This window comes from Macrotis lagotis, chromosome 1 (assembly GCF_037893015.1).
Source record: "Macrotis lagotis isolate mMagLag1 chromosome 1, bilby.v1.9.chrom.fasta, whole genome shotgun sequence".
NCBI lineage: Eukaryota > Metazoa > Chordata > Mammalia > Peramelemorphia > Peramelidae > Macrotis > Macrotis lagotis.
The window spans coordinates 740,682,904-740,911,041 of record NC_133658.1 but is presented as its reverse complement, the minus strand read 5'-3'; the positions used below and the strand labels follow the sequence as shown (position 1 = coordinate 740,911,041).

Below are 228,138 nucleotides of genomic sequence, written 5' to 3'. Positions count from 1 at the left end.
TAGTAGAGTAGATGAGAGAGAAGGTTGTGGTCAAAAGAGAATTCCAGAGTTCCAGAAGTCTTGAAGAAAAGCTGTATTCACTAACTGAAACCGTTACATTCCAACCTTTAGTAGTTTAGAAAGAAGGAAAGAATGTGGTTTTTGATCTTACTTCTCTGAAGGACAAAGACTACTCAGCAAGCAGTCTCCATCCTTGTTAGGAAGAACAACTTCCAAACTACTCCTTGATGAATTAATGCCATGGGAGCTCCCTGCTCTAAGTTAACTTTTAATAATAAATAGTAAAGTGATATTATTAGCTATATGTTTCTATTAAATGTGAGTTTTCAGTGAGATTCTTAGCATTTCACAAAAAAAGATTTCTAATCTATCATTTATCCCAAATTGTTTGTAGTTTAGTTTAAGAGATTGCACTTTGATCAGATCCCTAAAAAGCAAACCCATTAGGGGACCATAAATTTTGTTTTCCAGTGCTTTCAAGTAATGAAGTTTCTTTCAGTAGCTGACCCAGAAAGATGACTCTTTCTTAAGAGTCTTTCTTTTATTTTATTATTTTATATGAACAATTAAACCCATTAGTTCAACATTTTGTTGTCAATGGCCCAACCTAGGCATTCAACAAGAGCTCATTGAATGAATTCAAGTGTAATGATGAATGAATTCATCAGTTCAGCACTTGCCTAGAGAAAAGTTTATAAGGGTTTGGGGTGCCCTCTTCCCCGGAGTGGTTCTTCAGCTCTGGGATTTCTTGAAGGGCTTAGCTCTGGAGAGCCAGACCTTTAAAGAAAGGATTCATGTTTTTTGTCATCATTATTTTTGGTAGCGTCCCCACTGCCTAGGTTCTCCCCAAAAGGAATTAGTAAGATCTCTTCTAGGAAGCCAATGTACAAAACAAATCTAGTGGAAGATGATTATTTCTTTCACTAGAGAAGTAATGTTAAAAATAAATAAGAATTGAGGAGCACACCTTGACAAAGAATGAAAACATGAAACAGCAACCAGTAATTCCTATTAATACTCTCTCTAGACACTGATACTTAAAGCATCAAAAAAGAAGCATTTTGGGGCGGCTGGGTGGCACAGTGGATGGGGTGCCGGCCCTGGAGTTGGGAGTGCCTGAGTTCAGATCTGGCCTCTCAGACATTTAATAATTATCTAGCTGCGTGGCCTTGGGCAAGCCACTTGGCCCCATTTGCCTTGCAAAGTAACTTAAAAAAAAAAGAAAGCATTTTGTGGGACTGTTGAACAGACATTTCTACCTTCACCATGAGACAGCTTGGTGGTGCAGTGGATTAGAGCACTGGCCCTAGAGCCAGAAGGACAGGAGTTCAAATCTGACCTCAGACAACTGATACTCACTAGTTGTGTGACCCTGCCAGCCTCGCATCCAGGGCCACCTCCAGTCATCCTGATTTATATCTGGCCACTGAACCCAGGTGACTCTGGAGAAGGTGAGGCTGATGACTTAGCACAATATCTTTTCACTCAAATCCAATTTGCAGGCTTGTCATGGCATCACCTCCCTGGTGTCAGGTCTTCTTTGAGAATGAAGTACGAGGGGGCGGCTAGGTGGCACAATGGATAGAGCACCGGCCCTAGAGTCAGGAGCACCTGAGTTCAAATAAGATCACAGACACTTAATAATTACCTAGCTGTGTGGCCTTGGGCAAGCCACTTAACCCCATTGTCTTGCAAAAACATAAAACAAAAAAAGAGAATGAAGGACAAAAAAAACCCCACTTTCATCTAGGCTATACACTTTTTAAATAACTCCATCAAAGCCTGTGTGTTCTGGTATGGCTTGGGCTCATTTTTCTGGGGTTGGTCATGGTCATAGTTTTTTTTTTTATGATCACTGTTTAACCCCCTTTCATTCAGGAAAAGAAATGTAAATAGAAGAGGCAGTCGGGCTAAAGTCAAGGTTCATGTTTAGGCAGGACATGGGTTGGCTGTCATGTGCAAGCATCTACCCCATATGGAGAGAGGACAGGAAGGGAGATGATGCTTTCTTACACTTTCTGGAAATGAAATTTCTTTCAGTAGCCTCCCCTTCATAGGAATCTTTATTTTATTTTATTGTTTTGTATTAAAAATTGTTATTCATTAACATTTCCTCCCCATAACCCAAAGTGCTGAATCTTTAGTTGGCATTCACCAAATATTTGTTGAATAAAAAGTGTATTACCAGTACAGTACTGGTCCAGAGGTCTTTGGGATAGGTGTCCTTTTCCACTAAGGAGTGATACAAACAGCCCTGGACTCAATTGAAAATTCAAATGGATTAGTTCAGAGTCCCTACAAATTGAATGGACCAAAAAAATAAAGTAACTGAAGGTAGAATGTCACCCTTTAAGGTCTACTGAGAGGGCCATTTTTCATGGCTCACTGACTAAATCTCCTTGATAGATTGTAGGAAGGAGTACAGAGGTTCCCTAACATGTCCTTAAACTCCTGTCCATTATGGAAAGTGCCAAAAACACAGGCTCCAATATAATCAACTCCCTTAAAAATGAAAAGCAAGGTGTAGTCATCAATAAGCATTTATTCAATGCATACTCTGTGACACTCTGCTAAGCACTAAGGATACAAAAAAAGCAAAAAAACAATCTCCTAGGCTCTCTGCTGAGCTCTAGTCACAGTCTCCAAATGGTTATTTAACATTTTGAACTGGGTGTGCCATTACATACTTAATGTTTTCAAGACCAAACAAGAGATAGGAGCATAGAAGGTAAGATGAAAAATTGTCTTTACATAAAATGTAAAAGATTTTGCACAAACAAAATCAGTGGTGCTACAATTAGGAGAGAAACAAATGGTGAAAAAAAAAATCTTTGCAGCAAGTTTCCCTGATAAAGATGACATTTTCAAGATGTATAAAGAACTGATTCAAATTAATTAAAAATAAGAGCCCTTCCTCAATGGCTAAATGGTCAAAGCATATGGTCAGATAGTTTCTAGGGGAAGAAATCCAAACTATCATTAGCAATGTGAAAAAATTATCTTTACAATTTAGAGGACTTAGGTTGGAATCCTGTCTCTGAAATTCAGACCTTAATTTCGTTGTGTAAAGTAAAAGGATTGAGTTAAATGACTTCTAAAAGTCTCTTTCATTTCAAAATTCATTGATCCTATCATTTTAAGAAGCTCTGTGAGAGGCAATGTATAAATGCAAAAACTGATTGTGAGCAAAAACTAAACAGTAGTCTTGGAAATCTGCCTTGGAATTTGGGAAAGTGACAATCCCAGCTAAGCCAGCAAACTCCTCAAAGCTGCTCCGAGTTCAGACCCCAAAGTGCAAGAAATGAAGTGTCTGAGCTGTCTCCAAGATGCACAGAGGGACAGAAAAATGCAGGTAATCAGCTCTCACTCAGGGGTCCCATTAGAGATATTTACGTTCAAGTCAATATGATACATATTGAGGCAGGAAGGAAAACCCGAATCATCTTTTGGTTCAAACTTTCCCTCTCTGATGTCACTTTCTGCCAGGTGCTTCTGGCTCTCAGAGGAGTCATCAGCTCAGGCATATCCTGATAATATCCTGATAATGATCAATTTAATATCATAAGCCTAGGTGGCGCAGTGGATAGAGTACCGGCCCTGGAGTCCGGAGGACCTGAGTTCAAATCCGCCTCAAACACTTAATAATTGCCTAGCTGTGTGGCCTTGGGCAAGTCACAACTCCATTGCCTTGCAAAACTCTTTAAAAAAAATAAAAAAAAAAGAAAGAAAAACCACAATCACGCACCGGCACCGTAGAGTGGTGAAAAAAAATAAAAGAAATAATTTGCCCTCCAGGAACCAAGCAGTGCTGGTGGAGGTGGGCAGGGATGGAGAAGGGCGGGACTCGGACCCTTTCTTGGGACCCCTCACTTTGGTGAGGACTCCTAGGACGCCTCCTCCCCCAAGCACAAACACAACCACCACCCCCCCAGGACTCGGGCTGGGAGGCTGCTCTGGCTTCGGTCCCCACGTCCCGCCCCACCAGGGGGAGGGGGTATCGCGCGGGGTGAGTTCTCAGACTCCAACAAGCAAGTTAATGGTTGAAAAAATTGTGTATGTGTGTGTGTGGTGTGTGTGTGTGTCCGAAGTGTTCCTGGCACGGGCGGGTCAGGAGCCAGCGGCAGGGAACTGGGGCACTCCTCCAATTTTTCCTCCAGATCCCCCCGAGTCGCTCCGGGCCGGCCGTCTCCCGCATCGCGCCGTGGGCATCGCGCCTCCCGCATCGCGCGCCCCGCATCCCGAGCCATGGCCCGAGGGAAGGTGAGCGGACTCGTGGAGCGGAGGGAGGGATGTCGTGGGGAGGGGGTCTTCGGCTCGTCGTCCTCCTCCGGCCCCGGCCGAGCTCTGGGCGGGGGAGCCTTGCCCCTGAGCCCCACAAAGTGGAGAGAGCAACGGGAGGGGGGCGGGAAACCGAGGCAAGCACACTTTCTCCGCTGTCTCGAATCCAAAAAAGAGATTCCGGGGGGGGCTGCTCCCCCCAACGCTCCCCCCTCCTTCAGTCACCCCTTCCTGCCCCCTGCCCCGACGACCCCCAGCGAACGGGACGGGACGGGGCCGGGGGCGCGCGGGGCGGGGCGGGTCGCCCCATGAGGACGGACCCGTGCAGCCGCCCCTCTGCCCCCCGGCCGCCCGGCCCGCAGCTGGGCCAGGTGCCCCCGGCGCTCCTGCTGCTGTCGCTGCTGCTGAGCCCCGGCGCGGGCGCGCTCCGAGGGAGCCGGCGGCCGGCGCGGCCCCGGGCCTGCAGCGAGCGGCCCGAGGAGCTGCTGGAGCAGATGTACGGGCGCCTGGCGGCCGGCGTGCTCGGAGCCTTCCACCACACCCTGCAGCTGGAGCCGCGCGACCAGGGCCGCAACGCCAGCTGCCCGGCCGGGGCCGGGCCGGGCCCGGACGGGAAGCAGCGGCTGCCCATCAACCTGCACAGCGTCTCCCCCTGGGCCTACAGGTGAGCCTGCCGCGCCGGCCCGGGCGGGGGGAGCTCGGGGGACGCTTTACACAAAGGTAATAGGATTGTTGTCGTTATCATTGTTGTTGCTGTTGTTGTTTCACTTTGGGTTAATTCTCAGGTAGGATGCAAATGCATTAACTCAGAGCAGCAAGGCACCCATTCTCCAGGGGCGGCTAGGTGGCGCAGTGGATGGAGTCAGGAGGACCAACCTTCAAATCCGGCCTCAGACACTTCATCATGACCCAGCGGCGTGGCCTTGGGCAAGTCGCTTCACCCCACTGCCTTGCAAAAAAACAAAAATAAAAAAAATTTATGGAGTTTGAGGCTAAGATAAGTGATCTAACTCTAGAGGGGTTGATAGGGACTGATCAATGTAGGCAAGATGAAATGCTTTGAACTTGGTAGCCAGGGTGGAATATTTATGTGTTTTGTAAACCGCACTAACCACAATTTTTGGTCTTATTTAGAAATGGTTATTATAATCACTATGTAAAATTCAACATTGTAAACATTTTGTCTAAGTGAGGTAAATTATACCCCACGTCAAGGGTTTTTTAACCTGAATTTGTTTTTTAATTTTTTAAAACTTTTACATTCTTTTAGTTTTTTTTGCAAGGCAAATGGGGTGAAGCGGCTTGCCCAAGGCCACACAGCTAGGTAATTATTAAGTGTCTGAGGCTGGATTTGAACTCAGGTACTCCTGACTCCAGAGCTGGTACTCTATCCTCTGCACCACCTAGCTACCCCTTGTTTTTTTTTAAACATATATGTATAATATATATTTTTTGCAAGGCAAAAGAGTTAAGTGACTTGCTCAAGGCTGAATCTGGATTTGGACTCAGGTCCTCCTGACTTCAAGGCTGGTGCTCTATGTACTAGCTACCCCTTAACATATGTTTTTGATAACTTTATTTCAATGTAAATGGTTTCTTTTGTAATCCCATGTATTTTACTTTCTGAATTTAAAACCATTTTTCTGAGAGGGGGTTCAAAGGTTTCACCAGCCTGCCAAAGAAGACTAGAGGAGGTTAAGATGACTGCCTATGAATGAGATATATTTTATTGCAAGAAATGTCATTTATGGACAGAACTAGATTCTAAATCTGATGCTGCTGCTGCTGCTCATCCCTATCATGGCATTGATCTCTCTGCATATTGGTTGAGTTACTTTTTTCAGTTGTGACTGACTCTCCAAAACCCCATTTGGTGTTTTCTTGACAAGTATCCTGGAGTGTTTTTTTTTTTAATTTCCTTCTCCAGATCATTTAACAGTTGAGGAAACTAAAGCAAGGAGTGTTAAGTGACTTGCCCAGGGTCACACAGCTAGTAAATGTCTAAGGTCAGATTTGAACTCTGGAAGAAAAGTCCTCTTGATTTCGGGCCCAGCATTCCATCACTGTACAACCTAGTAGTTCTCCATAATTTGATATACATTTGTTAAATGGCTACTGTGTATGCTGCTGGGCATCCTGAACTGAAAAAAATAAAAACAAAACAAACAAACAGCACAATCATTTCCCTTTTTGGGGCTCACCATATAATAGAGTGTATAAGAAAAACACATTTCAGTACAATAGTGATACTTGGTAGATTCTGATGATAAGGAGAGATAAAGTCTTCCAAGGTATTTGAGGACTGTTAGCTGGAAGAATCAAGGAAGTCTAGAAATTGAAATCTGAAGAAAGAATTTCAATAAGCAGAAGTGTAAAGTATGTTAGGCTTGAGGGCAGAGAGGCCAGCAAGAGATCAGAGGACACATTTGTTTAGGATATTGAGTGAGAAATGAGGAATACTGTGAAATAAATCTAGAAAAGTAAGTCAGGGCAGGATTGCCAATTAGGATGGTGGTAGATTATCCTAGTGGCAACAGAAAGTCACTGCAAATTTTTTGTGATACAGTTAGATCTATGTATTGATGTTTGTCCTTCCAACCCAAAGAAGACCATGACATCAGGGAAGTGATTTGGATTTGAGTGAGGGGGTGCTATGCTAAGTCACCAGCCTCACTTCCTTCGCCAGATTCATCTGCATCCAATGACCAGATATGAATTAGGACAGCTGGAGATTTTAGAAGTATGGTATGTCAACTTTGAGCTATGTAAAAAGAAATATGTCTCTGTGAGAAAATGTGGAGGTGTAGACACCCTGGACTTCCCTGGTTAGGCAATTTTTAAAAATCTGTGCTCAATTTTAGGAATACCATTTTAAGAAGAAGAGGTGGAAGGAACAAAAAATATTTTGTCAAGGGGAGACTTGTGGAAGGGGAAGGGTCAGCAAAGTTGGGAGTAAGGGACTATCTAGACAGCAGTTCTTAACTAGAGGTCAATGATCTTATTTTTGAAAATATTTTGATAGCTGTAATTCACTTCCTTTGTAATCCTATGTATTTTATTTTCTACGTTTAAAAAACCCACCATTCTGAGGAGTTCTTAGGATTCACTGCCAAAGGAAAAAATGTTGAGAATCCATGATCCAGACCTGAAGGGCTCCCTCTTATGGTTTAGCTACTCATGATGAGCTGGGACACCAGGGACCTCTACTCTTTAAATGCAGAATCCCCTTCCTGGTTCACCATATTATGATTGTGGTAGAGAGTAGGTAGGAAGAAGTGAATGCTAGGAAAATAAATCATTAAGCACTTATTTTCTCATCTGTAAAGTGAACCCCTTACAAGAAAGGGGCAAGTTTTTCAGGACTGTGAGAATCAGCAGCAAAAGCAATGTAGACATTCCTGCATAGTTTTAACAGAGCCCCCAGTGATTTCACAGCTGTGTTGTCTTAACTCAGACCCCATCCAACTGATGGCACAAAATGTATACCCTTCCCATAAAGATATTATGGGTTAGAGATTCCTTGAACTTTTAAAAATATTTAATCAAATGAGAAATATGGAACAAAATGGATGATTAGCTGATTTTGAGACCTGGGACTACTTCATCCTGTCCATTAGAAATGTCCTAGGATTTTCAACACAGTTTTTCAGGGTGGTGATGGGGGGGGGTGGTTATCCATTTATGAACCTTCTGAATAACTTACTATGCAGGAGGAGGGAGTGTAGAAGTGGTGGTTTTATGAGAGAAACTGGAATTAGGCCTCCCCTAGCTCAGATCTGATCCAAATGAGGCAAAAAGAACTTTTTTTTAAAGCAAAGAAGGAGAAAGCTGAAGAGAGAAAGAAATGATTCCTAGAAATGTGTTTCAGGGTTCTGAATAATATGGATTCAAAGAAAGGCATTTGTTTAAACTAAGATGTCTATTCATAAAGTGAGGAAAAACTCTTGTTAGTACACCACCAAAATAAAAAAAAAAGTATTACTAGCAAAAACACCAGCAGAGATAGAATGGTATTTTCTCCACTGGTACAACAAATTACTTGGAATTTTGTGAAAGCAAGTTTAGATTGTTGTCAGTGTTGCCATTATGCCTGTGGAAAAAGTATTTTTCCTTCCAGAGTTCAAAGAAGGCTATTCTGGGTATTTTTTCCCTGTCCAGGATATTTGGATGAAAATCAAATTGACTCTGCCTCAAGGGTAGTATGGCACAAACAGGATTTTCTTAAGAGAAAAATACCAAATATTAGATGATGTAGATAGGTTGTTTTGTGAAATTTCCTGGCAGATAAAAATACCATCACATTTACTTTGTGGCATGATGTCTGTTTCTGTTCAGTTTTAAAAATAAAAATACCTAAAGTCAACTCGATTGCTTAGTAAGGGATTAAAGGAAATTGATATATTTAGAAAAGACTCCTATTCATTGCAAATACTGCAACTTATTGCTGTTTGAATAGGGCCAGTCACGCAATTATGTTGCAATACTAAGAGAAAACACACTCTAGCAATCTAAATAATGCTCAGTAGTTGCTTTTAATAACTTTTGGTACAAATATAAAGAGAGTTTTCCCTCTAGAATATGAATCATGTTCAATCACTTATTTCTAGGTTTTATTTGATAGTCTTCTAGGACAGTTTTCCTACTTTTAACTCAAACTGGAAGCAGTTTGACAGAAAGAAGTTTCTACAAGGGTGTAAATAGAGGAAAATCAGAGAAATAAGCAGGGCTGGTAAGGAAAGAGGTTGGGTGGAGAGGAGGAAGTAAGGTTGAATAACTCCTATGAAATATGCTGCTCAGAGTTTTATTCTATCAGGATATTGGGTGGTTTTTCCAAGAAGCCTCAGATTTCCCTCCAGACTTCCTCAAAACATATTTTTTCATAGAATGGTATTATTTAAAGGAGACTTTAGAGATCATCTTGTCCAATCCCCTCAGTTTACAAGTGAAAAGAAGGATAAGATAGTTGAAATGTGACCTTTCCAAGGTCACGTAGTCAGCCTGTCAATCACAGAGGTGAACATTCTAGTTCTCTGCTTCTCTCCAAAGTCATGAAGCCAATCATTCAATAATCTTCCATTCCTACTGTTCTTAGTCATGAGTGTTTTTGCACCAAGAGGAGTGGGGAAGATGGAAGATAGAGAGGAAGGAAAGGAAGGAAGGAAGGAAGGAAGGAAGGAAGGAAGGAAGGAAGGAAAGAATAAGGGAGGGAGGAAAGAAATAAGTATCTATTAAGTGCTTTACAAATATCCTCACAATAGCCCTGGGTAATAGGGCTTTTACAGAAAACTGAGGCAGGCAAAGGTTTAGTGACTTGCCCAGGATCATAGAGCTAGGGAGCATCTGAGACTGAATTTGAACTCAGGTCTTCCTGACTGCAGGCTCAACACAACAGTACTGTAATGTAAAAATCTTCTTCCATCCCCTTTCTTTGTTTTTTAAACTATCCAGATAGGTGATTTTTATCAGAGTGGGGAGCTTCTGGGATAGAAATTCCCTCTACTGGTGGAAACTCATCAATGGTTATAGTCTTTAAAAAAAAGTTGCCACAGGTGATGAAAAGTTCATCAGCTTGACCACAGTCACCTAGCTCATCTATGTCAGTGACAAGATTTGGAACACAAGTTTTCCTGTCCCCGAAATTTGTCTTCTATATACACTATGCTACCCTGACTCTTACTACAGATATTATTATCCCCTTTTATAGATGAGGAACTTGCCTCCTGGAAAGGTTAAATGATTTTTCTATGGGTATTCAATCATGGATGACTGTTTTTGACCCCATTTGTGGCTTTCTTAAACAGATCTAGGTGGTACAGTAGAGAATACGATAGTCAGGAAGAATCATTCTGAGTTCAAATCTAACATGAAATCTACCTGAAGACCTTCATTGATGAGAAACTCACTACAGCATGGTGGGTTTTCTATTTGTATTTGTGGGGGAGGGGGTCAAATTCTACCTCAAACACTTACTAGCTCTGTGGTCACTCATCTTTTATTGTCTTTCAGTCATGTCAGACTCTTCTTGACCCCTTTTGAGGTTTTCTTGGCAAAGATACTGCAGTACTATTGAGCTAGTCACTTAACTCTGTTTGCCTTGGTTCCTCATCAGTAAAATCAGAGGGGAAAGGGCAAACCACTTTGGTATCGCATCTCCCTCAAATACAAATAGAAAACTCTTTTCATTCCACCATGCTGTAGTGAGTTTCTCATCACTGAAGGTCTTCAGGTAGATTTTATGTTAGGAATGTTTTTTTAAGAGATTCTGGTTTAGGTTCATCTAAAGACACTATGGTACATAAAATAAATATATGTTCCAGGTAGTTTAGTTTCTGAGAGACTAAAGTAATTTTCTCTGGAACACCTGCTGGAAACTTCTAATGGGGTATGAATATCAGTTTGGCCTGTGTTACCAATGAGTCCATAGGTCTGTCTATGTGTCTCCCAATGATAAAAAAAATAAAAGCAGTAAATGATTCCTGGATTTGAATTTGAGCAACAAATTGTTCCACCTGTGTTATGGGGAATGAATGCTAGAGAGGTAATACTGCTACTAAAACCCATTGTAAGCCCCCTCACCTTAGCAGTCTTCATATGTTTCCATGGCTGACCACCAAGTGCCAGTTTAGTACTATGGGTAGGTAAATCATTTTTTCTCAGAAATCTTGCAATCCTGAGGTCAAACAGGGCTAGTGTGAAGTAGCGTAAAGGACAGAAAGTTAAATTTTGGAGTCATGGAACTTGAGATCCTGCCACTACATTGACTACTTATGTGACCTTGAGTATGTAAATCAATTTCTCTGGTTCTCTGAGGTCTCATTTATAAAATGAGGGGGCTGGGTTAGATGATCTCTGGGGTCCTTTCTAGCTCTAAATTTATGATTTTTATGAGTGATTTGTTATCTAAGCTGCTCCAATCCATTAAGTAACTGGTCTTATAACATCAAAGTGTTGCTTTTTATTACCACTATTGTGCCAAGCAAAAATAGAAGCATTGCAATATAACATTGTTATGGGACTAAGGCCTTTTGTCCTTAAATCAAAGTCATTGGTGGAGGCTGTGTGTTTCTTTTCTGTAAATTCTCAGTTTTACTTAATCATTCATGGAGGCGTCAGAGATTGAAGGTGATAAAACTTTATCCCATCAACACTTTTTCAATATTTTCACAACATAATGAAATAGTTCCAGGAACATACCCATTAGGAAGTAAGGTTGGAGGTGAGGGCTGGAATTTTTTTTACCATTTTAGACTAGAGGTTAGTTGAACCACTTATCCTGAGGGATGGAATTTAGAAGGACATATCCAATGAATGAATAGTCATCCCTTCCACATCAAGGGAGTTAGGGGCCAGATGCCCCCTTGATATGAAAAACTGGCATAACATTTTTTGACTCTCTCTTCATATCAGAGAAGTCTAAATTTTTCCTTTTTTTAATGTACCTTATAAAATATGGGATAGATTTTTAATCATAGGCTTTTTGTTATCTACAGGTCTTCATGTGTTATCTGTGGCTTCTGCAAAACTGCCCTCACAAATTCTCATTAAAATTTGTATGCCCAACAATGATATATATATATAAACTGCAATGCGGGAAGTTGTGATGTGGATGATAAGTGTAGGTTTAAGACGTTAGCATGGGTCTTACTTCTCTTCAAAGGGACATTTTCCTGCTACAGTGAATGTAAGACAACTAATTCTTCAAGCTAAGAAAAAATTCAAAGATACTCAATTTTATTGATTTAAAAAAACCAACCAGCCCTTCTCGAATTATGTTCCAAGTATTTTTTTCTGTGAGGTCTCTTCCAACTCTAAGTCCTATAAGTGGGCCCATAATCCTGAACTTAACCTTCATGTCATCTTTGACATGAAACAAATGGCTTACTTTGGTGTGCCTTTATTGTTTACTGTAGCCAAAGAAGAACTAACTGCCAAGACATCAATGACTGGAAGCATTTTTGGCTCCCCAGTCTTCTATCTTTGCCTTGTTGTTAAAGGAATAAAGGCTGAGTCTGCTGTGGAGTACAAAGAGCAATGAAATCGGATTCAGGACTCCTGGATTCTAGTTTCAGTTCTATCATTAACTAGTTGTGTTTTTTTTTTTTTTATTTTAGGTAAACCATTGAACCACTTCAAATCCCATTTTCTTAATCTGTAAAAGAAGAGGCTTGTATTACACAATCTCTAATATCCCCTCCAACTCTGAAACTTGTTTATTTTGGACCTCAGGGATCCAAGTTCTTATTACATTACTACATATACCACTTGGAGTCAGAGAAACTTGGATTAAATCCTAAACTCATTTGTGTGACCCATTATCATTTGTGTGACCTTGGACAATCACTATTTTTCTCTGAGTTTTGATTTACTTATTAATGAAATGCATGTGGCAGTCACTGAGGTCACTTCTAGGTCTAAATCTATGATTTGATGACATGACTATGAAATGAAAAATCTTGTGTTAGGTATGCACAGTCCTTTCTTTCAAGGAGCTTATCTTTTTCTGAGAGTCCCAATTGATTTTTTCAGGATTGACCTCAGAGCCTCCCTTATTAAGAGTTAGTCTCTAGGTCAGCCTAGGGACTGGTCCAACCTTTTTTCTCATTGAGGGGAGAGAATAAGATGAAGTTCAATGGAACTAAAGTCACATACAGGAGTTTTATATGAATAGGTACCAAGAATAATTATTGGTCTCACCTAAGTGTAAGTCACTTGGAGAAGAAACTTCATCTGAACCGTAGCATTTTCCAAAGACCCTAAGAGTTCTTACAGTCCTACCTAGAGAATCACTGACCTCCTGGCTTTTGCTTCATTCAGTATCAGACCTTGCTACAAAATCAGAAGGTTTTTCCACATCTTTTAGAAAGAAATTCATGAGAAAAGCTGATTTCTGAAGTTTTTACCCCAAGCCAGAAAGACATTGTTGTTCAGTGTTCCTTGGCGCTGTCCACCAAAGATCTTTGGCTCTCTAAGTACTTGATGAATAGACTCAGGGTGGGGCTGTCAGTCATAATTTTCAATAGAGGGAAGCTAGCTATGACTTCCCAGTTTCCCCACTCACTTCCTTGGCAGGAAGGCTATGACATTTCTGGCCAAAGGACGTATAATGAGAGTTATAATATGCTGGCATGTGAAAGTGGGTGTTGGTATAGGGAAATGATCCTTGCTTCAGATGCAAGAGTTCTCAAATTAAAATCCTGGTCAGACTTTCATATTCCTTTAAGAGTAATGGAGTCAGAGGACTCAAATCCTGCTTTTGCTATTTACTCTCAGAGAATCACTGTACCCTCTGGAGGACTACTTTTTTCCTATCTATAAAATGAACTACTAGAGGACCCCTAACGTTCATTTCCAGCTCAGTGTCTATGATTTTATGATCTGGTGGGTGGTTAGTTGGGTAAGTTGGGTACTTGGGAGCTTTTTGGGTCAAACTGTAATTCATATTGGGAAAGCAAAATGCCACTTGGGAGAAAGTTGGACCTTGATTTTGAATATTTTTTTCCCAAATCACACATTCTACTTTTTCCTCTGGTGGATTCGAGTTAATTGTATCTCCTATGAATGACTCAGTGTTTGTGTTCCCAAATTCAGTGTTTATCCTGAAGACACAAGTTGAAGGCATATTGGGGGTGAGATGGGGGCAAAGACTAGTGGGAAAGCAGACATGTAACTAGTAATTTGGGTACCCAGAACAGTTTGGTTGCAAAAAAAAAAAAGACACAAAACATGCTTTAAAATAAACTTTGCAGTTGATGATGTAAAAATAGCACAAGTGTTTAAGACCAATTCAGTCCAGTAGAAAGAGTAATTAGGTATTATAGCAAATCACAGATAACATGTTAATAGCAATGGGTACCATCTGGTAGCTTCTTATTTTAAATAATTATTCTTGCTAACTATATGCTTAGTTTAGTGGTTTTTGTCTTGCTCAAGGATGTGTTACCTTGTAGCACATTTTAAAATTGTATATTTCTAAATACCTTCTAAATGTTGGTGCCTTCACAGACAAAAAACCCATCACCCCACCCTAATTCCAGCTCTAAGGAGAAGTAACCTAGCTGATAATAGGGTTAACTATATGGGTAGCTGGTTGGTATAGTGGATAAGAGTATTGAATCTAAAGTCAGAAAAACTCACCTTCTTGATTTCAAATCTGGCCCCAGACATTTACTAGCTGTGTGTAACCCTGCTTGCCTCAATTCCTCATCTGTAAAATGGAGAAAGAAATGTCAAACCACACCAGTATTTCTGCCAAAAAAAACTAATGAAAAGTAGGACAAGAATGAAACAACAATGATTAATTATTATTGATGTGTTTTTTTTCCCTAGAGCTAAAGATCCAGGAAAGAACAGTTGCCTTTAGAGGTTGTACTTGTCTTTTCAAAGCCAAGTATGTGTTTGTTTAATTAAGTCCTTCTGCTTGTCCAGAAGTGTTAGCATATGAAAATGTTTACTAGCATGGATCCCTGAAATGAAGCTTTAAAATTCAAATATACTTTCAAAAATACAAATATTATATGCTAATCTCTTTAAGTAATGAAGTTCTTTGTTTTAAAAGTCAGAATTTAGGGGCAGCTAGGTGGCATAGTGGATAAAGCACCAGCCCTGGAGTCAGGAGTACCTGGGTTCAAATCCGGTCTCAGACACTTAATAATTACCTAGCTGTGTGGCCTTGGGCAAGCCACTTAACCCCATTTTCCTAGCAAAAGAAAAAAAAACCTAAAAAAAGTCAGAATTTAGCTTCATACAGACAGAAAGACAATTCAAAAATATGTTGATCATTTTTCCTTTCTATAGACAGTCACCATTTGTTCTACTACTATGAGATAGCTAATTAGCATTTCCATAGTATCTACTATGTCCAAGCACTGTGATAGAAACCTTCTAAATATATCATTTGATCCTAACATCAACCTTGTGATGTAGTTGCTGTTATTATCTCCGTCTTACCATTGAAGAAACTGAGGCAGATAGTGGTTTAAGTGACTTGTCCAGTCACATAACTAGGAAATGTCTGAGGCTAAATTTGAACTCGGATCTTCCTGACTTCAGGCCCAGTTGCCCTTTATACTATAACGCATAAAAAGATAACACTGCTTTCAATAAATTATTTGACTCAATTATTGGGAAATAACTGAAATAGTGGTAAATGAATATAATGAAATATTGAAAAAAGGAATGATGAATATGAATAATTCAAAGAAATATGAGATGACCTAATTAAAAGTGAAGAAAGATTCAAATTGAAATTTATATCATGACTACATCTCTATACATTGACATGATATAATAATACAATTAGGGACCAGATCTGTGATTTAACTGATGTGAGAAATGCCCTAATGAGGAAACTCCCTCCCAAGGCAGATGAACACCTTCAATACAAATTATTGGGAGTTTTAGGGACTTGTCCAGGACCAGACCTCTAATATGTGTCAAACCAGTACTCAAATTTTCCTAGTTTTGAAGCTAGTTCTCTGTGCACTTTACCAGGCTGCCTAATGGCTGGCATCTAAAAACATTTTTGTCAGTAAATACCTGTGTTACTTGTCAATAAGTCAAAAAGTGCTTGTTAAGAAGCTACTTAATATAACAGGTACTGTGTTAGGTGCCAGAAATGCAATGAAAGAAACAATCCCTTAAGCATATTTTTAAGGTTTAATTTTTTTTCAGTTAAAAATCTATTTCTTTCCTCTCACCCTGATCCAGTGAAAAGAAAGAAAATAAAAAACCCTTGAAAACGAATATGTGTAGTCAAGCAAAACAAATCCCCATGCAAGTCAAATCCAAAAAATGTTTCATTTTATACCATGAATCTAACACTTTTTCATTCAGGAGGTAGGTAGCATTAGTCTTCTAGTAATTTCATTGGTTATTTCATTGATCAGAGTTCCTAATACTTTCAAAGTTGTCTTTGCAATGTTGTTGCTGTTATGTAAATTTCTCTCCTGGTTCTGCTCATTGTACCTTATTTTATAAGTCTTTCCAAGTCTCTCTGAAAATGTCATTTTCATTATTTCTTAAGGAATTAAAGTTTTTTTAATCATTTGCCTCTAGCATAAATTATTCCACCATTCCAAAATTGATGGACACCCCCTGAATTGACAAATTCTTTGGCATCATAAAAAGAGATGCTAAAATATTTTTATTCACATGAGTCATCTTCCTCTTTCTTTGATCTCTTTGGGGCATAGTCCTAGCAATGGCATTTTTTGATTGTTATTTTATTTTTTTTCAATTACTTGCAAAGATGGTTTTCAACATTCATCTTTTTGGTAAGATTTTGAGTTCCACATTTTTCTACTTCCTTCTCTTCCCTTTCCCCTCCCCATGATAGCAAATAATCTGATATAGGTTATAGGTGAATAATTGTTTAGCATATTTCCATTTTAGTCATATGATAGGTAAAAGAAGAATCAAAAATGGGGGGGGGGGAACCATGAGAAGGAAAAAGCTTTAAAAAGCTTTGAAACCATGAGAAAGAAGAAGCTTTAAAAAGTGAAAATAGTATGTTTTGGTCTGCATTCAGACATCATAGTTTTTTCTCTCGATGTGGAAATTATTTTCCATTACAATTCTTTTAGAATGGTCCTTGTTCACTAAACTGCTGAAAGGACAGGCCATCTTTGTTGATCCCTAGCAATGGTACTGCTGGATCAATGAGTGTAACTCACTTTAGTTGCTTTTGGGGCACAATTACAAATTGCTTTAGCAATTTATTTTCTAAAGGGGAAGGTGATAAGGTACATATGCCCCTCATTTGGGAAAGGTAGTTGTGGACAATGTGGACGATTGTAGACAATGATTGGCAAGCTTTCTAAATTTTTCTTCAATATTACCCTTCTCTTTTGCCTCTGAAACAGAGAAAGGTTCTACTCTACTAACTGAACATTTCTGAGGTCCATCTCTCTTTCCTTTCTGTGAGGGCATAGTATCTAATCACAAAGTCAATTTTTGTATCTGTGGCACAAGACACTGAGTTGACAATAAATTATATTCTTTAATCTTGTTTGTTCTTTCCCAGGTTATTGAGTTGTCAATTCTCCTTCTTATAAAACAAAAGAAATAACTGCTTATTGACACTTGACACATAATAAAAGTTAACATCTTGGATAGAATTTAGAATGCTGTTCAGTCAGAGAAAAAAGTGGAAGATATGTCCTCTGACTTTAGGTGAGAGGTATGTGGGAAGGGGCAGATTACCAAGTTCTCCATTGAAGAGAACAAAGGTTTTTGGTCACTCTGTGATTATTTTCATTAGTCATTTTTTTTTAGATTTTTCAAGGAAATGGGGTTAAGTGGCTTACCCAAGGCCATACAGCTAGGTAATTATTAAGTGTCTGAGGTCGGATTTGAACCCAGGTACTCCTGACTCCAAGGCCAATGCTCTACTCACTGCACCACCTAGCCGCCCCTTCATTAGTCATTTCAAAGTTGGTTTATGCCAGAGAGTATTAATCAAAAGAGATTAATAAGCTGAATGAATCAAGAATTCCTTGGGACAGGTGCAAACCAGCCCAGGATAAAGGAGAAAATAGAACACCTATGAGAATTAAGTTGTTTCTTTTTGGACTCCTTGTTAAGACTCTCCTCTTCCATTCTAGCATACTGGATCTCCTTAGTCCTCTCGCTCATCATGATTTTACTTACATCTTTATACTAGAACCTTCTTATAGGCATAGTCCTATATTATTTCCCATTGAATTATTGTTATTCTTATAAGAGTGTGCGTGTGTGTATATATTCAAATATATTACATGAAGAGTACATAAAATAAATATAAATAATTAAATACAAACTAGTTGGAAAGGGAGGATACTAACAATTGGGAGGCTCAGCAAAGGCTTAATGTGAGAGGTGATCCATACTTAAGGTTTATAATGAAGAAAGAGAGGGATTCTTTGTAACAGATGCTAAGTGGACATTTAGTGGACACTGTCATGGAGCGGAGCAAATACTAGGCATGGAAGATGGCCAGGGTAAAGGAATGGGGTTGAGAGATGGAGCATTGTATGTGAGGAACAGAAAGAAGATGATTTGGCTGGATAGAAGCTTTTAAGAAGAGAAATCATGTACAATGATGCTGGAAAGAATTAGGTTCAGGTTGTAAAGCATTTTAAAAGCTAAAGCAAGTTTCTTTTTCATCCTAGAGGTAATAGGAAACTAGTGGCATTGACTGAATAAGAGAATGACATGATCAGATTTACACTTAAGGAAAAATCTGGCAACCATGGCACCATCTGTTTGGAATATTAGCTTGTTTTGTAAAATCTTATAGACGAGGATGATTGTTGATTAGGAACTGTACCACCTCATCAAGAAGAGAAGAGTAGAAGATGAAATCAGTTTGAATAAAGCTTAGTGAGAGACTCAATAAAGCAAAAATCATCCTTAGCTTATTTAAGGATGAAATAGAAGAACATAAAACCAAATAAAGATGAAAAACATATGCTGTGATTTTTATAATAAACTCATTTCACCATCAAGGACAGTGTCAAGCCACCACATTTGGATTTGTAACTAACATCCTAGTGCCAGTTGTGCTTGTAAATGGAATAGCAACAGCTGTAAAGTGAAGAAAAATGGGAAAAGTGCCTGGATTAGACCAAGTATACATAGGGGAGAGCTGTCCTGGTGGTGACAATACTGTAAGGACATTGAGGATAGAGTCACAAGGTACCTGAAGGAGGGGAAAATACCAAAGGCATGGGATAAAAATCTCTGAATTATTATCAAAAAAAGGGCAAACATAAGAATACCAACAACTATGGACATACACACTAATTTTCCTAGTTATACAAAACTTTTATGAGAATTATCTCCACCAAGGGCAGCCTTGATGATTAATCAACAAGTATTTATTAAGTGCTTATTATGTGCTAGACCCTGTGTGAGAGGAGGGGATATAAACAATGAAACAATTCCTAATTATTGCATTCAAATAAGAAAGACAAAAAGTGTGTGTGTGTGTGTGTGTGTGTGTGTGTGTGTGCTTGAATAGTCTATGTTCATAGACAAGTAAATATATAATTATGTATTCATATACAAGTATATTCATAAACAAGTAAATATATAATTATATATTTATTGTATATATATGCTACACATATATATTCTTCTATATATACTTTATATATATATATATATATATATATATATATATAGAGAGAGAGAGAGAGAGAGAGAGAGAGAGAGAGATGGACCTCATAAATATAAATTAAATAAATACAAAAATAAACAAAGTAGTTAAATACCAGGTAGTTTGAGAGGGAGGGTACTTAGTGTTGGAGGGTCCAAAAGAAACTTCCTGCTTTGGTATTTGAGCTACACTTTAAAAGAAGAGAGGGACTCTATGAAATAGAGGCAGAGAGTAAGTGCACAAGTTTTGCCATTGTAAAAGCATGTATATAGGAGACAATATGTGTGAGGAGTGGAGAGAAGACCAATTTGACCAGATCACACCATGCAAGGTGAGAAATAACATCCGGGGAAATGAAAAGATAGGTTGGGGTTGAGTTATAAGAAGTTTTACAAGACAAGAGAGGTGTTTTAGACCCTAGGGAGAGTAAAACACTAGAGGAACTAGAGGGTCACTTGATCAGATCTGCACTTTTGGTAGCATTGTATAGGATAACCTGGAGTTCCAAGAAGCTTGAGGCAGGGAGATCAACAAGGAGGCTGTTAACAATTATGTAGGCAAAAGGTGATGAGGACCTAACCAAGGTGGGAGGTAGCTATATGAATGAAGAAATGTGGCCAGAAGACTTTCTGTAGAGGCAAATATGGCAAGCATTGGGTATGTAAAGTAAGAGAGCATAGGATAATGGAAAGGTTATGCAACTAAGAGGATGGAGCCTAGGAGGATGATGACGCTTTGAAAGAAGTCTTTGAGAGGAAAGATAATGAATTCAGTTTGGGACAGTTGAGTTTAAGGTCTCTCTAAGATCCAATAGGCAGTAGAGTATGTCTTTTATCATTACACAATTGACTAAAAGATTTAGAGTCTACAAAATCCCTCTGTGATTATTTTTTTGTGGATTTTAAGAAGGCGTGTCCTTTTACACTATCTTAAAACAGCTCTTCCAAACCGGGTATTTCTTTATTCATGTATCAGCATATTTTTAAGATTCCCTGAAAGGTATAACTAGAGGCATCATTGTTCTTTGAGCCTCATCATAAGTATCAGGCAAACTATGAAACATGCTTGCTTGTCAAAAGTGTTCACTGACTTAATAGAGGAAATTCAGTGTGGATTTTGGCTGAAGAGGGATTCTGTATAGGTAGTGAGGTCTTCAGATGTGCGGATTTTTAGGTTGCATCAAACCCTGGAACATTGCTTTGGAATGTTGAAACTCCTGAAAGAAATCTGTAACCATTCAAAAAAGAATTGTATATCATTTAAATAAAAAAAATCAGGTAAATGAAGAATATCTATTATCCACACTATTGTCAAATAGTTAGATATGCAATCTATAGAGCTTGTTCAGTAGGGTATATTCTGGAGAGGCAGTAAAAATGGAAATGTTGGACTCAGAATGAAATAGAAAGAAGACTAGGAGTTAAGTTATATAAAAGAAATAAAAAGATTATTTGAAGACTATGAATGAGGTTTTTAAAAATAATATATATTTTGACACCTGAATTTCAGTATCACTGATTTCTTTTGAAATCTTATGTATTTTATTTTATGCATTTAAAAACATTGAGTGCACACCAGCCTGTCAAAGTGATCCATGATAGGAAAAAAAAGTTGAGTTCTTGCTCTTAATAATGCTTCTATTTTGATATCAGATTATGAATCAATTACATTGTGAAGATTCTTGTTGTCTCTGGGAATGCACTAGGGAATTTTATCCATCTCTTTTTAAAAGTTGTTCCTTATGAAGTTCAAAATTCCTGAACTGTATTTTTTTCTTCCCAGACTTGGCTGTCACTCATTCTATTCAGAGCTCAGTTTCCATCCCCTCTAATCGTCCCCAGAGGATGTACCCTTTGTTCTAGGATTAAGCGGTGCCAGCTGTCACTCACACATGCCAAGCTTCATTCATGGCTAGTGAGAAGGTTGTCTGAAGCTTTCAGAGGAAAAACTTGATTTATTTCAAGTATGTTCTCATGCCAAGTACCTACTAAATTATGCTGCAAGACAGGGACATTATTTTCCTGGAATTTTCCTTACACCTGCAAAAAAATCTGATCTGATTTCTCCTTGTTCAGAACCATATTTTTTGTTTGTTGAGGTAAAGGTGAGTCCTGTCTGAGCCTTGATGACAGCTAAGTCCTTTTCTGTCTTTTGAAAGAAAATCAGAAAAGAGATCATATAAGCTTTGAAAATGACACATTTCTCTAAACATTAAGATAGGAGTGTAAGGGTGATCACTGAGATTTTATTCTGATGCTGTTAAAAATAAAAACTCAATGGGCAATAGTTTCATGGTTGCTTCTGAGACATCAAAACCTCTTCAGAGTAACTGCTGTGGATAACAGTGAGCTTTCTCGTCATTTGTTTTCTCTGAGTAGGCAAGAATTCTTCCTCTCATTTCTTGCAGTTAGAGCTAAGGAGAGTCTTCTGGCCCTAGTGAAAATGTTTTCTGTCTCCCAGCAAAAGAGGGGAAAGGAAATGAGAAGAAAGAAGTGACAGGGAAGAAGAGATAAAATGGGAGAACATGGGAGGGGAACAGAGAAGACATGACAAACAAGACAGTTTAAAATTTTTACATGAGATTTTTACTGATAACCCCTCCCCATATGCCTTGCCTAGTATACACATGAAACATGGCAGAGAAAAAGAAAATATTTTTCTTTTTAAAAAGTTTTTTTTAATGTTTTCAATTACCAAGCATTTAAAAAATTAATCTGTTCCTTTCACTACCTCCTTTACCTTCTCACACAATGAACAAATAAGAAAAAAAAATCTAAAAAATAAAGCCCCCAATGCATAGCTTCATAGTTTGGCAGGACAGAGTCTTTCAAAATTGATTTTCTTTATAATAATATTATTGTGTAAATAGTTTATATTTCCATACACTTCACTCTGTATCTGTTCCTTCCCATTTTCTCTGAATTGTTCATTTCATTATTTCTAATGGTACATTTCATTAACATTCATTTGTTACAAACCATTGTTTATTTAATCAATCCCCAATATAAGGGCGTGTTCTTAGTTTTCAGTTTTTTGGCTACCATGAAAGGAATGTGTGTGTGTGTGTGTGTGTGTATAATATACCATATATGTATGCACATATGTGGGTGTATAGATAGATAGATAAATGTAAATACATATTTTTGTACCTGTAGAACCTTTTACTCTTCTTGATTTCTTTAGAATATAAGCCTAGTAGTGATAGAGTTATGTCAAAACTTAGTTTGGTAAATGTTTGGTAGCTTTCTGAACATAGTTGCAAATTTCATTCCAGAATAGTGGGAACAATTCACAATTCCACCAACAGTGTATCGGTGTACCCATTTTCTTACAACCTTATCAACATTTGTCACTTTCCACTTTTATTATCTTTGACAATCTGATATATTTCAAAAGAAATGTGAGACTCAGATTTAGAGAATCCACCTTAGATTTTCACATGTTCTATTTGTTCTTGACCTGTGGTAAAATAGTTTGAACTTTTATTGATCTGATCAGTCACAAGTCAAACACACTGTAACTTGACTCTAACATAGTGAAGTCATTTTGGTCCTCTTCAAGAATGAAAGATAATCAAACAATCAAACACTCAACCAAGGTATGAGGTAAGGTCTCAAAGTTACTTTCAATACCAAATGGTAAAACATTTAATATTAATATATAAATATTAAAATGCAAAGAACATGTGGAGTCAAATAGCTCACAATGGTATTCAATAATCCAGTATTTATAAAGTGGAAAACATAAATTATCTAGAAAAAAAGACTCCTTATTTGCTAAAAATTGCTGGAAAAAACCCAGGAAATCAATTTGCCAGAAATTAGACTTTGTCCAGTATTTTATACCATATTTTATAATACATTCTAAATGGAAATAGAATCTTAATATTAAAGATCCTCCAAAAAATTAGGATAGCAGATCATATATCTCTAATAATGATGGGTAGGACATGTCTTCTTAACCAAATAAGAAATTGAGGTAATTATAAAAGATAAAATAAATAACTTTGATTACATGAAACTAAAAAGCTTCTATACAAAATTAATAAATAATACCTATGAAGAGAACTGACTTATTGGAAAAATAAAAAATCTTTGCATCAAATTTCTCTGTCAAAAGTTTAATAACCAATGTGTATAAACAATGAATAAGTACATACAATAGCTATTCCTCAACAGACAAGTGGTCAAATTTATGAGCACTTATCCAAAGGTATGAACAATTCTCAAAAGAAAAATTGCCAAGTATTCATAACCAGGTGAAATAATGCCCCAAATCACTCATAATAAAAGAAATACAAACCAAAACAACCCTGACATTTTACCTTATACTCTCCAAACTGTCAGAGATAACAAAAATTGGAGGAGTTATGTAATGATAGGCACACTAATTAACTGTTGGTGTAACTGTGAAATAGCACAACTGTTTTGAAAAGGCATTTGGACTTATGCAAATAAAGGGACCAAAATGTCTATAAGCTGTGATCCACAGATCTTATTACAGGGTTAATACTCCAAGAAAGTCATTAATAAGGAAAGTCCTCATAGGCACCAAAATATTTATAGTGGCACTTTTTATGGCAGCAAAGTATTGGAAACAAAGTCCCCATTAACTGGGGAATGAATAAATAAATTGTGATACATAATTGCAATGAAACAATTCCGTACTATAAGAAATTATGAACTTAGTAGGGCCAAGAAAACAATATGTACAATGCCTAAAAAAATAAATAGAAACAATCACACACCAAAAAAATAAAAATGAATGTAACAAAATTATGAAGATCAAGCAGGATTCCATTGAAGAGATATCAGATAACAGCTCCATCTCACTCCTTTATAGAGGTGGGAGGTCCCCAGTGGTTATACATTGCACATGCTTTCAGACGTGTATCAATCAGTTGTCCTGATTTTTTTCTTCTTTAAAGTATATTTTTTTGTTATATGGAATGGTTCTCAAGGAGAGTAAATGATTAGCTACTAGGGATAAGCATATTGATATTTAAAAAATAGAAACCATCAATAAAAACTTCTTTTAAAAAAAATCACAAAAGTAGCTTAATGTTCTAATCCTAGATTTTTTTAAATAGTTTTTTGCAAGGCAAATGGGGTTAAGTGGCTTGCCCAAGGCCACACAGCTAGGTAATTAGTAAGTGTCTGAGACCAGATTTGAACCCAGGTACTCCTGACTCCAGGGCTGGTGCTTTATTCTCTGTGCCACCTAGCTGCCCCTAATCCTAGATTTCTTAACCTTTTTTTTTTTTGTGTCTTGAATTTGGAAGTGAAGCCTAAGAGAATGGAATGGATTGCATTTAAGAAACTGCAAGATTTATTTAATAACCAAAACCTGTCTTTTTTAATATCAACTTTCTACTAAGTATTTTTGAATCATAGAAAGACTTGGAATACAACAGTCTCTACAAAATTTTAAATGAAAATCATTCAGAAGGCAATGGAGAAGTATATGGTGTGAATGAGTAGGCTGAAGCAAAACCAAGGAGGAACTTTAGTGAAGAGGAGTACTAGATGGAATCAATGAATCATGATGATAGGTAGAAAAGATGATTAGAGTAATTCATGTGATGTCATTGATTAGAGTAAATCATGATAGGTGGATAGCCAATGTTCCACTGGTACTCACACAAAGAGGGAGATGGAAGAGGAAGGGGAAGGGAATAAACATTTATACAACATGTATTTCATATTGGACATTGTTGGAAGTATTTTCACAAATATTTATTAATTATTTTCCCTATTTTTAACAAAATATTTTACAAAACATATTTACAAAAATTATCCCCCCAATTTTTTGAACTTTACAAGAAAGGTGCTACTATTCTTTTCAAAGGTGAGGATGTCCCCTTCCCTTGGCATGGTAAGTGAACCTCTGTAGTGAGCATATGGAAGGATGCAAACAAAGGATGCACAGCATGTTTCAGGCAATCTTAATTAGAGAGAACTTTCAAATCAATTCAACCACCTTTCCATTTGATAATTTGAGGATCATAGATTTAAAGTTGGAAGAGACTTCAGAGAGCATCTAGAAATTCAAAGTTTAAACAATGGCAAACCAAATGGAAATAAAGAGTTGGGGGAATTTGATACCTCCATGACATCTGAAAGGAATGAGGAAAATTGGAAAGAACTCAGCACAGGAAGGGGTGTCAAGGAGGCACCCTACCATGTGGAAAAGTCTACATCTTGAGTTCAGAAGCATCTTTGGTTGTCTTCTGGTTTGTAGTGGTAGGACTGGAGCATGAAGTCTGAGGAACAGGGTATGATTCCCCATTTTGTCCTATGAAATAAATCATTCAGCCAGATTATTAGATTTCCTCTTTTGTCAGTGTTTTTCAAATACTGATATTTGATTCTTTGTGCTGACCAGAAAAAGGGAGAACAAGGGGATACTGGAAATTCAGCATTAAGTTTAAAATACAATATTCTTTTTTTTAAGTAGTCAGGTCTATACAGAGTTCCCTAGATGCAGCTTTCGTTTCTTCAAAGAGGAGGGGCTTCCAACATTGGCAGTCTGACAAAAGGGCTGTCAACTTGTGGTGGTCTCAGTGAAGATGTCCCAGCTGTTTCTCACTACGTGAGTCACGTTCATATCATGAACATTGACTAGGAGTCTCATCGCAAACTCTTCTCTGCCATCATCAACATCCTTTTGGATAACCCAGATTCAGCATTCTGTTTCTGGCTAACCTGGATTCTACTTTGCATTCTGGCTAATTCCAATTCAGAATGAACATTAGCCAATTGCCCCTGGTCTCAGCAATCTGTTTCTGCCAAATAATTCCCTCTCCTGAGCTTATACCCATAGACTTAAAGTATGCATGCTATTTCTCTGTTTTTATATTGGCAAATTCTTATTTTTTTTGTGCATTTCTGCTAAAATTTAAAAAGCTGCAGTGGTACAGGAGGTGGACTCTGCACTGTCTATTGCAAACACTAGAAGCCCTGTGGAGGGTGTGTGAATGTTCCTATTGTGCCTTGTATGTAGATTGATTAGCAAACCATAACAGTTTTTAAAAACTAGCATACAGAAAAATAGTTCTGGATGCCCAAGGGTTCAGGTCACCAATATATACAATTCCCACCTTCTTGAGACCTTTAAAATTTAGTGAAAGGCAGGTGACATGATATTTAGCATGATTTGAAGGCTTAGGCTGGAGCATATGTTCACTACAAATGTGTTCTAAAATAATGGTCAGACCTTTTAAAGTTCCTGATCTATTAAGCAAATGGTCCCAGTGCTTGTCCTTTTCACTTGACAAATAAACAGCATGACAGCTTCACCTGCAGCTTTTTCTTCTGGCCATAAAAACAATGCTAAAGAGATTTTGAATGCTAATTGGTAATATTCTCCAGAGGATCAAAAGGCATTCACTCAATCTGTTTTTCTTTTCCTCTGCAGGATCTCCTATGATCCAACAAGATATCCCAAATACATGCCCGAAGCATATTGTCTGTGCAAGGGCTGTCTGACGGGACTTTATGGAGAGGAGAACTTTCATTTCCGCAGTACGCCTGTGTATATGCCCACCGTCATTCTGCGGCGCACCTCAGCCTGTGCTGGGGGCCGCTATGTCTACACAGAAGATTATGTGACCATTCCCGTGGGGTGCACTTGTGTTCCAGAACCAGAGAAGGAGGCAGAGAGCCTCAATTCCAGTATTGACAAGCAGGGAATAAAGCTACTGATGAACCCCAATGACAAACCCACAACGAACTGAATTGGAGAACTCATCAGCTTCTCCCTTGACTTTTTTTTATCCCTGGAAATGAAAAGCTAAGGAATATTTTGTCCCTTCTAAAAGGCTTCTGTTACATGGTAAAACTGGAAGGATTTCACCAGGCCTTGAGGAGATGAAGTTGAGCCATGAAACAGAAAACTGAATTGGGAGGGGTCTTTTAATATAGACTAGTTTACTGTTAATGTCAGTGTTGTGACTATTCTGTTTTCTGGACAGAGGTTAGTACTGTTTTTGTAACTTGGTTTGAAATATGTTAAATATTGGAATAAACCCATGAGTCATATTTATCTACTATTTTCAACTACATTGTCTGGTATAGTCTATATAATGGATGTGCCCCTAGGATTTAGTTTCTTACCATATTTGGAGTCAAGAGAGCATTACTCTTCAGCTGAAATTCTCTGGACTAAAATTTCCCAGAAGACAGTCCATCTGACTATACAATAAGGTGACAACACCAACAGAAGGGCTCTCTTTATTGAAGTACTCTTTTCAAAGTGGAATGCTAGGTGGTGCAGTGGATAGAGCACTGGCCCTGGAGTCAGGAGTACCTGAGTTCAAATACGGCCTCAGACACTTAATAATTACCTAGCTGTGTGGCCTTGGGCAAGCCACTTAACCCCATTTGCCTTGCAAAAACCTAAAAAAAAAGTGGAATGTTTAAAAAATATAAACTGCCAGAAATTTGAGGTAATGATTGAAATGGGAAAATCTTCAAAGGAAAGTGAAGAAATCCCTGGTGATTCCTCTGAGCAGTGAGTAGAAACACAGATTTGGAGATGGTCTAGCATAAAGGCTGCCAGAGCTAGGAAGAAGTAGGGTTGGAAAAGATTCCAGGCAGAAAAGAGATATCACTGGAACCAGGCTGATACCTTTCAGGGTCACCCCAGCTGTGTCCCCAAGAAGTTAGCTTAACTTCTTCCTGGCTGTTGGGACCTGTTGACAGTTCCTCACCCTTGAGGGTCAGTTCCCCCAGTAGGTACTTCATAAACTTTTTCCAGGTTTCTATCCCATCTTCTCATCTTGAAAGATGTGTGAGATTGCATTTTGTGTATGGGTATAGAGGATATTTTTTTACTTTATTCCCTTCCTTGTTATTTACACTGTTTCATGTCCTCATTAAATGTTTTTGCCATTGGATGTATGTGTGCTTTGTATATCTGGAGATGGAAATGTTTTGGTTATTTGCTCAAACTCTGAGTTGCAAAATATTAACAGTTGCATCTTTTATGCAAAATTGATTACCTAAAACAGCCAAGCCAAACCCAAAAGGAGGGTGGTAAGAAGTATTACAACTGCAATTTGATTTGGTGTTGGAAAATTTGGTGACACTGTTAATCTCAGAATTGTACTTTACAGTGAGTTCTGAAGAGTGTAATAGTAGAGTTAATGATGAAGGTGGTAGTTTCCAAAATGAGTCTTCTTAAGGGCTACAGACAGATGCGTCTTGGGGACAATAGAGGATGTTAACTCCAATGGCTGGTCAAATTATTTGAATGCCAAACAAGCAAGCATAAGCTTGCCAAAAAAAGACTATGGCGAACTCACACAGGCAAGTGCTCATGGTTGGGGGAAAGGGGTCAGAAAAAGTGATACCAGGAAACTCTCAAGGTCTCTCTTGCAGCATGGAGACACTGGCACAGAACTTCCCAACATGGCATGTCCTTGTCAGAGAGGGTGTAGTGCTCTATGAACAAAGTAGAATGAAATACTTATAGGAAGCCTGAGATGTGCCAACTTAGCGAACTCACCCCAGTTGTAAATTTACATGGACCACTTGTGTCTGACCTGTGCTGGAGTATTTTGAGCTCGTATTGGTTTGATCAGTCATAGTTAGACACATTGTAATTTGTCTCTAACATGGGGATGTCATTTTAGTCTTCTTTGATAAGAAAGGACAAGAACCAAGCAACCCACTTCTTAAGGACTTATTACTCAAGTCAGTGCTCATCAGCTGAACAATATGGTCATATACCATTCTATATTGTGATTCAATACAACTATCAAAGCAGATACTGTTTAGCTTGCCATTTAATGTGTTCTACAATCATGTAGAATGAGGGACAGTTTCCTTACCTCTTCATTGTTTTAGTTATAGCAACAAAAATTAGCCTTATTCAATTGGTATGCCTGACATAGATATGGTTTTTGCACATACCACTATTTTTTTTTAGGGTTTTGCAAGGCAAATGGGGTTAAGTGGCTTGCCCAAGGCCACACAGCTAGGTAATTAGTAAGTGTCTGAGACTGGATTTGAACCCAGGTACTCCTGACTCCAAGGCCGGTACTTTATCCACTGCGCCACCTAGCCGCCCATACCACTATTTTTTAATTATTCATGCTAAGGAGAAACAACTTTCACAGAATCTCAGGAATTGAAATTGAAGTCACAGATATATGCCCAACTCTAAGAATCAAACTCAGGAACTGGAAATTAAAATAATGGAAATTTATAGATTCATTCAACACTCACTAAATATCTACATAGCAATACAGTTATCTCTCCCATATCTCCAAGGCTTGAAGCTCAATGCCCCTGAGAACTAGAAAATCCAAATAAAATTTTTTGACCTTCCCTTCTTATTAGAGAAGACCTCTAGGAGGCAGCTAGGTGGTGCAGTGGATAGAGCACCAGCCACAGAGTCAGGACCTGAGTTCAGATCCAGCTTCAGACACTTAAAAATTGCCTAGTTATGTGACCTTGGGCAAGTCACTTAACCCCACTGCAAATTTTTTTTAAAAGATGTCTAGTATGGCAAAACAAGATAAAATATGTTGATATTATATGCACTAATTTCTAAACTTCTTCTGTATCATCTGTTGGTATTTGTGTGTAGTCTGCAGCTTTTACAACCCCCCCCACACACACACAAATTCTCATTGAATTTCTTATGTTGACTGTGATATATAGGGAAGGTCATGATGTAGAAGGGATACTCTGTTAGGCACACGATACAAGGATGAAGAAAATATAATCTCTGGGTTTTTTTTAAAGGATTCTCTTCAAGGGTAGAAATCATATAGACTCCTTTTAGTTAATGCTATGGTTTCAACTTTCCCAGCCCAACCTTCTATCAGAATCCTTGGCAAGTCACAAAGTAGTTTGGCATCTTGAGTTTGTCTGCCTCAATTCATTTTCTAGTGAAGATGTTCACAAACAGTTAAATGATGGAAAATTAGAAATTAGATGAAAAGTCAGAATAATGTAAGTTAGTTGTATACATGAACATATGAAATAAAATTGGATTTATGTGTTTATATGATTTGGGGGACCCCCAGGCATCCGGAAAGCAAGTCTTTGTATGTATAAAAGTCTAGCCACTAGGTAGAGCTTGTGAACACATTCAAGCAGCGCTGCCATGTTGCTATGGTAGCACTGTTATGATAACTACCATTCATGCAAAGTTGACCAGATGTTAAACTGACACTAACATCTTTATTTACATCCTCTCCCCCAGGCAATAGCTATTTGAAAAGATGCAACAACTTTTACTAATATAATGAGCATTTTCTGAGTTCACAATTATTTAGGGGTATCTTTATATTGGTCTTGGATACTTCTGGTTGGCTTTCAGAATATAATACTTTCTCTCTCCCTGCCTTTGTTCAGCATACTTTTGCTGAACTGTTTCTGAACAAGGAAATTCTCCCCTCTCCTTATTTCTATATGCACTTAAATGATCAAAAATCTACTTTTTGATTGGAAAATTATCTTTATCAGAGGTTAAGATTAAAAACAAGCTTTTAGGAAAAGAATAAGGTTTCCAAAACCCATCTTTTTTTTTTCCCAAACAGCTTGGGAGGAACTTTGGAAACAGTAAGGAGGTGATGAATAAATTGGGGGAGAGAGTGAGAAAGACCACAATCTTATCCTTCAGGCTAACAGTGAGTCAACAATGCAGGTTCAATTAAGTCCCTAAGGCATACATAAGATACCTGTTTTTCTTTCTTAGACCCAATTTCCATGCTGCCTCATCTTCAACATTTCTAATGACTCTGAAGAAGCAGTCAATATAGCTTCTCCCAACTCACATTTGTGAAGGTTTTCTCACATACTCCTTTCCAGGAATCTGTTTCATCTCAGTCACTGGCAAGAGTCTAGGAACTTGGGGAATGTTGAGTATATTGCCCAGCTGTAGACAGTTACCCTTCTCCAAAGGGCTGATGTACAATGCCTTGTTTTGTCAATATGGTTCCGGAAGGAGTATTATAATATAAGGCATTGGCTATAAAGTATCAGTAGAAAAGAATTAGAAATTTCTCTATCTGGGAGCAGCTAGGTGGCACAGTACACTGGCCCAGGAGTCAGGAGTACTTGAGTTCAAATCTAGCCTCAGACACTTACTAATTACCTAGCTGTGTGGCCTTGGGCAAGCCACTTAACCCCATTGCCTTGCAAAAAAACCTAAAAATAAATAAATACCTTTAAAAAATTAAAAAGAAAATTTCTCTATCTGGGTTATAAGCAACCATAAGAAGGTTAGACAACTGGAATATGATGGGCTTTTTTTCCAATTCACTTTAAAAATAAACCCAAGGGGGCAGCTAGGTGGTACAGTGGATAGAGCACTGGCCCTGGAATCCAGGAGTACCTGAGTTCAAATCCAGCATCAAACACTTAATAATTACCTTGGGCAAGTCACTTAACCCCATTGCCTTGAAAAAACTAAAAAAATAAATAAACCCAGCTTTATCTTAATTTTGAGGGACAGAGACATTAGTAGAAAGGGGGGGGGGAGAGAAACTAAATAAGGATTTCCAATAATGATGAAATGGGCAATAAAGCCTCAGGCTACATTTTTAGATTGAGAATCATCTGGTGTTCATCAGAATTATAAAGGTTAGAAATCTTATTCAATCAATGGTTTTTAATAAATATTTCATTTGTTTCCAATTATATACAATAGTAATTTCTGCCTATCATTTTTGTAATGTTTTGAATTTTACAATTTCCCCCCACTCTCCCTTCCTTCCCACCTCCCCACCACAGAAGACAATCTGAAAATTTTTATATTGTTTCCATGCTATACACTGATCAAAATTGAATGTGTTAAGAGAAAAATCATATCCTTGAGGAAAAAATAAAATATTAGAGATAACAAAATTATGTAGTACATAAGACAACTTTTTTTAAATTTGAAAGTAAAAGTCTTTGGTCTTTGTTTAAATTCCACAGTTCTTTTTCTGGATACAGATGGTATTCTCTGTCACAGATACCCTAAAATTGTCCCTGACTATTGTACTGATGGAATGAGCAAGTCCATTAAGATTGATCATTACTCCCATGTTGCTGTTATGGTGTACAATGTTTTTCTGGTTCTGCACATCTCACTCAGCATCAGTTCATGCAAATCTTTCCAGGCTTCTTTGAATTCCCATCCCTCCTGGTTTCTAATAGAACAATAGTGTTCCATAGCATGCATATATCACAATTTGTTCAGTCATTCCCCAATTGATGGACATTCACTTGATTTCCAATTCTTTGCCACCACAAACAGGGCTGCTATGAATATTTTTGTGCAAGTGTTAATGTTTTAATACTGATAAACATGTGTTGGCTTTGGCAACGTTCATTTATTTCTGGATTTATCTTACCTAATTTTTTCATTGGAGAGAAAAAGAATCTTGTAGTAAAATCCTTGACTTCCCCTTTGTTGTGAAATGATTTGGCCCCAAACCTAAGGATATATGTAATGTTAAGGCTTAACTAACTTAGAGATTCACTGTCTTCTCCATTCCAGCTTTTTTAATATCGTGGTGCTGTTAGAATTAAGTTTTCTCCTTCTCTGTTCCTCATTCTTTATTAGACAATTCAATTAGGCAATTTTAGTGGTCCATATCACCTCATTGCTTTGCCTCCCTGGTGATAGGGAAGTCCCCTATTGGTGCCACATCAGCTACTTGTCTGAAAGCTATAGTTTAGTCAGAGTCCTAAGTGGCACAGGACCTTAGATTGAACTGTATTTGTAGAGCAAGGAACAATGGAGGCCAACAGTTTATACTGTTCTCCATAACTATCATTCCTGGGTGAAAATATCATACCCTTTGGAAACAACTATGTGGTCATCTGAATAAGAAAAGAAAGGATCTTTAATCTATCCTTGGAAAGCTCAGAAGCAAATTTATATTTTATATTTATATTTACATGTAAATATACATATATATATAAATATTTAAATTTTCTTCCATTACAACAAAGTTAGTTTGGATTCTGAACTTTTGTGATATTTCCACAATTATAACATAGAAGATTCCTTTGATATTTCCTTCTGTAAGTTCCTACGTTCCCATGGGAATTTAAAGTCACAGAATGTTAGTTAAGAAAAAAATGGTCTTATAAGTTATATGATTCACCCATATTATTTTTACAGATGAGAAGATTGAAGCCCATAGAGACTGAATGTCTTGTCCACAGAATAAGAGTTAAGTCAGGTCAATTTTCAGTAGAACAAGATAGTTAAATTCACTTGTCTGCAGTTAAACTCTATTCTTTCAAATGTCTCTTCAGACATTCTCAAAGATAAGAGTTAATAGACTCATAGCCAATGGTACTTAACTGTCAGTCCCTTACAACAAATCTCTTTAGGAAAGTTAGTTTTTTCTCAGAGACTCTAATAGACTCCTTCAGTGATGACATTTAAACTATCAGTGTCAAGATTTTCTGTTTTCTTGAGAACACATTAGCAACAAGCAAAGCCTTACTGCTAGAGAGGCTATTTAAGCTGGAATTACATTTGCATCAAGAGAAAGATGATATCTGTGGTATAAAGAATTGTTTCTTTTAAAAATCAGAGAATTTTCTTTAGGGAATAGCATTTAATGATAATGTATTATAATGCAGGAGCAAAATTCTGTTCTCTTAAATATCCTATTAAACTGTTCAAAGTAACTTATTTTGGTATTTGAAATATTTAGATAATAACTAATATTTATGCGCTGAAGGTTTTCAAAATTCTTTTCTTATTCAGATGACCACATAGTTGTTTCCAAAGGGTATGATATTTTCACCCAGGAATGATAGTTATGGAGAACAGTATAAACTGTTGGCCTCCATTGTTCCTTGCTCCAGGGATGGTACTCTATCCATTGTGCCACCTAGCTGCCCCTTGTACTTTACTTTTGATGGAATTAAATGCTGTCTTCTTAGAAATAGATGAACTATCCTGCTGGCAAATCCTGTGAAGTTCTTGATTATCATTTAGCAGCATTTGTATTTACCCATCATTTTCATCAAACCAGTCTTGATGTTTGCAAGTGTTATGGCTCAGATAAGAAAATGCAGTGCTGTACACCAGATCTCTGAAGCTGCCCACTGTTTTTCTGCTCCCTGTTGCCAACTCTGTGTTGGTTCAGTTTTCCCTCTAAGTTAACAGCAAACTGTTCCTGCTCAGTGAGACATTCTAATCTCATGACATTTAAGTCTTCTAGAAGTTGTTTTGATTTAGAGTCAACGCTTTGGTTGAATATATTTAGCTCAGAGATGAGTCTGTGATCAGTCCAGCACTCTGCACCACACACTGCCTTTGTCACTCTCACATCCTGTCTGTTTCTTCTCCTTACATCACATAGTCTAATAGATGCCAATGTTTGCTTTGAGGGTGCATCCAAGAAGTTTTATTGCATTTAGTAAACAGAAGACCTAAGGGTATTTTTCTTTTAGTCATTGCTGGGTAGATTCCTGCTAGTTTTTCTCAATAGGCTGATCCTTCAGCTGGAAAAGGGTAACCTCCCTGAGAGCCAGTATGGTTTCAGAAAGGGTTAAGGAACCATCAATATAGTGTTTGCTGCCATACAACTCCGGAAAAATGCAAAGCAGAGGTGCAAAACAGAGATCTATATACAAAATTTGTAGATCTGACCAAGGCCTTTGATACTGTGAGACATGAGGATTTACGGAAAACTATGTCAAAATTTGGTTCATCAGTATTGTATTTCAATTTCATGACAGCATGCTTGCCTGGATTCTGTATGTGGATCAATGGAATAAAACAAGGATGTGTCCTTGCTCCCATACTTTTTAGCATGGTATTTTCAGCCATGTTATCAAATGTCTTCACTGAGAATGAACATGGCCTCATGGTCTGCACTGATGGCAACTTCTTCAGCTTGAAAAGGCTACAAGCCAAGACCAAAGAGGAGGAAGGGTTGGTGTATGATCTTTTGTTTCAGATAATTGTACACTCAATGCTGCCTCTGAAGCTGAGGTGCAACAAAGTATGGATCCATTCTTTGTTGCTTGTGCTAATTTTGGTCTAACAACACTAAGAAAACACAGGTGCTCCATCAGCCAGCACCACACCATCCATATGTGGAACACTGATTGCAACAAATGGAGTTCTGAATACTTTGGATAAGCTTGGCAGTGTTCTTTCCAGGGAGCTATACATTGACAATGAGGTTGACATTTGCATTGCCAGAACTAGCTCAGTATTTGGGAAGTTCCAAAAGAAAGTGTGGGAGAGAAAGTATTAGACTGATAATTAAACTGAAGGTCTACAGAGCCATTGTGCGGACCTCATTGCTATACACCTGTGAATCCAGGACAGTCTACCAGTGCCATGTCAGGAAAAGATACCAGACACTGAAGTCCTTTCTCAAGCTAAACTGCCTAGCACTCCCACATTACTACAGGGAGTACAACTACAATAGGCTGATCATGTTGTTAAAATGTCAAAAATATGTTTGACAAAGACTATTCTATGGGGAAATCACACAGGGCAAGCACTCACAAAGGGGTCAGAAGAAGCAATACTGGTATACCTGAAGGTCTCTCTTAAGACCTTTGGAATTGATTGTGCAACATGGGAGACACTGGTACAGGACCACCCAGCATGGTGTGCCCTCATCAGTAGGTGCTGCTATGAGAAGGGCAGAATTGAAGTAACTCAAAAGAAATGTGACATACATAAGTTTAGAGTACCTAAGCCAAATGTTCACATGTACTGTTTGTGCTGACCTGTGGTAGGGCATTCCAAGCTTATCAGCCAGTCAGACACACTGTAATTTGTCTCAAACATGATGTTATTTGGGTCTTTTTTTGATAACAAAGGACAAGAACAAACCAAGAGTGGAGAGTTCTAGAGTTTGATTCGAAGACCTGGTTCTGAATCCTCAACTTTCCACTTGATTTCACTTTCCTCTCTGTAAAATATTTTTGGTTGACAAAAATATTAACAGCTACCACTTATACAGTGCTATAAGGTTTGCAAAACACTGTGTTGTTATTTGATTAGATGAATTTTTAAGGTCCTTTCAAGGCTTTAAATAGATGATCCTCTCTGATTTGTTCTTTTATCATTATTTCTCTCTTATTATATTCTATTCACATGTTACCTGGTGAGAGAAATGATTATTTCTCTCTTGTATTAATAACATTATTAAATTAGGAACAATGTTTTTGCCCTTTTCTACTCCATCCAGAAATCAACCAGTGTGGGAAATCTTAAGCAAAGGCTTACTCTGGCTAAAATGTAATAAAAAAACAGTAAAAGAAATTCTAAGTTTATCCAAATGAACACGATTCTTGCTTATTCTGTTTATTCAGATAGGTCTGGAAAAATATGGATTCTTCCTTTTGTCAGACAGATGATATGGAAGTTGATAAATCCTTTTGACTAAGACTTAGGTGATCCAAGTCACATCCTCAAGATCCTCATTGCAATATAACCTACTTCTCATTATATCTATTTTGTTATCGTTAGCCAATTAAGAGTTAATTGCCACTCCCAGGAACACCTGTTCCCCCAAAAGAATATAAACTGTGAGTACACCACTATGAGAGATTTTGGGGCATTCAAGAGTTCCACTCACCTCTTTTTATTAATAAACATGCCAGGCTTACTAATAAAATTATCAAATTACCTAGAAATTCTTACATTTATTTAACCTTTTTGCAACTCTCTTTGCATCTCTCCTGCCTCTAATCAATCCATCCATCATATACTTGACAAATTGATATTCCTAAAACACATATATGACCATATTATTTTTCTACTCAAAAATCATCAATGGCATCCCCCCTACTGCTTCTAGAACAATATGTAATATAAATAACTATTGGTGAGGAATTATGGGATCATACATTTAAAGCCTAGAAGGTACCTTATTATTTAATCCAGTTCCTTCATTTTATACATAATGCGACTGAGGCATTGGAAGTTTAAGTGGCCTTAAAGGCTACAAGCCAAGACCAAAGTGTAGGAAGTGTTGGTGCATGATCATCTGTTTGCAGATGATTGTACACTTAATGCAGCCTCTGAAGTTGAGATTGTTGCTTGTGCAAATTTTGCTCTAACAATTAACACTAAGAAAACACAGGTCCTCCATCAGTGAGCACTTAGCCCTTAGAATCTGGGACAAGCACTCTTTTCACTGCACTATGCTATTAATAGGAAAAGTTTGCTTTTAAGAAAAGATTATTAGTCAGTGGTAGTCATATCCTTCAACTTTGCACAGTATATGTCTGCCATATACTCTTGTAGCCCAAGTCGACTGGATAGCTTAGCTAGGAATAATGGAATAGGACCCTGGTTCTATTTTGTTGACTTTTGGACTGGGGCCATGATTAAGAAGGATGGCTAGGGGTATTCATATTCTACTGGAGGGTAATTCTTGGACCCACACAAGGAGGACCAGAGTGAAAGCATTTGTCAAGAATGCTTTCATTAACTAAGAATGAAAGTTAGAGATCGAAGATGATCAGATACAGTTGAGTTCTGACCATATACAATGCCAATTAGATAGGGTGGTGTTATTCCCATGACCTACCAGGCAACTTCAGGGAAACCTAAGTCTAGTTCCAGGGACAGAATGCAGTACACCATTAAACCAGAGAGATATTTGAATATATTATATTTTCACCAGAAAATCATCCTGGCATTTTGCCTAGCATGGCTGAAGCACTGTGGAGCCTCGTTGATACGGGAGGGATTCACATCTATAAGGTCAAAGATTCCTACAGCATCGAGGCTATCTCCTGAAGTCCTGTTTCTTATGAAATTAGGCCATGCAGTGATAATGGTTCCGGAAAAGGCAGTGCACAATACTCCCCTTACTAAAATCAACATAATGTGCATGTCATACCATCGTGCATATGATGTCATGATCTTCTTCATTTACAAAGTACCACAATCATCATTAAAAGCTAGACAAGCCTGTCTTCAGCCATACATAATGGATGAAAAGACCCTGCTCCAAGGTCTGAGAAGTTACAAGATTCTAGTTCTAGTGCACTATTAGTGCTTTTTTGACTTGCTGTTGAGCTGGAACTGAATATGCATAATAAAAATTTCCACTTCCTTCCCCTTGCCCCCCATCCCCTGCTTGGCTGCATTAGAATGAGGAGGAAAGGACTGGGTGGGGAGAGAAAGAGCAAAGTTATTTGTCTCCTCCTGGTTGACTAAAGCCATGAGCACATGACTCTGCTGTTTCTTCTGGATTTGGGGGGGGGTGTCTATTCTTTCCTGTCAGAGGTGAAAAAGTATCAGAGGTAGAGGGGACTAAGCTGTCACCTGTAAATTTAGAAAGTTTGGAAAAGTGAGTCACATGAGGTTCAGTGAGAGGCATCTATGACACAGATTTTGGCAACATCCCAGTAAATAGCACAACCCTAATGGCTAGTTTTTTCCAGTAAGGGGGCAACTCTAAACAGTCTCTATGTCACATTCAGAAGTACACTTGGTGATGGTGATGGGGATGGGGGTGAATGCATTATACCAACCATTTTAAATTTGAGCCCTTTTTTCTCAAGGACAGCAGTAGTATAAATTCCTGAATTTGGGGAAAACTATATTTCTATTCTATTCTCTAATATTTTCTCAGTTAAAAAATTCCTTCATTAAAAACTAATTGATTAAATGATATTGAAGTGCTAATCACTTGGTGACATGCTTGGGAGAACATATTGGAAATGGGGGCTTGAGGTAATAGCACTGAAAAGAAAGTCTTAGTTTCTAAGGGACTACCCCTCCCCTAGAACCTTGCAGGGAAGATTTAGTTTTTATAAGCTCTGGGAGCCTTTATTCCAATTCCTACTTTAAATTCTATCTGTTACATAATAAAGTGGCATAACAATAAACTTTCTTCTAGGAATGAATAAATGGGAAGCCTTGCTCTCTATTATATCATCTTTAAAAATTAAAAGGTAAATCTTTAGTCTACATACAAGATTTTCAAACAATTTTTTTTAACAAACTCCAATTTGCTTATAAGCATGTGGTTATTACAAATAATTCCTATCGTTATATCACACAGTACTGACAACTCATAAAAATTTTCATTTCTATTCTTTCTTCAAGGGAATAAAATGGCGTTGCAATTTAAAGGAATTAGATTCTTGCCAATTGAGACTGACCCTGTCCCCTTCTGTTCCACAAAGCCAAATAGAAAGAAGTAGTGTCCCCTTAGTCTAATTCCATCCTCTACAACTTGAATTGTACTAGAATGGAGCTGATGGGTCACTCCTTAGAAATGAAAAGCCCTAAAAAATCAATAAAATTGATAAACCTCTGATCAATTTGATTAAAAAAAGAAGAAAACTAAATTGCTAGCATCATAAATGAAAAAGGTGAATTCACCACCAATGAGGAGGAAATTAAAGTAATAATTCAGAATTATTTTGCCCAACTCTATGCCAATAAATTTGACAATCTAAGTGAAATGGATGAATATTTACAAAAATACAAGTTGCCCAGGTTAAATGAAGAGGAAATTTAATACCTAAACAACCCTATTTCAGAAAAAGAAATTCAACAAGTCATTATTGAACTCCCTAAGAAAAAAATCTCCAGGGCCAGATGGATTCACAAGTGAATTCAATCAAACATTTAAGGAGCAATTGGTTTCAATTCTATATAAACTCTTTGAAGACAGAACTTGCCTAACTCTTTCTATCACACCAATATGGTGCTGATACCTAAACCAGGAAGACTTAAAACAGAGAAAGAAAATTATGGACCCATCTCTCTGATAGATGCAAAAATCTTAAATAAAATCTTAGCAAAACGATTACAACAAGTTATCACTAGAATGATACACCTATGACCAAGTAGGATTTATCCCAGGAATGCAGGGTTGGTTCAATATTAGGAAAACTGTTAGTATAATTAATTATATATAATATATAATTAATATATATTGATATATAGATATAATATATTTATATAATTAATTATATCAATAAGAAACCTATCAGAAATCATATGATTATATCAAAAGATCCTGAAAAAGCTTTTGACAAAATACAGAACTCATTCCTACTAAAAACACTTGAGAGTGCAGGAATAAATGGATTGTTCCTTAGAATAATAAGCAGTATCTATCTGAAATCATCAACAAGCATTATATGCAACAGGAATAGGCTAGAGGCATTCCTAATAAGATCAAGGGTGAAACAAGGATGCCCATTATCACCACTACTATTCATTATTGTATTAAGAATGTTAGCTTTAGCAATAAGAGAAGAAAAAGAAATCGAAGGAATTAGAATAGGGAAGGAAGAGACAAAATTCTCACTCTTTGCAGATGACATGATGGTATACCTAGAGAATTCCAAAAAATCATCTAAAAAACTACTAGAAATAATTAGCACTTTAGAAAAGTCGAAGGATATAAAATAAACCCTCATAAATCATCAACATTTCTATATGACTAGCAAGATACAGCAAAAGAGCTAGAAAGAGAAATTCCATTTAAAATAACTTCAGAAATATAAAATACTTGGAAGTCTACCTGCCAAGGCAGACTCAGAAACTATGAAAAAAACTATAAAATCTCACACAAAATCAGATTTAAATAACTAGGAAAATATCAACTGCTCACAGATAGGTCAAGCTAAATATAATAAAAATGACAATTCTACCAAAAATGAAAAGTCCTGAGTTCTCATTGTATAGGGACAAAGAACTTTTTATGAATTTAAGCTAGTGAAGAATTTTAAGAAAATAAACATTAAATGCATTTTAATATGATTTATAAATTTAAAAGATGGCAAGATTTTTTTATAATCAAATCTAGCCAAGAAAATATAATGGTGGAGATACCCTATGAATGGGTTCAAAGAAATAGAATTTTATTTAGGACAGTCCCTTGTATTATGATGCTATGAACCATTAACTTCAGAATTCAGTCCAGAATCATAATTAACATAACATCGAAACTCATTTGCCAGATTTCGAGTGTGTTTTGGAATAAATTTGCACATCTTCAACCCAAGAAGTTCGGTTGCCTCTTTCTCCATGATGGCACCTGACAAAATGAGAATAATATCAATCAGAATCAAATAACCCTCTTTCTTCAGAACACATAGACTATGTGCCCAACACTGGCTTATGCAGGGGTTACCAAAAAAATACGAGATATGCTCAAGAGAAAGAATGGCTTGGAGTTGGATTGCCAAGGCTCTAAGTTGAATGACTGTATGAGTTACTAGTCTTCAGGGCTAACGTGTGGTTTTGTTTCTCAGAAAATGTACATATATACCACAGAGAGTAGAATTTTCTAATATTAAATCTTTATAGTCTTACAATAGTATTAACAATTTTTGTGGTCTCTCTCAGTGTTAAACACTAGGTGGCATCCTACTCACCCCTAATTTTGACTCAGTCTAGAACTTTTCCCTTTTCAATAGCAAAAAAATTCTAATTTTTTTGCATTTAGTTTTGGCAATTAGAGTGGTTAAAAATGTTTTAGAATGGATAGTGTAAAGATAATATTTTCTTAGCAACCAAGTAGATATTCTTTTTTATAAGTTAGTAGAGAAAGGAAAAAATAAATGAATATTAACAGAATTTTGAAAAATAATTTCGATCTTCATGTAAAAAAAATTCTCATTCAGCTTTCCTTAGCCTTTTTATAATTCATTGATTCACCTTTTAGAAGACACCACCTCTGACATACAAATGGCATTTGTTAAGTATTGAGACAGATCCATGTCTTTAATTGAAAATATTTTCCTTTTGGGCTCTACTTTGCATAGTAGGGTGCTGTCTTCCAAGCCATGGATACACCTCTTCTATACATGTAGAACATTTTACATTGCAGAGTGGTTATTTTTATTTATGTCTTTATCTGCTTATAAATATGAGGACTGCTTTACTCTTCCTTGAGTCTTTCTCTAATCCTAGCACAATGTCTTGCACCTAGGAAACACTTATTGATTGAATAACTCTTTCAAAAGTAATTAGTTGATATTGGAAAAACTCATAAGGAGTTATTACAAACACAAAAAGAACCATGGCTCGGTTTTTTTTAACTGAGAAAAGAAAAATCCTGAAAGTTAGAGAGCAATAAGCTTAACTTTGTTTAAATATCTTCAGGAATATTCATCAATCCATTTGCAGGCACTAAGAAGAACAAAAGGTATGGATAGCAAATATCATGTTCTTATTAGGTCAATTTGGTTTCAAACTAAGGATGACAAAGGGAAAAAAAGATGGATTTAAGAAAGGCATTTGATTGTACATATAATCTACATCAAATTGCTTATTATCTCAGGGAAGGGGAAGGAAAGGATAGAATTTGGAACTCAAAACAAAAAATGAATATTAAAAATTGTTTTTATATGTAATTGGAAAAGGGAGAATAAAATGCTATTTAAAAAGAAAGACATTTGATTTTATATTGTCTGACTAAAAAAAAAATACCCAGAGGGAGGGCAATGAAAAGCCTCAGTGGCATTAGATATTACATAATTGGAGACTAAAATGTTTGGCTAAGAATATAATTCCAGAAAGACAAAATGGGAACCAGTGAATATAGAAAAACAGGAAGTGATGATAGCCTATGTATGCTAGCATATAGGCGGGACTCAATGAAAAACACATTATATTGAGAAAATTAATAGCCACTTATTTTGTCCAAAGTTCCAATTTTCTGACAAATATTGGAACAAAACATTAGGAAAACGTGTATAAATTTCTATAGCACTTCAAAGCTTGATAAAACCCTTTTAAATTGATCCCATAATTCTTTTATCCTAATAAAAAATAAGTTATCATCAGTTTCAATAAGACAGGAGAAAACACAAACTGTTTTTAAAAAACTGAAAAGCCTAGAGATATACAATACCTGTGCAAAGCAGAATCTTTCCCTGTGTTAGATACTTGATGGTTTCTGATGTTTTTCTGAGACATTCTTCAGAAAGGTAAGGTGGATCAGCAATAACAATGTCAAAACTATGTGGAGTAAGCTTTTCAGGCAAATTTAAAGGATTGTTGTAATCATAGTTGATGAACTCCTCTCCATATACAGCAAATCTTTTGTCATATTCCAAGATACACACTGAAAAGTCTTCACCATTCAGTTCTCTCAATTTCTGGTAAACACTGGGGGTACTGATACATGCTATCCTGGAAGTAGAGAATGAACAAACTCATGAAGGGTTTCCTAAAGTTAACCTAGGGTATTCAAACATCTACTAAGAACCAAGGCATGGATTTCATGAAGCCTTTTTTTCAGAGGAGGTCTTTACTCTAGCCTCTTATTTGAGTTTATGCTTCCATTCAATTATATAATTGACAAACATCAGTGAAACCACTAGCAGTCATAGATTTATAAATGCAATCTGTAGCCCTTTGTACTAACTCATACTGAAAGAATATGATGTTAAAAAATCTGCAGTACAAAATTTTAAGGTATGAAAGTACATATCAACTGGTTAATAATAACCAACAACTTAAAACATAAGGAACATATTATGAAAAATGCCTGCTGGTAATGGCACAAAGGCTAAAATACTCTTATTGTTTTCATATTTAGTCCTTTATTATTTATTTCATATATATATATAAATATATACACCCAAATTGAACTATCCTGACTTCATTTTTAAAATCCTCATGATTTTGGGAAAAAAACACTCCAAGTTCCAAAAAAGAAAACTCTAACAACTTACTGGTTTATGAATAAACCTTTGGTTTCCTCTGGTAATAAAGTTTAAAAAATTTGCTATCCACTTAACAGCCATCCCTAATTGTTCCCTTGCTTGCCAACATATTGGATTCTAACAGTCTATTTTGTAAGCTGATTATTTAGAATTTGAAATGCATCTTCCATAAAACTGGTAGAGATGTGTTAAATTCTCAGGCCCATCAAAAAAATCTCTTCAACTTAATATATCCAAAGTAAAGCAACTACCTACTTACCATGTCACTTTTGGGAAAGGGAAAAAAATTGAGCAGTAACAAAAAACACATAAAGATAAACTGGGGGGAAGCTAGGTGGCACAGTGGATAGAGCACCAGCTCTGGAGTCAGGGGGACCTGAGTTCAAACCCAGCCTCAAACAATTAATAATTACCCAGCTGTGTGACCTTGGGCAAGTCATTTAGCCCACTGCCTTGCAACCCCCCCACAAAAAGATAAATTGGGCATAGAACAGCAGTGATTTTCTAATACACACACACACACACACACACACACACCCAAACACACACATGCCAACACCCACAAACATATAAACACCCCCTCATTGACTCCATAAAACAATTTTGTGAAATAAGTTATTATTATATTACAAATCAGCAAACTGAGGCTTACACAGATTAAGAGATAACTAGGAATGACAATGAAGAGGAGAAAGCGTGAAGATTAGAGACTACCCTTCTTGATACATCATCAGATCATAGATTTAGAGTTGGAAAGGACTCTAGAAGTCAATTAAGTCCAACTCCCTCATTATAGAGGAAAGGAAACCAAGGCACATCGAGACTGAGTGAGTTGTCCAGGCTTTCACAGCTTCTATGTATCTGAGACAGGAGTTGATCCCATGTCTTTCCCCTACTTCAAAAGAACATTTGCTTGAATGTTAATCCATGAGAACCTCCCTGGTTCTCTCTTGTGTGCACTCAATTTTTTTTCAACTTGGAGATCTTTCTGCTTTCCTGTTCCCTGTGTTTTTCATTTAGTATCACCTCCTTTCTCTGTCCTTAGCCCAAACTTCAAAAAGGATATTAAATTCCAAACTTCTCTACTCTGTAATTTCTCACATTAGTACATAATCTTGTTTAGGTTTTTTCAAGGGTTTTAATGCTAGTAATTTCAGTAAAATTATCCTTAAAAAAACAAAACAAAAAAGAAAATTACAAAAGTTTTAAGTCTTAAAAGTTATAGGAGTGAAGAACTTAGCATTGCTTTTCACCCAAAAGGAGTTAAATGTTGGTCTTGCTAAGCTCCTTTAATATCCACTGACCTCACTCTTTTATTTCTTCTCTCTGGAGTCAGTCTGACCTCAATTCTGTCCTGATTGGCTGTTGTCCCAAACTCGTAGGCTTCTAGCCTGAAGTACATTCAGGACAAGGCTGCTAGAACTATCAGTCCCTCTTAAAATCTGCTCCCTGATCTTATAAGAGTCTGCCTATGGTTTCTGACCTTCCTGATTTTACAGTGACTTCCTTTTTTCTGGCCTGGAAGGCTCAAAGGCTCTATCTCTAACAAGCACTGCATTCACCCTTTGTTAAACAGTGAAACTGAAGTTAATCTCTAAGGTCCCTATGACTCAGTACCCCCAAAGAGTTCTCCCAAAGGCTCTGGTCTTTCTAGCATGGATTCCCCAGTAGCTTCCTTCATCCTCAGTAACTTTGATTTCCATCATATTGTCATATTGTCTAATGCAAATTCACTTGTCAGTTATTCTGGCTCCTTTCCTACTCTGTCTTTTAGCTATTCTTCACCACTTGCTCCAGGTCATTATCTGGGCCTAGTTTCCTCATGTGGCCTAAATGTCAGAACCTATCATTTAAGAAGAGCCTGCTTCCTCTGAAGCTGTTCACTGTACACATCAGATTGACCCTCCTGGTTCTAAGCCTACTCTGTCCACCTTTCCTGGACATCCCATTAAGTTCTTTGGCTTATTTGTAAAGCTGAGATAATAGAGGGGTACTGAACTCAAAAATTTTTCATATTTTTTCCAGATGGGATTAGTATCTTCACTTATTTTCTCTGGTTCTCTTTCATTGATTGAATTTTAAGTGCCAGGGGGAAGAAGGGAGTTTAGGATAACTGTAGCAAGTTTACAATACTGTAAATGCAAATTGTTATCAACAATTAGGGGGAATTCTGCAACAATTCCCCATGTTTCTTTTCTCCTAATAGAAATACCGATAACTGATGTTGGCCTTGGGTATGCTGTTGTGAACAAGGTAGAGAAGGGAAGCGATGTGTGGAACATAGAGAAAAAATGACCCCAGAGTCCCAAGATGTACACTTTCCCCCCCTCTTTTTTTCTGTTCTTTTTTCTTCTTTCTCATTGCTTCCTCCTACTACTGTTTATCTTCCTGTTAAATCAAATCTGGGACCATATAAGGTTAGATAAATAAGCAAAGACAGGAAATCCCTACAAATACTGGGAAAATAACAATAATAACAACAATACCTATTATCTAACACTTTTAGGTTTGTAAAGTACTTTGCAAACATTGTATCATTTTGTCTTTAGACTATTTCTGAGAGGTAGGTGCTATTAAATCCATTTTACAGGTGAGGAAAGTAAAACAAATAGAGGCTAAAGGACCTATCTAGGAATATACAGGATTTGAACATAGGTCTTCCTGACTCTATGTTCAGTTCTCCATCCACTGCACCACCTAAAATCCCCTGGATGGGTATTTGTATATGAGATATATACAAAATGTCCCAAAAGTGTCAGTGCACTTTATGGTTTAATAGTTTATTCGACTATAAGAGCTATTAGTTATAATATCTACTTAATAGTAACTAATAGTCAAATAAGCTATTAAAATTTAAGCCTTTGGGATATCTTGTATAAGTCAAGCCTATGAAAATTGGGGGCTGCTCCAGTTTTCTTTTTGCACCAAAGAAAACAGGGTTAGAATGGCATGTTCATAATGTGTGACCTTGGAAACTCAATGTGAGTGGTGGCTAGGTGGTGCAGTGGATAGAGCACTGGCCCTGGAGTCAGGCGTTACCTGGGTTGAAATCCGGCCTCAGACACTTAATAATTACCTAGCTGTGTGGCCTTGGGCAAGCCACTTAACCCCATTTGCCTTGCAAAAAAAAAAAAAAAACCTAAAAAAATTAAATAAAAAAACCAATGTGAGCAAATTGCATATGATTAACATCCTTTGCTCCTAAATCCCATATGGCTTTCCCTTGTTACAATATGGATAAGTACTCAGAAAAAGGCCAGGGCTTCAAGTCCACCTCTTGGAAGTTGGGAGGAAAAAGTCGATTTTTTTGAATTCTGGTCTTTGCTCTTTTAAATTGAGTAGTCTCAAAGGAATTAAATTTAGTGGACTCTGCCTAAGAGTTAGCACAAACCCTGATATGACATATCTAAATCTAAATCACTCCTTTCTGCATTGCAGATATAGGGGATAAAAAATATAAAAACGTTAACAAAGATAAAAATGTTTCATTAAACTCTACCATAATAGATTCTGGATTACTGTGATATTAATAAGAGGTACAAAAAATGGACATACTGGGAAAAATAGCTATTTATTTTTTTGATTTATAATATCTGATGCAGATATTACTGCTTTACTAATAATAAAGCTTTAATCACAACAATAAGGTTTTCATCAAAGTTTATGGCTAGTTATAAAAAGGCTATTCTTTTAATTTGGACTATATATAACACAAAAAGGCACTACATTTTTTATTTTAGGTTTTTGCAAGGCAAATGGGGTTAAGTGGCTTGCCCAAGGCCACACAGCTAGGTAACTATTAAGTGTCTGAGACTGGATTTGAATCCAGGTACTCCTGACTCCAGGGCCAGTGCTTTATCTACTGCACCACCTAGCCGCCCCCAAGGTACTACATTTTTAAGACTCCTTGTAAAGTCTGGATAGATAAGAAAAAAAGAATCTAAAGACAAAGTATTTTTAACTAAGAAAAATGACTAATGACAATAGATTTGAGAGATGCTGAAAAAAACTGTTTAAAAGTTACCTTCCACCTTTACCAGCAGCCATAATAGCTTCAGTAGCTAATCGTAATGCTGTTTCTTCACTGTACCAAAACTGGCTCAATTGCTGTGGAAGGGAAATGGGTAGAAATCACTTTTATTGCTTACACATTAAACTTTTTGGTATCTAAAAAGCAACTTTCCCTTCCAAATGTATAAAAATCACAGCAAGGGGCATATTTTTGGAAAGTAATAATCCAACTTTGTTATTGTTCAGTCATGTCTGACTCTTCATGATCCCATTAGAGACTGGAATGGGTTGCCATTTCCTCCTTCTGCTCACCTTACAGATGAGAAACTGTGGCAAAAAAGATTAAGTGACTTGATCAGTATTTGATGCCGGATTTGAACTCAAGAAGATGAGACTTCAAGCTTGGCACTATGCAGATCAATATTAAACACTGATTTCACAAACCTATATTTTCCTGGCATTAAAGAGTCTTTTAAACTGGCCCTCTATATGTATTTTTCTCTTAAAGATTTCACTAACATATACAGGCTCTTTAGGTTCTCAAATAACTCAGGGAAGCCACAAGGTGGTGGTATTAAAACAACATAGATGTAGTTTATTGATATATCAAATATTTTTAGCTCTAGCTTGTGAAACATTGACAGTCCTACCAAAAAACCCTCCAAATTTTCCTCTTTAGATAAACAGCTTCTTTACTGGTAGCTGAAAAACTACACATCTGTACTTAAATACATTAAAGTGCTTAGGTTTATGTACTATAGACAGTAAATTAATGAGCATCTAAGGTACAGCTAAATAAGTCTGAACATACCCTTTCCTTTTCTAAACTAGGATAAGGAGAATTGTAAGCAAGTCTGCAGGGTTTGTATGCATTCAGAACTAGTGAGACTTGCTTGGAATGATGTCTAGTAATTAATATTTGTGACTGAGACCTTTCAATAGATGACAGCAAATTGGAGGACAAGTGGAGTGTTTTGCCAGCTCTGGGATGAATTAGTAGTAATTATTCGGGGAAGAGTTACTCAAATCTATTATTAAAATGTAGAAAGGACAGATACTAGGGGTAAGATAAGATTTCAGGCACTTTATCTACACAGGCAGTTTGCTGGCATAGTACTATGCATATAAAAAACTGTCAAATAAATATCAGTTGAATTGAATCTGCTGGCAGATATTCATAGGTTCATAGAGTATTAGTGCAGAATAAACTGAAGAAATCATTTAGTCCATAGTCTACCTATAATTTAAGATGAGGAAATGAGACAGATATCTTCAGATTCAGGGTTCAGACTGAGACATATCTAGGATCTACATTTTGGATACAATCAATTTAGAAATTTGTTTTGCTTGTCTATATATTTATTACAAGAATTTGTTTTTTCTTTTTTTCAATGAGAAGGTAGGGGTAAGAAGGAGATAAAAGAATTTTGCAGGAAAAAATTAATTTAAAAATAAAAATGACTTTTATGAAGTTAAGATTCAATATAGAGAGCTTTACCTTTCTGTGGGAAGATAAAATAACCCCACTCCTAAGTGAACCTCTGGAATTTAAAAGCAGCTAAACTATGAAAAACTGGGGAAGTCTCAAGAAGGATGTAGCGTCTTATATGCCAGAGATAGACAACATTGTGATGAAATAAGCAAGGATGAAATCTCTCTGATAAAGTACCCAGAGAGAGCTACAGTTGTCCCAAGGCTCTAAATCAGCACATTACCAGGCCACAAGCAGTTCCACCAGAATTATACATAGGTTCACAGATCAAAAGCAGAGGGGAGGGGTGGCTAGGTGGCACAGTGAATAGACCACCGGCCCTGCAGTCAGGAGTACCTGAGTTCAAATCTGGCTTCAGACACTTAATAATTACCTAGCTGTGTGGCCTTGGGCAAGTCACTTAACCCCACTGCCTTGCAAAAACCTAAAAAAAAAAAAAGCAGAGGGTACCACAGAGGTCCTCTGCTCCAACCTCATCTAAGAGAGGATGAACCAGAGGGGTGGAGAGGCACAAAATAAGTGCTAAGTAAATGCTTGTTGATGTGACTTAAATGATTTTTTTGAGGTCATCTAGGTGATAAAAGGTAGGGCTATGACTAAGGACCACTTCTGAAAGGACACCTCTAGAGTGACCAGGTCAACTAAGAAATTCTACTACCTAGGGGTTCATGGCAACAGAAGCCCTTCATATGAAAAGATCCTTCACTTAAAGCTGTAGGGGGATATTCAGGAATATATATCAGATGTTGAGTATCTTAGGTTGGGCTGATTTGGTAAAGTACTAATTAATTCTTGACTTGCTTTAATGATAATTTCATTCTTCATAAGGTCAAGGCAGTCAACAAGGGGGAATTCTATTCCAACTATAAATCTCACCAACAAATGAGATAGAAATGGAAGGAAACTCTGGCTGGGAAGTGACCACTCCTTCCTAGAGTTTGTGATAAGAGTAGGAAAGGAAAGCTGGCCAAAGTGACATATACCTTAGATTTGAGGAGAAGAGATTTCAAAGAGTTTGAGAAAAGGACAGTTATCATCCCATGGAATAAAACTCTACAAAGGAAATCAGCTAAAGCAGGATGGAAAATGTTCAGAATTAAAGTTAGACACATATGAGAATATATTTTTGATTAAGGAAGAAAAACAGGAGTTATTATGAGAAATCATATAAGAAGGGAACTCACCAACCAACTCAGATTCCTCCTCACCCCCCCTTTCCTTAAAAATTCTATTTATTTATTTGTTTGTTTATTTATTTATTTAAGGCAATAGGGTTAAGTGACTTGCCCAAGGTCACACAGCTAGGAAATTATTAAGTGTCTGAGGCTGCATTTGAACTCAGGTCCTCCTGGCTCCAGGGCCAGTACTCTATACACTATGTCACCTAGCTGCCCTCCTCACCACCCCCTTTTAAAAAAAAGTAAATGCTTACTGATTTTTTCCTATATTTCCTCCTGTAATTTTTTAGGCCTAGAATTGGGTTTGTATTAAATGGGAACTCTCATTACAGAAAGTCTAGTCAAACAGAACTTAGTCTTAAAGAGTTCCCTATTTTACTGAGATTGATTTCTCAAAGATCATAAAAATGTACACTTATTGTAAGTCAGGATTATTTCATTCTTTGCATTTGTAATCCTAGCACCCACTGCCTGACACAAAAAAACTCCAAAGGGCCCTCCTGTAGCTCTTTTCTTCCTCATTCTAGAGAGCCATCTCATGAGGTTTTTTTTTTTAAAGGAAAAATTTAGGAAAATATCAATATATTGAAACACTATGACAATATATTCAATATGAATCTCTCTCTTCCACCTCTGAAAAGGAATGGAGGAAGGTGTTTTCTTATATCTCTTTCTTGTTCTTCATAATTTTGTAACATTTGGTTTAAGTTTTTTAGTAGAGGTAATTCTGTTTACATCATCGTGGTTATGGTATATTGGTTTCTTGGCTGTTTCCTTTACTATTCCATCAGTTCATATAAATCTTTCCATTTGTCATTTCTTACAACCTATTATAATTTATGAACTAAACCAGTTCTTTGTTGTCAAAAATAAGTGCTTTTATAAATATTTTGTATATATGAAACCTTTTCTTTTTCTTTTTTTAATTCATGACTTCCTTGGGCTTATGATATAGAACCTCTGGGCCAAAGGATATGGACAGTTTAGCCACTTTCTTGGCATAGTTTCACTTTTTTTTTTCAAAATGGTTTATCATTTTGTAGCTCACCAACAACTCACAAATGTGACTATTTTCCAACAAATCCTCCAATATTGACAGTACTTTTGTTAACATTAGGATAAAACTAAAAAAACTCACCTGTGACTTCACTGATATAGGGAACTACTAGGTGAGATAGCTTAATCTACCAATGTAGGTCAACATCTCTGAACTTAACAGTCTTAGAGTCACCTACAGAAGAGATGTCAAGCCATCCAGAAAGGGATCCAGACTAAAATGCAATTGGTAAATGTTTAACAACTAAATAGAAATATGATAAAACATAGATATAATAATTTGTGGTTTTGAAATTCAGTGACTTGCCCAGGGTCATACAACCAATAGGGTCAGAGATGGGTCTTGAAAGAAGGTGTTCTGGTTTCAAGGTTAGCTCTCTATGTATCACACTATGTTGCCTCTCTATCTTTATAAGAATTATACACATGTACACACACACACACACACACACACACACACACACACACACACAGTTTACCTGCAGTTATGCAGTAATTAATACCTTCTAGCAATTACTACTGGGCTGAATAAAGAAGGTGCAGAGATCTAGAAAGAAATACATTATCTCAAAAAGCCAGAGTTGAGAAACTGAAAGAAGTTCTGTGGCTAATGAGTTTCCTTGAGCAGAAAACCTGATGAAAATGTGACAGGCTATGCAACAGGACTAACATAGAAATTGGCCAGTGAAACACGGAGAAAAGCAAGAAGAGCTGAGAGGAAAAGATGGAAAATACAAAGAATGTAAAGAGAGAGGGAGGAAAGCAAAGGGATAGAAAACTGAATCAAATTTAATTCTGAAAACAAAAAAAGTGAAAGTAATAGAAATAAACAGATGAGCTTTGAAAGTAATATGCTGAATTTATTATATACTTATTTATATATATTATGTAATATGTAATATACAATAAGCAGTTTAAGATATTAGATTTATTATATACTTTTAGATATTAGATTTATTATATACTTCAAAGGAAAAGCAAATTTTAGATACTAGAGATTCAGTTTCATGTACAATTCTCTTCTTTTTACATTTTACTTTGTATATGAATATGATCAAAAAACTAAAACATTTAATTCTTAATTTGTTTTCAAAATCAGTTAACCATAACTCTTCAATAAACATGATAACTGAGTAGTAGTAGATCAGAAACAGAAATGTTTAAGACATAAGAGAAATTATAGTTGGGAGAAAAGCAGACTGTAAGCACAAATTGTAATAAAAATTAAAAGATGGTACACTGTATTAGCACCATAGTTCTTCAGGGTACTACTGTTCACAATTATCAGAAGCAGATCAGTCCTAGAGATGGCCAGAGACAAATGTTTTGTGAGGGTTAAGTCACACATAAAGTATCCAAAAAGGCCTCCTGAATCTAAACCTAGCAACTCCACTAAGTTATGAAAGGGGGGCTAAGAGAGGAATGAACTGCTAACCAAAAATTTAAAAAAAAAAAATCAGAAAAAAAGGGAAAAACTATTTGCTCTAGGCAGTGCCATAAATAAAACATATTTGTGTGGCTCCAGCACAACCTTTAATGTAGATTTTATGAAACACCTACTATATCAGGACTCCTTGCTGTTACAAACCATAAAGTCTAGTGATGAATATAGCACATACACTCAAAAATACAATGTGCTATAAGTGCTGGAGAGAGATGAAAATAAAAGCTTGTGCAAGTTCTGAAGAGAAAACATTATCATTAAATAGGGATATATAGTTTTGAGTGTCAAAGAAGTAATAGTTAAATTTGAGACACTGAAGGGAATTTAGAATGGGGAACTTTCTCTAGGTCAAAAGGCAATGCTTCTGTTAAAAAAGAGGTGGCCTAGGAAGCAGGAAGAGTTGGGTCCTGGTTTCAAGTCTCATCTCTAACACATACTGATTGTGTGACTCTGGGTAAGTCACTTAACCTAGATAAACTTTCCAAGACTAGAACTTGCCTAGAATGTGCTGATCACCCTATCTGGAGGGAGCTGTGTCTCCCCCCCAAGAGCTCCTGGTACCAATGAAATCAATATTCTCCTCCCCAAAAAGAAAAGAAAAAAAAAACTCAGATTAACCAGAAATTGTAAAAGGAAAAACCTCCAAATCTGGAGACTGTTAGAGACAAAAAGTAGGTTAAAAAAAAAATCACTCAACGTGCCTATAAAATATTATCTATATATAACGCATGTAGCCTTACTAACGCTAGGAAATTAACAGAAGAAAGACAGAAGCTTGAATTGTTTCTCAACAATTTACTTCACATTAAATAAAATGCAGGCTTCAATTCTTTGTTGAAAAGCTTATTTTTCACAACTACCCCACCTCCTCAAAAGCTTTAGTAGATAGAAGTGAAAAGGGACAGGAAATCATTAAAGTAGGATATGTTCATAATCTCTAACTTTAATGCAACTGATTTCTTGAATTCATGTTGGCTATCATAGTAGGAGTTATTAAAATGGTTTCTTTCTTTCATAATAATGACACACTGTGAGATAAATTATACAAATATCACCTTCATTTTACAGATAAGGAAAATTGTCACAGGACTCACAGACATTAAGTAGCAGAGGTGGGATTTAAATTCATATTTGCTCTTCAGCAAAAGTCAATTAATAAATCAATCGACAGATATTATTAAAACCCTGCTATGTGCCAGTCACTGTACTAACTGCTGGGGGTACAAAAAAGGATAAGATAATCCTTGTCCTCAAGAAGCTCACAATCAAATAGAAGAAATAAACAAGATTCAAATAAACATATACTAAGCAACCTATATACAGGTTAATTAAATTAATTAAAAGAGAAAACACTGGAATTATTAAGGATTGAGGAAGGTTTCCTGCAGAAAGTGAAATTCTAGTTGGGACTTGAAGAAAGCTAGGAAATTCAGTTGTTAGTGTAGAGAAGGAAGAATGTTCCAAGCAGGGTGGACAGTCAGAGAACTGCCCAGAATCAAGAAACGGAGTATCTATTTGTAGAACAGCTAGGAGGCCAGTGTCACTGGACTGAAGAAGACATTTAGGGTTATGAGTAAGAAAGAGATGAGAAGGATGGAAAGGCAGGAGGGAGGGAGGTTATAGAGGGCTCTGAATGCCAAACAGAGCATTTTGTATTTGATCCTGGAGTAACAGGGAGTTACTGAAGTTTACTGTGGCTTCAAAACACATGCTAATTTTTTAGTGTTAAGACTTCTTTTTCCAACTAAGTGGTAAATACTTTAGAAGGTATGGTCTAAGGATAGCTGATGATTCATTGCTTATGCCCATTCAGTGCCTTGCAACAAATCGGGCACATCAAATGTTGGTCCTCAATAAAGAATTATTAGCTTACTGACTTTTTTTTCCCCCTTTAAAACAAGATGCATGAGTCTAAAATGGATTTACTTACCCAATTTTCTTCTATTACCCCAATGTTATATTTATTATCTTCAGCAGAGTTAATCTTTCGTTGCTGCTGTTCATCATAAAATTCCTGCAGAGCTGCTAGGGCATGGGGAGAAAGCTGAGGGATGTCATCATCATCAGAATCACCCATTTCTTAAACTGATAAGAAAGCATACAAGACGGAGAAAAAGTACATTATCACCTATAAAATGTACAGATAAAATGTGGGGTTATAAAGTTTAGTCTAGGAGAATCATTAAAAATTGTAAGAGTGGGGCGGCTAGGTGGTGAAGTGGATAGAGCACTGGCCCTGGAGTCAGGAGTACCTGAGTTCAAATCCGGCCTCAGACACTTAATAACTACCTAGCTGTGCAACCTTGGCAAGCTACTTAACCCCACTGTCTTTCAAAAAACTTAAAAAAAAAAGGAAATAGAAAAAAAATTACACTAGTTAGATATGTCTCTGTGCATGACCTTCAAAAACACTGCATAAAGTATCTTAAGAGTTCATCAAGTCTAATCCTGTCATTTTATAAATTAGGAATTGAAGCCTAGAGAAGTTAATCATTTTGCCCAAACAGGACAAGGATTTGAACCCAAACCAATACATTTTTCACCTGTACCATTTTAATGCTTCCTATGGAAGAAATAGGTGAGGAGATGAGAAGAGACTTCACAAGTATACTCCTCTTATACTAACTTTAAACAGCAATTCTCCTTCTTCTTCTTCTTCTTCTTCTTCTTCTTGTTACAAAGCAATGGGGTTAAGTGACTTGTCCTACGTCACACTGCTAAGTAATTATTAAGTGTCTGAGGCCACATTTGAACTCAGGTCCTCCTGATGCCAGGGCTGCTCTATTCACTGTGCCACCTAGCTGCCCCTATTTTTAAATATATGTTATTGCTATTATTCATGGAATCCTGGAATAATGTAATAGCCTTATTAGTCTTCATTCCTTTCATCTTTTCCTTCTCCAATCTGTTCTTCACAGCTGGCAAATCTTTATTCCTAAAGCAATAACCTGACCATGCTAAATGAGGATGGACTGTTATAAATCCATCATGATTAATTAAAATAACTTAGAGCAATTCCCTGATGGAAGGTCAATAATTTCATTGTATGTATTATATTTCTTCCTGTTTCTTCTAGGACTTAGATCCAGAAAGAATTTCTACCCTCTCTTATAGATTTTCAGTTCATTTTCTCCATCATCCTTTTCCTCCAAACATGGCCAACTTTATCCCCCAAAAGTCTTTTCTTTACATTTTTTCTTCATCCAGCTATCATCTCATATCTCTCCTCTTCTTTACTGTTAAAGTTCAGGAAAAGTCTATACAATGGGATCCATTTTCTCACTATCTGGCTTAAGATATTGACTGAATTGAAAATTCTCTCTCTAAGGTCACCAATAAATTCCAAGTGAATAATTACAGTAAAGAGTCTCCCTTTTGGTGTTAATATGTGTATGCTAGGGTAGACAGACAAAGATAGGGGAAGTAGATAGCAAGTGACTTGAAGAATGACTGAAATAATTTAGGATTCTCTTTCAAATTTGGGGACTGGTACTTTAAGACTTCTCTTTCAGAGGAAGAAATTCCAGATCTTTCTCTCTCCTTACAATGTCTAACATCAAAGCAGAAGGCATTCTAGGTCAAGCTGAGTATTACACAATACAAAAAGCACCATGGAACACTAATTTTTTCATTTTTTTACTATAGCTATCCATTTTTCCTTACTCCCTTACTTCTCTCTTCTTTCCCTCCCCCCCATCAATGGTGTTTGGAGAGGTTGGGCAAGTTTAGGAGGATCCCAAAGACACAGAAAAATCTAATTTAGGGCAATATGTTTGGATAAAAAGAAATTAAAAAGATGTCTCTGTTCAATAGGAAAATGTTATTTGGTTAATATATTAGTAACAACTTCTCAAGAAAATAAAAAGGAGTAGACAGGTATCTATCTTAACAGCACTGAGCATAACATTCTTTTTTTCTAATATTAGTGACTCAATTATTCACTAATATCAGTCACATTTGACATTAGAAAAGACTGTTCCACATGTGGTCCATCAATTATTTATTAAATGCTTACTTTTGTGTTCTAAAAATGAAAGTACCTGTCCTCAAGGGGTTTATGTTCTGATTATGTTCTTAAGTAGATAATATGTTGCATACAAATATACAAAGTACCATATTTCCCCATGTATAAGACACACTCCTTTTTGAAAAATCTGGGGTATAAAACTGGGAGCATCTTATACAGTGGTTGTAGATTTTTTTTTTACTTGCATTTCGCCCACTTTTTCGCAATTGTTGTCTTTGCACTCATTGTTTCACATTTGTTACAAGATATATTAGGTTTTGTTTTGCCATGTTCTGGAAAAATGACTCAAAAAACACTTTCCTACAGTGCTGAATTCAAGTTCCAAGTGATCCAGTTTGCAAGTAAATGGAAATCATGCTGCAGTTTATTCCTCCTCCAATTGAGAAAACAATCCAAGACTGGTTATGGGAATGAGAAACCCTGCTGAAAATGCCCTGGCAAAAGAAGCCCATGAGAAGCATGGCAGCCAAGTGGCCTGAGTTAGAGGGAACTGAAGAGATGGATTGAAGAGCAAAAGGCAAGTAGAATTCCTGTGTCCACAAAGATGGTTCAGAGAGAGCCAAGAGGAATTGCTGATGAAAAAGAAGTAACTGATTTCAAAGGAAGACAATTGGTGCTTCAGGTTCATGAAATGGAATGGACTAAGCATTGTCCACACACCAGACTTAACAGGAGAGCTTGTGGTCAACCACAGACCAGAGCACAGGCAGGAGATCAGTCAGAGCCTCTCCTAACACAGTGATTCATCATCAAATACAGATGAGGATGAGCTAAATGGATGGGAGTTTTGACAGTGATGAGGAGTTGTATGAATTTTATGATGAATAAAATGAGTTCAATAACTTTATGTAATACATTTTTTCAAATTTTGGGCCCCAAAATTAAGGTGTCTTATACACAGGAATATCTTATACATGGGGCTATAGTAAATCTAAGGTATTTGGTGGACGAAAATGCACTGATAGTTGGGAAAGGTCCAGAAAAGGCTTCATATAAAAGGAAGCAATTGAGCTGAGCTTTTGAAAGATTGAAGCTCTGGATTCTAAAAGGCAAATGTGAAGAGGAAGCATATTTCAAGTAAGGGTGATTGCAAAGACTAAGGCATTAGAATGCTGTATGTGAGAGACATCAAAGTCAGTTTGGCTGAATTATTAAGCATTGAGCATAGTTAAGGAGAACAAGGTGAACTACATGAATGATGAATTCATCATGTACCAGGTACCTTGGAGAAAAATAGACCAGACGATTCTTTGTAGGATAATGACAAAGAGATGTCACTAGAAGATGTCCTAGTGGCCAGAGAATGGACCTGGAGTCAGAGATCTGCTTCTTGGGGAAAAAAAGAGGCCGGTAGGGTGACTAGAAAATGAAATGAATTAGTGACTGAGGAGCTGGCCTTCGGAGACAAAAAAGTCAGGAGGATGGACAGAAAATAGATTGATAGACTGTCCAACCAAGTGTTTCTTAATGAACTAGAGTGCAATTGTCTATATAATTTCTGTCCAAAGGAGGAAAAAGAAAAAAATCAAAACAGTGATTTAATCCTACTTCATTCTTACCTGTCAGGGCTATCAAATGAAATTGAACAGATATTTTGATTCAGCATAGCATGGCATTGGAAATGAAGTTAAAAAGTTAATTCAATTTTTAATCCTATCAATTCTGTACATCCACTCAGGTAAATATTGTGTTGCCTGGTTGCTACTGATGAACAAACCTAATTCTTTCTCAGTACGTCTCAGTATTTCAGAGAAAGAGCTCAATTGATTTGCTCAATCCTAATTCTCTAAAGACCAAGGATTTTATGGTATTCATTTTATTTAACCTAATTTGACTCAAAGCAATAAAGTACTCAGAGATTACAGTCTCCCAGAAACCCAATTTATCTCCTTAAGGATGTTTATGGCCTCCTTTTGTATATATTCAGGATCCCAATCTGACTCTATGAAGGAGCCATACCATTTTGATTGTATTATTTATTTTTAGGGTTTTTTTGCAATTATATGCAAAGGTAATTTTCAACAATGATCCATTTGCAAGTTTTTCTACTCTCCTTTCCCTCCCCCTTCCCCATGGCAGCTAACATTGATTATATTCTGTGAGTGATTATTTCTTCTTTTTTTCTTTTCAGAATCAAAATTGTTTTTAAAGAATCATAATCTCCTCCCAAATCTCTTTAATGGGCATGAGTAATGGGTTTTAAACACTTCACATTTTCCACTAAATTAAAAGTATATGATGTGATTCAGAATTTAAAAAAGGAAACAATATCTTAGATGACCTAGTGGTCCTTACAAGTTCTAGAAATCATCTTAGCTGTCTTGCTTGTAAGTAGGTAAGAATACAGATATCAACCGAGATCACCAAGTCTAAATTCAAGAAATTCCTAATCTTCCTTCATCATTTCCACCTATAGTAACTGTTTTGATCCTCATCAGTTCCTACCAGGCTACTCTCCTGAACATTTTCATTAATTCCAAAAACTCATTTTCCTGCAAGATGGCATCGTGAAACTCATACCTCCTCACTATCCTTTGTGAGATAGAACCTTCCCTCTAAGTGAAGGGTAAGCATCGACACCTCTCAAATCCTCCATTTAAGGAAGGGGCCCAGGGCAGCCACGGCATCATTCCCTGCCATGCCCCTTCACAAGGTATTCTTCCCTTCCCCCTTCATGTGTTGTCTTCATGAATTAAATTGTGAGCCAAGTGGCAAAGTGAATAGAGTGCCTGACCTAGTGTCAGAAAGTCTCATCATTCTGAGTTCAAATTTGGTCTCATAGAGTTACTTAGCTGAGCAAATTACGTAACCTTGCTTGCCTCAGTTTCCTGATCTGTAAAATGAACTGGAGAAGGAAATGGCAAACCACTCCAGGATCTTTGATAAAAAACAATGAAAGAACAGGGATTGTGTTTTGTTTTGTATCCCTAGAATTTAGCACAGTGCCGGGTACAAAGTAGGGCATTTTTTAGATGACTGGTTTCCTACGTGGTTTCTATTATGTGTATCACAGTTGTCAATTTGCCTTTTCTCCAACCCTCTCCCAAATCCAAGAGGGCAAGGAATCTATCCTCTCTCTCTCTCTGTCCCCTAGAGCCAAGCAAAGGTCCATACAGAGTAAGGTCACAGAATCTAGGGTAGGAAGAGATCTTTTAAAATATCTAATTCAACCTCATTTAACAGAAAAGAAATGGGATTTAATGTCACTGTGAAGGGGGGGGTTTGTGAAATCATCCTTGAAAAAAAGTTGTTATTCTGACCTTAAACAGCAAAAGAGCATGCTCATACACAGACAACACAAAAAAGAGGGTTCTATGTTAATTTCCATTTCATACTATTTTTAAATAATCTATGACAAATCTATGACAAATTCTACAAATTATTTCAAACACATTCCACTCGACTGAAAAATAGTTTCAATGGCTGGTTTGGGGTTTTTTGGGTTTCCCTCACCCTAACTCACTCCAAAAAACCCGCAATAAGCACAGCCAAGTAAGCAGAACAGCACTTGTGTCCACAAAGGCACGTCCCTGAACCTGGATGGCCAATTCCCTTCAAAAACCCTAAACACGCGACTGCTTTTGGCTGGTGTCTGGCCGTTTTTTTAATGAAAAGTCTCACTATTCGGGGACTACACGGCCTTGGGGTCCCGGATCTGAGCTCAACTTGGCCCGTTTCTGTGAAGTTGGACAACCCCGGAGACGCCGCCGCCGAGGGGCCCGCTAAGTGCGCAGGTGCGCGGCCCGCACCCGAGACGCAGAGCGCGGCGGCTGCGGGCGGCGCGGGTCGGCCGGGGCGCGCGTGCGCACCGCAGTGCCCGCCGCCCGGGGGGCCGCGGGGACAAGGCGCCCGCGCTGCGGCCCGTATCAGGCGCTCTGCCTCGGCCACTGCAAGGCGCCCGGGCCCAGCCTGGCCGCCGCATGCCGGCCTCCGGCCGTGGGGGAGGGGCTGGGTAGGAGCGCGCAGGCGCGGCGCCGCGTGGGGGGAGGGGCTGGGTAGGAGCGCGCAGGCGCGGCGCCGGGGCCCGGGCCCCGGGGGGGCGGGGCGCTTTGGCGCGGTCCGGAAGGCAGAAGGGGGAAAAAAACGCCCTTAGAGGCTTCTCCCGCCTTAGCGCGCCCGAGGACGGCCACGGGCGGGCGCGGAGCGGGGGGCGAGCTTGGCCCTCCCCGCCCCCCGGCCTCCCCTCCCCCGCTCCCGCCCGCCGGTCCGCGAACCCTGCCCCGCACTCACCGGCCACGCGAGCCGCGCGGGCGCCGCAACCGAAAACCCGGGCGGCGCGGCCCGGGCCTGGGGCGCGGCCGGCCTTGACGCGTGCGCAGTTGGGCACAGCCGTTCCCGCCCCAGTGCTCCTCTCCCTGGAGCCCGATGCTGGTTTTTTTTTGGGGGGGGGGTTTCTTTTTTATTTTTTGCAATGCAAATGGGGTTAAGTGGCTTGCTCCAGGCCGCCCGGCTTAGGTCCTTATGAGGCGTCTGAGGCCGCAGCTGAACTCTGGTCCTCCTCAGTGCTCTATCCACTGAGCTACTGAGCCGCCCCGACTTTTTTTTTTAAGGAAGATTTTGCTTATTTTGAGTTTTGCAGTCTTCCCCTATTCTCGCCGCCCCCCCCCCCCCGGCACTCCGCCAGTCGTCACTTGGTTTCCACATCGAGACAAGGACAAGGCGAGAAGATGCCGGCCCCAGGCCGCCCCCCAGCCCTCCTCTCCGGCCTGGGGCGCCCTGCATGCTTTCTGGCGTTTCCCCTGGACTGGCAGCTGGGCACACCGCCCAGGGGACTTGCGGGCACGCACAGCGGCCAGATCTGAACCCGGGCCCCAGAGGCCCACAGCTTTCACTTCACAGGGACGCCCCCGGCGTGCTAATAAATCTTTGTTTGTTTTGTTTTGTTTGGCAAGGCAGTGGGCGTAAAGTGGCTTGCCACTTACTTGAACTCGGGGACTCCTGACTCCAGGGCCGGTGCTCGATCCTCGGCACCACCCAGCTGCCCCTCGTAATAAATCTTCAATAAAGAATCCTCTTGACCCTTCACTTCCCCCGAGTCCTGGGCCGTATCAGAATCTTCCAAAAGCCCAGGTTCCCTATTTGTATCTTCTGTGTCTGGTACACAGTCTGGCACATGGCTTTTACATAATACTTGGTGGGTTAGTTAAAATAAGATGGAGAGGAAGTCAGGAGGACCTGAGTTCAAATGCGGCCTCAGACACGTCATAATGACCTAGCTGTGTGGCCTTGGGCAAGCCACTTAACTCCATTGCCTTGCCAAAAAAAACCTAAAGAAAAATCTAAAAAAAAAAAAAAAAAGGTCGACCTTGTCCTAAGCACTGAAAATCCTTCCTAGTCTTCTAGGCTTGTTTCTGCACAAATCTTAAATTCTAGCCAAAACAAACTATTCGCTGTTCCTCACCCTCCCAGCCACTTTGCACTGACTAAAGTCCAGCCCGCATTCCAGAAACGCCCTGCCTCCTCACTGCAAGGCTCCGCTCGCTCACCTGAATCTCCTGGGCTGGTCGTGTTTCTCCTAGTCCCTTAGTAAATAATCCCCCAGAATTGTAAGAGTGTAAAAAACACTACTGCAATTTATCCTCTATATACACTGTTGGTTTGTCACCTTCCCCATCAGACAGGGAAATGTTTGACGTTTGCCTGTGGACCCTGCCATTGCCAGGAATTGGAAATAAATATAAAATTTAAAATGTTGTAAAAGAGTTGAACAAGTAAACTTAATGTAAAGAAAAAAAGGGGGGAACAAATCTAATAGAAAAGAATGTGTCCAGTAGGTTTTGTTTTTTTAAAAAAAACTAATGTTTTGGGAGCAGACAGTGGACAAAGCACTGGCCCTACAGTCAGGAGGTCTTGAGTTCAAATTCAACCTCAGACACTTAATAATTGCCTAGCTGTGTGACCTTGGTCAAGTCACTGAACCCCATTGCCTTAAAGAAAAAGTAATGTTTTACTGCATGAACCACTACTATGACTTATTTTGGAATAGAAAACCTTATTAGGCAAAAGTATTCAAATTTTCAGCCTGAAATAGCATTTAAAAAAACCCTGCAATTAAGAGTTACTTTAAAAACACCTCTACATTAGCTTAGGGTTATAACTATACAGTTATGAAAAGATTAAGGTTGCCCTCTCTATACATCTCATGAAAAACAGTAATGATTTTAAAAAATTAAGGGACTTGAGAATTATGTAATGCTATTTGAATGTGTCCATCTAAAACAATAAAAAAATATTAAAATTCATCAAAAGCTGTCACCCCTATTAAAATAAAGAGCAACTTATCTACTTTATAGGATTAAACCTTTAACTTTCAAATACACATTAGTCTAGGGATTAATCAGTTAGTGTACTAAGTACCATGAAATTCCTGAGTTGAAAGGGATACTATAAGTAATCTAGTTCAACTTCCTAATGTAAGAATTCTCCTCCATACTCATCAAGTAGCTAGATCTAGACCCTGCTTAGAATACTTCTGATGTTTGTTCTTCATTCCTGGACAACTATGACATCTTGAAGACATGCCATGCAAATGAATTAGCTTTGACTGAGGGAGGTGCTATGCAAAGTCACCACTTTCATTTTCTCCTCTGGAACCTCTGGGTCCAGTGGCTAAAATATGAATCAATTTGACTGGAAATGGCCCTAGATATGAGGTAATCAAGATCAAGTGACTTGCCCAAGGTCACACAGCTAAGTATCTGAGGTTGGATTTGAACTCAGATCTTTGTGACTTCTGGGTGGGCCAAGTACCATCGAGCTGTCCCTTCTAGGGACATCAGGAACCTCATATTTGATTTTTCACTTTATACTAAACAGAAGATTCCACCCATAGAACCCAGTCATTCTGTCCTTTGGAATCACACAAAATTGTCTCATTCCTTTTTCACTTGACAACCCTTCAAATATTTAAAAGCAACTATCATTCTCCAGAAATTTCTTTTGATAAACATTTTCCAGTTCTTTCCATCACAACATAATTAGGGTATCCTCCCTATTCTGTTCTTTTTTTGGGATCCAATCCAGCTTCTCAACACCCTTATTAAAATGATGTGCCACAAATTAAACTACTGAAAGGATGGTTAGGTTAATCACTGCAGAATAAAGTGGGGCTATTACCCACTGGCTTCAGACACAGTGCCTTCAGCTGGGGAAGAAAATAGCAAACCACTTTAGTATCTGCCAGACAAATAGGATAAGGAAGAGTGAGACATGACTGCAATGCCTCAATAATATTAAAATTAGGTTAGTTGGCATATCTTTTTTTTTTCTTTTGTGAACCTATCTGGCTTCTGATAACCATTCCCATTAGTGTTCCCAAATTATCTTGAATTAAAGTATAGAGACCTATTATCATCCATCCTGTATAAGGGAATATCTAGTTATATATTCTTCTCAGGTCACATCACATCTATAAAGTTCATTCAACTTGCGCATAACATTTTAGTAGAAGTCTAATGATAGATGTTTGTCCACTGTTCTCAAAGACCACCACGACATCAGAGGAGGTGATGCCCTGACAACCATATGAATTGGATTTTAGTGAGGAGGGTGCTAAGTGCTCCTTCAGAGTCAGCTGAGTCCAGTGACCAGATAAGAATCAGGACAACTGGAAATGGCCCTGGATGTGAGGCAATCAAGGTTAAGTGACATGCTCAAGGTCACACAGCTAGTGTGTCTGAGGCTGGATTTGAACTACAGTTCTCCTGACTCCAAGGCCAGTTAAGCTGGAACATATTTAGAATACATGCCCATATGAACATTACTTATTAACATGGGTAACTTCAAGCATTTAAGGACGATCATTAGAAAGGCATGTTTACTTGTCCCCAGAAAATAGAATGGGTGGAAGTTGTGTAGAGGTGAATTTAATTATGAGTGGGTGTCAGGCAGTTAGGTGGTGCAGTGGATAGAGCACCAGTCCTGAATTCAAAAGGACTGGATTTCAAAGCTGACTTCAGACACAAATTTATTTGTGTAATCTTGGGCAAGTCACTTAACCCCATTACCTAACCCATAATGAAGTCTTCTAGAATGGGTTATTTTAGGAGGAAGAGAGTTCTCCCTCATTGGTTTTCAAGAGGCTAAATGAACTTCTTGAGGATATTTTAGGAGTGATTCTTGGTCAGGTATAGATTAGACTAGTCTGCAAACTGGGGTCTCTGTTAATTTTTGTTTTGTTAAAAAACCACTACCACCACCCACCTATACATAGTGTATATCTTAAGACTGGCATAATCGATTTTTGACTAAGTCAGAGGCTTCTTAGTGATAATTATTTCTTTGTAAATGGCCACAAACCATTCTTTTGATAATTATAGAATTTTATAATAGAAATTCAGCTTGCTGGTTTGTAGTTTGTGGATTCTACCTGCTTTCCTAGCTACAATGTATCTAATCATAGACTTCTCCCCTTTTTTTTCTTTGCACTCTTCCCAAGTTGGTACAGATGGGTTTTCTTTTTTGGAAATTAGAGAATTCACTTTTAAAGTGGGATTTTTTTTTTTTGCAATAAACCTTGCTAATTGAGTATTTAAAAATTAAGATATTAAAGATAAAGAGATTAACTGGATAGAGCCAATTCTTGATTCTTGGATATTTTCATTGATGGTAATTGGCTAAATGCAACCATTAGATTAAGACTATCTTAAAAATACCATAAAATGATATCCTTAAATTTCAGGTAAATCTGTTTACATTGCACCAACACCAAAGTATTAGCTTCACTAGCTTCTTTATCTGCAATCTCTGATCCTTTAATACATATGTGCATATATAAATATTGTGGTACATATCTTACCCTGTTACATCCTCCATTTTTCTTCATCCCTTTTCCCTTACATATATAAAAAGATCAGTTCCCTGGTTCTAATTGCTTTTGCCTCAGTGGTTTTTCATTTAGTCATTCATGACACATCACGACCTTGAAAGCACTAAAGTCAGATTATTATTAAATCACTCTAATGATTCTCTTTGAACTCTCATCAACATTTGACATGCCTTTTCTGAAACCCTTCTCTTTTTGGCTTTGGTGCTAAACATTCCCTTGGTTAGCCTATCTCTATTTTCATCTCCCCCCCACCCCAGATACTTTCATTAGACACTTGTCTTGCCACTTTTTCCTATGGTAAAGTCATTTGCACTTTGGCTTCAACCTTGGTGCAGACAACTCCTCTATCTCTTAAGGCTAAACTTGAGACATTTCCATTGTCTCCTGGATATTTCCACTGTTTGCACTTAAAATTAAATAAGCCCTGGAACTGGAGTTAGAAGACCTGGAATCAAATCTCATAGGATACATAATAATTGTGTGACTTTTGGCAAGGTTCTACAACTCCCTGGGCAGCAAATTCCTTGTGTGTAAAATTAAAGGGCTGGAGAAAATGGCTTTGGGATTTCTCTAAACTCCAGATTTTTTTTTTTGTTTTTTGCAAGGCAGTGGGGTTATGTGACTTGCCCAGTGTCACACAACTAGGTAATTAGTGTCTGAGACCACATTTGAACTCAGGTCTTCCTGACTCCAAGTCTAAACTCCAGATCAATGGAGTCTCCAATTTCTGACATCTTTCTCTCAAAACTCATTCCTTTCTGGGTCATTTCTTCTACCCTACTTTTCCTATTCATTCCCAGTTATGACCTTTTAACATGGCTATTGCATTGGCCTTCCAGCTCATGCTTCCCACTTCCATGGTTCTAGTTAAGCAAGGCAGACAAGCAGCTGCACTAGGGGTTTATCCTAGGCACACCTACTTCAGAGCAGAGTCAGCTTGCTAAGTGCTGGGGATATAGATATAAACAGAAAGGACATCTTATAGAGCCTTCTTAAATGGCTCCTGTTAGCTAAAAAATGTAAAAAAACGCAACTTATTTACCAAGTATCCCCCCTCCTGACTCGTCAACTATTATTTAGAGTTGTAAGGAAGCATAGCAATTGCTAACAGTCAATCTGTGACTTGCCAGTGGTCATACAGGACTAAAATAGTTAGTGGAATTTGAACTTAGGTCTTTTGACTCTAAATCCAACATTCTTTTTTCTATATGTTGCTGCTTCCCCAAAAACTTCTGAATACATACTATTCATCCAATTCTTACACATCTAAGTTTCAACTCAAATGCCATTTTTCCCCAGTGTTTTCCTTGAACCACCTCTACCCATTTTTCCTTCAAATAAACTAATATAAGCACTCAATACCCCTTTTAATATACTTTTCACATTATACCCTCCCAGTATTTTTAGTCTAGTACTAAATGCCAAGTGAGAACAAGTATGTCTTTATGTAACATCCATACTACCTAGCACACAGTAGTAGGTGCTCAATTCTTACATTTTCTTTTTCAATATGAACTATCCCAAACTCTGATCCATAGAGACAATTTTAGAGCTAGAAGGGACCTAATCCAAACCTTACTGTTGCAGATGAGCAAGCTGAGGCATAGCCCACATAGAGCACACAGTGAATTAAAATTCAGGTTCACTGACTAAACTTTTACCATTATACACTAAGTTATTCTTTAGTCTTAGAAATACCCTTTACAGGGCAATGCATTCTATTTTTTTTTAACTTGGGCAGCAAAGGATGTGCTTACTGATTCCTATGAATTATGTGTTAAACATATTATAGAATTCTCCTTTTATCTACTAAATATCTATATATAGTCTAGTCTATATTCATAGGATTATTCAAAGCAGTTCTCAAAGTTACTAGTAACCCAAAGGTGAAGATAAATTTGTCACAAATTTGACAAAAGTACTAAGTTTAATTGACCAAAATAAATGATGTTTCTAAGACTAGGGGCTGGTTATACTCTGGCATTTGACTATTTTAAAGGTAACCTTATAACCATGGAGGTATGGGGAGAGGGGGGAAGAGTGTGGGGAAAAAAAAATAAGGCTGTCCCAAAAGGGCATGGCAAGTGTGTATTTTCTCTTATTGATGTAAATCAGTTCATTCATATCCCATTTGAAATTATTTGTGAAGGTGAAATGCCTTTTCCACTTTTACTTCTCCTATGACAGTTAAATAGCCAAGATGATTTAACAAGTTTCATAAAGGTCTGAAAAATACCCAACACAAACAAATCACACATGGTCAAAACAAAAATGTAATAAAAAATATTTAGTGAAAAAGACACATTTTTAAGCCCCATTTATGGATTAAAAAAATACAAACAGAATTTCATTAATTTGATATTCAGCTTGTAACCGGCTCAATTACATAGCCTTGATTTGCTTCCTCAAGTCTTATTGCAGCATCTTTTGAAAAACTGAATGCAACTTTTATACCTTCATCAGATATGTTCAATAGAGGTAAATATTTAAACATTATAAATCTGTTCCTGGGTCTCTTTAAAAAAACTGAAAAAGTCTTTGTATATGTTTAAAATTTTAATATTTATAAATTTTTTAAAATTTACACGTGCTGTATGGTAGCAGTGCTAACATTTTGTGACCATAAAACCACAAATTCACTGCATGGAGCTTTTCTTTGTACAGAGAACCAAATCACAATACCCAAATTTGTAATTTGTCATAATTTTATGTAGTACAGTAAACCAGGAGGTCTGTACTCAGAACACACTTGGGTCAAACTCTTGATAGGTATCTAGTGCAGATGTGGTATTTAATTTTAGGCTAAGAAAATTAGCTATTAGTACACAATTAGCAGCTCCTAACAGCTAAGGGTTCGAGGAATGAAGACTGATAGGGAAAGGAACTGAAGCCTCATTTTACAGACAGGAATGAGGAATGGTATTGGGGAGAGACAAAGGGATGGGTAAGTGCCTCTGATGATTGGATGATTAACAAGCCACAAAAGACCTTGTGGTTAAGCAGCTGTTAACTGTTCAAGAACAAAATGAGTTGTGGCAGCAATCCTGGGAGATTAACATGAATACCACACTCTCCTAACTTCTATAAAAGAACCATCACCAGAGTCACTTTGCCATAGCCTTTAGAAAAGAATCCAGGAATAAAGACCCAAAGGTCAAAAACATTTCTTATTACCTCTCATCTCTCCTCTCCAAACGAGGTTTGATTTACATTATTAGAATAGAGTGAATAAAAAGTTTACACCAGTGCCTGGGCTACATATATTCTATCATTACAGATGCCCCATCGGTTACCATTGCAATCAATCTGGCACCTTTCACATTTCTTAAATAGTCAAAATGTGTTTAACTTTAGCTTAAACCATGGTAAACATAACAATTTTTAAAGAGTAGGTCCAATGTAAAATTCTAAACACGATACATTTAATTATTTTTGTTAAGAAAATGGTTAACCTTAGTGCTTTTAGAAAAGGAAGAGTCAAATCATAGAATATCCATACATCTCCAATTTAAAAAATAATTTCAAACATTATATTCTTATATAGCAAAATGGTTTTCACAATTTTATAACTTCCTAAGGCAAAAAATAAAGCAAACCAAAAGAACAAACAAAAAAAAACAACACCTCAGGACCAAATTTATTATTCTCTGATTTAGAAGGATAAGAGATTAAGTACTTAAGGTTACTTCTGAATAAAAATGAAAAAAAAAAAAAACCACAACAAAACAAAAAAACCATAAACCTCTTTCTCCCATATTCTCTAAAGTAACTGTAATAGAAACAGTTAAGATCTGATGACATAACTACTTTTAGTGATGAGAGCCGTAAAAATGGTCATCAATAATTTTGTAACTGAAGAAAATGTTTTTTTTTTTTAAAAAAAAGTTCAACTGATAGGTTCTTTGCTCCACAATGACACTCACTCAATCTTAAAATCCTTGAATATTACAGTGGTTTCCTTTTGGTGCTTGGGTTCATACAAGTAGCAATAGAGATAAGACAATGTGGATGGGGAAAAAATGAAAACCTGACATTCAGTTCAGTTAATGAATTAAATCAACTAAATACAGTGGATAGGAATATTAAAAATTTTTGGACAGGAGAGTAAATCACTCAGATTCTTAACCATAAAAAATGGGAAAATGTAGTAAATTTTTTTTAGAGTAATAAATCTCATCTGAATAGAGAAATTTTATAGAATTAGATACATGGTATACAATTAAACAAGACTGAATTTCCAGAAACAAGGTTTAAGAAAAATTGCAAATCTTTTTCTTAAAAAAAAATCACAATTCACAGGAGGAGAAAACTTGATGGAGTGATGTTAACATGCCATGTATCCAAAAACTATTTAGGGATAGCAGAAAGAGCCAAATAATTGCAATGAAAAGGACACTGTTGAGCAAATACAGTTGAAGAGGCAGCCATCCAACCAGCAGAAGGAGCATAACAAAAACTAAACTTTTTGCTGGAACTATGATGACACTATTTCTTATACTATTACATAAATACAATAACACAAGACAACCTGATTTTGCCTTGGGAAACATAAACAGGCAAAGTGAAAGAAATGAATAACTGAATGAACAAGACAAAGCTGAAAGGAAAAGAATTGAAAGACTTTAAAGAGCAGAAATTTACACACACACATGCAGTGTCAGAGTGTAGAGATAAAATACTTAACAGTGTCCCCTTAAATATATATATGGGTAAAAAGAGTTGTTAAAAAAAAATCCTTGAAAATTTTAACAGGTAGTCAGTTATAACAAGAAAGTCAACTTATTGGAATAGGACAAAATTCTTGATACCCACCAGGCAAGAATTCAACACACACACACACACACACACACACACACACACACACACAATCACAAAACAAACATAGCTCTGAACAAAATTTAGCTGTTTTAGTGTGTTAATTGACTATCCCCGCCCCCCCCCCCCCGTCTGACAATATTATTTTAATTCTCTGAAGTTTGATTTGGTCCAATATAAAGCAAATAATGTTTTATTCAAAATCTGCCTATAAAATTGAGCTAGTATTGATAGCCTTGGCCTATCTTGCAAAGATATTACAATCTTAGTAGGCAGTTTATTGAATGTGAATAACATTTATTCATTAAAATGTTTCTCACAGCCAAATTAACATTAATTCTTTTCCCAACCTGATTTTCAATCCTGACCCTGCCAGCCAAACTATTAAAGCAACAGCCTATGTTGCAATACTTTTTGCAAAGGGATGTATATGTACACACATCTCTATAACTACTGAGCCCAAGAAGGGGGAAAACTGAGGCCATTAGTTAAAACCAATGCAAAATAAGGTGGATATTGATGTACATAGCAACAATCTAACATCCTGAAGGATGAAAATGGGATTTTAAGAAATCTAAAAATAGCTTCACATTTTAATGTCTTACTGAAAATATTTTAAGATATGGAAAGATACAATATCAATTGAATTTTTTTCTAAAAAAGATTTATGTTAACAGTCTTTAAGATAGGTTTACTCCAGCCCAGCTTTTAATTAATAATGGATTAAATTAAGAGAAAGTTATCTCAAAATAGTGATGGCACTTTGCCCTTGAATTCATACATGTTGTCACTTGCATGGGTTGGATAGAATTTAGATGCTAGAGATTAATTGACTGTAACTGCTTTGAGATGAACTGATGGCACAGAGTTACAAATGTGATGTTATACAACTCAGTAAAAAGTGGATATGCCATACACAAAATATGCCACAGCATACAAATATCAAGAACATAGTGGAAGGACACATCCACCCCTCCCTACCCAAATCTGCTCCAAGCACAGGACTGTACAGTATTTTCACATTTGCTATACTCTGACGGAAGATCAGACTCTGTTCAGTATGCTTGTGGCTTGTTTAAACATGGTCATTTTCATCATTTAAGCTGGCACACAGAATGAAAGAGAGCATGGCAGCAATGGAAAGCAAGTCCCTGATTGCAAAACTTAAGTGGGAAATAGTAGAGCATCTAACAGTATAGTTTTTACCTTTGAAATCAAATGTATGTGGCTCCTGATGAAATGAGGATGACATCCCAGTCTAGCATAATTATTGCCCCTAATGCCCCAACTTAAAATATAGTTTGTAAAAATCAATAATTTACACCCTTTTGAATTGTTATTGCTTAAGCAAACTATTCAGTGTAGATTGTTACAGCTGTGTGCAATGTAGTTGGATTAAAACAAAACGTTAAATAGACTACACATGAACCTTTCAATGATTCATGTTTACAGAAATACATACTATCAAAAGGGGAAATAGGGAGACAGCAGCTAACAACCTAAACCAATTGTTGAAGCATCAAAACTTGCATTTTTATCAAAATGCCAGCTCTTTTTGTATTCCTTTTTTAAAATTAAGGCAATGAAATGGCTACAGTTCCTAAAGTTCTTTTTAGGGAACAAAACATAATTATTTCCTCCTGAATCTCAGGCACCAGAAAAAATAAAAATCTGTATTACACAAACCTGTAACACTAGGTTGATGTAGAAAAACAAAACAAATAAAACACAGAAGTTAAAAAATAAGCCCAACATTTGGTGATGTTTGTTTTTTGTTTTTTTCCCACTGGATAGTAAACTCAGTCTTCAGAGAGGAAAAAAATAAAGCTTATAACAGCAAAACCAGGTAGAGTTTTGAATGTCTACAGAATACTCCATCTAAAATGTTTTCAGTAACAAAAATTCTAACCTTTATCTGGCCATCTATGTTTAGACAAACGGGGGAAAAGGCACTGAATATATATTTCATGGTGCCATATCTGTTTGCACATATATGGAATTTCATTTCGAAAATTTCAAAGCGCCATTCATTCTCTACAAGACACACGACAGAGTGTAGCTAACATATAGTAGCAAAAGCTGATTCAAAGTTGACCTCTCCTGTGTCACTGAATTATATAATCAATTTTCAGGCTCTTCAAAATCCAAAATGGTCAAAGAACCCAGGAACAGGAACAAGACTTAGTCAACTTTCAGCATTTCAGTGCATTTTGCAGAAAGGGTCTAAATTAAGCATATAGTTTTGTTCTTTATTTTACACAAAGGAGACCACCAACATTTGCCATAAATTCTTCTAAACTCTTCAGGAAGGCCATCTTTTGTTTACGATCCAGCGTGGGAGGAGTGCTGCTTGCAGTAAGCTTGTTGAAGGCATCTGCTAATCTCTGGTAAATGACTGGGTCTTGCTGACTTGACAGTAAGGTTTCAACCAGTTCTGAGTATTCAGCCTATTGAAGAAACAATGAATTTAAAATAAAAATATAGTAATTTAAAGAGCAAAACATAGTTTTATTAGACTTGAAATACTATATTCTCCAGGTGATCATTGCTAAGAACTTCTACTTATCAATTGTACATTCTTTACTGAAATTATAGTGGTTTGGTAAGTTTATTAGTATGAAAACAAAGTTACAGCTATGTCTCAGTTTCCTTTCCATAAAATGGAGAAAATTCTTCTTGTCCAATCTAATTCATAATGAATGTGGAAAACGTTCTATAAATTTTAAATTGCTATACTTTCAATTCCATTTTAAAGATGATGAAACTGAGGCTGGAAAGGGTTGACTTGCCCAGGGTTACATAGCTAATAAGTATATAAGAAAGAATTCAAATTCAATTTTTCCTAATTCCAAGATCAGATACCTCTCCATTACGAAGCAGAAGGGAAGAATATGAAATAACTGAAGATATAATGTAAGATCAGAGTATGGAAAGTCCTAATTACCAGGCTACTAAGGAGTTTTGAGCTTTTTATGGAAAAGCAATAGAGTCATGGATGGGTTTTAAGCAGGCAAGGGCTATGACCAGTTCTATGTCTCTGCAAAACAAAGCTTCCAGAAATTTGAAAGACTAGCTGGAAAGGGAAGAATGGGAGCAGGAAGACCTAAGAGGTTCCTACAGTGTCCAGGCATGTAGTAATGCTATTGTGGTGAAGGGAGGTGGAAATTGGAATAGTGAAAAGGGAACAGGTATAATAAATTAACTGATAGGTTATGAGAGAAATGCAGAAGAGTCAAAGGTAATTTCAAATGACATTCACATACAGAGAAAAAAGTAGAGTCTGAATACAGACCAAAATATATTATTTTCACTTTTCCCCCACTTTGTTCTGTTTCTTCTTTCCAACATACTAATATGGGAATGTTAAACATGATTCTATTTATATAACCTACATAAGATTATTTTCTATAATGGGGAAGGAAAAGTAAAGTGAAGGGAGAAAAATGTGGAAATCAAAAGCTTACAAAAAGATGAATATTAAAAACTATCTTTCCACCTAATTGGAAAAAATTAAACAAAAAAATACAATTCCAGTGTCTTGGATATGAGACACAAATGACCTCAATATGAGATATGATTTTTCCATTTTTTAGCAATATGATCATAGGCAATTCATTTTAACTTCTCTGAGTCTGAGCTTCGTTCCCATTAAAAGAAGGACTGGAATCCTACTTTATGGAGCTAATATAAGGAAATCCCTTTAAAAATACTATCTTCAAACATAGAATATTTTAATTGAAAATTATGGAAAATAATAGTTCAGTAAAAACAAAAAATTAGGAATGGGGGAAAAGTATTGTCAGAATCCAGTATAAGAAAACAAATTTTTTTATAATTAACATATTGAATAGCAAACTATCTTATTGTCAGGGCTACTTTCTAGATCTATAATTGTTAGAACTCTCTGGATAAATTTTTTTAGGTTTTTTTTTTTTTGCAAGGGAAACGGATTTAAGTGGCTTGCTCAAGGCCACACAGCTAGGTAATTATTAAGTGTCTGAGATCGGATTTGAACCCAGGTACTCCTGACTCCAGGGCCGGTGCTTTATCTACTATGCCACCTAGCTGCCCCTCTCTGGATAAATATTAATAGTGATATGTATGTAAAATGTTTTAAGGCTTGAAAAATATCCCATATATTTTCTCTGTCTGCATTCTTCTTGACTTCTCTGCAGCACTTAATATTGTTGACTTTTTTCTCCTAGACAGGTATTATTTCCTGGGGTTTTTCCTCCTACCTTCCTGACCATTTCTTTTCTGTTGAGGTATCTCAAGACTCTCTTCTGGACCTTACTTCTCTTTTCTCTCCATACCTCAACAGATGATCTCCAACATCAATCCATCCAATCCCACACTCTTTCCTGAGTCTAGACCTAAATCACCTATTATAGGGCATTTCTAACAGGATGCTTTATGGATATCTGAACTTACCTATTTCTGATTTGTTAAAGGTACCACATCATTACAGTCTCCCAGGTTTGTAAATTCAGCATTATTCTTGACTTTTCATTCCTCCTCATTTTAAATATCTAATTAGTTGATAATTCTTGTCAATTCTATCTTCACAATATTCCTGACATCCATCCCCTTTCTTACTACTCACATCTCACTCACATATTCACATTACCTGAGTTCCTCATTGTCTTTTGCCTAGAATATTGCAACAGCCTCCTAATTGTCCTTCTCAACTCATAACTTTACCCACTCCAGTCTTTCTTCCATAGAGCTACAAAAATGATGCTCCTTAAGTGCATGTAGGGCTATGTAAACTCCTCTACTCAAATCAATGGTTCACTATTGACTCTAGGATTAAATATAAATGCTTGTTTGATATTTAAAGCCATTTATAACTTCCAACCTCATTATATATTAATCCCCTTCTTTTATATGATGGTGGGAACTTTAACATTTTGATATTGGTATTTCAATATAAATGGCTTTTTTAAAATAATTCTATGCTTTTCTGTATTTTGGCTTTACTAGACAATCAAAATACTATGCTCTTTGGTCCAGCCAAACTATCCTAACTGCTGTTCCCTGAACACATGACATTTAATCTCCTTCCCAATTCCTTTCAACTGGTCCTGATGCCTGGAATGAATTCTCACCTCATCCTTACCTCATAGCATTTCTCATTTTCTTTAAGACTCAGCTGAGATTATGCTTAATGCTTTCTAAAGATGACTGCTTATTAACTGCAAATGTTAGTTTTTTATAAAGAGAGGCAATAGGAGATAATACAAAGAATAGTGGGTTAAGAGTCACGAAATCAGGTTCTTGTCCTGGGTCTGTCACTAGCTCTGATCTGAGGCAAGATTCTTTATCTTGTGGAGAGGTCTTAGTTTTTTTTTATTCTATAAAATGAGAGGATTAGATTAACTCCTTTCAAGATATATAATTATAAGATTTTATCTTTGTGGAAAGCAAAATTAAGGTTGATGGGGGCGGCTAGGTGGCGCAGTGGATAGAGCACCGGCCCTGGAGTCAGGAGTACCTGGGTTCAAATCTGGCCTCAGACACTTAATAATTATCTAGCTGTGTGGCCCTGGGCAAGCCACTTAACCCCATTTGTCTTGCAAAAACTAAAACTAAATAAATGAATAAATAAAACAAAAAAATAAATAAAAATAAAATTAAATTAAGGTTGATGAGGGAAGTAAGCATTGTAGCCTTATTAATATCAGATCCAAAGCACTAAGTAACAGAGGAGTTTTTGAAGAGATTACATATAACATCTGAACCAATGGCAAGGAACTTTATATAAAGCACAACTGAAGTCTCAAAAAGTAGATTTGCTTTTATTTTTTGTTCAGAACTTAATACAATGCTTATCAGATATTAGGCAATTAATAAAAGTTTGTTGATTTATCAGATCAATCCCAGCTGACACAAACACAACAGCCAGAATATCTGTAAGATGATTTAACATGGAAATACTTCAAAATAATGAAATATGTAATACCTGATGCAAACACACTAATGTATAAAATGCTTCGCCTGCTGCTGTTGTCATCTCTGTGTTGTGCTTTTGCAATACCAGCATATCAAAAACCAGCTGAAATTATAAAACAAATAAAAGCTCTTAGAGCATACACTGTGTCATGTCATCTATTCTGAAAAAACAAGGTAAAAAGGTGGGACTCACAAACCTATTCAATCATCCTTTCCATTTCTATTGATTATTAAAACGAGAAAAAAAATCATCACAAATTTATCATAATTACAACAATTATGGAAGTAGAGTTTAATATCTCTGAATTAATCATACATTGTCAGTATTTAAAATTGCAAGGTATATTGCTGTTAATACAATTATAACAATTCCATATAGTTTTTAATCACAATTTTCCAGTTTCAAATTTAAGTAATTGCAAGAATTCAATGTAAGTTCTTTTTCTGGGCTAGACCTGTGATTTCACTGTTTTAGAGAATTTTTTTTGGGGGGGGGGATGAGGGGAGGTGGAAACTTTTTCTACCAATGAAGACTGGCACTTGCTCTACAAAAGTAGATCTATAAAGATTCTGCTGGGCATACTGAGAGGTTGATTAAGTGACTTGCCCAGGATCACACAATCAATATATATATATATATATATCAGAAGTGGGACTTGAACTAAGGTTTTCCTGACTTCAAGTTTACCATTCTATCCACTAGACTTCACTGCCCCCTCATGTGTACCTTAAACAGAATAATCAAAGAAATCAAATTAGCAGCAACTTTTTATCCTTCCCAATTTAATATAACAAACACTTATTTGTTAAACTGACAAAAGGATTTTTACATAATGCCATTCTTAAAGAACAGAGAAATAAGAACTACCTGTAACTATCACATAATTTTGTAACATTCTATCTAGATTACTTACCTTAAGAAAGTGCCTTGTTGCTAGAAAGAGTGGTGAATCTGTTTCTTGTGCTTTTGCACACTGTTCAGCTAATGGAGTCAAGGCCTCCAGGCAAAGCTGGCAAACCTCTGAACTCATTCTGAGCACAAGGGTTAAAGAAAAAGGTAGATTTATATGGCTTTGTCACAATGTGCTCAATTTAGCATTAAATGAATTTAACAGTAACAGAAAAATTGTAACATACTGAGTATGGCCACAGCTTTTCCAACAGTGAATATATCCTAACCTCTGCAATCTTCAAAGATAGGCAATTTAATCAGTTTGGCAGAGTCTAATAATAAACATAGATAAGAGATAAATAATTTATGGCAGAATCTATAGTTGAAACCTTTCCAGTCCAGAACAACTTGGAGAGTTTGAACTCCTGGAGAGTAAGACTCTGAAGAAAAGGGAAACTAAAGTCATGTAGAGAAGGCTTACTTAAGTTTTAGCAACTGCGGGAGTTAATAGCTCAATTCCAATACATACAACAGACAAAAGGATAAAGTACTCTAGTATCAGAGAGTGTTCATTAGCAGAGAAAGAAGAAATACCCAGGATTCACACCAGTCACACAGAATGAGTGTCTATTATAAACTGAGACTTAATTCAGAAAAGACTTTGGGACATAAACCCAATTGCCTTAGAAATCATTTTGTAAAAGGGGGTTAGAATGTGGTAAACTACTAACAAAAAAGGTACAACAAAATGAAGATAGTTTTAGAAAGTATACTAGTTCTTAAGAAAGCAAAGGTGAAAAAACAAAAATAAAAATCCCAAATATGTTATCCTCTGTTTAAAATGCCAAATCATCCAAATATCACCCATTCACTTAAAGGATACGATGTCATTCCTAATTCTAAAGAGTACATTAGACTCTTAAATAGATCCTCAGGAAGCTGTGGAATTTTCTCAGGAAAGATCTCACAGATAAATGTAATTAACTTGTAGTACTGATTACACAGAGTTGGAAACTGTCAAAGAAACATTATTACAATCATTATGCCTTATTCATTCCCACCGAGATGATGAAAAAAAGGCAACAAACTACAAGATTCTAAATTCGGGGACTTTAAAAAAAATAATACCTAAATTATTAAAAGCAAAGATACTTATTCATGTCAATGAGATCTAATATAAACTATTAGCAAAAAAACCCAAATAATATTTAAGGGAAGGCAAAATAAAGAAAAATTTCATAATATTGACCACTCTTCAACAAAACTGGGTTGACCTTTGTACAAAGGATAGCAGAAAAAGAATTTATATAGATACGATCAAATCTTATTCAAAATTGGCTTTGAAATTTTTTATACAATATATCCCTCCTCAAAAAGAACTTGATAAGGGAAAAATGATTGTTTGTTCTTCCTCTTAATTTTGAAAGATGTAACAGAAGGAATAACAATGAGAAAAGAGGGGCTTAATAATTATAGAGAGTCTCTACAAGAATAAATCCTCACTTAGCATAACCAAATTTAAACATAATGGCGGAAGCTTAAGTGAAGGTTTTTTTTTAAGGTTTTTGCAAGGCAAATGGGGTTAAGTGGCTTGCCCAAGGTCACACAACAAGGTAATTATTAAGTGTCTGAGGCCAGATTTGAACCCAGGTACTCCTGACTCCAGGGCTGGTGCTTTATCCACTACACCACCTAGCCGCCTCTTAAGTCAAGTTTTGAGTGGGTGGGTTTGATAAACTGAGGGTGAGGTGGAAGGTTATGAAAGATGAAGGCAATGGTAATGGTAATAGATTTTTTTTTAAATGAAAAATTTTAATTTTCATATATCATCATTATCATCACCTTGAACATGCAAGATTGCTGGTATAATTCATTATGTAACATCTCCAAAATTTAAAAAGTTATTTTTGATTACTATATGCCTTTATTCAATTACCTTTAAAAGATCTTGGGACATCAAAGGCAAAATTAGGTTTACTCCATATAAAACAACATCTGCTGCTGAAACTGATCTGTTTGCTGCTTGTCCTGGCTCATGTCCTCTAAATACTTCATCTATTGAAATGAAAAAACAGACTTTAGAGCTAAATCATTAAAATCAAAAGTTCACAAAATTATGTTAAAATACCAAGTATATGCTTTGACTGAGAGATACTGTTTCTAGCTCTATATTCCAAAGAGATAAAAGAAAAAGTACTAATAAGTACAAAAATATTTACAAACAGTACTTTTTGTGGTAGCATAGAAAAACAGGGGAATGAGCATCAATTAGGGAATGAGTTTAACAAATTATGGAAAATGAAATCAATGGAATACTATTATGCCATCAGAAATGATGAAGGGAATAATTTCAGAAAAATTTGACAAGACTTACATTAATTGATGCAGAGTGAAGTAAATAGAAACAAGAGAATAATTTATATAATAACAAGGACAACAAACACAGAAAAACTTAGGAACTGTGAACAACACAATGACTAATCACAATCACAAAGGAGTCCAGAGTGTGCCTCCAGATAGAGAAGGGATTGATGGTCTTAAGATAAAGCATATTTTCTTTCCATTCTTTCTTTTTTTATTTTGGACCCAACACTAATGTGGGAATTTGTTTTGCATGACTATACATATTGGTAATGGGTTTTGTTTTTCTTGTTCTCTCAATGGATTAGAAGAGAAGGGAAGGGAGAAAAATCTGAAAATGCAAACTGAATACAACTCTCAAAATTAGGTTAAAATAAACTTCAAAATAAAATATGGCTAAATCAGTGGATTTAAAGTAAATCAGATAATTTCTGTTACTGTTCTGGTGGGGTGAGCACTTCATACTTATGTTTCATGAAAATTTTGCCAAAACAAAATTATGAGGAAATAAAGATAGCTATAGATGGGGAGGGGGGGATGGTATAGATGCAGGTCAAATGAATCTTTTTTAAGGTTTTTGCAAGGCAAATGGGATTAAGTGGCTTGTCCAAGGCCATACAGCTAGGTAATTATTAAGTGTCTGAGGCCAGATTTGAACTCAGGTACTCCAGACGCCAGGGCCAGTGCTCTATTCAACTGAGCCACCTAGCTGCCCCTATGAATTTTTAATAGGATTTTTCCTAATAAGCATAAATTCTTTTATCAGACTGATTAGATGAAACCTTTGTATCATCTTCCCATCATTAGAACATGAGCTTCTTGAGAATAGTGTCTAACTCCCCTTTTCTGTTTGTATTCTCAGCACTTTTCACACAGTAAAGCAATTAATAAAAGCTTTAATATTCATTCATTAGACAGAAACTTTAAGTTGGCATAATGAAATGAAAAGTACAGCATGGAGTACCTTGAGGGATTTTTTTACTCTTACAGTATTAAAGGAAGTGAATTGGTAAAAGAATGAAAAATTATTTTTAAACACTGATTTGGATTCCCCAAGTAAAAGCAGTCCAGTGAATTATGCCAGGGGATTTCCAATGAATGAGATTACCTGCAGTTAATCCAAGTAGTTTTCAAAATCATCAACACATCTAACATTTTCATTTTTATGAAAGTGTTCACAAAATGATCAGAGCTATTTAAATAAATATACCTTTGTAGACTGAATATCATTAAGTCATATATTATTTTTCAAATGTGCACAGATACAATTATAGATATAATATATTTAAGAGCATTCCTGTATTCTTAGTAAGTTCTTAATAATGTTATAATCGCTAATAGTAATATAATGCTTTAAGGTTTGCAAAGTGCTTTCCTATCCTCACAATAATCCTAGGATATAGGTACTATTTATTATCTCCATTTTACAGTTGAGGGAATCAAGGCAGACAAGCCCAAAGTCACAGAGCCACTTAAATGTGTGAGACAGGATTTGAACTCAGACCTTCCTGATTCCAGGTCCAGTTCTCTATTCATTATGCCAACTATTTTCTTAGTCAATAGATGCCAAGGATAAAACTAGCATGGGTTTTCCATGTTAATTTTTTAATGTTATATCTTTTTTTTTTTTTAACATTTAAAAGGGTAATCTTATACACAAATGAACTGGAAACCACTGAGTTATGGTTTCAAATATGTAGATGATGGAGAACATGGCAAGGCTTAGTGGTTAGTTGTTATTCTTCCTCCATACAACTTTCCTTAAGTACTCCAATTCACAGTATGAATTACCATTGTTGAGCTATTGCTGCCCTTAGAGTGAGTTACAGTAGATCATAGACATTAAGCTCTAAGTCAGGCAGTCCTAGCTTTTGGAGTATCACAAAGTCTTTTGACTATCTCTAATGCATTTAAACCTTTGCAAGCATATTTTAAAATATATGAAATTAAACATATAGGAGCATAAAGAAACCCATAGGAGTAGCTAAATGGATAATAGGTCAGGTTTGAAGATTCATCTTCCTGAGTTCAAATCTGGCCTCAGACACTTACTGGCTGTGTACCCTTGGAATATTTAAAATTGCTTGTCTCAGCTCCTAATGAGCTGGAGAAGGAAATGGCAAACTGCTCCAGAATATTTGCCAAGAAAATCCCAAAAAGGATAAAAAATAGTCAAGACACAATAGAAATAAATGAACATCAACAAAAGAAAACCAAAGTTTAGAGAAGATAAAAGTGTAATTTTACCCCCACCTAAATTCACAGAACTACAGAATTCTTATCTTTGGATTCCTAGATTAAAAATCCCTGATTCAAGTATTTCATGTTTTTTAATCTCTCCTCAGAACATTAATGGTATTTTTGGTACAGTGTAGTCATTTATGACTATAACCTTTCACTTTTTGTCTCCCCACTCAGTGACTTTCCTGGTAAGAAAGAAAAATAAAATACGTATTTTATCATAATTAAACTTAAGGATAGCAACTGTGAAAACAATTTGAAACATGCCCATTTATCCACTTAATCAACTAAAAAATGATATTCTTTCTCTGGTATCTCAACCTCATTTAAAGTATTTTCCGGACATTACTTGAACCCTTCATTTGCCATGGGAAGAAAATGATGTTCCATTTTAGCTTTAATATAATCAATTTTAAATGCAAATTTTTTGAATAAAGCAGAGCTGATAAAGAGTTGTCAGTATTTGTCACATAGCACTTAATTCTTTTTCTTTCCTTCATTCCTTTACAATAGGAAACAAGTGAAAAAAAAAACTAAAGAAACTACTGGCTCTCTGTACCCACTGGGACAGTTTCCAAGGAGAAAAAAAAAAGAGTCAACATTCTATTTTGGCTCTGCCTTGTTTTATCATCGTTCCACATTTCCTAGGATGTAGCAGGAAGTATGATCGGCAATAAAGTACAGTACTATAACCAGTGATCAGGACATCTTCCAATCTCCAAAGAAAAACTGGAAAAGGGAATTTAAGCTTCATGTTTCCTAGACCTTTTCTTCATTTCATTAATAAATTATTTATGTAGTTGTTACCAGGAACACAGACAGCACTTTTGCCAAGTATTTAATGGGATTCACATGAAGGTCAAGAAGCAGTACCTATTCTCCAGTTTATAAATTATTTGGGAATCTATATTAGAGGCACAATATACTCCTAACATTTAAATAATAAATCAAAATACCCAGTGATCAAATGCTAAAAGAAGTAGTAAAGACGAGGATTTCTGGGAAAGGGAAGATCATGGGGCAAGTTGATGCACCCTCAGTGCCCATGAAGGTGCCTGGCAAATAGTAGGAGCTGCATAAATGTGTATTGGTTGTCCTATTTCCTGTCTTTTATTCTATTATTTGAATAAATGGAATGACTTTTCTATGTGATAAATCTTTAAATATTTGGACACAGTAATTTTATTTCTTTAATTTTTAAATAATTCTTTAATTATTATTACTAGCTACACTAACCTTTAATTGTTTAATTCTTAAAAATACTATTTGCTCAAATAACCATATACTGAAAAGTGAAGGTGTTCTCTATTTTGATACTGCTCAAGTGTCTCAATACAGCAAAATACTTTAAGTAACCCTGTCAAAGTAGCATGCTTCTGTGTTACTGCCACATTGTTTCCATTCCTTCCAGAGTTCTTCCCTTAAAGAAAAGGAATGCTTTAACTTCAATTGAATCAAACAAAATTATTGAATACACTTAACATGCTAAGTATTATGTTCCTTTAATACCTCACAAGGGAAGGATCCTGCAAAAAAAAAGCAATCATTTAGTTAAAAACCATATGAAAATATACTTTTGGGAAGCACCAGATTTGGTTGGGTTTTGAACTTTTCTCTCATAATTATTTTTCATAAATAAAATCATTACATTTTCAAAAGTGCCAGTATTGTTTTTTAGTTTTTTGGGTTTTTTTAGGTTTTTGCAAGGCAAATGGGGTTAAGAGGCTTGCCCACGGCCACACAGCTAGGTAATTATTAAGTGTTTGAGACCAGATTTGAACCCAGGTACTCCTGACTCCAAGGCCAGTGCTTTATCCACTACGCCACCTAGCACCCCCGAGCATTGCTTTTTAAAAGTCCTTATCTCAATAGACGTTCATTATCATTCCCTTAAAACATTTATTTTTTAGCCATCTACACTTAGTTACCTTCTTCCCTAGAAGGGGAAAAAAAACACATGAAACTGGCTGTACTTCCTAAAAACTCCAGCTGTCTAAAAATGGGCTGCAGTAGGTAGTAGGTTCCATCTCACTAGAGAGCTTTCAAAGGCTGGATGGCTATTTTGTAAGAGATGTTACAGAACTAATTCTTGGTCTGGTATGCATTGGATTAGATCACCTCAAGTTGCTTCCAATTCAGATTCTGTGATTTAAGCCGAGAGGAAGAATTCATTGGGGATATATAGAAATTCCATCTTCCATCTCTGAGCCTTTTTCAAGGCTGTTCTCCAGTCCTGGAAGGCACATCGTCCTTATCTCTCTCTTCAAGTTTCAGCTCAGGTGACACCTCATACACAAAAGTCTGTCCTGAATTCCCACCTCCCAAATACTATATGTTAGTGAGTTCTTGCTCTCTTTCCCAAGTTACTTTGTATTAACTATATTCATATTACAACCCTATCAACAGAATGCAAAGTTCTTAAAAGGAGGGACTATTTTATTGAACTCTGCCATTGCCCACTCCTGCTTTCCCTAGCAGAATGTATGCACTAGAAAAGACCCTTAAATAAATGGTTGTTGGATTGAAATGAGTGTAAAGAGCAACTTGTCAGTGAGGAGATGTTCTCTAAACATGTAAATGTAACTGATGAAATGTCAGAAGTGAATCTATGGATCTGAGAATCACTACCACATGGGTCTTGAAATGCTTTGAGGAGCCTACAAATGTTAGCTCAATAGGTCTTCTAGGGTGATCCAAAGCCCTTTAGACAGAGTAGTCAGGGAAACCATGTAGCAAAAATGTAATCATGTGGATGTTAGAATTAGAAGTACATAAATGATCATTTAGTTGAATCTCATTTTACAGTTGAGAAAACTGAGGCATCATTTTCAGAGTGAAGGAACTTCACATAAAGTCTGAAACTTAATTAGTTTCAGAGTCAGAACTTAAATCTGGATTTACTCTCAATCTTGGGGTTTTTTTCCATGATTCTACCTCTGAAAATTAAGTTTCTTTTACATATAAAAAAAAGATACAAACCCCCCAACAACTGTCATATCAAAAATTACGCTGATACAGAAATGATCTCACAGAAGTCCTATTTATATCACACTGAACAACAGGAATGAACTGAAAAAATGCTATCATAGTGGTAGAACCAGTTCACAAAAGACTAGGGAGGTGAATATGAAGACTTAGTTAACACCTAACAAAGACAAAAAAGTATTAGCAAAAGAGAAAGAAGAAGAGTATGCCAAAGTGATAGGATGGCCAATTATTCAAAAGATGAAACCTGAAACTCTAAACTTAAGAATTCTCTTCTCAACCACTTTACATATATCCTCTCTTCATCCCTGGAGGTTTTTAAACTATTATGTGAGAATAAGAGTCAGATAATAGATTCACTTCCTTGTTTTTTTAGTTAATTATCTGGAAAAATTGTTCAAGAACATGAAGGTATTTAATTGCCGATCTACTCATACCTGTATCACTGAAATCTATGAATTCTTTTGACAGAAGGTTAGTAAGAAGTTCCATAATGAGAAGAAGATCTTGATATTGTTCCTCTTCTGCTGTAACATCTATTCGCTGCCGACCTAGATTATTCTTGGAATATACTTGCAACAGAGTGAGGCAGGCCTCATACAAGTTCATAGCTTTGGACTGCAAGAAAGAAAAACTTGAGAGGTAAATTATAATATATAGCAGAGTACTCTTGGGAAAAAAATTGTATCCTTTTTTATTCAATCTAGGTAAATTTGCAATTAGATCAACAGCTGTCAGACTGGCTTCTGATCATTCTGAAATAATAATGAATAAAAAGTACATAATAAGATTGCAATAATGTTTTAAATACTAATAAAAATGACAAAACTTGAGGTTCATGGGCTTGGGCTTTATAGTTCCAACTTAACACTAAGTAACTGTGAAATCAGGACAAGACACTAAAGCTTACTAGGACTACACTCCTTATTTACAAAATGAGGAAAGGTTGGTCATGATGAGACTCTAAAATGCAATGATTAAATACCCCAACATCCCCATCTCACTTTTATACAAATATTTAAAAGTGCTTTACCTTGCACGTTATACCAATCAGTGATTTTACAACATGAGTCATTTGGATATTAAATGATTTTTACAAAGGCTCCCCTGGAAAGTGCACAGATATGCAATTATTACATTTATTCCCTGTTAGGTACTGCATATAAGATCTACTTATGAAAAAAAAAAGGAAAGGGAATAATGTCATAAAATCTAACCATCCTGCCTATTTATTAATAAAATTATACCTAAAAGTACAAGCTTACTGTTGGGCAGGTTCCTCAAACTTAACAAAGAGAAAATTACAACTCAGGAACCCATAAAGATTGGTTTGTGACAAGATTATATATTAATATGTGAACAGAAACAAACAAAAATCCCTGAATTATAGCTACCAAACTGTCTTTCTAAAGTAATGCCTTCATAGTTTAATTTTTCTCAGTGATCAGGTAAGATTTTAGTGAATGTATGCACTCTATGTTATGATTTACAAGTGAGAGATATGAAAAGCATTTAGTCTCCATGTTCTAACATTGTGCTGTACTATACCAGGCTCCTATTACATGAATAAATATTCCATCAATTTATTCTTTCATGGATACAGGATGTTGAAGACACTAAGTCTGTAGCCTATTTCATCACAAATAAATTAAAAGATAATTAACACACATTTTGGAAGTGGGAATTTTATTTATTAATCATGCTTACTTCCTTGATAAATATATTTAACTAGTCTATGTTTCTGCAAATGTTTGCAGAAATGAAAAAACACTTCCAACTGCTATTCATTAGAGAAGATAGCATAACCATGGTGTTCTTTACATTTTATTACAACTACTATTACTTTGTATCCAAAAGGGATAAAATTAGATAGTGTTTACCTCTCCCAGATAGCAAATCTGTTTATGTGCAACTTCAACAAAAACTTCTATTATGAGATTAACAGTCTCTGGGGTGTTTTTGTAAACTTCCATCAGTCCAATGCAATTGGTAAGGAAGTCCATTAGGAAATTAAAGAGGATTGCTACATTGTCAATCTGAGTAGCTTCAGCAATGCCACAGAGTGCCTCTAACGTGGCAGTTATTTCCTGTTTGATCTCTTCTTCTTGACATATTTGCTGAAAATTTTCTTGATTTATCACATTCAAGAATCTTTGCTGAAGTGGCTGTAGAACCTATGAGAACAAAGCACAATGTCAATGTTTCAGAAGATGAATATTTATCAATCTGGAAAACCAAGTAGGCAAAAGTATTCTCATAGTTCATGAGCATTAAATGCATTTTACACATACATACAGAGGGATTAAATGTTTTCAACCAAATTATCAACTATTCAAAAAATGAGGTGACCAACCCAACAGAAAGCTGAAGACAAAAGTGAAATCTCATTCTCTGCCCAGTCACTCCTCTGCTGTTACCCTTGACATTATACAGCTAAAGCACTCTCAATACAGAGTCCACACTGTCCCAGATCCAAAAGAAATCCTCCTCCTCCCTTATTTTAGCAGATGCTATAAAAGCTCTGCTGATACTTCCCTTGCAAAGGAATACTTTCCCCATGTATACAGAATACACTACTAACTTTTACAACAGGGTAAAACAGTAGGTACTAAGTAAATTACTACTGAAACAATTTTAACTGGAATTAAATAGTACAACAATAAGCTTGATATTCTGCTTTGAGCTCAGGATAATGATAGCTAATAAATAACACTGGTGTAGAATGTTTAAGAACCCCTCACTATATGATCAAACTGCCTGGAATCAAGGAAATGTATTACAATTTCTGTCATATAGATTGTAATAAAGGTCTTGTTCCAGAGTACTAGCATTCCTTATCATGCAAACGGAGTATTGCTACAGTATTACACACACCTGCCAGTTATTTCCCATTTTCAATTTAAGTTTCTTTAGGGCCATTGGTCATGTCACTGTTTCAATTAATTGTTCTGCATAGTATCTTTTCTGTCTATATGTTTTGTCTTCCTACAAACTCTCCTTTATAAATGTGCTTGCATCTCTACAACAATCTGCTCTTGGGAAAATAAGGCTCAGTCCTGAACTGATGATATAACCTAACACTGGTCATAAACACATCCAAATGTTAGCATTTAGTAATCTTCAATATATCACAACAGGAACATTATATGGCAGTAAGAAAACAAATAACTCAGAGGGAAAACACTAATAGTCTGATGTCATAAAGATTAAGCAACTAAAATTAGTTTTAATTTTAATTAAGCTGCTCGGGTATCAGATAGACTCAGTTATTATTTTGTTTCACTAGAAGCTAAAAATGAATAGATAAAAATATTACCTCTGTCCAGTACTGTTGCTTTGTATCAGTGTCCATATGAGCAAAACCTCCTAAAACTAGAGCCTTCATGAGTGTTCTCTGCACAGAACTTGACAAGAGATGAAGAGGTGGGCTTCTTCTTGCAAACTGTTTAGCTAAATTCCACCAGTTTTCACACTTAATGACTAAGTTTGCCCTATATGGGGGGGGGGGGGGGAGAGGCAAACCCAACAATAAAGTCAGTCGCTTACAATGAACTTAAGATCAAAGGTTATCAGTAGAAAAATCTGAAGTTGCACACTTCGAAAGGATGACTATGCAAAGCAAAGTTCTTTAGAAATAATTTATAAAGATCTTTACAAATAAGAGCCCGGTGTCAAAAACTTGAAATTTCAGGATACAAATTCAATCTATACAATTACAAGACACAATCAATTTACAAAAATTCTATTAAAAACGAACGACACAACCAAAGGATCATAGATTTAGAATCATAAAAGAGCAAGGGATCCTGCAGACCAAGCCAAATTTTACAGATAAGGAAACTGAGATCCAGAAAAGTAAAATATCTTTATTTTGGTAGAACTTTAATAGAATTTAGTAGAATTGGGATTTCAACTCAGGTCTTTTGACATCTTTTCCACTGCATCATGTTATCTCCTCTAAAGTATTAAAAAATAAGTAGTCAGCATTTGTTAGGTTTCTTTTTTAGGGGTAGGGGAAGGAGTTGGGGACAGGGATGTGTATGTATATGTGTCTCCTACATCTCTTTTTTTTGCATGTTCAGCTAGAAAAATCTAATTTCTTCCTCTGGAAAAGGATATAAGAGATCTAATACTATAGTTGCATCAAGAAACTACTTCAACTAAACAACGGTTACCCTTCTCATTATTACCTCTAAAGGACCACAGAATACATTTGTTTAGTAATGGTTAACTAAGATTATTTTCTGATGAACTTCCTCAAGCAAGAAAAGCCATTACATTTATATACAATATGTATCTACAGATAAATAATATATATTGAAATGCCTTTTTTCATGTAACTTAAATTTTAATATATAAATGACTATCTAGTAACAATAATAAAAAATAGCAACAGTAACTAACAGTCTACGGCACTCACTATGTGCCAGGCACTGTGCTAAGAGCTTTACAACTTTAAAACCTTTTGATCTTCATAACCACCATGAGAGGTATATACAAACCCCATTTTACAGATGGGGAAACTGAGGCAAACAGAGGTTAAGTGTCTGAGGTCAAATCAATGTCCTGATGCCTCACCTGGCACTCTATCCCCTGAGTCACCAAACTCTGTACAGAATATAAGGTTAGAGCAAGAGAGAATTGAATATATAAGAAATTCTTCTCAAGTTTATTTAGTGCTTTCCCTATAACTTCGTTATATAAATGTTTCAAATTTTATTACTCTCATTTTATAAGTGAGGAAACTGAGGTCCAGAAAAGTTAAGACATTTTATCTTTGGTATACAGGTAGTATACAAACCTGATATACAAACCAAAGTCTCCTAAATCCAAAACTAGCTTGTTTTAACCACAGCATGAGTAATATTCAGGTTCCTGTCTTAGTATGTTGGAAAACATAATAACCAAAGCAAATAATAGACAAGAATCAGAAAATCTGTCAGCATACTGATTTCAGGGAAATTAAAAAAAAATTGATTCAACATTAAAATGGTAAGGGTCCTGTTTTGAATAAATGATGAATCATTCTGAACTGTGACAGCAGTATAACTATGAAAAAGACTTTCTATTCATTTTCAACTAAATTAAGATTAATATGCCTACTAATGAATTGGAATAATTAATTTTTAACAGTAATAGAGAAATTTCCATTGGAAAATGCCTCACCACTAGCAAGGATGAGTGATTTCTTTTTTTTTAAGGTTTTCGCAAGGCAGTGGGGTTAAGTGACTTGCCCAAGGTCACACAGCTAGGGAATTAAGAGTCTGAGGCTGGATTTGAACTCAGGTCCTCCTGACTCCAGGGCCGGTACTCTATCCACTGCACCACCTAGCCGCCCCTAGAATGAGCGATTTCTAAGTATACTAAATACAATGTTAAACAAATAAATCTAAAACAGTAGAATTAGTTCTGTTATGTAGCTGTATAATCTCATTTCCATCCTTTTAGACCTAAGTCAATTTAAAATCAAGTTGCTTTTGATAGTTTTTTGAAAGAAGAACAGAGAAAAGGTGAATAGATTCAAGAAACTATTTTCCTAACAGTTATTAGAATTAAAGTGTTTGAGAGTTTTACAGCTGGAAGGAAGAAGAGACTTCTCCTAGTCTACATCTTCACTACAACTGAAGATCCTGAGTTTCAGGGGAATTTATGGAAATTCTTTATGGAATACAGCAAGTTAATAATAGGAAAGACTAGAATCTAGGTTTCCTTTAAAGTGTTTTATTGAATACAAGAAGTTGCAATGTTCATATTTTTTTTTTAATGATCACTTTTTTAATAAAGAGAATGGCTCTGAGTGCCTGTGTTGGCTACACGTAATTCTTTAAAAGGTTTATCTATTTAAATTTGCCTGGAAATCTTTTATTTACTTATTTGCTTTTAGAGAGACAGCCTACACAAATCTTTCCTTGAAATCTCTTCAAAACTCCAAGGAGACAAAAGTCCAAAGAGTTAAACCCTTAAAAACTTTTGTAGTATAAAATATATAGTAGTAGATGCTGGAGTTAGAAGAACTAGGATCAAATCCAATCTACATTACTAAGAGTTATTTGTACTTGAGCAAAATTATTCAGCTTTTATTGGCTCAGTTTATCTCTAAAATGGGATTGCTAATTACTTGTACTATCTTCCTCATGGTTACTGTGATATAACATGTTAAATGATTAAACAAGTATCTACTATATGTTTTATTATTGTTAAGACAATCACATTTTGTTTAGATCAATTAAAATATTATATAGTAGAAGTATAGCTAAATATACATTTGTACCTCCTTTAAAAGATTTTATTAACTGTGGGTGAGTAATATAATGAGAAGATTATTTATCATTTTATTAGTCAGAACACCTGGATTATGGACCTAGATCTGCCACCAAATAGTTGTGTGATCATGGGGCAAATTAGATAAAATCTCTGGTTGTCAGTTTCTTCAGCAGCAGAATGAAAGTTTTTATGAGATCTTGATCTTATCAAGCTCTAAAATTCTATAAAAGAGCAAAATAATTTTTACTGTTTTAAATGATAAGTGTTTTAGTCAGTCCTCATTTTTACAACCTACTATTAGTTATAATTACATATTTATTTCTGAATCCTTTAATAGAAACTATCACTCAATTTTGACAATTATGTGATTTCTAGGAGTACATATTGAAAAAATGAGGATTATATCTATTTCAGATACAGAAATAATACTAGGAGGGAGAAATTCATCTGAATCAGTTCAATGTTTACCTTTCTCTTCTTTCCACCAATGTAACCAGCAATTGTACAGTATCATTTGCAAGATCCTGTTCACTACTCCATACTGCAAGGTTACTGATGACTTTTTCTAAGAGGTAGCCAACAATCCACTGAGAACCCTCTGTATCTGCTCCAAATGCTGTACTGAATGGCAGACTTATCTTAGGAAAGCCAAAAAAAAAATCCAAACAAACAAAACATAAGCTAAATCAGAAACTAAAAAAAAAAAATTAGCAGATTAAAAAAAGTCAAATTGAAAATCATCGCATTTTGTGTTACCTCAATTTTAGGTGCTCAAATGCCTAATAAAACCCAGAAGAATGCTTCATATACCACCCACTCACATTTCCCCATGAAAACCCACTAACAATTGCTTCTAGACAAGCCTATAACATAAGCATGTACCTATATTGAAGGAACAAACAATAAAATATTCTTACCTCACTTATTGACTGAAATAAATTTAATCAAATTGTATAGGTAAAATAAGGGAAAAGGTTTCCTAATCTATAAGATACTTGAAAGAAATTAGCTTTTTCATCATTGAAATTTTAATGTTTCAATTCTTAGATTTTGAAATGATTCCATGAGAAATTCTTTTTAACAATTATCACCACCAACAACCATCTAGACAAGATTAAATAATTTTGTATTCTGACCTGATCATACAATTTTTCATCCACCAAAAGATACGTTTTTGCCCATCGTTTTAGGAACCAAACAATATCTTTTCCCATTTGTGGACTAAGTAAGTGTGTTAGATTTGCTCTTATTGCTCGAGATTCAACTTCAGAAACCCTCAGTATGGCAGACAATAACCTGTGGGTAAAAAGCAGAGATTATTTCTTCTGTTATGTCTTTTTACTTCACATTGTTTTTAAAGAATACATTTTATTTCCTTTCCTAATACTCTGAATTTTGGACAAGCTGAATCTATAGTCCTTTGTCAAACGTGTATTACTATATATATTTTTCCCTTCACAGAAGTAAAGAGAAAACAAAAACATCAAGATAATAAGTAACTTTATGTGGAATCAAAAGAATTGGGTGTATAAATTTTAATATCTGCAATATTCAAATTTAATGAGCTCTAGAAAGGTTAAAAATGAATCCTTATAAAGTACTTGGAAAAAAAAGTTGTGTTGAATTCATACTCAGTATGGTTATCACCCCAGAAAAATTAGGTAGAACACCGAATTACATTACATTCTCTGAAACCATATAGGAGCTATGACCAAAATTGTAATCTTTTTTTGCCTACAATTTCTGTCATTTCTAAATCAAAAGTTCTATTTACAGATAAACTGGAATGTTAGTGGCATAAATGACTGGATTTTTGCTGAGGAAATTATACCAAAGCCATATTTGTAATTGCTGCAAAATTATCCTAATCTAGGCAATATTCTTCTTTCTGCATGTAAGCTACTCATACTACTCAAATTTCACCAGTTCTGTTGTAAGGTAGAAGTATAAACTTGCTACACCGGAATTAATTTTAATATATAAAGTTTTTTTTTTTAGGTTTTTGCAAGGCAAATGGGGTTAAGTGGCTTGCCCAAGGCCACTCAGCTAGGTAATTATTAAGTGTCTGAGACCAGATTTGAACCCAGGTACTCCTGACTACAGGGTCAGTGCTTTATCCACTGCTCCACCTAGCTGCCCCTCACTGGAATTAATTTTAGCAGGAAATTAGGTAAAAATTCTTTGCTTGATAAGAAATCAAGGCAACATTTAATATCCAACATAGTGTTGTGACATGTCTTGAAAGACAACACTATGATGAACTTTATGATATTACAGATGTTTATGAATGTGAAGCTACCTTCCACACATATAATTCCTGTTCTCTTTTGATTTTGATTTCAGTTATCTTACGTAACCAACAGGATTATCTTTCTTTCACATTCAGTGTTTTATACTTCTATTCTTCAGACAAAAACTATCATTTTTCAATTTAAATTAAATTTTTAAAAAATTTTTATTTTTTTTAAGGCAATGGGATTAAGGGACTTGCCCAAGGTCACACAGCTATGCAATAATTAAGTGTCTGATACCGAATTTGAACTCAGGTCCTCCTGACTCCAGGGCTGCTGCTCTATCTCCTGTGCCACCTAGTCACCCTAGAATTAAATTTTAAATCAATGAAAACTTCATTTTTATAAACTTTTTTATTTTGAAAAAAAAATTAAAAACACAGGTTAAGGTTGTTTTCAACATTCATTTGTTAAGATTTTGAGTTCCATATTTTTCTGTGCCCCTTCCTTCCATCTCCCCTTAGTACTATTATAATACTGAATAATCGGATATAGGCTATCCATGTACTATCAAGTTTTGTCCATACATAATTTACCTGATATGTACCATTCCATTTAGACTACAGGTTTTATTTTTCAGTTTGTGTTTAGACAATGGTTATTATCAGACAAAAATATACACATTTATTCATAAGAAGAATGATTAAAAGAAAAAATCTTGTAGATTTCATATGCAAAATAATAAAAACACATTCCGCCATATTCCTTATGTTACATCCAGACAAGCTTAAGGAACATAAAATAATATGATTACTATTAATAAAATAAAAACAGATAAAGTAATTAACACCCCCTGTTCATCTTTGAAATGGAAACTTGAACCAACATTTTTCTTTCAAAGGCAATGGATTTCCTTATTAGACCTTACTGGTAATCAAAGTAAGAAAAAGCAAAATGCTTTTATAATACTTTCAGGTTTTTAATTTCAATTCAGGTCTTATAATTTCAATTTCATTTTAAGAGAAACCACAGAATGAAATCCTGTTTTTTTTGGGGGGGGGGGTTGCAAGGCAATGGGGGTTAAGTGGCTTGCCCAAGGCCACACAGCTAGATAATTATTAAGTGTCTGAGGCTGGATTTGAACCCAGGTACTCCTGACTCCAGGGCCAGTGCTCTATCCACTGTACCACCTAGCTGCCCCTAGGCAGTCTTTTAAATGAAATAAAAGATGCTATAATATTCTCTGGAAAATAATATATGCTTTCAATTAATAAAGGGTTAAAAAAGTCTTTTTTAATTTTAAAAATTGCGACTAAATTAAATAACTGAAACAATTAACTTATTTTGTAAATTAATTTCCTTAAGGTCCATTTAAAAAAGCTAAAAAAAAATCAAGTTTTTGTATATTATACAGTTTTTTCCTTCTGGTTATACTCGAAAAATGAGAAAGTTTTTAATTAGGGATTATTTCAGATGGGTATACGTATACAACTCTTGAAAAGTACAGATAGTATTTCTCTAGGATATAAAAGAAAAATGTTTAGACTTTATGAAGACAGTATTTTTTATTTTTGGCAAGGCAATGGGGTTAAGTGGCTTGCCCAAAACCACACAACTAGGTAATTATTAAGTGTCTGAGGCTGGATTTGAACTAAGGTACCCCTAACTCTAGGGTTGGTGCTCTCTCCACTGCACCACCTAGCCGCCCCCTGAAGACAGTATTAAGAGCAAAAACATTTCTTTGAAAAGATGAATGATAATGAAAGAGATGACTTAGCCTGGATTTTTCAATACCAAATCATATCAGACTAACATTTGATCCTATTTTCACAGGCTTAATCAATGGGCAAATCAGGGTATTTTTAAATATATTAAATATCAGGTATGTATTATAAATGAATTTTCCAAGCTATCTGAAAAAAAATAGTCCACCATGCCCACCTTGTTGGTAAGGTTAAAGAGGAGGGATGATATAAAGTAAAATTATAGATTTTAAATGGTCTGAACAACAACACCTAAAAGGTGATTATTAATGAAATCAATTTAAACTGAGAAGGAAGCATTTTTAACAACACTAGTCTCCCTCGTAAACATTCATTTAAAATATATTTGGGGGGGGGTGTGTGAATGGTGGCCGCGGCCTGCCGGCAGAGGCCTCTGCGTCCGTCCCACCCCGTCTTCATTCTGCACGGCCACCAGCCTGGGCTGGAAGGAGGACTCAACACTGGGGACTCCATGCAGAGCTGGGTGTCACGATTCTGCCCACCCAGAAAATCTTGCAATGATTGGATTAGACCCCCAGATAGATATTCAAACCTTCAACCAATCAAATTTTACATCCCTGAAAATGAATCTCCTTTGGAATAGCAGCTTAGGAAATTAAGACAAGAAACACAAGAATGGAACCAACAATATTGGGCAAACCAGAATCAGATGTTTAGTAAGGAAAAAGAAGAATTTATTCATTCAAGATTAAAAGCTAGGTCTGGGACTGAAAGATGAAACAGGTAAAAAAATAACGTTAAATGCAGAGGAAATGGCTGATTTTTACAAGGAATTCTTAAGTAAAAATTTTCAGAAGCATTTATACTATAACAGAGACTGGTACAAACGTAATTTTACTATCACCTTGTTCATGGGAAGAGTGGCCTTAGAGAAGATTTGGAGGAAACTTGGATTCAAACAGTTGAAGAACAACTAGAAATATACCTCCATCTGCCTTCACCAACTCCTGTATTGACCATCAGGTTCAGACACTGGTCTGACTGACATCCTATTTACCTCAAACATCAACATATCATATGAAAGAGACTGACAAACTCAATTTATAAGAATGATAAAAAAGTTTTTTTAAAGCAACAAAAAAACTTTCAGAAATTTTTCTGTTTGTAGGTCACTTTTGTCTTCCCTCCCACAATCACCTGAGCAGTTAATGTAATTTTCATGAACTGGAACACATTTTGGAAGAGTATTTCAGGACAAAGGTGTGGCCGAGAGAACACACAGGTCTTAGCTTGCTTTTGCTCCACATGGCTTTTTCTGAGGGAATTAAGTATTATGGTCACATTAATTCCTGAATTGGTAGTTTTGGTGTGCATGTTCCAAGATAAGATTCCGACTCTATAATTCTTTGTGCCATACTTGCCTAAGATATACTTCTCAAATGATGGGGTTCCCTTTTGTTGCGTAATCACTTATAATCTGAGGTAATTAAGCCATCCTAACATTAACTGTCCCCAATGTAGATATAGCCACATGCTGATCAGACATCATATTGGTTGTCAGAGTTTTAGAGAAATATTTTGTACTTATTTTGAAATGGTTATCCTTTGAAACAAAGGTTCGAAGTGTAAGTATACTGTAAGTAAAAAGTTGTGGTTTTAACAATGTACAAAAATGTATGCTTCCAAATGAAATTATTACTGTTTAAATATTTCTGGAATTCTTCTCTAAAGGTTAAAAATATATATATATTTTAGTGACTTGGATAAAGTACAAATGAAATGTTTTATCAAATTTGTTGATGATCAAACTGGATTAGTAACATGTTGAATGACAAATGGGGGAAACTTCTAAACTTTCGACAGGCTAGAAAAATAAGGTGAAATTTAACAGTAATAAGTCTAAACTAATAATTAGACCTAGGTTGAAAGTATAAGAATAGTATGGGAAGCCACAGCTAAAGAAGAATTCCATGCAGCTGCCAGTGTCCATAGTATCCCCTATTTCATAAATTCTGATGTTTTCCTGTTGGTCTCTAAGGTCTCCTGCTTAGTTTTTAAAGCCCTTTACAACTTGATTAAAACCTTTCTTTCCAGCTTCATTGCACATTACTCGCCTTCCTATACTCCATAGGGACTTAGAAAACAAGCAAAATTACCATCGCTTTGCATTAGTTTCTGATAACACACTTAAAGATGGCAGTTCTAGCTTCTTAACACTACCATGTCAAGATCCTTGTTAAAAATGATGAATATGGATCTATATTTAGCATAATTACACATGAAGAGTCTATATTTGATTGCTTTCTTTCAGGGGAAGGATGGATGGAAGAGAGGGAAGGGAGAAAAATTTAAAATTGAAAACTTTGCTAAAAAAAAAAAGATGAATGAAAACTATGCTTGCATTTTGTTGGAAAAAGCAACAAAAAATGTTCAAAATATAAGCCAAGAGGCACTTCCAAGGCAGTTATAACTTGGCTGAGTTCTCTCCAAAACTTCTCCAAACATATTTAAATGAAGTCATAAAAGAATTTCAGGAGCAGCAGAACCCACAACAGCCTGGGAGAAATAATTTTCTAGACAATTTAGAAAGGTTTGTTGCACCTGGTTAAGGGTATAGCATAGTGCAATGCAGACCATGTCAGCATGCCAGGAGTAGTAGGCCTTGGGAGGCCCTGAAGCAGAAGGAACAAGGATTACTTCCAGAGCTTCAGCCCACAGACAGTAAAGGAATGAACAACAGGTCAGAAGGGAAAGGAGTCTCTCTCTGCTAGCACAAAGGCAGGATTCTACTGCTTTGCCCACACTCAGATCTGGGTCACAGTCCCAGATGGCAGTTCCAGTGCAAGGAACAGTAGCCCACACCAGTGTTTCTGCTCATAGTGGAGCAGGAACCCATGGTTACTGTTAAAGGGTGGAAAAAAGAGGGCTTGTGGTTGCTCACAGAAAAGTGCACAGTATAGGAGATTAGTAAACACACCACCTGCCTAGATCATATCACCCTGGAAAAACTGAAAATTTACAGTTCCAAAGAATTACCACTTAAAACAAACGCACAAAACCCCTGAAGCATGGGCTGTGTACTCTCCTCCCTGGAAGCAGACTCCTACTTTAACAATGAGTTAAAAAGTCAAGAAATAGTCTGGGAAAATGAGCAAATGCTTGAAAAAAATTCTGATCATAGAAAGTTACTATGGTGACAAGAAGGATCAATACACACTCAGAAGAAGATAACAAAGTCAAGGTTCTAAAAACAAAAGCCTTCAAGAAAATTATGAATTGGTCTCAGGTCATAGAGGAGTTCAAATAAAAGACACTGAAATCAAGTAAGAAAAGTAGAAGAAAAATTGTAAAGATAAATGAGTAATGCATGAAATCAAGATTCAATGAGTATAAGGAGAAAAAAAAATTAAAGAAAAATAATGTCTTAAAGAGCAGACCAGCCCAAACAGAGGCACAAAAATTCAGTGAAGGAAAAAACTTGTTCAAAAGTTATAATTGGGGATGGCTAGGTGGCGTAGTGGATAAAGCACTGGCCCTGGAGTCAGGAGTACCTGGGTGCAAATCCAGTCTCAAGACACTTAATAATTACCTAGCTGTGTGGCCTTGGGCAAGCCACTTAACCCTGTTTGCCTTGCAAAAACCCTAAAAAAAAGTGATAATTGACCAAATGGAAAAGAAGTGCAAAAACTCAATGAAGGGGGCAGGCTAGGTGGATAGAACACTGGCCCTGGAGTCAGGAGTACCTGAATTCAAATCCGGCTTCAGACACTTAATAATTTCTTAAAAATTAGAATTGTAGAAATGGAAGCTAATGACTTTATATGAAATCATAAAATAAAACGAAATTAAAAGAATAGGGAAAAAATAGAAAAGACTTGTAAAATACCTCACTGGAAAAACAACTAACCTGGAATGCAAGAGATCCAAGAGAAATAAGTTTTAGATAGTCAGACTTTCAGCCAAAATGGTGGAGAGAAACCAGGCACTGTACTAAGGTCTCCTAGCTTTCCCTCAGAATTAACATGACTCAAGTCTCTGAACAGAATTTCCATCGACAAAACCCAGAAAAAAAAGCTGAGAGGAGAACATCTGTCAACAAAGTCTGTCTCAGGGGAGCAGGGATGAGCTAAGGATAGAGGTAGCACCACGGCAGTGGAAGTTTTGGCTTTGTGAGTGGCAGGTGGGAGAGGTCCAGCTCCAGCATGGTGGCTGGACATCAATCCACTCAGCTCTGCTGGTGTGAGCCCTATTTTCAGTGAATTTCCAGTTGAGTTCCTCCCCCTCCCCCAAATCTCCCCAAGCTCAGGCATGGGCAACAGATCTGTCAGTAGAATAAGGAGATTAACTATATAGCCCAAGGGCACAACCTACCTTGTACAAGTAATATCCAGACCTTCCTACTCCTGCCCCCCCCACCTCCCAGGCCTAGGGAGTGGGCCACAAATCAGTCACAATCACTCCAGGTAAAGCTTCTAGCACTCCCTACTGGCCAGTTCACTTGGAGCTACTAAGCCCAGTGAGGAAAGCCTCTAGGGATTTCAACACCAAAAGTCTGTGAACCAGCCCCTTCCCCTAAAACAAGATCCTAGGAAAATGAAAGAAAGCCAGTGGAAAGCAGGGCCCATTGAAAGCTACCTCAAAGATAAAGATGCTAATTCAGAGAGATCTAGAACTTCTGAGGAAAATATGATTTGGCCTCCAGCCCAGAAAGTCTACTTAGAAGAGATCAGGAAGGAGTTTAAAAATCAATTGGAGGGGCGGCCTGGCTGGCGTAGTGGATAAAGCACCGGCCTTGGAGTCAGGAGTACCTGGGTTCAAATCCGGTCTCAGACACTTAATAATTACCTAGCTCTGTGGCCTTGGGCAAGCCACTTAACCCCATTTGCCTTGCAAAACCCTAAAAAACAAAACAAAACAAAACAAAAATCAATTGGAGGGGGCAGCCAGATGGCATGGTAGATAGAGCACTGGCCCTGGAGTCAGGAGGACCTGAGTTCAAATCCGACCTCAGGCACTTGATAATTACCTAGCTTTGTGGCCTTGGGCAAGCCACTTAACCCCATTGCCTTAAATAAAAAAACATAAAAAATATTAAAAATAAAAAAGACAGCAAAAATCAACTGGAAAAATTGGGAAAAGAAATGTAAGAAAATTAAAATTTTGGAAGAGAAAATTAATATTAAGAAACAAGAAAACAAGTCCTTAGAAAATACAATTGGACAAGCAAAAAAGAAAACAATTCTCTCAAAACCACAATTGGACAAATGGGAAACTCCTTCAGCAACAGAAATGACCAGCTGAAAAAGGAGTTGCAAAAGGTAAATGAAGAAAATTCTTCTCTTAAAAAAAAAAAAAAGGAACCCGTGGAAACTTGTGACTTTGTGAGAAAACAAGAATCTGTTAAACAAAACGAAAAAAATCGAAAAATACAAGAAAATGAAAAATACCTTATCACCAAACCCACTGCCCTGGAGAACAGATCCTGAAGAGACAACTTAAGAATCTTTGAGTTTCCTGAAAACACTAAGAATAAAAAAATGCCTGGACTTAATATTTCAGAATTTAGTGAAGGAAAAGTGCCCTTGATGTCATGGAATTAGAGGGGAAAATAGTTATTGAAAGAGTACATCAATTCCCCACTTGAACAGGATCCCAAAATAAAAACACAAAGGAATATTGTAGTCAAATTCCAGAACTATCAGATAAAAGAGAAAATAGTGCAAGTAGTCAAAAAGAAATAATTTGGATACCAAGGAGCCACAGTAAAGATTACACAGGACCAGGCTGCATCAACATTAAGGGATCAAAGGGCCTGGAAAATGATATTCCTTAATAGCAAGGGAGCTTGGAATTCAGCCAAAAATTCACTATCCTGCAAAATTGAGCCTTCTCTTCCAGAGGAAAAGATGGTCATTTAATAAAATAGGTCATTTAATAAAATCCAACTTTTCCTGATTAAAAGACCAAAGTTAAATACGAAATTTGGATTTCAAACAGGAGACTCAAGAGACATATGAAAAGGGAAAAAAAGGGAAAAGAAAAAAACCTGTTATACAATAAGATGAAACAGGCTATACCTCCACCTGGGAGAGACTCTTATAACTCTTGAGAATTATATACTTGACCAGAAGTAATGGACACTCATAACTTATCCATGACTCTGATAAATTTAAAAACACTATCTCCTTAAAAAGGGGTGAATGGTAAAGAGACGGGATGATTGAATGGGGTAAATCACATTAAATGAAGGGGTACAATGGACCTATTGCAATAGAGAAGCATCATGAGATCTGGCTCAAAGAGGGATTAACACAGGAATACTCAGTTAACTTAGTAATTACCTAGCTGTGTGGCCTTGGGCAAGCCACTTTAACCCCATTTGCCTTGCCAAAAACAAAAACAAACAAAAAAAACCCCCCAAAAAACCAAAACCTAAAAAGCTCTTGCACAAACAAAACCACTATAACCAAGATCAAAAGAAATGTAGTAAACTGGAAAACAATTTTTCCAACTGGTATTTCTGACAAAGGACTCAATTCTAAACTATATAGAGAAGTGAGTCAAATTTATAAAAAACAAGCCATTCCCCAATTGACAAATGGTCAAAGGATATGCAGAAGCAATTTACATGAGGAAATCAAAACTATCCACAGCCATATGAAAAACTGTTCTAAATCATTATTGATTAGATTAGTGCAAATTAAAGCATCTCACACCTCTCAGACTGGCCAATATGACCAGAAAGGACAATGATCAAAGTTGGAAGGGATGTGGGAAATCTAGGACATTAATTCATTGTTGGCGGAGCTGTGAACTGATCCAACCTTTCTGGAATTATGCCCAAAGGGCAACAGAAATGTGCATACTCTTTGATCTATCAATATCACTACTGGGTCTACATCCTGAAGAGACTATGAAAAAGGGTAAAAATATCACTTGTCCCTGTTTGTGGTAGCAAAGAATTGGAAATTAAGTGAATGTCCTTCAATTGGGGAATGGCTTAACAAACTGTGGTATATGTACATCATGGAACACTATTGTTCTATTAGAAACTAGAAGGGATGGGAACTCAGGGAAGCATGAAAGGATGTGCATGAATTGATGCTGAGCGAGATGAGCAGAACCAGAAAAACATTGTACCCCTAATACCGACATGGGGATGAAGATCAACCTTGATGGAGTTGCTCATTCCATTAGTGCAACAATTGGGGACAATTTTGGGCTAGCTGCAATGGAGAATACCATCTGTATCCAGAGAAAGAATTGTGGAGTTTGAACAAACACCAGAGACTATTACCTTCAATTTAGGGGGAAAAAAACCACATTATCTTATTATGTAATTTTGCTATCTCTTATACTTTATTTTTTTTCCTTAAGGATATGATTTCTCTCATCACATTCAACTTAGATCAATATATATCAAGGAACAATGTAAAGACTAACAGACTGCCTTCTGTGTGTGTGGGGGGGGTTAGGGGGAGGGAAGCAAGAATAGAGGAAAAATTGTAAAATTCAAAATAAACAAAATGTGCATATCTTTGATCCAAACAATACCACTACTGGGTCTATCTCCTGAAGAGCTCATTAAAAAGGGTAAAAAAAAAATCACCTGAACAAAAATATTCATAGCAGCTCTGTGGTAGCAAAGAACTGGAAATCAAGTGAATGTCCATCAATTGGGGAAATGGATGAACAAATTGTGGTATATGTATATTATGGAACACTATTGTTCTATTAGAAACCAGGAGGGTTGGGATTTCAGAGAAGCCTGGAAAGACTTGCATGAACTGATGCTAAACAAGATGAGTAGAACCAGCAACATCGGGGTGATGATCAACCTTAATGGACTTGCTTATTTCATCAGTGCAATAAACAGGGACAATTTTAGGGTATCTGTATTGGAGAATACCATCTGTATCCAAATAAAGAACTGTGGACTCTGAACAAAGACCAAAGACTTTTACCTTCGATTAAAAAAAAGTTGCCTTATGTACTATGTAATTATGCTCTCTCTTATATTTATTTTTTCCTCAAGGATATGACTTTTCTCTCAACACATTCAATTTTGATCAATGTATAGCATGGAAACAATGTAAAGATTATCAGACTGCCTCCTGTGTGTGTGTGTAGGGGGGGGATGTAGAGAAAGGCAGGTTGGGGGGAAAAGTTGTAAAATTCAAAATATTACCAAAAAAATGGTAAATAGAAACTACTATTATATATAATTGTTAAACAAATTATTTACATTAAAAAAAACTTTTAGACACACAAAGGACTTTTTAAATTATTGGACTACCTGAAAGCCAGGATCAAAAAAAAAATAAAAAGAGCCTAGGTATCACATTGTTCAAGATATTACCAAGGAAAACTGCCCTGATATTCTAGAACCAGAGGGTAATATAGAGATTGAACAAATTCACCAATCACCTCCTGAAAGACGTTCTCAAATGAAAACTTCCCAAGCATATTAGAGCCAAATTCCAGAGTTCCCAGGTCAAGGAGAAAATATTGCAAACAGCCAGGAAAAAAACAATTTAAATAGAGCAGCTAGGTGGTGCAGTGGATAGAGCACCAGCCCTGGCATCAGGAATACTTGAGTTCAAATCCAGCCTCAGGCACTTAATAATTACCTAGCTGTATGATCTTAGGCAAGTCACTTAATTCCACTGCAAAAAAAAAAATAGGGAAATGCTTAAATAAATAAAATGAAAAAATAAAAAAACAATTCAAGTATTATAGAGTCTCAGCCAGGATTACACAAGATTTTACCAGTTTGTAAAATAAAGGATCAAAGGATTTGAAATATAGTATTCTAGAGGGATAAGGAGTTAGCATCAAGATCAACCAAGAATCTCTTACCCAGCCAAACTGAGATATGGGACTTTCAAATATTCTTGATGAAAAGATCAGAGTAAAATAGAAAATCTGATTTTCAAATATAAGACTAAAGAGAAGCATTGAAAAAGATAAACAGGAAAGAATTTTCTCATTATTAAGTGAGTTGGAATGACTATATATACATATACACATACACACAAAACAATTATATCCATACATGCATACATATGGAGAAAGAAGAGAGTATGCACACAGCTGAGAGTTGACTAAGAAGGAATGATGTCTAAAAAATGAAATGAAGAGGTGAGGAAAAAGAAATGCAAAGAGAGAAAAGGAAAAAAGGTAGAAAGGGATAAGTTATCTCACATAAAATAGGGAAGGAAAAGCCTTTAGAAAAGAGGGCAAAATGAGGAGGTGAGGGGAAGTGAATGAACCTTACTCTCATCAAAACTGGCTCTATGAGGGAATAACATACACATTCAAATGGATATAGAAATCTGTCTTACCCTTGAGGAAAGTGGGGGTGGGGATAAGAAGAAAGGAGGGAAGAGGGGAGGGGAGGGGAAGAGAGGGAAATTGATGAAAGAAAGGGCAGATTAGAGGAAGTCATAGTCAGAACATCTGAAGAGGAAAAAGGTGAAAGGACAGAACGAACAGAAATAATTGGAGGGAGGGAAATACAGCAACCAATAGTAACCTTGAAAAAAATTGAAGCACGTTCTTTGATAAGTCTCATTTCTCAAATATAAAGACTGAGTCAAATTTAGAGATATAAAATGCATTCCTCAATTCTTAAATAATCAAAAGCTATCTGTAGTCATATGAAAAAAATCAGTATAAATCAGTATTGATTAGAGAAATGCAAATTTAACAATTCTGAGGTACTATCTCATACCTATTATATTGTCTGAAAGGCAAATGATGAAGGGGATGTGAGAAAACTAAGACATTAATGCATGGCTGTGGAGTTGTGAACTGATTCTACCATTCTGCAGAGTAATTTGGAACTCTGCTCAAGGGAATACCTTTTGACCTAGACACTACTAGGACTGTATCCAAAAAGAAAAAAAAAAACAAAGAAGAAAATGACCTGGATGTATAAAAGTATTTATAGCATCTCTTTTCTCTTGGCAAAGAATTTGAAATTGAGGGGATTTCCATCAACTGGGAAATGAGTGAACAAATTGTGATATATGGTTTTGATTGTGTAGTATGTGATCCTTTTAGTATAAGAAATGATAAACAAGATGCTCTCAGAAAAATCTTACATGAGCTGCTGCAAAGTGAAATGCATTGTGTACAAGGGATTAACAATACAATGATCCATGACAATGTCAAAGAACTTATGATGAAAAATTTCATCCATCTCTAGAAAATGAACTGATGGTGTCTGAATGCATATAGATTTAAAGCAAGCTTTTTAAAAAAACTTTATTTCTTGAGGGTTTTTTTGGGGGGTTTGTTTTTCTATAACATAACTAACATGGAAATATGTTCTATATGACTACACATTTATAACCTATATCAATGGGAGGGTAGGGAAAGAAGAGAGGGAATTTGGACCTCAAAATTTTAAAAATTGAATGGTAAAAATTGTAATTGAGGAAAAAAGAAGCATTAAATAAAAATTTTTTATAATGAAACCCAGATCTCAAATGATCTGTTTTCAACATGAATGAACGTGTGGCTCTGACATTTCCTTCAATCCCCAATGAACTATAAAATGAAATATAGTAAATTAGTAAAATAGAATTGGAAAAAGAGGCTAGACTAAACCAAATATATGAAATACATGGGGTAGCTGACAATTTTGAAAACAGGGACAACTCTATAGGATATTATCCTCATTATCATAACCACTGATATTTTCATTTGATTCCCACAGTTAATTCTGTCAAAGATAAGAGAGATATCACCAAAGAGATATATGATTGGAAAAAGACATGGGTAAGTTTTAACAAAAAGACAGACTAAGGGCAGCTAGATGGAGCAGTGGATAAAGCACTGGCCCTAGAGTCAGGAGGACCTGAGTTCAAATTCAGCCTCAGATACTTATTAATGACCTAACTGTATAACTGTATGACTGTATGACTCACTTAACCCCATTGCCTTGTACCCCCCCAAAAAAAGATTAAGTGCTATACTGTTATTTTTTAAATGTAAAAATCTCTACAGCATAGACTCTAGCATGGAGAACATGGAGACAAGACTAGAAGTCTAGATAAGTTGCTTTCTGCACAAATGAAAAGCTATCTATAAAGAAATCTTATTTAAGTACTTATCTGCATTCTCACAAATCAGAATTTAACATGAGGAAGGAAAAAAGAATGTGTGGGAACTTGAAATCATATCACATAAAAATCAGTTTAAGAAACTAGGAATATTTAGCTTAAATACTGTAGTATAGACATTGGAAAGAGATATGACAGCTATCTTTAAGAATTTAATGAGCTGACAAGAAATTTTACAATTGTTTCATTGGCTTTGAAGAAAGTACTGACAGTTAATAAATGCAAGTTAAATTGAGATGAGTATTTATAGAGAAAACTTTTTAACTATATGTTGTTCAGTCATTTTCAGTTTTTATCTGATTCTTTATGACCTAATTTGGGATTTTCCTAGCAGAAATACTGAGTGGTTTGCTATTTCCTTCTCCAGCTCATTTTACAGGTGAGGAAACTGAAACAAACAGGGTGAATTGAGTATCCTAGGGTCACATAGCTAGTAAATGTTTAAAGTTAGATCTGACCTCAAAGAGATGAGCCTTCCTAACTCCAGGTCCGGCACTATATCCACTGTGCCATACAGCTGCCCCTAATAATAGGAACTTCCCAGAAGTTTAACATGTTCCATAGATAATACTAACATATTATCAGAAATCTTATATCTTAAAATAGCTCCTGGAAGATCACTTTTCAGGAATCTCTCTCTCCCTCCCTCCCTCTCTCTCTCTCTCTCTCTCTCTCTCTCTCTCTCTCTCTCTCTCTCTCTCTCTCTCTCACACACACACACACACACACACACACACGGTATGTGATAATTAGATGATCCTCTGAGATTCTCATGAAATACTATCTACATTCTAGCCTTAATTTAAAGTTATTATTTATTGCCTAAAATTTCATTTCTCCACTTAGGTTCTTTTTTGGTTTTGCACTAAATAATATCTCCCCTAAAGGTTCTATAATCAGTTCTATTTTAAGTTTAGTAATTTCATAACTCTTAGTCCCTTTTTTCTTTTCTGCAACTAGTATCTATTACCTAAATATGCATAATACCAATCACTTTTTATATTCCTAAAGCCTTCGCAAATCTTCACATTTTTTCCTACATCATTAAAATATAAAAAAGCACTCATAGTCACTTTTTGGACAACTTATTGCTCATAATAGTGTTTAAATTATAAGAATGTAGCTACATATTTAGTATTACCTAATTACAGAATCTGTTCTGTTGCACCCTGGGATGGAAGAAGCCTTCTCTCCTGGAGATCCCAAGATCTGAAGTGTTGTATTAATGTCAACTTCAGTTGATTGCTTAATGGAATATTCCATTACTTCTGGAGGTATTAACGGAGTCTCTCCCTGAGTATCATCAGCTAAGAGGTAGCCTTCAGTTTCAAAAAATGAGGAAAAAGGTGAATGCACAGTTCTTAGCCATCAAAATTTACTTTTTAGAACCTGCCTTTTCACTGACATTTTTTGATAGAACAATGAAATTTGGTGTGAATTAACATTTTTACTTGAAGTCTTTGTAACATATAAAAAATTGATGCCAATGTAAAACATATTAAAACAGTTGGCTCGGAAAAGACGTTAGTCTCTTCCCTTTGAATATTTTACAATTTTCTGAATAGAGTCAAGATTAAAAATATCCCCTGAAGAAAAATAAAGCACTTCACTAACATATTAAAGACATTATGTAATTACATGATTACTCATATTAATATTTAGATCTTTAATATGAAAAGGCAGTCTATTACTAGGTCAAGCATAATGAGTCAATTATGTGTGACATCATTAATATGCTATCTCCACCAATGTAAAATGCAATGCTTCTATGACTTTAGATAATTCTCATAATGGTACTTGAAATCTAGGAGTTGTATACTTGCCAATGATCACAGAACATGTTGTACCCCACCACTTCCCCCTACTACCACCCTTTTAAAGACTGTGAGTTGCTTGAGGGTAGGGTCTATTTTTGCTTTTCTTTGTATCCCTAAAACTTAGCAGAATGCCTGGTACATGATAGGATTTAATAAATTTTAGTTGGTTTGATTTGACAGACTAACAAGTATTATTGAAAGAATTTGAACCCAGGGCTTCTTGACTCTATGTCCAACTCCATTCACTATTTCACACTGACTAAGCAGTTTCCTCACCTATAAAATGGGAGCAATAATACATAGAGTGATCACCTCAGTTGCTATTCAAATGAGACAAACTAGGTATATTGCTTTGCAAACTATTTTTTACTACCGACAAAGACAATATTTTGCAGAATATTTGTCACTATTTCTTTTCAAAAGTAATTATTTCATGTCATTTAGAAAAGAGAAAAAAATTTAAACCTAAACAAAGTCTTAAGAGGCTATTTAATTATAGAAATAATATATTATAAAAAAGTAAATGGATCTAAAATAGTTAACAATTAGACTTCTTAATCAAAATAACTGTAAGGAAGCCGTGAAATTATTATCTCAATTTTACAGATGAGGAAACTGAGGTTTTTATGGGCTAAGTACTTTACCCAAGTACTGCTAGTATTTGATAAAACAACTTAGGTCTCAGCTTTAAGCGCTCTAATATAGCACATAATACACTATACATACTAATGCATTTTGATTTAATAACTTTCTAAAGTTGCTATCCATCCTGAAACTAAGCAGTTGGCAATTTTAAAAAGAATCCTCACCCTACCTGTAACTAAAATAAGCCAGTGAATATCTTCATATAGATCATCAAGCACTTTGTTGTCAATGGCACCTGAACCAGGTGAGGCAAGTAGCTGTTGCTGATGTCTCTGTAACTGACCATGAAGCCTTGTCACTCTATCTTCTAATAAACTGAAAATAATGAATAACATTAGAAAATTCAGTTAAGGATTTATAACAATAAAATCTCAATTAATTATTAATTGAATTGATTATAATAAATGTTTATAACATTATAAATTTAATTTTTACCATATGATAATTTTGCTTTATTACATGTAACATAGCATTAACTAATATTTTTACATAGACTCATAGTTCACAATGGACATTTGAAAATATTCCAAATGTTTATTTATATGGGTCAAATCATTCTCGTACCATGTTTTCCACACTCTTTCTGCCATCTATCCTGTAGTGCCTGTGCTCCAAATGTATGTGCCAAGGTATGCAACCATGAATATGTTTCTGTCCATTTGTTCCAGTGAGCTGGAATACGGGGTAGGGGTGTTTAAAAGTCTTTAAACACTTTAAGTACTCTCCAGGGCATTGTGAACATAGAACATTTTCTCCATGGGGTTTCTTTGGACTGTTTGTACCTTGTAAGAAGAGGTATACAGTGTTCTGCAGCAATTCTTCCTAGCATTCCTACACTGGCCAATTGGTCGGAAAACTGGTCTCGGTCATCTTCCTGAAGTTCACTTATTTCTTCTTCCTCACGTGAGGCTACACCATTGGCAGTCTATTACAGACAATTAAAAGAAACGAAGAATTGTACCATGAGAGAGACAAATAAATTACAAAATCAATAAGAAACAATATTCATTGCAGTATATAATTTCCAAAATTAAAGGAATTGCTTAGGATCCAATGAGATCATATTCTTAACTTAGTTGCTGGAGTAACTCTAACCATATTAAAGTGAAGGCTATAGAAGAGAAGGAAGCTGGGAGTAGCTGGCATTCTGACAATTTTTGCCTCCAAACACAATCACCTAACCACCACCAAGAATCTAACTCCTATCCCTGAAAGAATATGGAGTTATAAGGTATGTAACGATGGATGCAGGTATTTGCATAGATACGCACATTCATATCAACTAATTATTGAACAGAGAAGAAAAGTAAAAAAAAAGGAAGTAGAGAAAAACACATGCCAAAAAGTGCTATTCCAATTGTCTCTGAATGTGGTGAAAATTACCTTCCCTCTTCCTAATCTCCACTCATCTCAAAAACAAACACATAAACCTGAAAGCTTAAAGAAAAAAAAGGTGGAGGGAGGAAGGTGGAATGTATGAATGTATAAATTTAAGCAGCAATAAAAAAGCAGGGAGTCTGACTCTTCAAGTTTGGCCTCAGATACTTCATAATTACCTAGCCATGTGGCCTTGGGCAAGCCACTTAACCCCATTTGCCTTGCAAAAACCTAAAAAAAAAAAAATAAAAAAGCAAAAAAAAAAAAGAATAACCTTTAAGTTCTAGAACATCCTTGACCTTTGATTCTTATTACCCTTGGGGAAACTCTTTATCTTATTTAATACATGGGCTAAAATTCCAGCAATTACAGAAAAATTTGAAGTAATAAGAATCATTTTTAAAACAGGTCAGCACCATTTCACAATCAGGTATAAATATAAAATGTGCCTGAAAGTTTCTTAATGTTCTTGTTTCTAAAATATAGATGAGATCATTTATAGTGAAAGAATAATAGGAGTTTTGATTGGAGGAGGAAAGGAGATAACGGGAGAAAGGACAAAAGGCAGGTTGGCAGTTAATTACTTCATTTGGGGTCTTAGGGTATTCAGGTATTAGGAAGGGGGAAAAGGTTACAAAAATAAATGAGGCAGAGGAATGCCAAATACTAAGTTTAAAACTACCTAGGGTCAATTATTGTTAATGCTTCTCTTCTCCACCCCCTATCCCCAAGCTTTTAGGACCATCAGAATGCAAACTACTAAGATTAGTTCTGTAATTTGGCTACATTATAGAAGTGGAACTTGAACTAGTCAGGAAAACATTACTCCTTAACATATTGTTACTTTGAGAAATTGTGTTTCAAGATCCAAACAACCTTCTTACAAATAAGACTTGTGAAATACAACCTTTTCTCCTCTCTAGACTGAGGGAACAAACTGCAATCTTTTCCTCTACACTGGTTTTTCTGTTCTCTAGCTCACACCCAAGCCAAGATTATTTTGGTTGTAAGCAGCTCCTGAGTCTGGTCAAAGAGGTTTGAACCCATGTGATAAAAGCAAAAGGTTAAGTGCTTGAAACAGTATTATCAGTTAATACATCTGAATCTTCAGAGATTTCGTCAGGGAATATTAATGTTTTTAGTTGAAAAATATATAGTGAGAGCTTGTCCTGTTATCCAGGAAAAGGGTGGTATAGTGGGTGGGTGGAGTGATGGTCAGAATCAACATCCTCCCCTCAAGTACTTTCTAATTGTGTCACCACAAGCAAGGCATTTAAAGTCTTCAGTTTCCTTATCTAAAAATGAGTAATGATAATGTGTAGAGAACCTGCTCAAATGAGGTAATGCTTCTTTTATTTAAATGTCTGTAATCTGAGCAGAATGTAAAAGGTTAAATTAAAAAACGTACCAAATTCCTTGTACCATCTGGAGCAGCTAGGTGGCACTGAATGTAGGAATTAAAGACCTGAACTGCATGCTGGGTAAAGAAGCCTTTATGGAAATGTTTGTCATCTTGCACCAAAGTCAACCAGGACTCTAGCAATTTATCATATGCTTCCATGTATACCATATCATCTTTATCAAGCTGTAAGAAAAAAATCAGAAAATATACAGAAAAATAAAACTAGAAGGATTAACAAAATGGAATACAGTCATTGCTAATGATTTAAAAAAAAGCTGAACAGATCATCTGACAAATTAAGATTTCTAATTTGACAATTTGGTTCAATGGACTAAATTTCATATTATACATCTCCCACCCAAGCTCTCTAGTTCCCCTTTCTGTTTTGTCTTCCTGTATTAGAAGGTAATTGTCATAAAGGTAGAGCTTACATCTCTAATACTTAAGCAGATCATTTTATCTATCTGACTCTTTAATGGCCTTGCTCTTCATCACAAAAAATCCAATGCTTGCTACATGCGACTTTGTCTTAGGGAAAGAGAGGAGTTGTACAAGATGAAAGTGAAAAGAAAGTGCATTCCAGATATGGGGTAGAAGAGATGGGGTCTAGTGTGTGTTCTCTTTCACAAGAGCCTGGCTTTGTCAGTGCCAACTCTGGTAGCACACCCACTCTCCTGGTCAATGAACAGAAGCCAGTCTAGAAAGCAGAGCAGGAAGGCTCAGGTTAGATGTTCTGTACCCCTCAACATGAGCATAGGAGAGGGAGGCTTAGAACCTGTAAGATACAAGTCCCATTTTAACTTATTTAGGAACCAGGAGTCGGTTATATTAGTATCTAAGTTTCAATGTTGACAAACAATTTCAAAGTAAATTTTGATGATATCCTGTGAGTAAAGCTTTAAACAAGTAAACAGGTAGTTTTCATGAAATATTTGCATTTTGTTTATGGATTTTAATACATATATGAAATTATGCAAAATAAAGCATAGCACCTCTCCTTCAATGATTATTTTGCAGGATTAAAAAATATTAATTTAAGAAACATCCAAATCTTCTATAAGTTCTGAAGTGATAAGAAACCCAGGAATATTCCATTTTTTCTAAAATTAATTCCCTTGGACCAATCATCAAAGTTGATAGTTATTGAAGCACTGTTGCTTTAAAGTTAACAAACTGAGTATTTCAAAAACTATGATAAAAAATTTTAGTGATGACTTTAATCATCAGATTTATTATGCATTTAAAACCCTGTATTAGCTAAATTCTGAAGTACCTAAATTATAGTTACGTTAATATTCAGCTGACATATCTTACATCCTAAACTGATTTAGAAATAAATAGTGCAGATTAGAAATACTCTGGAGATAGAGGACTTTTGTGAAAGGCATTTTCTAATACTTATTTGTTAATTCATAAAACATAAACAGTAATTTGAACTGAAATTGTCGTTAAAAGAACAGCATCTACTTTTAATCTGGGATGCTTTTATTCCTTTTGAGGATTTCAAAATATATAGTAATTAAAACCAATATAATACACACACACACACACACACACACACACACACACACACAATCTTTTGTAAAGCCAGGAAACTGCAGATTGTTGCTAAAATAGAGAACAAGAGAACAAGGAAAGAAGTTAGTTGGCAGAGCATTGCCAAATAAGAAACTGAGAAATCATTTACAAGATTAAAGTATACAATTTATAGCCTAGACCTCATTTGCATTTCACTTCTGGTTCAGTTCACATTGGGCTCACTCAGCACATCTCCATGGATGTGGCTTAACTAAGCTAACTCCATAGTTATAGATGCAACCAGTGATGTGGCTGTTGGGATGGATCTGCTAAACCATCAGAACCAAGTCAATATTTATTAAGAGTTTACTATGTGGGGATGACTAGGTGGCGCAGTGGATAGAGCACTGGCACTGGAGTCAGGAGTACCTGAGTTCAAATCTGACCTCAGATACTTAAATAATCACCTAGCTGTGTGGCCTCAGGCAAGTCACTTAACCCCATTTGCCTTGCAAAAAACAAAAAACAAAAAACAAACTAAAGAAGAGTTTACTATGTGCCAACTGATGAAGACACAAAAACAAATGAAATATTCCTGAACTTCAAGATGTATCCATTTTAAAGGGAACTCTATGAGGGCAGGGACCCACTTTACTCTATGTATCCCCAGCAATTAGCACAGTGCCAGCAAGTAATTAATAAATGTTTTCTGATTGATTGGGAAGGCAACAAAGACAAAGTACATAAAAAAATAAATCCAAGGTAATTCTGAGGAAGGAGGCAAAAAGCAGTTGAGGTGAGGGGGGGGACAGGATACAATAGGAAATGCCTTACGTAAGAAATGATATTTAAGTTAAGCTTTGAAGGAAATTTCTTTTGTTGTTCAGATGGCACAATGGTGTCCAATTCTTCAGGATTCCATTGGGGTTTTCTCGGCAAAGATACTGGAGGGGTTTGCCATTTCCTTCTCCTGTTCATTTTACATTGAAGGAAACTAAGAAGTCTAATAAAGGTGAGGTGAAGATCAACGTACATATCAGACAAGGGAGAAAATGTGTGCAATGGTCTTAGGGTGAATAGTCTTGATACACCTGAAGCTCATCTAAGAAGAAACTGGCTTTACTAAAAGCTAAAGTACCATCTCCTAAAGTCACAGTAAAATTCTCTCATGGCACAATTAAGTATTCACATTTATGCAGAAAGGACTGGGAGAAGCAGTGGTTTGATCTCTGGAAATTTTAGCCAGTAGTCTGGCATCTCAGGGATTCATCCAGCATGCAAAAATGGTTCTCCGAGTCTTTCTCTTACCTCACTCAAATTTAGTGCACTGGACTTCAGTTGATTCTGTAATTCTAATTCTAAATTTAATTAATTCTAATTCTAAACACTGTAAGGACATAAAGATAGAAAACATCTGAAAATAGTCCCAGATCCATTATAATCTCTCTTAAAAGTGGGGATTTTGTAAAACAAGGCTTTTATCTTTATGTGCCAGAAAAATGGCTTTCTCAAACATCTAAATTTTCTGAGCAAGATTTTATGATTATAACAACTAAATGAAATACACATTATATAACACTGCACAGTGCAAGTATATAATATGGATTATCAGAGCAAAATTTACAACTACATTATAGAAATGGCAAAAAATTACATTATAAGCATAATGATAGCACCTTGAACTTTTTTCTTTCTGTAAGACTCAAAATTCTTAAAAAGATCATTACTGAATATTTTAACATTTTTGAGGAGCAAGCTTATGAATTTCTGACCATAAGAACTCACAGAAAACCCTGGATGCTCCTGAGAAAAATAAGTTTTAACTTTTTTTTTTCCAGCTCTGTGATTCTATGATTATGTGTCTATGTTTCTAAACTTAGTGATATTCTATTAAGACAAAAAACTACTCTATTTCTCCCATGAATATTTAAAGAAAAAACTCTTATATTTTATAAAATACTTCATTGTTTAAATGCAATAAAAATATGTGTATTCCCTATAGCTCCTCTATCATCTCTTCTATTTAAAATATAAATGTGAATATTTTCATTGACCAATGAATGGAAACAAAGATATATAGCCAGTCTCTATATTTCCCCTCAGCTATATCTGGTAAAAACATTAGGCTAGCATTATAAAAAGTAAACACAATAAAACATATATAATATCTGTTTAGATTATTTTTAAATATCCATTGAATGGAGAATGACTAAACAAGTTGCCAGCCCTCTCTTTAAATTCATTTTCAATCTCCTCTTCTCTACTGGCTCATTCCTTACAAACATGCTCCCCTCCTATACACTGGAAAAACCCTCATGATCTTGATCCTTCTATCCCTGTTTTTGTCTTATTTGTCTTTTGTTCTCTTTAACTAAATTCCACAAAAAAATAACCTTCATTTTTCTTTCAACTCACTTCTTAACCTCTTAGAGAATTTTGCTTCTGACTTTATCATTCCATTGAAACCATTTGCTCAAATTTACTAATAATTTCTTAACGACCAAACCCAATGGCCCTTTCATAATCATTCTACTTGCCTTTTGACTTCCCTGTAGCATCATTTCCTTGCCTCAAATCTCTCCCCATTTCAAACAATTCTTCATTCACCCACTAAAGTGAGTATACTAAAATGCAGGTCTAATTATGTTTTCCTTCTACTTAATAGAACTACTGGCTTCCTATTGCTTCCAGGATCAAAAACAAAAGGCTCTGTTGAGCTTTCAAAGGACTTCATAACCTAACAACCTCCCATTTTTCCAGTCTTCTTACATCTACTTACTGAAATTATTCACTGATAAAGTGACACTGGTCTATTGGCTGTTCCATAAAGAAGATACTTAACCTCTCAGTTCCAAGCATTTTCTTTGGCTGTCCCCCATGCCAGGAACATTCTCCCTCCTCTGCTCTGAGTACTGACCAGGAATCCTTCCCTAAATCTCTCTTAATTCCAACGTTTTCCCTCTTTTACTTGGTATTATTTGGTAATTGTTCTTATCCTTTGGTATCAAAGACTAAAAAAAGCATCACTATAGAGACAAGTTTCAGTGTGTCCAATGATGGTTGATCAGATCAATGTGAGCCCTGAATGCTCAAGCAAGCCACAGGTCAAACACAAATTATCCATGTGAATACCTGGGGTGGTTACTCTAAACTTACGTATTTCACATTTCCTTTGAGCTGCTTCCATTCTGCCTTGCTCATAGAGCACACAACTCTCATGGACGAGGGCATGCCATGCTGGGAGATCCTGTGCCAGTGTCTCCCATACTGCATAATCAATTCCAGAGTTCTTAAAAGAGACCTTCGAGGTATCCCTGTAAGGCTTCTTCTGACCCCCTTGTGAGCACTTGCCCTGTTTGAGATCTCCATAAAATAGTCTTTTTGGCAAGCTTATGCCTGGCAATTGAACAATGTGGCCAGCCCATCATAGTTGAACTCTCTGCAGTAGAATTTGAATGCTTGGTAGATTAGCTTGAGAAAGGACCTCAGTGTCTGGTATCTTCTCCTGCCGGGTGATCTTCAGAATTTTCCTAAGACAATTTAAATGGAAACAATTCAGTTTCCTGGCATGATGCTAGTAGACTGTCTAGGTTTCACAGGCATACAACAATGAGATCAGCAAAATGGCTCTGTAGACTTTCAGTTTGGCAGTCAGTCTAATACCTCTTCTTTCCCAGACTTTCTTTCGGAGCCTCCCAAACACATATGGATGATATGGTGCTGGATGATGGAACACCTGTGTTTTCTTGGTGTTGATTGCTAGGCCAAAGTTACCATAAGCAGCAGAGAATCAATTCATATTTGTTGCATTTCAGCTTCAGAGGCAGCACTGTAATCATCTGCTATCAGAAAATCATGGAACAATATTCCCCTCCACCTTGTTCTTCAAAGCTGAAAAATTTGTCATCGCTATGGTAGCTGACCGTGATGCTGGGTACATCTCAGTGAAGGCATCTGATAACATGGCTGAAAATATCATGCTCAAAAAAGCATGGGAACACAGCTTTGCTTCACTCCATTGATGATCAGGACAAAATAAAATCGAGTATTGTGAAATAATCGTGACCAAGGTAGGCCCAAAGAAAAGGTATGAGAAGGCAAAGGAAGGGACTATGGGTGAGAAAGACTTCTCTTGTCAAAACTTTTTTCAATGTCTTGGTTTATTTTGCTGCTTTTACTTTTTTTAAAAAAATTCTTTGCTATTAAGGGATGGCTGTAGAAGAGAAGGTAGGGAGGACCATGCTGGGAAATTTGCAATGCAAATGTAAAAATTATTAATAAAATTTTATCTTTTAAAAGTATTTTTGTTATATTTTATTTAAAAGTTTAGGCTATCACCTCTTTAAATTACTCATACAAAAAATTAAGTTTGATTTCCAAAATGTTAGTGAACTGGTAAAATTCAAGCAGTCTCAAGTAAACATGAATAATGTATCAAAAAATGTTAGAAAACAGTAGCTACCAAAAGAACCTAAATAAATTTTTTTTAAGATAAGGACTTGAAAAAAAAGATAAGGACTTGGTCACACTACAAATTCAAGTTATAGAAGCCTTCCTGATTTAAACAAATGCAAGTGACTTTCCTACAAATTACAATGCATTTATTAACCTTATACTTATCCCACATGTGCTTATAAATATATAAGGGAAAGAGTATGATATATACCTTGAAAATAGGAACGATTTAACTTTTTGAATTTATATTCCTATTGCCTAACATAGGTTCTGAAATGCTTGTTGACTGATTAAAATATTATAGTCAATGTTACAGTACATAATTCTACTTTTCAAGGTAACTCAAATCTTTATAAAACTACTTTATATCCAAAAAAGTATAAGCCATAAGTATAAAGTTCCTCTCCTTGAAATTTATTAGCTATCATTTACACAGTAATATATTATTTTATTTGATCCTCATAAGAACATCATTAGTGAGTAGTGCATTATCAGTATTCCCATTTTAGAGATAAAAGTCATAGCTGACAAGTACATTTTGCTTTAAGACTGACAAAGTGCTTTTCACATTACCTTCCAAAACAAGGAAATGACCATATCAATACTTTATTCTAAAACCTTCAGTAATGTCAGAAACTTTAGCAGAAGAAAAGAAAATCTTCCACTTGGCATTTAAAGGAATTCACTGGCTTCAGTATATCTTCTGGGAATTATTTCCTGCTCTCTATGTTCTAGTGAAACATTTTCAGAAATCATATACCTGGACCTGGAATACATTCCCTTTTCATTTCAGTCTTCCACAATTCATATCAGGTGCCCCATCTGCCACATTATCTAATTTCCTTATCCTCAGTCCTCAGTGGTAAATTACCTACAAGTTATATCCCAAACTGTCTAACCATTTTGTTTTTATCTTTTTATTCTTGGTCTTTTGTCTTTATATTCTCAGAATATTTAATACATATTGTCCACAGTAGATTCTTAATGAATATCTGTAGAACAAAATTATTTCCTCTGATTCTCAAAACAACACTGTGAGTATACTTAATTTTGTTTACACACAACTTAAGATTTCTTCCCTATTTTCCTTCACAAGTCTATAAAATTTCAAATTAACTTTTGACATCTAAATTCTTTCCTGTTCCTAAAAATGCTTATTGGTCTATAAAGCCTTTCTTAAAATTTGTTAAAATAAGGCAAATAAATTTTCAAGTCACATTCCTCCCTTCATTCTCAAAAAGTCTATGTTTTACATGGATAAATATTATTCAGATTTTCTTTTCATAATGGTGTTAGAGATAGGCTAAAAAATGGGTGCATGAGGACCTCAAAATTCTATTAAGATAAAAGATGACACATCAAATTCTTTCACTGTTTCATAATTTATGTTTAAGTAAGTCATATAGAGTTGCCTTACTAAAGAAACTAATAGTTCTCTCAGCATTTCTCTTCCTTTCTATTCTGATATATTCTTCACTCCTAACTTCAAACAAATTATTCTTTGTCACAAAATTAGATAATTCGATTGTGAGTCAAACAAATAATACACTATTATGGGCCAAAAGCCTGAAAGATTAGGAAGGCTCTTGAAGATACTCATATTGAAAAAGTTCTTTTCACTCCTCAATTCCTTAATACACTTTTAAAAAAAATGCAGTTACAAAGCACAGGAACCATCATTCCAGAAATTTTTAATTTTTTGACATTAATAGTCCTGTGTCAGATGGAGACATAAGGTAAAACCTTGACCACATAATACATTAATTTTTCTATTTTCTGTAGTGAATAAATATATAAATTGCTAAAATTCTAAAATTAAGAACTTCAATTTATTTAATTGAAAAAAATTAAAGAGTATTATTTTTAAAAAGTCAAATCCAGAAAATAAAAAAGCTGATAAGCTACTAGCTTATCTTTAAATATTGTTCATTTTAATCACTTCAGAATAGGAAACAAATCCTACCCCACAAAAAGAATAAGAAACTAAAAATCAAGAGAAGGCTAAAATCTCCTTAAATCCATGCTTCATTAATTCAGAATTTGGACATATGAGTTCAAATTTCAAATTTTTAAACTATATTTTATGTCCATTTCAAACAAATAATCTTTTTGCCTCAGATATCCAATTTCACAATTAAAAAAAATAATACTTCCACCTTTTTTTCAATTCCTTTGTCTTTTTTTCTTAGAATCATACTCTGAATGCAATTTCTATTGGAATTTTGATGGGACTTCATAAAAATGTTAAAGATAAAAAAATTGCATAAACAGAGACTTAGTCCTTCAGAGAAATCTGATGTACATTTGTTTTTGCAAGACATTGGGATTAAGTGACTTGCCCAAGGTCACACAGGTGATTATTAAGTGTCTGAGGCTAGACTTGAACTCAGGTTCTCCTAACTCTAGGGCTGGTGCTCTATCCGCTATACCACCTTGCTGTCCCAAAATCTAATATTTGTTAGCTATCTTCCAACTATTTTTATAGTTTCTAAATGCCCCTGAATTAAATATAAGATACCCAGATCTACAAATTAAGTCATAAATAATTATACGAGCTGAAAGAAAATAGAAAATCCTATCAAAGTAATTAATTTTTTAAAATTGCAACCTGAAAAGTGTACCAGTAGTTAGGTAACATAATTATAAAATATTTCCTCTTTTGCTTTTTTTCAACTCTTTTAAAAAGTGACTAGTTATAAAAGGAAAGCTAATTTTGAGCACTAAGAAAATATGTGAAATGAGAAAAATATCACTATTAAAGTGAATTAATCTAGCAAGTAGACTAGAAATATAGGTTTTTTAATAAAAATGAGTGTCAACCACAATTAAATCAAAATGAGAAAAACTAAATAAGTGTTCCTAACAATTAATATGATTTTATGTATTATACCAGTTGAACTTAACTGCTGCCATTAGACCATACTAGCTAAAGAGATCGGCATCCAGGTCAGAATAGGTTATTAACAATGTAGGAACCTAATTATAGCTAGATTGTTTTCAAAAATTCTAAACTTTGTACTATCAAAGCAGTACCTTTTTAACTTTTAGAAGCATTTTATAACAAAGTCATCCCTGAACTCTTAAGTAACAATTAAAAGTATCAATTAATAGTAGGTTATTAACATTTTAGAGAGAAATTTACTAATATTTAAGTGTAAGTTCTTTATTAAATTTAATCAAACACTGAATTATTTCAAAATTGAAACTCCAAAGAAGTAAATTTTTCAATTGTTGATGTACCTGCAAACTAGAATCTCAGAAATCTATTTGTAAATGAATTTGTCATTCCTCACAGTCCTAAAATGTAAAAGAATGTGCATGCCAAAAGACTTAAGTGTGAAAACATAGCAGGATATATAAACCAGAGCCCTCATTTAAGATATTTCTCATCTTCCAAAATATAACTAGAATATAACAGATTTCCGGGGGGGGGGGGAAGAATCAAAGAAGCAATTCCTACTTCAGAGTACTTTACTCACCACTTCTTCCAACGCAGCACTCCGCCCAAAAGAACAAGTGAGATGTGTGAGGCAGTTAACAAAGGAAGAGAAAAGTTCATTTGGAATGGCAGTTAAAACATTTCGGGGAAACACAGTTATCAAATTGCTGATAATGCTGGAGATCCCCACTGCTTCGGAGTCTTCTATTTCAATTCTAAGGGTCAAAGACACATTTATTATTGAGCAGGAAATAATAAACAAATAACTAAATAAATAGAATTCCTTCACACATATCATCTATTCATTTTCAAAGATAAGTGCAACTATTTCGTGCTAGTCATTAATGCAGACAGAATTTAAATTGTCTGTAGAAAAAATAGTCACCTCATTTCTTTGCTAACTGTAAAAAATGAAAAAAGACTTAAAATCATCATTATATTTAAAGAGGCAAGTAAGTATACATACCCATTGATGGTATTCAGTAATCCCTCAATGAAATGTGCCAGGTAATCCACTTGTGAACCCTCATCGGGAAAGATGGGTCCATGAAGAGAAGCTAACTGGGCTAGGCACTGGAGTGAATCTTGTGCCATATCTGAATCTTCCCTGATTTTACGATGTACCTGTAAGAAAGAGTCACTGCCAATTCATAAAAATAAATTCTCTTTATCAAATTACATGTCTACCCCTCCAAACAAGTTTATTCACACTGTTTATTTTTAAATGAAATAGTTCCTAAATCAAAGTACACAATATTATTTTATCCTCCAAAGCACTAACTTCATAAACCATAACTTTAAACATGACAAAACTAAATATCCACTGGGTGCTACCTACATTTTGAAAATTTAACTGTCTAAAGCATGTTATGTCTTAAAGAGAGAAACAGATGCCAGGCAGTCAGACATACTGCTCTTTCTAAAAACAGCAATAACGACAGTCATCTGTATTATGCTAACTATGCCTAGGCTACAGAGTCTTACTAAAGTTAGTCATCAAGTTCAATCAAGAGTATATGGATGCTCCTTTAGTGGAAGTAAACAGTGAAGATATGAAAAGTAAATGCATTATGATCCCTAGAAATTCACTCATTTGTTCAAAATTTTTCAACTACAATTTTCTCTTCCCTTCAAGTTCACCTTTGCTCTGCTACACTGACATTTTAAAGGAATATTTAATGGTATAAATCCATTTCAAAAGACTGACCAGGTTTTATTTCAGTCACACAACACAGCTTCAAAACTACCGCAATGCTCTAAATAATACATTGTTGCCAGATAAACTAGTATATATTTTCAGGCAAATTTTAGAGAAGTATTTCATCTATGTCACATGATGCAATGTCATAAAACAAAATATTTCTGTGTAGAATGCTTAATAGTTGCTTCAAAAGCACCTGTTTTGAGAATGAGTTAGAAATTGATCACACTTCTTTTACTGAAAATAAAAAGGCCACTTTTCAGTTTTGTCAAAAACATCAACATTTTACTAGAGATTAGTCTTTTCCTTCTCTAAACTGTCCTTACTAGGTCATTCCTTGTAACCTAACTATTCTTTATGTTCAAATGATTTAGTTTGATCACCCCAACTACACTCTAAAATTCCTCAAGGCAGTACATTTTATACTTACTTTTGTATCTCCTAGGATAACCTAGCACAGTGTTGGGCATATGTTGGTTGCTAAGCAAATACTTGATGACTGATTCCATCTTCATCCTTGAACTTCCTTCAGCTTATAGTTATTAAACATATAAATACTTTAAAAACTCAAATATATCTGGAAGTTTTTAGTTTTTTAACAATTCTTCCCACTCTTGCACATTAAAAAAAAAATTTAGTTCAAGAAATTCAAATATCTTTCAAATACATTCTATGGCATCTAATGATGTTTAATATAGTAACCCCTCATCTATTATTTCACAAAAGTTAAGATATGTATATAGGTAGTTCCCAATTATTGAAAAAGCTGTATTACATAAGTTTATGAAGTTTGCTGTTTGGACTTTAACATACATTTTTATCAGCTAGATATATAAGAAGATAAATAAATGTCTTTGGGCTAGTCTAGGAATCTGAGCTCATTTATTATTTCTATGGGAAAATGTACTCCAAATTCTAATTTAGAACTTAGATATAATGAATATAGTTGGTGGTTTCTCTCATCCTCATTTCATACTTCCACTGCAGACACTCCTTAACTCTACCATTCTTGCTTTCCATTGTCACTTCTAGTCAAGGTTAAGAAAATTATACAGAGTGAAGGGAGGCTATATTACATTCTAGTAGAAGTTGTAATTCAAACATAATTGATATTGTCATTGCTGAGTTCTATACCTATTATAAAGTTAGCCCATGAGTGCATAACATACATTTGGATAGGGCTTTCAAGTTCACAAAGAGACACATCCATCTATCTAGATAGATATACACAAGTATGTGTATATATGTGTGTGTGTGCATGTATATGTGTCTATGACTAGAGCCTCACTACAATCCTATGAAGCAATGTCATTTCTGTTTAACAGATAAAGGGGAGGCTCAAAGATCTCTTGTGCCCAGTCACATAATCATGAAGTGTCAGAGAAGTTATTTGAGCTGAAGGACTTCAACCTCCAAGTCCAGTACTATTTTCAATAATTCACTTTCATTATAATGTGCAAAGGGAGGTGGAAGGAGAGGGAAAGAGAGGATTTCATGATAACTGGAAAAGATTTCTGAGCTGAATATGACACAATTGAAGAGCTGTGTGATTATTTTTGTTTACAATTGAAATACAGCATAAAACTATATCATTCCAAGGGGGACTAATGCTTAGTTCTGTTGAACATTAGTCCCCCTTGGAATAATAGTGTATTATCTAAGGAAATAATTTTTATGTCAAATTGAAAACTAAATTAGGAGATAATTCATCAGAGCAACCATTTAAAATATATCTTAAAGTAGAATTAATAACTACCAACAAATATTACAGACTTTTCAACTTGACTATGTAAAAAAGGGTTAACTTCCAAACTCAAAAGTTATTTGCATGAGGCAGTTCACAGCTGACAGCAGCAGTTGTTTGGTTTGTCTAGACAGCTGTTCAGATTTGGTTGAGCTGTTTCGAGTTCTGCCAGCAAGTTTTTCACCTTTTCAAAAACTGCTGGAGTAGTATCTACTTTCAATCAAGTGAAATAAATCTTTATAAAGATATGGATTTGAATAATTTCAAAATAATTTATTTCAGTTGAGGCAGACTACTGTATTTCAGATTTATTTACATTTAGCCCATTAATCTTGACATGTTTTCAGCATATTATTTTTATGAATTGCAAATGAAAATACAAACTAATTTATGTTCAATCTCAAAATGACAATCTGTTTACACTTACATAAAGAATTCATTTTAACAGCTGCTGAATATGCACTAGATAAAACTACAATGCCTTTTTTTTTAAATTTTAAACTCCCAATTTTGCATATCATTAAATGGGAACATTCACCAGAAAAGGAAAGGAACATATAAAAACTAGAATATTTCAGATAGGGGGAATAGTGATCTTCACTGTCCATTTTACCAATAAATTTCCAATTTATACTTTTATACTACAGTTGCAAATTAGATGAAAAAAATGCAAATATTTTCCATTTTCAACTTTTAGATGAACAAAAGATATTGGAATGCAGTGTTTACTTGATATTTGCAGAATACAATACACAGGCATATTTAAAAATAGTAAATTACTCAATAATATAAATTTACAACTTGAAAATTTATAAAATATAAAATATATATTATTCTAAAACTAAAAACTTTCATGTAATAATTGCCTATCAATGGCATAATTATTAAGAACAATTATATCTAATTGTTTTAACAAAGTCATATATGAAAAAGTTATGGGGGGAAAGCAAAAACTTCAAATATACAAAAATATGTCCTACCTTATGAATTCAAGAAAAAAGTCAAAAGCAATTTATTTTTTCAGTGTAACTTCTCTGCATTTCTTATTATCAAAGATGAAAAATTAAGACTTACTGTAAAGAAAAGATCCATAACTCTGCTGTCCAAGAGGGTCTCACGCCAGGACTCTGTTGGCTTTAGCATCACATTTTGTGAGGATTCAAACATAGCTATATAATGTCTACCCAGTGATCTGGTGTCAAGGTCAACAATAACATTCTTACTTTGTTTAAAAAATATGTATATCCTGGATACAACAGGATCCATTCAGAAAGAATGTAATGGAAACAGTTTAAGCCTCTTCACATACGCTGCATAATTCATGCATGAGGCCAAGGAATAAAAGGTATTAAGTACTGGAAAAAAGAATGCTACAGGCATGTAAGATAACAGTTTGATCATAATTATGCAACATACCAAAGGGATAAATTCACTTTTGATAAGTAGGATGCCTGATATGCAAGGAACAAAAGGCGGAACACCAACTGCAATTAATAGGTGTCAAAATTTATACAGGGGAAATAATTTTTCTCTAACTTTTTCCTCGTCATTTTTAACAGACTTTATGATGATCTTATAATTCATGAAATGTGTATATTTGTTCATCTAACTGCAAGGAGTATTTGCCCAAATGAAACAGATAAATAATACAGTACAAACATCAAGAAAGAATAAACTAAAAATACATACCATCATTGGAAATCTAATCCATTTATTTTAATTCTAAATCAATAACAGTTAAAATAAAAAATATTCCATTAAAACAGTCATCATTGCAAAGAAGCTTGAAAATTTAATTCATGGTATTTGGCATTATTTAATCACATTATATATATTTACTACAATAATAAAATAATTTCTGGCAATCATAAACTGACCACAGAACATTCATGAGCATCTCTGAAGAAAACTTTTCTGAAAACATTTTTATAATTAACTAAGCTAATTTAAAAAAAGAAGTACAATAAGGGAAGTTTTGACTACCTAAGTAGCCAGCATCTAGATATGCTGACCCCTGTATAAGTTCAACTATAAAAATTTCAATTGAGTAAACTCTCTATTCAAATAATTACTTGTAAAAATAAGGCAGTAATTAAACTTATAACTTAAAACCATAAATTTAGAAAACAATATTAGTGAGTTGAAATGCAAATTTTCCCTTTAACTTTGGTTATTTATTCTGGAACTTTCTGAGCTCTCTCTCATGAATCTGTCCCAACACAGAGGAAAAATACTTTAAGGGTTAAAAGAACACCTCATGTATTTCCACACACACACACACACAAATTCCAAACTTCCAACAAGATTAACACAATTGCCTATGAACACAGAACTAGGTGGATTTGAATTTTACTTCTTCCTTATCTGCCCCCTAGTGGATGTGCTCTGAAATAACCAAAAATTGAAGAAAAGGAGAGGTAGGAACCAAAACTAGAAGTCTAAATCACTTTTAAAAAGAAAAACAACCTAGCCACTCCTGATCTATAGGCCTACAGCAATATATCACTATAACAATGAAGGTATGAAGATAATTTAATTTAGTGTCTTTATTTTAGGAAAAAAATCTAGGTCATTAAAGGTACTCTGCAATTAAACAAGCAAATATAATCTAACCTATTCTATGTAGCTGTGAAAAATGGAGAGAAGGTTATGAGAGGATCACTCAAAAAGAAATGGAGACATCATGATGAAGGTAGATAGATAAGGAGTAGAGAATATATTACCAATGAGGAAGGACACTACAAATTGCCTCATAAGGATAACCAGAACCCTACTTGAAGAACAAAAGACAACAATCAGGAAGCCTGAGTGTTGCTACTGTATCTGAAGAAGGCCTCCGGCACATGGACCTCAAGCTCTTCTACTGTAGATTTATGAGATAGCAGGGACAAGTGTGTCACAGGTAAGAAGATATGGAGGTATTAGTAGTTCCCCTGCTGGAGGAAATTTCCACATGGCTAAGATCAGAGACCACTGATGTAAGTAATCAACTTTTACTTCTTATCTTATAAATTCGTTACTTTCTGTCACTTCTAGCATTAAAATATGTATAAAAATAGAAGTTTAAGTGGATTAAACATAAGATCCAAGTAAAAACAATCTTTTTACATTATGCTTTTCAGATTTTTCCTCTCCTAAAAGTAATAAGAATGATTCCTGAAGCTACTAAGAGCTTTGCAACAAAAAAATATATAGAATACTTTGAAAGTAAATTACCTTTAATCATATTCATATTACTCATCATTATCTTCCTTTCATTTTACCAAGAACAAGATTCCTGGACAATCATTTATCAAGTATTCACTATGTACTAGGTACAGTCCAAAGCACTGGGGACACAAGGAAAGATAACCACAATCCCTGCCCTCAAGGAACATGCATTTCAATGGAGATGACACAACATGTATAAAAATAACTAGGAAAAGACAAGATACAGAGCAAGTAGCCAGAAGGTATTCTGAAAGGAAGATGGAGGGAGTCTTGAAGAGCAGTAGAGGGGGCTGACAAAGGCTGACTAACAAAGGACAGTGTTGTGTTTAAAGAGCACAAATAGACCAGTATAATTGGATTGGAGCATGTTTGGAACAGAGTACCATGTGAGGGACTGGAATGAAAGGAAGGGACCAGCTTAGCACTAGGAATTCAGATTTGACCCTGTAATAAGTAGACACTGGAACTCAGTGAGCATGGGGTTGACATGATCAGACCTATACTTTAAAAAAACCACTGGGAACTTAGTAGAGAATAAAATGGAGTTGGAAGGAAGAGAAACAAGAAGGGGCTACTACTGCAAAGGTATGGCCATGAGGGTTGGACCTCAGAAAGTCACTATGTGAGAAAAGTAGATACAGATGGATGGATATAGATGTTATGAAGATAGAAACCATGAAATTTGACAAGTGATTGGATATGTAGGCTGCGAATAAGGGATAAATTAAATATGACATCATCTTCAACAGAAATAGGGAAATCTGGAAGTGGGGAGAGTTGGTAAGGAAGGGATAATCATGGGTTTATAGACATGTTGAGAAAAAGTGTCTGTGGGATATATAGCTCAAAATAAACAATAAGTAGTTGTAATATGTAACTATAGTTCAGAAGACAGACAACAGTTGGATATTTAGATCTGGAAATTACCTGAACAAAGGAACTATAAAACAAAAGTGCAGATCAAAAGGCAACAAGACGCGGTCCAGCAGAGAGCCCTGCAAAAGGCCCATGATTAGTGAGCTAGAAAAAAGATAAAGAACCTGTAAAGGAGACTGGGAAGAAGTAACTGGATAGATAGGACAGCCAGAAGAGTGTAATATCATGAATGCCTTGAGAGGAAAGAGTATCCAGGAAGAGATAACCTAGTGTTATCAAAGGCTTCAGAGGGTTCAAGAAGGATAAAGGCTGAAAAAAAGGTCATCAGATGAGACAATTGAGATCACTGATAATTGTAAAGAGGATCGTTTGAGATGGAAGAATTCAGATGATAACTACTCTTCCATCTATGTGATTATTATGTGTTTATCAACACTGAAAGTATTAATCCATGTGCATATCAAATTATTTTACGAAGCTCTAGTACAAAAACTTTAATAAAAAAATTTTCCCTTTAGGTCAGTAATTCTTAATTGAAGGTCCAAACCTATAGAGATTTCAAGTGGTCAGTGAGCTTAGATTGGAAAAGGGGGACAATTACATCTTTATATTCATTAACTTAAGCAGTCAGACGGGCTAAATGACTAGAGAACTGACCATGGAGTTAGAAAGACCTGAATTCAAATGCTAAGATACTAGTCACTTAATTATGAGGAACAAATTAAATTAATTATAAAGTATTTTAGCACACTAACTGGGACACAGCTAGGCCTTTAATAAAGTGCTTTTCTTCTATTTCCCACTTACCTCTAACCAAAATTTTATATTTTCTTCAGTTATTTAATTTATTCTGAAAAGGAGTCAACAGGCTTCACCAAAATTGCCAAAGCAGTCCATGACACAGAAGGGACCTTTATCTTTACCCCAAACATTTTATATTAATGATACATCAGAAAATGCAAGAGAAATAGACAATAACTATTTATTTACTAAACCATCCAAAATATAAGTTTCATTACTACGTTCTGATTGGCAGAGGTCAAAAAGGATAATCTGAAAGTTGTTAATACCACACTACACAAAACAGCACTGTAAAATAGAAATCATTAATTCATAGTCTGAATAATAAAGAATTCTCTTGATATTACATGTTTTTCCTAAGCAAAAAGATAAATATATTTTGTATCAGAATGATATTCTATTTATACATCAAACTATGTAATTATATTAATAACATAGGTTCACAGCTACAAATGTTCTTTAAAAAAAATCCCTAATTTTCTTGCTCCCCCTTTTTTCTATTCCTTATTCTGCTTATATAAAATTCCAATCATGTCCACAATGATGCTGTTTTTTTCTTTTTATACTCCCATTTCTCTCTCCATTTTTTCAAAACAACTTTCTGAGGATACAGAAGTGAAAGTTGAGTGACTTTTCTGCCATTACTGTGGCTACTAACACAATCCCTAGCAAAGACTCTGATGCCTGAATTCATAAGGAGCAAAAGAAAAGTCTTCTTCTAGTTGTCATATAACAATTAAATAATAATAGATAAACCAATCTAGCCCCAAAACACAGAACAATGGCAGGCAGGCAAAGAGGCAATTTCCTTCTTTAATAGCTCAAAGTCCTAAAATTCTTTTACTCTACTTGTTTGGGGAGAGAATTATGATATAAATGTTATAGCACCCTCATTTAAGAAACCAAGGAATAGTAGAATAGGAATTTGGAGGCATGAGACTCAAGTCCTAGCTCTGTCACTGGTGGTACCTTAACTAAAACCTATAAATTCAGTTTCCCTAACTATACAATGGGGTACTTAATCCAAAAAAGCATAATATGTTATGCTGAAAGGATATATAATGACTGGATAATTGTGAACTTCAAGTAAACTTTAACTTTAAAAGTTAAAATACATAAAAATAAGGAATACTAACCATAGGAATAGATAGTTATTGGGGTAGCATAGTACATAAGCTAGCATTTGGCTTGGATTCAATAAAACTTGGGTTAAAGATAATTTCAAAGGACTCATTGATGTAAAATCCAGAGAAAGAACTGATGGAGTCTGAATGCAGATTGAAGCATAATATTTTCACTTTATTTTTTTTTCTTTTGGGACTGTTTCTTCTTTCATAACATGACACGACTGCACAAGTATCAAATTGCTCACCATTTTGGGGGTGGGGGGAGAGGAAGAAAAACTGCATCTCAAAATTTTTAAATCAAAAAATTGTTTAAATTGTCTTTACATGTAATTGGAAAAAATAAAATACTATTTTTAAAAAAAGAATTAAAGGGACAGCTAGATGGCGCAGTGGATAGAGCACTGGCCTCGGAGTCAGGAGTGCCTGAGTTCAAATCCGAATCTCAGACACTTGATAATTACCTAGCCATGTGGCCTTGGGCAAGCCACTTAACCCAATTGCCTTGAAAAATCTAAAAGACTAAAGAAAAGTTGGGTCAAAATCCCATCTCAAAGGGGCAGTTGGGTAGTACAATGGATAGAGCACTGACCCTGGAGTCAGGAGGACCTGAGTTCAAATCTGATCTCAGATACTTAATAACTGCCTAGCTATGTGACCTTGGGCAAGTCATTTAACTCCATTGTATAAAATAAAATAAAAGCTTTCTTGATAGTCCTAACTGCATGGTATTAAGGCAAGACACTTACCCTCTTGAGTTTCCAGCATCTCTCTAGGACATACCTGATAAATCATAGATAAACTGCAATCTGCATTAGTATAATGAGTTCCACACCAACAGTTACCTACATTGGTAAAATTATAGCTCCTTTTCTGTAGTAGTATAGTAACTAATGTTAATGTAGTTAAAACAGCAATATCCATCTTAACCATGAACTTTAGAGAAACCTTCTAAAAGACAAGAACAGTCCATCACTAGTTAACTATGATCAATTCACTTTTGTTAATCTGTAACAACTATCAATAAACCTGTTACCAAGAATGCATATTCTGAAGAAAAAAAAAGAATGCATATTCTGGGGGGTGGCTAGTTGGCACAGTGAATAGAGCATGAGCTCTGGAGTCAGGAGTACTTGAATTCGAATCCAGCCTCAGACACTTAATAATTAGCTAACTGTGTGACCTTAGGCAAGTCACTTAACTTCACTGCCTTGTTAAAAAAAAGCTTAAAAAAAGAATGCATATTCTGTTAGTAAATGTAATGAAAATAGAGTGAAAATAACGAAAAATAATTCATTTTATATTAATTATCATATAGACACCACCCAGGATTTAGGACACTGTTAACAGCAAAATTTTCTAATCATTATCAATGTTTTATGTTATAAAAGAATTTTATGTCAATAAAGAAAATTTAAAAAGGAACCACATAATGCCTGCCCAACTAGCTTTAAAATAAAAATTTTCAGGATCAGTACAACTTTATAGCCAGATAGAGAATCACTTCTACCACTACATCCATCAGTAAAAGAAACTGTACCATTTTCTTTTTTCTAGTGCCACAGCTATAAATTCACTGCAACTTAACACCATGTGGTACCAGTCATCATAAATCCTTAGAGGAAAGGGAAGTGGCAGGTGCAGAAAGGCCTCACCTGCATATTTTCCAACCCTTTCCATGGATGAAGCTGATCTTACTGATCAAGAGTCTCTGATCTAGGTGAAAGTCATTGTATCTCATTACCATCCTTTGATCCTTTTAGCTTTCCCCAGGAGATTAAGTTTAAAAAAAAAATGGTCAAAACCAAACCTGATCCTCGGAAATAGAATGCCAATAAAAGGCACAGTAATAGAACTGGAAAAAGAAACACTAGAGAAACAACATACCAGGGATGTCTGCCAAACATTCTTTGTGCAAAATAGGAATTCTATGATATTGTTATTTATGTTTAGCTCTGCCAAAACCCTCAAAGCATTTATGAACACCAGGTGAACTATATCTGAACAGCATTAACAGCACAAGCAAGCACTCAAGTAACTGAGAAAGCAAAGTCACATTGTATCTATTTGTAATGATTTCATGATAATCCCAATACAATAGGTACCATCTGTGTATCAGAATTCATTCATGTTAGGGGATCATGATATATGACCTGTGAATAGCTACATTAAAAAAAAATCAAACTTTTAATTTTGAATTATTTAAAGGCAATCTTTGATGTCATGCTACATAGTCTATATTAGTCTAAATTTAGATAATCTAAAGGCATATTACATGACAGTAATACTTAGTAATAAGTGGATTTTCCATGTTACATTAAAAAATTTTAAAAGGATGTCTAGGCCCTCTGATGATTACATGGCATTTTGGGTATAGTTTAAGACTTGAGAGTAAGAAGCACTGGGTTCAAATACTGTTTCAGATGTTTCAATCATACCTGATTCTTTGTTTCAGTTGTAACCTACTGTGTGTAATGCCATTTGGGGTTTTCTTGGCAAGGTTTTCTCCAGTTAGTAACCTTCTGAGACCTGATTTGAATTCAGAAAGATAAAAACTTCCTGACTCTAGGTCCAGCACCTTAAACACTGTACCACCTCACTGCCCTCACTTTATATTAACAATTTCCTAATAATCTTAACCACTTTTGTGGGTACAAGCATTGTCTGAATACACAATACACAAATCTCTGCTCAATCCTTTTCCAACTCTCATTGCTAAATTCTTGTGGGATATTTCTAAATATATGCCCCCACTGTTAACTACTAATAAAATTTTCCTAAGACAGCACAGCGATTTTCCAACACCATTATAATAAATTAATTCAATTACATCACATTTATTAAATGTGATTAAGATAAAAAAGGCAATGTATTGGTACTAGAGGCACAAGGACAGAAACAAATCAATTGATAAATGATCAAAGGATATTAACAGGATATTTCCATGAAGAATTCAAAACTATTTTAATCATATTAAAAATGCTCTAAATCATTATAGATTAGAAAAATGCAAATTACAATAACTTTAAGATCACCTAACAAATAACCTAAAAATAATAGGAGAAAATGACAAATGTTGGCAGGGATGTGGAAAAATTGGAACACAAATACACTTCTGTTGGAACTGTGAATTGATTCAACCATTTTGGAGAGAGCAATCTTGAATTATGCCCAAAGAGTTATAAAACTATGTTATACACTTTGGCCTAAGAATACCATTATTAGCTGCTTATCAAGGTGATCAGGGAAAAAGGAAAAGAACAAATAAGTTCTAAAATATTTACAGTGGCAAACTTTGTGGTGACAAAGAACTGGACATTGAAGAAAAGCCCACCAATTTGGAAACAGCTATGACTGTAACAGAATACTATTGTACTATAAGAAATGATCAGGGGGCGGCTAGGTGGCACAGTGGATAAAGCACTGGCCCTGGAGTCAGGAGTACCTGGGCTCAAATCCGGTCTCAGACACTTAATAATTACCTAGCTGTGTGGCCTTGGGCAAGCTACTTAACTCCATTTGCCTTGCAAAAAAAAAAAAAATCAGTTGGTTGATTAAAAAAAAAATGGAAAGATGCCTGAAAATAATGAAAAGTGAGGTGATTAGAACAAAAGAACACTATATAGTAACAACAATACTGTATGACGAATAATTGTGAACAACCAAGTTATTCTGAGTATTATATGCAAATCAATTTTAAAGGACCCAAGAAGGAAGATACTATACACATCCACAGAAAGAACTGATTAACAGAAGTATACATAGTCCAGTTTTACATATATTTATAAATTTGTGTCAAATAGTGGCCTTCTCAAGTGCAAAGTAGAAAAGGAGGAAGGGAGAAACTTTGGAATTTAAAATGAAACAAAAAAAATTTTTTAATGTTCAAGTGTCAGAGAGAACTAACAATTGGAGGTAAAGGGAAACTAGGAAAAGCTTCACAGAAGATGTGGGATCCTGGGCTGAACACTGAAGGAAAACAAAGGATTCTGAAAGGCAGGGATAAGAAAAGGCATTTCAGATATGTGGAAAGATATAGAAATATGGACAGAAATGAGATGAGATGGTCAGTGAGCAGCTAGGTGATATAGTAGATAAGAGCACTGGAGTTGAGAGAATCTGAATTCAAATCTGGCCTCAGACACTTGACACTTACTATCTGTGTAAACTTGGACAAGTCACTTAAACCTGATTGATTGTCTGGCATCCAATGCCATCTCCAGTCATTCTGACTCATATTTGGTCACTGGACCCAGATGGTTCTGGAGGAGAAAGTGAGGCTGTTCACTTAACACAGACCTCACTCAAATCCAATTCATGTGTATGTCCATAGCATCAACTCCCTGATGTCATAGTCTTCTCGGAGAACAAAGAGCAATCAAACAAACAACAACTAGTATTCTTGCTTGGTAGGAAAATAAAATTCAAGAAGGAAAGTATTATATTTGGGAAGTTACATCCGGGGCAGCTAGGTGGAGCAGTGGATAGTGCACCGGGCTCTGGAGTCAGGAGTATCTGAGTTCAAATTTGACCTCAGACACTTGGGTAAGTCACTTAACCTCACTGTCTTGTAAGAACAAAAATAAAGTTATATCCAAGTTGGTGGAGGGACTTTGATACCAGAATCTACAATTTTTTCTTCAGTAGAGTGACTGAATCACAGACAGATATTAGAGGTATAAAATATTTTACATATTTTACAAATGATCAGAAAAGGGAAGTAATCTGCCATGGTGGGTAGCAAATGACAGAAGTAGGATTCAAAAACCAATTCTCTGAGGCCAAAATTAATTTTTTCCCTATATGATCAAAATACTTTTGGCAAGAGTGTGGAAAAGAAACTCGAAGTGGAGAAACCTATTAGAAGACTATTAAAGTAATCCAGAAAAGAGTTTATAGGGTCTCCTTCAGAGTGCTGAAACAGAGTGAAGGAATTAATGCAGAAGTGTTTACAGATGTAGACATGACTCGACAATGAACTTGTTATCAGAAATGAAGAAGAAAGAGTCAAAGAAGATTTGGGATATGAATCTGGAAATTGGAGATGCCTATGGAACTTGGTAGAGATGTTGAACAGGCAATTAACAAAGTAAAATTAAGAGTTTAGATCATTCTGATTCATTTAGGAGAGAGATGATGGCTAAATATAGAGATCTGGGAGTGAGCAAGGTAAAGGGTGTGCAAGGTAAAGAAAAATGACCCAAGGCTATCCATCCTGAGTGGGAAAAAATGTGATACAAAAAAAGGAAACTGAAAGTACAGTTAATAAAGGAATAAAGAAGCATAAAGGAATGTTGGGGAGAAAGTAGTCACTCCATCTTAGGTTTGTGATAGAAAATACAGGCATAGCTTGACATGCATCCTAGACTTTGGAATAATAGATGTCAAAGATTTTGGGAAATGGATAGAAAGGACTAAAATTCTACAGTGGAAGTTATTCTAGATGGAATGAGTTGGTTCAAATGGAATTCTGGGGGCGGCTAGGTGGCGCAGTGGATAAAGCACCGGCCTTGGGAGTCAGGAGTACCTGGGTTCAAATCTGGTCTCAGACACTTAATAATTACCTAGCTGTGTGGCCTTGGGCAAGCCACTTAACCCCCTTTGCCTTGCAAAAAACTAAAAAACAAACAAACAAAAAACCCAAAAAACCAAATGGAATTCTGAAAAAAAACAGACAAAATTTTAACAACTTCCTAAAATATGGTCCCATGAACTGAATATAACTACATATATTAAAAGCAGGACAAATTAAGGTATTACTGTCAGTTCCTTAAATTTTGACTCTTCTGTTAATGGAGCAAATCTCAGAATATATTTCAGTATAACATATAAACATTACATAAAATACAACATAGTGAGCATTCATTTTATTAGGTAGGAAACTGGACATGTGACCTCCAAACTCCATTCTGAACTAGAATTCTATGGCTTAATCAAACAACAAGCCTTTATTAAATCCTGCTATATATGCCAGGAAATGATCATAATATGAATGAAATAGTTTCTGTACTTAGGAGATTATAAAAGAGAAGAAATCTAAATATATACACATGATACAGAATATATAGTATAAAGGGTATAAACATGACAATTTTAAGATAGGTGGGGGTGGCTCTAGTATCAATTAGGATCAGCTAAGAGTTCATACAGGAGGAAGTATTTTAAGCTGAGCTTTGAAGGAAGCTTAGCAGTCTAAAAGGTACAGAAAGGAAAAAAAGCCTTCTAAGAATGGAGATGGGAATTGGAATTTAAGATAGGTGGGTTAGATCATAAAATATATAAATGACAGTAACAATTATTAAATCTAGAAAGGTAGATTATAGCCAGGTGGTGAAGAAGTTTAAAGGCCAAGGAGAGGCTTGAATTCAGGATTATCTGATCTGTAGTTGAGGAATATCACTTTCCTAGTTGTGTGGAGGGTGGATTGATTGGAAAGAGAAGAGATAGGAGGCAGGTGGATAAATTAGGAGGCCATTCTGATCTTTTGAGAGAGATGGATGGAGTCTGAACAAGAGCTGTAAATATGTTACAAAGGGGATAGATGGTATGGAGGTACATTCAACAAAGCTTGCCAACTGACTAGTTATGTGAGGTTAAAAATATGTAAATAAAGGGAAAACAAGGATAATTTGTGACCTTTAAGTCTGGAGAAATATCTTTCCAGAAAAAGTTGCCTCAAAGCTAAAGGGGGGGGGGGGGGCAGTAGCGATATAAAAAGAGAGACAGTCTCTGAGTCTTTGAATCTCTTCTTAAATCTCTCAGGCCTCTACTACCTTAAAAAGACAGTAGCTCAGAAAACTAGAGTGCTGGATCTGGAGTCAGGAAGACCCATCTTCCTAAATTCAAATCTGATCTCAGATTATCTGTGTGACCCTGAATAAGTCACTTAACATTTGAGCTGGAGAAGGAAATGGAAAACCACTCTAATATCTATCCAGAAAACCCCAAGTGCGAGTAACAAGAGTCGGACACGAACAACAAACCACTAGCTTAGAATCCTATTTTACCTAGGTATTCCATTTGGATAGAGCACTGGCCCTGGAATCAGTAGGACCTGAGTTCAAATCCAACCTCAGATATTTAGTAATTGCCTAACTGCATGACCTTGGGCAAGTCACTTAAACCCATTGCCTTAAATAAATTTAAAAAAAAAAAAAGATGGGAAAAGGAATGTGACAAAGCTCTACACTGTCAGCAAATAAAGTCTCTTGGTGAGGGTGAAGTAGGAGAGTGCAAAAGCTGACTTGAAGCTTAACATCAAAAAAACAAAACAAAACAACTAAGATCCTGACAAATGGTCCCATCATTTCCTCACTAATAATGGAAAGAGAAGAAATCGAAATAGTGTCAGTTATTACACTCCTAGGTAATCCTGGCAGACAGAGACCACAGCCATGAATCAAGAAAAGACACTTGGCTCCTTGGAAGGAAAGCCATGGCAAATCTGGGCAGCATTCTAAAAAACAAAGTCATTATCTTGCTAAAAAAAGGTTCATATACATCAAAACTATGATTTTGCCAGTAACAATGTAAGAGATCAAATCAATCCATACTTAAAAGAAATTAACTCAAGCTTTTCAAATATAAAAGCATAAGTTTAAATATTTTGACCACATAATGAAAAGATGGGACCTTACTGGAAAAGACCCTGAAATTCTGAAAGATTGAAGGCAATAAAAAAGGAAGAGGATGGCAAAAAATGAGATGAATAGATAGTGTTATAGAAAAAAACCAAACATGAACTTACACAGACTTTGAAAAATAATGCAAAGGGCCTGGTACGCTATGGCTCGTGGAGTCCTAAAGTATCAGACAGCATTCAAAAAATAGTAAGGATGATAATAACAGGGGCAGTTAGGTTGCACAGTAGATAGAGCATGGACCCTGGAGTCAGGAGGACCTGAGTTCAATTCTGATCCCAGACACTTAATTGTTACTTAGCTGTGTGACCTGGGGCAAGTCACTTAACCCAATTGTCTTGCAAAACCAAAATCAAAACCCAACAATAACAACAACAGAGGTTAACAATTTACAACTCCAAAGTTGAAACATTCTTCCCCTGCCTCCAATCACCCCACATCTTGCCCAAATTACTCAGCCTGCTAAATGAGTAGCTGAACATTCTTATCAAATATGCTCCTTTTCATGCCTGTAATCTTGCTCTAAGGCAGGTCAAAAAAAAACTTTTAAAAATGTGTCTCTTCCTCAGTTCAGCAGACTTGCTAACTTGGGCAATTGCCCATCGTGGCTACTCTAGCTTTTCATTTGGTCTGACTCTTTGTGACATTATTTGGGTTTCCTTAGTAAAGAAATTGGAGTGTTTTGCCATTTCCTTCTCCAGCTCATTTTACAGATATACAAACAAGATAAGTGACTTGACCAGAGTAACATAGCCTGGAAGTGTCTTGGGTTGAATTTGGACACAATCTTTCTATCACTAGGCCTGGCATTCTCTTCTGTGAGTCACATAACAAACCAACTGTCATTAACCTGATGCTAATTAAATTTTTATATTCTAGCTCTGTCTCTGAATGTTCTAGGCTCCAGTCAAGTGGACCAAGGACAGAGGAACTATTATGATAGATTCTGAGGTAGAAAATCTAGATGATTTGAAGAATGGTGGTACCTTCCACAGGAACTTAAGAAGAGCAAATTTGGAAAGAAAGCCAATGATTTCTGGATTAAGAGTACTAAATGGGAATGGATACATTGTGATGCAAGACAGTTCAGGAAAGACTAGGGTTGGTTATAGAATTTTGGGAGTTATCTGAGGAGAAAGGATAGTTAAACCTATAGGAGTTTAATCAGATCAAGAATAAACAGAGAAGAGAGATCAAGTGAAAATTGTAGAGCATACGCATAGTTAGAGGGTAGGTCACCGAAAATGACTGAGCAAATGAAACCGAGAAGGAAAAACCTGAGATACAAAGATAAAAGAAAATGCAGCAGAAAAGTTGTCAACAGTTGTCATATGCTGCAAAAAAGAATTTGAGAATTAAAAAAAGTTCCTAACATTTGGCAATTAAGGGATCATAAGTGGCAAAAGGAAGCAATTTCAGTAGAATAATGAGGTCAGAAGTCAGATAGTCAGGGAAAGAAAAAGGAGGGGAAGTAGAGACAAAAAATAAAGTTTTTTTTTTGTTGTTTAACTCTGTAGGAATTTAGCTGTGATAGAGAGGAAACAAACAGATAGTTAAGAGGAAGGGGTAAGGGGAGGCTAGGTGGCATAGTGGATAAAGCACCGGCCTTGGAGTCAGGAGTACCTGGGTTCAAATCTGGTCTCAGACACTTAATAATTACCTAGCTCTGTGGCCTTGGGCAAGCCACTTAACCCCATTTGCCTTGCAAAAAAAAAAAAACCTAAAAAAAATAAAGGAGAGATTTTGGCAAAAAACATATTTTGTGTGGACTAAGAAATATTTTTCTTTAAATAAAATTGAGCATTCTCTCTTTTTCAATTTGTTTTCCATGGAAAAAATTCTCAAAGTAAGCTAGTGTTTCTTAAGTTTCCCTGAAAATGGGGACATACTTTTTATTACTGCATTCCATTCTGGCCTCAATGAAGAATACAACAAATCCATGAAAACTGAATGACAAAAGGAGGAAAAAATAGTCATAAAATGAAACTTCTTAGATAAATAAGTTTCCATTTTCTTTCTATTCCTTAACTTTCTAAAAAAAAATCTTACGATTTTCCTAACAAAAACTGGGCTGTCCAACCAATACTTTCTGTTAGTAAATTTTCTACTCCATGAATTGCCTAGAATCTAGAGGAAAATTATAAGTAGATTCTATATTATTTTAACTGTTTTCAGAAGTTCATGGTAGGAACACAGTATGGAATCAGAAAATCTAAAACTCTTGACCCAAATACCCAGTTTAACAAAACAACAACAAAAATCTTAGATTAATTTTTAAGAAAACATTATAAAAATATACAAATTACTTCCTAGTAAAGTATATAAGTAAATTACCTATCTTTAAAAGTATCACTAATTAAATCTCCTGTCATTAAAAGGATATAATTTGGTGGAAGAAAGTTCCAACTTAAGACCTGATTTGCTAATGCAAGATAACGCTGAAACACTGAAGACATTTGAGCATTTAGATTTTCCCGTAGGCTAAACTCCTGTAGCACTTCAACAGTTAACATGAAGATCTGTCGAAGGTCTTCTTCCTAAAATTAAGCAATTATAAACATTCTTGTATCAAAATATAAATGTTAAAATATCTTCTTTTAGAATGATAGTGCTTTTGGTCTAGTTTCTTAAAGATGAGCTCTTCACCTTTGTTCAATAGTATAAGGATCTGAATACATGAGTGTGCAAACATACACATTTGAAATATAAATGTTGATCCTATAACAAAGCACACATTTTCCAACTATGGCAGAGTTTATCAAAGTTGTCAAGAAAGAAGAATCAGTTGTTCTATTGCATAGTCCTGGAAATAATGGGAATTGCCTTCACATAACACTTCCCTCTGAGCAAGACAATACATGAGACAACCAGTCCACAATATCAGCAATAACATTTAAAAATAAATAGTTATTCTTGGTCTACAGTCAAGCTTATTTCTGTGACCCGAAGAGGTCTAACAAAAGTAATTAAATCTGACAAGAGTAAGAAATAAGCTAGAATCAGTACTATGCAAATAATCAGGCAATTCAGGAATGAACCTGATATTAAATAATCTCTAAGATTTTGAAGAGATTCAAAATATTGAAAATTTTATTCTTTTTTTCCAGTAAAAGTCAGTGCAAAGTTTCCCAGTACAGAATCTCAATCACCTGGATAAAGTCTTTTTATCCAAGCATTTTCAAGACAGAATAAGGAAGGAAATATTAAGTTAAAAGACCTATATTATATGTGTTGTTTAGCAGTACCTGAAAAATTCTTTTGCAGTTACCATGAAATTCCATGCTTAAACCAATGTTGCTTGTTTTACTTGAACTTGAGAACTCACTCAACAGTGCTGTTAGAATGGAACACGCCAGAGTTTGCTAGAAAAAAGAAAAATAAGACAAATGTTTTGTGTAGGGTCACTAATAACAATTATTTTTGCCAGTTTGTTAAAAAATGTCTATTAGATGGCAGAAGACTCTAAAATTCAGCAAATTAGCTATTACCATAATAATCGGTTCTCATCTTCAATGACACTTTCAGCAAAATAATTCTGTTCACTTGAGAACTCAAGACACACTCTGTTTTCCTATTCAAACATTATATAAATAAAGAACTCATAGTTTCTCCCACAGGCTAAAGTAATTTATTTTCTGAAGTCATGCTGAATGAGAGGTAGGCAATAATTCAATTTCCCAGAAGTTTTTATGTGAATACAATTCATCTCAAGAAGGCCTTATCTAGTGACCCTGAAACCAGAAATTAACACTTTCTTTCCCAATAATTCTAACATATTCATAACTAAAAAACCATTGGCTTTATCCACAGACTATTTGGAGCCAAGGTGACAAAGATGAACAGAGTGGTAGGAATTGTTAAAAGGTCAGGCATGCTGGCAAGAGTCCATGGGTTAAACAGAAATATGCACACTACCTCTGAACAACCGAAAGATTAAAGTCAAGATGATACTATTTATGCAAGCTTATAGAACAGCTGAACGCATTGCCATCCACCCAACAACTGCAATATCTTTGTTCTGAAATGCCTCTGATGTCAGTACCTTGACCCTACAGATGCTCATTATCTCTGCAAATTTAAATCAAATCCTTATTTGCCTCAAATCACAAACAGTTAAAAGTTAAGGCACTACACAGGGCAACTTTAGTGATGTCTCACCCTCTGTGAATGAATTTCAATCACTTCTCTCCTCCCCAATTTAAATACCTATTAAAAACAAAGCACTAGCTATTTACAGTGATTAAAAGATCAATTCATCAAAAATCACTTTATGTTGGAGCTGAAATGAATCTTAAGAAATCATCTAAGCCAACGTCCTTACTTTAAAAATGAAGAGACCTTAGTCTTTTTGATTTAGAAATGAATTGCTTTTTTTTATGTATTATAAACATGTGAAAACAGGAGTCACTCCCCAAAAAGAAAGGCATATTTTCAACAACCAAATAGAAAAAAAAAAAAGAATCACTATTAGCATGAAATGTAAATTAAATAAATTGTGAGGTTCTTAGATGGGCAAAGATGATTAAAAAAAGTAAAGCGTTGGAGAGGTTGAAGTAGATTAGAATATTAATATACTGTTGTTGGAGCTAGCAGTTAATTTGATCTAAACTTTTCTGAAAAGTAATTTATGAAGATACTCAAAAAAGTCACATTAGTCTGTGGACCCCATAACTCAGTAATACCATCAGAAGGAACACACACACACACACACACACACACACAGAAACAAAAATGAACCCCTAGAAATTTTGATCAACCACGATTCCTGAGACCAATGAAGATGCTACCTATCTCCTAACTAGGAGATGACTGTCTAAACATATAGGAGGAGACATTTTTGGATATGGCCAAAGAGGGATTTTGTTTTGCCTACTTATTCATTTGTTGAAAGGGTTTTGTTTGGGAAATAAAATATATGTTTATTGAAATTTTTTAATTTAAGAAACACTACACAAAAATAATTTAATTGTTCTATGACCTAAAAATAATTCATAACTGTAGGGAGATTTTCATGAATAGCTATATATCCTGGCAAAATTCAGAAGTGCTGGACTATGACATATTGGGGAAACGTCAGACAGATAACTATCAAGTTGATACTTTATCTATGAAACACAACTAATTTTAATAATGCTAATAACATCAACAGGATATTTTTCAACATGTATAAGTATAAAGCACCAACACACAGGGCAGAGAAGACCAAACAATAGAAATTTATGTGAGAAAAAAGGATAGGGGTGAGGGGATTAAGTTGACCACAAATTAAGGCACTATGTTATGACTACTAAAATACTTAATACAATCCCAACTGTTTTAATATATAACATAGAATATGGTATAGATACACGAATGAAATAATTCCCATTGTACTTTATCTTGGTCAAAGCGTATTTGTAGAACTGATTTTAGTAATGGAGGACACACTTTAAGGGTTGCTAAAAAATGGAATAAGTCCAGAAAGGTGATCAGGATGGTAATAGGTTTGAAAAGCATGTCAGAATGAAGAACAGATGCTGAAAGAACTGGAAATATTCACTGAGAGATGAAAAGGCTTAGAGTGGACATGAAGATGGCTTCAAATATCTGAAGGGCTGTCAGGTAGTAGAAGAATTTGATTTATTGAGTAGCTACAATGGGCATAATTAGTTGTGAGACCTTGATCTTAACCTAGCAAGGCCCTTTGAATTCTTATTGGCAAAAATAAAAGGGCTGGACAAGATAAATTCTGAGATCTCTTCTATCTCTGCATCAATGATCTTATGAGCTTATGGGGTAAAACATGCAGGAAGATTTAAATATAATTTAAGGAAAAACAATTAGAGCTATAAAAAAAATGAAATGGGCTCTCCCAAAGTGAGTAATCTTCCCCACCAATGGAAATATTTCAGGTCAAAGCTACATGATTTCCCATCAAGGATACTGAAGAAATTCTGCACCATGAAGAAAGCAGAATTTTAAAAATGAATTTTGTGATACCTAAAGCTGGGGTCAGCTAGGAATGAACTTCTAAGAGAATGAAAACTCAAAGAAAGATCCAAGAAAGAGCCGATAATACAAATAACGCTTTTCTTCACTCTGAATGTGATACCAGCCTGTTACTTTCTCAGCTTCAGTGGACACACAATCTAAAATTTAGGTCTCTGGTTTGTTGATGAAGTAGCTCTTTCTGTCTGTCAGCTAAGTTCCCGAGGAACTTATGATTCCAGTGGTGTAGACCCACACACCTTTTTTTTTTAAGAAAGATTTTATTTATTTTGAATTTTACCATTTTTCCCCTAATCTTGCTTCCCTCCCCCCAACCCCCACAGAAGGCAGTCTGTTAGTATTTATATTGTTTCCATGGTATACATACATACAAACTTGATCTAAGTTGAATGTGATGAGAGAGAAATCATCCTTAAGGAAGAAAAATAAAGTATAAGAGATAGCAAAATTACATAATAAGATAAATTTTTTTTTAATTAAAGTTAATAAATAATCTTTGGTCATTGTTCAAACTCCACAATTCTTTCTCTGGATACAAATGGTATTCTCCATTGCAGATACCCCAAAACTGTGCCTGACTGCTGCACTGATGAAATGAGCAAGTCCATTAAAGTTGATCATTACCCCCATGTTGCTGTTAGGGTGCAAAATGTTATTCTGGTTCTCGCTCAACATCAGTTCATGCAAATCCTTCCAGGCTTCCCTGAATTCCCATCCCTACTGGTTTCTAATAGAACAACAGTGTTCCATCATATACATATACCACAGCTTTAGACACACACTTTTAAAGAGCAAGTGATAGTCCTTCACTTTAGATCCTTGTGGGGTCTGTGAGTTTTGTCCATACAGGCCCTTCCTCTGCAAATGCAGATAACAAATTCTCTCTGGCTCAGTAAATGTTTTCAACAAGAGTTGTTGGGGCTGAAAAACTCATTGCCATTTGGCCAAAATGACCATAAACTTCTGTGAGTTTGGTTAGTATAATCTACAGACAACAGATATAGAGATCTCATAAAAAGGTACTCCACAATTACTCCCAAGTGCTCGGGGCTGGGAAGCAGGACTGACAAGGTCAGGTGCAAAGGACAAGAGAAAAAGCGCTTTTGAAAAATACCGAATTTCATTTTAATAAGATAAAAAAAATTTACTCAAAGAGTAACTGACAGGCAGCCCTTTGCTTCTTCCTGGATCTGATTAGTCTATACTACCATTAGGATATAATAGATAGCTTTTGTTTCACCTTCTCTTAAAATTTTTAATTATCCTACTGGTAATTTTTCAAAAATATACATCCATCTGCCTTCTTAAATAAAGTAAGACTGAACATGAATTTAGTTTTTCTTTGTTGATTTTAATTCACCATTGTGATCAGTGAGTTATAACTCAAAGTTCATAACTGTCTGGACAAAGGACAACTCACAACCTGAGTCATAATTTTTTTCAATGGCACATTAAGTAAATTAAACTAATTTCCAAGGTCACTTTCAGTTAAGAAAATGCTATGAATTTATTTTACAAACATTAGAACTTTTCTTCAGAGACTATTGAGAGATGTAAGGCTGTTGGTCTCTATGCTAGAATCTCATTCTGTTATGCTTAAGGGGTGTTCTTGTGCTCCCTTTGAATAGATTCCATGTTTCTTCCCTTGCCAGTATTACCCTTCTAAACTACTATGTCTAACTGAGCTCCTATTCTCATTCTTGAAACATAGAGTCACACAGTCTCACAACCTTACTACTTGACACTTCTAATCAGTTATGGGATATAGGGAACTGACTTAAATTTAGACGGTCCATCACGTAATTGATAATCAAAGAATATGAACATTCATCATACACAGGAAGAAATCCAAGTCATCAATAACCATGAAAAAATAATCTGAATTATTAGAAAAACAAATTGAAGCAACTTGAAAATGCCATCATACACATTCACCAGACCGGCAAAGCTAGTTAAAAGAAATGATAAATGCTGGAGGGTCTATGGGACCTGCAAAATTAGTTTGGTCATTCTGTAAAGCAGTTTGGAACTATGCCCCAAAGGTTACTAACCTATGCACATCTTTTGATGTAACCATATTATTACTAGGTTTATGCCAAAAGAGATTTAAAAAAAAGAGAGAGAAAGAGAAAGAAAGAAAGAAAAGAATCGATTTGTACACAATATTTAGAGCAGTTCTTTTTTATGATGGCAAGGCACTGGACACTGAGGAGGGGGTACCCATTTACAGGGTAATTGTTACACAAATAATTATATATAAATGTAATGGAACAGTTACATACTATTGTGCTCTAAGAAATAATGAAGGAGAGTATTTCAGATAAACCTGAGAAGACCTGCACAAACTGATGCAAAGTGAAGTGAGTAAAACCAGGAAAACATTTTATACTCATTAAAAAATTGTCAAAACAAACAACTTTGAAAAATTTAAAAATTCTGATCAAGAGAATGACCAACAAGAATTCAAATGGCCTCATGATGAACTTTCTCACAGAGAAGTGACAAGATTAAAAACACAAAAGGAGACACATTGTCAAACATGGTCAATGTCTGAAATCTTCCCTAACAGGGAGAGAAGAGAAGAAAAATAGATTTGTTTATTGAAAACAAGTTAAAGATTAAAATAGAACTAATCTTTAATTCATAAAAAATAACCTGATATGAGTTGAAAACCAGAAAACCAAGTCTATTAGATTCTATTAGGAGACTTTAGCACAATTCAATTCAAAATTAAGAGTTTAAGGAAAAAACTTTCATGACCTTTTCAGTATTATGATCTTCCTATTAACAGGAGAACAAGTATAATCCTTACTTTGCCACTAATTAGCCATGTGGCCTAGAGTAAATCATTTAACTTTTTTGGATCCAGTTTTCTTTCTAAACCTAAAGGCAAAAAAATAAAAATAATAATTAATTTTATGATGTGCCAAATTCAGGTACAGTTATCCAGATCAAATAAGATATTTCTATATAAGAAAAAAAATTCACTCCCTCAATTATTTTAAAATAGTCATATTTCTAAAGCTTTAATATCAGGGTGTTAGTTTCTAGTAAAGTCATTAACTTCATACCATCAAGAAACTATTTCATGGACACGGCTCGTCTCACTCTCCAGCAACTTCATTAGTTCTGTCATAAGAATAACATACTCAAACACCAAACCCAGCTGACAAAATAAAATACTCTTGTTCAGAGAGAGGATTGTCTCTTATAATAGCCTGGCACTTATCCCAAGAGCTTTATTACCAAGAATAAACTTTATGAAAGGTTGCCATACATAAAGCAGACTTTCAGCTGCTCCTCTAAGCAAACATCAATGAGACTTGTGATAAGAGAGATTAGCTCCTTTATCCCACACAGGGCAAGCACTACCCATAGACAATTGAATTTCTCACCCACTTTATTCCTATCCTAGGAAAAAGACTACTTCTAAAAGAGCTTGAAAAATGAGCCTATTTGCATTTGGAAAATGATGTGCGTCAAAATTGTGAAATTAAATGTCATTTTAGACTATCACTTTAGAATTAAAACTATTAATTGGATCACTTTAAAAGTCTGAATGCAACATCTCAACAAAATACAATAGAAATAAAGCAAAGATATTTTTATTTAATGATTATTCTCTTTAAATCATTGCATAATGAAAAAATAACTAATTTTTATTCTGTTTACAAAAAATAATTCTATATACTTGAGTAAAAATGTTTCAATGAAAACAAATGTTTGACAATTAAGAAACTTCATTAAGTTATTGGTCCTCCAAAATTACTTGTCAAATTAAAGAAATTATATTGCAAACATGAGAAAATTAATTTAGCTAAAAAACCTCACACACTAGTTTTAATTGTGAATAAGTTTCAGACTTCATCTTTAAATTTAAGCATCTGCTCTGTTTATGAGAATATAACAAAGGTGATTTAACACAGCTAATTTTGTTACAAAACTATACATTAACATAAATGCTGTAAGTTAAACTGGTACAGAGGGAGAGAAGTGAGAAAACAAGTTGGATGAAAATGAAAACACAAAGGATAGATTGGGAGATCATGATCAGGGGCTTAGGTTCACCACAGATATATGCAAGGTGTATTATAAGGTGCTAGGTACCAAGAGCACTCAAGGATGAAATCAGCAACTGACATTGTCCTCAAATAAATGCCAGGGAAATAAGATAGAAATGCAAATGAAAAGGAAACAAATTTAAAATTTTTTTAATCAACTAATTAGATGAAGTTTGATTAAATGATACAATTTTATAAAATAAAGCCAATGATATGAAATTAGAAGGGAGTATAAGACAAGGAACAAGTAAGGTTTAAAAGGTTAACATCTAACAACAATGAACCCAATCACAAGACATCAAATTCCTGAGTATTAACATAAAGTCTTATACTTGAGCTAGAAATAATCAGCAATCAACCCTACAACACTACAAAAGATCTGGAGATTGTGATGAGACACTAGGGGATCTTTATAAGGGTCACAGGTTCAATGATTCAAAAGTACGATGTCAGCCAAAAAAATCAAAATAAAACAAAACCAGCCATTAAAATGATTTTAATGTTGCCAAATGTTGTATTAATAAAAGTACTATGCCCAGAAAGAGAAATATTATATAGATATACATAGGTGTATATACAATCATCTTTTTTTTATTCTTTGTATAAAAAATGTGAACAATTTTAAAGTTGATGATAATAATAATATTGTAAAAGGATACAACTTTAAGTCTTTACTACTTGGTAACAAGCTCTCTGCTAGATATTAAGGGTAAAAAAATAATGTAACAATCGCTGCTCTCAACTAATTCATACTTTTATGAAGGGGAGGAAATATGTATACATATTTACACAAATAAAAATAAATAGAAAATAATTTTTTATAAGAAGGAAGACTAGCAGCTGCTGGGGGATCAGGAAAGGTCTCATTACCTGGGAATACACTGCACTGAGATCTGGGTACAACAGTTTATGAAAGATACTGACAAGTGGGAGACTATCCAAAAAAGTGATTTGAGATAATAACAACTATCATTTATATTTATATATGAATCATGTCCGGGTATGTCCGGGTCCAGACAGTCAGTGAATCGGTTCACTGACATGTCAGAGCAAAGATCAAAAGTAATATAAAACTAGAAGAATAATGAAAAAAGGATAAAATATGAAATTGAAGCAATTTAAACCTAAACCATTTGAAATTATGGATAACAAATAGGTGATATAAGGAAAAAAAGTCAACAGTATTAGTTATAATAATTTTATACAACTTCATAGATATAATTGCCCAAATGAAACCAAAAAGATAAAAAAGCGCCTCAGTCAACAACCTGATTTGCTAGTCAAGAAACAGAAGTCAAAGGTAACAATGATTTAGAATTTCAACTTGTTGATAAAATCTTATTAAGAAAGAAGACAGAAGGGGCGGCTAGGTGGCGCAGTGGATAGAGCACTGGCACTGGAGTCAGGAATACCTGAGTTCAAATCCGACCTCAGACACTTAATAATTGCCTAGCTGTGTGACCTTGGGCAAGCCACTTAACCCCATTGCCTTGCAAAATCCTAAAAAAAGACAAGACAGAAGATTATAAGCTAGATCACCCCATAAATCAGGGAGAAAGAGTGAAGGATAAAAACAGATTTATTAAGATGAAAATTTAGATGAAAAAAACCCAACCATATCAAACTAAAACATTCTGGTTAAATACAACTGATTATGAATATGTTTCCATAATTGTCAGAACATCAGTTACTTTAGTGGCTTCAAAAAAATAAAACTACCAGGTTGCCATAAGGACTATTTTTTTTTTTTGCAATAGGTTGAGTTTTCCAAAAAGAAACATAATTCTTATACATTTGCTCATTCCTAAGAGAGATAACAGAACTCATGAACATTAAGGTTCTACATCCTTGGTGCCAACGAGCTAGTGGAGAAACAGATATTTGTCATTCATGTCACGAGTATCACCTGCGGAGGTAAATAATCGGAAAGGAAATCTATGTATAGTTAATTACTAGAATCTAAAATCTGAAGTTACTAAATACTTTAGGAAACATTGTTTATGAAGAACCACAACTGAACTGAACTTGTTTTATTTTACAAATTATAAAAATAAGGGGCTGCTAGGTGGTGCAGGGGATAGAGCACCGACCCTGGAGTCAGGAGTACCTGAGTTCAAATCTGGCCTCAGACACTTAATAATTACCTAGCTGTGTGGCCTTGGGCAAGCCACTTAACCCCATTTGACATGCAAAAAAAAAAAATTATAAAAATAAAATAAAATTGCCCTTTAACAAAATCTTGAGGAAACTGTATTTTGATTTTGGATCTCAAGGTCATGAATATGCTAATAAGAACTTCACATAGGCTTCTAATCACTTAGAGCAGATTACATTCCCTAAATCCTTCATTTTAGACCCCTGACATTGCTAATGAGTGTCATTTATTCAAATATTTTATTAACTGATGTTAAACACTGAATAGGCCCTGAGAATAAGCAGATTTCATTGTACTTTAGGGTCTTAAAATAAGCACAAAGAAGCAAAATTTAGTTAAGGGATGAATAAATGAAAATAAATACATAAAATATTGATGATTTACATAATTTCTTTTTTTTAGAAAGATTTTATTTATTTTGAATTTTACAATTTTCTCCCCTAATCTTGCTTCCCTTCCCCCCAACCCCCACAGAAGGTAGTCTGTTAGTATTTACATTTTTCCCATGGTACACATTGATCTAAGCTGAATGTGATGAGAAAGAAATCATATCCTTAAAGAAGACAAATAAAATATAAGACATAGCAAAATTACATAATAAGATGTTTTTTTAAAATTAAAGATAATAAATAATCTATGGTCTTTATTCAAACTTCATAATTCTTTCTCTGGATACAGATGGTATTCTCCATTGCAGATGGCCCAAAACTGTCCCTGTTGCACTGAAGGAATGAGCAAGTCCATCAAGGTTGATCATCACTTCAATGTTGCTGTTAGGGTGTACAGTGTCCTGGTTCTGCTCATCTCGCTCAGTTTTAGTTCATGCAAATACTTCCAGGCTTCCCTGTTTAGAACAATAGTATTCTATGACATACATATACCACAGTTTGTTAAGCCATTCCCCAACTGAAGGACATTCACTCAATTTCCAATTCTTTGACACCACAAACAGGGCTGCTATGAGTATTTTTGTACAAGTGATGTAGTTATCCTTTTTTTTATAATCTCCTCGGGGTATAGACCCAGTAGTGGTATTGCTGGATCAAAGGGTATGAAAATATTTTTGTTGCCTTTTGGGCATAATTCCAAATTGCTCTCCAGAAAGGCTGGATGAGTTCACAGCTCCACCAACAATGTATATTAGTGTCCCAGATTTCCCACATCCATTCCAACATTGATCATTGTCCTTTCTGGTCATATTGGCCATTCAGAGAGGTGTGACATGGTACCTCAGAGAAGCTTTAATTTGCATTTCCCTAATTAGTAAATGATTTAGAGCAACTATTCCAAAAAATTATGGATCGTCTTCATTTCCTCATCTGTAAATTGCCTTTGCATATGGCTTGTTTTTTTATAAATTTTATAAATTTGACTCATTCTCTATATAGTATAGAAACTGTCAGAAATACTAGTTGCAAAAATTGTTTTCCAATTTACATTTATTTTGATCTTAGTTATAGTGGTTTTCTTTGTGCAAAAGCTTTTTAATTTAATGTAATCAAAATTATCTAGTGTTTTTAATGATGTTCTCCATCTCTTCCTTGTTCATAAACTGCTTCCCCTTTCCAGAGATCTGACTTAAAAAACAAACCATTCCCCAATTGACAAATGGTCAAAGGATATGCATGCAAAGGCAATTTACAGATGAGGAAATCAAAGCAATTCACAGTCATATGAATCCATAGAGAAATGCAAATTAAAGCTTCTCTGAGGTATCACCTCACAATTCTCAGATCAGCCAATATGATCAGAAAGCACAATGATCATTGTTGGAAGGGTTGTGGGAAATCTGGGATAGTAATACATTTTTGTGGAACTATGAACTCATCCAGCCTTTCTGGAGAGCAATTTGGAATTACGTCCAAAGGGCAACAAAAATGTGCATACCCTTTGATCCAGCAACACCACTACTGGGTCTATACCCTGAAAAGATGATGAAAATGGGCAAAAACATCACTTATACAAAAATATTCATAGCAGCCCTTTTTGTGGTGGCAAAGAAATGGAAATGAAGTGGATGTCCTTCAGCTGGGCAATGGCTTAGCAAACTGTGGAATATGAATGTCATGGAACACTATTGTTCTATTAGAAACCAGGAGGGATGGGAATTCAGAGAAGCCTGGAAGGATTTGCATGGACTGATGCTGAGTGAGAAGAGCAGAACCAGAAGAACATTTTGCACACTAACAGCAACATGGGGGTGATGATCAACCTTGATGGACCTGCTCCTTCCATCAGTGCAACAACCAGGGACAATGTGGGGCTATCTCTGATGGAGAATACCATCTGTAAGCAGAAAAAGAATTATGGATGTTAAACAATGACCAAAGACTATTATCTTCAAATTATTATGTAATTTTAATTTTATTTTTATTCCCTAAGAATATGATTTCTCTGTCATCATATTCAACTAAAATCAATGTAAGAATGGGGGGGGGGGGTTGAAACTCAAATTAAATTGAACCTCAAAATACATAAAATCCTTCTAAAACAATTTGACTCACTTCTCTGTATATTTTAGAGATGAGTCCGTCAGAAATACTAGTCGTAAAAATTGTTTCCCAATTTAGATATTTCTTTTGATCTCTGGTTACAATGGTTTTTTTTTTTATTTAATGTAATCAAAATTGTCTGGTTTGCTTGTAATGATGCTCTTCATCTCTTCCTTGGTCATAAACTGCTTCCCTTTCCATAGATGACAGGTAAACTATTCCTTGTTCTCTAAGTTTGCTTATAATATTGTTTTTTAATATCTAAATCCTGTATCCATTTTGATCTTATCTTAACATAGGGCATAATTTCTTTTCCCCCTTATAACTGACCTTTAATGTTTATTTTGTATTCACATGAACTGATATTTCTGAGCTTCTCCTTTCTATTTTTTACTATTAAAGATTTTATTTATTTTGAGTATTACAATTTTCCTCCCCAATCTTCCTTCCCTCCACCCATAGAAAGCAATCTGTCAGTATTTACATTGTTTCCACAATGTACATTGATCCAAATTGAGTGTGATGACAGAGAAATCATATCCTTAAAGAAGAAACATAAAGGTTAAGAGATAACAAGATGGGACAATAAGATATCAGTTTTTTTCCTAAATTAAAGGGAATAGTCGTTGAACTCTGTTCAAACTCCATGGTTCTTTATCTGGATACAGATGGTATTCTCCATTGCAAACAGTAAGGCATAATTTTTTTTTGTTTTTTTTGCAAGGCAAATGGGGTTAAGTGGCTTGCCCAAGGCCACAAAGCTAGGTAATTAGTAAGTGTCTGAGACCAGATTTGAACCCAGGTACTCCTGACTCCAGGACCGGTGCTTTATCCACTGAGAGACCTAGCTGCCCTAGTAGGGCATAATTTCTTAAGAAGAAAAGAAATCCCAACCCTGAAATAACTTTGTTAAGATTAATGAAAGGGGGGGGGGCAAGAGGGCAACAAGAATGGATGTGTCTTAGGCGCTCTCTCATAAAACTTATAAGCTAAGTACTCTAAACTTTCGAGAGACAGAACCCACAGAAGGACCCATTGAGGCAGTTCTCCTACTCAAGGTAACCTGGAAAAGAGCAGAAAAGCTCTGCTCCCCGGGTGGGAGAGGCGGCCCACCAGAGAGAAAGAACTTCAGCCTCCCGGAGGCAGTCCCAGGGTGCTGGGAGCCACGGCTCACAGCGGTGGGGGAGTTTCCTGAGATACAGCCTGGGGAGCACTGGGCACAAATTGGGGGAAGAGCAGGGGGCCTCTGCCAGAGAGAGCAAGTGAAGCCCAGCCCACAAGGCATACAGAGAGCAGCACAGCCAGTACAGCCCACTTCCAAGAAACAGAAGCAGGCAGAGCTGGTAAGCAGGAGCCCCTAGGGCATAAGCCCATTGAACCTAGGGAGGGGAGTGAAGAGAGAGAGACTGCAGAGCTCTGTCCTCTACCACTGGAACAGGACTCTGGGGCTCTGACCACATTCAGATCCTGATTGCAGTCTAGGCCCCCCCATAGAACAGCAGGGGCCCCCCAACCTCAGACCCATGGCAGAGGGGGGCACATATAGTCATTCACAGACCAGGAGGGAAGACAGAGCCTCACACACTGAGACCCTTGTGGGAGTGTCCCAAAAGCACAGGAAGAACCCAAAAACCAGGCTCAGGCTGGGAAAATGAGCAAGCAGAGAAAAAAGAGGAACACCATTGAAAAATATTTTGCATATGAGCCCAAGAAGGATCAAAATACTCAGTCTGAAGATGAGGAAACACAAGCTCCTGCATCTAAAGACTCCAAGAAAAACAGAAATTGGGCTCAGGCTATGACAGACCTCAAAAAAGACTTTGAAAATCAAATGAGGGAGTTAGAAGAAAAACTGGGAAAAGAAAGGAGATGCAGGAAAAACATGAAAATGAAGTCAGCAGCCTAGTCAAGGAGATCCAAAAAAATGCTGAAGAAAATAGCATGCTAAAAACCAGCTTAGGTCCAATGGATAAAACAGTTCAAAAAGTTACTGAGGGGGAGAATGCTTTAAAAAGCAAAACTGGCCAGATGGAAAGAGAGATAAGAAAACTCTCTGAGGAGAACAAATCCTTCAGACAAAGAACAGAACTCAGGGAGATTGATGAGTTTATGAGAAACCAGGAATCAATACTTCAAAACCAAAAGAATGAAAAATTAGAAGAAAATATAAAACATCTCATTGAAAAGACAACTGATATGCAAAACAGACTTAGGAAAGATAATTTTAAAATTATTGGAATACCTGAAAGTCATGATCAGGAAAAGAGCCTTGACATCATTTTCAAAGAATTGCTACTACAGGAAAGTTGCCCTGATATTCTAGAAGTAGAGGGCAAAATAGAAATGGAGAGAATCCACAGATCCCCCTGAGAAAGAAATCCCCAAAAACCAACCCCTAGAAATATTATAGCCAAATTCCAGAACTTCCAAGTCAAACAGAAAATATTACAAGCAGCCAGAAGGACACAGTTCAAATATCATGGAGCTGCAGTCAGGATCACACAGGACTTAGCAGCAACTATATTGGAAGGTCGTAGGGCTTGGAATATAATATACCAGAAGACAAAAGAGCTTAGAATGCAGCCAAGAATCAATTACCCAGCAAAGCTGAATGCCCTCTTCCAGGGCAAAAGATGGATTTTCAATGAACCAAGGGAATTTCAAATGTTCCTGTTGGAATGGCCAGAGCTGAACAGAAGGTTTGATCTTCAGATACAGGACTCAGGTGAAGCATGGAGATTGGAGGAGAGGGGGAAAATATGAGGGACTTAATGGTGATGAACTGCATGTATTCCTGTATAGAAAAATGACACTGATAGTACTCATATGAACCTTCTCAGTTAACAGAGCAGGTAGAGGGAGCTTTTATAGTTGAAGCACAGGAGAAAGCTGAATTTGAAGATAAAGTATGGCATAAAAATGGAGTCAATAGAAAAAAGGGAAATGTAATGTGAGAAAGAAAAAGGAGAGGGGGAATAGGCCAAGATATTTCATATAACTTTCCTTATTACAATGAGCTATTGAAATGATATGGAAGGGGGGAAGGCAGGGGGGAATGAGGGAATCTTTGCTCTGATCAGAGGTGGTTAGGAGAGGAAACAGCATATATACTCAATGGGGTATAGGCATCTGGAGTAAGAAGGAGGGGGGATGGGGAAGGGGGGGTGATGTGAGTGATGGAGGAGAGGATGGATCATGGGGGCAGAGTGGTCAGATATAACACATTTTGTTTTTTACTTCTTGCAAGGGGCTGGGATTGGATAACCTGTCCTGGACCATAGGGTCAGGTGGATGCTGGGCCTAAGGGGTAGTAGGGGGGCTCGGGGGCTCTTGGCCCCAGAGCCGGGGACCTGTCTGCTGTGCCACTCAGCTACCCTACAACAGAGTCAGAGTGAAAGGAGAGAGAAAATATAGTACATGGTAGTGGAGAAATACGAAAGGAGGGAGTTGCGATCAGCAATGGCAACAGTGGAAAAATATGGAAGTAACTTTTGTGATGGACTTATAAAGAATGTGATTCACCCACAACAGAGTTGTTGGTGTTGGAACAAAGACTCAAGCACATTTTTTATTATTATTATTTTTTTTAGGGGGGGGATGCAGGGAAAATGGGGCTGGGTGGTCTGCCTGGGGCCACACAGCAGAGTGATCGTTGGGTGTCTGAGGCTGGATTGGCTCAAGGGCCAATGCTCTGTCCGCCACCCAGCCACCCCTACTACTGTTACTATTTTATTTTATTTTATTTTATTTTATTTGAGGTCTTTTTTGTTTTTTGCAGGGCAGTGGGGTTGGGGTGGCTTGCATGTCACATGGCTGGGTGATTGTTGGGTGTACGGGGCTGGATGTGGGCTTGGGTGCTCATGGCTCCAGGGCTGGTGCTCCGTCCATTGCGCCACCTGGCCATACGTACAATTATTACTATTTTTTTAATTTTCATTTTTTCCTCTCCCCTTTACTTTATCGCTTAAGCAAGTCTATATTTATGGGGGGGAGGGGATATTTCACTTACTCTTAAACAAGAATATTTTACTAATGTATAAAAAAACATTATTTGTACAAAATGAGAATATTAAATAAATTCTTCTTAAAAAAAGATTAATGAAAGAGGGGAGGAGCCAAGATGATGGCTTGAAGGCAGCATTTCTCCAGAACTCCTTGCCACCCCCCCACAAACTCCAAAAACCAGCAAATGATGACTCTAGCCACAATTTAGTGGGGTAGAACCCACAGAAAGACTGAGTGATACATTTTCCCAGTCCACTGGAAAGATGTGTTTCACCAGGACCAGGGGTTGGAAAAAAGCTGCGGTTGTAGTGCAAACCAGCCCAGAGATCACCAGCAACAGCTTGAAGGGGTGGTGACAGAACTCTGCTACACCAGAATGAGTGTGGAGTCAGGAGCATCGGCCACAGAATCTGCAGCAAGAATCTGGAGAAAGCAGCCTGCACCCCCAGAGCAAAGCCCACAGATTTTAAGGGGGTCAGGGAAGACTGCAGAAATTTCTCTGCTCTCCCTCGGCGTAGGGCTCTGCTGTTTGCCTACACTCAGTTCCAGATTTCAGTTTGACCTTCCATACTAAGATAGCAGGATCCCCTCCTTACAGCTCCAGGGCAGAGGGAAGTGCAGTGGTATCCACATGTCAAAGCACAAGCAAGAGAGTATAAGACCTTGGAGGAATAAAGGTCTGGGGGGGGGGGGGGGTCCTCCCAAAAAAAACCCAAAGCCTTGGAAGTGCTGTCTTGGACTGAGGGAATGAGTAAAATACAGAAAAAGAATCTGACCATAGAGAATTACTTTAGTCATATAGGCAGTGAAAACATACTCAGATGATGACAAAATCGAAGCTTCTGGATGCAAAACTTCCAAGAGAAATAGAAAATGAGGGCAGCTAGGTGGCAAAGTGTATAAAGCACTAGCCCTGGAGTCAGGAGTACCTGGGTTCAAATCCGGTCTCAGGCTCTTAATAATTACCTAGCTGTGTGGCCTTGGGCAAGCCACATTTGCCTTGCAAAATCTAAAAAAGAAACAGAAAATGGGCTCAGACTATGGATGACCTCAAGATTCTGAAAAGCAATTAAAGGAGATGGAGGAAAAATGAAAACAATGCAGAATAATCATGAAAAAAAATTAAACAGCTTGGTGAAAGAAATAAAAGAAGAATACTGAAGAAAATACTATGTTAAAAACCAGTTTAGGCCTAATGGAAAAAGCAAAACAAAAGGCAAATGAAGAGAAGAATGCCTTAAAAATCAGTACTGGCCAGCTGGAAAAGGAGATAAAAAAGTTCTCTGAAAAAAACAGCTCCTCACTTATCACACAAATTAAATCAGATTTAAATAACTGGGCAAATATCAACTGTTCATGGATAGGTAGAGCTAATATAATAAAAATGACAATTCTACCAAAACTAAACTATCTGTTTAGTGCCCTACCAATCAAAATTCCAAAAAATTACTTTAATGAGTTAAAAAAATTGTAAGTAAATTCATATGAAAAAATTAAAAAGTCAAGACTTGCCAGGACCTTAATGAAAAAAAAGCGCAAAAGAAGGTGGCTTAGACCTACCTGATCTAAAATTATATTATAAAGCATCAGTCATCAAAACTGTTTGATATTGGCTAAGAAATAGAGTGGTGGACCAGTGGAATAGACTAGGTGTAAAAGCAGAAGATGATTATAGTAATCTGCTCTTTGATAAACCCAAAGAGTCCAGCCATTAGGATAAAAACTCCCTCTTTGATAAAAACTGCTGGGATAATTGGAAGTTAGTATGGAAGAAACTTAGATTAGACCAACACCTCACACCCTTTACCAAGATAAGATCCAAATGGTTACAGGACTTAGACATAAAAAACAATACTAGAAGCCAATTAGAAGATCAAGGACTAATTTACCTGTCAGATCTATGGAAAGGGGAGCAGTTTATGACTAAGGAAGAGTTGGAGAACATCACCAGAAACCAATTAGATGATTTCAATTACATTAAATTAAAAATCTTTTGCACAGATAAAACCAATGTAACAAAGATAGTAAATTGGGAAACAATCTTTACAACTAATGATTCTGACAAAGGACTCATTTCTAAAATATACAGAGAACTGAGTCATATTTTTAAAACAAAAAGCCATTCCCCAATTGACAAATGGTCAAAGGATATGCAAAAGGCAATTTACAGATGAGGAGATCAAAGCAATCCATAGCCATATGAAAAAATGCTCTAAATCATTAATTATTAGAGAAATACAAATGAAAGCTTCTCTGAGGTACCACCTCACACCTCTCAGATTGGCCAATATGACCAGGAAGGATAAGGATCATTGTTGGAAGGGTTGTGGGAAATCTGGGACACTATTACATGTTGGTGGAGCTGTGAAGTCATCCAACCCTCCTGGAGAGCTATTTGGAACTACTCCCAAAGGGCAACAAAAATGTGCATACCCTTTGACCCAGCAATACCACTACTGTGTCTATATCCTGAAGAGATGATGAAAAAGGGTAAAAATATTACTTGTACATAAATATTTATAGTAGCCCTGTTTGTGGTGGCAAAGAATTGGAAATCAAGTAAATGTCCTTCAATTGGGGATTTCAGGGAAGCCTGGAGGGATATGCATGAACTAATGGCTGAGCAAGATGAGCAGAACCGGAAAAACACTGCATACCCTAACAGCAACATGGGAGTGATGTTCAACCTTGAAGGACTCATTCATTCCATCAGTGCAACAATCAGGAACAATTTTGGGCTGTCTGCAAAGGAGAGTGCCATCTGTATCCAGATAAGGAGCTGTGGAGTTTGAACAAAGTTCAAGGACTATTCCCTTTAATTTAGAAAAAAACAGATATCTTGTTGTCTGATCTTGTTACCTCTTAGAATTCTTGTCTCTTCTCTAAGGATATGATTTCTCTCTCATCATACCCAATTTGGATCAAGGTGCAACATGGAAACAAAGTAAAGACTGACAGATTGCTTTCTGGGGGGGGGGGAGGTAAGATGGGGGAATTGTAAAACTCAAATAATATCTTTAATAAAAATTAATTTAAAAAAATAAATAAATAAAGGAAGTTGACATTTGAGTTGTCTTGAATGATAATGAGGATCTGGACAGGCTGAATTGGAGATAGAGAATGGTATTTTAAAATTATGGGGAAATATAAATGAAGGTAAATTTAAAGAAAGCATCTGGAATCTTTGGAAACAAATAATCCTATTTAGCACAATAAGATACATAAATGAAAGTATTGCAAGTAGTAGGAACTGTTGAGGCAGATTTGGACCAAATCCAAAATCTCCTACTGATGTTTAGGATTGGGGCTGACAATTTTTTAGAAACTGAGAAGAGAGTGTTAATAGAAATGTTTTGAGAAAAATTGTGGAGAAGAAAAAAAAGAGCATGAGGAAAAACTTTTCTTGGCAGAAATGTCTTAACTTATAAAAAAAAGTTTTACAAGTAAGTCTGAAGAGGAACTATTAAGAGTGATGGCTTGGAAGAACTGAAGAGACTATTTTTCTACCAAGACTAGAGGAAAGGAAAGAGTGAGAAAGAACCAAAGAACATGGAGAGGTCTTCTCTCTCTGTCTTTTTTTTTGGCAAGGCAATGGGGTTAAGTGACTTGCCCAAGGTCACACAGATAAGTAATTATTAAGTGTCTGAATTCGGATTTGATCTCAGTTTGAATTTTGATCTCCTGACTCCAGGGCTAGTGCCCTTTTGCCACCTAGCTGTCCCAAGGTCTTCTTTTTTTGATAAAACTGTTTTAACCTATATCTGACAAAAAGAATGGTTATCATTCTTGTGAAGAGACTTTTAGTTTTAGTTAACTGAATGGTGAAATTATATTTCTAAAAGTTAGAAGTAATCTACAACTATACTGTCATTTTTTTTCAATGTGTTGAACACTTTTGCTGATTTCTCCCCCTCTTCTTCCTCTTTTTTAAAAAATTATTTGTTGGGGCAGCTAGGTGGTGTAGTGGATAGAGCACTGACCTTGGAGTCAGGAGTACCTGAGTTCAAATCTGGCCTCAGACACTTAATAATTACCTAGCTGTGTGGCCTTGGGCAAGCCACTAAACCCCATTTGCCTTACAAAAACCTAAAAAAAAATTATTGGGCTATTTGAAAGCAAGGATCAGAAGAGCCTAAAATTCATTTTTCAAGAAATAATACAGCAAAATTGCCCTGAGATCCTAGAAGCAGAGGGTAAAATAGAAATTGAGGGAATTCACCAGTCACCTCCTGAAAGAGATCCCAAAAGAAAAACTTCCAGGAATATTATAGCCAAATTCCAAAACTCCGAAATCAAAGAGAAAATTCTAAAAGCTGCCAGAAACAAACAACTCAACTGCCGAAGCTACACAGTCAGGATTACACAGGATCTGGCAGCATTTACATTAAGGGCTTGTAGGGAATGGAATATGATATTCCCTAAGGCAAAATATCTTGGCTTACAACTGAGAATCAACCATCCAGCAAAACTGAACATCCTTTTTCAGGGAAAAGATGGGCTTTCAATGAAACAGGGGTCTTTCAAACTTTCCTATTGAAACAACCAGAGCTGAACAGAAAATCTGATCTCCAAGTACAGGACTCTGGTGAACCATAGAGGGTGTGGAAGAGAAGGACTAACTATGAGGAACTTAATAATATTGAACTGTTTGTATTACTGCATGGGAAGAAGACACTGATAACTCATATGAACTTTCTCATTTATAGGAGCTGTTGGAAGGAGCTTATATAGACAGGATATAGGAAGGAGCAGAATATAATTGTATAATACAGTAAAAAGATGGAGTCAATGGATGATAAAGGTTAAGTACTGGGAGGAAGAAAAAGGAGATGAAGTAGAAGGTAAGAAATTTACATAACCGTCAAGAAGAAGCTTTTTCAATGGAGTGGAATGGGGGAAGGCAAGGGGGCGATGAATGATCCTTCATTCTCATCAGAAATGGCTCAGAGAGGAAAAAACATACATACTTAATAGGGTGAAAAAATCTATCTTACCCTAGAGAAAAATGAGAAGAAAGGGATGGGATAAGGGGGAATGGGGGAATAGGCAATAGAAGAGAGGGAAGATTGAGGGAGAGGGTATACTCAAATTCAACACACTTTTGGACAGGGCCAGAATGAAAGGAGAGAGAGAATAGAATAAATGAGAGTGGGGAGAAATTGAGTAAAGGTACAGCTAGTAATAGTGACTGAGGGAAAAATATTGAAGAAACTTCTCTGGTGGACTTAGGATAAAGAAAGCAACTCACCCCAGACACAGAGCAATTGGAATCTGAACACAGACTGAAGTACTTTTTTTTCCTCTTTCTCTCTCTATTCTTGAGTTTTCTCATCTTCTGGGGTGGGGGGATGTATAGCATGGAAACAATGCAAAGACTATCAGACAGCCTTCTGGGGGGGGGGGGGGCGAGAAGGGGGGGGAGTGTAAAATTCAAAACCTTACCAAAAAATGATAGGTACATATTACTAGTGTATAAAACTGGAAAACAAATAAAATGCTAACAAAAAAAAGACTAATGAAAGAGTCAAGGATATGTGTTTGGGAAAAGGTTTCCTAATCACTAAGTGACCTCAGTGAATTCAATTAAGCTCTTGGGATCTGTTTCCTCATCTGTAAAATGAAAGCATAGACTAATTGATTTCTAATGTCCCTTCCTTTTCTAGGGTTCTTTGTCTATTTTGTTTTTATCTAAAAATTAATAATGTATGATGTTCAATATTCAGTTGCTTTTGCATGCAAATAAGATCAAGTCATAGCCACCCATGCATATAATATTTTAGGAGAGAAATGTTTTGTTTCATATGAACAAATAAATTTCATATATCTAAGCTGTCATGAATAATAGTACAAAATATAAACATCCAAGAAAACATGATTGGCAACCAATGAACTTCAAGGTTCTAGATAATAGTAAGTACATAATAGGCTTAAACAGTATATGCTGAGGCCATCAGAAAGCAAAGGTAATACAAAAGGCCTCTGTTAGTATGTGTGTGTGTGTGTGTGTGTATATATATATATATATATATATATATATATATATATATATATATATTTATATATGTTATATTCAAGTAAATTCAGAAGAATAGACCTGAGTGAAATATAAGGAGTCACTATTTTAGATCTTTGCCTCAAATGACAAATACAGTTCAGTGAATGGCCAAATAATTGACAACAATGAGAATAAAACTAGGTGAACAACAGAGCAGGTTCTATACCAATCCTTCAGCCTGATTTCTGACTATACTCCTTTAATTAGTAAGAAGCTAGACATAATTCAGGTTTTTTTCTAATATTAAATTTAAAAACCTAAACCTTTTTTCCTACAAAATTCGAGTTGTAAAATTTCTCTTCCCTTTCTACCCACCACTAACTACCAAAAGTAGAGATTCACACTGTAGGACCTTTTAATAGATCCTCAATTCCACCTCCACTAGAAATGAAGATGAACTCAATCAAAAGGAATAGAACACATTACAGACACTACAAAAATCCTCTTTCATAAAATTCTAGAGTAAATTGGTAATCACATTTATCATGTTCACCTGTATCCTTTACAAAAAGCAGTACTTGCTCTGTAATTTTTCTGATCTAATTTTAATAAGGTATTCTTGTTAAAACAGCAAGATTTTTTAAAGATTATCACAAATCAGGAGCACACATTTTCCATTTTTTTAAATCTTTAGTTTAAAAAATGTGTATTTATTTCAACAAGCATTTATTTTAGTCTCTCTTCTCCCCATTTCCTCTGCCTTCCAAATCAACTACCAAAAAAAGATAAAGAAAACCCTCATGACAAATATGCAAAGTCCAGGTAAATCAATTACCACATTGGCTATATCCAAATAAGTCTGCCTTTCTCTTCATGTTAAGCCTATTCCCCTCAGCAAGTGTGGGTAGGGTGTTTATGCTTCATGACTCAACCAGTCATTATTACCAAACACAGTTCTAAACTCTTTCAAGGTTGTTTTCCTCTATAATATTGTTACTATCACATCAAGACAAAGAGATCTTCTTAATTTCTTGAAACTGCCAATTTTGTCATTTCTTTTAGCACAATATTCAAGTACATTGAAGAAAGTCATTTCTCAATAGATGGGTAACCCTTACTTTGTTTCTAGTTTTTGTTAGTATGAAAAGAGCTATATTTTTGTGTATTTGTTCATTTCCCTCTTTCTGTACCTATACTATATATAGAAAAATGCAATGATCTTTCAGGCAGAGTTAGAAATTGTTTATATAGAATGGTTGATCCAATTCACAGTATCACGAACAGCATATTTGTATACCTCTTTTCCTACTGCCCTATTAATTTTTGTCTCCCAGGTAAAAAGTTCTTTTTATTGCATATCTCAGAGAAAGTTAAAAAAAAACTTTACTCTCATATGATTTCTCAGTTTGGGCATTAGTAATCTTAAAACACATCTGGGTCTTCAAAAACATCATAGTATGTCTCCATTTCTTTTAGGTAAAACGTTTACAGTAATTCCTCAAGATTACATTTTGATTTTAAATACATCTATGGCTATTAAACCTCACTAAAATTAATGAAAATTTTTGTTGGGTCCAACTCTTCCTAACCTCATTTGGAGTTATCTTGGCAAAGATAGTCAAGTGGTTTGCCATTTCCTTCTTCTGCTCTCATTTTATAGATGAGGAAACTGAGGTAAACCAGTATCACATAACTAGTATCTATGTTCTCAAAGAAGATCATGGTATCACAGAGGTGATGCCATGACATGCAAGTGAGTTGGATTTGAGTGAGGAGGGTGCTGTGCTGTGCTGTGCTGATATGAATAAGGATGACAGAGAGAGACCTGGATATGAAACAATCAGGATTAAGTGACTTGCCCAAGTTCACATAGCTAGTAAGTGTCTAGAGCTGAATTTGAACACAAGTCCTCCCTGACATCAGGACCAGTGCTCTACCTATTATGCCATTTAGCTGCTCAACATTAATAATTATTAAAGTATACATCCTTCCTTGCTTTCTCTTAAATGATAAACTTCAAAAGTGGATAATGACAAATATTTATCACAATCACTCTTTTTAGACGATTTTACCAATTTTTAGGAGAGTGTGCTTTGGGGTGTATGCGTATGCTAGGACTTTGTTTAGAATTTATATATACATATGGTAATATCACAACATTTATATAAATGTGCACACACCCACATAAATAAAATATCGCCTAAAGATCTACAAAGCAAAAAAGGGGAGCAACTAAAAAAATTAATAAAGTGCAAAAAAATATTTGTAAGCCCAACAAAAAGCAGACTAGAAATTCTAACCTTAATAAATCCCATAAAACTAAAATTACATAGCCAAAATTTCACAAAATACAGAACAGATTCAGGAAGCTATTATTACTGATCACACACAATAAACCTTAAAGTATTAACATTTGGCTAAACAATAATTCAGAACAAATGCTTAAAGCTCTATTGCTTATGTATTTATAACACTTACCACTGTGGGATTGCCACTGCTTATCAACTGGCTAACTTCGTGGAAAATGCTTTTGCAGTCAATTGATTTGTCCAATGATCCTCGCTTTACTATCACTGCTACTGCTAACAGAATCTGCTCCCGAACATATTTCTGAAGGCTATAAAATACAAATTGTTAAACAGTTACTTAAATCCACTATAAAATAACACATTTTCCAATAAAAGTGGTTATTTAAAATGCTGCTTACAAAATTAGAAATGGGTTAATTTAAATTTTAAAAAGCCAGTAGGGCCCATACAGCTAAGAGAAAGCAGAAACAGCAGATAACTATCCAAATGCCTTAACTTGTTTTAAATGGGAAAAGTAAATACACAGAAAGCACTAAATGCCTTTTAAACTTTCCAACAAATGTTCAAAGACTAGGAAATTAAGTTTCAGGCCTAGCTTTGACCAGTATTATGAATTCAAATCCATTTATCCATTTATCCATTTATCTTCAACAAAAAATGGCCAACTAACATGGAATGCTACAATTTAGTTTGACAGTTCAAGGCAGAACATAGAAATAAAAATACAAATTCTATTATAATATGTTTAAAAACCTCATATCCAAATTACATGTTTTCCCATCTGCAAAACATATAGAACCATTTAAAACCAGGTTGATTATTCTACAACTAAATCTACACACAAGTACAGATCAAATCAATGTTATTTATAAAATTTTTAGCTTCGTTATTTAAAATGTTCTTTTATTTAGAATCAAAACAAAATTCCAGATAACAGGAAGACAATCATGCCCTCAAAGTACTCAGGTTCTTCAGTCCAAGCAAAAAAACTGAGATTCCCCTCAATGGTGTTAGTCTATAGCATTCTATACCAGAATACTCAAGGTGCCATTTTGGTTCAAGGGCACAAAAGTAGGATTCTTTTCTTAACTTTCTTAAAAATAAAACTGGGGGTGGTGGTGGCTAGGTAGAACAAAGGACAGAGCACCAGCCCTGGAGTCAGGAGTAACTGAGTTCAAATCCGGCCTCAGACACTTAATAATTACCTAGCTGTGTGGCCTTGGGCAAGCCACTTAACCCCGTTTGCCTTGCAAAAACTAAAAAAAGAAAAACTAAAAAAATTTAAAAAATAATAAAATAAAAAATAAAACTTGAACATACACTCGGGGTATATGTCCCTCTCCCTTGTTGGACACAAAGACACAGTATCCATGACCTCTTCTCTCTTGTTCTGGGAAAACTTTCTTTTGAACCATAGCCATGAAATAAAAACTTGGGGGGAAGATAGTTTTAAATGTAGTGTAGACTAGAAAATATATATAAAACAGAGGACAGAAATTTTTAACAATTTGCAGTTACTGTCCTTCTAAATTATACATAACAATCAATAACTGAATTATTCCCAACTTCATCTGGACAAACAACTCTGAAACAACCTAAGAAATAAAGATCATTTTAAATCACTAGGATAAAAATTAGATTTTTAAAAAATGAGCATAAGAATGGTCTCATGTCCACTCATATTAATTTCTTTTTTTTTTTAGTTTTTTTTTTTGCAAGGCAAACGGGGTTAAGTGGCTTGCCCAAGGCCACACAGCTAGGTAATTATTAAGTGTCTGAGACCAGATTTGAACCCAGGTACTCCTGACTCCAAGGCCAGTGCTTTATCCACTACGCCACCTAGCTACCCCCATTAATTTCTTTTAAAGACCTAGAGAACTCTCTAGGATAGGGGGAAAATTATACAACAATACAATTCTAAACATCTTTTCTAGATATAATTTTAGATATATTTAAACTCTTGTTAAATGAATGTATCTACATCAAAGACATTTTTCCAGCTTTATTTCCCTATATAACATTTTCCTGAATGCATTATCAAGAAATGAGTCAAAAAAAGCAATTTTGCTAGAAATTAAAAAACAAGGCAAAGTATTAGTGAAATTCAACAAATTATCTATCTTATACTCCATTTTTAAAAAATTTCACCACTTTCAATCACAAACTGAAAAACTAAATGGAAATCCTAGGAGGGTGAGGCAGCATTCTAAAAGATTGAGCGGATGGAACAGAAAAGTTGAAGCTGGCAGTCACTTTCATCTTTGCCCTATGGAGTTGGAATAAGTAAAGTATTTCATATTTTTCCATAAGCCTCTTAAATTAATTTTAAGATACATTATATACTGGTCTTAAAAAGTGTGATTCATTAGAATTAATGTGCTATCACCATTTTTTCTTACACCACTTAAAATTAAAATAATACAATATACTGCCTTCTTTCACTATATATTTATTCTAATGCCTCATTCAAGATATAAAAGTAACCCCAAATTCTTGAAGGCTGTGGGAGGGAAGCACAAACTCTCTGACAGGTACTAGCAAATCTTCCAGTACAAGCCTCAGGTTAAGATTGTACATCTATTGTACAATCTATTGGATAGGTTACATTAGTCCATAAAGATTCATCATTAAATTGACAGAAGGGTAGTTAATTTTCCCGCCACAGAACAGTAACTCTTTGAAAAGTCACATACTAAGTAACTGTGTCTGTGTGTGCAGTGCTAGAGGTTAAAGGGAGGGGTTCTGTGTGAAGGAGATACCATCACAATAAGAACAATGAAATATGGTAAACTGCATTGCTCTAATTAGCTTGGCTTTTCTTCAGGAGAGCATTTTGAGATGAATTTCAACATGGTCAAGTTAATGTCACTTTGGTTATGGCCTCAAATTGTATTTCTAGAATTTGTGATCACAGAACCAAGTGTCCTAGAAACCACAGCCTCCCAGAATTTAGAACTGGAAAGGAATTTTAAGCAACTTGTTGAAGTCCTTAATTTCACAGATTAGGAAACCAAGGTCCAAAGATTATCTAAAAGAGTACAAGGTCACAGACAGTGATGTTGTTATCTGAATCCAGCCATTCTGACTCAAATTTTATGATATTTCCCTATATCATGTTTTAAGAGAAACTAAGATATGAAAGAATTGAAGTAACATAGTCATAGATTAAAGATGGTACATTAGAGCATAGAAAATGAAAGCAAGGGCTGTCAACAGAGGAGAAGGGTAGCACAATTCTGTGAAATTAGTTGCATTAAGACTCAGCATAAATTAAGGCTGTCAGGGAAAAGTTAAAAACAACAAATATTTTCTGGGAAGGGTTATTATAATGAGGAAAAAACAAGGATTAAGGAAGAGATAAAGAGACCACTTCTCTAGACATTTGGGACTATGTACTTGATGACAAAGAGAAGGCAGAGTTGTCCAACTCATTTTATCTATTTTGGCTGTAGAGAAAAATGAACTTTGGACTGGAAATAATAAAACAAAAATTGCCTAATCAGAAACTGAAACCTAAGATGGATTAAATAATAACAGAGTATCAAGTTGCTCTGAAGGAGAACATATCAATCACCATCACCAGGGCCAGTTGAAATAGGGTCTGAAAGAACTAAAAAATTTGATTGCTGAGTCACTATCAATGCTCTCGGAAAAATCATGGAAAACAAGAAAGGTATTATTGGATGAGAGAAAGGAAAATACTCTAATTTTTCAAAAAAAGAGAAAAGACTGGCAGGTACAAACCATCAGTCAGTGATCTTGATTCTGATTGGGATTCTAGATCATATTAAGAGATGGTTAGTTAGTAAAGGAGAGAAAGAAACTGGTGATCACAAGTTAGAATTGATTTATCAAGAACAGGTCAAGGGGCAGCTAGGTGGCACAGTGGATAGAGCACTATCCCTGGAGTCAGGAAGACCCGAGTTCAAATCTGACTTCAGATTCTTAATAATTACCTAGCTGTGTGGCCTTGAGAAAGCCAGTTAACCCCAATGCCTTAAAAATAAAAAGAAGAAGAACAGGTCAAGCTACATTTATCAGTGTTAATTGATAATATTATATGTTATTATGGCAACAATTCCAAATGTAATCATTGAGGGGGATACCAAAAAAGAAGTACAATTAAAACAATTAGAAGGATTTAGAACTGGATGAAGATTTATATCCAAAGAATGATTATTACAAGTTTGATATCAAATAGAAATAAAGTTTAGTGTTGCTGTTTAGCGCTGTATCAATGACTTGGTTCTTTATCCAAACACTACTTCTATGGAATGTTTATTAAATTTGAAGATGACACCAAGTAATAATAGCTAATGATGATGGCAAGAATTCAAAAATATTAAAATATTGAGTTCAAACATGAAATTTAAAGATAAACAGTGAGTTAAAAATCAACTCAAATAAGAAATATGGGAAGGCATCTACACAAGCTTATTTGAAAAAAATTGAATCCTACAAAAGACTGCCATGAGTCAACAATGTTTTGTAGCAGAAATAAATTAAAGACAGTAAATCATTATCAGTACATACACCATTTTTGCTTTAAACTAGCAACATCAGCATGTGCTCGTCCAGAATCAGTGGTGGATTTTCACACATTTTCTCGGGTAGCAAAGTATTGGAAACTAAGAGGGTACACATCAACTGGAGAATGAGAGACTATATTATGGTACACAAATGCAACAGAATACTATCGTGTGACACTTTCACTATGAGTACAAAGTGCAAAGACAAACTTAGGCTCAGTGTAAGAAATGCTGAAAATGTTTTCAGAGAAACCTGAGAAAATTTGTATGAATTTATGTAAAGCTAAGTGAGCAGAACCAGAGCAATTCATATAATAATAACATTTTAAAGACAGAGTGTGAAGGACTTAAAAGAATTCTAATCAATGCAATAACAACCAGATGATAAAAACATGCTACCCACTTTCTGATAGGGAGGCAACACACTCAAGCTGCAGATCGAAACATATTTGTTAGGAAAAAGCCAATGAAGGAACTAGTCATACTTGACTATGTATATTTATTACAAGTATAATAGTATTCCTTTTATTTTTTCAGTGGGTAAAAGGTAATGAAAAGGATGAAAAATAAATTACTGCTAATTTAAAAAATAAAATTTAATTTTAAGAAAAAAGGAAAGAAATGAATAACGAATAAGCATTAGACTGCATTTAGAGAGGAATGGTACCCACAATAAAAGTTAGCTCCACTGTACTTTCTACCCTCATCACACCACATCAGGATGATTATGTTCAGTTCTAGATACTATATTTTAGGAAGAACACAAATTAACTGGAAAATGTACAGAGGACAGTAACCAGCAATGAAGGATCTTGAGATGCTGCTATAAATGGCAGAAGAAAAAAAGACATGGTTAGCTTAAGGGGAGAAGATTTGAGTGAGTAGACATGATAGATCTCTTCAAGGAGAAGGAAGAGAAAATAGACCTGGTTCTTCTTTAACCCAGATGGCAAAACAAGCAACAACAGATAAAATTTGTAAAGAAATAAATTTAGGCTTGACATAGGAAAACTGTCATAACAATTAGAGATAGCAAAAAAGTGAAATTCCTCAGAGGGTCATGGTTCCCCTTTCCCTGTATATTTTAAAAGCAGAAGCTAGGCAAAAATTTGTAAGATGTATTACTAAGGGGATTTAATATAGGTATGGTTTAGGCCATATTAGATGGCCTCTGAGATCCCTCTCACTACAATGTAATTCACATTAGAATTATTAACATGACCACATAATATTTGAGTTTCAAATATGTTGATGAACCCATAAATCCAGGTCCAGGGGAATCTGTAATAATTGAAGGTTAAATGTAGAGATATGAAAATTTGTGGTAAAAAAGATTTAAAAAATTTTTTAAAGCCTTTAAATTTCCCCAAAAATTATTTCATCCAATGTATTTGATACATAATTTCACATTTAATATTCTTTCTCTTCTAGAATCTCTACTTATTTAAATCACATAAATACAGAGTTCTATGAAATATGGAATACAGGAAATGTCATCATAGAGAATTCTTGTTTGATGGAAATGACAACTTTTGTCTAATTTACAAGGTAATTCCCATTTTTATTTTAAAGATAAGCATTTATAGTAAGTTTCTACTTGTAAATATAGCATAAAATGTTTATCATTTTTCTTGAAAGTCTATTTAGGGGCAGCTAGGTGGTGTAGTAGAGAGAGCACTGGCCCTGGAGTCAGAATGACCTGTGTTCAAATCTAGTCTCAGACACTCAATAATTACCTAGTTGTGTGACCTTGGGCAAGTCACTTAACCCCATTGCCTTACAAAAATAAATCTTTTTTTTAAAAGTCTAAAAATTAATATTTTGTTGAATTTCTAAAAGCTAAAACCATTCTGTTTTCCTTCAAATCTGAACATTTTAAAAGCCATTATTACAAATTAAATTTTAAAGTTCTTTTTAAAAAACTTTACCAATTAACACTCAATAATAATAGCCAGTGCTTTAAGATTTGCAAAGCACATCACATACATATTACCTCATTTAATACTCACAGGATTTTGGGATATACATACTGTTATCACCCACATTTTACAGATAAGGAAACCGAAGCAAACAGAGTTTAAGTGACTTGCTCAAGGTCTTTAATGCAACAAACATCTACAATACCCCAAGACCATGGGGCTTCAAAGACAAAACTCAAAAATTTTAACATAGGATACAATAATTACTATTTAAACAAAAAGACACTCAAAGGCATGTAAAATTGCATAAGGCATTTTACTGGCATTTCTTTCATGTACTTACTTAGGCCTTTGTAAGACATAGGTTAAAAGGAATGTTCGCAGGGACTCGATGCTACCTTTTTCTAAAAGAATCCATTCTCGAACAACTGCTTCCATTATCGCTGTGGCAGCTTGAAAAAGGACATAGTCCACTTTACTAGTTTCTGTTAGGAAAATTTAAAAATTTTTATCAAACACTTGTTGCTATGAACTTCTGCTATGTGCTTTTCATAATTTGAAAGGATAACTTTTCAGACAAGGAATAAAATGATTACCTGTTTCTTTTTTTTTTCCCCGTGACCTTGCTCTAGCACCACAAAGAGGTTTAGTTCCTCTCAGAAGATACCTCAGGCAGGTGGCAGCTAATCACGATCACAATTTTCACAAACTTTCCTCACCTCTCTTCAACTGTTACTTCCAAAGCATGAAGAACTAAAAAATAACACAGCTTTAAAAAAATAAAAAAAAATAATAAAGCAATCAGAAATCTTCCTAAAACATTCTCACCAGGTATAAATGGCATGTTGCATTTGAAGATGTTTAAACAAAAAAAATAGGTTTTGAGTATGCCCATCTGTGATGAGACATGCTGTTGAAAGATCTCCATTTACAAATAATATAGCTTTTCTTTCAGCAAGATGACCCATCTCTAACAGGAAACTCAAAAAAGTACATAATTAAGTTTAGGCTATTTTCCCCAAGAAATAAAAAATTCACTTTACACAAGGTGAGAAGTTCTTGTAAATTTTCTGATTGCTCTATGATCAAACTGAGAAAAATCCCCATCCTACACTTTGAAGAAATTCAAATCTTATCTACCAAAGTTATGATATCTGTACTAAGAAGTGGATCACAGGAAAAAATGAAGTGTCAACAGGCATCAGATTCTCTGTGATCCAGATACCAAATAGCTCTGATAAATGTTATTTCAAATGTCTTTTCAAAAAGAAAGAAACAGTCCAAGGCAAGAGAGACTAAATGTAATTGCCACATAAAACATATAGCCAGATTTCAGATAACTTGCCAAGACATTTGAATATTAGTGTCTTTAAACAATCAAAAACAAACTACAGCATAAGATGGGTAGCTTAAAGAATGTGTCAAAACATCTTGAAGATAAACACAGACACTCAAAGGCTGATAGCAATGTTTTTTCCCCTATTCAAACTTTTGATTGTAACTAAAATCTTACAAATGGTCTTGGCAAAAATTAGGTGTAGAAATCTGGGGGGAAAGTTAGCCTTTAATGAATAACTACCTATCTTTTAAGTCTCCTCCCTGGGTTTTATGAAGCTACATGAAAAAAAAAGAGAGAAATTCTGATCTTATTTTTAAAAGTTTGACTTATTAAATGTAGCCTTAGTGTAAATTCTAATCCTGATGGAAATCACAATTCATAAATCTCTGAATACTCTCAAAGGAAAAAAAGAGACAGTTCTTAGAAATTAACAGGACTCTGGTAAAGATCTGATAGAAGAAGTAAAGGCTCAATTCACAGTGGGCTGAAGGCAGTTAAAAGCTACATATCAACCTATTGCATTTGAGAAATATGCAGCTTCCTCAAAAACAAAACTTCTTAATACCAATTACTCATGATAAGAAAGCACACACTTATTTCCTCTAATACAACATCGCCATCATAACCAAAGATATATTAACATCTGCCACTGCAGTGATCAAAGAGACACTGTATCTCCTTAGCTAATACTGATCGTCTTCCAAAATAAACTGCATGTGGGAATAGGACCCCCCAAAATTTGTTTGAATTCTCATTAAACAGAAAATGCTCAATTTAGCTCCAAATGTATGTATCTAAATATGATATTTTTAAATACCTAATGAGACAAAATACTTATCCTTTATTATTTATTAGGTTTCAAGGTGACATACTTTGGCCACAAAGCACAACTTCAATCATCTAGATTCCCTGAACACACTATACCAGATATGAAGATTTTCAAACTCCTGGACTCATAGAATTATGATCTCTAGGAACTATGTATATAGGAAAAGCGAAGCCAAATTTTAAAAAGATGATATTTCTAAAGCCAATCCTACTTGGATAATTTTCCAGAATACTAAAATAAACTTTTACAGACCATTTTTTGCACAGAAGATAAATTAGCAAGAGATTCTCTCTAGAAATCTAGATTTAAGTAATGCAGCTCTAACTATACAACCAATGCTTTGGGCAACTAGTACAAGGATATTTTAAACTTTGGAGTCTTTCAGAGAATTCTGAACTAATGACTTGCAAAAATAATTTTAAAAAAAGTTTATCGATCATGCTGTACTTATGTTTCCCTAGCAACATGAATAGTTTGGAAAAAGTCACTGCAGTCAAGTCATTTTAAAGGATTACACTTACTTCTGATCAAAATTAAATCATCTCTTTTAAAGAATTCTATAAACCAAAATGTTTGTCTCTGTCTACATTTTCCATAAAGACTGTAACACTAAATGAAAATAGTTCATTATCCCTAAGTAAGGGGAAAAGTTTTCAATTCAAAAGAAGATCAAAAGAATGGCGCTTCAGTTAATAAAGTAATTTAATCCTTCATTCCTTAAGCTCTCTACATGATAATGACTAGTTTAATAAGTGAAATAGTAAAGAACTCTTCAGAATTTACATTTGATATTTCCATACAAACTTTAATAGTTTATAATCACACTAAGACTTTTGGGACAACCTGTATACTTGACTAAAAGCAAAGAAATAATTTTAAGTGAAAAGTGATCCATTAAAAGAATTTCACCAATGAAGTGCCATTTTCATTAATAGTATTACACTAAGAAAATGTTTTCCAAAATTTTGAAAACCAAATTTTTGCCATTCTAAATGCTTTTTTCCTCTGGGAAATGTAAATAATTTTCCTTTTATAACTAGGAATATAAACAGAAAATAACTTTTCCTAGAATATGGACTGAGGATTGCTACCAAAATTAGCACCCAGAGAAAATAAATTCTTTTGCTTATCTGATTATTTTCTAACATTATGAATAAATGTCATGGGGTTTTCTGGGAACACTTTAGCACTGCTTAATCAAAAAACAAAGAGTCATGAGATTGAGTAATTATATCTGAATGTTTTTTCCTTCCAAAATAAACACATAGAAAAGGGTAAAGAAAATAAACATAAAACATAAGAGCTAGAGAAAGAAATGAAGAAAAATGAGAAACACGCAAAATTGAAGCTGAAAGTGGAAAAGAAATTTGTCATACAAAATGGAAGGACAAGAGTTGTTTTCACTTTTAAAGTTTCATAATAAATTCCCTAAATGATGCCCACAGAATGAAATTAATTTCCTGAATAAGACTGTGAAAATCCTGGCCTGTGATTGACTGCCACCTGAATGAGAAGTCTTCTTAGAGGAATTACCCTTCTTTGCTGGTGGCAACTGAGTAAAAGAGAGTCTGTGGTGTTTAGATGTAAACATGAATGTAACAGAAAGTTCTGCAGTATATTAATGATGTTATTGGTAATACATGCACTCAAACATAATATCTGCAATTTTTAACATTCCAAAATTCAAGATGATTCCAGAATATAGTTAGAATTGGCACTACTACCCCTTCAAAGATTTATCCCATTGTCAAAAAATACATTCTTAAATAAACTCAAATAGCAACAAAGTTAATACTACTCCATAAAGGTAAACTTATACACTGGTAATTTTCCTATTTACTATTGAAAATAAACTAGTAATCACCTGAACTGCTAAATTAAACCACATGAAAGCCCAGCTGTTTACATCTTACAAAAAAAGACACAAATAAAATAACTAGTTCTCAGAACCAATTTAGATGGAATCTAGACTCATTACTTTTAACCACAATGATTTTCTGAAATCTCTCAATTCCTACCTATTGCATGGCACTAGGTGGAAAGGGGGAAGTTTTTAATTTGCTTACCTTGAGATTTTGTTTCTTTTAAATATTCTCTTTGAATATCAGAAATAGGAAATATATTTGTGTCAGAGCCAGTTTGTCATATCAGATCTAAACCACTCCTGGGCACAAAATTACTCATTCACAAAAATATAAAAATTTCACCTTAGTTGTAAAAAACTGGCTTGTCAGCAAAAGGACCTATCTACTCAGGAATGAGTTAACTGACCTATGCTTACCACTTTTGTGCTAAAAATACAGACCATGCAAAAATGTTCTTTTTTTTTAAAAAAAGAAATTGAGTGGAGAAGCTAGTTGTATAATTACACAACAATTTATAGAGAGGAAATAAATGTATCAAACATAAAACCCTTAACCATAGCATAATAAACAACAAAATAAGTTTTCTAGTTAGTAAAGAAAACTAAGGGCACAGGAATAAAAATAAGCAGCTCATCCTAAAATTTGCTTCCTCTATGACTAAATAATCAACAAAAGTTATGGGCCTCAAATAAAACTCTGGACTGTCAAATAAAAGAAGGCTAACTGATTAAAAGCAAAATCAATGTAGAAATAAAAAGGGAACAGACAGCTTCACTGTAGCTCTTAAGTTGCAAAAATCATCACTGAAAGAGGCAGTTTTATGATTTTGAGATTCAATATCTTCAATAACAAAAGACTTTCCATATATATGTCACATCAAAGTATTTTCTTTGAGTAGAAACTTCTAATAAACTGTCTTAACTATAAGGTGATTTTTATTTTTAAAATAATCATTCCAAAAAATGAACATATGTTTCTGTCTCACATGAATATCTTTTAGTTCATTTCTGAGTCACATTTAAAAAGTGGGCTGGACACCGAACAAAGAATTTTTCCTTTGAGAGTTTTTCCTTGCTCCCCAGAGTCAGTGATTCCCTCCACATGGGAAGTTAACTTACAGTGTGAGGAAACAGCCCTTATTCAAGGAGAACTAGGCAACAATGCCACAACTTAAAATATTTAAGGAGTTGCCTGAGGCATGAACAATTTAAATGATTTTTCATAAAAGATCATAGATTTAAAGTTGGAAGGGGCTCAGGGTTATTGGGCTACAATGTGTCAGAGGAGGGACTTGAACCCATGTTATCCTGACTCCCAAAGCCTGGGCTGTCTGTCACTTTTCCTTTGAGAGCTGATATCATATATTTGAAAAGAATTGAATAACTGAAATGATAAATACATCAATGATTTTGAAAAGTAAATTCAAATTCTCATGTTTCAAAAAATAGGTCTTTCAACTTTAAAGTACATTTTAAATAGATAAATTCATTAATGAAAATAATTTTCTTTTTTGCTGAGGATTATCTTTTAAAATTCATTAGTATAATTAATGTAAAAGCTCCAGTATTTCATATAAGTATCTCTTTAAATTGAGTTGTTATACAGCAAAAATCTTAAAAGATTTTTATTAATATAAGTTATACTAATAAGATTATGGAATAAACATGAAAAATTAACACTTACCTAGGATATGCTTGCAAACTGCAAAAGGTGATTTTGATTTCCTAAATGATAAGAATATATGTTCTGCATGCTGGCGTTGTTCATTATTGACCATAGAAGGTGGTGCCTTAATTTAAAACAAAAAACAAAACCCTACTTAGATATGTCTAATTTTTAAGTTTGCACATATTGTTCCTTAGAATAATACTGCCACAACTTCATATTATTATTAGTATTTTTTTTTAGTTTTTTGCAAGGCAAATGGGGTTAAGTGGCTTGCCCAAGGCCACACAGCTAGGTAATTATTAAGTGCCTGAAACCGAATTTGAACCCAGGTACTCCTGACTCCAGGGCTGGTGCTTTATCCACTACGCCACCTAACCGCCCCCCACAACTTCATATTATTAAAGAAAAGTTTTACAACAGCAACACAGAAATGATAGTAATATTCAATTGAGTATTGCCGACATGTTATATCAATATCAACAACATAGGCAACAAATTACTTTAGCTAGAAAATGGATTTTTATGTCATCATATTATAACAGAATGAATTTTCAACAGGAACAAGAACTAATAAATATCTTTCAAGAATTTGAACAGTAATTTCATGTAACAAATTTTTAGACAAAAAAGGGTTTTATCAGATAATTTAAACAAATATATGAACATCAAATCAAGTAACCATGGGAAAAAATTAGAGATATAATTAAATGTTGACATTTACTGAATGCTAATTCAGGGTAAAGAATCAATCAGCCACAGGGGCAGCTAGGTGGGTACAGTGGATAGAACATCGGCCCTGGAGTCAGGAGAACCTGAGTTCAAATCCAGCCTCAGATGCTTAATTGCCTAGCTGAGTAACCTTGGGCAAGTCACTTAACCCTATTGCCTTAAACAGCATTAAAAAAATCAATCAGCCAAATATCAAAATACTATCTTAATAAATTTACTATTTCTAAAAATATTTACAATTTGCCTCAAAATTTTATTTAAGACTAAATTCTTCTTAAGCATATCTCCTTAGTACACTTATTCCTATGATTTAATCAGGTTTTGGCTAAGAGTGAAAATTACTGAGAAAAAAAATTGGTGTCTTTAGTTAAGCCCCACCAATGAAACAACAGAAATTCTTGAAAAGGGAAGGAAAAAAAAATGAGGAGGAACAATGAAGCAATCATTATTCTAATTGTAATGTTAAGGGGGGAATAATTTCAATAGGCTCATACCATCTGAAGGACAGAAAATCCAAAACATCCTTAAATTGAGATATATTTTAAAACAAATGCAAAAAATTTAAAACATTTTTATAAACTAGCTAATAGTCTTGAAGGAATAGATTTTCGTATCTAAGTAAGCAACCATTCAATTGATGTGAATGAAATAACAGACTATTTAACTTTTGGATCTAAGGATCTTAAACTAAAATCAGACTAAAGCCAACTTCTACTATAATTTATGATGATAGAGCACCCTCTAGAGTTGCATCTTTAAAATTCTTTACGAAACAACAGCAAAAATAAAAATAAGCAAAATATCACATGTTTACTATTTATATAAAAAGTTCCTATGTTGCCCCTTTAAGCACACTTTATTCTATTTCATATTAATGACGCATTATTGCTCCATCCAAATAAAACGGAACAGAGAAAAACTTCATCTTGACTCAATACTACATTCTGTATTAAATTAAAAGAAGCTAATGTTCCAACAACTCTAGATTATGAGGATTAAATAATTTCTAAAATAATCTAAATACTCTCTCAGCATCGTCTTCACAATCAAAGCACATCTAAGAAGGATATATTGTGTGTGTGACAATGTCATGTGTACTACTACACAGAACTATATAATGATCCACTCCTCTCTAGGAACTAACAGTCTAAAACATTAAAGCAATATTGCAAAAGATATTAAGGAATTTACATTAATCTCTCAAAATTACCAGTAAATTAGTCAAAACTAGATAAAAAATTTTCTTCAATTAGCAAAATCAAAAAAGAAAATCTATTATTCTTTGTTGTTACTATTCAATTGTTTCAACAGTGTCTGATTCTTAGTGACCCCATTTTGAGGTCTCTTGGCAAAAATACTGAAGTGGCTTGACACTCCCTTCTCCAGATTATTTTATAGATGAGGAACTCAAGCAAACAGAATTACTTGACTTGACCAGGGTTCACACAGCTAGTTAAGTGCCTGAGGCTGGGTCTAAACTAATGAAGAAGGGATCTTCCTTATTCCAAGCCCAGAGCTCTATCCACTAAGCCACCAGTTATCATTCCTTTTAACTTACCAAAAAAGTCTAAAATGACTTTAGAAATTCAATAGGGAAAGAGTTATAATTTGCACAAATATACAAGTGTTAAATCTGAAAAGTATTTAATGAAATATATACAAAAGATATTATGATAAGCATGCTAAAATTATCTAAAAAATGACTAAATTTAAATCTAATTCAATGAATTACGCAAAAGGTATTAAAAGCTACTCAAATGAAAAAAATTTAAGTTACCAACTGCTCCACATAGTAGAAGACTTCAGTCATCATAGATAAAGTGAATTATCTAATATTCACAACCACCTTAAATCCCTAGGGAGTTATACTTTGCTTTCATTCTCAATAAACTTATTTAACTCTTCTGTTGGCTTGTTGAGTCATGTTTATGAAGGAAAAAGTATCTCATATTTCCCACCTGGTAGCACTACTTGAGGAATTCTCCCATTTCTCCACCATACTCAATTGAAGCTTATTAGCATCCCAAAAGACCAAATCAAGTCTTAGTACTTGCACCTCATCACTACCCTCTGAATGAAGGGAAGAATCACATATGCATCTCCATTAATGGAAGGAGCTCAGCATAGACAAGTCCATAATTTCATTCCTAACTGTACTACTTTGGGTGCTCTGCCCAAAAGAATGTAAACTTTGATCACTGAAACTTGTCAAATATCTTTGGGGTATATGGCACCCAAATCATTTTGGCTCTCACTGATTGGTCAACAATACTTCCCAGACCAAGGCCCACTTTGTCACTGGTCCTTGACTGGCTCACAATGAATGTAAATAGTAGTTCCTGTTTTGATAAAAAACTAAAGGGTCTTTCCCCTCACAGATTGATTTTTTTGGACAAGGTAAGAGGTCATTCTTTGCTTCATATTTCTTAGCTAGCCTATTTATTGAATGGGCTTAGTCTCAATCAAACTGAGATCTGTTTTAAAGACCTTAGCTTAAAAAGACCAAGGCTTCCCATGTTATTCAAGGTCATCAATCTCCAGTGCTCCTGATTCATAGCCCTAGATAGGTAGCTTGCTGAATGGCAGTCTTTTAAAAGGATAGTGAAATGGCGCAAATTGGCAACCAGGAATTAAATCAAATTACAAGGTACTTCTAACCTGAAATCAGATGGCTGTCTGGGATAGCAGACTGATACTCTGTGGGCACTATTTAGCAGGTTGCTTAGGATGCATTCTCAAAGCATGGTTTCTGGAGTTGAAGACTCCCTTGCGGGGAGGAGGGGGGAATCAACAACAAATCCCAGTGATGAGATTCTGGGAACTGAGAAATCTCCCTCTATTTATAGGAAGAAAGGTGGTTTAATATTGGCTTGATATTGAGTGTGTACAGGATCTAATTCTTAAAAGAGCTGAAGCCGAGGGCAGCTAGATGGCATTGTGGAGAGCACCAACCCTGGAGTCAGGAGGATCTGAGTTCAACTATGACCTCAAACACTTAATAGTTACCTAGCTGTGGACCCTGGGCAAATCATTCTTTTTTTTTTTTTGCAAGGCAGTGGGGTTAAGTGGCTTGCCCAAAGCCATACAGCTAGGTAATTATTAAGTGTCTGAGGCCGTAGTTGAACTCAGGTACTCCTGACTCCAGGGCCAGTGCTCTTTCCACTGCATCACCTAGCCACCCGGGCAAGTCACTCTTAACCCCATTGCCTTAAATTAAAAAAAGAAAAGAGCTGCAGCCAAAGTCACTGAGCTCTGAGATAAAGGAGATATGGCAGCAGTTTGACTATAGCTCAAATCCAAACCAAGATCAGAAAGTGACAAAGGAAAAGATTGGAATAGGGATGACTTTGCACTGGGGATCAGATCATAATGGAAGCACTGGAAGCTTGCAGATACAAGATCTGCCTGAGCTATCCCTGAGATTCTAAAATAACAGAATACTTAATACCCTAAGAAAGCAGCAAGCAGGACCAATCCAAATCTTCCTTCCAGAAGAGTGCAGAGAGGGCAGCTAAGTGGTGCAGTGGCCCTGGAGTCAGGAGTACCTATGTTCAAATCCAGCCTCAGATATTTAATAATTGCCTAGCTGTGTGACCTTGGGCAAGTCATTAATCCCATTGCCTTAAATAAAACTGTAACTGACTCAGTAAAATGTGACACAATAAAATCAGAAGAGTGCAGAGCCCAGCTTTAACAAAGTCTGAAATCAAGAAGAGATTGGAAGAATGAGGAAAAAAAAAAGAATCTCACCACAAAAAATTATTATGATGAAAAGGATACATCAGAGTGATGGGAGATTAAAGAAGAGAGAAGAAGTAATTCACAGTGAATGGTCTCAATTTTTTTTGTAAAGTAAGTGGTAAGGTCTGAGGGAACCATGGGAAGCTTGAGGAAGGAGTAAAGATTTAGGAAGAGTCTCTGATAAGAGTGAGACAGTGAGACCATAAGGAACATATAGTAGGATTGCCTAGGAAGCAGTGAGGGTCCATTTTAAGTTTTCTACAAATTTGTAGTGAACCTACCCAGAATGGGTTGAGGGATTTTCTCCCATTTTCAACAGGAGTGAAAATAGCAGAATAATGAGTGATCCAAAGCTGAGGTTTGACTGGCAGTATCCAGTAACATGATAAGGGGGCTGGAGATTCAAAAGAGGATGTGATAGAGCTGAATTGGTTCACAAAGGGATCAAGCTGGGGGGGAAAAATAAGGTGGAGAGAAGACTAAAGAGTGGCTAGTACAGGGGAGTTCAACGAGAATTCCTGGAATAGATGAAGCTAAAGCCCTTTTTTTTAAAAAAGTTAAAATAAAAAAAATAAATCAAATGAAAGCACTAAAGGAAAGAAATGAGCGGCAAATGGGAAAGGAAATTAACTGTTTGGAATGAAAGGTACAAAAACTTGCTCGAGCAACAAGCTGCCTGAAAATTTAGATGTACCAAATAGAAGTCAATGACTTCATGAAACAGAAAAACTAAAATTAAATATAAAGTCTGAAAAATAGAAATAAATGTAAGATATCACACAGTTAAAACATTTGACCTGGAAAACAGATCAAGAGAATTTAAAAACCAATGGATTACCAGAAAATCAAGACCAGAAAAAAAGAACCCAGACATCATACTTAAAGACCCAGTTGAAATGGAAGGAATCCACTTGTCACATCTTCAAAGAAAAATCCCAAATGAAAATTCTCAAGAACAAAAGTCAAAATCCAGATTTTTCAAGTCAAATAATAATATTGCAAATAGGAAGAAAAAATTCAGGAACAGAAGAGCCAGAATCAGGATCACACATAATTGAGCAGTCATTCTAAAGAAACTTAAGACACAGGCTTAAAGCCAAGAAAAATGTACCTGATAAAACTGAGCATAATTTAGAATCCTATAGGAAAAAAACTGAACTTTAATGAAACAGAACTTCTAACATTTCTGATGAAAAGATGTGAAAAGAACTGTAAAGAAATTCCAGTTCAGGGGGTGGCTAAGTGACACAGTAGATAGTGCACTGGCCCTTGGAGTCAGGAGTACCTAAGTTCAAATCCGGCTTCAGACACTTAATAATTACTTAGCTGTGTGGCCTTGAGCAAGCCACTTAACCTCATTGCCTTGCAAAAACCTAAAAAAAAGAAAGAAATTCCAGTTCAAATTTGGAAGATAAAACATAAAAAGGTAATCACAAATGATAAGAGACTACACAAGGATAAAATGCTTATATTCAAAATATGGGGAGATGAGACATGTCCTTTTTGAACCTCTTATCATCAGGAGTCTCGGAGGGAATCTAATCAGATGAAAGGTTTGGGAATGATTATGTCTTAATGATCTTAAAAGAATGGAAAGAGAAGCAAAGAAGAATGAGAAACGTAGAAGAGAGAAGGGCAAGTTAGGAAAATATCTCTCAAAATAAGAGTAGATTAAAAAACCTCTATCAAACAAGGAGCGGAGGATGGCTGCCACCTGAAACTCACTCTCACACTAGGAGAGGGCACACACATTACATACTAAAATACATTTCATTCAACAGGGAAATAGGAAAGAAAGGAGTGAAGGAACAAAGGGGAATCAGAAATTAAGGGAAGGTTTAGTCCTAAGCAAAACAAACTCTAAAGATATACAAAAATAATTAAAGCTCTTTTTGAGGTGGCAAAGAATAGGCATCTGAGGGATGTCCATCTACTGGAGGTGATGATGGAGTAGATGAAATAGTCATCACTTATAATGTGATAGAATACTATTGTACTGTAAGAAATGATGAAGGAGTTGATTTTCAAGAAATTTGCTAAGATATGCCTTAATTGATGCAGAACAAAGCAAACAAAATTAAGGATAATTTATACAATGCCAACAATGTGTTAAAGTCAAATAAATTTGAAAAACTTGAGGACTCAGATCAAACCATAATTTCAGAGAACTAATGATGAATTTTGCTACCCATCCATCCTCCAGAGAAGTGAAAAGATTCAGAATTCAGAATCAATCAATCTCTCTCTCTCTCTCTCTCAGGTTTTGGTTTGTTTTTTTTTGCAAGGCAAACGGGGTTAAGTGGCTTGCCCAAGGCCACACAGCTAGGTAATAATTAAGTGTCTGAGACTGGATTTGAACCCAGGTACTCCTGACTCCAGGGCCAGTGCTTTATGCATTACACCACCTAGCTGCCCCTTGTCATTCTCAATTTGGGTAAAAAGTTTATGGGAGAGAGAAGGTGTATTTCTATTGCCTGAAAAAAAATAAAATTTCATTAAAAAAAAAGAACGTGACGAAATCTCCTATTGTCTTCCTAATCTGTTCTTACCACCACAATATTTTTTCTCCAACCCTCTCAACTGATGCATACACTTTATAGGCTCTAAGATTTCACAGATAAAAAGGGGAAAAGCAATGAAAAAATATCTCATTGTCCTCCTTAGTTGCATAATAGAAGGACTTTACTAAAAGGGGAAGAAAGCTATATGGTTTAGACTATGGTGAAGTCAGCTGGGGATATTTTCCCTGCCAAGTCTTCAAAATATTCCCTACCAGAGAGGGGCAGAGGGGGTGGATCTTGTCTTAGGGGCTCTCTCATAAATCTTCGAAACTAAGGAATTTAACTAAATTTTCGAGAGACAGAATCCACAGAGGGGCCCAGTGAGGCAGTTCTCCTACTCAAGGTAACAAGGCTCTGCTCCCCGGGGTTGGAGGGGCAGCCTGCCAGAGGGGTGGCCTGCCTGAGCAAAACAACTTCAGCCTCCCGGAAGCAGTCCCAGGGTGCTGGGAGTCACGTCTCACAACGGTGGGGGAGTTTCCTGAGCTACGCCCCAGGGGAGCACGGGGCACAAATTGGGGGGATGGGGGGACTGGCACTACTTCTGTCAGAGTGAGCTTGTGAAGTCCAGCCCTCAGGGCACACAGCAAGCAGCTTGGCCACTGCAGTCCAGATCCAGGAACAGAAGCAGACAGAGCCCCTAAGCAGGAGCCCCCAGGGCATGAGCCCATTGAACCTAGGGAGGGGAGTGAAGAGAGACTGCAGAGCTGTCCTCTGCCCCTGGAACAGGACTCTGGGGCTCTGACCACATTCAGATCCTGATCGAAGTCCAGGCCCCGCCACAGAACAGCAGCAACTCCCCTCCACCTCAGCCCGGTAGCAGAGGGGGAGGGGCGCATATGGTCATTTACAGACCAGGAGGGAGGACAGAGCCTCACACACTGAGACCCTTGTGGGAGTGTCCCAAAAGCTCAGGACGCACCCCCAAAACAGGCTTAGGCTGGGAAAATGAGCAAGCAGAGAAAAAAGGAACACCATTGAGAAATACATTATCTATGATCCCAAGAAGGATCAATATACTCAGTCTGAAGATGAGGAAACACAAGCTCCTGCATCTAAAGACTCCAAGAAAAACAGAAATTGGGCTCAGGCTATGACAGACCTCAAAAAAGACTTTGAAAATCAAATGAGGGAGATAGAAGAAAAATTGGGAAAAGAAATGAGAGATGCAGGAAAAACATGAAAATGAAATCAGCAGCCTAGTCAAGGAGATCCAAAAAAATGCTGAAGAAAATAGCATGCTAAAAACCAGCTTAGGTCAAATGGATAAAACAGTTCAAAAAATTATTGAGGAGAAGAAAGCTTTAAAAAGCAAAATTGGCCAGATGGAAAGAGAGATAAGAAAACTCTCTAAGGAGAACAAATCCTTCAGACAAAGAATAGAACTCAGGGAGATTAATGAGTTTACGAGAAATCAGGACTCAATACTTCAAAACCAAAAAAATGAAAACTTAGAAGAAAATGTGAAACATCTCATTGAAAAAACAATTGATATGGAAAACAGATTTAGGAAAGATAATTTAAAAATTATTGGAATACCTGAAAGTCATGATCAGGAAAAGAGCCTTGACATCATTTTCAAAGAATTACTACAGGAAAATTGCCCGAATATCCTAGAAGCAGAGGGCAAAATAGAAATGGAGAGAATCCACAGATCCCCGAGAAAGAGATCCCCAAAAAAAACAACCCCTAGGAATATCATAGCCAAGTTCCAGAACTCCCAAGTCAAAGAGAAAATATTACAAGCAGCCAGAAGGACACAATTCAAATACCGTGGAGCTGCAGTCGGGATCACACAGGACTTAGCAGCAACTACATTAAAAGCTCATAGGGCTTGGAATATAATATACCAGAAGGCAAAAGAGCTTAGAATGCAGCCAAGAATGAACTACCCAGCAAGGCTGAATGCCCTCTTCCAGGGAAAAAGATGGACTTTTAATGAACCAGGAGAATTTCAAATGTTCCTGTTGGAATGGCCAGAGCTGAACAGAAGGGTTTGATCTTCAGATACAGGACTCAGGTGAAGCATAGAGATTGGAGGAGAAGGGGAAAATATGAGGGACTTAATGATGATGAACTACATGTATTCCTACATAGAAAAATGACACTGATAATACTTATATGAAACTTCTCAGTTAATAGAGCAAGTAGAAGGAACTTTGAAAGTTGAAGCACAGGAGAAAGCTGAATTTGAAGATAAAATATGGAGTCAATAGAAAAAAAAGGAAATGTAATGGGAGAAAGAAAAAGGAGAGGGGGAATAGGCCAAGATATTTCATATAATTTTCTTTATTACAATGAGCTACTGCAATGACATGGAAGAGAGGAAGACAAGAGGGAATGAGGGAATCTTCGCTCTCATCAGAGGTGGTTAGGAGAGGAAACAGCATAATACTCAATGGGGTATAGATATCTGGAGAAAGAAGGGGGGGACAGGGGAAGGGGGGATGTGAGTGATGGATGAGAGGATGGACCATGGGGGGAGAATGGTCAGATATAACCCATTTTCTTTTTTACTTCTTGCAAGGGGCTGGGATTGGATAACCTGTCCTGGACCACAGGGCCAGGTGGATGCTGGGCCTAAGGGGTAGTAGGGGGGCTCGGGGCCTCTTGGCCCCAGAGCCAGGGACCTGTCTGCTGTGCCACTCAGCTACCCTACAGCAGAGTCAGAGTGAAAGGAGAGAGAAAATATAGTACATGGTAGTGGAGAAATACGAAAGGAGGGAGTTGCAATCAGCAATAGCAACAGTGGAAAAATATGGAAGTAACTTTTGTGATGGACTTATCATAAAGAATATGATCCACCCACAACAGAGCTGTTGGTGTTGGAACAAAGACTCAAGCACATTTTTTATTATTATTGTTATTTGGGGGGGGGGGCAGGCGCAGGGCAAATGGGGCTGGGTGGCCTGCCTGGGGCTGCACAGCAGGGTGATTGGGTGTCTGAGGCCAGATTTGGACCCGGGTGCTCCTGGCTCAAGGGCCAATGCTCTGTCTGCCACCTAGCCACCCCTACTATTATTACTATTTTATTTTATTTGGAGTCTTTTTTTTTGTTTTTTTCAGGGCAGTGGGGTTGGGGTGGCTTATATGTCACACGGCTGGGTGATTGTTGGGTGTATGGGGCCGGATATGGGTTCAGGTGCTCCTGGCTCCAGGGCTGGTGCTCTGACCATTGCACCACCTGGCCATACCTACAATTATTACTATTATTTTTTTAATTTTAATTTTTTTCTCTCCGCTTTACTTTATCGCTCAAGCGAGTCTATAGTTTTTTTGGGGGAGGGAGTATTTTGTTTACTCTTAAACAAGAATATTTTATTACTGTATAAAAAACATTATTTGTTAAAAAAAAATGTGCATACCCTTTGATCCAGCATACTACTCCTTGGTCTGTCTATACCCTGAAGAGATGATGAAAAAGAGTAAAAACATCACATGTATGAAAATATTCATAGCAGCCCTGTTTGTGGTAGCAAAGAATTGGAAATCAAGTAAATGTTCTTCAATTGGGGAATGGCTTAACAAACTGTGGTATATGTATGGAACACTATTGTTCTATTAGAAATCAAGAGGGATGGGAATTCAGGGAAGCCTGGAGGGATGTGTATGAACTGATGCTGAGTGAGATGAGCAGAACCAGAAAAACACTATACACCTAAACAGCAACATGGGGGCAATGATCAACCTTGATGGACTCGCTCATTCCATCAGTGCAACAAGCAGGGACAATTTGGGGCTATCTGCAATGGAGAATACCATCTGTATACTGAGAAAGAACTGTGGAGTTTGAACAAAGACCAAGGACTATTACCTTAAATTTAGGGAGAAAAAAACCCCCGATATCTTATTGTCTGATCTTGCTATCTCTTATACTTTATGTTTCTTCCTTAAGGATATCATTTCTCTCTCATCACACTCAATTTGGATCAATGTTTACCATGGAAACAATGTAAAGACTGACAAACTGCTTTCTGTGGGGTGGGGGAAGGGAAGTAAGATTAGGGGAAAAATTGTAAAACTCAAATAAAATCTTCAATAAAAAAAATTCCCTACCAGTCTTACGAGGCAGTTAGATGGCACAGGGGATAAGAGCACTGACTTTGGAGTCAGGAGGATCTGAGCTCAAATCTGCTCTCAGACACTTCACTTACTAGCCATGAGACCTTAGACAAATCACTTAACCCTGACTGCCTCACACCCAGGTCCATCTCCAGTTGTCCTGATTCATATCTGGCCACTGGACCCAGATGGCTCTGGAGGAAAAAGTGAGACTGGTGACTTAGCACAGCACCCCCCTTACTCAAATCCAATTCATGTCCTTGTCATGATATCACCTCCTTTCTTCAAGAAAGAAGGATAAACATTATCACCAGTCTATCCCCTCATTCTGCATCCACTCAATCTATGGTGGAAGGGAGTAAGATGTGTGAACTCTGGAAAGGTAGTCTTGTTAACAAAATCAGTGGCAGTCAGAATTGGAAATCAGTACTCCAAATCTGGCAAGCACTATTTTTGGAAAAACCTCATGAATGTTGACTGTATCAAAGTGATATCAGATTACTCACTGTGAAGGAGAGGGAGGAGGAGAGGGAGGAGGGAAGGGAGGAAGAAAAATGTAGAACTCAAATCTAAAGAAATATGGAAAAGCATATACACTATATAAAGAAAAATCTGATCATAAACACTATTTTTAAAAAGAAAAAAATAAGAGACAGTCACAGAAGCAAACAGAATTTTACTTTTTAATCAATCCTGAAATGTAATCCATTTAAAGGACTAAAAAGAAGCTGTTTCCCTCTCTTCACTTTAACTAAACAGTATTTCCTACTCTCTAACTCCTAGGGCACTAGGGGACCTAGTCACAGTCATCACACTGCAGCAAAGATGGAGAAAGCTCAAGTCTTCTTAACTAGCCTAAGTGAAGCTCTCACTTATCATTTTGCTTCTGAGTGCTAAATACCTAAAACTTCATATCCCTTAATTTATGGTTGGTTTTCTTTGAAGTTAAGAAATGCATTCCCAGAAAACCAAATGAATTTTAGTCTTATTGTTGTGCTAATTTTGTAGCAATCCTATGTCTTTATTCTAGGGAACATAATTTCTTTTTCTTTTAACCTTGAAATAGCAAAAACAAACAAACAAAAAGCAATTATAATAATAAAACCTTGGGTTTCAGAATCTTGGAAAATATTTCCTTAGTAATACTGACAATTGACACTTCATTGGTGAAATTCTTTTAATTAATCACATCTCACCAAATATTATTTCTTTACTTTTGGTCAAGTATACAGGTTTGTCCCAATAATCTTAGTGTGATTTTAAGTTATTAAAGCTTCAAGTATTATATAGAAATCTGAAATGTAATTTCCTAAACACCACCACAAGAGGCATTATTTTATTTAAAAGACAAACATTTGTATGATTCAGTCACTAACCATGAATCAGTTACCAACTGCTAAGGAAAAATCTTTTCCCTCAACCTCTTCTTACTGTCATCTTGATCCTACCTAACAAAATCATATCTCTTCAGTTCATAGTCTCCTCTCCTTCAGCCTGAAACTCCCTTTAAGTTCCAGATCTCTTCATCACACATTTAGGAAATCTAATTTTCTCCAGAAAAACCTCAATCCCCCATGCCATCCTCTCCAACAGTGGTTAAGTCTTTTCTCACTCCCAATGCCAAAGAAACATCACCATGACTCCTCTTCAACCTGTTCACTGTTCTCCACTTCTACTTTTTTTTAGGTTTTTGCAAGGCAAATGGGGTTAAGTGGCTTGCCCAAGGCCACACAGCTAGGTAATTATTAAGTGTCTGAGACCGGATTTGAACCCAGGTACTCCTGACTCCAGGGCCGGTACTTTATCCATTGCGCCACCTAGCACCCTCTCCACTTCTACTTAAGAGTCTCCCTCCACAACCATCCAAGTTTACACCATCCATCTGACTTGACTCACTGAATCCAGATCTTTATTGCACTCTAGTCACTTGTCCTCCTTTCTCCATAGATTTCTGTATACTCTCTCTCTTCAAATTACCTTGGATTTATTTATCTATGTGTATATAGTGAACCAATAAAATAGATTATAGGCTCCAGAAAGAGCTGTCATTTTTTTCATTGCATCCCTGGCACCCAAAAAATGGTATATTCATACCTCTAGCCTCTCACCTGATAAACCTCCCATAATCTAAACCTTCACTCCCAACTCAGCCACTGCTATGAGTGATCACACCTTAAAGTTCACCATCACCTCCCAACCTCCATGATTTTGCTCTCTGATCATCACTGTTACTTTCTGATTATAATCTCATTAATCTATGCCTAAGATTCACTCTTTTCCTCTAACTTCCATCACTCTTTGTTCTCTCAATCCATCATCCAACCTCTGGTCTTATTTTCCTCTCCTTAAAGTTTTCATCTAGATTAAAAACAGTCATCCTTATGAAATGTAAAATCAAAAAAAATTTTTCATCTTACTGCTGACAGGTTCAACAATAGTGTTATATACTTGAAGCCCCTACTCTTTTATCCTACCCAACATGACTTAGCAAACTAAGGTCCCATCCAACATTTATTTTCTCAGTTGTTATTCCAAGGCAGCTTCAAGGTTACTGGAAGAACATCAGCAGCACTTATCCTCACTGTAAATTCTTGTTATCTATCATCAAAGGGGTCTTATTAATGCATAGCAATCCTTATATTCTTTAATGACCAACTCTCCATCCTTCAGTGGCTGTTCCAAACTCTTTCCTCTATGTTCAGGTCGCTTAGCCCTCAACTTCCTTCCCCACTTCACATTTAGCAAATTACCTCACCTCCTACTTGTTAAGGGGGAAAAAGGGGGCATTCATCAAGCACTATCTGCTTCCCATGTTGCTTAATGAAGCTTGGGATGGGGAGGAGGAATCACAAAGCTGTATTACCAGGATTCACTACAAATTTTTTTTTTAAAATTTTATTTATTTAAGGCAATATGGTTAAGTGACTTGTCCAAAGTCACCCAACTAGGTAATTATTACGTGTCTGAGGCGGGATTTGAACTCAGGCTCTCCTGACTCCAGGGCCGGTGTTCTATCCACTGTGCCACCTAACTGCCCTCTCACTACAAACTTCTTAAACAATCTTACGTATACTTTCTTTTCCCCTGGTTTCACATGAAAACATGGCCTTCTATTTGCCAAGGCAAATCCCTATATGCACAGATAATCTTTTGGCATTCTGATAAAGTTATGAATTCCTTCTAAAAATGATGTTTTTAAATTAATAAAGTAAAATGCAAGGGATTGTTAAGGAAACAAATTAAATTGAAATGGTTATCAAAAATATATCAGGGGCGGCTAGTTGGCACAGTGGATAAAGCACCAGCCCTGGAGTCAGGAGTACCTGGGTTCAAATCCGGTCTCAGACACTTAATAATTATCTAGTTGTGTGGCCTTGGGCAAGCCACTTAACCCCGTTTGTCTTGCAAAAACCTAAAAAAAAAAAAAAAAAAAATATATATATATATATATATATAATAGCAAATTTGGACAGCATACTAAAAAACAGACATTAAATTGCCAACAAAGGTCCATGTAGTTATTATTTTTCCAATAGCAATGTATGGCTATGAGAACTGGTCCATAGGGAACACTGAGCAATGCTTTCTAATTATGGTGCTGAAGAAGACTTTTGAGGTCCTCTGTAACAGCAAGGAGGGCAAATTAATTCAAACTATTCACTAGAAAGTCAAATACGGAACCTGAGATGGAAAGATAGTGTCATGGAAACAACAAACATGAGTTTAGACAGGTTTTACAAGATTGTGGAAGACGGACGGGCCTTGTATACTAGGGACCATGAAACACAAAGAGTCAGATAGGACTCAACAACAATAATAATAATAATAACAACAGCTAGAGAAGATATAGGGATTGAGAAAGTGAAGAAATAAGGATATTAGATTGTATAAAAGTTGAGGATAGTGCTACCTGCTACAGCAATAGGGAAAGGGGAAGGGCATTTAGTGGGGAAATATGAATTCTCTTTTGGAATTGTTGAATTTAAGTTGTTTACTGGACATCCAATTTGAAATATCTAACAAACAGCTGCAGATGGGATAGTGGGGATCAGCAGAGGCTGGGGTAGGATGGGTAATTTAACAATCAGTAGTTTAGAGGGCAAAGAGAAGGGAGCTCAAGACAGAACCCTGAGGTTCTTTAACCTTTTAGTTAAAGGGCATTATATAGATGAATATCTAGCAGAGACTGAGGAGTGGTTAGATGAGAACCAGGAAAGTGTAGGGTCCCAAAAAAACTTAGGGAAAGAGGGTATCAAGAAAAGAAAGATCAACTGTGTCAAAGGCTGCAGAGAAGGAAAGGAGAATGGAGTTTGAGCAAAAGTCTTTGGATTTGGCAACCAAGGGACCATTGAAAACTTCAGTGAGAATAGCTTCAGTGGAATGATAAGGTATGAAGATATATTATAAAGAATTTTTTAAGAAGTGAGAGAAGACAACATGGAGGTACTTATTATAAATATGCTTTTGAGGAATTTAATCATTAAGGGCAGAAGAGATATTCAACAATAGATGTTAGGGATGGAAGGATCAAGTCAAGAGTTTTTTTTAATGATGAGTGAGACATGGACATGTTTGTAGAAGTAGGAAAGATGCTGAGAGAGATTTAAGGGATCATCTGCTTTAGGAGACTGAATGGAATGCAATCTCTAGACTTGGTAAGGAGTAAAGCCACTTCAAGAGAAACAGGGTGAAAGAGAAGATAGTAGTAGAAGGCATTTGAGTAAAAGGATTTGAGAAAGAGGTTAGAAGAGGGAGCTAATGACAAATGATCTTAATTTTTTTCTGTAAAATATGAGGCAAGGTTCTCAGATGAGAGAATGGAATCAGAGGAAGCCAATGAGAGATGCAAAAAAATGCAAAGGTTTGGAAGAATCACTTTGAAGAGCAGGAAAGAGAGCTAATGAGGGAGCATTAGTATTCCTTAGCAACTGTGAAGGCCCTGTTGAGGTTGTATAACAAATTTGTAGTGGACCTAATCAGACCAATTGTGTGATTTTTGAAGGCTGAGACTTAGCAAAAAGTAATTGTCAATATAACAAGAAGACTGGATTCAAGAAAGAAAAGAGATCATAGTTGAATTGTTTCACTAACAGATCAAGAAAGAGAAAAGAGAGAATAGCTAGTGCAGAGAAGATGGTCTGGGAGAGAACTGAAGGCTCAAGTAATTTTAATCACAGGTGTGGATAAAGAATAGGGTTTTGTAAAGGAAGACAGAGGGAGAAAAGAAAAGACAATTAATTTGTGGTCAGATAAGAGGATTTCAGAATTCTTGAGCAAAAAAAGTGATAGATTTGTGGATGATGGCAATATCAAGACTATGACTTATCTTTGTGAGAGGCTATGGCAAAGTAGCTCATGTAAAGTGAATATATGTTGAAAACACACCAAAAAAACCTCAGAGGGCACAAGTGCCAAGATTAAGAAAGAGTAAGGCTTTCTGTAGAAGATTTGATTCTGGCTGAAATTTGAAGCCAGTGTGAGGGATGAAGTAGAGATGATAGAGATCATTTGAGGCATGGGAAACAGTCAATGAAAAGCAGAGTCTAGAGACTTGGTGCTTTGTGCAAGAAGCAGACAGGAGGCCAGGGTTCTTCAAACAATGAGTGTATAAAGGGCAAGAAGATAAGATAGAAAGAGGACAGAGAAGATCCTTTAAAAACTAATCAGATGATTTTGTATTTAATCCTGCTTTGGTAATAGGGAACTACTGGAGTTTACTGAAAAAAAGAGCACAATGGACAGACCTGCATTTTAGAAGATCACTCTGGCTCTTAAGTAGAGGATGGATTGGAAAGGGGAAAAGATGATGCAAGGAGATCAACTATGGACATGAGGGGATCTAAGATCTAGACCAGGGTTAAAGGGGTAAAGAAAACAACTAATCAAATGGGAAAAGATACAAGTAGGTTACAACAGCTCACGTCCCTTTCAATAGGGGAAAACAAATAGTAACTAGTTGGCTAAGGCAATGGTGGCAAATTCTGTGAATGACAGAATCAAGTTCTGGACCTACTTTCAATTCTGCTGTTATCAAGGAACTTGCCCAACTTTAAAACTGAGTGCTCTTTAGACTTGATTTTGGTCAATTTTTAGTCATGTTAGGTTTTCTTAGCAAAGATACTGAAGAAGTATGCCATATCCTTCTACAGCTCATTTTACAGATGAGGAAAGCTGAGGTAAACAACATTAAAAGTCTTGTCTAGGGTCACATAGCTATTAAGTGTCAGGACACATTTTAACTCAGGAAGATGAGTCTTCCTGACTTCAGGTCCAGTATTCTAGCCACTTGTACCACCAGGCTGCCTTTAGACATGATAGAACATATAAACTGCCACCTTAATAGCAATCTTAAACAGTTGAAATCTTGTGGGGAATAAATAGAAGATACTCTAACCTTGATTCTATGATGTACCAAAGAAAGGTGATGACTAATTACTCCTTTATTGACTTACGTGGACAACATGTTACTCTGGAAGTTTTAAGTCACTGGGTACCATCTATTCATCTAAACTGCCAATACTCAGACAAGAGGATAGCTGGGTAACATAGTAGATAAGAGTGCTGGGCCTGACATCAGGCAATCTGAGTGCAAATTCAGCCTCAGACACTTACTAGTTTTTTGACCCTGAACAAGTCACTTAATCCTGTTTGACTCAGTTATTCTGGAAAATGCGCTAGAGAAGTGTTTTTGCCAAGAAAAGCTCAAGAGATCACAAAGGGGCAGCTAGGTGGCGCAATGGATAGAGCAAGGCCCTGGAGTCAGGAGAAGCTGAGTTCAAATTTGACCTCAGACACTTCATAATTACCTAGCTGTGTGACCTTGGGCAAATCACTTAACCCCATTGCCTTGCAAAAAAAAAAAACTAAAAAAGAGATAGAGATCACAAGAAGTCAGACACAACTGAAACTAAGTAAAAAAAAAATTGGGACAAGAAATTAGCTAGCCAGTTTGAATATTAAATGAAATGTCTGAAAGCTAAATAAAGCATCCAAAATGTTAGAACCTAGCTGCTTTGTGTACTTTGCCTCTTATAAAAGCAGCAACTAAGTTATAATTTTATAACTAGAGCACCTGCTGTCACCCCAGTCCTGAAAGGAAGACTTCTTTATAATCATATTCAAACTTGGATCCAGGTTTTACAAATTATACAAGGTGAGGATGGTAGGGAAACTTTAGCATGTCTAAGTAATTCAGCTAAAACCCACAACTACATAAAAATGAGTAACTGTGAAATAACCAATACCTATTAAAGATCATCTAATTGGCCAACACACTATTTTGCATCACCACCTCCAAGGCAAGTAATTGAATATTCCTGGGTTGGATTTTTATTGGGGGAAAAAGCTGGCAAACTAACTGCATTTTATAACTGCTTATTTCTGGAATCCTGTTTCTGGAATATTGTTGTTACTTCACTATTATAATTCCCTTCATACTTTATTATTGTAATCTGATTATACCTTTATTACTGTGATCCTATCAGAATAGAAGAAATTCCATTAATATTAATAGTTGACAAATATACAGCTAAAAAATATGTAAAATACTTTACATATATTATCAGATCCTCAAAAAACCTGTAAGATAGAAGCTACTATCTTCATTTGATAGAGAAGGATGCCAAAACTCAGACAGATTAAGGGACAGGTCATACAACTAATATCTGAGCAGCTGAGGACTTTTCATACCTATACTGAAATAGATTATCTCTTATATGAGGGTCCCTAACAGTATGACAAACAGAAAACAGTACTTGCCACAAAGTAATGATCAGAGTAAGATAAGCATCTACACTGAAATGTTAAAATTCTTTTAAGGACACACACACCCACACACACACATATACACACATATACATATATATGTATATGTTTTGTCTCACCTCCACCACCATCATCTCTCAGCTCCTCTTGGGTAGTCTAACTGAATTGTGAGGGCAGAAGCAAAACAAAAATGTAAATGAGATTTCTGGATATAGTTAAACTACTGAAGAATAAATTCTTTTGAGTCACTTCAGAAGCATCTATTAAACAACTGCTTTGTTCATAATAATCATTCCCACCTGGGCATTAGATCTTCCAAAGAATTATTTTTAAGAAATTTTGCAAAAGAATTCTTATCCCCTCCCATTTTCTGCAATAGATGAATCTACTAATCATAATTTTTTACCTTCAGTCTCTCCTCATATTTCCTTCTCTGATAATTTAGATATGACTTCAACTCCCCATCTTAAAGCTGAATGAATGAATGAACATATAAACAAATCCCTTCACTCTTAGACTAACATTCCCTCAAGCTAGATCTTCTGCGAAAGAGTTTTGGAACGTGAAAAAATAGTAATATAGGATGAGAAGGCCTGAAGGCCTTACCACTGGAAGGAATACTCATATCAATTAGATCATAGTCAGTTTCAGTATAATTAAAATATTTCAATAAGAGTGTTTTATATATATATATAAATGGCAAAAACTCCAGAAAAGGCAAATTTATTGAACAATGGAGACAAAACAATAGCTTGGAACCAACAGTAGACTATACAACAACTTCTTCAATCCTCAAGGGTCTCTGAAAAAGAGAAGCAGTGAACTGGATCTGAGGAAAATAGGACAAAAATTCCTCTTCCTTAGGAAGGATGATGGGTATTTCCTTTACCAGGAAAGTCTCATATCAATTTATGTGAAGAGGAAAAAGGCATATTCAAGAAAAAGTTTGAAAATATAACTAAGTTTGTGCCTAATATAAAGATAAAAGGAAAATTTAACCTGAAGACTTGAAAGTTAAGAATATGACACCTCTCTTGAGTTTTTGAAAAGGAAGAAGGATTGGCTTTATTCTGCTTAACCCAGAGGGCAAGGTTAGTGATGACAAGAAGCTAAAAGAAGGCAATGTAGCCTTGAAAGAAACTTCTTAATCCCAGGAGCTATCCAAAAATGAACTGGGCTGCTTTAGAAGGTCTCAATATAGAAGCTAGAGAGCCTTTTGTCATCAATACTATAGAGGAGATTCTGGTTCAGATATAAGTTAGATCCATGTGTCATCAATATTATAGAAGGGATTCTTGGTCAGATATAGGTTAAACTAGGAGATAGTATTATAGATACTATTAAGGTTATTTCTAACTCTACTATTCTAAGACCTGTGATTATGTTAGAATTCTTCAAGTGACTCTGTGATTATATTACTATATAGCACAATATAAAACTCTGGGTGTCTCTACTATTTACATGTGTCAATATGTCATTCTGATTTACTCTTTCCCCAATTCTAAGTACCAAATCACACCACAACCTGCTCACTACTACTTCCCCCCATTATGGTGCAGAGGCATATTCCAACTCCATTCATCCATCTTCTACACTATTCCCATACGCTTTATTCTCAATAAACTATACTATATACTCATACTTTTTTCATCTTCCACCTTCAGACATTAAACAAAAGATTAAACAAAACGTTTTTCTCCTGAGGACACTGTATCTAATTTAACTCCTTAAAAGGTCAATTCTTCTATTCTCCCTCTCCCCAATCATCAAAGTCAGAAACAGAGGCTGACATATTCCTCACACTAAACGACCACTATCCAGGAATCATGCATATTCCCCGTGGGGCCTTCCCCTCTATTCTATTTCCCTCAGTGATCTCATCAACCACAATGTATTCAATTGTCTCTGAACAGGTAAGATTCTCAGATCTGTTTAACCAGCCCTAATCTCTCTCCTAACCTCCAAACCTCACATCTCCAATTGCCTATTGGTTAAATCTAACTGGATATAAATATAGACTTTTTAAATAACATAACCAAAACTGAATTCATCTTTCCCCCAAACCTTCCACTCTCTCTTACTATTATTACTAATAGTATTTTAACTAAATTTTGTTGGTGTTTTGAAACTTTCAGTAAACTATTGTTTAAGAAACACAAGTATATAAGCTACCAAGGAAAAGATCTATTTTAGTAATAATTGTTGAGAAAACTGGAAATCAAGTTAGCAAATACTTAAGAGTCAACATCTCACACTATTAAGCTCCAAATTGACATACAACCTAAATACAGAAAGTTTAAATTGGAAAACATAAGTTACCTAGGGAAAAACTTTCTATTTGATAAACAAGTACTAGAAAAATTGGAAAGCAGCATTTTAGAAATTAAGCTTAAACCAATACCCTATACCCCACACGATACATTCTAAATGGAAGTGATATTAATATTAAAGAATATACCATTATAAAAAATTAGAAGAGACATTGATAATATACTTCTCAGAGATGTATTTTTAACTAAATTAGAGATAGAGGCAATTACCAAAAATATAACTTCAATTACTTGAAACCAAAAAGCTTTTATACAGGCCACATTAATGCATTTAAGATAAAAAAAGGAAAGTGGTCAAATGAGGGGGAAAAAATCATTGTATAAAATTTCTTCAATAAAGGGTTTTTTTTAAATAAAGGTTTGATTTTTAAAAAATGCCATTCCCCAATTGACAAGTGGTCAAAGGATATGCAAAGGCAATTTACAGATGAGATCAAAGCAATCCAGTCATATGAAAAATTGCTCTAAATCATAACTTTAAAGCTTCTCTGAGGTACCACCTCACACCTCTCAGACTGTCCAATATGACCAGAAAGGATAAAGATCATTGTTGGAAGGGTTGTGGGAAATCTGCGACACTATTACATTGTTGGTGGAGCTGTGACCTCACCCAACCTTTCTGTAGAGCAATTTGAAACCACACCCAAAGGGCAACAAAAATGTGCCCTTTGATCCAGCAATACCACTACTGGGTCTACACCCTGAAGAGATAATGAAAAAGGGTAAAAACATCACTTATACAAAAATATCCATAGCAGCCCTATTTATGGTGGCAAAGAACTGGAAATCAAGTAAATGCCCTTCAATTGGGAATGGCTTAGCAAACTTAGCAAACATGTATGTCATGGAACACTATTGTTCTATTAGAAACCAGGAGGGATGGGAATTCAGTGAAGCCTGGAAGGATCTGCATGAACTGATGTTGAACAAGATGAGCCGAACCAGAAGAACACTGTACACCTTAACAGCAACATGGGGATGATGATCAACTTTGATGGACTCGCTCATTCAATCACTGCAACAATCGGGGACAATTTGGGGCTATCTGTGATGGAGAATACCATCTGTATCCAGAGAAAGAACTGTGGAGTTTGAACAAAGATCAAGGACTATTACCTTTACTTAGGAAAAAAAAACCTGATATCTTATTGTCTGATCTTTCCTCTTATATTTTGTTTCTTCCTAACTTAAGAATATGATTTCTCTCTCATCACATTTAATTTGGATCAAAGTATACAATGGAAACAATGTAAAGACTGGCAAATTGCCTTCTGTGGGGGGTGGGGGAAGGAAGTAAGATTAGAGGGAAAAATCGTAAAACTCAAAAAATAAAATCTTTTCAAATCCAACCTCAGACACTTAATAATTGCCTACCTGTGTGACCTTGGGCAAGTCACTTTAACGCCATTGCCTTGCAAAAAAAACAAACAAAAAAACAATTTTGAGGTTTCACCTCATAACCTGCAAACTGGTAAAAATGACAAAAAATACCAAGTCAATGTTGGAAGGGTAGTGGAAAGATAGGTACACATTTATACAATGGTGGTGAATCTATGAGGTAATACAACCATTTTAAAAAGAAATTTGGAAATATGAAAATAAAATGCCTAAAACATCCATATCTTTTTTTTTAGATTTTTTTTTTTTGCAAGGCAAGGGGGTTAAGTGGCTTGCCCAAGGGCACACGGCTAGGCAATTATTAAGTGTCTGAGGCCGGATTTGAACTCAGGTACTCCTGACTCCAGGGCCGGTGCTCTATCCACTGCGCCACCCAGCCACCCCCAAACAAACATATTAAATGTTGAACAAGAGACACCACATTACAGGTTTATAATCTAAGGAAGCCATTAAAAAAAAGCAGAAAAAAAGTCATACTTTTTGTGACAGTTAAGGATTGAAAACAAAGTAGATACTTATCAATTAATGAATGTCAGGGGTGGCTAGGTGGCGCAGTGGATAGAGCACCGGCCCTGGAGTCAGGAGTACCTGAGTTCAAATCCGGCCTCAGACACTTAATAATTGCCTAGCCGTGTGCCCTTGGGCAAGCCACTTAACCCCCTTGCCTTGCAAAAAAAAAAAAAATTAATGAATGTCTAAATAAATTGTGGTACGTGAATGTAATAGAATATGACTGTGCTACAGGAAATGATGTGTGGGATGAATAGAGAAGATGGAAAGAACTGATGCATCATAAAGTAAGCAGAGTCAAGAAAACAATATAATGCACCTAACAACAATGTAAATGAGAAGAACAGCCCAACAAAAAAATCAAAAGTTAATTTAACAAGGAGAAACTAGATGGCAAAGTGGATCATGTGTTGGATCTGGAGTCAGGAAGACCTAAGTTCAAGTATGATCTCAGAACCTTACTAGTTGTGACTCTCTTTTCCATTGGAGATGGAAATGGTAAACCAATCCAACATCTTTGCCATGAAAACCCCATTGACAATATGGCCCACAGGGTCACAAAGACTTTGACACAACTTAACAAAATTCAAAATATCAAATAGGATGAAGAGATGAATGAAGAGATATGAGAAGACATCTCCAACCAGTCACTTCAAAGACATAAAAGGTATACAAGACGTAATGCACTGAATATGTTTTCAGAACTTTTCAATGTATTGATCAGCTCTGTTGTCTTTTTTCCTCCTCTCCAAAAAAAATACTGTTATACAGAATGGCTCTCAAGGAAAAGTAGGGATACATAGGATACTATGATGACTGTATGAAACAGAAAACTAAAACTTATTTTTAAAGAAAATTATAATCATTTTTAAATTAAAAATAGTAGAACAGAGGAATTTACCTAAGTGCCTCTCAAAACTATGGCTAGGGCAGAATTCATAACTAAACAGGGGATAGAAATAATCATAAAAGGTAAATTAGACAATTTTTGTTTAACTGGAACTGAGGGGAAAAATCATATATATATGTATATATATTATATATATATATATACACACACACACACATACATACATATCTTAAAGAGCCTTTTTTAATAGTTAAGTGATCAAAAATATAAAAATTCTCGAAAATAAAAATAATAACTATAAAAGAAAGTTCTAAATCACAATAGGAAAAAATATCAATCCAACTTGAGATATGGCTCACATCTGTTAAATTGGAAAAGATTTTAAAAGATAACCGTGGGGGGGGGGCGGAGCCAAGATGGTGACATGAAGGGATCAAGTCTTAGGAGCTCTCTGATAAAAACTCATCAACTAAGCACTCTAACTAAACTTTCGAGAGACAGAACCCACAAAGGGACCCAGTGAGGCAGTTCTCCTACTCAAGGTAACCTGGAAAAGAGCAGAAAGGCTCTGCTCCCCAGGGTCGGAGGGGCGGCCCGCCAGAGCCAAAGAACTTCAGCCTCCCAGAGGCAGCCCCAGGGTGCTGGGAGCTGTGGCTCACAGCAGTGGGGGAGTGTCCTGAGCTGCACCCCAGGGAGCACTGGGCACAAAGTGGGGGAACAGCCCGGGACCTCTGCCAGAGTGAGCATGTGGAGCTCAGCCCTCAGGGCACACAGCCAGCAGCTTGGTCTTTTGGCAGCCTAGACCCGGAAACAGAAGCAGGCGGAGCCGGTAAGCAGGAGCCCCCAGGGCATAAGCCCATTGAGCTGAGGGAGTGGAGTGAAGAGAGAGAGACTGCAGAGCTCTGTCCTCTGCCCCTGGAACAGGACTCTGGGGCTCTGACCACATTCAGATCCTGATCCCAGTCTAGGCCCCCCCACCTCAGCCCCGTGGCAGAGGGGGGCGCTTATGGTCATTCACAGCCCAGGAGGGAGGAAAGAACCTCACACACTGAGACCCTTGTGGTAGTGTCCCAAAAGCTCAGGAAGCACCCCAAAAAACAGGCTTTAGGCTGGGAAAATGAACAAGCAAAGAAACAAGAGGAAGACCATTGAGAAATATTTTGCAAATGAGCACAAGAAGGATCAAAATACTCAATCTGAAGATGAGGAAGCACAAGCTCCTGCATCTAAAGACTCCAAGAAAAACAGAAATGGGGCTCAGGCTATGATAGAGCTTAAAAAAGACTTTGAAAATCAAATGAGGGAGTTGGAAGAAAAACTGGGAAAAGAAAGGAGAGAGAGAGAGATGCAGGAAAAACATGAAAATGAAGTCAGCAGCTTAGTCAAGGAGATCCAAAAAAAATGCTGAAGAAAATAGCATGCTAAAAAACAGCTTAGGTCAAATGGATAAAAAAGTTCAAAAAGTTATTGAGGAGAAGAATGCTTTAAAAAGCAAAACTGGCCAGATGGAAAAGGAGATAAGAAAACTCTCTGAGGAAAACAAATCCTTCAGACAAAGAATAGAATTCAGGGAGATTGATGAATTTACCAGAAATCAGGAATCAATACTTCAAAACTAAAAAAAATGAAAAATTAGAAGAAAATGTGAAATATCTCATTGAAAAAACAACTGATATGGAAAAGAGACTTAGGAAAGATAATTTGAAAATTACTGGAATACCTGAAAGTCATGATCAGGAAAAGAGCCTTGACATCATTTTCAAAGAATTACTACAGGAAAATTGCCCTGATATTCTAGAAGCAGAGGGCAAAATAGAAATGGAGAGAATCCACAGATCCCCCTGAGAAAGAGATCCCAAAAAAACAACCCCCAGGAATATTATAGCCGAGTTCCAGAACTCCCAAGTCAAAGAGAAAATATTACAAGCAGCCAGAAGGACACAGTTCAAATATCGGGGAGCTGCAGTCAGGATCACACAGGACTTAGCAGCAACTACATTGGAAGCTCATAGGGCTTGGAATACAATATATCGGAAGGCAAAAGAGCTTAGAATGCAGCCAAGAATGAACTACCCAGCAAGGCTGAATGTCCTCTTCCAGGGAAAAAGATGGACTTTCAATGAACCAGGGGAATTTCAAATGTTCCTGTTGGAATGGCCAGAGCTGAACAGAAGGTCTGATCTTCAGATACAGGACTCAGACTCGTAAAAAACAAAGGGAAGATGTGGATGTTGTGGGAGCTAGTGATGGGGAAGAAGCTATTGACCTGAGCAGTGACCATAAGACCAGAGAAAAAATGATCAATGACCGAATCGGTTATAAACCTCAGCCCAAACCCAGCAATCCTTCATCTCAGTTCGGAAGTTTTGAATTTTAGAATTTATAGATAAATTATCCTGTGGACCTGACTTTGAAAAAACAATGCAGAAGAGGCAAAAGTTAAAATACTACTTAGAGATTTGAGTGCTTGAAGGCTCTCAGAATATTTTGGCTTCATGAGATTCTAGTGAGACTTAGCTTCTTTATTCAGCAAAAATGTGAACTCTAGGTGGTGTCTGGAACATTTTCATCCTCCTCTCCAGAGAACTCATATTTTGTTTTTAAAAATAAAAACATCATAAAATGGAAAGTCTTTAATTGAACCAATTACCAATAAGTGGGAAATTAATGTTTTAGCCCCAAGAATTCAAGTGAATGTTGCTTCAGAGGATAAATAACTCTTCATTAGGAGCTATAATAACTGAAGTCTACTCTGTCATTTAGTAAGATACAGTATTTGGGTACCCTTGCTGGCTAAGTTATTTCATATTATTTGGATGAAAAGCTTAGTATCATCCTTTTCCTATCCAGTTTATTTTCTCTAGAAGTTATGGAAAAGTCCAGATATACTTCCCTTCAGGTTAGTATTTCTCCAAAGTTAATTTTCCCCACCTCCTTGGGAGAGTAAGTTTAGGGCAGGAGTCTTACATTCTTATACCTTCAAACTGGCTTTTTATCTTTAGTTTTTTCTTTTTTAAAAATTATGAAGCTAACAAAAATCAAAACAATTTTTCCTACATATATGGAATAGATTTAGAAAGGAATGTATACATGAAACTTTGAATTCCTTGTCGTTTTTTTAAGTATACGATAAGTAAAATTTCAAAGTCTTTTTGATCATTTATTATCTTGATTCCTTCTGTTATTATATTTTTTGTTTGTTTGGAAACCTTATCCCTAATCCCTTCTTCTCAAGTTCCTCCTCCAACCTTCAGTTGCAAAACAAAACAAAACAGAACAAAAACCAACCCTTGTAAGAAATATATAGTCAAGCAAAATAAATTCCTGCCTTGGCCAGAAAAAAAAAAAAAGATAACCGACAGGGGCAGCTAGGTGGCACATTGGATAAAGCACCGGCCCTGGAGTCAGGAGTACCTGGGTTCAAATCCAACTTCAAACATTTATTTATTACCTAGCTGTGTGGCCTTGGGCAAGCCACTTAACCCCATTTGCCTTGCAAAAAAACCTTAAAAAAAAGGAAAGAAAAAAAATAAATAAAAGATAACCGTCAAAAGGTTGTAGGAAAATTACTACTATTCTAGTAGTAAACTAGTCCACTCATTCAATGGAAAAACAATTTGGAATTGCGGAAGAAAGGTTATAATACTATTCATATACCCTTTGATATAGGTCACAAATATCCAAATTTTACCAAAATACTCATAGCTACACTTTTGAGGATAACAAAGACTGAGAAATTAAATGGATGACTGCTGATTAGAAGATAGTTAAACACATTTGACAGAAAATCACTATACTAGAAAAAAATTAACATGACTAATTCAGAGACAAGGGAAGACTTGTAAGAATGCAAAGTGAATTAAGTAGACAAGAAAATAATATACATAATGACTAACAATAAAAATGGAAATAATAAAACAAAACTGACCTCTGTTTAATCATAATGACCAAGAATAGCCTGAAAGAAGAGATACAAAAATACAACTATTTACTTTCAGAGAAATACGGCAATGCATATTTACTGTGCAATGCATATGTACTGATGTAATGAAGCATATAGGCAATATAATAACAATTTAAATGAAAATACTACAGAATTCAGATTATTGAAATATCTAAATTTGATCCAAGAGAAAAGAGGAGGAAACATATTTCCCCTCTCTTGGTAAGAGGAGGACAATAGATGTGGAAAGATGTATTAGTTGTGGTCATTTATTCTAGTTAGGTTTTGCCTCAATTTTTCTTTCTCTAAAGGAAGAATTTTTGGTAGGAAAGAGTTTTTAGAAAATGATTCTGAAGTATAAAAAAAAATTATTCAAGAAAAAATTATTACACACTTCCTTGCCTGCTTAAAAATATGTGATGTAACTGAAGATCACATAAAGATGGCTAAAGATCAGTATTATGAAAAGGAACTAATAAAGTGATTTATTAAAAGACCACTAAGGGGTTAGCTAGGTGGTGCAGTGGATACAGCACAGGCCCTGGAGCCAGTAGGACCTGAGTTCAAATCCGACCTTAGACAAATAATAATTACCTAGTTGTGTGACCTTGGACAAGTCACTTAGCCCCACTGCCTTAAATTTAAAAAAAAAGACCACTAAGATCATATTTATTTGCTTTTTATACAAAAGAGGGCAGCATCTGCTTTGTAATAAATGTGTGTTGCTGTCCACTATCAGCTATCATTTCCTAGTATATCAGCTGCAATGTCACCACCATTTGCTTTAACCTAGGAAGGTTGCCTAGGGAAACCAGATAAGCAATGTTCTCAGATCAGAAAGGTTAATTTTATAGAAAATTCTTAATAGACTCTGCACTAAGGAAGACTCTATTCTTCACTTGCTATTTTCTTTTTCATTGCTTCTAGATTCCTGTAACCAGACTTGGGAGGGAAAGAAGGAAAAAGGAAGAGAAGATAGAGATAGGAAAGGTTAGTATTTTCCTTTATGCTTTGAACTGAAAAGGAATCCATGATGTGGGCAAATTCCATTATATAATAAGGGATTCAGAATAATAGCTATTAACCACTATCAAATAGTCTATAACAACAGTTTTGTTAATTTGGTTATTATAACCAGAAATGTTTTTCCACAGTACAGCATAACTTTCCATAATGAAAGAATTACCTATAATCAAGTACCCTGACCTTATGTCACTTATATATATAGTGATAGAAGTTAAAGGAAGGCTCTTAGTACATAATTATACAGAAGATATAAATCAAGTAAATATTTGTAGAGTAAGATTTAAAATGAGCACTTAATTTGTGTAGAGTACTATGTGAGACACGTTGAATGGAAAACTATAAATAACATTCTATGTTCTCATGGAATTTTTCAGGTTGGGGAGGGGGTAAGGGGAGGCACAAACACAGAGAACATTATAATATACAATATTGTTTGTTTGGTTTTGGTTTTTTTTTGCAAGGCAATGGATTGGTGCTCTATCCACTATACCACGTAGCTGTCCATTCAAAAAAATGCAAAACACTGTCCTCCAAAACTTAATGTAACTAAGAAAGGAAATGACCGAATGGGGAAAACAATCTTTGCTATAAAATTTTTCCATAATATTTTGGTATCAAGACAGAGACAGACAGACACACACACACAAACCCTTTGCACACTAAAGCATGCTCACATGATTTTCTAATTTGAGGAATGGTTTTTTGAGCATGTGTTGTATACATGTATATGTGCAAATACACATATATACATATCTCTATGACCAAAAGTCATTCCTTAATAATCAAAATATAGGAGAAAACTTTAGTACTAAAAATACAAACTATTAATCTTTGAAAAAGTGATCCAAATCACTAATGACAGAAATTCAAAATAAAACAACCCTAAGACTTCACTTCACACCACACGAATTGGCAAAATGACAAAAATTAGAATAGTCAGTGTTGGAGGGGATTGTGTGAGGATAAGCATAGTGAAACTGTGAATCAGTGTAACCATTTTGGAAGGCAATATGGAATCATAGAAATGAAGTGACTATTCTTTGACCACTAATAGTTATGTATCCCAAGAAAATTACTAATAAATACAAAAGTCACCATATACACCAAAATATTTCTAGAAGCACTTTTTTGTGGTAATCAAGAAACAGAGACAAAATGGATGCCCATTGATTGGGGAATGTTTAAATAAACTATAATACGTGAATACAATAGAATATTATTGTTCTATAAGAAATGATTAACATCTTGAAAACAAAAGAAACATATTAAGACTTGCATGCAGAACTAAGAAAAAGAGTCAAGAAAATAATATACACAAAATTACAAATTACAAGCCTGGACCCAAAGAAGAAATATAAAAAGACATCTCCACCGTGTTTTTTTATAGAAGTAGAAGGTCCACGGAAATGAAACATATTTTCAGACTTTTTGATGATTTTGATGGGTTAGTTCTCCCCCCCTTCTTTTTTCTTTCTTAAAAAGTTTGTTGTCATATGGTTCTCTGGAAAGGAAATGAGGGTAGATTCTAGGATTTTGGTAATAACACATTATCATTAAAAATTGACTTTTGAAAAATTAAAAAGGGCATAAAACAAAGTGTTAAAATAAGATCAGCGGGGCGGCTAGGTGGCGCAGTGGATAGAGCACTGGCCCTGGAGTCAGGAGTACTTGAGTTCAAATCTAGTATCAGACAATTAATAATTACCTAGCTGTGTGGCCTTGGGCATGCCACTTAACTCCATTGTCTTGCAAAAAACCCCTAAAAACAAACCAAATAAGTAAATAAATACTTTAAGTAGGACAAAAATAAAGGATCTTTGAATAAAAAAAAAATAAAAAATAAATAAGATGAGGTCAGAGGCGGAAGATCAATATTATGTTGACTTTGGTGAAGAGGGAGAAAGGACATGTATGGCAATCAAATGTATTTTGGTTGACTAACAATGTACAATTACAACAAACTTCCTAGGCCCACCTGCCACCTTTCTTCCCCAAAATACTTAAAACAGTTCAAGACTCACAAAATAATACAAATTAATGAGAAAATGTATATAAAGATCAAAGGTGATTATGTGTGCATGCATAATAATCCCTCTTTTCCCTATAATTCTTTTTCATTTCCAACAAGTATGAAGAATGTAATATAGCCATCACAACAGGAGCTAGATGACACAAAGGACTGTGAGTTTAAATCTAGGCTCAGACACACTGGCAGTCTGACCCGACAACTTACTGGTCACAATTTCCTCATCTGTAAATTGGGGGTAATATTGTGGTGAAGAACAAATGAAATAACAAATGTTTAGAACACAGTACTGTGCACATAGTAAGCACCATATGTTATCCTTTTTTCCTCTGATAAAAAATTCATAATGAAAACTGACTTTATTAAAGGAAGCTAAAATATGGCAACTGACTGGCAAAACTGACATACTTAAATTTTATTCTGTACAAGCATAAAAAAGAGGCAAGGAGGCAGAAAGGGCAGGGAGTTGACTGGGAAGCCACCAAACACCAGGAAGAACCAGGTTCAAGCTTCACTTCTGACATAAAATGCCAAGTCTCTTAATCTCTCAATGTTCAAGGGAACTTTCTCAGACTAAAAAAATTACAAGACTTCCAAGCTGAATTAGCACAAGAATTTCCTCATCTTAAGAGCTCACAGGGTTATTTTAGAGCTTAAATGAGAAGGTACAGTCCAGAAGCAAAAAGAAAAGCAGCTGACATATCTGTGTGGGGCAGCTAGGTGATATAGGGCATATGGCTGGATCTAAGTCAAGACATCATTATCAGTTCAAAGTTGGCTTTAGATGATTATTAGAACTGGGCAAATCACCTAACCCTATTTGCCTCAGTTTCCTGATCTGTAAAATGAACGATTTCGCAAAGCACTACAGTAGCTCTGCCAAGAAAACCCCAAATGAAGAGTCAGACAGGACTGAAAGATGACTTTGGGCAGGTCACCTAAGTCCATGGGTCTCAAGCTCCTCAGAGTTAAAAAATTACAGGGTTGGTTGTCCTAAGACTGATTCTTAGGTTCCCTTGCAGGTCTAAAATCTATAATCCTTTATTAGCTATAATCACCATTTCTCTATATAAAAGAACGTGACAAAAAAGTTTTATCAACTAGTGACCAATCCCCCTGGTAATAATACTACTGGTCATGTTAAAAATCTCTCATCATCTCATCCTAGAAACTTAAAAAGGATTTAATATCTTGGCATCCACATTAAAAATACAAGAGACTGCACAGTGTTTCAAAGAGTCTCTTGTATATTAGATAAGGCAAAACCTAACATTTACCATTTTGTAACAGACTTATCCAAGTGCCTTTTTTTTTTTATAATTTTTGTTGTCAAAGGATAAAATAGCTTTATAAAGTTGTTAGTCAATCATTAACAATGAGATGAGTTTGGGGCAGCTAACAATGGATAGAGCACCAGCCCTGGAGTCAGGAGGACCTGAGTTCAAATCCACCCTCAAGACACTTGATAATTGCCTAGCTGTGTGACCTTGGGCAAGACCTTTAACCCCAATGCCTTTAATAAATTTTTTTTCTTAAAAAAGAGACAATTCACCAGATACATTTTTACTTAGTCATTTTAAATAACTGGAATTTATTCAGGTACAAAGGTGAATGCAAAAACAAATTATTTGTTTATTCTATAATAACTCATTCCTTAAGACAAACAATTTTAACTATACCTATTTGAATTGAATTGCTCCTCTAAAGTAGCTTTAGTTCTCAACTTGAAAAATTGTGCAATTACTTCTATTCATGTCATAACTAAAAATGAGAAAAATCATATCAAGAATTTCTAGCAAGATTTAACCTTTGTTGTCAAAGAAGGATTTACTCCATCAAAGCAAAACAAAGCAACTGCAGCTCAGTCTGTTAAGAGTTGCCTGGGGCACTGGATGGTTAAACGATCTACTCAGGGACCTAGTCAGTTATGGGTTTTGACTTGAAGACTGATTGAGGCTAGCTCTCTATCTACTATGCATGCCATACTGCCCTTCATCCAAAACAAAATCATCGACCTCTGCTGATAAAAAAAAAGGAGGAAATATTCTCCCTAAATAGAATACAATATAAATTCAATTTTCAAAATAATCACCAATCTGGTGGTAAAATAAGTTTTGCTCATTCTATGACTAGGGGAAGAGTTTATTACTATCAGGTGATGAAATCACAGAAAATAAACTGATTATATAAAATTGAAAGTTTTGCTCAAAAATATAACAATTAGAAGAGAAACAATCATGGGGGGGGAGAAATCTTGCATTACTTTTCTTTGTTAAAAGTCTCATATCTAAAATACCAATGAAATGATTCAAAACTTAAAAACTAAGAGCCAGGGGTAGCTAGGTGGTGCAGTGCATAGAGCACGGGCCCTGGAGTCAGGAGTATCTGAGTTCAAATCTGACCTCAGACACTTAATAATTACCTAGCTGTGTGGTCTTGAGCAAGCCACTTAACCCTATTTGCCTTGCAAAAAAACAAAACTAAGAGCAGTTCCCCAATAAATGGTCAAAAGATAAAAACAGGTGGTTTCAAGGGAAGAAATCCAATTAATAACTATAAGAAAAAAATGCTACAAATCACAAATAACTAGAAAAATAGATATTCAAGTAAGTGAGGTTCGACTTCACCCTCATCAGAGAAGCAAAGATGAGAAAGAAAAAATGACAATACAAAAGCAAATACTGAAGCACTAAAGCATCCTAGAAAGCAATTCATATTAACTTTTCCTGAAAGCCAAAAATTGGAAACTAAGGAGTTACTCTCCTATTGGGGAATGGCTAATCAAATTATGGTACATGCACATAATGAAATATACGATAAGAAATCACAAAACGGACAGTTTCAGAGGAAACTGGACAGACCTCTATGAACTGATGAAGAGTGAACTGAGAGGGCAATCTAAACATTAGAAAGATAATAGTTTGAAACTATGCTGAAAAATTACTAAACTATGCATATCCTTTGACTCAATATCACTACTAGGCCTACACCCCAAAAAGATCAAAGGAAAAGGACCCCAAAATAATAATTAAAGCAGTAGTTTTCATAATAACCAAAAACTTGAAACTAAAGGGGTATATCTACCCATTGGGAAATTTGTAAACAAATTATGATTTATGTATACACAGTTTTAGAGGAATATGAAAATACCTCAATGAACTAATAAAGAGTGAAGTGAATTGAATTAGAAGAACTTACATAATAATAACTTTAAAGAGAAAACTTTGAAAATGTTTAGAACTCTAATGTAGTAACGAATAACTACGAGTCCACAGAGCTGGCTATGAATCACAACCAACTATCTTCTGCTAGAGATGATAGACTTAACATCCAGAAGGAGACAAACATCTTTGACCAATGTAGGAATTTGTTTTAAGCTACGTGTAGTATCTGTGGGAATTTTTTAGAAAATTTTTAGCGTTCGGGGGCAGCTAGGTGGCGCAGTGGATAGAACACCGGCCCTGGAGTCAGGAGTACCAGAGTTCGAATTCGACCTCAGACACTTATTACCTAGCTGTGTGGCCCTGGGCAAGCCACTTAACCCCACTGCCTTGAAAAAAAAAAAAAAAAATATATATATATATATATATATATATATATATATATATATAAAACCTAAAAATTAAAAAAAAAAGAACATTTTTATTGTTCCATGGAGAGAGTGGAAGGAATAAAGAAGTCCCAAAAATGTTGGCTGTGTTAAAAAAAAAAATAGGGCCAGGAGAGAGTACCATTAGATCAAATTTTATTTTTCTGACCAACTTAAGAGGAGGAAGACTAAAGTTATTTATCCTGGCTGCGCAATGGATAAAGTACCGGCCTTGGAGTCAGGAGTACCTGGGTTCAAATCCGGTCTCAGACACTTAATAATTACCTGGCTGTGTGGCTGTGGGCAAGCCACTTAACCCCATTTGCCTTGCCAAAAAAACCCTAAAAAAAAATAAAAAATAAAAAATATTTACCCTGGCTGTTAATACTTGCACTCATTTGCTAGACTCATGAATTATTTTCTAAATGCTGGAACATAAGCAAACAGAGACAGCCTTAAAAAGGTGCTACTTTGTTTCAAGAGAAAGAAAAAAACAGCATTTGGCAAAAACCCTTTTTTTATACTTTTCAAAGTGGGAGATAATAGATACTGTTACTCCCCCGACCTGTAAAATGTAGTTGAGTAAGAAAAACTCAAGACGCTCATTTCATACTGGAAGCGAGATTCCTAGAAAAAAAGAAAGAGTACACTGATTCCTGGAGAGAAGCGGTGCAGCAGGCACGGCAGCAAGAAGCACAGCTCACCCACAGCTCGGTCTTCAACTTCCAAAAACTTTGCCGTCCAACACGGAAGTCAAAAGTTACCAAAAACGCTACAGAGCCCAAAGCCCCGAAGTGCCGCCGCGCAGAGATGGAACTTGTAGCGGCGCCCCCCCCCCCCCGCGCCCTTTAACCAGCCCGGCTTCCCGGGCGCGCCGGCGGGGTGCAGCCCAGGGCGCCCCGGGGAGGCCGCCCCCAGCGCACGCCGGCCGCCCGGCTCGGCGCGAGGGCAGGAGCCGGCCCCGGTGACCTTGGCCCCCCAAGGGCTCCCCTCCCACGTGCGGGGGCTCCGCTCCCGCGCCTCCGCCCCGCAGCTCCCTGCCCCGGCGCGGCGGGCGCAGCTCCCGTCCCCGCGGCGCCCCGCGAGCCCCCGCCCCGCGCCGCTCCCGGCGCCGGCCGAGGCGGCCCCCAGGGCCCCGGCGCCGGGCCGGCGGGGACGGGGCTCGGGGCTCCGGGGGCAGAGGGGCTGCCGAGAGGGTCCTGCGCCACGCCGCCGGGGCCCCCGGGGGGCCGGCGGGGCCGCGGCGGGCAGCCGGGCCAGGGGAGGGGGCGCGCCGGGGCCGGCGGGCGGCCCGGGGCCGGGGAGCGGGGCCGCGGCGCCCTCACCATCAGAACTTTGGCCGCGTTCTCCAGCTGAGCGATCACTTCTGGGGGCCCCAGCGCCGCCGCCATCATGGTCTCTCTTCAATGACGCGCCATGCGCTGCATTGTGGGAGCGGGCGCCGCGGCCGGCCAATCGCGGCGGGGGCCCGGCCGCCTCACGCGCGGCCGCCGCGGGCAGCGCCGCTCTCGCCTGCCGGGCCGGCGCCGGGGGCCGCGCGGGCTCGGGGCCGCCCCCCCCCCCCCGGGCCCACCTCCCGCGGGGGAGGCGCGGCCGCGACCCCCCAGTCCCGCGAGACCGCTGCGCCCGGGAGGCCGGGGAGGGGGAGGGGAGGACCCGCGGCGGGGCCGGCGCCTGCGGGCGCCCCGAAGGCAGGAGCGCGTGTCCCGCCGCAGCCCCCCGGGGCTCCCCCGCTTTTCCGAGGTCTCCGACGTCCCATTAGCGCCCCCCCCGCCCCCGGATGGCGTCACCGCGGGCTGGGGGAGCCCGCCCGGCTCCGTCTGCGCCCCTCTGTCCGCCTGGGGGCAGCGCGGCGCCCGCCTTTAGAGCCTTCGCGCCTTGAGGCCCGGACTGGCATCGTTGCCTCTTCCTGTCGCCTGCCCTCAGCACCAACCCCGCACTGAGCATCTCGTGGAGGTGGACCGATGCCCCAATCTCCTCCGCAACCTAAGGGGCTGGCTCCCCCTTAAACCCCGACTTAGCTGTGCCAGCACCCCTTTATTACTTCTGCTGCCCCTCGAGTCCCTCCTTTTATCCCGTGTCATCGTTGCTTTCCAAGCGGCGCCGCTGTAGTTTGTAAATGCTAACTTAAACAGAAGTAGGAAAAATTTAACTTTTCTAACAGCCTTCAACTTGCGGAATCCAATAAGTCCTATGAAGTTAGACATTCTGGATTTTTTTTCTTTCTAATTTGAGATTCCTGAAAGATCTTCTCATTGCCTCTCCACAAGAGCTGCTTTTTATTTCTAGTCAAACTAAGCACATCTCGTTTTTAAATGAATACATATGCAGGTAGTTTTCTTTTTATTTAATAAATTATGAAAACAAAGGTAGCTTACAAATTATGTCCTTCGTGCTACAAAGTTTGGTTGCATAGTTTCTATGATAAAGTAGTATACTCTGAGACATCTAATATTTAATGAGTGCTACATTGTTTCATGTTTGGCTTCAGTCATTCTGAAAGTGTTTTGTTTGCCTCATAGAAATACTTTGTAGGGAGATAAAAGGCGATCAAGTAGTTAATACATAGGTATCCCAAGTGATTTTTTTAAAACAGAATTTCAAAATAAATACCCATAGATTTGCATGAACTTACGCTGAATGAGATGAGCAGAACCAGAAAAACACTGTACACCCTAACAGTAACATGGGGGCAAATGATCAACCTTGATGGACTCACTCATTCCTTCACTGCAACAATCAGAGACAATTTGGGGCTGTCTCCAATGGAAAATAACATCTGTATCCAGAGAGAGAACTGTGGGGTTTGAACAAAGACCAAGGACTATTAACTTTAATTTAGGAAAAAAACCTTGTATCTTATTGTCTGATCTTGCAATTTCTTATACTTTATGTTTCTTCCTTAAGGATATGATTTCTCTCTCCTCACATTCAATTTGGATCAATGTATACTATGGAAACAATGTAAAGACTGGCAAATGGCCTTGGAGGAAAGGAAAGTAAGATTAGGGGAAAAATTGTAAAACTCAAAATAAGAATCTTTAAAAAAAAATAAACACCCATAATAAATTTGTTTTATGTAAAATGAACCTAAAAGTTCCTACCCTACTGACAAAATGTAATATTGCAGCATAGTTTATGAGAGGAAAGGAGACAGTATAGAAGAAAAGAGCCGCTAAAATCAGAAATTTGAGTCCTGACTCTACAACTCAATCAGCTGTGTGACCCTGGGTAAGTCATTTAACCTCTATACACATTTGCAAAACAGAAAAGTTACTTTTGGATACATTTCACAATACTGTTATAAATCAACAAGAATTTTATTAAGTACTTGCAATATGAAAAGACAACTAAACCAAGCATGGGAACACAATGACAAAAAAATAGAACAATTCCCATATTTAGGGAGTTCCATTCTGTCAAGGGAAATAAGAAAATACTATTTAAATACACTAAAATTACTATTTATAATCAGAAAAAGAATGGGAATAGAATTCTGAGAACCAGTGTAGAGTCAGGGAAATCCCTTAGGCACAAAGTCTAGGCACTCATAGGGTACCTGGAAAACAAGAGTTTGTGGAATCAGGAAATCATTATAAAAACATTACTACTACAACATACATTATGACAAACTGGATCCCAACCTCAACTCTTCCTCATCAAAAGTGTCGAACAAGACTCCTGGTTAATTATTACATCCAGAACATAGAAAATCTGAGAATTAAAAGGAAACTTGGGGGCAATTAGGTGTCGCGGTGGATAGGGCATCAGCCCTGTAGTCAAGAGGACCTGAGTTCAATGGTCTCAGACACCTAATAATTGACTAGCTGGGTGACCTTGGACAAGTCTTAACCCCATTTCCTTAAATAAAAATTTTCAGAAAAAGGAAACTCAGAAATCTGGTCCAGTATAAAAAGAACTAGAAATTCCCTCCTCTGCATTGTATCTGTCCCACTAAACCAAATGCCTCCCCAAAGAAGGAGCACATTCTGTTTTTGAAAAACTGAGTAATAGACATCTTTACTTGTACTATGCTCAAAATTGCCTCTTTGTAACTTCTACCTATTACAAGTTCTGTTCCTATGACCAAGCAGCTCTTCTACTGACAATCTTTTGGACAATTATCTCCATACCAAACAATTCTTTTGACTGATTTTCAGATGACATGGTTTCAAAGTTCCATCCTTATTCCTTCACTGTCCCTTTCTATTCTCTGACTCAGTCCAGTTTATCAATAAACTAATAGAAATCACTTGATGTCTTTATATCCTCAACAAACCACAGTGCTTAGCACATTAATAGATAATAAATATTTGCTGGTCAAATGATGTAAATTTCCTTTTATAAACAACTTTAGTTGAATGCATTCTTTAGAATATTGAATATGGATCCACTTGATACTGCTTTTCATCAGTGAAGATTGATGCCCCCATAACTTTAATAATTTTATGAGTTTTATTTTTTAAAAAATTCAGTAATAAACCTCTCAAAACTTAGCTGAACCAATACTGGACAGTCTTTTGCCCTGCTCACACTCACTTTCTAGCTCACATTCACTTTCCAGTTTGCCTTGGTCTGTGACTGGTGCCCATCCTTCAGATTCATGTCTGTGGCAAGGTCTTCAGTTAAAACTTCATTTTACTGTCTAACACTTTGATGGAATAGAATTAAAACATTATTTGGGCAATCCCCCTATAATATTCTTCAAACTAATACTATTTGAAGAAGCAATGAAAAAATAGGTAAAGTGAGCTTTACCCAGAAAAATATAGGATATTTAGTCATTACATATTACTCATGAGTATTTTAAAAAGACCACCATGAATATCATTTCAGCTTCTCATTAATATTATATTCTGAAGACAAAATGGTAGAGAAATTCTACAAATTAAATCAACAATCATTTAATTTATGGTGAGTGCAAGGAAAAGTTGGGAAAAGTTAAGAAATATGGGAAAGTTTGGTTCAAGAAAAATGAAAAAGGGCAAAGAATTACAATTTTAAAAAGTCATTCCAGAACTCTGTCCTCTGCCCCTGGAACAGGACTATGGGGGATCTGAACACATTCAGATCCTGATCGCAGTCTAGGCCCCCCCATAGAACAGCAGGTGCCCCCTCTACCTCAGCCCCATGGCAGAGGGGGGCACATATGGTCACTCACAGACCAGGAGGGAGGACAGAGCCTCACACACTGAGACCCTTGTGGGAGTGTCTCAAAAGCTTAGGAAGCACCCCCAAACCAGGCTCAGGCTGGGAAAATGAGCAAGCAGAGAAACAAGAAGAACACTGTTGAGAAATATTTGCATATGAGCCCAGGAAGGATCAAAATACTCAGTCTGAAGATGAGGATGCACAAGCTCCTGCATCTAAAGACTCCAAGAAAAACAGAAATGGGGCTCAGGCTATGACAGAGCTCAAAAAAGACTTTGAAAATCAAATGAGGGAGTTAGAAGAAAACCTGGGAAAAGAAATGAGAGAGATGCAGGAAAAACATGAAAATGAAGTCAGCAGCCTAGTCAAGGAGATCCAAAAAAATGCTGAAGAAAATAGCATGCTAAAAACCAGCTTAGGTCAAATGGATAAAACAGTTCAAAAAGTTGAGGAGAAGAATGCTTTAAAAAACAAAACTGGCCAGATGGAAAAGGAGATAAGAAAACTCTCTGAGGAGAACAAATCCTTCAGACAAAGAATAGAATTCAGGGAGATTGATGAATTTACCAGAAATCAGGAATCAATACTTTAAAACCAAAAAAAAGTGAAAAATTAGAAGAAAATGTGAAATATCTCATTGAAAAAACAACTGATACGGAAAAGAGATTTAGGAAAGATAATTTGAAAATTATTGGAATACCTGAAAGTCATGATCAGGAAAAGAGCCTTGACATCATTTTCAAAGAATTACTACAGGAAAATTGCCCTGATATTCTAGAAGCAGAGGGCAAAATAGAAATGGAGAGAATCCACAGATCCCCCTGAGAAAGAGATCCCAAAAAACCAACCCCCAGGAAGATTATAGCCAAGTTCCAGAACTCCCAAGTCAAAGAGAAAATATTACAAGCAGCCAGAAGGACACAGTTCAAATATCGGGGAGCTGCAGTCAGGATCACACAGGACTTAGCAGCAACTACATTGGAAGCTCATAGGGCTTGGAATATAATATACTGGAAGGCAAAAGAGCTTAGAATGCAGCCAAGAATGAACTACCCAGCAAGGCTGAATGTCCTCTTCCAGGGAAAAAGATGGACTTTCAATGAACCAGGGGAATTTCAAATGTTCCTGTTGGAATGGCCAGAGCTGAACAGAAGGTTTGATCTTCAGATACAGGACTCAGGTGAAGCATGGAGATTGGAGGAGAGGGGGAAAATATGAGGGACTTAATGATGATGAACTGCATGTTTTCCTGTATAGAAAAATGACACTGATAATACTCATATGAACCTTCTCAGTTAACAGAGCAGGTAGAGGGAGCTTTTATAGTTGAAGCACAGGAGAAAGCTGAATTTGAAGATAAAATATGGTGTAAAAATGGAGTCAATAGAAAAAAAAAAGAAATATAATGGGAGAAAGAAAAAAAGGAGAGGGGGAATAGACCAAGATATTTCATATAATTTTCTTTATTACAATGAGCTATTGCAATGATATGGAAGGGGGGAAGGCAAGGGGGAATGAGGGAACCTTTGCTCTCATCAGAGATGGCTAGGAGAGGAAACAGCATAATACTCAATGGGGTATAGGCATCTGGAGTAAGAAGGAGGGGGGGGCAGGGGGAAGGGGGTGATGTGAATGATAGAGGAGAGGATGGACCATGGGGAGAGAGTGGTCAAATATAACATTTTCTTTTTTTACTTCTTGCAAGGGGCTGGGATTGGATGGCCTGTCCTGGACCATAGGCTCAGGTGGATGCTGGGCCTAAGGGGTGGTATGGGGGGCTTGGGGCCTTTTGGCCCCAGGACAAGGGATCTGTCTGCTGTGCCACTCAGATACCCTACAGCAGAGTCAGGGTGAAAGGAGAGAGAAAATATAGTACATGGTAGTCAAGAAATACAAAAGGAGGGAGTTGCGATCAGCAATGGCAACTATGGAAAAATATGGAAGTAACTTTTGTGATGGACTTGTCATAAAGAATGTGATCCACCCATGACAGAGTTGTTGATGTTGGAACAAAGACTCAAGCACATTTTTTATTATTATCATTTTTGGTGGGGTGCAGGGCAAATGGGGCTGGGTAGCCTACCTGGGGCCACATGGCAGGGTGATCGTTGGGAATCTGAGGCCAGATTTGGACCTGGGTACTCCTGACTCAAGGGCCAATGCTCTATCCACCAACCAGCCACCCTACTATTATTACTATTTTATTTTTGGTCTTTTTTCTTCTTTTTTTTGATTTTTGCAGGGCAATGGGGTTCTGGTGGCTTACATGTCACATGGCTGGGTGATTGTTGGTTGTACGGGACAGGATGTGGGTTTGGGTGCTCATGGCTCCATGGCTGGTGCTCTGTCCATTGCGCCACCTGGTCATACCTACAATTATTACTATTATTTTTTTATTTTAATTTTTTTCTCTCCCCTTTACTTTATAGCTCAAGCGAGTCTATATTTATGGGGGGGGTTGTTTACTCTTAAACAAGAAAAGTTTATTAATGTATAAAAAAACATTATTTGTACAAAATGAGAATAAACATAAATAATAAATTAAAAAATTAAAAAGGGGTGGCTAGGTGGCACAGTGGATAAAGCACCGGCCCTGGAGTCAGAAGTACAAATCCGGTCTCAGACATTTAATAATTACCTAGCTGTGTGGCCTTGGGCAAGGCACTTAACCCCATTTACCTTGCAAAAACCTAAAAAAAAAAGAGAGAGAGCAAAAAGAAAAAAGACGTAATTCCAACAAAAAAAGTCATTCCTATATTATCAACTTTTTTTAAAAAAAATTAGTATACTCAGGACTTGGTGAATACTAAGTATAAAGAATGAAACATTTAATTACAATTATCAGGAAAAAAAACTTATTGATAACAGAATATCCCTGAATCAGCTGTGTGTATACTGCAACTATCAACTCAGAGTTAGAGTTATAATTTTTAAAAGTAGAATAAAGAATAATGAGAAAAAATAAGACATCATTAAAATTATTTAATCCTTAAACAAGTTATAGAAAATCAGATATGTTAAATGAGCAAAAGAATTGATATTGACAGTAACTACAGTCATCATTTTGTCTAGAAATTTAACTGAATTACCACAACATTGAAACCTAAAGAAGTCAGAAGATACCTAAGTCAGCAAGTATATGAATGACAGGCTAGAGGAAAAGTTCTGCCAAAGGCAACACTGGCTTAAAATATAAACATATTTGTAAAATCATATAAAGATAATGGACAATGATGAGCAACATCATCTCATAAAACAAGCTGTAGAGGTTAAAACCAGTTTAAAGAAATAATGCAGACAACCACAGTCATTCCATGGCTATTCAAGGATGAAAAAGGGAGAATTACAAACAAAAAAGAAAAATAGAAAAAATTTACAAGAAATCATATTAACAAATTTTTCTCAACATTGGTGGAACCAGAATGCATGGACCCTAAAATTAAAGCACCTCTATTAGGTGCTTATATAGGAGCTAGAAACGGCACTTTAGAGAATGAAAAAAGGGAAAGTAGTTAGATTGAACTAAGTGTATTCAAAGAATATCCCTGATAGTCAATTCAGTTATGAGAGCATTAAGGGAATAATATTTAAAAAAAAAAAAAAAAGGAAGGGAAAATACTAGAAACATAACAGAAAAAAATCTCAGACCTTGTTAATAACAACAACAAAACTGATCAAGGTGGGGCGGCTAGGTGGCACAGTGGATAGAGAACAAGTCTTGAAGTCAGGAGGACCTGAATTCATATCCATAGTCAGACAATTAATTACCTAGCTGTGTGGCCTTGGGCAAGCCATGTAACCCCATTGCCTTGCAAAAAACCTAAAAAAAAAAAATGATCAAGGAAATCGATATCTACTATTCTTTATGCCTACTCTCCATCTGTAAAAAATCTTTTGAGTTATTCATAAATGAATTGAAGGAATTCTCAAGGAAATAGAGAACTAGTAGTCTTTCAAAAGTCATATTTAAATATTTAATATTAATATAATTATTATCTTCATCTCAGTTGGAAGAAGTATAAGAATTTAAGATCCTGGGGCAGCTAGGTGGTACAGTGGATAGAGTACAGGCCTTGGAGTCAGAAGGGCCTGAGTTCAGATGCAGCCTCAGACACTTAATAATTACCTAACTGTGTCACCTTGGGCAAGTCACTTAACCCCATTGCCTTGAACAAAAAACAAACAACAAACAACAAAAAAAGAATTTAAGAACCCATTGTACTTTATGCTTACTGACCGAAAAAAATTGATTCAGTAGAATAAAATACCAGCATATAAGCTGTTGTTTCCTCACTATGCATGAAGATCATTCCAGGAATCCTTGAACTAGGGAATGATAGTCAAACTCCTGTTTAATGACTCACTGATGATTAAAAAGAGATGTGTGTTCTCTATAAATATTAGCCATTGAAATGGAAGAGATGCATCATAGCATCCCGATTGAGGAAGGATTTCTTCTCACCTCCAATCTCTAATTATTGGCTGCTTCTCTACTATCAATAAGCATTTATTAAATGCCTTCTGTATACCAGGCACTATATTCTAAGTACAAAAAGAGGCAAATGACAAACCTAGCTGTCAATGAGTTCACAATCTGTTGCAGAAGACAAGCAAAAAGGTATGTATAAGTTATGTTCAGGATAAATAGTAAATAATAGAGGGAAGGGACTAAAAAGGTTTGGAAAAGCCTTCCCATAGAAGATAGGATTTCAGTTGGAACTCAGAGAATGCCAATAAGCAGAGATGAAGAAGGAATATATTTCAGGGATGGGGGAATGGGGGGAAGAAGAGGCAGGGAAAGTGAATGAGAGAAAATGTCTAGAGTTGAGGCCAATATCACTGGATTTAAGAGTATGTGGTAGGAAATAAAGTACAAAAAGAATTGAAAGGTAGGAGGGGTTCAGGATGCTTAAACTGCATTTTGTATTTGATCCTTGAGAATCTACGAATCACTGGCATTTAGTGAGCAGGAAGATGACATTTTAAGGAAAATCACTTTAATAACTGAATGAAGGATGAATTGGAATGGGAAGATACTTGAAGGCTAAGGCAGTAGTCCTGGTCTTAGGCTATGAGGACCTACACTAGGAAAGTAGTAACTAGAGTCAGAAGATAGAAGTCATATTTGAGAGAAGTTACAAAGGTGAAATCCACAGGCCTTGATAACAGATTTGTTATGAAGGAGAAAGATAGTGAGAAGTTGAAGATGGCACTTGGGTTTCTAGCCAGAGGGACTAGGAGGATAACTGTCTTCTAATAAGGAGGTTAGGAGGAGAGTAAAGGTGGGAGGGGATAAGATTATGAGTTCAAAATTGGATTTAGTGAGTTTAAGATATCTACTGGATATCCAAGAGATTTCTGAAAGGCAGTTAGAATGGGATATTGAAGGTCAGTAGAAAGGGGGCAGAATATGTAGATTTGAGAATCATCAATATAGAAGTGTTAATTAAAACCTTGGTAACAGATACTAAATAAGTAGATCAGTATGAGTATCCAACAAAGGAGACTTTGAGAAGAAGCAGTCTGATACTAAGTAGAAAGTCAGGAGAGAGTTGTATACAGAAAATATCAAAATGAAAAGAATCAGAGGCTACAGAGAAGTGTAAGAAGAGGTCCTTGGATTTGGCAATAGAGATTGATAACTTTGAAGAAAGAAAATTCAGTGGAAATATGTGAGAAGCCAAGTTACACAGGGTTAAAAAGAGTGAGAGTAGTTAAAGTGGGAACATTTGTCATAGACAGCCTTCTCAAAACATTTAACTACAAGGACAGAAGAGATATAAGATGCTAGTGAATGGACCTTGAAGGATGAAGTGAAGGTTTTTTAAGGATAGATGAGACATTGAATGTATTAGGGAAGCAGCCAGAGGACAGGTAGGAAAAAAGTGGGGACAGTGAAAGAGTGGGGATGAAAGAAAATACAATCTGTTGAAGGGAACAGGATAGAATTGCATCATTTCTTCAGTTAGAAGGGCTAGCATTTGTAAGGAGTTTGTGTGACACTGGAGTAAGAGAAAAGATAGTATCAGAAGGCATCCGAGTGATATGAGATGAGAAAGAGAGAAGAGGAAAATGGTGAAACCCCAATTTTTTCCTTCAAATATAAGGTAAAGTTCTCAGCTGAAAGGGAGGAAGAGCTATGAGAGGTTTGAGAAGGGATGAAAAGGATAGGGAAAACTGCAAAGCAGGATAACTAGCTGAAAGGAAAGTGTAGTATTATTACCTAGCAGCTGGGAGTTTTTTCCTACCTTCATTCAGCAGCATATGTAAAGGATCTAAGATAGTGAATAATGAGAATCATCCAAGTCTGAAAGCTTTCAAAGTGCAATTAGCAAAAAAGGTATTCAGGGACTCAAGAAAACAGTACAGATTTAAACTTATTCACCAAAGGGTCAAGATGAAAAAAAAGAGGAGAGATTTGTCTAATGCAGGGGAAATGGTCAGGGAGAGAAGTGATGAGTGGAGGAATTATAGGTCACCAGGTGGATAAAGAGTAGGGTTTGGTAAAGTAAGGCAGAGGGAGATATGAGAAGCCTATAAATATGCCCATGTTTCCATCAAACTAAAAAAAAAAATCTTCATTTGATCCATTTATTCTTCTTAGGTCCTTTCTCCTCCATTTCCTTTCATTTAACTCTTCTTTATCCAGTCTGACTTCTAATCTCATTTAACAGATTCAGAACTCTTCAAAGTTCCCAAAGATCTTTTCATTGCTAATGACATTTTGTTGATTTTCATCCTTCTTGACCTTTCTGTGATCTTTCATATTGTCAACATCTTCTTAATACTGTTTTCTCCTGGTTCTCCTCCTACTTTTCTGATTACTCCTTCATGGTGTAGGATGTGTTCAAGGAAGATAAGTATCTAAGTGTGAGGGCTGCCAAGCTCTCTTCAGGACTGCTTTCTTACCTTTGATGTCCATCTGAGCCACCTAACTCTCACCGGTAGCTTCAAGAAGCTGTAGCATACACAGTGGCCACACTCTGATAAATTGTTTCGGCAGGAGGTCTAAGCCAGGTTGAGGGTAACCATGGGCATCTCAAACTCATAGGTGAGTTGTGGGGAGTTGTCTACCCCAAGCATTTCAAGTCTTCTGCTGGTTGAATGGGCTGAGGAGAGCAATTCGTTCCAGTGGCCATGAAGGCAGCTGAAGCAGGTTCTGAGGAGCACTTAGAGCTTGGTTAGACATTGAAAACACCAAGATCATTCACTGTATCTAGAGTTATCAACAGTTGTCTTGACTCTCTGTCTTGCCACTGAATCATTATGACTTTGAAAGAGAGAGTGAAGGGGTTGATTTTGTGCAGCTCTACCTCACTTAAATTTATGCAAGCAACAAAAGATAGTACTCAACATTCCTTAAAGTCCTGTGGCTATAGGCAAGTGATGAAACAGCAAGTACAGTACACTGGGAGCTGTAGTCACAACACTGCACACTGCTGAAAGCAGTAGTTGGATTCCACAGCCCCCTGGGTGACTGAGCAACCCTTTTAAGGATCATATTGAAAAAAAATAAAAAAAAGGATCATATTGCTCACTTCCTGATTTGAGGAAGGGGCTAGAAAACATGTCCTAAAAATTATCTGCTTACCCAACTCTGGCCTGATTACTGTGGCAGGTAGGGAATCACACAGTGTGGTCAAGACACACAAAAAAAAATCTCCAGTGGTTCTCTATCACTTCCAGGATCAAAACAATTTCTTAGTTTGGCTTTGAAGACCTTTCATAACTTGCCAACTCCTTTCTCATCATCTTATATTTTATCACCACATGCTCCACATTTCAATGTTGTTGTTCCCACCATCTCTCCAACAAAGAACTCCATCTTTCAACTTGTATTTTCACTATCTGTTCCTTTTCTGGACTTCTCCCCTTCTTATTTTTGCCTCCTAGCCTTCCTGGTATCCAAGTGCCAATTAAAATCTTACCTTCTAAAGAAGATAGAATTTCCTGATTCCCTATAATGCTAGTGCTTTTCTTTTTTAAATTATCTTCAATTATTTTGTATACATCTTATTTGGACATCTCTATTTGCAAGTTATATTTTCCATTCAAGGAGGGAATAGGATTTATATAGCACCTTCTATGTTTTAGGGGAAAACATAAAGAGCTCAGTTTTAAGATATCTACTGAAAAATCCAGTTGGATATCAGCAGAAAGACTGGGACAGAATAAATAGATTTAAGAATTATTATGGATAGTAATTAAATCTACAGGATCTGAGGAGAAGTAGTACAGCAAGAGAAGAGAAGAGGGCCCAGGACAAAACCCTGTGAAATAATGATGATTAGAGAAAGATGATTATAGAAAAGGATCCAACATAATAGACAGAAAAGTAATCAGGTAGGATAAAACAAAGAGAGAGTGGTGTTCCTAAAAGTGGTATCCCTAAAGAGGGGCAGCTAGATGGCACAAAGTCAGAACTCTGGTCCTGAAGTCAAGAGGACATGAGTTCAATTCCAGCCTCAGACACTCAACTAGCTATGTGGCATTGGACAAGTCACTTAACCCTGATTGCCTCACATTCAGGGCTCCAGTTGTCTTGATTTGTATCTGACCATTAGAGGCTGATGACTTAGTACAACACTCTCCCTCATTCAAATAAAATTTATATGCATGTCTTGGCATCACCTCTTCACAAATGAACACCATAAATGAACACCATCATGATCCCAAAAGAGGAGAAAGTACCAAAGAAGAAAAGAATGATTAACAGTGTTAAAGCTGTAGAGAAGTCAAGAATAAGTCTTGAGGAAAGGGCATTTAATTTGGCAGCTAAGAAAATGGAGAGGGGTGGCTAGGTGGCACAGTGGATAAAGCACTGGCCCTGGAGTCAGGACTACCTGGGTTCAAATCTGGTCTCAGACACTTAATAATTACCCAGCTGTGTGGCCTTGGGCAAGCCACTTAACCCCATTTGCCTTGCAAAAACCTAAAAAAAAAAATGGAGAAAGCCCTTTCAGTGGAATAATGAGGTCAGCAGCTAGATTGTAAAGGGTTAAGAGAGTGAGAGGAGAGAAAGTGGAGGCACCCATTATAGACAGTCTTTTCTAGTAATTTAACCTCAAGGTTAGATGAAATGTAGGATAGTAATGAGGATAGAAGGATCAAGAGTGGGTTTTTTCAGGATGGGAAAAACATTGGCATGTTTGTAGGCAGTAGGGAATGAGCCAGTAGACAAGAGGAATTGAAAATAAGTGTGAATCAAAGAGTGGGGATGATAGAGGGGGGCAATCTGTTATAGGAGGTAGAATGGAATAGGATCATTTGAATAAGAAAAAGGATTAGTCTTGGTAAGGATTAAGGTCACTTCATCACATAAGGCAGAGTTAAAGGAATAAAGTAATATAGATATGTGAAAGCTACACTTTAAACTTTAAAATAATTATAAATGTCAGATATTATTAACTTTCCAGTCTTATTTCATGTTCATCCTACATTGACTCTATATTTCAAGGAAACTAAATGATTAGCTGCTCCTCATACTTGATTTTTCACTTTTTGTTTTAAAGCCTAGACTTCATTTTATCCAGTCCTTTTTTTTTTTTAATCATCAATCGTAGTCTAAGGCCTTGTACGTAGTTAAGTATACCTCTAGATCTGACAATTCATCTCAATCTAGAAAGACTTCAAATATTATCCTGGCAACTGATTGTGTTTACTATCTGTAGCCCCTTTCTACTTCCAAAGTGATGGTGGTAGAATAGTAGAAATTTGGGTAAAGGTGTATAAGAATCAAATGATTTTTAAGTTAAGTGAATGAAAGGGAGGATTATAGATTCTATTTAGAGAGGAAAATAGAGAAGCTGACAGAGTTGAGTTTTTTGGGTGCTTTGTGGTCATCTTGATTTACTGATCAGCATAAACATCAAACTATAAAGAAAAAGGAGAAAAAAAAGAAATAAAAATCCTATAAAGATAATTGCAACTTGGTTGGTTGGTTCTTGTCCTTAGTTATCGAAGAACAAAGTGACACCACTATCTTTGAGACAAATCACTGTGTGTCCAACTGTGACTTATCAGACTAATATGAATTCAGAATGCTCAACCACATGTGAACACTGGTGTGTTTAATCTAAACTTATGTCATGTTTCCTTTGGGCTAGAAGAACAAAATAACATCACTACATTTGAGACAAATTACTGTGTGTCCAAGTGTGGCTGATCAGACCAATATGAACTTGGAATGCTCTACCTTAGGTCTGCCACAAATAGTCCATGTGAATATCTGGGATGGGTACTCTAAACTTACAGATGCCTTGTTTCCATTGAGCTGCTTCAATTCTGCATTCCTCATAGAGAGTAGCACCCTCACTGATAAGGGCAGGCCTTGCTGGGCAGCCCAGTGCTAGTGTCTCCCATGCTGTACAATCAATTCTTAAGTTCTTCAATGAGACCTTCAGGGTGTCTCATTATTGCTTCTTCTGACCCTCTTGTGAGTGCTTTCCCTGTGTGAGTTCTCCATAAAATAGTCTTTTTGGCAAGTATACTTCTGGCATTCTAACAATGTGCCCAGTCCATTGCAGTTACATTCTCTATAGTAATGCTAGAATGCTTAACTCCATTGCCTTTAGTGGAGAAAGGCACTTTAGTGGAGAAAGAACCTCAGTGTCTGGTATCTTCTCCTACCAGGTAATCTTCAGAATCTTCCCAAGTCAATTTAGATGGAAATGATTCAGTTTTCTGATATAGTGCTGGTAGATTGATCAGATTTCACAGGCATACAGCAATAACCTTCAGTTTGATAGTTGTTCTAATACCTCTTCTCTTTTACACTTCCTTTCTGAGTCTCTCAAATACTGAACTAGCTCTGATAATGCATTTGTCAACCTCATTGTCATTGCATACCTCCCTGGAAAGGATACTGCCAAAGTGAATTTGCTGTAATCAATGGTTCCACATATGGGTGGTGTGGTGCTGGCTGATGGAACACTTGTGCTAACTTGGTGTTAATTGTTAGAGCAAAATTAGCACAAGAAGCAGAGGCTGCAATTTAGCACACAATCATCTGCAAACAGAAGATCAGGCACCAATACTCCCATCACTTTAGTCTTGGCTTGTAGACTTTTCAAGTTGAAGAATTTGCCATAAGCCTGGTAACAAACCTTGATGCTGTATTCATCCTCAGAGAGTGCATTTGATAATATGGCTAAAAACATCACGCTAAAAAACATGAAAGCAAGAACATGTTTTACTCCATTGGAAATTGGAAAATCTCAAAAGCATTGTCCATTGACCAAAACCCAGGAAATCATGCCATCATGAAACTGATATACAATACTGATGAACTTCTCCAGGAAAACAAATTTTGACATAATTTTCCATAAGCCCTAGAAACTGATGGTATCAAAGGTCAGATCTACGAGTGTTGTATACA

General features: G+C 36.1%; 3 protein-coding genes across 7 annotated transcripts; 1 reads left to right on the top strand and 2 right to left on the bottom strand.

Moving 5' to 3' along the window:
• Positions 1 to 4,016: 4,016 nt before the first annotated feature.
• Positions 4,017 to 32,284, top strand: IL17D (interleukin 17D). Of its 3 annotated transcripts, none has more exons than XM_074216238.1 (3): positions 4,017 to 4,260; positions 4,641 to 4,942; positions 26,831 to 32,284. In XM_074216238.1, exons 1-3 carry the CDS (start codon positions 4,246 to 4,248, stop codon positions 27,147 to 27,149), a joined length of 636 nt encoding a protein of 211 aa, XP_074072339.1. In that variant the 5' UTR covers positions 4,017 to 4,245; the 3' UTR covers positions 27,150 to 32,284. The 3 variants fall into 3 exon arrangements, with proteins under 3 accessions (XP_074072339.1, XP_074072338.1, XP_074072340.1); XM_074216237.1 differs by having other exon boundaries at positions 4,017 to 4,272; positions 4,650 to 4,942; XM_074216239.1 differs by lacking the exons at positions 4,017 to 4,260; positions 4,641 to 4,942 and adding an exon at positions 19,468 to 26,005.
• Positions 24,633 to 61,586, bottom strand: EEF1AKMT1 (EEF1A lysine methyltransferase 1). Its single transcript, XM_074216236.1, has 5 exons — positions 61,491 to 61,586; positions 55,164 to 55,318; positions 48,077 to 48,159; positions 43,236 to 43,516; positions 24,633 to 41,414 (listed from the first exon to the last, which is right to left on the bottom strand). Exons 2-5 carry the CDS (start codon positions 55,308 to 55,310, stop codon positions 41,269 to 41,271), a joined length of 657 nt encoding a protein of 218 aa, XP_074072337.1. The 5' UTR covers positions 55,311 to 55,318; positions 61,491 to 61,586; the 3' UTR covers positions 24,633 to 41,268.
• Positions 61,587 to 67,947: 6,361 nt separating this feature from the next.
• XPO4 (exportin 4) lies at positions 67,948 to 213,048 on the bottom strand. Of its 3 annotated transcripts, none has more exons than XM_074216233.1 (23): positions 212,936 to 213,048; positions 177,100 to 177,205; positions 171,727 to 171,868; positions 165,105 to 165,243; positions 141,176 to 141,292; positions 140,314 to 140,467; positions 125,354 to 125,466; positions 121,801 to 121,958; positions 121,375 to 121,549; positions 111,929 to 112,105; positions 109,926 to 110,068; positions 109,313 to 109,458; positions 107,823 to 108,000; positions 92,734 to 92,893; positions 92,066 to 92,235; positions 88,650 to 88,824; positions 87,214 to 87,507; positions 85,771 to 85,951; positions 79,683 to 79,801; positions 78,630 to 78,760; positions 77,769 to 77,886; positions 76,865 to 76,957; positions 67,948 to 73,349 (listed from the first exon to the last, which is right to left on the bottom strand). In XM_074216233.1, the coding sequence occupies exons 1-23, from the start codon at positions 213,002 to 213,004 to the stop codon at positions 73,152 to 73,154; spliced, it is 3,456 nt and encodes a 1,151-aa protein (XP_074072334.1). In that variant the 5' UTR covers positions 213,005 to 213,048; the 3' UTR covers positions 67,948 to 73,151. The 3 variants fall into 3 exon arrangements, with proteins under 3 accessions (XP_074072334.1, XP_074072335.1, XP_074072336.1); XM_074216234.1 differs by lacking the exon at positions 212,936 to 213,048 and adding an exon at positions 171,980 to 172,152 and having other exon boundaries at positions 177,100 to 177,189; XM_074216235.1 differs by lacking the exon at positions 212,936 to 213,048 and adding an exon at positions 171,980 to 172,136 and having other exon boundaries at positions 177,100 to 177,185.
• Between the last annotated feature and the right edge of the window lie 15,090 nt (positions 213,049 to 228,138).

Excerpts from the sequence above, each read along its gene's own strand:
- XPO4 (XM_074216233.1), bottom strand. The coding sequence starts at position 213,004 with ATGATGGCGGCGGCGCTGGGGCCCCCAGAAGTGATCGCTCAGCTGGAG. Across the intron at positions 112,106-121,374 it reads GTGCTGCGTTGGAAGAAGTG|CTTGATAAAGATGATATGGT; the intron begins GTGAGTAAAGTA and ends TTTTTCTTACAG. Across the intron at positions 109,459-109,925 it reads TGTATACCTCTTCTTACAAG|TTTATTAGAAGATAGAGTGA; the intron begins GTACAAACAGTC and ends CATTATTTTCAG.
- EEF1AKMT1 (XM_074216236.1), bottom strand. The coding sequence starts at position 55,310 with ATGGGTGATTCTGATGATGATGACATCCCTCAGCTTTCTCCCCATGCC. Across the intron at positions 43,517-48,076 it reads GCTGCTGGTAAAGGTGGAAG|GATAGCATGTATCAGTACCC; the intron begins GTAACTTTTAAA and ends CTCTACTTCCAG. Across the intron at positions 41,415-43,235 it reads AAAGATTCTGCTTTGCACAG|GTGCCATCATGGAGAAAGAG; the intron begins GTATTGTATATC and ends TCATTTTGTCAG.
- IL17D (XM_074216237.1), top strand. The coding sequence starts at position 4,246 with ATGGCCCGAGGGAAGGTGAGCGGACTC. Across the intron at positions 4,273-4,649 it reads GAGGGAAGGTGAGCGGACTC|GTGCCCCCGGCGCTCCTGCT; the intron begins GTGGAGCGGAGG and ends CAGCTGGGCCAG. Across the intron at positions 4,943-26,830 it reads GTCTCCCCCTGGGCCTACAG|GATCTCCTATGATCCAACAA; the intron begins GTGAGCCTGCCG and ends TTTCCTCTGCAG.